Source organism: Lepidochelys kempii, chromosome 7 (genome assembly GCF_965140265.1).
Source record: "Lepidochelys kempii isolate rLepKem1 chromosome 7, rLepKem1.hap2, whole genome shotgun sequence".
Classification (NCBI taxonomy): Eukaryota; Metazoa; Chordata; order Testudines; family Cheloniidae; genus Lepidochelys; species Lepidochelys kempii.
In genome coordinates, this window is record NC_133262.1 from 7988172 (window position 1) to 8276529 (window position 288358).

Genomic DNA, 288358 nt, shown 5'->3' on the forward strand with positions numbered 1-288358 from the left:
AGGATACAAGAGAGAGCCCATTTAGAAACTGGTTCATTACAAGAGCATTGAGGTGAAGAGGCAGCAAGCTCCAGTGGACAGGCCGCTGGACTGAGACTCAGGAGATGTGAGTTGTATTCCCAGCTCTGCCACTGACTTGCTGGACAACCTTGAGCAAGTTACTTCACCTCTCGGCACCTATTTCCCCACCTGTTACTGTCTGTCATGCCTATTTAGATTGAACATTCCTTTGGGGCAAGGACTGCCTCTTGCCTGTGTCTAGCAAAATGAGGCCCTGGTTTCAACTGTGGCAGTGAACACGGATGGGAAGTTAGGCAGTACAGAAAGTACTCCGGGGGGTGAAGCCTGCAGAACAGGATCAGATCAGTGGATTGGAGTGGGAGGATGGGTTGCAAGTGTGTAGAGGATTTACAAGCTAGGAGGTGAATTCACCTAAACTGTAAGGTCTCTAGGGCATATCATGTCTTCCGTGTTACTTGTCTGTAACCTAGTACAATGGGGCCCTGATCCTCCAGGGGTGGGGGTTCCTAGGTGTTATTGTAATATAAACAATAATAGCCCATTTTGTAACGGATCCAGAAATGATCAAGAGCTGAGGCAAGGGGGCGGTTTTCTTCCCGTTTCTGGGAAATTCCTGTAGTAGCTTAAAAAAATCAATAGGGGATGGATTTTTTTTTTTAAACTGAAGAGGAGATCCGGGAAAACCCCAGAAGAACTTACTGGTATTCCCCGTGCCCAAATACCCCAGGCACACAGACCTGCTATCCCATCCACAAACACCCCAGACGGCATGCCAGTACACAACTGTTGCTCAACCCCTGTAACCTCACTCCTGGCTATACTTTTGTTGAGGTCTTAAACTCCTGTGAACTACTGTGAAACTGGCCATGCCCTCCTCAGGAGGGCGATAGCATACCGAGGAAGTTAAATGAGCTCCCTTTGGCTCACCTAAGACCGCTGAGCCAGAGCAGCGTGATGTTTAACTGTTTATTCTAGTTTACCTGTAATAATCTAATAAATAGCAAAGTAGAATGAAACCAGAGTGAAGAACTCTAAAGGGAGTTATTACAGGAGAGATTTAGCAGAGCTGAGGTAATATTAAAGTGATGTGTTTTTAAAGTTTTTCAATTAGTTTATAATCACTGGCATCCGGCCAGTTTTGAGAGGCAATGACTTATCATGCAGGGATAGAAGAAAGTGTCAGCTACCACAACTGAAGATCGTGCCCCTCGGGTGAGCAGAAGAAGCTGAAACCCAGGGGTGATCCTGGAGTGGTGCAGGACTCTGACTAACAGCTCAATCCAGGTCTGAATTCTAACACAGTGAGCTGATGTCAGTCTGGATTTATTACTGGCCAGGAACAGATGGAGGCTGGAATTTAGCAGAAGGGTTCTAACCAATAGAGAGGAGTGAGTCTCGCTACGGGAGCAGTGGGGGCAAACAATCTACCTAGTCTGAAGATGGAGCTTGATATGTTTATAAAGGAAATCATGCAACGAGGTGTCTGTGATATCAGAGCACTGGACTGGACGACCCAAGAAGTCCCTTCCAGTACTATGTTCCTATCACTGGTGCAGATGAGAATGAGCAAGTTTGTCACATAAAATATAGTTTATTAATACTTAGCACTATTATATACAGACCTAAACACACACACTTGTGACAGAGAATGTAAGAACGGCCAGACTGGGTCAGACCAAAGGTCCATCTAGCCCGGTATCCTGTCTTCCGACTGTGCCCTGTGGCCAATGGCACTGCATAATAGAAATGCAACTACTTCATGTAGCTAATACATTTAGTTCTCCTGGGAAAAGTAGGGTTTCTTTGTGGGCATTTTTTGCCTGTCAGATTTATTTTATATTTTTCAGGGAAAACAACAGAGTTCCCTGGGAATTGAGAGATTTGCGGGAGAGGACAGAAAATTTCAACAAAAATATTTCTGGTGAAATTTTAATAAGAACATTTGGATTTTTCATCAAAAATAAGAAAACTTTTAGGGTTGCAATGGTTCAAAGTTTTTCTGCAGTTCCAAAAGCAAAAAGTTGAAAATATTTGGCTAAATGAAAGCACAGGGAGCCTGCTGATTTAAGGGGGTGAAAGCCCCTCTGCCTGTTCTGAGGAGGGGGAGGAAACGCTCCTTGTCCCCTGTGTGGGAGGAACCGGCCCTTACTCATTGATGGCTGTGTTGTACATCTCCATGGAAATACCCACAGGAGGGGCAGTGTGGAAGTGGAGGTCAGGCAGGGAACTGATGTTCCTCTCATGGGGACTTCACCAAATATTCCCTGTAAACAGGGAGGGGGCTGTAGAGGCAGCATGGGGCCTGCTTTGCTCTGCAGCTCCTGGGAGTCTGTGAGGAAGGGACCTTCCTCCTTCACCCCTCCCAAGCCTGTTGATAGTCAGCCCTTCCACATTGCTCCTCTGGCACCCCTCTAACAGCATGGCTCCCCTCTAGCACCCCACACCTTTGCACACCTCCTGCTCTAGGGGGGATGCAGCAGAGACCCAATTAACGACCCCTCGAAGCAGCCTGAATTTATGCACTGGCAACTGCTTAGATGGCTGCGGACTACGGATTTAGGGCATGATCAGTGCAGACAGCTGCCTCACCCTTCCATACCTTCAAACCCCTTTGGAGGAGGAGCTTCCTCAGACAACTTGCGTGTGAAGTAGATGTCATTACAGGCCAGGTAGCACACTCCTATCTCTACACAAAAGTCACAGAGACAGTCAGTGTATGGAAACGCAGTCAGGTAGGGAAGGTCCATCTGATGCAGGTCCCTTTCCCTGCCTGAAGTGGAGACGGTTACCAAGCTTCAAATGAATCTTTTCTCCTTGTGTCTAAGCGTTTTCCTGTGTTTGACAAGCAGCGCACCACTAGAAAACCCGGGTGTACGACTAATGGTTTGAAATCCGAAAATTGGGCCTTACAAGGCTGAACAAAGCCATTGAAAAGTTTCAGGACTGAGCAACAGTGCATCTATTTTCCTGATGAAAGGAACCTGCCATCAAACCTACTACAGCCGGGCTAGAAAAAAGTTTTAAATAAATGCGATTGGCACAAATTTTGCACCTCAGCATGCACACACATGTACTTATTTCCTCGGGGTGACAGGCAAATCCTGCTACTTTACTTACGAAAGGGCTTCAGGAAGCAGGGGAAAAATTGTTGGTGCAATCCGTTCCCTTTTAAATTAAACATATTCAGGTTGATAGAGACTCCTTGTTCTTCACCTGGCCTGTTCCGCAGCACAATAGCCATGTTCTTTGTGTTAAAATAAATCTTGTGTTTGCATACTCTGACTTTCATTTCCTGACAGCTGGACATCCATTCTCTGGGAACTAAATGAAAAGCTGCTTTTCTCAAGCATAAAGTCTCTCTAGCTACCAAGAACCCCTCCAGCCATAGAACCAATATTTTGGCATAGATAATGACCGGCCCCCACACAGCTGAAGACTACTTCACCACATTCCCAGTAAATTGCTCCTGCCCCCATTCCCAGCACGAGTGGAGTGGGGAGAGCAGGGTCTGTGTTCCTGGTGCTTCTCAAAGCCCTGTGACTGAGGGAGGGGAGAAAGAGTTTGGGCGTGTCTACATGGAGCTGCAGCAATGGGGGCGGGTGACATGATCCTCACATGGGTTACCTGGAGTTGTCTGCAGACCTGGTGTAAGAACTGAGATTCAAATTCCTTCCCCGGGTCACCACAGATGAAGCTTGGTGGGCTAAACTGCAACATGGCATGATTCACCAATGCTGCCTTGACTGTCCCAGTCCTTTTATCCTTCAGTGGCTGCACCACCATTGACTTTGAGAGGGTGTCAGACGCTATCAGCTAATACCGATTTCCAGCTGGTGTTTCTGGTAATGGGCCTTTCAAGTCAATCTGTATGAACTCCCAGGACTTACTATGTTGGGGCATTTCCCCTAAAGGAAATTTGTCTCTTCTTGCTGGTGCTTTCCTGTCTCGACAGATAAAAAGTATTCAGTCCTTAACATGCGTGGCCATGTCTAACCAAAAAAATCTGCTGAATATGCCGATCAGTGTCTTTTCAGACCCAGGTGGCCTGCACTTCGTTATCATGAAGGCCTCCAGTACTGTTCCCTGTAAGACAATCCTGTTATCTTCATACACCAGCAAATTGGTAGCAAGTTCAATGGATAATCGTTCCTGAACTGCATTGAACCTACCCAGTCTGGGTCTCCTTCAGTAGATCTATCGGCAAACCAAAGGTAACTCAGGGTCCTTTCACTGTTTTCGCCAGATGTCATCACAAGACGAGTCTGAGTCTGTTCTCACTGCCCTCACCTCAATTTGTTCAAATGTAAATTGGACAGTGATCTTTGAAGCATTACAAGTTATTAGGAATAGATGGAATGGACCCAAGAATTTAAACTTCACAGCTGATGATCTCTGCTCCTTGAGAGGCTTTGAGATGCCAGCTACACTAGACACTGTCCCCAAGATCTGATTTTTCATTAGCTGCACTTCCTGGTCAGTCACATTAATTGCTCTTACCCAGAACTCCCAGTTTGGTCCTGCTCAAAACAGAGTTCCGCTAAACAGCAATCCCAACTGGATATTCATAGCTTCAAACTCTCCTACAGGTTCACTGCCGCAGTCCTTTACCCACAGGGGTGTTATTGCATAATGTCCTAGCTTCACCATAACTTTATTCTGAGCTATTCATCTCTGTCACTCTGTAGGCATGGCCAAGGCACGTCTAAAGTTGCCTGCCACGGTCCACACTTCCTCCTACCTACATCCAGAATGGATAGCTGAGTATTATCTAGGAACAAATTTGTTTTACTGTCCCTCCCACGAGTTCTTGTGATGCCCTCAATGGAATCCATTCCCAATACAACAGCCCTAGAAATATCTGTCACCGCAACAAAGTTCGTAGCACCCAGCTGTTCCTTTTTCTTTAGAAGAACTTTAAAGAGATCTTGTCAAACCCTAATACAATGTCAGTGTGCAAGGATTTTCATCCTTTTATTCTTGTTCTAATAGGGTCCTGTCCTAGAACCTTTGACAACATATCAAAATGTCACCTGAACTTACGTTCTGAAGCAAGTTATTACAATGATGTTTGACACCATGTGTGCCTTTGGCTGGTGTTTTCCAGATGGCCTGTGCTTTGCAATCTGCCTTCCAGTACTTGTCGGGATTCTTATGAAGTAAAATAACTGCTGTGTCACTAATGTCATGCATGGGTTCTGCCTTAAACACTAGGCTTCTACACCCACTCCAATTTGGTCCGGTGAAAGTTTGACCACTCAGTACCCCCGTGGATGTTTTGTGCAGAAGACTGACAAAGCACCGTGACTCAGAATGGTGCAGCTAGAAGCTCACCCTTGTGCGCATACTGAAGTCAGTTGCTGAGTTTCTGCTGAATAGCAAACATCAATGGTCACCTTCTCCATACGTCTCCACAGGCAGCTCAGTGCCCTGCAGGACTGAGGCCATGCATCCAAAAGGGGGTAGGGGGTGAGGAATATAAAGACAAATTACAAGTAAGGGCTTTGGTTCCAATTCCTGGCACCAGCGGTTTTGGCACGTTTATTCCGTGCAAAGAACGTCAACCAAGGACATCGAACAACTAAAGAGTGAAAAGTACTTTTTGAACCCAGCACATGTTCTAATTATTGGAGTGAAAAAATGCTGCTGAATTTGGCATTTCTAACCTTCAAATTCCACCACACACAGTGTTGTCAAACGACGGCACCTCTGAAGTGCAAGCATTCTCCAAAGTTTATACAGTTTCTGCATATCGTCTCCAAAATAAAAATAAGGTTTTTGTAAGGGTGCAGTGCACTGCCCCATTCTGTATGTGGATATTGGGTATGATGCTTGGACAGGACTGGAAACACCTTATCATAAATGGAGGCATACAGCTTAAAACAAACCAACCAACATGCTTAAAAGCCTAAGATCACACAAGAATTGCCCATATGGAATTAAATCCACATCAACTTCACTTCACAGGTCCATAAAAAGGTACAGAATGGAAGAGCAGACAAGTCAGCAGGCAAACAAATCAGTCTTCTTACTCTAAAAAGAATAAGCAAAGTCATTAATTGGGTTGACTTTTGCATTTATTTGGCTAAATATTGGGTGCACGTGAAAACATTTGAAAAAATTTCATACAAATGTGCCAAATACTATTATTCTTTATGAATTTAGAACCAAAAAAGGTAAGTTATTGTGTGCATCTTTCACTCATTTTTATAGACACATTCCAGTGACTGTTGCAAATTACTGGATCAAAGTAGAGAAGATGCTTATGGTAAGGAAAGAAGAGACTTCTGTGACCAATATAAAAAGATTGTTTTAAATTTCAAGTACTATTTTCCCCACTAAATGCAAGAAACTGAAATTCACTGTTTAAGGCATGAGAAATACAGGATCAAGATTTTATCTGGTTGAGGTAAATAGGAGTTTTGTCACTGACTTTAGTAAGGCCATAAAGAACAGGGAGGAGCATTTATTCACATTCTGGGAAAGTAGGCAGCTCCATGGACATTAAGATGAATTTTAAAATGAAAAACTGGATCCATTTACAATCATATTTACCACTGGAAGTTGAGTCAGCTATTCTAAATTACTTCCCTCAAAAACCTAAACTCCTTTTCATGGGTTGCTAAATTTAATTACCAGTTCTGTATATTTTAAAAAATTTAGTAGAAAGTTTAAACACAAACTCCTAGGGAAATCAGCACTGCTTCAAACAATGCTGGTAGCAAAAAACATTTAATTCCAACTACCACAAAACTTTCAAAAGCACTAATTATTTAATATTTAAAAAGGCTACAAGTAATATGAAAATTTGGATTAATTAGCACAGGTCCAAACTAATACCCACTTCTCTCAGATCTATATGTAGATTAACCTGAGTGTGTGTGTATGCTGGATACCATAAGAAAGCTAAAAAGAAAAGGAGGACTTGTGGCACTTTAGAGACTAACACATTTATTAGAGCATAAGCTTTCGTGAACTACAGTTACAGCATCCGATGAAGTGAGCTGTAGCTCACGAAAGCTTATGCTCTAATAAATTTGTTAGTCTCTAAGGTGCTACAAGTCCTCCTTTTCTTTTTATGGATACAGACTAACACGGCTGCTATTCTGAAACCTGTCATAAGAAAGCTAGATAGTGTATGGGACCTTAACAAGGAAATATTTACTTTACCACTTTACTGACTGACAAAAAAATGTTTTTATTTTCCTGTACTTAAAATATGTCATACTGAGATGTTTACGATAAGGGTTTCTTTCTTTTTCTTAAAAGTAGCCCACCGTATAATCATTTACCAGACCCTCATTAAATTGATCAAATACTTATTATCTTTAATTGAATTAGTAATTTTCTTATATGGACAGTAACTCACACTAGTATGTTTATCACTATTCTAATGAGGATATACTTTTTCCCTTGGGCAACAGGGTGAAGGAAGAGGAATTAGGTAATTGAAGAATCTGGCTATACTGTATATCTACATAGATTAATCTAAATCAATCATTTTGAATATAAATGTTGTCATGGAAATGTCAACAAAAATATAAATGACAAAGTATTTTTTCCCAAATAAAGCAGAGTGTTGATTAGAGTGGAGCAAATAATTCACAATGAATAATTTATTAGACAAATTTTACCTTTTCCCCCATTTACAAATTGTTCAGAAACAGATCATGACATTATCTCATTGGTACATTACTCAAAATTATTCACAAATTTCAGCAAACAGTTTGTGGTCTGCAATGTGTACTTCATTGATTAGTTACTCAAGCCACTTGGTAGTGTCTTCTGTTCCCTGATTGAATGATTTGTGTAAATAATCAACAGCTTGAATTATTATAACAGTACAAATGACTCCATAGGATTTTTAGTCGATATAATCACATCTTCTTGTCAACTTGTTTGAAATGGGCCACCTTGTTTAAATTGGCCTCATTTGCATTACAAAAGTGATTTCCACCCCTTCTTATCAACTGTTGAGAATAGCCCACTTCCACCTTAATTGAATTGGCTCATCAGCACTGACCCCCCCACTTGGTAAGGCAACTCCCACCTTTTCATGTGCTGTGTATTTATACCTGCCTACTGTATTTTCCACTCCATGCATCTAATGAAGTGGGTTTTAGCCCATAAAAGCTTATGCCCAAATAAATTTGATAGTCTCTAAGGTGCCCTAAGGACTCCTCGTTGTTCTTGTCTGAAGTATTTGCGTTACTAACGCTTGAGCATTCAAACGTTTGTGAAAAGTGAACAAGAAAAGTTTTATTCACAGCCAATCAAAATTCTTTTTTGGAAATAAAGTGACTATTTTGAGAATTTTTTTCTTATTACTCACATAGTGTGGCTATTGATTCGTACGTTATGCTGAATATTCAGAATTGTAATAACTACTATTACTTAAAGAGTTTATTTTGAAAAGTTGGCAGCCATTAGATTCACTGCATACATACACCCATAGATACCGTATGGCACGGACACATTTGGAAGGACGGTACTCAATTTCACCTCCAATGGCTACTAAATCAACTGAATCACATGTCATCTGTTTACTGGTACAGTAGAAGAATGGACGGTCCTTTCACTACTACAAATAACGGTATTCAATTTTTCTTCCTATTGTGAGGTACACTTTTTGTATCTGAATACAAAGAAATCATTTTCAGGCATGGAGTCTGATACAAGCACAAATTATCTAAGGAAGAAAACTAACCTATTTATTGAAAGCAGATTTTTTTTTGTTATTGTAAAAATTCATAAAAATACATCAATCGATGATTAGGCTTTACTTTTGCCTGCCGACTCTTTAGGACATTAAAAATGAACTCAAATGTTTTTCCAAAAAAATGTGGAAACAGTATTTGTTGGATTAGGGAAGAACCCCGTCGACAGGAGTCAGTAAGTTACTAACTATACCTTATTCACAAATCCATCAACTACATTATTTTGGAAAAAAACACACGCAAAAAAAACCCCAGGAACTTTGTGGAATTAAATGTTAATTAACGTATTTCTCAATCCAGAAATTTGCAGATTGAGGATTCACTAATTTTCGTACCATCTGGGTTTGTCAGATGGATAAATTAAGCAATACTGATGACTGCTTTAAGGAACCCTAATAATTCTCCCTACAACAAGAATGTGATTGTCACTTCTGTGAATCACAGACCCTCTACAGGCAAATATCTTCAAGGAGTCATTTGTTTTCCACACTAGCCACTGCTTTCTTTGCTGCATCCTCAAGGTCCCTTGCAGAGGTAATTGGTAATCCACTTTCATTCAGAATGCGACGTGCCTCATGAACATTCGTTCCTAGAAAGGAAATTGAAAAGGTTAACTAATGAATACATGTTGCAAATGCTTTCTATTAACCCTTCATCAACCTGGTTTAAAGCATTAAACCTGATTTAATTTTGCTTTAAAGAGAGAGGAGTCACGTAGGGGTTTGAGCCCAGGAACTCCTAAAATCTAATTCCAACTCTGACAGTACCTACTTCTGTGGCCTCAGATAAGCTGCTCTCTGATAATAGTACTTACCTATATCACAGGAGTGTTATGAGGACTCAGGGGCCAATCCAATGTCCACTGAAGTCAATGAAAAGACTCCCATGGATAATGGACCATGCTCCATTCCATTAACGTTTGTAAAACACTTTGAAGATTAAAAGCACTGGACACAAGTTAGGGGTATTATTATTACAAAAGAAAACCCACCACAGTTATTAATGATAACTCTAAAATCCACCTGTGATGGCCTCAAAGGAGTAAAATTATTATTTTTATTTTTAAGAAGCTTGAGGTTTCTGCGCAATCCTGAGAATTTGACTGTTTGGGAGTAGCTGATGCAGGTAGCCAAGGTATAGTCTGACCCTCTGACCATAAAGTACTTCTGCACCTCTGCTTAAAGTCCAGAAGGACTGGAGATGGAAGAGCATTCAACTGTAAATTATTCAGAGAATGAGCATGACATTATCCTTTGTTCCCTGAAAGATATCAAATACTATAATATCATTTGTAAGACTGTACAGCTATTGAGCCTATGTGCTCTGTAGACAAATACTTCAAATACACTCAACAGAGCACTCTCATAGTCATGAAAAAAGGCTATAAATTGAGAGAGACATTTCGGGGAAATGCGTGTTTCACACTGTCAGACTCATATAAAAGGCAAATGCAGAGTTAAATGAGAACAGATTAATGAAAAGAGATGACTGATTGTCACTGAAGCTCTTCGTTTATTAATACTGCACAGGGACAGGTCCTTGAAATGTTCTGGCACAGTGATCACATATATTTAGTGTTTCCCCAGAAGTCTCTTACCTGGTTTGATGCAATACATTTGGCACCTCCTGGAAACACCAAACTGAAAATGATGGGCAGTTTTTACTTGCATTTCATGATGGGTGAGACAAAGGATTTAGAAAATTACTGGCAGACTTTCTCTCTCTTAACCCTTTCTGAGGATTTACTAAGCACATACTGAACATATAAAACTTCCAAAAGGAGGCGGACATGACACTTAAAAGGTAGGCTGCTAGGTATCTGAGACCCCAATATGGAGGATTGTTAAGAACTAGGCAAACTGTTCACAACCATCAGTGTGTTCAGTAATGTTAAGTTTATTCTCCTGTTCATTCATTGACTGCAAACAGGCTCTACTTTTTACTAAGATGTTCTCTGTATGTAAAACAACACTGGGTCAAAACAGTGCATTATAGAAACATGTGAAAGAACCTGGAATTTACTGAAAATGATATTCATATTCAAAATCACGATCTGACTGTGAAATCACTTTGCCCAGTATGTTAAAAGTGTGCCAGACATAATGGGACAAATTCGTCCCTGATTTCAGGCATCATAGATGCTCAGATATGACAGAAATGGGAGCGATATAGTTCCCTAGACATCTAGATGAAATAGACCCTGCAACTCATCAAAATATGAGCCTATCACTAGATTTCCTGAGTTCTTGATGTCCTCTGTTGTTGCTATGCGTTTCAAAGTCTATGCCTTCACCCTCAAAATCCCCATGCTTCACAATGCCTCATGGCCACACATCCACTAGACCATAATATGGAGTGTTCATGCTCCTCTGGGAACTGAGGAGCTCTCTCTTAAAACATTCCTAACCCTTTAGTTGTTGGGGAACACTTGTCAAATAGTCATGTGAACTAAGGTTGCTAAGCACCGAGGTAAGAGAACCGTGTTAATTTTGCCAGATATAAAGTCCTAATGTAATCATTTCACTGAACTGTGCTTAGGAGTGACAATATTGATTTTAACCTTAAAGAGTCAATATTTTCACAGCTCCAACAGCCAGTAAAATCTCTCACTCTGAACTGTAGAAATGTTTCACTATTCCCCATAATTTATGCCAGACTTAAATTTATACATTCTACAACCCTGTTTGGTTAAATCAACAATCATTTTCTATTTGGAGTCCAAAAGAAATCCAGGGACACAACTGCATAGAACACTGATGTGCTGGGCTTATTTCTTTAGCATCACTGAGATGACATGTTGCCAAAATGGTGCACGTCCACAGAAGCATGGTTATACCAACTTCATTGTATGGCAATGAAATGTGGGCACTGGGAAGTGGTGGACTGACATTTTTGATTCTCTTAGTCTTTGTCAGCTGCAGTAGCAGGACAAGATCAGAAACAGGAGTATTCGTAGCCGAACCCCGCAACTGCCTCCATCAGCACTGGTTCAATTTCAGTGCCTTTGGTATGGTCCTGTTGTTAGAGTGGAAGACCAACAAATTATGAAACATGTTTACCAAGGAATGCTGCTACACATCTGGCAATCATGTGGGCACCAAAAGCTTCGGTGGTGAGATAAGATCACCACTGATAGACATAGACTGAACATCCAGCCAAATGGTCTTAAGGACCTAGCTAGAGATCAGTCTGGGTGGCACTCAGTCTGCAAACACCATTATCATCAAGGCAAATCCCAAAAGATGCATACTCAAGTCCAAGATAGTAAGAACTAAGAGGTAGAGAACATCTGGTGTGAAGTCCTCCTCATCAATTTAGACCATGTCCACTAGGTAGAAGCCAGAGCAGCATAAAGGGGCTCAAGAAGTCCCAGATCCAGCTGAGGCAAGATTCCCCTGGCATTGTGCCTGAGGAAGTCAGCCATAAGGTTGCCTGCAAAGTACCCCCCGGCAATCCTTGGTGTAGGGTGATGCATGGGCGGCAGGACACTTTGGGGCAGGGCTGCACCAGGTTCTAGAGTGGAGATTTTGGGCTTTGTTGCAGCCCATAAGTTGGTGCAGACAGCCTAATGTAGTTCCCAGGCCAGTCTAATTTACACTGGAAGCCTCTCCAGCCCCCAGAGCAGCCCAAGATTGGGAAGATGCAAAATTAACTTAAAGCCACTGTAACCCCTGAGGGTTCTATGCTGAGAATGAAATCCCATGTATGTGTGTCATGCATTTCTGTTATCTAAACATTAATGGGATAGTATTGCTGGTGGAAGCCACGGTCTTTATGTAATACAGATGGACTGCCTCTCTTTTCAAGTGAAGAAGATAGTCTCAAGGTAGGGGATGTATCAGAAAGTGGTGTGGCACCTGATCTCCACCAACTTGGTGTTTTTAAATAAAGCTTTTTTAAAAAAATGTAAGTTAAGTTTTCTACAGTGTGGACAGATGCGTAGATAGACCAATGTTTTATATATCAGAGGGGTAGCTGTGTTAGTCTGGATCTGTAAAAGCAGCAAAGAGTCCTGTGGCACCTTATAGACTAACAGACGTATTGGAGCAGAAGCTTTCGTGGGTGAATACCCACTTCATCAGTTGCATGCAGTGGAAGTTTCCAGAGGCAGGTATAAATATGCAAGCAAGAATCAGGCTCGGGATAACGAGGTTAGTTCGATCAGGGAGGATGAGGCCCTCTTCCAGTAGTTGAGGTGTGAACACCAAGGGAGGAGAAACTGCTTTTGTAGCTGGCGAGCCATTCATAGTCTTTGTTTAATCCTGAGCTGATGGTGTAAAATTTACAAATGAACTGAAGCTCAGCAGTTTCTCTTTGAAGTCTGGTCCTGAAGTTTTTTTGCTGCAGGATGGCTACCTTTAAATCTGCTATTGTGCGTCCAGGGAGATTGAAGTGTTCTCCTACAGGTCTTTGTATATTGCCATTCCTAATATCTGATTTGTGTCCATTTATCCTTTTACGTAGGGACTGTCTGGTTTGGCTGATGTACATAGCAGAGGGGCATTGCTGGCACATGATGGCATATACTACATTGGTGGACGTAAAGGTGAATGTACCAGTGATGGTGTGGCTGATCTGGTTAGGTCCTGTGATGGTGTCGCTGGTGTAGATATGTGCGCAGAGTTGGCATCGAGGTTTGTTGCATGGATTGGTTCCTGAGTTAGAGTTACTATGGTGCGGTGTGTAGTTGCTGGTGAGAATATGCTTCAGGTTGGCGGGTTGTCTGGGGGTGAGGACTGGCCTGCCTCCCAAGGCCTGTGAAAGTGAGGGATTGTTGTCCAGGATGGGTTGTAGATCACTGATGATGCGTTGGAGAGGTTTTAGCTGAGGACTGTATGTGATGGCCAGTGGAGTTCTGTTGGTTTCTTTCTTGGGCTTGTCTTCCAGCAGGAGGCTTCTGGGTACACGTCTGGCTCTGTTGATCTGTTTCCTTATTTCCTTATGTGGGTATTGTAGTTTTGAGAATGCTTGGTGAAGATCTTGTAGGTGTTGGTCTCTGTCTGAGGGGTTGGAGCAAATGCGATTGTACCTCAGTGCTTGGCTGTAGACAATGCATTGTGTGGTGTGTCCAGGATGGAAGCTGGAGGCATGAAGGTAGGCATAGTGGTCAGTGGGTTTTTGGTATAGGGTGGTGTTAACGTGACAGTCACTTATTTGCACCGTGGTGTCTAGGAAGTGGACCTCCCATGTGGATTGGTCCAGGCTGAGGTTGATGGTGGGGTGGAAGCTGTTGAAATCATGGTGGAATTCTTCCAGGGTTTCCTTCCCATGGGTTGAGATGGGTCCACTCCATTATGTTAGTGACCTAACTGCACTGACCCTACAAACCTAACTCCCTTTTTTTAAGACACCCTCGCCCCTGCTCTTTTGATCCTGCTCTTTTTTGCTTATTTAATAGACAATTCTTAAGAGTACAGCACAAAGGCAATCCTACAAAAGGCAAGCCCAATTCCCCTTTGCCGCTAGAGTGTAATTAATGTCATCTCAATATTTAACAATCGATGCTGCTTCAGCCCTTTAATCAATGCTAATCCTAAATTTTAAAGACTCTTGCACACCACTAGTGATTATGTCAGGACATTGCTGTAGAACACAAAGATAAACTATAACAAGTTTGCGTCAGGAAAGAGGTAATTTCTCAAGAAACATGCTGATTTTTTTATTTCCGAATTAAATTACCCTGACACAATTTTGATTGCACTAACTTTGTAGGATTTCAAGTCCTTTTTCTGATCATCTTTTTCCTTTCCTGATTTCATTCTTTTTAATCCCAGCTCCCCATCCTTTTTCATGAACAGAGTCATACTAATGAAGGTGAATGGTGAAGGTTTCTGACTCTTCCAAAACCAGAAGAGCCGTTGTTCAGATTCCGCCCTGGCTGTAACCTCTTCATTTAGGAAAACAGCAGTGAAGAAAAATTTGGACTTTCCGGACCCTTTCCTTCAACAAAGCTAAGTGACAACTCTGAAAACCGATGCACTAAGCAACATACAAGGATCCCTCGTCAGGTGTTTTGGCTGCATAGGTGGAATTCACACTAGGGACTGCATCAGAAATTGTCAGCGTAAGGACCTGAACTGATCCTCTTTAAGAGTAGATTCTATAACTCTCCCTCCCCCTCATCAAATTCCTCCTTCATTTGCCTTGTCAAAATGTTTAATTACTTCATAATTCCTGGACCTACAAAATGACTTGTAATTATATGTGTAGTTATACTTTAATTACATCCTTAATTATTAATCATGCAGTAAACATGCTCAGTAGCATGCAACTTTCTCTTCGGGGTGCTCATGATTTTAAAGTGTGATTTTGCTTAAAAGAAACATGGAGAGGTTTTTTTTTTTTTAATAATTATACAATATTTTGAGATAGATAACAGCTCTATTCTGCCACAAACAAGAGCCTGTTTCTGCAGTGGGCTCAAGTCAAGGTTCCCACTCCCTCAATTGATAGAAGCCAAAGACATCTCTACAGCAGCAGGTCTGCTTACTTTTGTGATCGAAGAGGCAGATGGCTAAAGGAGGAATAACTAACTGTCTGCTACTGTCCTAGCAGCACTGGGAGAAGAGGTCATGCTTTCTATCCCCATGCACTGCACGGACAGTCGCAGCTTGTCTACAAAGGTCAATGACAAACTAAGCAGCATCTGAAATCTATGACAGAAGGGAGCCCTGCCTGCTCTGTAATGTTTAGAAAAATCCTGTAGAAGTTCATAGAAGATTATAACCTTGATATAGTTTTTTTCCCCCCAACCATCCTGTAATATTTAAGGCAGAAATACATATCCACATGCAGAAGAACTCTTTAGGGTGGTTTTAAAAAGCCTACAGAAAAGGTATCCTTCTCTATAAAAATTCTTTAGGTTGTTAGAATAACTCTTATGGAATCCCATTTAATTTCTACAGAACCCCGCAGGATTAATCTGGCGCACAGATACAACAGTGATAACCAAATATAACTAAGATTAGACAGATGGATTGATTGATAGGCTTCTATAGGACTTTTCCATAAAAGGAGGAGGACGGGAGGCGAGATAGAGCAAGAGACATTTTGCTGGCTATTTTCCTACAAAGCAAAAAATTATGCTATTTGTAGTATCCAAGTATTTAAAACTAACATTTTCTCTTCATGAAGTTGCTGAGGTCAATCTACCAACAGGTCAGAATGGGAGCAGTACATTAGATGTATGCTGCCTCACGTTGATTGCTCTAGACTGTACTTGACTAATATATTAACAAAATCAATACAAGACACAAACTAAAAAAAAGGTTTTAGGCAAAAGAATGGAGATAGGAAATTGGAAAAGTGAACCAATCTGTCTCACAATCAAAAGAGTGTGATTTTGGTACCTATGAAATACAAAACAGCCTTCTAAGCAGGACATACAAATAAAGATACCTTCAACAAGTAATCTGTAAATGACTGATATTTTCTGCTTCTGGAAATTCAGTTTGCTTTTGTTATGTACGTAGTGATAGACATTTTAGGAAGATGGATAAAAGAGAGAAACTTGAATGATGTCTCTAAAACAGTCTGAAAGCACGGAAATGGATCTAAAAACTAAATAATCTGAAAGCATTAGAAACAGGCTTAAAAACTAAAGTAAAATGCCCTATATGGCAGTGGAAATTAAAGCAAAAAAAAAAAATCCCCACGAAACTAGTCTAACATTAACCTCCTGCCACTGGATGGTGTCAGAGAACTGTAAACAGAATTCCATACATAGGCTATCAAGATAATCTCCCCTTCACTTATGCTATAATCAGCTGTGTAGCAGTGAAAATGCACAATATTACAGGCTGCTTTCAACCTGACTCCTATTATAAGAATGCCATTGTACACGGGGAAAGCGAACCTCTCTTTTATTTTCTCTCTCTCAAGTTAATATCAATGTCACTCTATGGATTAGCCTGCAACGTGTATTTTTACCAGCACATCTTTGCACTCCACTTTATTTCAAATACACACTTTTGAATCATAGACCCAGAAGCATTATAGTGTTTGCTGTGTCATGTCTCAAATTCACATTTCTGTTGTCTTGAAGTACTTGTTACCACTAACCCAGAAATTTATTAAACACATTTATTTTAAGTATGCTACCTTAAAAACCTACTTATAATTACTCTATTAGACATGTTTTATTGCTACAGTTTTAACAATATACAAAATCAGTTTATATTGTTACAAATGTATCTCTCGGTATGTCTACACTGCGATAAGAAAACCTGCGGCACCGACTCTGAGCCCAGGTCAGCTGATTTGGGTTTGTGCGGCTCGGGCTGACATCCAGGCTCTGGGACTCTCCTCCTTCCTTGGTCCCAGAGCCTGGGCTCCACATCGAGCCTGAACCTCCACACTGCAATTTGATTAGCCCATCAGCCTGAGCCTGCGATAGCTGACCCCAAACAGCTGCAACTTGCTGCAGGTCTTTTACTGCAGTGCAAATGTATCCTCTAGAAACTATCGATACTCGGGAACATTAAAAGTTTGAATGAAAAAAAAATCAATGTTTTTATAGCGCTCGCGAATGTGGTGTTTGGCCATACACATGAACTAGAAACAGAATGCGCTGCCATTTTGAAAATTGAGGTTCAGGAATGGGTTCAAGATTTTTGCAGTAACATCCAGCCCTTACCAGAAAATAGGGGAGAAAGTGTGTACATCTGGGAGTGTGCAGGAAAGTGAGAAAAATAAAGAAATAACTTTCAAAACTGAGTACAGCCTTCCTAGCGGACATTTTGTTAGGGCATCATGGTGAGATATTTCATCACTCACATTTTGGTTAGTAAGGCTTCATCAGTGATACCACATTGTGACCAGGTGTCATTGCATAGCAATGTTTCAACCTCATGACACTATGTAGTGGTATACATCAAGGGCATTTCATCTCCATTAGTATACACACAGTTTCGAGTTAGAAATGTACAACCTTGAGAGTCTGGAAGAGTCAAGTGTTTGGAGTGGAATATAGAGCCTTTCACTTAGTCACCAGTGAGTTTTGGGATTAAATGGAAAGTTATTGTCAACTGAAGACTGTTTGGTGGTTTATGAATTTTGTAGCCTTTGGCAACATAATCAAGAAGAGATTATCTTCCATGACTTTACTGCAGAAATCCTTTAAAACTTTCTATTCTGATATTCCTTTCTCCATTTTCTACTCTATATTTTCACCATAGCATTTTTCACGTTGAATTTTCAAACTCAGGATGTCAGAGTGGGGTTAACATTAGGTAAAAAAATATTTCTTCATACTTTCAAACGTGTGTACATAATACCGTATGTTCTCGTCTCCTGTTAATCACAATAATTTGGGCGCTCAGGTTTTTGGTAGATTTACATATGAGAACAGCATTTGTGCTCACAAACTGGACAACAAATAGCATTCAAATATGCAAATTGGGCAGATACATAACTGCTCTACTCGTGCGTGAAAACAGTTTCCATGTGCAACTCTGAAATTCTGAGCATGCAAAATTTTAGGTCTGCAAACGCATACCCAAAAACTTGGATGGGCAATTTTGGAAATGGAAATTTAGAAGCCAGTTTTGAAAACGTGGTCCTGTCTGCCTTCTAGCATGGACCATACACAATAACAGAGTCCACTCCCATTTGTTCCTGTCCTTATTATGGACACATTTGAAAGAAGTTCACTTTTTGGAGGGAAGAGAGAGAATGTCACAGATTCTCAACCAAAAAGCAGGAGAATATTTCATTTTATTGTGACAAAGTTAATCTCTTTATTCTTCCCTACCCTCAGTTTTTATTTTATTTTTGACCACAACAATGAGCTGCATTTTGGCTTTAGCCCAACACTGCTGGTTAGTCTATGTAGAAATCAGTTCAAACAGAATGTTATATTAAAAGAGGAGAAAAAAAATCCTGTAAAACGGCTGCACGTACCCAGTAGAAACAATGTCTCTTATGTCTATAAAAGTTAAAACCCAGAATGTGTGGTTTTTCCAGTCACCCATGAGCCTTTTAAACAAAAATAATCCTGCGTCTCAGCTGGTGAGTTCTTTTCTGATAAGGCAAGTAAATACATGTAATTATAAAGTTACCATTTTCAAAGAGAAGAGTAATCCTTTCTTTATCCACTGGTAAAACAGCTTGTAGTTATTATACAGCTGAGAACAAAGATTTGTCCACAAAATCCTGCTAAATCAAGACAGATTTGACTGATTAAAACTTTACTCATCAAGACATTTGTAATACATTGCATGTGGGCAAAGAGTCTTTAAAGTGCAGGGCACAAATCGGTTAGATTTATGGGAGTACTCATGAACCTTCTGCTGGGAAAACGTATAAAATGGAAATACAAAAATGTGTGTTGGTCTCTCTTTCATCCAATGAAATGTAAAATAGTATCAGTTTTGTTTTAAAATGTTTTGGGGAGCCCCTATGGCTTTCGCTGTATTGATTATTAATTCAGAATAATTTTATCTTCATACAAAGTGATGGGGGTTCAAAGAAGAGCAACATAGATGATTACGGGGTTGGAGGGATTGACTTTTGGAAGACAGATGAAAAGAACTGCTTAGGAATAGGTTGGCTGAATGACTAAGGAGGCAAGGGAAGGGGCAGTCACATGAGAAGGGCCTATAAGTAAAATACCTGAAGGGAGTAAACACCACAGAAGTCCTTGCTTAGGGGAATACAGGAGGTAAAACTACGACTAATAAGATGAATTAAAAGCAACATTAGGGCTAACAGCCATAGCTACGGTATTATGGTGGGACAGTCTCCAAAGGGAACAGAGGTAGCTCCATCTCCCAAGACATTTAAACCAGCCTGGATAATCCCAGGAACCAATACTGCATGGGAAGGGAATGATGGATTAACTGATTTTTTCCATCTCTAACCCCATGAAGATCCAGTATTGATCCCACAGACTAAGCAGCACACACAACTCTTCTGAGATAAAGGTCCTAGACGCAATGGGGCCAATTTGGGCCCCTGGACTGGCTGTCATAAACCACGTTCAGGTGGTAGTATAGAGGACATACAGGAGCCTCAAGGGGTTTTGGCAAGAAATCTGTCAGTGCAGGAGCAGTGTCGGGTCAATCAAGGCAGCCCTGCTTGCAAGCCCCTGCGTAATCATGAGTTACAGCATTCAGTGCTAGGGAGATTCTGGGCTGCCGGGCAGGCCATAGGCAGCTGCAGGTTAGAGCAGTACCTAGGGTTGCTCTAACACACACCATGGATTGCTTTAGTTTTTGCAGTGTTCCAGAACCTGGGGAGGGCAAAGGTAATGAAAATAACATGGCACAAGGTCCAGACATACAGGATCACAGACTGCAAATTACAAGTAGACGAAAACATCAAGAATTCCCATGTGATGCATTAGACAGGCAGTAGTTTAAGATGGGCCATAAACATTGCAGCCTAGTTTTCCCTGTGTCCCCTAGATGGTTTAAAAGAAAATGGTAATAACCAGCCTACAACTACAACTGTGAATTACCTTCTTCCAAACATGATAGCTTTTCAATTCCTAAATCAGTTCACTAACAGCTATTAAATCAAGAAAACTACGGCTGCTCTTAGCAAAAAACTAAAACAAACAACAAAAGTTGCATGAAAAATAATCAAATGTTGAGGCTTTACATACAAAATTAATTCCTATCTCTTAGTTACCTCCTTTGCTCTCTGAGTCACCTACATTAAATTACTCTGTTAGTTGCCTTTCTTTAGAACGAGGGAGCGTTTCATCATCCAATGAAATCCCTGGCAACCTATTTCTATGCTTCAATTCAGAGGTGTTTAAGGTTCTCCCTATTTGGCAGAGTATTGGGCCTCCACTGATGGTCATGTTGCTTAATGCACTACTGGAAGGTGCTCAGATATTGCGGGGATGACTGTGGTACAAGAAAGTATACAGAACAGAAGGAGTGCATGCTACAAACTTTGGCATCCCCTGATGTCATGGGGAAATGACCTATGCACAACAGAATGACACTGAGGGATGTGAAAACTTAGCTTCTTTGCCAAGGTGAAGAGAAGAAGTTTTTCAGATATGGAGTTTCACAGGGCCAACCTGCCACTTCAAGAGCCATGCCCCCAAGGCTCTGCATGTAACACTCACATTTTGGATAGCAACCGCCTACCCCTTTAATAGGAAACATGGTGCATCCTGCCAGTGACCTGCCACACTCTTATTTGGTACAAGAGAAAAACAATGAGCCTGGTTGGTTAAAATGTATTGTCTGGCTCTTGATGTATACGCAAGGACACAATTGCTTCCCCACCCGCACTGAGCCTGAAAAGCCAGAGGGGTTCTAAAAAGCCTGGAATCCTTCACTGCAAAGACACCGATGGACAGCACAAGCCGCTCTGCAGTTCTAAGGCAGGGGCAGTTCCTGCTACAGGTGGTTGAAATATTTTCAAAATTTTGATAGAATTTCAAATTTTGGGGGAAAACATTTGAAAGAAAAAATATAATATTCCCCTCCCCCCTCTTTTAAATTTCATTTCATTTATTTATTTATATACACGTTCTATTTCCTGCTATTCTGCAAGGAGTAACGCCAACGGGTCAGAGCTCAAGTGTATTCATCAGCCACGCTCCATTTTCTACCCTGGATTGCTCTAAGCCCTGGGCTGCCTACTGTAAATATAGGGAAAAGTACCTGAGATACAATACTATAGGTAAACCTGTGCAAGTGCTGACTTTTACATGGTGACCCCTATTAATCACCCCCCCTCCAGGCACCGTCCAGAGGAAAAAGAGATGGGCCTTACATCAAACCCGCAAGGCCAAAGACTCAGACTCTGACAAATCAATTCCAGAACCAAGAGTTCTTCCCTGAGAACATTCTGCCACCAGGCCATCAAACCTGGGCAGTCGGCAAAAACACACCCCAGTAGATTCCACCCCCCACAGTGGCGAACAGGGAGAGAGGTGGCCTCACAATCTGTATGAGGCATTAAAACAGAAAAAAACAAAACAAAAAAAACTCAACGCAACGAATAGAATAAAACCAGGCTTCATTGCAAAAGTCCTTAATGGTTAACATAATGCTGTAAAGAAGTGTGTTTGTAGCACAGTTAAATGATTGGGTATGACTATGTCCTTGTAACTCTATAAGGTTGTGTAGGGAGCCAGGGTGGCTTCCCGCCGAACCAGAGGGTAAAGAGCCACCCTCTCAGCCAGACCAAACTTCCTTTTCCACCCCTCCCCTTCGGGGGGTTGGAGTAAGTATACAGGGTGGGGCCCTTGGCCCAGTCAGGGCAGCACCAGGGAGGGAGACAGACCCAGGCTGCTGGCTGTTCCCCCCAGACCTTCGGGTAGCAGAATCCCGACAACGCCACTGACCCTTGCCAGTACTCCCCCCCGGCCTGAGGGGCGCGCTACAGACCCTTGCCGGCACCTCTCCCTCCGCTAATTCCCTAGAGACAGAAAGGTGTGACCAAGGCCTGCCAGTGAGACAGTAGCTCCCCACTGCCCCCCAGCGGCTTGGGGGACCAACTGAAACCTGTCACAGTTTGGTATACAATATGAATCAGTTTGCACACGAAATTTGCGAATGACCAAGATCATGAATATTCTGTCAGACAAACTATTCACATTCTTTGATCTATCAGAGAGACACCTATGCAGAGAAAACCGTAGTAGGACACTCAAAGGTGTAATCTTGCCTTTCATGTTTTTATGTTAAGCTAAACTAATGTACTTGCTGACAAAATAACCTACTATAGCATGAATATTGATTTTACTGAGGAAAATGCCTTTAAAAACACCTGTTATGAAGTCTTTCCGAATGCGCTTATCAGAAACAAATGATTTTGAATATAAGAATGTTGATGTCAGGGACCTCGGGTTTTGAACCTTGGTCCGCAGGGCTCTTCGGAGCTACTAACTTCTAGCCTGCCACCTAGTGACCTGCTAACTGTTGTCAGAATAGGAGCCGAACTCTGACAGAGGACCCCAGTCCTGGAATCCAATAGGCAGAATGTTAGTCATCCTAATTAGTTCAAAGCTTCTACATAAACCAGCACAGAAACAGGTAATTGTCCATTCAGCTGGGTTCTGCCTGCTTTGGACTGCTTCCTACTTCTACTGCTGACCTCCTGGTACCCTGACCCTGCCTGACTCCAGACACCAGACCTCAGTTTGCCCTCTGGCCTGACTCCTGATTCCTGCTCCAACCACTAGGTCGGACTGCCCACGTCCTGATCATGACCGTTATGCTGGTTTCAACAGATTGCAGGAAACCAAAACACTTTTCTTCTTATTGTCACAAAAACCCAATCTTCCTTCCTCAATTCTTTCAGGAGACTTTTCAGAAACTGATGGAAGGAGTTGTGGGACTCTTTTTTTTAAGATAGCAAAATAACAAAAATATATTAAAACGAGCAACCGCCGAGCCACCAGACTTTTTAAAGCTTCACTGACTTTAAGGCCAGAAGGGACCATTATGATCATCTAGTCTGAGCTCCTGCACAACACAGGCAACAGAACCCACATCAAGTTTGTAATTTCTGGATGAGCGAGGGAAGAGATTGAGAACTCAAAAGTTAAGAAGCTTGTCTGGAATTTATTCAAGCTGCCATCCCCAAAGCTGCTGTGTTTTTAAAAACTGAGCTGGAGATCTGGGAAAGAACAGGTCATCCAAGTAGAATAATATTGTATCTCTTTTATATTGTTCTTCATTTTATTCTTGCTTATGGCATTATAATTGGTCTGTGTCCGGATACATGTGTATACTATAACTGTGCTCAGTAAAAATTATTTGGAAAGGGAAAACAAACCCATCCAGCAAATATGCCCTTCCATGAAAACATTTTCTGTTTCGTCTGGAAATACAATGAGTAAAGTTTTTCTCATTGTATTTCAGCCCTTCCATTTGCATCTGGGGCCAGGAACTATAGAAATATGTGGGAAGAGTTCATTTATTGTATTTTAGATTTATACAGAAGACCATAAAACCTCTAGTTAGGGCTGTAGGTACTTTTCCAGATATTAAAAGTACAATCAGACTAACAGACGAAAATAAACAAAACCAGGAAGGGGAAAAAGGCAACACTTTAATGACAGATCCCCATCCCAGTACCTGGGAACAGAGATGAACTTTGCCATGTTTTCTGAAGATCAATGGATTTGGGTGATTTTGGACTGACTGCATGAATGAATCCCAAAGTTCAGGGCTCCTCCAAGAGAATTACCTGCCAGAAACTCACTCTCTTCTAAACCAAGGGGGTTCTAGCTTGCGTGCCTCTCCTTTAGTGAAGAGGCAAATGCTGCCATCTTTTTTCAGGGAAAGCTCCTACTCAAGTTTTGCCTGAGTAAGGACTGAATAAAGACTGGAGGGTATGACCCTAAGTCTGGTTTCAGGTAGTTACACAGGCAAAGAGTTGGGTCAATTCTTATTGCATCTGAACTAGTTTGTGCATCCTTTACACGAGCCTGGAGAACAGAATAAGCTGAAGTGGAACACGGTGTAATTGAGAGCAGCTGAGAGCCGACTTTAGCCCCAAACCTTTATCACTCACCTTCAAGTCTGACAACCAGAGGCACCTTCAGTTCAAGTTCTCGACAGGCTTTGGTAATGCCATTTGCGATAATGGCACAGTTCACAATACCACCAAAAATGTTGACCAGTATTGCTTCAACCTAAAAAGAAAAAAAAAAAAGGGAAAATGATACGGTCACCGTTTTAGGCATTACTTTCTAAACAGGGGTATAAAGCACAGCCCAGGGGACATTCTCCCCTTTTACACACATGCCAACTACTACTGAAATCAGTAAATGGCACCCTGTGTAACTCATGAGGAGAACTTGCTGCTGGGTCAAAAAAAGCGTGTACTGTCTATAACGAGCTGATTGGTGGTCTCGGCTTAAATTGTCATGGGTAGGCATTCACATTGCAAAAACCGTTAGTTTGGAGACTGGACTACTGGAGGTGGGCACTGGAAAAAGTTTAGGCTTAGCGGCCAGACAGTGTTCTTATCTTTGCCTAGGCTGTAACCTTTATTATGCACAGACGGATTCAGTTTCTAACGCAGTCCAATTAATTCCTGGAATAAGTGGGCACAGTTATACAGGTTTGTGGCCCAACAGCCCAAATGGGAGAAATCCATTCCCATAGTGGTACATGCAAGTGATGCAATAGACCTTGTGCCGGCCCTCTGCACAAGGGGTGAATTTCATGCCTCTGCAGGGAGCAGTGAGATGGTGCCAATAGAAGACCATTTTAAGTATTTATTTTAAACCTAAAATAAGTAAAAAATAAAAAGTAAATGAAAGTTTTAAGCTTGACTTGTAAACAAACCAAAGATAAATATCCTCTGTGCGTTAGATATTGTGCAGACAGTTCAGAAACATCAGAATGGGATATATTTTTAAGAGAACGCATTATCTTTCCTGCATACCATAAAAAGCAAAAGGCTACTAATATACTGTGTGTGTGAGAGAGAGAGAGAGAGAGAGAGAGAGAGGCAGAGAGAGAGAGGCAGAGAGAGAGTGCATGTTTGTATGTGTGTGAAAAAACGATGGCAATTCTTATATTCTGTAGCAGGCACTTCTAATTTTCTTAGTAATGAAATTTAGCATGTGGATACTTACTGAAAAGTTTGCATGTATTCGATATTAAAAGTAGCACAGATAAAAAGGTAATATATGCATCTTGACTTGATAAATAGGAGTAAGAAAACCCTTTATAATTAACAAGGCGACATAGGTAATAAAGAGAATTCATTACAACAGATTAATTGATGACACCTCCAGAAAATGGCTATTCATCAACTTAGAGGAATTGAAATTCCTGCACCCAATTGTCAATTAAATTATCCTACATTACATGCAAGACATTTGTGGATGCTCTTCGTTCCCCCTTTTATAATCATGCCATTCAAAGACAGCAAGAAACAAAAGGTGCAATGTGTATTTTAAAACTTAACACAGTAACGTGCCCTGGGAAAAATATCTTTAAAATAAGACCCATCTAACTTGATGTTTACAATGAATATATTAATGAAACAAGATCATCGTTCCATGTGGCATAATTCTGTAAAACATTTGACTATCTTAGTAAGGTACCAAAAATAATACTTATCTATTTGATCATTAAGTAGGGGTGCCCTTCCAGCCAATGCACTGCAATTTGTATCTGTCCCAACAGGCCACCCAGAGAAGATTTTCTCCCCTTCCAAGTGTAGCTGGCATACATGGTTCATTTGAGTCCTGATCTTGTGCAGGTGGTAGCGGTGGGATGAAGAGGGGGTAAACAGCAAGGTGGTTCCAGAGCTGCAGTCTTGCATCCAGTGCTAACATTTCACCAAGGACTGGAAGGGGCAAGAAAAAGCCATGGTCCAGTTCCCTTTAATCTAGCTACTGCAGGTAACAGCCTTCCTCATGGCTCTAGCCATCCCAACACAAGCCCATCAGGGACCCTAGCTACATATTTGGGTTACTAGCCCTTCCTGAATTCTGTGCCACCATGTCTACACTGCTATGCTAGCTAGATTAAAGCTAGCATAGGTAGGCCTATCCATGCTACAATCACACCTTAATTTGCTGCATAGATGTATCCCAAATGAACATTTTGCCCAGCTCGACACAGTCAAGTTTATGCTGTCACCAAATAAATTTCCTGCAGTCATGCACGTTCATGTTTCTGAGCAACTGGGTTTAAGATGTCATTGCAGGCAAAACATTATAATTAGCTCCTGTGATTGCAATCTCATATACCGAGACTGAAGGCTTGCCACTGTTAGCATTATTTCTATCCTTGAGACATCCGTTTAAAAAACAAAACAACAACAATTAACACTTCCCTTACTACCAGGAATTGTTTCATTAGTATCCTTTGGTGGATCTCAGATTGCAAAAACATTGGTTATTACAAGCACATGCAGTATTCATAGTATACAAAGGAACTCTAATCTAAGCAGAATTTTAATATAATTAAGAAGGCAATGGTACCATCTCATTAATGTTTCTCATCACTTCTCCTGTTCTCATCTCCAAGTGTTTCTTCATGCAGCCCTGTATGTCTGGAACAGTCTCCATCTGTCCATGCACTAAGTATCCCCTGTCTCTCTTCTCAGATTTCGTATTAAAAGCTACTTCTTTCACCTAGCCTTCCATTATTGATCTACTAGGATACTATCGGGCCCTACTTCTTTCCTCATCCTCTCAGTGTTTGCACGTCTAGAGTCATGCAGTTTAGATTTGCTAGCTCCTCTGGGTAGCATCCTGGCTCATCTATGTGTTTTCTAAAGTACTCTGCACATTAATAATGTCTAAACTCCAATATCTGAATTTCTTCTGGAGAAGCGTTGTGATAATTGGGCTGACAAATTTATCCTAACCGTGAGCTCAATTATAAAAAGTATATGAAAGTTCGTAAGAGGTTACAATAATCTATAACAACAAAAATTAAGTAGGTCAAGTGACTTTCAAAAACGAATGTTATAAACAGATGCAAGAGAACCAGACAGAGAGATTAAATAAGTCAAAACAACCAAAGGCCATACCAGTATGATTCAAGGACTGAGTCAAAATCGTGCTTGGTAAAAAACAGGAGATGTGGAACCGGAAATAAATGAATCAGAATTGATGTGTCAGATATTAGGCCTGACAAAATTAAGAGAGGATGGGCTATTCCACCCATCATTCCCTTTCTGGGTGCTTAAAACAAAGAGACTTTGGGGGGAGAAAGGACAGAAGAACAGACGGAGGCTACTGGAGTGAGCTTCACCATCATGGCTGCCATTCCCACTGTTTCCTGGGACTCTTAACTTTCATCATCCTGATCCTAAGAGATGTCCTGACCTAGTCAGGCCAGAGAGAGGATCCAATGACATTGCGATCCTTCCCAGCTACAGGTGAATCCCAACCACCACCTGAGAAGAAACAGGATTGGACTTTAACAGCAGCAGCAGCTCCAGTGAATCTCAACTAATTTCTTCTCTTTTACCCAAAAGGACAGTTATAACTATCTTTGATATCATCTAAGTGACTGGCAAATAAGGGTTTTTTTCCGTCTAAAACTTCACAGCTAAAGGGAAAGGGAACAAGGGATGTTGTTAAAATGAAAGCCTTACTTAATACTTTACATTTCAAATGCTTTAACAGAATCCTTCATTTCTGTATCTTTAATAAAAGGTTAAAGATGATTCTTATGGTGTTTCTGCACCATGGTACTAAGCAGGCTTAGATCTCTTTATACACCTTGTTTAACACTCTTTAATGTTGGACAGTGACTAGGTCACGTGAACACCTTTGACCCATGTATTCCATCTAAATTAATAAAACAGAAGTTAGGTACCATAATTCAATATACAAGACAACAGCTGCTACACTTAAGTACTGTACCTACACTAGCAATAACTAGCTATGTATGTAGTGTTATGTATGGTACTTCATCATCTGCAGTATACAAGATGACATAAGGAAAGGAATAATCTCCTCATTACACCAATATATACTCCTAATTCACTTCAAATCACTTTTCTCTTCTCCACATGGTTCAGATATGTGTGTCAATATTTTTATTTAATGACATCTTTCAATTTGCTAAATGCATGCATTTTTCATGCACATAGTCTTGTTTTCATTTCATTTCATTTCATTTCATCAGGAAGGAAGGGAGCTGATTGATTCCTCGCCCTCCCCCTTCATTGACTTAAAACCCTAGCCTGGGCCATGTGGAGCCTCTTTCTGACCATTCCAGCAGCCCCATCCTCCTCACCCAATACTGGTAATCTCAGAGCTGCGTTCTGCGGATGCTCCAGGTCTGACCAATCACCTGTTTTGGGAGCAGGAATTTTTTCTTCCCATAGGGACCAAATTGGCAGAGGCCCAGGAGTTTTTTTTGCCTTCCTCACTCATGCTGGAGGCACAGTTAAGTTACATAAGAATAGGATTTAATCATTAGTGATCGTATTTCGTAAGGGTTTTAGTTTGTTGCAATTCGCGGCCAGTTTCCAATGTTGTTAAAAGGATAAAACGAACAGTCCCCAGAAGTAAAAGACCTGGAATTTTACTGATTGGGCTTTGTGCTTATGGGATAGGGGAAGACTTCATGGGCTCAGGTTCTCCCTTTTAGCACCGTCTATCCCCCTCGCTGCACGGTGGTGGTAGAACTCAGAAAAGTGAGCTGAGTCCTGGGGGTAGGCTGAGGAGGGTCTACCCTGAGTTATGGGTTATATGGTAGAAGCCCTGCACTGGAACCTCTTAAAATGCATGATAGGGTGGGTAGCCCTCTTCCCGTATGTTAAGTTTAATAAAGTTGAGGCCGGCTGCTGAAAATCCATCCCTATGTTTGTCTTCATTTGCTGTCACGTCTACTTCAAAGTTTCTTACCATTAAAATATACTGTAATTTTGTACTACAACAGTGGTGCATACAAGAGACACTTCTCTGTCTTTTCTAAAATATGTTCCTAATTTGGGGACGTTGTACCAGGCATGTGATAAATCAACTTAAGCAAGTGTGTTGACATTACTAAAGATAAGGAAGAGGATTTTATGCCCAATACATATATTTTAATTTCTAATGCAGAATTTCTCATTTAAGTATCTGCTTTTCAGTTTTCAAGTTGAATTCTAATCAGTTCTCCTAATCCATTGGCAGCTAAAGGAGAAAAAAAATGTTGAAGGAAATTAGATGCAGCTTGGATAATTGATGTTTGTATGCCTGGCTTTAATAAAAATACTCTGTTAAATCAGAGATGAGTCTAAAAAGATTCAATCAATAAGACACTGAATCAGGTGGAGAATTCAATCTTGGGTTTTATTGTAATCTTATAAATAAACCACAGATCAGTTGAAATGGTGCAGAAGATTCACTTATAAACTCTGCTGAAATTTGGGAACATTGTTGCTTCCCTACCCTGAGTAGATCTTGCAGTTCTAAATAACGGTCTTCTGAAGTAACTGTAACAGCATTCAGATGCTGTGCTAGGATGAAAAGATTTTTAGTATTTTATGTGCACGGAGAAAACCTGTAAGTGTGCAGATTGCGCAGTGGGGATTAAGAACCCACCCACTGAACACTGGGATAAATATATATTAACATAAACAGCATCTGATGCACCTGGAACATAAATGCACATTTAGAGTAGTGTACTCTGCCTGCATACAAGAAAGATCACCTTGAACAACATATTAATAATTAACATTTCTATCCAACTTCATGTCCTATAAGACAAGTCTATATTTCAGTAACCTTTAGTAGGGTAATCTAGATATAGGCATCTCCACAGGGCAAGTGTTTCCTTTTACACAGACAAGGTGGGTGAGGTAATATCTTTTATTGGATCAACTTTTGCTGCTGAAAAAGACAAGCTTTTAAGCTACACAGAGCACTTCTTCAGACACACACACACAGTAGACTTGAAATCTCCATTGAGGCGAGCTACAACCAGTTTTGTAGCCTTCCAGTGAAGAAAAAACAATGGGCAGTAACGTGAAGGCATCGTTACAGCTAGATACTCAATATACATCTCATCAACTCCAAGTTTCAGAGTTAGTGGTGGAAACTGAACCGTGTTAACGTGAGAGCTGTTCGTGCTAGAGGACAGTATTGAGCCTTTTGTAAATGTCAAAATACCATTAATATGCAAAAATGAAATATCCATCAGTATTGTGTGTACATACATATACCACAAAAATATGCATATACATATTTCTGTCTGTCTCTCTCTATAAAATTACATACATATAATTATGCACACATTCTGCATTGCCGTATCATTTTAAATAATGAAGCTGTGAACTACAGTTAATTACTTTTTGTTTATCCTGTCATCACGATACCAAACAAACCCTTCAAAAATGTTAAAAGTTTAAAACTTCAAAAAAAAATTAAATGCAGTTCTACAATTTTTAACACAGTAATTGTGCTAATGGATTACTCTTAAAGCTGTATAGCTCCTTGACAAAATCCAGTCAGTTATTATGTTGCAGGCAAGTAAGAACATTCACAGTATGGCATGTGGACAGCTTTGGTCTACTGGTACTTTAAGTTCAGTTTGTACAGTTATATAATATGTAACTGCCTATTATGGAACTTCCTATATATTTCTTGGTCTCTAAAATGTTCTGAAGTCTTAAAAAACATATTACAACATTCAGTTATCGTACATTTAAGAATTAATATGAGGGGGCATCAATGAAGCATTCCCCTAACCCCAAAAATCCATTTATAAATCTATAAACAGGACGTCTAGCTGTCTGCAGCTGCAGAGTTCCAGTCTGCCAAGTATCCTCTGAATTCTACAGTGCCAACATGAATATTGTATTTGATGGAAAAACAGGAGAGAGCACTTGTTTTTGGTGAAAAACTAGATATTTGCATGTTTCTATTTTTCTTTCTTTCCCCCCCTCCCATTTTACTGTAGAACAACTAGAGCAGACTTAGAACAATGATGCATGTTAGCACTCCACAGCAATGACATCTATTTAGTATCGAGTATCTCTGATAGCTTGAAAAAAATAAATTAAAATAAAATAAAATAAAAATTAATACTTTAATTATAATGAATCTAATCATTGTAAGTGGAAAAATAATTTTAAGAATATCTTCATATACACACAATGATCATGGATAGAAGACACTGAAGGGGAAGGCCAAACAACTTGGTATCTGGACCGGATAGGTGCAGACCTCAGAGAGACCAATTTTCATGACAGCTGATCCCGAATAGGGAAGTGACATGAAATCAGAAGACCATATCTATCTATCTAGACAAGTAATTCAAGATGAAAATGACTGCAATACTCAGGTTCCCAAAATCAAAACTGCTGCTAATGTTCTCTTTGTGAGATACTTCTACCAAAGACAAATTAATGTTATCTAATCTTGTGACAGTAGGAAAAACTAATCTTCTGGATTAGTTGTCCATCTACTACCAATGTAAGATCTCTGTCACTCTCTCTCTTCCACACACTCTCACCCTCCCTCTATACCATAAACAATATTCTAAAATTACTGATATTGCTGTCTGACCTTGCGGTAATCAGTTGCTCTGAAGCTTGATCCATTTATTTTAGCTGAAACAAGCTGCTCAGCAAATGTCAGTAAAACCGTATCTGCAGTGAATTAAAAGCTACATTGACAAAGAACTTCCTTATAGCTTGCTGTGATTGAAATCTGACAAAACCTCTTTATACCTCCAGGCACCTAAACATATTGATTGACCTCTCCTCTTCAAATATAAATAAGCTCTATTTAACCCCTTCACCAGCTAATGACATATCTAAAGACTATGAAGCAGGTAATTTTTCATACGTTTTGTCTTCTTTTTTGTGGGTGATTGTGGCAAAACAGTGGGAATATGAAGTCTAAGGTGCCATCTAATGTCTGAAATATTTTCCATATATTTGAATGCTATACAGTGAGTTTGCGTGATAGCTGGAATGTGTTTTCAGGCTAACGGGGCACTATATCACAGTTGATAGGTCTAAGTATGTAACAAGTTTGACAACAACCCGTTGTTAAAGGTCCTAGCTTCAGGTCTGTGGATATATAATTTTATATAACTGATCCATTCAGGTATCAGAAACAGATGAACAAGAAGGGCAGGTGAGCAGCATACTGGTAGATACTGCTTTTCAAAGAGCGCCCCCTGCTTTTCTACCTTCAAGGCAATGAGTCAACTAAGGGAAAATGACTGAAACCAGAAACCTTCAAAAACGGGGAAGCTGTCAAAGTGAGGTTGTAAACGAGTATGCCATGGGAAGACACTGAGGTCCCAGCAGTAATGGTTTGTAAGAGCAGACTGAGGCTATGGCTACGCTGCAGAATTTACAGTGGGGCAGCGGGACCAATGCAACTGCTAGTGCAGACCCTCTACGCTGATGGGAGAGCGCTCTCCCATCGATTTAATGGCCCCAGCCCCTGCGAGTGGCGGTACCTATGCCCGTGGGAGAAGCTCTCCTGCCAATATAGCGCCGTCCACACCAGCACTTAGGCCAGTGTAACTTATAGCGCTCAGGGGGGTGGCTTTTTCGCTCATGGTGTCGACAGCATCCTAACTTATACAGACGTAAGCTGGAGGTAAGGTAGCCTCAGTAAAACTCTTTGGGATAGACCCACAAAGGGATTTAGGCACCTAACTGCTACACAAAACCCATGCTCAGCTCCAAGCTGACTTGCAGGTACCCGAATTCCCATGATGCCTGAGTTTCTGCCAGTAATCCTACACATAGCTGCCTCAGACCTGATGACCAGCACCTAAGTCCCAGCGAGATCCTCAAATTAGATGTTCCTCTGCCTATCTTGCCTGTAGGGCCCGATCCATTAAGCATTAAGCCGAACAGATCGAGCACCGCATGAAATGCTGGAGGAGGAGGAGATGATGGTGGTGCTCTTATAGCCTGTAGCCCAGTGGTTACAGCACTCACACAGGTTGTGGGAGACCTAGGTTCAAATTCCCACTCTGCCTGCTGTGGAGCAGGGAGTTTTGAACCAAGGGCTCCCACCTCTCCAGAGAGCTCCCTGGTGAAACTGTTCCACTTTTAAAAAATAATTAGGTAGTCATGGGAGCAAGGACTTGAACTTGGCCCACATCCAAGGTGAGTGACCTAACTCCTGGGCTAACGGATCACTCCCACTCTCTCTCTCTCTCTGGCCCAAGAAAGGACTTAGGCACCTAACTCCAGGAGTGGGTTCACGGCTGTGAATCCTGAGCAGAAATAGGTGCCTAAGTCCCACTGCTCTCCTCAGCATTTCCTATTGGCTGGCTTAGGCACCTCCCCGCTTAGCTTGCTGCCTTTTGTGGCTCCCTCTCTTAGGTGCCTGACTCTCCCTATACATTGTTCAGAGAGCTTTGATGCCGAACTTGGGGCTGTGGATTCCATTAGGCAGCAGTGCGCCTATTCATTAGGCGATGCAATGCTGAACCTAAATCCCCTTTGTGAATCTAGCCTCCGGAGGATGGATACAGGGGACAATCTTACAATCTCTGTGCTCATTTTTGTCAGCTCCAGTCTGATGTCAGAGATGGACACTTTTCCAAAGAGCAGAATACTCCATGTGTTTAGGGTTGTAGCTCCAGCAGCCATCCTCCAAAACAAACAGGCACTTCTATAACGTGAGGGCCTCCAAGAGCTTCACAAACCCTAATGAATCAAGCCCTACAGCTCTCTTATCAGGTAAATGTGCGTTGCATTGAGTGGCCCAAAGTGACATAGGAAGCCTGTGGCAGAGCCAGGATCAGAACCTAGATCTCCCATCTCTCAGTTTTAACTTTCTGCTTTGCATGCGTACGTCTACATTGCAATAAACAACTAGAGGCACCGAGTCTCAGAGCCTGGCCAGCTGACTTCGGCTGCCTGGCTATAAAACAGCAGTGTACATTCTCGGACTGGACCACGGAGGGTCTCAGAGCCCAGGCTCCAGCCTGAGCTTCTGCACTGCAATGTTGTAGCCCTGCAGCCCAATTTCCACAAGCCCGAGTTGGCTGACCACAGGTCTTTTCCTGAGGTGTAGGCATACCCCATATGTCTGACATGCCTGGGCATGACGATTACAATACTCAATGTGGGTGCCATTAGTCATACCATCTGAAATGTGGATCAGGAATGGATTCCCTGCATACATTACCTGCTGCAGTAGACCACCCACATAAACCTGGCTGCATGTGATTTTACATACTTTTAGCAAAGGAAGAGATCCAAAAGCAAACTCCAAGGATGTCATCTGGATTTGTAACACTCTCTGAAGAATTCTGAATCCATAAACCAAAGAATGGATGACACTCATCCATGTACTTTTCTTTTTTTAATCTGACAGACACAGTACGGATAATCTTCATTGAATATATAATCCAAGAAAATATAAAGCTATGCTCAGGAGACCTGTTCTACGCTGGGCAGCCAAAATGAAGAGACAAGTAAAATGGAGACACATTGTTCCCAGGAGCAGAGCAGATATAGAAGTCTCAGCCAGGTCCAGACCCACATTTCTGCCAAAATACAAAGAGCACTGTATCCTAGAATCATAGAAATATGGGGCTGGAAGGGACCTTGAGAGATCAAGTCCAGCCCCCTGCACTGAGGCAGGACCAGGTAAACCTAGACCAGCCCTGACAAGGGATTGTCCAACCTGTTCTTAAAAACCTCCAATGATGGGGATTCCACAGCCTCCCTTGGAACCCTTTTCCAGAGTTTACCTACCCTTAGAATTAGAAAGTTTTTCCTCACATCTACCCTAAATATCCCTTGCTGCAGATTAAGCTGGTTATCATTTAAAGGTTGTGCTGCCCTCGGAGAGTGCACAAAAGTTATTCCATATTTTAATGTTATCTGCTCTTTTCTTTTTATTAAAAAGCAAACAAGAAAAAACATGCACCCATGGGACAAAACTGAGCTCCATGGGACATAAACGTTCAGTGCCACACATTGGCCTTTAATTTTGTCTCTCCAAAACTTGGCACCCACAACACTCAGTTTTGGGTATGCAAATTACACTTCTAATTAGGCTGGAAGATGTATCACTCATGATTTGCTTATTTGTCTGATTTATATGTAACAGTGTTATTTGTATATATCAATCTGTCCTTCTGAGGGTGCAGACTCTTTGGGCCTGATTTCAGAGGCCTTATGCACCCGCAACTTGCACTGAAAGTGTAGGTGCTCAGCACTTCTGAAAATCAGGTATTTGGCCTTACAAATTTAGAATCCACTTTTAAAAAATACTTTTCTGAGTATGAACTCAGTTGTATTGCACTTTTGCCATAGTGTTCGGGGGATAGTGGGAGACTGGCAAAGCATTGAGAGAACTGCTATAATTTAGAGAAAAATGACCTAAATTAAAATGGTAGTGGTCAGTTCTGTGCTGGGATTTGACAAGTCTTTTTTAGTTTTTGGGGAACACATTTAACTTTGCTGAAGTTAGTATTACTTGGCATTACTACAGCATGTTAATGTATGTACAGTGCTTTTGGCAGGTAGGGAATGAATCCTCACACCTGTCTGAGGGAGGTAAGTATCATTAATCTGCAGCCAGGGAAACTCAGGCAAGGCAGAGAGGTGAAATGATTTTCCATGTCCATACAAGAAGTTGGTGGTTGAGCTTGGATTATAACTCAGGTGTTCCTGTCTCCCAACACCAATCTCACTCCTTTACAACACATTGCCTTTTAGTGGTAAATTAACCTCCCCTCATCCTGGAGGTTTTCAAATTGGTTTCATCTGAATGTTTATATTTTCTGGCATGAATACAGTGATCATGAAAAGCAGAGACTGATGCAATGACTGATGCAATGACTGAAGTATAATGGCTCTCCAATGCAGTCCACCACGCCAATATATTCCTTACTATTAAGCCATCGTTTTTGATCAGACTGGGCTGTACCGTTTTGCCAATGTGTGTGAACACCACATCTATGATGGATTACATTGAAAATCACCACATACACTATACTTGTTTTCTAATCAATTTTGAATGCCGCTTTCTAATGGTGAAAGTTTAGTGAATGAACTCGTTCTAGACTTCTCGGATGGATTTGATGTAGTTATTAAAAACTATACATGGATCTCAAAATGATTGAAAAAATAATGCAAAAACCCCCAAGCAAGACTATTCTCACCCTTAACACTTTCGTTATGTCTCACTTTTCTTACTGCAGCACCTGGACTGCAAAGGAGAGCTGGTCCCATTGCGCTAGACGCTGCACTACATGCAGCAAAGGAAAAGTCTCTGCACCAAAGAGCTTACAAACTAAACAGACAAGACATTCTAGGAGCAGGGAACCATCCACACTATTTGGGCAGGGAACTGAGGCACAGAAAGATCAAGAGACTTGCCATAAGCCACACAGGGGTCTGTAGCAAAGCTGGAACTGAATCTAAATCTCCTGATTCCCAGTCCAAATGCCTCAGCCCACAAGACTCTTGCAAATATCTTTTTAACAGAAATTCAATTCTATAACATCCTTTTCTACTGCTTAAGAACCACGACATATGGCTCAAGAGCCACATCAATCCTATGTGAATAGAGAAGTAAATGGAACCTTTGCACAAAAAATCAATGGGCGTGCATGGCTCTCAATGTTTTCCTATGGATCAGCATATGATATATTTCGTTATAACATATACTGGCACAGACTTACACATACATTATTTGCATTACAAAATATATGCAAAACAAGGGAAAGGAACACACAGGCCAACATTTTACTAAGTTAAAAACTTAAAAAACCAAACAAGATGCAACTTTATATATTCTGTTTTATCCAGGGAAAAAGTATTTTAAATACTCTTATTTTCAAAACTAAAAATGGATTCTAAAACTAATCTACAAACTAAACTATGGATTCTGGATGCACCCCTACTAAAAAGCATTTTTATTTTTTAGCACTCTGAAAAGGTCAGAATTTTGAGGGTTAAAATAACTTCAATGGAAAGAAATTTGAACAGATTCTGATAGCACTAAAATTAAGTTTGAAATATACTTTTAATGGTGTTTAGCATTAAATTCAAAAATACTCAATTGCCACATAAATTATATAGAATTACAAAAATACAGGCTGGACATTATACTGAACTCAGAGTTGCAGTGTGATTACACACTGACTTATTCATGAGATTAGTCCAGAAGAGAGATAAGCACTATTGCTAGCTACAATACTCAAATGATGTAATAAAAGGTTGAAATCATATAGGCATATCTTTGCTCAATATGCATCTGTTCCCACTGATAGTTGGGATATGAACATTTATGAATGCCTTGAAAATGCTATTTTAACTGCAGGTTAAATGCAACCTGCCTTATTCAATGTTGAAATCTTACTCAGATCCACTAACTTTTCCTATTAGAGCCCATCTAACAGTCCATTTACAAAGATTCAGCATATGTATCACATTGGTGTGAAAGATTTAGACAAACATAAACATGAAATCAATTGCTCAACACATCCACTAGAGGACAGTGCAATTCAATATGGAAAAGTGGAAAATATGGAAAATATCCCCTTGGAGAGAAGACCTGGGTTATTTCTTCTACTTACAGCCAAGCCATCTAATTTTACTTTATAAAAATGGTGTAGAATTTTATTTTGCTTCTTTGGGAAGGAACTTCCAAAGCCTGAAAGTCACAAATTTAAAGAGGGCAAGTTATCTAAAAAGGAAAACAGGAAAGCTTGTGGCTGTGTGAAGAAATATGAATATAATGACATTTTTAATGTTTTTTACCACTGTAAAATGGGTCTAGATTTTAAATTAGTCCAAAAAAAAGCATAATTGTTACCTCATCAGGAGAAAAACTCTGGTGGAAACACAGGAAAGAATTCAGATTCCCCAGCCAGGTGTTGACTGGCTGATGGGGAGAGGCAGGAAAATAGATTTTCTTAACTGCTGGGACTGGAAGCATGGCCACCATTCCCACTAAGTCAGGAGACAAATCAACCACAGCTGCAAAACTATTTAGGCTGTCAATGGCTGTTATGCTTGTGCTGTGTGCACTTTTGGAGATATATGGCGCTAAGAACCGTCACAAAGCTCAAACCATCACTCCTTTCCGCTCCAAGTGCAGGGTGCATTTATTTGACCTTGCCTTCTCTAAGATAAAACATAGCAAGAGGTGTGCGTGTGCATGCAGTGTGTATGATTCTCCATCTGGGGAGAGAAAGCACAACATGGGACAGACGTTAGGCATGCGGTTTAATGTATTGCTGGAAGGTGCTCAGATACTGTGGTGAAGAGCACAGTACCAAAACCTGTATAGAATAGAAAATAAATTGTGAATGGATGTGGATTATAATATCTGGACTGCAGATTAGCAGTCCATATTAGTAATTAGCATATTAGTTCAGGGGTCCTGCTGGCTAAGGAGAAGACTGAAAACCTTTCACCTGATATAACTAATTTGGCACTCTGTTGGATACTTTGTTCTGGTTAATTCACCTCACTAGAAAGAAAGGTTTCAAGATTCCAACCGCCATGTGTCTGCAAAGTTATTCTGCAAATCCAATGAGTCATTTGAATTTCATGCGCTGAGCCAGTGCTCCAGGCCCTCCTCTCCATACCTGCCGCAAACTCAGATCCAGAATGCTCCACCATTTGATTTGGCTGTCAAGAGAAATAAAAGTTATTTGCTGGACTGGGAAAGACTGCCGAAAGAATTCAATGATGTGTTCCTTCTGTCTCTCTGAAGGGATTACTGTTGTGGACCTAGAAATCCTTTGACAGGAGTGAGAGAAAAGTTCAGATCCAAGGTGTTCTGTAGCAGGCTGGGATGTGCTCAGCATGGGGACCAGGCCTAGCTCCCAAGGGGACTTGTTTGTGACATTTTTCTTCCTGGAATTCTCCCTTATTCCCTTTTGGTCACAATATGGGAAGAGATTCAAGAATTAACTGGCTCAGTTCCCTAGCTCAATGGAACCCGGAATGCTGGACTGTGTGTCCCAGGCCCCATACTTGATAAGAGACTTCTGCTCAAGTGACCGTGGTCTGTGCTTGTGGAGCAGAAAGAAATGAGTTGTATCCCCACCGTCACTATGAAATTCCAAATGGACACGGTGGGCAGCAAAGAGAAAACTGTGAACTTCCAGGCTGTCATGGCTGGTACGATATCTATTTTTAGCTCGGCACTCCTTGCAATGACAATACTCCGAATGCTTTGTTTTGTTTACAGGATGACACACTGAGTCCTAGCACAAGGAAGCAGTTGGGATCTAACAATGATGTCACTGTTTTCATGTACCCTTTGTACCTGATGACAATTATATTAATAGAAAGCTAACTATTCCCCTAGTGTGACCTTGTCAAGGTTCCTTTCCCACTCTGAACTCTAGGGTACAGATGTGGGGACTTGCATGAAAGACCCCCGAGCTTATTCTTACCAGCTTAGGTTAAAAACTTCCCCAAGGTACAAACTTTGCATCGTTCTTGAACCCTATGCTGCCACCACCAAGTGTGTTAAACAAAGAACAGGGAAAGAGCCCACTTGGAGACATCTTCCCCCAAAATATACCCCCCAAGCTCTACACCCCCTTTCCTGGGGAAGGCTTGATAATAATCCTCACCAATTGGTGAAGGTGAACATAGACCCAAATCCTTGGATTTTAAGAACAATGAAAAAATCAATCAGATTAATAAAAGAAGAATTTTAATTAAAGAAAAGGTAAAAGAATCACCTCTGTAAAATCACGATGGTAACTACTTCACAGGGTAATCAGATTCAAAACGTAGAGAATCCCTCTAGGCGAAACCTTAAGTTACAAAAAGACTCAAAAACAGGAATATACATTCCATCCAGAACAGCTTATTTTACAAGCCATTAAAGAAAACCTAACGCATTTTCTAGCTAGATTACTTACTAACTTTACAGAAGTTGGAGAACTTGCATCCTGATCTGTTCCCGGCAAACGCATCACACAGACAGACAAACCCTTTGTTCCCCCCCACTCCAGATTTGAAAGAATCTTGTCCCCTCATTGGCCATTTTGGGTCAGGTGCCAGCAGGGTTACCTTAGCTTCTTAACCCTTTACAGGTGAAAGGATTTTGCCTCTGGCCAGGAGGGCTTTCATAGCACTGTATACAGAAAGGTGGTTACCCTTCCCTTTGTATTTTTGACAGACCCCTTACTTACACAACAGATTAGAATGCAGTATGGGAGAAAAAAAATAAAGAGACTTTTAGATAATTTTTTGAAAAAGTATCAGATATGGGATATTGCTTCATTAATATTTTCAGCTGAGGGCATTACACTAGTATTTCACCGTCTGACTGCACATTTAGAATCAACATGTGGCAAGAGACGTTTTCGGGTCAGAAATGGCCTCTCCAACATAACTAGAAGAAATTAAATATTATTTAATCTCATTTGTTCCATTCATACCATTTATCAAGTCCATATTATTTTGGTAGCAAAGCACCAAGTGTACTAATTAATCTGGAAATCAAGTTCTACAAAGATGGTGAAAAAATGAGAACAAAATTGCCCACCTATCTAAAGAGCAAAAACAGTCAACATAGTAGTTAGGACCTAACGTGGCCTAATCTTGCACAAACTTAATACTGGACACAGTCCCAGTGATATAGGTGGAACTATTCATAGCAATAGGACGTTCTCAGAGTAGTAAACACCTGGAGGATCGTTCAGTACTTAGGGAACATTTGGGGGTCGTGATGGATAATCAGCGGAACATGAGCTCCCACTGCAACACTATGGCCAACAGGGCAAGTACAATCCTGGGGTGCATAAACAGGGGAGTCCTGAGTAGCAGTAGAGAGGTTAGATTACCTCTGTATTTGGCACTGGTATGACTGCTGCTGAATATTGTGTCCAGATCTGGTGCCCACAATTCAAGAAAGATGCTGATAAATTGGAGAGGGTTAAAAGAAGAGTCACAAGAATGATTAATGGATCAGAAAACATGCCTTTTATAGTAATAGACTAAAGGAGAAAGTTAAGGGGTGATTTGATTCCAGTCTATAAATACCTACATGGGGAACAAAGATTGAATAATGATTTCTTCAATCTTGCAGAGAAAGGTATAAAGACAATCTAATGGCTGGAAGTTGAAGATACACAAATTCAAACTGGAAATAAGGTGTAAATTTGTAATAGTGAGAGTAAATAACTGTTGGAACAACTTACGAAGAGTCATGGTGACCATTTTTTAATAAAGATTGGATGATCTAAAACATCTGCTCTAGGAATTCTACTGGGGAGGTTCTGTGGCCTGTGTGTTATGCAGGAGGTCAGCTTAAGTCAGGGGTGGGCAAACTACGGCCCGTGGGCCGGATCCGCCGGATCTGTCCCGCGAGCCATTTTAAGCCGGCCCCAAGCCGTGCCAAGCGGCTCGGCCCCACTCCGGCTGGGGCGCTGGGTCGGAGGCCGCACCAAATGGCTTGGCCCCACTCCGGCCGGGGTGCTGGGTTGGGCCTGCACAACATAGCTCGGTCCTGCTCCGGGAGGCGTTGCGTCAGGGGCCACGCCCCTGAGTCTCTCCCCATGCCCCAACCCCGATCCCCCTCCCACCTCCAAACCCCTGAGTCTCAGCCCAGAGCACCCTCCTACATCCCAAACTCCTCATCCCCAGCCCCACTCCAGAGCCCACACCCTGTCCCACACCCCAACCCCAATTTTGTGAGCATTCGTGGCAAAGGAGATTTGCCTGTCAGTGATGTAGACAGGTTCTCTGAAACATCTGGGACTGGCCACTGTCAGAGATTTAACTAGTTAGATACAGGTCTAGTCTGACAATTTCCATATTCTTTAGACAGTTGACCATCTGGATATCATGTAATTGTATCCCCAAAATTGCAAGTGTAAAATTAGAAGTCTTTTTTGCATGTCTGGCCCGAAAACATTTTTTTTTACTTTAAAATGCAAATTAGGATGCAAAACACCTCCCTCACAAACTCCCACCTATGACCCTTGAAAAATATTTGCCTTCTGGCTTTTATCAGGACTTCCTCAGGCCATGATTTCATCTTTTCTCTGCACCAGTTGGGCTAGACACTTGCTTTATTTTCATTAAAGCTGAAAGTCTCACATAATCACAGGATTCCAGGACCTGGGGCAGTTAACAGTGACGCCAAATATTCTGAGACTTGTGATGAAATGTATGGACATCTACTTTCTACCGTTATCTGCTGGACTCCACATTTTCCTTTCGGTAAAGGATTGGCCCAAGCACCATGTTTTAAAAATTGATGTCAAGGGAATAATTATTGAATCTAACCCACAGCCCAAATGATTTTCATTCCATAACTTTTCCCTAGAGAAAAGTACAGTGTATTTACCTACAATATCAAAATACTATATTTTGCTCTCGTCCACAAAAAATCAGATAAGGAGCAGTTATTTATCAGATACAGAGACTCGGGAGAGCTTAATACTTTGTCACCTGAGACATATGTTTGACATGTATTCCCCATGCAGAGGGGAATGCAGTATCACAGAAACTCATATCTAGGTCAGACTATTGTTTTGATAGATGGAAACTCCTGAAAAAGAATTCTAAACTGGAGGAACTTTAATTAAAGCATAAAATGTATTGTCAAGGATACTGAATGATATATGCTTTGTCTAACATATAAAACCTGCAAATAATTAAAAAATGTTCTTTTACAATAACACTAGTAATGAAAAACCCAAATTATTGTGCATATGAGGTTTTGAATTATTACTACGTCAACATCAGCAAATCAAAATGCATGACCATCAACTCTTAACTATAAAATTTATACAAGACTGCATAAAAATGGAGAGTGGTAATGTTTGAGTCATGTGTCCTTGTTATCAATTACAATGATAATATTGTGAAAGCATTACAATCTTTTCAATTTAAGCACACTGTTTAATCAGGGCGCAGTGTCTGTCTAGTGATTGTAACCAGACACTTGGAACTAAAGCCCTTACTTCTTTAATGTGAAGAATTCCTTTCTATTCCACCAAAAGGAATTGGACTTCATCAGATAAATGCAGCTGTGACTCAAGCCAGATTTGTCACTATGATTCTTGGCAGAGAGAGTAGGTGGAGCTTTTGCACTGCCCTTCCAATGCACCAACGCCGTGGGAGGTATAGGCAGACAAGGGATGTCCCACTCAGAGCTGGGGGAGACAAAGGCAGATTATATTGGCTGAGCCACAATCTCCTTCCAGGTCTGCTCCAGGGGCGGCATGCTGTTCAGGGCTGGAATCAAAGCCACAATTCAGTCCTTAACAGGACTTTTGTCCTGACTTTCCTCTGTTGGGACCCCCAGCCTCCCTTGCTATGTATATTAAAACCATGCACTGGGAGCAGAGTTTCTGGAAGATGAATGATCATTTTTATCTTCTGTGAGGTTATATAAAAGTAATTTGAAGGGTTTTTTTTAAATGGAATAACTGACAGTTTAAAAATTAATGATCAGTAAATTACGTTTTCACACAGCTAGAGTGCAATGTTAAGGATCACATTATTGGATGACTGGATGGCTCACAGGCCTGACATTGTTTCTAGAGCTTTTTGGATTTTGTTAATCATCACAACATGCAGTCTGGGATTAAAAAAAACCAAACCCCACTCAGAAAATATACTGGGCCAGATCCCCAGCCGGTGTATATCAGAGCTATGACAGTTTACTCCAGCTGAGAATCTGGCCACCATCTTTACTTTAGGTACCCTTTATCATGTGCTTCATTTGACCTCAAAATTTCTGCATTTCAGTTTCTGGGAAAGACTCATTCTCCTTGCAAAGAAACAAACACACAATACGATTTATCAGCAGCCTCCCCCTAGCTTAAAGCAACGTACAATAAACAAGAGGGGAGTGTCCAACCCACAGCCCTGAAATGATCTGAACAGCAAATCTGAACTGTGAAAGAAGTCACAGTGCTACATGAAGAAACAGATGGAGTGAGCATAAAACAATCACAGAAAAGCCAGCGTGAAGGAACAGTAATCAAGGTTGAGATGTTCAAGGCAGACTAGGGGATTCAGACACGTTAAAATTAAAGAAGATGCATCTAAGATGCATCTACATCTACACTAGTGGTTCTCAAGCTATTTATCACTGTGGGCCACATACGCAGCTCTCTATGTTATGTGTGTTGCAGGCACACAATATATATACTAACTGTATGGCCCTGAGGATGTCACATGGGCCACAGCTGGGTGCTGACCGGGCCACAAGCCTATGCTGGCAAAACTTATGTCACTCAGGGGTGTGAATATTCCACCCCATGAGCAACATAAATTTCACTGACAAACGCTCATGTGCATAGTGCTATGTCGGCTTCTCCCACTAACACAGCTTCTGCCGCTCATGGATGTGGGTTTTTTATGCCGACAGGAGAGCTCTCTCCCGCCGGCATAAAGCGTCTTCACTGCCCGTGCTGTAGCAGCACAGCTGTATCGTTACAGCTGCACGTATAGACGTAGCCTAAATCACGGGCTGCTTTGTGAATCTCAACCCAGATCTCTGTGTAATAGAGCATCGGATAAGGGTCTCTCTCTTAACCCCAGGTGACCAATACTACCCTCGCTGACAAGGGAACTGGGTTACAAAATGATTTGCAGTGAGGCCAACAGAAATGTAACCTGCAGATCCTCTGTCTCAAGGAGATCTGTATTAATCAACAACGATTTAGGGCTTGGCCCTGCCCTCTGATAGGCTGCAAAGTACTGTTTACAAGCATCTGCTTGGAAACCATTTAAAAATTGGACTAATAAGCATAGCTTGGTAATGGTGAAAATTATTAGTCGCACGGATTAGCTTTGAGGAGTATGGCTGAGATTTCAAAGCCACCTATGGGATTTAGAGGTACATTACTTTTAATGGAAATTGGGCATCCAAATCTCTTGTGGCTTTGAAAATCCCAGTTAAAGTACTCAGGATAGGGCTCAAACTACTACATTGCACACACTATTGCTTGAAACTAAATATGACCAATCTTCTGTATCAAGTGGGGAGAAATGAATAAGGAGTACTAGTCAATATTCCATTACAAAACTGACTACCAACTGTCGCCAAAAGCCATAATTTCCTACGGTGTTTTTAAAATGACATATCACTTCTACATTAAGATTTTCTGCAACGATCATTGCAATATACAAAATTGGTGATTTAAGAATAGAAACACAAGATTACAGTAATTTCTTGTTTCGGGACTCTTAAGAGAAAACTGATTAGGAAATAACATTCTGTAAAAAGAAAACATCTTATTAAATTAATTCCTAAACACATCTGTGAAGCAAATCCAACATAAGCTTGATCTACATTAATAATGAAAATCTTTATCAATTCTCAACCTCTGAGTAAATCAGACCCAAGCAAAATCAGATGAATGGTTTTACCCTGTAAAAGTGCAAAAGCAAAATGTGAAGTTTACTATCTTCTTGGGGCCACTTTTAATTTTTCACAGCTGGAAGAGATCAGAAGAGTGTACTCAAATTTCCCAGCTTTTGGGGATTTTTCACAATGTTACCACAATGCTCTGTTCTCACATACAAGTTACTATTTGTATTGTGTTAGTGGAGAAAGGAACCAAACAGGGTCTGGGCATTGTTACTATAGGGTCAGTACAGCTACATAAGAAATCAGGGTCCCTAAAACCAAAGCTTACAATATAAACAGATAAGGAACATTCAGGGAGTGGGGAGATGAATATGATCTAACACAGTTTTATATTTGCACAGTAAACATCTTATATACTTTAATTTTTTTTTAAAATCAGCTATACCCAACTGAACAGATCCTGGGGAGGGATTTAAAGAGAGATCACTACAAATCATTTCAGAGAGGTTGTTTCATACATAGGAGGTAGTGTGTAACAACACTGTTTGTTAACAAAAAAAGAGTGCGTGCAGTATAACAGGATTTACTTAAACCATCAGCTGAGAATCACAACTGTTCATTTAAAACTAATATATTACTCTTTAAAGGCCACAAACCAAATGCACAATAAAGGAACTGAAAATGAGCTCAATATAAGCACAGCACAAACCTCACTGGTGGCACAGAGAACTGCTGTTCACCTTCTCTTAGCCAGCATTCGATGGAGTTTATTCCAGCTATAAACTTCCATTTTATTTTAGTTGCCATTTTAGTGCTAAATTTGGTCTGCTTGGGAAAACTAGTGTATATACTTACCATAAAAACATGGTAATGTGTGCCTGTATTCTTCTCAGTAATGGCCTTGTAAACTACTAGCTAGAAATAGATTATTCATGCTAAAGGATAATGGAGGTGTGCCCAAAGAACCCAGTGCAATGCCTACTGCAACTGATAAATAGACATCAGTGGGTGTTGGACTTGGGCAATGGTGAGCCATTGCTGATTGATGGGATATACAAGGAAAAATGCGCAAACCAAGCCTTTATACCAACGGCTACATCAACAAAGGGGACTTAGGCTCAGCATTGCAATACCTAAATTTATGCTCTACTGCCCAGTGGGATTCTCAGCCGCGAGTTAGGTGCCTAGGCTCCATACATAATGCATGGGGAGAGACAGGGGCCTAAAAAAGGGATTCACAGAAGCCAGCAAACTAAGCTGCTTAAACTAGCAAGTAGGAAATGCAGAGATGGGCGGGCCCTAAACCCCAGCCCTCAAAAGGGCATTCGGTGCCTCCCTCCAGCTGGGATTCACAAGCATGAACCCTCTCCAGGAGTTGGTAACTCCTTTCTTGCAAAAAATGAAGGTGGTGGCGACCTTCTGGCCAATGGCCCAGTGGTTAGAGCACTCACCCAGGATATGGGAGACCCAAGTTCAAATCTACACCCTTCCCATTCTAGAGCAAGGACTTGAACCCAGGTGTTCCACATCCCAGGTAAGCGCCTTAAACCCTCGGATGAATCTCTTCCAGTGTCTCCTATTGAAGTTGTTCCACTTTATATAAAATACTTTACTATTCATAGAGCCAGAGGGAGACAGAACGACCAGAACAGTCTATTGCACTCACTTCTGGGCTCAGTTTCCAGACCCCGCACTAATTAATATTTAAGTATTTCATACAAAGTGAAACAGCTTCAACAGGAGAGTGAGAGAGCCCCACTCCAGAATACCCCATAGCTCAGTGGTTAGGGCACTCACCGACAAGACAGGAGATCTCAGTCCCTGCTCTGAATCAGAGTAAGGATTTGAGGCAGTGCCTCCCACATCCTGTGTAAGTGCTCTAACTGCTGCATATTAGGGTGTCAGGGCAGAGCCACCTCATCATCGTCAGCTGCATTCTGTGCGGTGCCCAATCTGGAAGACATGTTCTTAGATGGCCTCTGTCAATACTTACAGGGGAACTCCTAGCTTGTTAATCTGCCTTGGCTTAGGTACTAAGCAGCCTGGTAGCATCAGGAGGTAGGCAGCCATGTGCAGGTGCACAGGCAGAATTTAAGTGCTACGGGGCTTTAGGAGCCTACAGGGTTAGGTGGTAACTATGCAGGTATTCTCAGGACCTAAATTTTGCATTTGGGCATCTAAAGTGGCAATTAGGTGCCTAAATCCTTTTGTTGCTCTAGCCTCAAGTTCCTGCCCAGAAAGGCGCTGGGGAGAAAATGTCTGACCCACAGTTCCTTGGGGGTCTTCAATGAATAGGACCCTACACCACATTTTGGCCCTTTGAGAGCACACACCAAACTACTCATTTATTTTGGACATTATCAATGAGTCCCTTGAAATATAGATACAGATGACCTTTGTCAAATCAATCAAATTTAAATCTTGATGTTGGCAAAAGCAGTTGAGTGGTCTTGAAAAGTAGTAAAAAAGAACAGCACCAGACTACCCTGCAGCATTATAAATAGCTCTTAGCTTGGTGACATCTAAAAGCGCTTACAAAGAGCAGAGCAAAGGCTTTTGGTTTGCTTCAGACTAATTAAAATGTTTAAAAAGCATTTAATTACAGTATGCCAAACAATACAAATATAAAGATCTTTCCTACAGAGACTGTGTGATGAATTGAATTTATTTTTTTTAATCAAACCCTTGGCAAGCAGTGTGGATTTCTTGTTTGTAAACAACTATACTAATGCTAAACATATTTATTCATGGCTTGACAAGAAATTTTGCTATGTAATTAATCATTTCCCTATCTAATTTAGACAAAATAAAAAACAAAAACAGAACTTGTACCCCTCTCCCATTATGAAATAGTCAGCTATACCCAAATGAATAATTATCTGAATTATCAACTATCGACACATGTGCAGCTCTTTTCAGTCCAAACAATGCCAGACCCTTGATGCATGTTGGTAATCTCATACACATTCACTTACTCTTTGTTTTAACTAAGAAAATCTCCTTATATATTAAATATGCTCACAATCATGAACTATTAAAACTATTATTTCAAGTTATCTATTTATTGCAGGCTTCCCTATTTATATTCATTGCTAAGATGCCAACTCTGAATTAATTGGAAAGTGTCTGCTTGAGTGGGGGGAAAATGTTAAAGGCCATGGGTTAAGATTAATTCTTTGAAAATAAGGTAACACTTTAAAGCTCTGGAAAGTCGTCACTGGAGTTGGCTCCTAAAACGGTGCCTTGCTTTGAAAACTAAAAGAACTGAGTTAATATAAAAATTTTCATTAGTACATATTTAGTTTTACAAGTCTAAATAGTTTGAAATTGTAAGAGTGGTTTGATTTTTATATACAAACATTTGTAGACCTCAAAGGTTGTGCAATATTACCTTTCACGCTGTAACTTTCTTCCTGGTTCTCAAAGGAGTCAACATGAAAACCACAGCAAACTAACATGTTTATGTAAAAAAGATCAAACTCCTTGTGAAAAATGTAATATCAATCAAAAGAAAAGGAAATTTAAACTCCTGCTTGAATGTCTTTTTGCATATAAAGACAGCGTACCTGTATTATTTTGGGGAAGTTCTGTGGCCTGTTATACAGGAGGTCAGACTGGATGAACACAATGGTCCCTTCTGGCCTTGGAATCTATGAATATGTTTTTGAACTTAAACGGAGAAAAATACAACTACATTTACAAAGTTATTGTACACAGAAAGAATAATCTTATCTGTAAAAAGGTGCAGGCACATTGCACAAGTGACGACTTTGCCAGACAAGATCTTCTGCCTCAAAAAAATTAAAATAACGAGACAAAAGCCCTTACTTCATGCCAGAGGCCTAGCACAGAATAGCATGATTATACCACTTCTTTCTGAACACTCCTTTTGATACGGGTTGAGTCTGGAGTTAACAAAACAACATATTCCATGGGGAAACTGTGCGAGGTCTGTCCAGCTTAAAAGGCAAACGCTGTTTAAATTTCAATATTACAAATAAACTACAGAAAATATATTTTTGGCAGAGTGATGGGGGACAAAAGGGTAGGAACAATTTAATTTTAGAATTCTCTTACATTCCGTGAAGTAGAAAGAATAATTCTAGAGTAACAGCAGCTGATAATACGTTTATTGTGGAAGCCTTACATTGTCATTTGTCTTCAGTGTCTGCTGCTGACAGATAGACTCATTTATAATCCTTTGCCAGCCTAAAACTGGCAAACTCTTTTGAATTAGTCCCCAAACTTGAGCTGACGAATTCAATTCTTTCCACAAATGACTGGGCAGTGTCTCAAAACTTTGCTTAGAGAAAGTAAAAAGTCCTATATCTTGGCTAACAGAGGGTTTCTATGGGCTTTTCCCCAGTGTTCGTTGGAATATTGATTCTTTTGAGTTTTAAGGAAAATCTGGACGCACAGTAAACAAACAAACAAAAAAATACAATCACATTTATTTTTCTAAAAATTCCAAAACCCAGATCTTAGCACTCCTTTCCACCCCCTCAAACTTCAGGGAAGTTAAGATCCTGGTCCAAACTACATGACACTGCATCTCTAACTCCATAGGGAATTTTTAACAAGCAGACTCCAAGAAATTGCCATTGTCTATTCCATTACTTGCTACAGAAAGAAGGCTTGGAGTAGACAAGACTTGAACACACAGTGAATTAATCAGACTTTGTTCACATTCATGATTATTTTCCTCCTCTCAAAGGTTCTCAGGCTCCCATTGTTCCCACCCAGAGAATGCAGTCCCATGGAAACCCTTTACCGAAAGGCTCTCAATGTATTTTACCTGCACATGCAACAAAAGTTATGTTCAAATATTCTATTCAGGTAGCTATGATAAGAGGTGTAGCAGGTTAGTACATTACTCCTTTGCTTTGGGACTTTTTTTTTTAAGGTTCTGTGAAATTAGTTTGATGGTCTATCAAATCCCCCCGCATCCAGGACCAAATATCTCTCACAGTGTGGAATGACTGTCAATCTGAACACCTGAAAGAACACTACTGCAATCAGAAGGGTGATGCAAAGCAGGATTGAAGAGCACTGGAAAATGTGTGTGATGGGCCCTAGCAATTAGAAAATTACTTTCATAAATACCCAAATGCTTCAGAGTCATATCTGCCACCATTTATTGATTTTTCCAATATCCAGATGCAAAAAACAAAACAATGTTCAATACACCAAGGGGCTTTTACCACTCAGAACTGAGGAAATAAATACATGAATGTCAACAAATCTTGCAAAAAGAAAAGGAGTACTTGTGGCACCTCAGAGACTAACAAATTTATTTGAGCATAAGCTTTCGTGAGCTACAGCATCCGACGAAGTGAAAGCTTATGCTCATATAAATTTGTTAGTCTCTAAGGTGCCACAAGTACTCCTTTTCTTTTTTTTTTGCGAATACAGACTAACACGACTGCTACTCTGAAACAAATCTTGGTTGCAAAGAAAATTTAAGCAATAGATGTACACATTTAGAAATGAGGAAAGATTAAAAGAATTGGGTATGTTTAATACAGTAGATTCCGCTTATAGCGCCCCTCGCCTGCCAGCAAATACCTGTTACTATCAGCAGTTGCAAATAAGTGGGAGGCCTGCAGCCCCTTCTGCCCCTGCTTTGCTGGGAGGCAGCCTCAGAAGAAAGTGGTGGGATGGGCAGAGCACCGGGCACAGGCAAATTTGTGGAGCTGCAGCCAGGGAAGGCACGTCCCAGTGCTTGCTTCCCTGGCTGCAGCCTTGCAAATTGCCTTGGGGGGGGACGGGGAGGGAAGAAAGACACGTTCTTCCAAAAAATGTTAATAAGCAGCATGCTGTTGCCAGTATCCAAATTCCAGTAACAATCAAGTCAGTGGGATGGGATTGGTTTCTTGTCAAAATGTTAACCAGAAGTTGTTAACACCCAGTTTTCTATTAGCAGAATCTACTGTATTGAGAAAAGGAGACTGAGGGGGGACCGGATAACAGTCTTCAAATCGGTTAAGGGCTGGTATAAAGAGGATGGTGATCAATTGTTCTCCATGTCCATGGTAGGTAGGCCATGTAGTAATGGGCTTAATCTAAAGCCCGGGAGATTTAGGTTAGACATTAGAAAAAGAACTTCCTAATTATAAGGATTAGTGAGCACTGGAATAGGCTTCCAAGGAAGGCTGTGGAATTCCTGTCATTGGAGTTTTTAAAAACAAACAGGTTAGACAAACACCTGTCAGGATGGGTTAGGTTTACTAGGTCCTGTCTCAACATGGCAGGGCTAGGTGACCTCTAAAGGTCATTTCCAGCCCTACACTTTAATGATTCTGTGAGTAAATGATTTGGAAAGGGGAGGGAATAGTGAGAGAGCAGAAAATCAAGACCGGAGAAGACTGTGAGGAGCTTCAGAGAGAGATTTAAACAACTAGGCAAATGAGCAAGATGGCAAAAAAAATGAAGCTCAAATCAATAAATGCAAAGTAATGTACCCTGAATGGAAAAAATTAAAAGTACTCCTAACACCTTACAAGTTAACTGTATCAACCCAAGTAAGGGGCCACGGCATCACTGCAAACAGCTCAGTGAAGACCTCTGCTCAATGGCTACTAGATGCTACGATAATACGAGTAACAACAATGTACAACAGTGCTCAAAAAGCCAACAAGACTTTAGGATACTTAGAGAAAGCTATGGAGAATAAAATGGAAAATATTGTAAAGCCATTTATATAAATCAATAGTGTGGCCTCACATGGCATACTGTGCACCGTTCTGGTTACCCCAACTTAAAAAGGATATGGCAATATTTGAAGGGGGTCACAGAATGATTAAGAGCCTGAAAGAGCTCCCACATGAAGAGAGACTGAAAAGATTGGGATTCTTTACCTTGCAAAGGAGATGAGTAAAAGGGGACATGATAAAAATATATCAAATGAATAGTCTAGAGAAGGTAGATGCAGAGGTTTTTTTCCTCCCTGTCTCATAAAACAAGAACATGTAGCCATTCAATTAAATTACAAGTGACAAATTCAAAACTCAAATGGAAATATATGTAATTAGACTGTGGAACTCACTGTCACAGGAAGTTATCGCCAAGAACTGCACAAGATTCAAAAAGTGCGTTGTGTGAAAAAATACTTTGTTTGTTTTAAACCTGCTGCCTACTAATTTCATATGGTGGCCACTAATTCTTCTGTTATGAGAAGGAGTAAATAACACTTCCATATTTACTTTCTCCACACCAGTCATGATTTTATAGACCTCTATCATATCCCTCCTTATCATCTCTTTTCCAAGCTGAAAAGTCCCAGTCTTATTAATTTCTCCTCATATAGAAGCTGTTCCATACCCCTAATAATTTTTGTTGCCCTTTTCTGAACCTTTTCCAAGTCCAATATATATTTTTTGAGATGGGGCGACCATATCTGCCTGTAGTATTTAAGATGTGGGTTTACCATGGATTTATATAGAGGCAATATGATTTTTTCTGTCTTCTTACCTATCCCTTTCTTAATGATTCCCAATATTCTGTTAATTTTTTTGATTGCCGCTGCACACGTAGTGGATGTTTTCAAAGAACTAGCCACAATGACTCCAAGATCTTTCTTGAGTGGTAACAGCTAATTTAGACCCCATCATATTATATGTATTGTTGGGATTATATTTTCCAATGTGCATTGATCAATATTGAATTGATCCAGTATGTCAATTCTGTGATCCTATAACTGTACATTTATTTCCCCCTATTTGGATGTAGTCACTAAAAGGGTAGTACTTGTCCATGTCTAAATAATACTGACAAAAACCACCATTCATGCAAAGTCCAAATAATCAAAGTCTGGATAACAAAGGGGCAATCCTAATGCATGTGCACACTCAAACTACTGAAGAACCATACAATTTTATATACTCTAAAGGAGAAGAGATTAAGAGACACTGAACTACTGCTATTCCATGAATGAAAGCAGAAAACTTGGGCTTCTTCGCAGGATAATCAACACAGATACATTTATACTCTTATCAAGTTAGCACACGTTACAGTATCTAAAACATTTATTTGCTCACATACACAGAATGTTCATTTCCAGTTACCTTCATCAAAAGTACCAAATATATGTAAACCTAATTAACTTTAAATGCTGTAACTCCATGAAAGCGAATTATTCTCTCGTTGCCCTGATGATTTACAATGCATTTAACCATGTCAAGTGCATGAATAATTGACGCGTTGAATGAAAAGTTAATTAAAATAATACAAGAAAACAAATATCAAACGTTAAGATATGCCAACTGCTAAGCAGTTGTTTTGTCTGTTATTCCATACCTGCCTACTACAGGATTTCTTACACTTTCCTCTGAACTAACTGGTAATGGCCACTGTTGGACACATACCCATAGATGGGTTCAATGTAGCATTTCCTATGTTCCTACATTATGGCATACACATAGGATAAAATTAAAGGAGAGGCTACTATAACTATAGTAAATACATTATATTAATGTTTTGCAAATGTGGTTTATCAGCAATTTTCTTTTTAACTAGTTCTCGGGTCAGCCTTCCAAAGTAGGTGGTGTATCTGTTCTGTTTACAGTGTCCAGCACAAATGGGTCCTGCTAAATAACTAGGTAATACTAGGTGCTACAATAATACAAATACATTATTATATTTGTTGTTGTCGTCACCAAAGGGTCTGAGTTCCTAGTCAGAACAGAGATGTCTCAAAAAATGTTCTCAGCTTTAGTGCTTATTACACAATTTTTTTCTTGCTTTCATTTTCTGACTTTCTCCCTCTTTGGAACTCAAGTTCACATGAAATTTCCCTTCCTGCAAAATAACTGTGTCCTAGTTAATCATCACTATATTCTGTCTACAATCTTACATCCTTGGTTTTGATTAATCAGGACATCAGCAAATTCAGCATCACTGATTTCCTCTTATAGTTGCAGCTGTGATGACGGCTTCTAGAAATATTGAATCGGGAAGAAAATGTTGAAATAATGCTACACTTTGAGAAATGTCTCTCCTTTCCCTTCAACTTACATCTCATGCACAGGTAATAAAGCTATTTTTGAAGTCATTACCACCTCTCAGGTTCTGAAGTTAAAGAAATGACAAGTTTTAAAAAGTGTCTGCGAGAGTCCTGTCTATCCAGGTTCTTGCACTGTGCCCATCGCTGTAGTGTTGAAAATCTTAAGCAAAATCATAGCAGAAAATGAATTCCACAAACCCTTCTAGCGGAGATAGCCATGAATGTTCCCAATTAACAATGGTAAAAGTGAAGGAAGTGTTTAGGTTTCTCCAAACATTTTCAGCTGAAATAAAGAGCCTATCTTCAACTCTAACTGCGACAGCATAGTTAAGAACACAGCCATGTTCCAACAACATCTTTTCATTGTAGTGTGGGCAGACCAGACTGTGCTAAAACGGTTAAGGAATAGTGTGACAACTTAGGTCATGGCATGCGTTAATGAACACAGTTCTATAACCATGATGTCCCATCCATGCTTCAAACAAAAATAGCTTTTAGAACATGAAAGCCCTTAACCAAGCCAGACATTTGGGAGTTGGCAGTTAGGCTCTTACGGCAGACAGGCCCACAGAGAAACTGAATGACATTTTTACTGATTTTTGGACAGCCCTTTCAGTTTTCCAGTTAATAAAAGCATCAACTAGTAGTTGCCTTTAGTGCAATAAGATACTAAAATAGTGACTTGTTCCTCATTAATTTTTCATTTCCACAAGCGGAAATCTTCTCTGTGACCATGCAGTGCCAATACAGACACATTTCAGCAGCGTTCAACACTGGACACATACATATTCCTCAGTTTTCAATTTCGCTGCGTAGCTTCCTATGCAACTTGGACACATCAGCCACAGCACCAGACAGCTTTTCACCAGAAACTTGTAACTTGACATATACCTTTGCTTGCCTTAGGCTTAAATTGATTAATTCATCTTTCACTTGTGATAAAGTCTTTTAAATGCTTCAGTAAGAAGAGACAGCCTTCATGAACTGGACCAGAAAAAGGAAGATATCTGGATTCTTTTTACACTTAAAATGAAAGAATATGGTAGCATCCAGAGTCATGCAATCAGAAGTCATCTATGACTTAAATTTGGCTATGTTTTTGTGTGCACAAGTTCAGTTTCTCCTCTATTCTTTTCAATGTTCAATTTGGAGACGACACTAATACTACAATGCAATGTTTTAGTCCTTTTACCTCTCCACATTTGTCATCTACTTGTGAATAGAGCAATGATGAGAGGAATGCTGGGTTTAGTTCTGGAGTTCTCACTTTACAAAGGATATGCATATTGGAGATGGTTCAGAAAAAAGCCTCAAGAATTATTCGAGGTGTACAAAACACACTTTACAGTGAGAGACATAAAGAACTCTACTAATTATTGATGAGAAGGTTAAGAGGCAACTTCTGCCTACAAAGGGAGAAGATATTTGGTTCTTTTGGGCATTAACAGAATACAAGGAGAGGAAGTAGAAGCCAGAAAAATTAGAATTGTATATAAGGTGCAAACTTTAAGAGTGAGAAATTAAAAACTCTGGAACAGCTTATAAAGGGATGCGATAGATTCCCCATCAAGTGAAGTCTTTAATCAAAGATGAATGCTGTTCTAAAAGATATGTTCTAGTTGAATGAAAAGGCGTGAGGCTCAATGCAGGAATTACTGAGTGATGTGTTATTCAGGTCAGGCTAGATGATTATAATGGTCCCTTCTGACCTCACAACCTATGAATCTATGTCCCAAGATGCAAACAGATTGGTTTTTCTTCTGCCATTTCTATACATCTTAGAAACACCATACAACAAAATTATATGTACAGTTTTGCTTGGTTTGCTACAGTTTAACTTGGATACAGAACTAGATCCTCAGCAGATGTAAATCAAAGCAACTCCACTGATTTCTCAATGGAGAATTAACACCAATTACACCAAGTTACACCAGCAGAGGGGCTAACCCATAGCTTTGTCTATGGTAGTGCTCATGTTCAAGTGCCCTTTCTCTTTCTTTATGCAATATAAAAAACTTTGCCCCGATTCAGTTTATGCTGTACGTAGACAAAGAGGGTTTATTCAGAAACATGTGAGCAGTCAAAGTTGATGTGGATTCTTTGAGAACAGGTATAGTAAACTGGAGCTTTCACTAAACTGGATACACATTCCAGAGTACTAGATGCCAAAATACAGACAATTAGGAAAGTTACTGTAATACCAATGACGACGGTGCATCGAGAAGGAAACTAAAAAGGCTATGGTAATTTCAAGGTCCATTAGACGCACAGTGGGTGGGGAGGAAATGAAATAGAAAAGGACAAAATCAGTAGGGAAAGAAATTTTAATTTCAAGCTTCTAAGCAGGTATTATGAATAATGCAAAGAAAAAAAAAGAATCCCCCAAATATTTATGCTTTTAACATCTGGAAATTAGAAACATAATCGTTAAAGGGACACTACTATCGGCATGCAATCCCACAAAATACTGATAAGGACAACTTAAAGCTCATGTCCCAGCGACAATCTCTTCATTCATGCCCTGGCCACTGTGCCTGCTACTTCCCCTTCACATGTGAAAGGCTCAAGGTGGAAGCTTATTGGCTGCATTGTACCCCATCTGCATCTTAGGCTGAGGAGGGGAGAGAAGTAACCCTACAAGACAATGTCGTTCACCAACTTCCTTTCTTAGGACCTGATCCAATGCCCAGCAAAATCCACAGTCTCCTAGTGATTTCAATGGGTGTTGGACAAAGAGGAAGACAAAGATCTTGCTCAGTTCAATGACAGGGACCTGGGCAGAGCAGTCACCCTCTTGATCTTTCTTCTGCCGCACATCATGCAGGTATATCAGTACAGGGTGTCAACAACACCATTCAAAATTTCTTCCCCCTCTTCCCTTATTAGGATCCTCCCAGTGACTGATGATGCAAGTTTTAAGATTTACAAATTCATAACATAATTTCATTTCCTATGACTGAAATAGCTACACAGCAACATCCTATTCAACACTAACACACTCTTGGGGAAAGAGATGCCCATTAGCTTAGACGCATAGAATCATAGAATATCAGGGTTGGAAGGGACATCAGGAGGTCATTTAGTCCAACCCCCTGCTCAGAGCAGGACCAATCCCAAACTAAATCATCCCAGCCAGGGCTTTGTCAAGCCTGACCTTAAAAACTTCTAAGGAAGGAGATTCCACCACCTCCCTCGGTAACGCATTCCAGTGTTTCACCACCCCCTAGTGAAAAAGTTTTTCCTAATATCCAACCTAAACCTCCCCCACTGCAACTTGAGACCATTACTCCTCGTTCTGTCATCTGCTACCACTGAGAACAGTCTAGATCCATCCTCTTTGGAACCCCCTTTCAGGTAGTTGAAAACAGCTTCTCTCACAGCAGTGCTCAAGTGCATTGTCATCATGGTAGGACAGGAGGCGAGGGTGAGAAACTGTCAAGTTCAGAAGCTAAACTGACTACACACACAATGCTATTCAAAAGAATAAAGTAGACAATCTGAGATGAGGGGAAAGTACTGTATTCGTCTACAATCTGCTTCATTTAGTGACCCTAGGTGTTATTTATAACAAAGGTAGGTAAAATAATTCAGATAAGAATGGGATTTTTTGGTTATCATCCCTTTATTATGCGCAAAGAGGCATGAAGATGTGAAATGCTCTGTGTTACTGTACAAATGGTGTGTAAAAGCAGCACTTTCTGGAAGTGAAGAGAAACATGTTTCTAATTACCATTGTGCATCTACTGTTCCAGCTGATATTATTCTATGCTTCTTTCAAGTAAAGAACAGGAACTGAAAGTAAATTGCAGCAGCACTGGTCTGATTTTCACTATTATTTCAGAGAAAATGAGCAAAAATCAACCCTTTGAAGCTTTTCACTGTTCAAGATACGTTCAGCAATCTAGAAACTTGGTGTTCCGAGAGATGCATCCCCCCCATCCATGCAGCTCAGAAGAGTTGTAGAAATACTGTAGCTCGCAGGGTGGACATTTCAAGACAGTGATGTGCATTCAAAAGATATGACCTTGGACATATGTAAACAGGGGAAGCAGCAAGAACAAACATTTACAACACTCCTAAATATAGAATTAGAGTTGAGAATGGATAAAGGACATTAGATATTAGCCAGATCCTACTATGTCTAAATGACAAAACATTCATGCAATGTTCTGGTGCTATGTTACTCTGCCTGTTCTCAGCTATAAGCGCAATCATTAATGCACCAAAGTTTCACTTTTTAACAATTATGTCCCTGATGTTAATGGCCTTTATATCTTAAATTGGTTAATAAAAATCAGGTATAGGGTAGATGTAGCCTGAGAAAGGACTGGCAAAATGTGGTGACTAATTTGAAGGCATTAACTCTTTAGGCTCATGTAGTGAATATACAACCTGCATAACATGGACATCACAAAGGTATCACCTCAAAGCCCCTTGCTAAATCATCTCCCAAAATGCCCCCCTCCAATATTTATCTTGTAACAGAAATAATGAGCTCAGCACAAGGCACTCCCTAGAGATTAATGATCAGTTGAGGTTAATGGCCCTCAGCTATGCCTCGGGCCATCAACTCCTCCCAGCCAGTCATCAATCCCCAAGAAATGTCTTATGCTTCAATTCTTAGTGCTTAAGCATCAAGCTTGTAAATTTTCCGAGCACTGTAACTCAAAAAGTAACATTTTTTCCCCCTTCATATACCAGTATTTCGCTAGAGCAGATGGGTCAGATAAAATGAAAGTGACTTTCTTTTATAGGGACCCTCTACAGCTTTACAAAACAGAGTTGTATTTATTTATGCTTATTCGTTCAGGAAGCTTATAAATAAAACCTCTTTCCCTTTCAATTCTGTAAATTTCCCATCTGACAAAACAATGACCCAAAACTCCCCTCAAAAAGAAAATTTATCAAGCCTGTCAATAGAGAGAAGTGCAAAGTGTACCCTCTGGGAAACATGTTTATTAGTTACTTTGTGATGCAGAACAATCAGAGGGAGCACTAGAGCACAAAACCGTTTCCTACAGGTGCAACAGAAGAAAAAAAATGGAATTTAAAAATTGAGTAAGAGTGACACACCGCAGCCAGGTGCAGTGTGATGTGATGGCTGTGACACAGGACGGAGACTCTGGAGAGCTGAGAGCTGTTATAATCCTGGCTCCACCACTGACCTGCCATCTAACTTTGGGCAAGTCACCTCCTGGCCCTATGCTTTTCTTTCCCCTCCTACTCTTGGTCTGTCCTGTCTATTGTGACTGTGAGCTTCTTAGGGAAGGGACTGTCTCTCAGCTACATGTTGGCACAGCACCTCGCACAGTGAGATCCTGGTTTCGGCTGGCATTTGTAGGTGTTACTGGAATACAAGCAACAATTATGGACCTGCCATGGTAGACCACTGCACCTGTCCGGAGCCCCAGCAAATCAGTGGGGCGCCTACCTGGGTGTAGGGGTCCATATGCATTGACCCAGCCCCAAACTTTTCAGCTATCATTGCCCAATTCAGCTGGCCATAACCTTTTATTTATTTTAACAGCTACTTATACTACTACTTCATTTTTCTGAAACCAAACTTGTACAGCATGTAAAAATTACTTTTTCCCCCGCCCCCTCTCAATTCCTTTTATTAGTATTTAGGAGAGTCACGATATGTGAGAAAGCTTGCTTTGTCACCTCAGACACAGTCCAATGAAAGAAATTTTTTTTTCTTTATTCATGTTGTTACGTGGTCAATCAATTTTAATCTATTCTAATATATTCACTCAGAAGGTCAATTATCCAAATGCGTCTAATTCAGGCTGCACCTGATCTTGGCAGCCAACGAACCATTAAAAGGGCATCTGTTCTTTATTTTATATATTTATTTTTGCAATGGTTATCAAATTTCACATTCTTTCCTTTTTATACTATTCAGACTAACAAGACCTGCTTTACAAAGCACATTCGGGGGGGGGGGGGGGAGGGAAGAGAAAATCTATTCTCTGAAGTCCAAAAGCAAAGAAAATTCTCTGTGGGGTTCACAGAGTCCATGAATATGACAAACAAAGCAGAGTTTACTTATTTCACAACCATTTACTTTGAGGAAAATACCACAACAGATTCTGGAAAATGTTGACATTACATTTAGCAAAAGATCATACAAAATATCAGACTATTATCATATGCATTTATATTGGCACTCAACTAGCATTAGCTGTGAAGAAAACAGGGCTACCTGTCAGACAACAATAGGCACAAATTGGCAAGCTATTAGAATGCCAACTGGATGCGTTCAATTAGAAAATTTATTACAGCATCAAAATGGCTTGCTTTCAAGATAAGGCACAAATGGTGTGTGTGTTGACTGCGGAGAAAAAAAACAATACCGAAAATTAACGAGCATACAAAATAATTTCTCTTACTTTCTGTTATAAAGGTTGCAAATAGAGTGATTAAAAACTATAAAATACTTCCTGAGAGAAAAGTCAATATTCAGAAAGAGGTAAAGAGAAGCACTGTAGTCCAGTGCTTATAGCGCAAAACTAGGATATAGGTGTTTTGTACTTGCCTGACTAGCTGTGTGACTTAGACAAAACCCTTAGGCCTGCAATCTCAAACTTTGTCGCTGATTTTGGGTGCACTTGACCTGAGTCTGATTTTCTCAAGTATCGAGCAGCTGCAGATCCCACTGATTTCAATTAAAATTGTGGGTGCTCCACATATGGGAGAAAAAGAGAAAAAACAAACCTAAAGCGTGTCCCAGTTTGGGCACCAAAAGCAGTGGTTACCTTTGAAATCTGGGCTTTAACCCCTCTCTGACTCCATCTGTATGTTGGGGTAATACCTGCCTACCTCACAGGGATGTTGTCTGCTGGAGACACACTCAGGCACCTCAATACAAGGCTGGAGTGTTTACTCGAGAGTCCCTCTTCACCAGCCCTGCCCGATGTACCATGGAGTGCACTCCACTAGAGGCTCTTGAGTCGCTGCTGTGCCACCGTCTCCCTTAATCTGTTCTCTCAGATCCTTCCTTCCTCATAATTGTGTAGCACAGTGGAGTCCAAAGAAGTCAGCAGCATTGGGCGTACAATGTTGGGCATGGGCTTTTTGAGCCAGTTTTTTAGATAATTAAGATATTCATATTCAGACTAAATATAATGCGATAAATGCCCCCAGTGAATGAAGGAACTCATTGCTTCTAGACCCCCTACTTATTTGGAGAACTCTTCTTTGAAGTACTGTCACTTATTGCAACCCTTCAAGCCCCCTGTTCTCATCCTTCACTCTTGCATCCTCCCCTCCACCGCAAAATATATACCCGACATAGCGTATGGTTTATGGTATAATAGGTTGGGACTAGGTCTCCTGCATTGTCACATTTACCTCCTCGTTTCTTCTGCTACTTAAAGTTTTATTTAAAAAATTAGTCACCATAATAATTTATTAGGCCATAAAAGTTGTCTGTTTTTTGCCACTTCAATGTTTAATCCTAGTATACTCAGTTTTGCCTGGCAAAACAGTTTTGCTCCCTCCCTGATATTCACACCCATCAAATATTTGAAGATGCTGATCATATCTCTCCTCCCACTTAGATCAAGTTTTTAATTATTTCAGTCTTTCCTCATAAGTCAGTCACCTCCCAACATCAATTATTTTTGCTGCTCTTCTCCACACTCATTCAATTTATAGAGACATAGAAGTTTTATGGATGGCGTGAACCAGCCAGCTATGCCTCTGGCCCAGATGATTGAATCCTAAGTGGAAATGATTTTAAAAGAAAGGAAAAATAAAGCTTTCCCAATCCACATGTTTACAGACAACTACCAAAGTTCACCATGGCCTTCAAAAATGTTTAAAACAGAAAAAAACCTGAATATTTTTACTATACCTTCGGGTCAGAAAGTTCTGACAGCGCTTGAGAATCTCTGGACTAGAGAATAGCCGCAATATATTTGTGGGGGGGGGGGGAGGAGGGATGTGTGTAATTGCACTTGTTATGCTAAAACTGTTTATGGAATGTATGGAAAATTGGGTGTGTGTGTGTGTGTGTGTGTGTGTGTGAGTGAGAGAGAGAGAGAGAGAGAGAGACCGAGAAAAAAAATGAAGAATATAAACTAACATGGGATGGCATGGGATCCTATGCTGAGAATTTAGAGTGACAGCATCTCTCATGGGTACCAGAAATAGGTATGAATTATGCAGGTTCCCCAAACCAGTGACAATAATAATGATAGGATCCCACAACAGGAAATATATTATTTTATGTCATTTATTTTGTTTAGCATTTTTGTTGCTGTTCTTTTTGCCGCCTTCAGATTTTCCCCCTGTTGAAGGAAACTGGTTTCTACGGAAACAATGTTGCCATTGATATGACATCCACATGCTCACTATAAAGTCAGTTTACCGAGTGTTTCAAAATATATATGACAGTTTAAGAAAGCTGAGAATTCTGCAAGGGTTATGACGACTGCTACAGCCCCAGCCACGTCTTCTCTAGTGGACAGCCACCAGTCTGCTATACCGGATCCAAACCTTTCAAGCTTCCAGATGGCACAGAGCCCAGAAACTGCCTCTAAGTCTGGCCTCCCAGGCACACTCCCAGGGTAGACTCCCATTGGCACCTCTCCTTGGGATGAGAGATACCACAGTCCAACTGTCCTCAGCCCTGAGACCAGTTGCTGAATCTCCCAAGCCTCCCTACTAGCTTATGCATGCTCCCTCAAGACCCACCGCTGTGGGCACTCTGGGTTACAGTTTAACTCTAACCTGACAAGTTTCAGAGTGGTAGCTGTGTTAGTCTGTACCAGCAAAAACGACGAGGAGTCCTTGTGGCACCTTCAAGACTGAGAAATTTATTTGGGCATAGGCTTTCGTGAGCTAAAACCCACTTCATCAGATGCATGGAGTGGAGCATACAGTAGGGAGGTATAAATACACAGAATAAATACACAGCTGATACTCACACCTTTTTGTCAACTGTTTGAAATTGGCTACCTTATTTATGTTGGCCTCATTAGCACTACAAAAGTGATTTCCACCCCTTCTTGTCAACTGTTGAGAAAAGCCCACTTCCACCTTAATTGAACTGGCTCATTAGCACTGACCCCCCACTTGGTAAGGCAACTCCCATCTTTTCATATGCTGTGTATTTATACCTCCCTACTGTAGGTTCCACTCCATGCATCTGATAAAGTGGGTTTTAGCCCAAGAAACCTTATGCCCAAATAAATTTCTTAGTCTCTAAGGTGCCACAAGGACTGCTTGTTGTTTTTTCTAACCTGACAGTTAAAACAAGGAAACCTGGCTTTGCAAAGTAACTTCTTAAACACACAAACTCTACTCATAGATGGCACAAGAGAGAGACAGATCTTGGCAAAAAAACAAACTCGGGCACATAATCTCCCTTAGTCCAGACTCTCACTCTGTTGAGAGTCTCTGGTCCATCCTGCCTCCACTTTTTGCTGAGTCATCTGGCTCTGGGGATAAAAGAGCTCCCCTTACTTAGGGAATATACCACTTTTAAAAGCAGTCTGACAGCTTTTGCTGTCCTGCTGGGATTTTCCAGGCTTCAACCTCATAGGAGATTCCTGGCACAGAATTGTTAACAGTCAATGGCTGTATCTGTAACAACCCCATTGTTCTAGCAGGACAAAGCTACCCAGTGTTGATGGCTCCTCCATGGCCCTATTTCAGTAGCTCAGACATGGCTTGTTTTCTGCTACAAAATGGAAATTCTAATCCACAGGAAATGTTACAATCATAAATGCTATTCAGAAAACCAAGAAAAAGTCATAAGCTTATATAGAGATATTCCCCAAACTATCACAATGACAGTGTGTGGTGTGTGGTTTAAAATATATATTACATACACATGGCTAACAGCTTGATTTCTGGGATGTGTGAAAAGAATACCAAGCACTGAATGCTGATTATATATTTTAAATTGAGGACACATTTCTTTACCGACAAGGTTGTAAAAACCATTTTTGTTCACTTTGCATTGAAAAGAACTATGTGATCTTGTGTAGTAATGGCCTTATCTGATCTTATTGAGACCAGTGCAAATCATGAGTAACTGCAGTAATGTCAGTCGAGTGTCACTAGTATACAATGGATTTCAGTGACAGGAGAATCTGGCCCTAACTGTGTGTGTGCTGAAACAAATCTCTTTTCTTCCTATTGCAGTTTTGAAATTTCATAGCTAGTTCTCATAAAAGAAAAACTTCAGAATTATTGTCAATTCCAGCCACAGAATAATCATATTCGTAGTGCTCAAAATAAAAGGCACTTTTCCCTGCTGACTGGCAGTTCCACTGCGAGTAAATCTCATCAGCTCCAAAAGAAGAGTGGAATTGGGCCCAATTCACCATTGCATGGACATATGAACAACACTTACTCATTCAGCTAGTTCCTCTGACATCCAGGAAAATAGTTGCATGAGTCAGGACCATAGGATTGGGCCCAGGATTTACAGACACTAAGGAAATGACAATCAGTTATTGAGCATGCAGGTCAAAAGCCAGAGAAACTGTTTCTGTAACACTGTGAATCACTTGGATTAGCCCCAAATCAATCTTTTGTCTTTGTCACATACTATATTAGAAAATTCCTGAGCAGAACTGGCAAATATTAACTCAAAAAGTCTCAAATCAATGGTAAAGTAGGTGGTAAGTTGCAGCAGAATAAAAGCACTATGAAACAGCAGGATTGGGGGAAGAGAAAAAGTAATTTGGGTCAGCTTTGTGACGGAGTGGGATATTTCTGTGTCAAATTGTGAATGCTATCTTGTACTACAAGTTAACTAATAGCACAGTAACTGAACAAGCCTGTCCTGAATTCTGAACAGCTGCCCTACCCAGGAAAGGTGCTTGACACTTCATTGAAGGACTATAACTGAAAAACTACCAACCCTGTAATATGGGACCATTGACTTTGGTTCTCTCTCAACTACTGACTCATCCCAATGGAACATAAGAACGGCCATACTGGGTCAGACCAATGGTCCGTCCAGCCCAGTATCTTGTCTTCCGACAGTGGCTAATGACAGGTGCTTCAGAGGGAACGAACAGAAGAGGTAATCATCAAATGATCCATCCCCTGTCACCCATTTCCAGCTTCTGGCAAATAGAGGCTTGGGACACCATCCCTGCCCATCCTGGCTAATAGCCACTGATGCACCTATTCTCCATGAATTTATCTAGTTCTTTTTTGAACCCCGTTATAATCTTGGCCTTCACAGCATCATCTGAAAAAGAGTTCCACAGACAGACTGTGTGTTGTGTGAAGAAATACATTTTTGTTTGTTTTAAACCTGCTGCCTATTAATTTCATTGGGTGACCTCTAGTTCTTGTGCTATGTGAAGGAATAACAACACTTCCTTATTTTCCTTCTCCACACCAGTCATGATTTTATAGACCTCTATCATATCTCCCCTGAGACGTCTCTTTTCCAAGCTGAAAAGTCCCAATCTTATTAATCTCTCCTCATACAGAAGCTGTTCCATACCCCTAATCATTTTTGTTGCCTTTTTATGTACCTTTTCCAATTCCAATATATCTTTTTTGAGAGGGGCGACCAGACCAGTATTCAAGATGTGGGCATAATATGGATTTAGATAGAGGAAATATGATATTTTCTGTCTTATTATTTATCCCTTTCCTAATGATTCCCAACATTCTGTTGGCTTTTTTGACTGCCACTGCATATTGAGTGGATGTTTTCAGAGAACTATCCATAATAACTCTATATTCTTTCCTGAGTAGTAACAGCTAATTTAGACCCCATCATTTTATATGCATAGTTGGAATGAATTATGGTTTTCCAATGTTCATTACTTTGCATTTATCAACGTGGAATTTCATGTCATGTTGTTGCCCAGTCACCCAGTTTTATGAGATCCTTTTGCGACTCTTTGCAGTCTGCTTTGGACGTAACTATCTTGAATAGTTTTGTATCATTTGAAAATTTTGCCACCTCACTGTTTACCCCCTTTTACAGATCATTTATAAATATGTTGAATAGGACTGGGCTCAGTACAGGCCCCTGGGGGACACCACTATTTACCTCTCTCCATTCTGAAAACTGACCATTTATCCCTACCCTTTGCTGTCTATCTTTTAACCAGTTACTGATCCATGAGAGGACCTTCCCTCTTACTCCATGACAGCTTACTTTGCTTTAGAGCCTTTGGTGAGGGACCTTGTCAAAGGCTTTCTGAAAGTCTAAATACCCTATATCCACTGGATCACACCTGTCCACATGCTTGTTGACCCCTCTCCAAGAATTGTAGTAGATTGGTCAAGCATGATTTCCTTTTAAAAAATCATGTTGACTCTTCCCCAAACAAATTATGTTCATTTCTGTGTCTGACCATTCTGTTCTTTACTATAGTTTCAACCACTTTGCCTGGTACTGAAGTTAGGTTTACCAGCCTATAATTGTGGGATTGCCTCTGGAGCCTTTTTTAAAAATTGGAGTCACATTAGCTATCCTCCAATCATATGGTACAGAAGCTGATTTAAATGACACGCTACATACCGGTTAATAGTTCTGCAATTTCACATTTGAGTTCCTTCAGAACTCTTGGGTGAATACCATCTGGTCCTGGTGATTTATTACTGTTTAATTTATCAGTTTGTTCCAAAACCTTCTCTAATCACACCTCAGTCTGGGACAGTTCCTCAGATTTGTCACCTAAAAAGACTGACTCTGGTTAGGGAATCTCCACCATATCCTCAGCCGTGAAGACTGATGCAAAGAATTCATTTAGTTTCTCCACAATGGCCTTATCGTCCTTGTGTGCTCCTTTAGAATCTCAATCATCCAGTGGCTCAGTTGGTTGTTTAGCAGGCTTCCTGCTTCCGATGTACTTAAAATTATTTTTGCTGTTACTTTTTGAGTCTTTGGCTAGCTGTTCTTTAAATTCTTTTTTGGAGTTCTTAATGATATTTTTACACTTTACTTGCTAATGTTTATGCTCTTTTCATATCATTCAAATCCTCAATAGGATTTGATTTTCACTATTTTCAAGGATGCCTTTTTGCTTCTCACTGTTTCTTTTACTTTGTTGTTTAGCCATGGTGCCACTTCTTTGTCTTCTTACTATGTTTTTTAATTTGGGATAGACATTTAAATTGAGCCTCTATTATGGTGACTTTAAAAATTTCCATGCAGCTTGCAGGGATATCATTTTTGGCACTGTACCTTTCAATTTCTGGTTAACTAACTACTTCATTTTTGTGTAGTTCCCCTTTCTGAAATTAAATCCTACCATGGTGGGCTTCTTTGGTGTCTCTCCCCCCCCACAAACTTACAGGGATGTTAAATTTTATTATGTTATGGTCACTATTATCAAGTGGTTCAGCTATATTCACCTCTTGGACCAGTTCCTGTGCTCTACTTAGAACTAATCAAGAACTGCCTCTCCTCTTGTGGGTTCCAGGACTAGCTGCTCCAAGAAGCAGTCATTTAAGGTGTCAAAAAACTTTATTTCTGCATCCTGTCCTGAGGTGACATGTACCTAGTCAATATGGGGATAGTTGAAATCTCCCATTATTATTGATTTATTTTATTTTTATAGCCCGTCTAATCTCTCTGAGCATTTCACAGTCACTATCACCATCCTGGTCAGGTGGTCGGTAATATATCCATACTGCTATATTCTTATTATTCAAGAATGGAATTACTATCCATAGAGATTCTATGGTACAGATTGGTTCATATATATATATATATATATTTTACTTCATTTGACTCTATGCTTTCTTTCACATATAGTGCCACTCTCCCTTCAGTACGACTTATTTTGTCCTTCCGATATATTTTGTATCCTGGTATTATTGTGTCCCACTGATTATCCTCATTCCACCAAGTTTCAGTGATGCCTATTATATCAATATCCTCATTTAATGTTTAAAAGGCACTCAAGTTCACCCATCTTAGAATTTAGATTTCTACCATTTGTATATAAGCACTTAAAATTGTCATTTTTTAGCTGTCTGCCATTATGTGATGTAATTGAATGGATCCCTTGCTATATGCCCCATCAGGTTCGGCATATTCTCCCTCTCATGTCCAGCCAGCACAGGGGTGGCTGGCAGATGGGGAATCCCTTCAGACACACAGAGGAGGCAGACTTATACTCCAGAGAGTCCAAGGGCTGCAACTACACCCAACAGTTGGTGCCCTCCCAAAAATTTTTGCAACCATGGAGCATCTGGCCACAGTCTCAACCTTTGCTCTTTGTAACTGGATATTGAGAGGCTAAACTGTTTGTAAAAGTGCTTTGGCATGTATCCAGGCCTGGGGTCATGACAGCTAAATGCTCTGAGATGAGGACCACAGTCAACAACTCTGCTTCTCAGACACAAGAGAACTTTCTACCCTAAGGGTAAAGCTCATCTGTGCAGGAGACAGAACTTCCTTGAGGTTGGGCTCAAAAATTCTAATGACCATCCCCAAACTCACCATTCTCCCTCTCCAAGCCCAAGGTACCCTTCCTCAACCTGCCTTTTCTAACCAATGCAGAACAGCACATACGTTGCAAAAATAAACTCCACTAGAACACAACATTATGCCACACACACAATTCACCCTCTGGGGAGAGGATGAAAAGATGAACGACATGTGACAGATATTAGTCAAGTCACTAAATTTACTATGGAAGGACTCTCAAATACTGCAGTGCTCGGGGTGGTAAAAGAACCTATGCAGAATACAAGTTAAAAGCATTATTATAACTTTAAATGTTTTCACCTCAACAACAGCAACTACAACCCAACCCCTCAAAAACCTCTACTTCATGTAAAACATGAATGCCTCAATGAACTACTACGTTAAAACCAACAGCATAGGGCTAAAGAGCTCTTGAGTACATGGGCAAGATCAAAGCAGGTAGGTTCAATAAACTGTAGTAATTGTTTAGAGGGTTGAGGAGCATCACTTCCACAGCATTTCTGAAGTAATTTTCTCTAGTGACATGCTATGTTTTGTCTTACTGAACATTTAACCTCTAGATTTGGACAGCACACATTTGGCATAGGCACATTTCTTTAGGGAACACTAGAGCGGTTACTTCAAGTGACAGTTTTCTAATTATTCTGTCAAGCATCAATCTGTGAAGTTCCAAGTTCCTCAGAGCCCTTACTGACAGGGCAATCAGTGCTTTACTTAAAGCCTACGTATCAGCTTCTCCAAACAGCTCTGACCTGCCAAATGCTAACAAAAGCCGTTTTAAAAAGGAATGCAAAAATCTGACTATCACCACCACTCCCCAGTTTGTGCCTATGCGGTACCAAAAATGTACATGTGCTCACCAAAAATTGCAGTTTCACCTCCAGTGCATATAGTGAAATTGGGAACAAAAAACACAGCATATGCTGCTTTCCCAGACTCCAACAGTTCATGCCAGGGGTTTTCTTTGCAGCAACTGCAGCTGTGAAAAATCAGCATCAGAAGCACCAGAGGAAATGGAGATGTGGAATTATTTTTACAAATCAGTTTCCAGAGCATTCCAATTAGCTTGTATTTTTCTCTTTTAGGACAAGTTTCTTCGTACTACTTTGGGCCTGATTCTGCCCCCTTATCTGTGATGAAGATTACCCAAACCAAACAACAGTCCCACTGAAATCAATGGGAGTAAGAATTTGTGGAGGAAGGTATTACTCAATAAGAGAAAGAGCAGAGAAATCAAGTACTTCTTGTGACTAAAGTTTAGGGGATAATGGATACTATTTATCTGGTCCTGATGCTCTTACTAAAGATAAGAAATGTAAAAGAACAAATGCATAAGTAGGTTCTATGCTCTTTATCAAATTCACTATTAAACCCAAAACTGAATCTGAGTTAGACCACTATGTCCGAGAGTCTCAGGATACAGCTAGCATTGGACTGAGTTTGGAGTATAGGCAGTCATTTTCCACTCTGTAATTCCACAGATGAGTTCCTCAATCACTGGAGTAGCTAATATTGATTATTCTTGGTGATCATACAGGTGACTCTCTTCAGCATTAGCTCAGAATTTCACAGTCCCCAGGGAACTATCCCACATAGTAACTAGCTCAAAACATCTAGCTGGTCACACACAATCTTCTCCAGTGGCTGAATCTGGAGGATAGGAGTGGTCATGACTAACCATGGTGTCCTACATCTCCCTTGGGCACTATGTTTATGCGTGTGTTCAGAGTTTTTATATTTCTAGTTTTTCTAAAGGAATTTTATAAATATACAGTTCAGATTACTCTTCCAATGAAGGCTCATCTTTCAAATGCTGAAGCCCCAACTCAATGAGAAATTGAAACAATATAGATTTCTATGGTGTCGAAACTTGAGACCTACTCAAAGTCTTTCCTCCCCCGACCACCTTAAATCTATAGCTAAGATGCAAAATAATGTAGGTTTGGCGAACAGCCACTCGTCATCAACAGTACGGTACTGGAAAACAGGTGGATCAAAATTGAGAAATGTGTGGTTAATGAAGAAATGAAATGCCAGCAAGTCTGCAGTAGAAGGCACAACGTGTGTTATTGTTAATGACAAGGAGCCGCACAAGATATTCCCAATAGAATCAATCCTTAATTCTATTTTACTGGAAAAAAGTATATTATATAATTTAATTGGTATCAGGATCTTGGATCTAGCTGTGAATCAAAACTTTGAGTAAATAGATTGCCTGTGATTTATGAAGTGGAGAAGGGGAAACCGCAGAATCCAAAGACATACACCTTCAATGAATCCACATTATTTTGCAGTTGTCATTAGGCATGTCTACATCCTGGGTGCTACATAAGTCATCACTACGGTGACAGGGTTAGTGTTGCATTATGGGCAAGATTCAGATATCCTTACTCACCCTCAGTAGTGTATTATTTTGCCAGTGGGCTCATTGACTTCAGGGGGACTACTCAGGGAGGAAGGTGCCATGCAATGTAAGGGAGAGCAGATTCAGGCCCCACATGCATAGGTCCTGCTTGCTCACATATATCACTTGATGGCATGGAGCTTACAAATTTGACCAACAACAACTGATACAACAAGTGCATCAAGAAGGGTCTGTGACAGAGGGCCAAAAATAGTAACAATCAATGGAGGAAAACTTGTCCTGCTGGCTGGCTGAACAGCTGCTAACAACATGATGTTCTGTGATGCTAAGTAGAAAACAAGGCTGCCCTTCTCATATTAGCAAAACTAGAGTAACACCGATATTTAATCATCATCATCATCGGAGATTGGTTTACTCTGCTGCTACATATTGCAGGCTTGATTTTGGTTGAAATTGTTTTCATTTTATCTCTTTAGTTCAATTACTTCTGTAATTTGCAAGACAAAGTAAAAACAAAAAATGTATTTGCGTTTCTCTTCTAAGTACAACCCCTTCCTTCCAACAACAACTGTACAGGGTCCCGTGAAAGTTTTGATTAAAGGCAAATCCTTCACAATTCAGAGAGCACATACTCAATCAGTGGTCGAAAAGGAAAACCTCCAGGGAGGGCAGGAACTAAATAATTCTGATAAGGTTTCTGTGACTTTCCAGCAAACAGTAATTTGCTCTATTATATTTCTTCAATGAAAAGTCATGCATTGTAGTCCCAAACCTTTAAATCAAATGATTTGCTGGACATTAGGCATTCAAGTCCTATCACCTATTATACAATATTGACTCTGCACATTCATTCATTTCCCCCCAATAATTGATTTCTTTTTTTTTTTTTTGAAAGGCTAGCCAGTTACACACTTAATAGTATTCTAGAAGGGTTACAATCAGGATTTAGTTAAATAAAAGTAAACTCTGCAAAAAAAATTTGAGCTTTACTTAACTGTGAAAAAATACATTCATCTGTCTATGACATCCTTTTACTTTTTTTGTGTCATGATTAATCCAAAATCTACCACCAGTGGGAGCCATTGATATTTTACTTTAAGGCTTCTGCTTTAATAAGGTTGAGTTTACCTTGTCAACAAGAACAAAGCTTTGTACAGTGGAGTTGCATCTTACGCGGGGGTTAGGTTCTAAAGTCAGTGCATAAGGCGAAAATCGCGTATAGTCAAAATTACCCTTGAAAAACCTTCAATCAAGTTGCAGTGGGGGAGGTTTAGATTGGATATTAGGAAAAACTTTTTCACTAAGAGGGTGGTGAAACACTGGAATGCGTTACCTAGGGAGGTGGTAGAATCTCCTTCCTTAGAGGTTTTTAAGGTCAGGCTTGACAAAGCCCTGGCTGGGATGATTTAACTGGGAATTGGTCCTGCTTTGAGCAGGGGGTTGGACTAGATGACCTTCTGGGGTCCCTTCCAACCCTGATATTCTATGATTCTATGAATTGCCCATAAAGTACAGTATTCTGTACATGGTTTTGTGTATACAACCCTGTACAGTACTATTTGTAAATGTATAATGTATACGGTAATGTACAGTATATCATAAAGAGTACATATGCAAAATATAATTTTATAGTACTGTATTTTTAATTACAGGGGGTCATCAGGGCTTGATGTCGATCCAGCAGACGAAGGTGACAGAGAGCTTGGGTGATGGAGAGCGAGTCATAGACGAAGTGGTTGGCTCTGGTTCAGCTCAAGAAGTTGATTGTGTAGGCTCATCTGCTGCTGGTTGTTTTTCCTTGAAAAACATGGTGATCAGCAACTGTTGCTGTTGTCTCTTGAGTTGCTCAAACATTTCTTGATACAGTCTCAAATTGTCCGTAATACTATGTGTGATTTTGAGGCTTCGTTCCATAGAGGGATCGTATTCAGAAATTAAATCATTCAGGTGTTTCGCTTCTTGGAACACTTCAGCAAATTTATGAAGATTCCAACTTGCTGGCTCTTCCTGTTTGTCGTCATCATCTTTGTCTTCTGTAGACGATTTTATCAATTCCTCTAACTCTTCGTTAGCCAATGATTCTCTATGGCTCTCAATTAATTCAATTTCTTCCTCAAGGAGGTCGATGAAACCATCACCACCCACTTGCCTGGCCACCTGAACAATGCGTTTCACTTCTTTGTCAATGGTCGGAAACCCCTTAAAATCATTCACACATTCTTTCCATAGGTTTTGCCAACATGCATTGGCTGTTTCAGGCTTGACCGCATCCATTGCCTGTTTAATATAAATGAGGCAATCGGCAATGTTGAAGGACTTCCAACACTCCATCACATTAACATTGGGATCAGCATCCATAGCGCTATGTATCCGTGAGAAAGTAAGCCTCGTGTACGTGGCCTTGAAACAGTGAATCATGCCTTAGTCGAGAGGTTGGAGGTATTGCGGGGGAGAAAGACGACTTCAACATCGCTATGCGCAAACCGGAGTGCCTCAGGGTGGCCAGGAGCATTGTCTACGATCAGCAACACTTTAAAGTCAAGTCCTTTCTCTTCGAGGTACTGCTTGACCTCCGGAATGAAACCCTTGTGGAACCACTGCAGAAATAATGCTGCCGTCACCCAAGCCTTTTTATCTGATGGACACAACACAGGCAGGAGATTTTTGTTTTTGCCTTTTAGGGCACGGGGATTTGCAGCCCTGCAGAGCAAGCCCAGCTTTATTAAATGTCCAGCCACATGGCCACAAAACACAGTCACACGGTCTTTAGCTGCTTTGAAGCCAGGGGCTTGTCTTTCTGATTTCGAAATGTAAGTGCAGTTGGGCATTTTTTTTCCAGAAGAGCCCAGTCTCGTCAGCATTAAAAACTTGTTCCAGAAGATAGCCCTTTTCTTCTATGATTTTCTTTAATTGTTCAGGGTAGGCTTTTGCTGCCTCTTCATTGGCAGATGCAGCTTCACCAGTAGTCTGCATATTTTTGAGGATAAAGCGGTTCCTAAAACTGTTAAGCCAACCTTGGCTGGCTTTGAATTCCTTCTCATCAGAAGGCTGTCCCTCTTTGGCGGGAGATTTGAACAGCGCATAGAGGCTAAGAGCCTTTTCTCGCAACGTGTTGTCATCAATAGGCACACGTTAACGGTTCATGTCTTCCTGCCATAAGTTTAATGCCTTTTCAGTCTTCACTGAAGTCTTATCACGCACCTGGCTCATCACCTTAGCAGTTATTGGAGCACTTGATGCCACGGCTTGACGAATTTCTCTCTCTCGAATCTTGATGGCACGGATGCTAGATTCGTTGCGGCCATATTTACGTGCCACGTTGGAGACTGACATACTGTCTCCCAATAAGTCCAACACAGCCAGTTTTGTCTCCAGCGTTAGAACAGATCGCTGTTTCTTCGGCTGAGCACCAGATGAAGAAGTTGGCTTGTGTTTAGGGGCCATGTTGTACAAAAAATACGTATCTTTAAACACTAGAATCACACTCAGTGCGGCAAGATGCTCACACTTTGAGAGGCATTTGGGAACTGAGACCAACTGAGGGAACAGCAGATTCACGTCTCCCATCTCACGTTCACTCCACGGCATACGCTCATTGAGTGGAATGGTGGGCGGAATCGCCCGCACTATTTACAGGTATCTTGTTATTTTTCCTTTTTTTTGCCGAGCACATATAGTTGAATTCACATAAGTTACATGCGCGTATGATGTGACTCACCTGTACTAACTCTCATGATTAATATTCTCAGTTGGAGTTCATTTGTGAATACAACTCTGGCATGTGTTTGTAAGCCAAATTAAAGATCACCCCCCCACCCCACCCCTTTAAAGTTGCCTTTTGGTCAACTGAATATTGGTATCATCCAGTAAATCCACAACTCCATGCAATCAGAAAAGTGATTCTGCATTTCTGATGACCGGATTGCTGAGACACCTATGTTCTAGGCAGTAAGCCTCTCTTCATATGTATAAACGTTGGTCTGCCATGACAATTGGGATTGGTTGCTCCACTATTACTGACAGTTCCTGGAGTTAGTCAGTCTACAGTCAGCAACAGAATGTTCTTTCCCCCCAGAAGCCTTTCAGAGCTTAAATTTGGCAAACTTTGGTGCACACTGTACAGCAATTGTGTTTGCTTAGATTTTCATTAAACAATTAGCGCCTGGTTTTCGAAATAGGGTTCACACAATTGCATGCCCAAAAAGGGGCATGAAAATGCACACCTCATTTCCACATGTAATTATCACAACTACACATACGTATTCAGGTAGCCGTACATGCAAATAGTCAGTTATGTTCAATTGAAGCTAACTTCACATGCCAATTTCGAAAAAGAGGTTCTTAATCTTTCTTTTCTTTTGGGGGGTGATTTAAAAAGTTTATAATAAGTGATGTCTTCATGACAGTTGGGGCAGCAATGGCTTGAGACTACGTATGGTGGCTCTAAGCACTTTTTGTGTATTCATTGTAAAGTGCTTAGCTTCAGTTGTGGTAGAAGTTATATCTTAAATTTTTTAAAGGTTCAAAATTATATCGTAATTCCAAATAAAGTTTAAAAGCGCAATTTAAAATTAACCTCGGCTACCAGATAATATTTATCTTTGTCTCCCTCACAACTATACACAAACATTCCAAGCCTTCTTTGAAACATTAGCCATCTTTGAACTATTTACATATATTTCATCTGCATTCAAATAAATGAAAAATATGAAGCTATTCTTTATATTATTATTTATACATTATTTATATTCTTATATAGCTAAGCTTTCTTCCCCAAAAATCTTTTCAAATATAAATGTATTACAATTGTAAATACACTAGACATACCATCTAAACATGCGAGTTTAATATCTTATTTTCACTGCAACATTAATACTATGAGAAAAATGAAAAAAAGTATATTTCATCACTCATTAGAAATACAACATGCTGGAATGTAAATAGTACAGAACCTGTCCTACTCTACAGAAGCAAATGTATATTACAGCAAGTATTGCAGTTAAGGTTGAGAAGGCCTTTATTTTATTTTTTTTGCTCACTTAATCTAATTTCAGTTTTCATTACTTTTCAACAAAACAAAAATAACTGTTCCAATAACATTTTTGGATCTTGTTGCAACATTTCAGCGAAATCCATTCACTCATACATTCTCTACCATTCGCTACTCTCTCCGTATGTGTACCCACTATATACATGAGTGTGTGTATATACAGATATTTGCATGCACGCGCACACACACACACTTTCTTTTAATAGGGTGGGATTTTCAAAAGCACTCGTGTTGGGCCGATTGAAAAATTTTCCATCAAAACTTTTCAACAAAATGAATTTTTTTCCTCCACAAAATAGGTCTTCTTTCCAGAGAAAATTTTGACTTTTTGTTGAAAAAATAAAAAAACCCTAAAAGTTTTGGGTTTTTGGATGAGAAAGTTTTTCTACAAAAATTCCCCTACAGCCCGCACTACACTCTGTTTCATATAAAATTTCGACCATCTTTAGTGGGAGCAGAGTTAGGCGAATGCTGAGTGATTTTGAAAATTTTAATTTTTATACTTAGGTCGAACTTTAGCTTTTTAGTAAGTAAGGATTTTAACCATCATTTAAGTGATGTCAATGAAGGGATACCAGTTATATATTATTTATATTTTGCTCTGCTTTGGGGCACCAACTGTGGATCAGGGTGTCATTGTGCTGTACACACAGACATAGTAAAAAAGACAGTCTCTGTCCTCCAGGAGTTCATAATTTACATTATTCATAGATTATAAAGCTAAAAAGAATCATCGTGATCAGCTAGTCCGATCTGCTTTAATACAGGCCATAGGACTTCCCTGAATTAATTCCTATTTGAACTAGAGCATATCTTCAAGAAAAACATTCACATGTGATTAAAAAATGTCCAGTGATGGTGAATCCACCACCACCCTTGGTAAATTGTACCAGTAGCTAATTCACTTTAAAAAACTGCACCTTATTTCCAGTATGAATTTGTGTAGTTTAACACCAGATCCTGCTCTCTTTGAAGCCAGTGGGAGTTATTGGAAACAGAATCGGTCATTTATTCTCTACCAATAAATTGCTACATATTTGAGCAAACACAAAAGAAGGGTATTGGATTGAATATCAGCTTTTTGTCACTAAATCTCTTAAAAGTGCATCAATTCATGTTGACATAAAGGCTCTCATCATATATTTCCGTGTGCTGGATTTCTTGATCAAATTTCAAGTTTATTACAATATCATCATTTGAGAAACACTATTACTTCTTCATTTATCAAATAAAGGTATTAAATCACTTTTTCCTTCTAACATGTTTGAAAATGCCCATGCAGCAAATGAAGGTTGTATTTTGTAACAAGGAAGGACAGTGTACTAAATCATAGCAAAATGTTCACTCTCAAAAAGCAAGAGGGGAAAAATCATTAAAAAAAAGAAATTTAACGTACTGGGAGCAACAACAGAAAATAAACCTCTTGTGGAAACACATAGTTGCTAGTAATTTACCTGCCACACAAATGAGTGAGACAAACTACTGTAGATCAATGAATGATAAAATGCTATCCAGAATGCTAAGGGTTAAGATTTTGGATGGATTTGTTTTTGTATTTTTTTTCTAACCTCCAAGAACAAGAACAAGAAACCCAAAATGTTTGCTAAAAAGCTATTCTATCAGAATTCTAGCTGAGAAAAAGAGATGTGCTCAGAATGCTAACACATGATTAATGAAGAAACCCATAGATCAACTGAATGAAAAATAATTAACTCTGATACATGCCAGTTGTCCCACGGGAATGCTAACTGATATGCATGGGCACAGTTTTCCACTTACAGAAGACACCTCCAGTTGTGGAGAAAGACAATTCCCCATTGCTGGTGCCGGGAATGCAGAGAAATGCCTATCGTATCTGAAAAAGAAGCTTCAATTGTGAGAAAGATGCCACTCAGAGTAAAAAAATATGATCTAATTTGCTGAATTTACAAGTTCCTAAAAAAAAGAAAAAAGATTTCCCCACTTTCTTTCTGAAACGAGGTAAACCTGAATCTGCCATGGAAACTCTAGAGAGTGAAGGAAAGCACATTGAAGTGAGAGAGGAGACAGGCATAGACTCTCAGATGTGAAGAGTAGAAGAAAAAAAACAAAATAAAGATATTCTCTTCTTTCAAAGAGATTAACCACATCCCTGAAGATGACTCAAGACTTTAATTCAGCTCCATGTAATAAAGATAATACATGCAGGAGACTCTTGTAGAAAGATCAAATGAATGAGAAGCATAAACTGCACATGATAACAACTGTAAACAAATAACCTGTTCTTATTCTGGGATCTTTACAGTGGCTCTTATTAAAATGTGAGTAAGATATCTACAAATCTGTATACATTCAAATAATAATAATATAATATAATATATTTTGCATTGATACCAGCCTTTTGATTGACATAGCTATTTTTAACAAACTTGCCTATTACTTCCTCATGCTGTTTGTTGCTGTTAAAAGTTCCAGTGTTTCGTGCTCCCATCCCCCAAAGCTGTGAACCACCACCACACTGAACTATACGCTGTATAAGATGATGTGGCAACAGAATAGGGAGAACCTAAACCAAGAATTCTCAAATTCCCATGGCATACGACTCAACCAGTCCCAATAAAATGGAGTACAACGTCTCTGTCCCTGATATCCTAAACAGAACCAGTTACCTACAGGTAACAAAGACAGTGTGTATCCTGCAGGGAGGAATCCTCCATTGGCAAGGAAATGGACTGGGTATTTTAATAGGTCTTTTACTTCATTAATGCCAACAATTCCAAGAGTTGCTTATTTGTAAGACTTTCTTAAATAGTTATTTGTAATAACTTTTCCATAATAGCTGTCAAAATCAGTTATGAAGAACTTATTTAAAAACTGCTTTTTTAAAACAAAACATGCATTTGTCTTGAAGATTTCAGAGTAGCAGCCGTGTTAGTCTGTATTCGCAAAAAGAAAAGGCGTACTCGTGGCACCTTAGAGACTAACCAATTTATTTGAGCATAAGCTCATGAAAGCTTACACTCAAATAAATTGGTTAGTCTCTAAGGTGCCACAAGTACTCCTTTTCTTTTTGTCTTGAAGAGAAACACTTGTCACAAGATGATCATTTTACCAAACATTAGGATCAGTCCTGTAAACCTAACTCACATGGATAGGCCTTACTCTTAAGCAATCTTTGCGGGATTGGGCCCTTAATTCTTTGGTCTATGAAAAATGATCAAATAAATTATTTTGAAAGAGTAAAAATATTAGCTATTTGAATATGACCAACATAGATAGATAGTAGATGACTAGATAGTAGATGACAAGATCCATGGTTATTGCTCAACCCTTTATGCTGTGTGTATACATTATTGAGATAGTGTCTAACATGACAAAAAACAAACAGCTGATTTCTACACTGATGCCACAAGAAGAGCATTGTGTTACCGAGACCGAATGAGAAAATAACTATTTGACATACACAGTTCCTCATCTAGGTTTATCTCAGTGACAGACAGATGGAAGTGAGGTGGTCAGAACTCCTCATTTTGATGGAAAGAATACAATCACTTTTTCTGACGACCTTAACAAGCCAAATGTTTAAAATTAATGGCTATTAAGATGCACTTTTCTCTACAGACTACCTTTACTAACCAGGTAAAGTAAGAGTTCTAATTATGTTTTATTTCCTACCAATATGACCTTTTAATTTGATTAGAGTTTCATTCCTCCTCTACATGTGGAAGATGGATTATCTATAATAAGATTCATAATCAATTATTCATCCCACTGGAATGAATTACCAATTTAACTAAGGTACCCAAAAATCTCTTAACTTCTTATATTTATTCACTGTGAAGTGAGACAAATACACCTTTAAAATCTACGCAGTTTCTAAAGTATAATAAAGTAAAGAGTCAAATACTTCTGTGATTTATTAGCTCATTATGTTATATCCTTTAACTAAGCACTGAGGACGTACATACGTATATATATACATTGGTTCTGCTACCAGGTGTTCAGCAAATAAAGACTCCATTGTTAGCAAATGTTTGACGAGATTGGCCTTAACTTCAATTATTTAAACAAGAAAAATCTCAATACCTAAAACCCAGCAGTCATGTTAGTCCTATGTCCCCATCAAAGGCATGAATAAAAGACGAAGACCCCAATGGGCGCCTAATGAGATATGGCTTGAGATCAACGTCCCCAACCAGCCCTGGCCTCAGACAAAGAATTGGGCAGGATCATGTGGTGCTTCTAATCTGTATTTGATATATAATGCACTTGCAATATCCATTTATTTGTTGAATCCTGCTGCCACTCACTCTTGACCCTGTATTCACGCATGAAGCAAGAACTGGCCATCCTTTGACACGTTACCAAAAGAACTCCTGAGAAGCTGCAACAGCTACCCAAATTCTGCCCGCAGCTTGAACAATGCAACCCCAACTGAACACCTATTCTAATACACACAGAGCGTGTCTACGTGAACATTTAGTTCGCGGCAAGCTGAGGTTTCAATCCATTATGAACTAGCCTGCCACAGACAAACTCTCCACATGGACCTTGCTGATTCGTTAATGCACTGTGATCTAGTCCTGGACATTGTGGGGATTCACTCAGGTGGAAATGATCTTGGCCCTTTTCTGGTGTACTCCTCAAATGATGTATGAGAGTATATTTGGACCAACTAGGAGATTTGCGCCCAGGAGCTGTGATTGTCTTCTCTGATTTGACTGACAATTGGCACGATTGCTACAGCAACAATATGAAAGCTATTAATAAGTCTTGGAAAAACATTAATTAGGAAATTGGAGCGTTCGTGGCTGACTAGAAAATGTGTATTGTATGGCACAGAAACATGGACACTTCACTATTTCTCGGGGATCGGGTATATCGATCAGACATGGGTCAGAGGATCTTTCTCTCAAACATAGAACTGTCAGTATGTTGGGACAGAAACCCTCTCTGTAATTTCTCTCACTGGCCCTGCCACAAGCTCCACCCTCCAACCGTTCTGAAATGCAGTCAGGAACAGCATTCCACTAAGTGAGCTGTAGCTCACGAAAGCTCATGCTCAAATAAATTGGTTAGTCTCTAAGGTGCCACAAGTACTCCTTTTCTTTTCACTATAACACAGTTGTCCTTCATTCTGGGAACCACATGTGAATCAGGTTAGAGGAGAGGGCAAAAGTAACAATAGAAACTTTTGCATACCAGGGAGTGAGGACTTCAGAGAGATGGTGGGAGAGGGGGCTTGGTACAACAGCAAGGAGGGGGCCAGGCTGGGGGAGGGAGCACAGTGAATGGATCAGTGGCATGGCTGGGGAGAAGTATTGAAGCATGCTGGTGGGGCCTTGCTGATGTGTGTGTGAGTGGATTGCAGGCACTGGCTGGCCGGGTAGGGATGCAAATTGCAGGACATGATGCATACAACTGCCTAAATGAAGACTAATTCCTACCAACAACATATCCTAGTTTTTTGAACCAGAAGAGAAATTCAACGGCAAAAAAACCTACATTAACGCAGAGCTAAGGTTGCTTGGTGGTACATCATCCCCTTGCAGGATGCTGAGTTAAGCAAAACTCAAATGTCTGAAAGCCAGGAAATGCACATGTAAGGTTGCCCATGCAAACTTAACTTTCAGCTCTTTCAGCAATGCCCCAAATATGCCCCGTTAACACACATATCATTACTCTGCCAACCCCACAGTTGCTGAAATGTATAAGCTCTTCACCTCCTTTTACAACCCATTCACTCTAATGCACAAAATTCCAGATTCTAGCAACACTAGTAAAGGAAAAATGCTTGTCGGTCAATGCCACCTTCCCTCTACTCTCTTCGAGCTATGCCACTTACTCACACTGGCCTTTGGCACTATATGATTCAGGAGGTTCCAGATCCTGGCATATGCTCACACACTTAGCCAACTCCCCAGAAAGAATACCGCAGTGACCAGTTTAAGAACCATTTCAGAACCTTTACAAACTCCCTTAAACTTAGTCATAGGATACCAGGTCAACCTACACTTCTGCCTAACCATCATTAAAGCATGAGTATCCTCGCATATTCCACCTCACTGCTGACAATATCCTTTGTAATAAAAGCCCTAGCCCTGCTACCTACATAAACTACACTGTTCTCCATAAAGAAAAGGAGGACTTGTGGCACCTTAGAGACTAACCAATTTATCTGAGCATGAGCTTTCCTGAGCTACAGCTCACTTCATCGGATGCTGTAGCTCAGGAAAGCTTATGCTCAAATAAATTGGTTAGTCTCTAAGGTGCCACAAGTACTCCTTTTCTTTTTCCGAATACAGACTAACACGGCTGTTACTCTGAAAACTATTCTCCATAGAAATACTGCACCCTGAAGGCACCCATACACCTATTCCCTCTTCTCATTCACACAGAAGGGTGGGAAACATTGATTTTCTCGTATCACAGGGCTTGTATGCACTAGCGTTTACTTCAGTATACCTTCAGTCACTCAGGGGTGTGGAAAAGCCACATCCGAGTGCCATAAATTACGTAAACCTAAGCGCCGGTGTGAACAGCATTATGCTGGCAGAAGAAGCTCTCCCACCAACACAGTTACTGCCACTTAGGCAGGTGGAGTAATTATGCTGATGGGAGAGCTCTCCCTTGTAACAGAGTGTCTGTACTAGACGCACTACATTGGCAGAGCTATGCCAGCATAGACTAGCCCACAATCACAGCTCTGTCACACGCCTCAGAATAATCTGCAGACCTCAAACAAGCACAGCTAACTGCTGCATCCACCCTTCAGGACAGCTACACCTGACACTGATCACGTTCACTTTCCCTGAGTGCATGTGGAGGATAAATGCTTCGACTGCTCTCACATCCCAGCCCACTACTGACAATACCTGTTGCAATAGAACACCTGTGGGCCCGCTAATGCTAACATACACACTTCTGCACTGCAATGCTGTATGCTAGATCCTGAAGGTACCCATGCAGCTCTTCCCTTTGCTCACACACCTCGGAGGGTGAAAAACATTGCTCTCTTTTCTATTGTAATAACAGCTCTGTCATACACACACAGGTGATCCATGCATATCCTCATATCAGAGACACACCCGTCTTTACCAAGCAGACCCAACTGCCGCCTCCACCATTCAGTGTAGGCACACCTAACACAGGGACTGCACCTGGCGCGTATGCAAATAATTCCCATTGGCCGTGCTGGCCCCAGGGGAAGAGAGGGAAGGTGGTATGGGCAGCTATTATTGTCTTTTGTCCTTTAATCATGTTAGATGGAACCCAGTGTATGACAAAGAATGGGATATAAAAGGAGAAGAGCTTGTACATTCCGGCAACTGTAGATATGGCACACTGAAGGTACATGTGAATGGGGCATATCGGGGCATTGCTGAAAGAGGGCACGGGCGACATTAACTGTGCATTTCCTGGTTTTCAGACGTCTGAGTTCTGCTCAACTCAATGTTTTGCAAGGGGCCAACATATCACCAAGCAACCTTAATTCTGCATTAATGTAGATTTTTTTTGCCATTTAATATATAATTATTTGGATTACCTAATACCCTTTTTAAAAATGCAGTTATTTTGATTATAAATGTATTGATTCAATACAATTATCTTTGTAAATCGTGAGATTGCAAATTTCCACAAATGCTGGCAATATGCCAGCAATCTCTTAAAGAAAAATCCTTTTTGCAATGAAATTTTGTTTTTCTAGCACTTCACATACATTAAGTAGTGTGAAAGATGACTAGTTGTTTCAGAATAATGCCTGCATGAGCGCAAAGATGTATGTTTTAAAAAAAAATCTCTGATCAAGTTTTATTAGTTTGTATTGCAAACATGTTCTCACAGATACAGTACTGATGAAAATTATGGGTACTGTCTCAAGTTAATGCACATTAAGGCACCTGGACATCTTCACCCTTGCAGAGCCCCATTGTGTTCAATTAAAGATCAGGTATTTGCATAAATCTGATGCAGAAAATATGACCTGCACTATTCAACTTTCTCCCAATCTTACAAGGGGCCTCTATGATCTAATGTGTCCTTTTCATCTCTAACTACTATGACCCCATGATAGAAATCCGACGCTATCAAAAGCCTGAAGAGAGAAAGCATTACTGATCATACAAAATCTGAAGTAGTGTTAAGCAATTTGACTCTCCCCCAAATATTCTATTGTTGCCCCAAACAAAACTGTTTAAATTTGGTTGCTTCATCGTAGACAACAATCATAGCCCTGTCTTAAACAGAAATATTTTAACATTATGGGGTCGTACATTCATCGGAGGGGGCGTGGTCTAAGGGTCTGAAGAGTCATGAGACCTGGATTCTATCCTCAGCTCAGCCACTTACCCTTGACCTTGGGCAAGCTGTTTTCATCACTCTGTTTCCCATCCCACCCTCTGTCTGTGTTGTCTATTTTGACAGTAATCTCTTCAGGGGAGGGATGGTCTCTCCCTAGGTGTCTGCACAGTGTTTAGCAGAATAGGTCCCTGAGTTCAACTGGGGCCTCAGGCACTACTGTAAGAGAAAAATAATAATAGTAGATTGACATAATTAGATCTAGTTGCTGAAGCATAGGATATTTACATACTTTACTAGCTTGAAACTGCCTGACTTTGATGTCAGAAACACAATCAGGGCACCTCTCAATTTTGTATTGCTATTTATTTATTTATCTATCTATCATTTGGCTCATACAAAAGCAATGCTAAGTGTACAGTTCCTGTTAGGTTGTGGCTTTGCAAAAAGAAAGGAAGCCATATGGAGAGAAGTCACTTCTATAGCACTTTACATCTTTCATGTACTGCATAAACCTTTAATTAATGCCCAGCTTCCCCATGAGGTAGATGAGTATTATAACTCACCTTTTACAGATTGGGGGTGGGGGAGGGAACAGACACAGTTAAGCCCTAAACTTTCAAAAGAGTCCACTAATTCCTAGTGGCTCAATTTTTGGACACCCAGCTGGCATTACCAACCCTTAGGCACTTAGGCATCTTAAACTGGTCTCCCAAAAACCGAGATGCCCAACATTAAGGGACATTTTTAAAAATTCAAGCCTAAGTATTTGCCCCAGGACAAAGTCAGAGTCAGAGTCCACATCAGAATGCCTTGGCTCCCGGTCGAGTTCAGAGACTAGGCATTGCTTCCTCTCAAAGACATCTACCATTTTTAGCATACAACCAGTACACCATGGACATTTTTCACTAGAAGAGTTCTCCAACAATAGCTTTTCAAGGACTTAAAAATTCGTCCCTTGCTTCACTCACTTGCGGGAAAACATGCAAGGCATAAAGAAAACACTTTGCCTGCTGGGCAAAGAAGAGCGGGGTAATGAGGTGTGTAAAGGATGTATGATATTTGAATGAGAAAGCAAAAGAGTTTCTAATGACTACATAAGAATATGGTTCTCTCTACATTATCTGAAATGACATGCAATCTGACAATTCAAACAAATCCGATGCTAGAATGCTATAATACATCTATACCTGAGTGCTATTTACCTTTCATTTCAACTTCACTGTATACACATTGCACTGGTAGCTGAGGAAGCCGGGAAGGTCATTTGATCCTAATGCTCAAAGGTCTGACATCCTTACAACTTTGGAAAACTCAATTACCAGTAATCAGTCCGTTACTTAAAGACAGAAATTGACCAATAGGCTAGTCTTCTACCACCCTATTCAGTTCCTATGATGGGCCCCTGGTTTATGTAGCCTTCTTTGCTTTAAACTTTACATACCACCTTCCATCTGAAGATTTTAAAGATTATTTAATCCAAAGAGATGCTGCTGAAGAGCAAAGAGGAAGCTGTTCTAAAGCTCCAGACCCCAACAGTTTGCTGATTCCCATTTACTCCTATAGCCACTGCAGAACGGTGGGAGAAATGGCAGCTTGGCCTTGACTCTCCTGTTCTCGGCAAGGGGGAAGAACAGTGGAAGCAATATAAATAGCCATGTTTCAGAGCTTCAGCGGGTGTCATGAGATGAGCCAATGTACATTGTTCCCTCTTGGATCCATGATACAACACACTGATCCAGCCCTGGGCATTCACTGAACTGCACTTCTTACTCACTGTCCAGCTGGGTTCCTTCCTCCGCACACATCACTACCAGGATTAAAATGTCCTGCAGGTCAAATTCAACTTTTAGTGACACTTGTGCAAACCCACTGCCCTTCGATAATGTTACTGTATTACTGTAGCGCCTAGGAGCCCAGTCAGACTAGGACCGCATTGTGCTAGGTGCTGTACAAAAACAGAACAAAAAGACTGTCTCTGCCCATCAAAGAACTTTTTTTCAGAGTAGCAGCCGTGTTAGTCTGTATTCACAAAAAGAAAAGGAGTACTTGTGGCACCTAAGAGACTTACAAATTTATTTGAGCATAAGCTTTCGTGAGCTACAGCTCACTTCATCAGATGCATTCAGTGGAAAATACAGCGGGGAGATTTATATACATAGAGAACATGAAACAATGGGTGTTACTATATATACTGTAATGCGAGTGATCACTTAAGGTGAGCTATTACCAGCAGGAGAGCAGGGAAAAAAAAACCTTTTGTAGTGATAATCAAGGTGGGCCATTTCCATCAGTTGACAAGAATGTCTGAGGAACAGTGAGGGGTTTGGGGGGGGTGGAATAAACACAGGAAATAGTTTCACTTTGTGTAATGACCCATCCACTCCTAGTCTTTATTCAAGCCTAAGTTAATTGTATCCAGTTTGCAAATTAATTCCAATTCAGCAGTCTCTCATTGGAGTCTGTTTTTGAAGTTTTTTTGTTGAAGGATTGCCACTTTTAGGTCTGTAATCGAGTGACCAAAGAGATTGAAGTGTTCTCCGACTGGTTTTTGAACGTTATAATTCTTGACGTCTGATTTGTGTCCATTTATTCTTTTACGCAGAGACTGTCCAGTTTGACCAATGTGCATCGAAGAGGGGCACTGCTGGCACATGATGGCATATATCACATTGGTAGATGTGCAGGTGAACTAGCCTCTGATAGTGTGGCTGATGTGATTAGGCCCTATGATGGTATCCCCTGAATAGATATGTGGACACAGTTGGCAATGGGCTTAGTTGCAAGGATAGGTTCCTGGGTCAGTGGTTTTGTTGTGTGGTGTGTAGTTGCTGGCGAGAATTTGCTTCAGGTTGGGGGGCTGTCTTTAAGCAAGGACTGGCCCACCTCCCAAGATCTGTGAGAGTGATGGGTCATCCTTCAGGATAGGTTGTAGATCCTTGATGATGCGTTGGAGAAGTTTTAGTTGGGGGCTGAAGGTGACGCTAGTGGCGTTCTGTTATTTTATTTGTTGGGCCTATCCTGTAGTAGGTGACTTCTGGGTACTCTTCTGTCTCTGTCAATCTGTTTCTTCACTTCAGCAGGTGGGTATTGTATTTGTAAGAATGCTTGATAGAGATCTTGTAGGTGTTTGTCTCTGTCTGAGGGGTTGGAGCAAATGCGGTTGTATCATAGAGCTTGGATGTAGACAATGGATCTTGTGGTGTGGTCTGGATGAAAGCTGGAGGCATGTAGGTAGGAATAGCAGTCAGTGTTTCCGGTATAGGGTGGTGTTTATGTGACCATCACTTATTAGCACCGTAGTGTCCAGGAAGTGGATCTCTTGTGTGGACTGGTCCAGGCTGAGGTTGATGGTGGGATGGAAATTGTTGAAATCATGGTGGAATTCCTCAGGGGCTTCTTTTTCATGGGTCCAGATGATGAAGATGTCATCAATAGAGCGCAAGTAGAGTAGGGGCATTAGGGGACGAGAGCTGAGGAAGCGTTGTTCTAAGTCAGCCATAAAAATGTTGGCATACTGTGGGGCCATGCGGGTACCCATAGCAGTGCCGCTGATTTGAAGGTATACATTGTCCCCAAATGTGAAATAGTTATGGGTGAAGACAAAGTCACAAAGTTCAGCCACCAGGTTAGCCGTGACATTATCGGGGATAGTGTTCTTGACGGCTTGTAGTCCATCTTTGTGTGGAATGTTAGTGTAGACGGCTTCTACATCCATAGTGGCCAGGATGGTGTTTTCAGGAAGATCACCGATGGATTGTAGTTTCCTCAGGAAGTCAGTGGTGTCTCGAAGATAGCTGGGAGTGCTGGTAGCGTAGGGCCTGAGGAGGGAGTTTACATAGCCAGAACTTGTGTTATCCCCGGGCCTTCAGTGTACTGAGTCAACTTAGTAGAAAGATCTTTTGAAGAGGCATAGGGCAGAAAACAATCCAACTCACTCTCCCAAAACTCTTTGGGCTCTGAAGAAGTGAAAGACAACATAACCGTAAAAACCTTATGTTTATCATTAATCTAGAATTTTGAATACACGCAAGACACGAAACTGCTGAGTACGAAAGCGACATTTTCACATCGTCAGTCATATAGTAAAGCGACACCTTTGTGGTAAAATATAGTTAGCATTTGGGCTGATGGGAGGAACTATGACTTCAGAAACAACACCCTGAGCAAGTGTCTGTATGTGTTTGATTGACCAGGCTGCTATACTCTCACATACTAGACCAGGAAACAACTGTGCCCCTCCTTACTTGCTGCAGTTACTCAGCATGGGAACTCTGAGTTTTATGAACTGAACTAATATACTCCCACAAGATAAAGATCAAGTAAATTAAACAATTTCCTGGTTGAAGTGTGAAGTTTCACTTTACTTTCTCTCCCCCTGCGCCCGAAATCTCTTAAAACGCTCAAACCTCTGCTATGGTAGTACAAAACAACAACTCCCTTCTGCTACTACATAATGGGCCACAACTTTAAGAAAACTAATATTCAGAATCCCTCAAGCCCAAATGATAAACTGATGGCGAATATGTCTTCTATAATAAGCAAGGATAAACTGTATTATTTGAACACAAAGCACAGCTGGAAAATAAGTGAATTGCAAAATATGTAATGATACTCTACTTCTGAATTCTGTTCAGTGCCTCAGATGTTGAGAAAATGAAAAACCACAAGACCTCTGCTTCACACACAAGTGAATGTCAAGGCACATTAATGCCATTATTTTCCTTCACTGAGGTGGACAAAGAGATGCATCTGATATAAGCAAACAGCAGTGATAGGAATAAGAATGCTTATTCCGTATGCATAAAACAATAATCTGTTTGGACTAAGGAATGGCTGAAGGAAAAACAAATTAAGCTTCTCTTGGGTTTGAAAGTGATTATTCCCTTTATATGAGTTAACAGATGTCAATATATAATATTTTGCTTGAAAAATATTTGTTAGTCAATATAATTTTTTGCAAGTAAACATTTGTTAACATCAGTTGATTTGATTAAATTTTTCCATTGTTAATGACACCATTTAAAACAATAGGGGCTTCAGTTGTTGAAAGAGATAAATTTTAGTCTCTCTTTTCAGTGAAGTTACTACTTTTCAATAAATCATTGCATTTAGGTTCCACTGTTCAGGACAGTGCTGGAGGTCCGTCGATGGTAAAACAGAACTGCTTATAATTTCTTTAAGGTGACTTTGTATCTGTCAACTTATACAAGCTTCATCACTGAATATCTGATTGTATTTTATCCTTCCTGTGAGAGAGAGGAATATCTCCATTTTACAGCTGGAAACTGAGGCACAAGGTAGATTAAAGTGACTTTCCCAAGGTCCCACATTAAATCTGTGTCTGGTCTGGGAACTGAACCCAGCTCTTCTGAGTTCCAGTCCAGTGCCCTATCCAGTAGACCATTGGTTCCTACCCTGTCAATAGCTTTTAGACTTTCAAGTACACTGGGGTCCTGGTCCATAACCCAGGGCTCCTAGGAAGAACAGTAATACAAATAATCAATAATAACAGGTCAGTGTTTTTCAACCCTGGTGAGGACACAAGTAACTGTTGGAGAGAACAAGTAACTTGTCACTGATCAGCACTCTACCAGGGGTTTGCTGATCAGCACTCCACTCCCCTCATCAAACAAGCTCCTCAGCATTGCTGTGGCACTGAAGACTGCAACTTCTTTCCCGCCTTATTGTGTGAGAAAGAAGAGCAATGAAATCCCACTGATGCCTCCCCACAGCTTGGAAAACGAGGACAGAGACCGGAACTTTCCCTTCTTCATGCAGGTAGCCACAGGAAAGGGAAGAGAGCTCAACTTCTGCCAAGGCAGATGCACCACAGGAATTTGTGCAAAGGAGACAGGCAAGTGGGGTCACAGGAAGAAAAACGTGGCCAGATTTTGGGCTGCTAGGGGGAAAAAAGTTCAGCACCACTTCCTACAACCAATCTGATGTGTGCAGCACTGAATAGCTGGAAGGAAGCATACAAGGCCAGAATAGGATGAAAAGCTCAAATAAGACTCAAATTTTAAAGGGGGTATTTCCATTTTAAAGACCATGGTTGATGTTTTCCAAGAAACATAACTAATTTCTTTTCTTAAATGCTCCAATTAACAGTCAGACTTAGGAAAAATGCTAAACTACAAGATCATGACATTCTGTTTGAGGAGAAGTTCCTCAGCTTTGCTCAACCCACTTCCTTCCCCCCAATTTTTCCCCCTATACCAAATATACACTTTAAAGACAGAGTCCTATTTTAAAGCATATTTGATCATTTTCTGGAAGATTTAATCTCTTTTAGAGTCCCCAGCTAAAAGTTCAGAACTATATATTGTAGTCAGCTGCCCTGAGGGCATCTGGTGGTTAATATAATTCTCAGAGGCTCTCTATCTGTTTTGGAGATGTTTGCCGTCTTTAATAGGCCTGGAAACTCCCAAGAGCAAATTTTTCCTTTCTTGGATAAGGTAGGAAACAGGTTAAAGGTTGTAGGGTAATTAATAACTGACTACAGACTCCAAGTACTACACTAAACATAATAACCCATGAGGATCAAAGCTCAATATTAGTTAAGAAATGGTAAAGGCTCATTAGATCATCTTTTCCATCTCCCCGTCAATGCAGAAAATAGTGTTCAGATTGAGGAAGGACCCGATATTCAACTGCCATTTGTTTACTGAAGAGAAAAAATATAAAATGTTTACTTTAAAATTGGCAATAAGCTTCTCTGTGACCTTAAGATGCACAGCAGTAAGGATGGTCACACGTACACCATGAGTTTAGCCTCTAGTTTGTCCAAACCTGGTACAGTTGATTTGTTCCTGGGGATACGTCTACACAGCAACCAGGCACCTGCATCTGGCCTGTGCCAGCTGACTTGCGCTCGGGGCTCTTTCATTGCTGTGTAGGCTTCAGCGATGGAGCCCGGGCTCTAGGATTATGCGAGGAAGTCTAACCAGCAATGAAACAGCCCGACAGCCCAAGTCCTGCGAACCTGATTCAGCTGGCACGGGCCAGCCACGTGTTTTCCTTTGCTGTGTACCGGGTGTTTAATAGGAGACTGATACACCGCTATGTGTCCTCAGAAATCCTAATTGAATCCCACACATATTCTTCATATATTACTGCTGAAAATGAAAGCTGAATTTCAGCTGATATCATGCTGACTTGAAACAGTGTCACTGATGGGCATAGAGCCAAAAGGACAAAAGCTAAATCAGTGAAATCACAGGGCTGATGAGAGGTAGTTCAGAAGTGCCTCACTGAAACCAGACAAAGCCCCTCTGGGTGACTACAACATAAAAGCTAGGGAACGTTGACTGGTGTGCAGGGACAGAGTCAAAGGAACTGAGGTTAATACCTTAAAACTGGATGATGAGCAATAATTTCTGTAGGATTCAAAATCTAAACTGGACAAAGCCAAAACCACCCTTTGTACTTACGCGTTCGAGCGTCTGACATTCCTAGGAGTTAAATGCCCTAGGGCCGATAAGTGTCCTGCTGAAAACTATTTTAGAAAAAGTACTTGCCCACTGGGATACTAAGCAGTCATACACGAAAAGAGTGGAAAGCAAGGGAAATAGTCAGAAAGCAAATGAGAGAACAAAGGGGGAGAGAAATAAAAGAAAACAGGAAAAGGCCTACAAAGTAAGAAAATTCTTTCAGTGAAAAAAGAGAGGCAGAGAGACAATACACAAAGGATAATGTAAAAATATAAAAAAGAAAGAAAGGGACAAAGAGGAGAAGGCTAAGCAAATGAAATGAAGACAGGAAAAAATGAAATAAAAATTAGAGACATGAGTTATGGAGCATTCAGGCTGGTGACTTGCACATCTTGGGCTAGACACTCATGTGGTAAAATGGCAGAGATCCACTGAGTCATGCCAGTTATCCCCACTGAAATCAGAGTGACGATCTGGAGTAGGATGGGGATAGATAGTCAGATATTAACAAGAGGTAAAGAAATGCCTATGAATTATATTAATTAATTAAACTGGATACATGTCTCATCAAAATCAGCACATGCAGAGCACCTAGGAAATGTGCAGTCACAATCATAGTGTGAGAACACATCCTACTTTATTCCATAATCATCACTGTGGTACATTGTCGAGATAAGATCACACCACACTTATCTGTGAGTCACTGTGTCGCAATGCAATTTAGTCCCCAAATCTCTACCTCTGTTCAGCCGTTGATTACCATATTAAACACCCATCTCTGAATAATACAGACCCTTCCCCCCCGCTCCCCCCCCTTTTTTTTTTTTTTTAAATCTGTGACTCTAGTACTCATAAAAGTGAGGGAGGATTTAACAGTGCTGACCAGTGTCAGGCATAGTGCAGGTAACTATTCAAATCTCCCCCCAGATAATTCTGCCAGAGCCTGCTCCCCTCCTCTCCCCACCCTGACTTGCAGCACCCTTGCTTTTCTACCTCTCTGTTCTTTCAAGCACAGATCTATCAACCAATCTGATGTGTGTCATGGATTGCAAAAACCCCAGCCTGGATTAGGTCAAAAGGGACAATCCACTTCCTTCATTTGTAACCTTGAGCATAACCTGAACCTACGCCTCTGGAGGTGAAACGTCGGTGCCCATCTAGCCCTGCCATGAGAATATAAACAATTTCTTTATCCTTCTAATTATTACTACTACTACTAAGGGGGAGGGTCATATGCTCCGTAGCTTACATAGGCCTAACTTTTTGCACACACCAGGGGTTCCTTACATCCATCCATTCCCTTGCCCCACAAGCTCCCTATGGGTCACGCTCCCATCCTCCTCTTTTTCAGGGACTCCCCACAACTTCTCCCAATCTCCCCTCTGCCATGGGTTCTATGTAACCCACTATCTCCTTTCTCTCCTACGAGGACTTCCACCAGCCTACTTTCTCCTTGCAGGGTGGCCCCCACAGCCACTCCAGTCCCAAGCACAGCTCTATGCACACACCAATACATAAACTCATCATGACAACCAAGTGCAGAACGTTACAAGCTTTCATAAAAGACCTCACTTAACATAGTTTATACACAATACGACTGTAAACAACCAGTTGATTCAATTGCTCATTCTTTGGGGTTCAGACCCCCGTTCTCCCCATGGGGTCTCTGGACCCTGTCACAGTAACACCACAAGTTGTCTGTGCCTTCTCTCTGTGCGCTCTTCACTCATTCCAGGGTCCTCCATTCTCCCAGAATCCCCCCCATTCCACTCATAGGAGGGTGCCCCATTCTCCCATGGCAGTGGCTGTCTGCCCCCCACATTCCCACCACGCTAGGGCTTCTGTACGCCTCATTCCAACACTTCCCCCACAGTAGGGTCCTACAATCTGGGCCCCCCCATGGTAAGGACCGTGTGCATGCTTCCATGAACCCCCCTCCCTCCCTTTCTGCCCTGCCCCAACTATTCTTCTTCTTTATTTCTGGGAGATAAGTCCTTCAGGGCGCCAACATGTTAAATTCCACTGGAAGGATGAGCAGGGATGAGACGGGGAATTGTTTTGCTAGAAGGCACTAATAAGTGCCATTGACCAGTTGTTTGATCTACAGGCAACTGCAGAGACTCTAGAGGCTATGGTGGTGCTAGTATGATAGCAGGGGCTTTGTGGATTCCCCATTATGCCCCTTCTGGTCTTCAGATCCCCCCATCCAAAGAATAAGGTTCTAGCTACTGATGCCTAGAACATTCCCTGAACTTTGGAATTGATCAGACATGACATCTGAAAGCAATCATTTTATATAGAGAGAAACCAACAGAGAAATGCCCTTGAGGTGAGTGTACGGCTTTCACAAGCTCGGCCAATTGTTTGTATTACAGCAGTACCCAGAGATCCCTAACCGTGCTAGGCGTTGTACAAACACATGATAATGGAGCTCCTTCCCTTAGATAAGTCAGACAAGTGGAATTTTATTCCTCCCATTTTATAGATGGGGACCTGAGGTACAGAGAGATTAAACAACTTGTCCAGGGTCACACAGGAGGTCTATGACTGAGCTAGGAATTGAACCCACGTCTTACGAGTCCCAGTGCAGTGCCTTAACTATATGACCATCCCTTCACATAGACCAGTGGTTTCCCACCTTTTTTCATTTGCAGACCCCTCAAAAATTTCACATGGAGGTGCAAACCGCTTTGGAAAGCTTAGACAGTCTGCGGACCACAGATTGCAAACCACCGTTTTAGACCATCCTTCTAGTAAGTTATCCTCAAGTGTCACAAGATCATCATTTATATTTATTCAGCATATTACTGATAGACAAATGTCCTTCTACTAGTGCATTAGGAAACATCCTGTACAAAGACAGTTTTTACCTTAGGATCAGCAGTGAGCAATTTGAATGCCTGATAGACTTGTGCTTCCTTCACACCTCCACCAAGATCCAGGAAGTTGGCTGGCTTTCCACCATTAAGGGAAATGATATCACAGGTTGCCATAGCAAGACCAGCTCCATTCACTGTAATTGTAAGAGTCAGGTGGTGATATTTTACAAAAGGGAATTCAGACTTGTGAAATGTGATACGGCACATCAGCTCAAGGCAAGGACTAGTCCTAAAACTTCACTTATTTCCGGCTCCATTTGATTTGTTTCAAATTAGGCCAACACCTGAATTTTTCAGGAGTGACTTAGTAGACATAAATGAACAAAATCATATGAAGGTTTCAGAGTAGCAGCCGTGTTAGTCTGTATTCACAAAAAGAAAAGGAGTACTTGTGGCACCTTAGAGACTAACCAATTTATTTGAGCATAAGCTTTCGTGAGCTACAGCTCACTTCATCGGATGCATACTGTGGAAAGTGTAGAAGATCTTTTTATACACACAAAGCATGAAAAAATACCTCCCCCCACCCCACTCTCCTGCTGGTAATAGCTTATCTAAAGTGATCACTCTACTTACAATGTGTATGATAATCAAGTTAGTGGTTCTCTTGTGTGGTATGTGATTGCTGGTGAGTATTTGCTTCAGGTTGGGGGGCTGTCTGTAGGCAAGGACTGGCCTGTCTCCCAAGATTTGTGAGTGTGTTGGGTCATGCTTCAGGATAGGTTGTAGATCCTTAATAATGCATTGGAGGGGTTTTAGTTGGGGGCTGAAGGTGACAGCTAGTGGCGTTCTGTTATTTTCTTTGTTAGGCCTGTCCTGTAGTAGGTGACTTCTGGGAACTCTTCTGGCTCTATCAATCTGTTTCTTCACTTCCGCAGGTGGGTATTGTAGTTGTAAGAATGCTTGATAGAGATCTTGTAGGTGTTTGTCTCTATCTGAGGGGTTGGAGCAAATGCGGTTGTATCGCAGAGCTTGGCTGTAGACAATGGAATGTGTGGTGTGGTCAGGGTGAAAGCTGGAGGCATGTAGGTAGGAATAGCGGTCAGTAGGTTTCCGGTATAGGGTGGTATTTATGTGACCATCGTTTATAAGCACTGTAGTGTCCAGGAATCCAGTGGATCTCTTGTGTGGACTGGACCAGGCTGAGGTTGATGGTGGGATGGAAATTGTTGAAATCATGGTGGAATTCCTCAAGGGCTTCTTTTTCATGGGTCCAGATGATGAAGATGTCATCAATAGAGCGCAAGTAGAGTAGGGGCATTAGGGGACGAGAGCTGAGGAAGCGTTGTTCTAAGTCAGCCATAAAAATGTTGGCATACTGTGGGGCCATGCGGGTACCCATAGCAGTGCCGCTGATTTGAAGGTATACATTGTCCCCCAATGTAAAATAGTTATGGGTAAGGACAAAGTCACAAAGTTCAGCCACCAGGTTAGCCGTGACATTATTGGGGATAGTGTTCTTGACGGCTTGTAGTCCATCTTTGTGTGGAATGTTGGTGTAGAGGGCTTCTACATCCATAGTGGCCAGGATGGTGTTATCAGGAAGATCACCGATGGATTGTAGTTTCCTCAGGAAGTCAGTGGTGTCTCGAAGATAGCTGGGAGTGCTGATAGCGTAGGGCCTGAGGAGGGAGTCTACATAGCCAGACAATCCTGCTGCCAGGGTGCCAATACCTGAGATGATAGGGCACCCAGGATTTCCAGGTTTATGGATCTTGGGTAGTAGATAGAATATCCCAGGTCGGGGTTCCAGGGGTGTGTCTGTGCGGATTTGATCTTGTGCTTTTTCAGGGAGTTTCTTGAGCAAATGCTGTAGTTTCTTTTGGTAACTCTCAATGGGATCAGAGGGTAATGGCTTGTAGAAAGTGGTGTTGGAGAGCTGCCGAGCAGCCTCTTGTTCATATTCTGACCTATTCATGATGACAACAGCACCTCCTTTGTCAGCCTTTTTGATTATGATGTCAGAGTTGTTTCTGAGGCTGTGGATGGCATTGTGTTCCGCACGGCTGAGGTTATGGGGCAAGTGATGCTGTTTTTCCACAATTTCAGCCCGTGCACGTCGGCGGAAGCACTCTATGTAGAAGTCCAGTCTGCTGTCTCGACCTTCAGGAGGAGTCCACCTAGAATCCTTCTTTTTGTACTGTTGGCAGGGAGGTCTCTGTGGATTAGTATGTTGTTCAGAGGTATGTTGGAAATATTCCTTGAGTCACTTTAGATAAGTGGTCACTTTAGATAAGCTATTACCAACAGGAGAGTGGTTTTTTGGGGGGGGGGGAAGGGGAGAGAGAAAACCTGGATTTGTGCTGGAAATGGCCCAACTTGATTATCATACACATTGTAAGTAGAGTGATCACTTTAGATAAGCTATTACCAGCAGGAGAGTGGGATGGGGGGAGGTATTTTTTCATGCTTTGTGTGTATAAAAAGATCTTCTACACTCTCCACAGTATGCATCCGATGAAGTGAGCTGTAGCTCACGAAAGCTTATGCTCAAATAAATTGGTTAGTCTCTAAGGTGCCACAAGTACTCCTTTTCTTTTTGCATCATATGAAGGGTGTCCTGTACAAAAAAAAAAACTTCTAAGAAAAGGGATTTCATAATAATTAAAGGTTTCAGAGTAGCAGCCATGTTAGTCTGTATTCGCAAAAAGAAAAGGAGTACTTGTGGCACCTTAGAGACTAACCAATTTATTTGAGCATAAGCTTTCGTGAGCTACAGCTAACTTCATCGGATGCACTCAGTGGAAAATACAGTCAAATAAACTGGTTAGTCTCTAAGGTGCCACAAGTACTCCTTTTCTTTTTGATAATAATTAAAGAGGATTACGCACCACACATGTAACTGCACATAAATATCCCCCTCAGAGTAAAGAACAAAAATTATTCTTAACCCAGCAGAAACACAAAGTAAAGTATCCTTCACTTATTACTGATCCCATAATTCCCCTGCCACACTTACAAACCATGTCTAATTTCATTAACCTTGGTAAGACTAACACTGCATTACAAAATATTTTAAAACTGAATATTCATTTTAACAAATTTGTTCAAATCATGAAATTTTCACATGATGTTCAAAAGGGGGAATGCTTTCTTCTATTAAAATGTATTTTGACACACTGGCATCCCATATCCTTTGCTACTTTAAATGCTGCTAGTGTTGCAAGGACATTAGCTCATCCGGGTGAGATGAATCAGAATGGTTTGGTACATTAAAGTTATTGCTTCTGTACAAAGTAAGTCTTTTTATATCACATGTAATTTTATGCAGGTTTCTACTGTACAGAACAGAACCATAAGGATCAGGGCTCGGGCACTGAATACGATGTTACTGATGGTTTAATGAGCTACACATTTTTTTAATGTTAGTTCCTTTAAAAGATGGACACGGCATTGGTCTTAATGCAATGAATTGGTTCTACTGCAACCTGAGCATCTTTCAAATAACTGGGTAGAGCATAAATCTAAGCACTATAAACTGTGGGCAGTAACAAAAGTTACCGTACCTCCATATTCCACTCCTCCTCCTCTAGAGGATAAACCATTTTAGCTAATTCGGATCAAAACGATGAAGTCAATTCTTTTCAGAATAAAATGTTCTGGCTTAAACAATTTACATGCAACTGAAAATGTTTTGCATAATGATTTAAATATTTCATCTATTTTACTTCTATGAAAAAAGGAATTTCAGCTAAAACAAAGGTTTCAGCATAATGCAAAATGTATTAATTACTATTTGACAAGAGAAATATTGAGATGTCAAGGGAACCAAATTTACATGGTGAGAAACCAAAGTTTAAATCCAGTTTGATTTTGTTTTTTAAAGTATTTTCAGATTTTTTAAAATATATATATATTTTTTCTGAACCCATTGTTGATACTTAGAAGGGCCATCCGGGCTAACCTGAGAATAGCAGCACTAACCATGCACAGGCTTACGTCTCAACCTCACCCCTCTTTTTAACCTATGTGCGCACTCCTGCCTGCTGCTCCTTCAATTTCAGCTTCCCGTTCGCTGTTGCTCATACTGGTATTCCCTATCACTACTATTACCTGCTTACAGAATTTGGGGAAGTGCAGGCGACATCAGCAAAACAATAAAGAGGACTAGTCACTCAAAGTGCTGTCAAAAAATACAATGAAAATCAAAATACACAAATTAAGCAAATTTTACAAACTGAGAAAGTATATATTTGTCTTTAATCTCTTTCTGTCAGAGTAATGTTGACAGAACGGGTGGGAGGGATAGCTCAGTGGTTTGAGCATTGGCCTGCTAAACCCAGGGTTGTGAGTTCAATCCTTGAGGGGGCCATTTTGGATCTGGGGCAAAAATTGGGGATTGGTCCTGCTTTGAGCAGGGGGTTGGACTAGATCACCTCCTGAGGTCCCTTCCAACCCTGATATTCTATGATTCTATGAATGCTCACTATATGACTAAAAATCAACCAGTTAGCTAACAATCTTAGGGTTCACTTGTAACAGTAGATATAGTGTCATCAGATGGAAATGTGATTTTTGAATTGTGGTGTCACTTTAAAGAGTTCGCTGGTAATAAAATAGGACCGGATCCTGAAAACACTTAAGCACGTGAATAATTTTATGTATTTAGATTATTATTCTATTGTAAATATTTCTGATAATACTCTCTGTAACTGACTGTAAACAGAAATAGGTTAGTCAATTGATATTGAAAACTCTGAATTATTAATTGGTTATACCAAGATATTGACGAAGACAGATTGCTTTTCTTACCAAAGCAAGCAATGTTCCCATCCAGTCCAATGTACTTTAAGTCATATTTGGCAGCTTCATTTTCTATAGGCTCATTCTCAGACTTGTCTTCCATGGCAAATATCTCTTTTTGCCTAAACTCGGCATTGTCGTCAAAGTTTATCTTGGCATCAAAGCAAACAACTAAATGAAGGGGGGGAAAAACATCAAATTACAGATACTGTATGGTATACTGAATGGTCATTTTGAATTCAGAAATTAACTTCCGCATGTGTAATGTCACACAAAAGTGCAATATTCTTTCATAATTATGTACGAAGGCCCTGATTCTGTTTCCATAGTAATCAATAGCAGTTTTGGAAAGCAGGACTAGGGCCCTAAAACACTTTTTCCAAAGTCCAGGCATGGGTGATGGCACTGCAAGCTTCCCCACACAATAATGTCATGGTGTCCTAAGTTATGGGTTGTGGAAACCACTTCTAGAGGTAGGAGAACAGTTTGTGTTCCATGCTCATTTTAACTGCCCCATCCATAAAGATGTCAGTTATGAGGGTGGTTTTCATGATCTGGAGGATGGCGTGGATTGCACCCTCAGCAAGTTTGCAGGTGACACTAAATTGGGAGGAGAGGTAGATATGCTGGAGGGTAGGGATAGCATATAGAGGGACCTAGACAAATTAGAGGATTGGGCCAAAAGAAATCTAATGAGGTTCAACAAGGACAAGAATAGAGTCCTGCACTTAGGACGGAAGAACCCCATGCACCGCTACAGACTAGGGACCGAATGGCTAGGCAGCAGTTCTGCAGAAAAGGACCTAGGGGTTACAGTGGACGAGAAGCTGGATTTGAGTCATCAGTGTGAACTTGTTGCCAAGAAGGCCAATGACATTTTGGGATGTATACGTAGGGGCACTGCCAGTAGATCAAAGGACATGATCGTTTCCCTCTATTCAACATTGGTGAGGCCTCATCTGGAGTATTGTGTCCAGTTTTTGGCTCCACACTAGAAGAAGGATGTGGAAAAATTGGAAAACGTCCAGTGGAGGGCAACAAAAATGATTAGGGGACTGGAACACATGACTTATGAGGAGAGGCTGAGGGAACTGGGATTGTTTAGTCTGCGGAAGAGAATGGGGAGGGGGGGGGAAGGATTTGATAGCTGCTTTCAACTACCTGAAAGGAGGTTCCAAAGAGGATGGATCTATACTGTTCTCAGTGGTAGCAGACGACAGAACGAGGAGTAATGGTCTCACGTTGCAGTACGGGAGGTTTAGGTTGGATATTGGGAAAAGCTTTTTCACTAGGAGCATGGTGAAGCACTGGAATGTGTTACCTAGGGAGGTGGTGGAATCTTCTTCCTTAAAAGTTTTTAAGGTCAGGCTTGACAAACTTGATTTAGTTGGGGATTGGTCCTGCTTTGAGCAGCGGGTTCGACTAGATGACCTCCTGAGGTCCCTTCCAACCCTGATATTCTATGATCTGTACAGTTGTAGTGACCCCAACAAATCATTTCATCTCTGGGCTACTTCCCCATGGCCTCCTCCCAACACCTTCTTTATCCTCACCATAGGACCTTCCTCCTGGTGTCTGACAATGCTTGTACTCCTAGGTCCTCCAACAGTACGCATTCTCTCTCAGCTCCTAGTGCCTCTTGCTCCCAGCTCCTCACACGCACACCACAAACTGAAGTGAGCTCCTTTTTAAACCCAGGTGCCCTGATTAGCCTGCCTTAATTGATTCTAGCAGCTTCTTGATTGGCTGCAGGTGTTCTAATCAGCCTGTCTGTCTTAATTGTTTCCAGAAGGTTCCTGATTGTTCTGGAACCTTACCTGTTACCTTACCCAGGGAAAAGGGACCTACTTGACCTGGGGCTAATATGTCTGCCTTCTATTACTCTTCTGTAGCCATCTGGCCCGACCCTGTCACAACACACATATATACACACGCACTACACATTAAATAGCTCCATAGTAGATAAAGAATATAACTGGAGAAAAAGTTTATTTTACAGTCTATTTGGTTCCTTGCAAACTCTTCCTTTAAAGAAATTAACAACAGCTTTAAGTATACATTAAGCATGATCAACACATAACTTTTTATAAATAAAGAAAATGGGAAAGTACATACAGGACTTTTCTTCAACTTGAACATCTGTTGTGGTTGTAAGAAAGCAGTAAACTGCAACTAAATAGGATTATATTTAATAACAGTTATGGACTATTTTAATTCTAAGGGTTAAAAAGGAGTTTACTATGAACGGCTATGATGAATACTGACTGACTACTTTTATGGATTTTACAAAGAGAAACATCTTAATAGATTAAAAAATGTGATAGTAGAAATAAGAATATATACAAATTACTTTATTATTAAAGCACTAATGACCTGTGGTTTGGACATTTACTAAAAATTAATCACTGGCTAAAGCAATTGATGTTTTGCAGCAAGCCAGCCAGACTAACTGCCTGGAAACCACTGATGCTATTACTATAATATAAAATTGATAGCAATGTTTGTCTGTATCTATTGTGTCTTCAGCTGTGTCTTGCCACTGTTGTGTGCGCACATGCACATACACATACACACAGAGCAAACGAAAGAGAATACCATATAGAAAAGTATTAGTCTTACTTCCTGATGGAAAAGTTTTGTTTTAATTCTTTTAAATACAAGAATTTGCTGCCCTTGACTCACAATCAATACTGGAATAAATTACAATAGATCAAGACCAGTCTCAGGTACTTCAGTTTTGGAGAACTACTTACAAGTGTACATGTGTGATAAATACCCCATAGAAGATTCTAGATCTTACCCTATAATAAATACAAATTATGCAAGTATGTCATGTGGGAATCTGCTAGAATAAGAAATATGTGAAGTCAATAATATGCTTTCCAATGTACTAGTAATGCATTAATTTTTGTTAACAATGAATTAAGGCCTATACCAGCATCAGAACCATACAACCAATTTCCCATTTCAAATGTTACCTTGATTATTTAATAAAAAGACCCAGAGGTAGAATAAAATGCAGTTTTCAGAGGCCCTTGGTTTTCCATTCTAAGTTTACCTTAGACATAAACATTTTCAGTGTCACATTAATGGAATCTTATTTCTCTGGAACATTCATCTTTAACAACTGGCCACACTACATATAAAGTAGCAAGAAAAAACACCTATTAATATTTATCAAACAATTTTCACCATCAAAAGCACATTGTTACACGCATGATAGATTATACAAATGAATTTTCCTTCTGAACAAATATCAAAGAAAGCTTCAATACTTATATTCATGGAGAGTTTTTGTTGTGTTTCCTAGTGGTAAAAGATTTGGGGAGTTGCTAATTCAACAGCTTACACTGAGAACAAAAAATGAATTAATAAATATTGACAGTTATAGGCCTTTGACTCCAGAGTGTTAACAAAGGAATGTGTTACAATAGGAGACAAAAGGAAACACACACAGGGCAACGCATTTCATAACGGAAATGCAGACATAAGTGAAAAATAACAGCAGCAAAAAATAAGCCCATTTGAATTGTTATTTTGACAAGAACAAACACTCTTCATGTGCTGTGCTGTATTTTATCAGGATGAATAATTGCAATAAGCTATTCAAATGTGCCTAGACACACAGAGGGGTGTGGTGTGGGGTTTTTTGTTTGTTTTTTGTTAAGTTTTTAAAGGATGAAACGCTGCGGGCATCCTCTGCTGTGCACAAAGCAGAAAATGGGCAGAGGGAGAATTCCATGCATCTTTGCCACTCTGGCAGTTTCTGCAGGCACTCTGCTCCTGCTCCCCTGCTATACTTACCGGGTATGGAGGAATGGAAAAAGTGGTGCGGCAACTGTGACAATCCTTCCGAGGATGCCCTGCTTGGCAGCCTTCTGTACCCTCAGCCATTCCTGAAAAGCTCAGCTGATTCCCCAGCTACATCAACTCACCTCTCCCCCACTGCCCTGAACCTCATCAGTGAAAGGTACTGACCTGGCTCCCCGCATCAACCTCCCAGCTACAGAGCATGATCTGTTCAAGAGTACCAACACCTGCACTTACTAATTACTTAGCTTCCCGATGCTCCTTCTACCCCATCGTAGAACCTACGTGCTACCCTCACTCTTTGCCCCAGCTCCAAGTCAGATGTGTCCCTACAAGTATCAGACACTGGCCTCTCTGCTCCCACATGCCCATCAGATTTGGGCACAGCCTTAGCCTTTTATGAGTTCTCCATCTCTGTTCTCGACTCTAGCAGCAGAAAGTTCATACAGCGAAAGTCGAAACATGCAGCAAACTCTCCCTGTGCAGCCATCCACAGCTTTGGGCCTGTTTCACATGCAGACCCTGAACCAGAGAATTTGGCCCTTAACGTCCTCTAATTTAAGTGAAAAGTTTCTAATATATTAAAAAAAAATCTTTAGTATGCAAACGGCATATTATTCGATAATTGAGTCCAGCCTGTTACCAGTCCAGGATTATTCCCCAGTATTTATTTCCTTGTTTGAAGATACCGTGCCTCTTTAAAGGTCTGATATGATTAGGGTGACCAGATGTCCAGATTTTATAGGGACAGTCCCGATAGTTGGGAATTTTTCTTATATAGGCACCTATTACCCTCCTCCCCCGTCCCGATTTTTCACACTTTCTATCTGTTCACCCTAGATATGATAAGCCCTGTTCATCACAATCCTATTGTAACAAAGCTGCCACTTCCTGAGCAGTCTCTTGTGGCCGGAGTTCCCTTTGCAGCAGCCTCCCTCTGTTCTCCATCTTCAGGGCCCCCTATAGCCTCTCTCATAAGTCTTACCGCCCTCCGCTTGGGGCAGGTTTAATGCCCATAGACCATTCCAAACAGTCCATCACTGCCATCCAAAGATTCCTACTTTTCCTACTGGCTCTTCTGCCATTCACATGGAGCTCTTCACAGGGTCACTTCTCATAGCTCTCTCCTCCCTGGAGGTTGGCCTTTTGGCTCTGGCTTCGGCTTCCTTCTCTTGCCAGTGTCTCCCCATTCTGAGAGAGAAACACTCCCTCATCCAGAGAGCTCCTCCGAATAACAGGAAGAGAGGGGAACCCTGCCCCACACTACACTACAAGGCTCCTAATCCGGGGCCTTAAAAGAACAGTGTTCTGGGGTTTTCCCCCCATCCAACCCAAAATTCCCTGGAACTGCAGCCTCTCTTCTGTTACCAGGCCATTTTCCTGGGCCATTCAACTCCCTGGAATGGCATCTTCTTGCCTCCCTCTACTCTTAAAGAGCCAGTATACCCCATTATACCTATCAAGAGAATTTGGACCCCACCTTTTGAAGTGATCCAAACAAGATAAGCATTATCAGTGTACATTCCAATACCTTATTTTTACTCAAATTATTTGACTATGCATCCCCACTTTAGTGAATGGAAAAAACAAAAAGTCAATGATTTTTAAGGCCAGAAGGAATCACTATATCATCTAGGCTGACCTTCTTGTATATCACAGGACACCAGCACCAATCAGCACCCACACACTAAACAAAAATCCTGCTCACCTTACTCCAATTTGTTCCAGTGAAGTCAATAGGATTATTCACATAAATGAGGCAAGCAAGATTTGGTCTACTGGGGTTCCTGAGGACAGAATTCCCCTTTATGTTTAAAACTTGGCTTCTGGCAGAAATACATTGGACAACAGTCCTGGTTTTATACCACGGAAAAAAAGTTTCACAAACTGGGTGAAAACGTAATAAAGCTATGATTGATTGATAGGAATTTTACTTAAATTTATTAAACTGAGTAAGATTTATAAAATAAAGGTCATTAATCCATTTCTATGTCATTAATGCATCTTAGATGAACTAGAAACCAAGCATCCAATACTGCACTAAAATTCTCAAATCTTATTTTCCACTCTGAAATACTGTTGTTCGTTTTCCAAATGCAAAATCTATACAAAATACTTTAGGGTTTTTGAAAACAACAGAAAATAAAAAACAAAACAACCCCACCAACCACCAGCAAAAACATGCTGTTGTATCAAGGCAGCATTTATAAATTTTGGTAATTAATCATTTTTTTTCTAATTCAGTTTTATTTGACAACTGCTCATTATACTCAAAACACACATACACTTGATCGTGATTATAATGCAATCTCTGAATTACTGTCAGATGGAACTGTAAGCAAATTATTTCTACTGATGTTTGTTTTAAAAATGTCACTTTATGATACTGCATGTTAATGTCCAAAAACCTGTACAAAAAACAAAACAACACATATCAAGTGGGGTTTTTGTTTAAGTTTCTAGTAGTCACTAATACCAACAGAATTTCAATTAAAGCACAGGAAAAGTCTATTTATTGTCTACTACTCTGCCAATTCTACTGTGTTTGATTTCATGCATGAAAGATTGTTGGCCAGTTGGATGAAAGATTGCTACAGTCTCTGCTCAGAACCCAGTTCTTGAATTTCTGAGCAAAGGGAGCCTAACTATATTAAACTATCTTATTTGGTTTTTAATGAAAAGAAGTTTATGTACAAAGTAACTGTGGACAATTAAAAAGCTTGTACAGTAACTCCTCACTTAACGCTGTAGTTATGTTCCTGAAAAATGCGACTTTAAGCAAAACAATGTTAAGTGAATCCAATTTCCCCATAAGAATTAATGTAAATGGGGGGGTTAGGTTCCAGGGAAATTTTTTCACCAGACAGAAGACTGTATTTGATACACACACACACACACACACACGCGCGCAAAGTATAAGTTTTAAATAAACAATTTAATACTGGTACACAGCGATGATGTTTGTGAAGCTTGGTTGAGGTGGTGAAGTCAGAGGGTGGGATATTTCCCAGGGGATGCCTTACTGCTAAATGATGAACTAGCAATTGGCTGAGTCCTCAAGGGTTAAGTCATTGTTAATGTAGCCTCACACTCTACAAGGCAGCACGAATGGAGGGAGGGGAGACAGCATGGCAGACAGAGAGAGAGACACACCCTGTGCATGTGAGAGAGATACACATTGCTCCTTTAAGTACGCTGACCCCACTCTAAGTACACTGCCTTTTAAAGTTAATCAGCAAGCTGAGAGGGCAGCTGCTGCCAGGAAACTCCCTCCATCCTGAGCCCTGCTGTGTGTCCCCCCTGCTATACGGAAGATGGGGTAAGTGGGGTGCAGGAGCAGGGGGGAGGGGGACAACCTGACATTAGGCCCCCTCTTCCCCCCTCCCCCGCATAGCAAGCAGGAGGCTCCCCGGAGTAGCTCCAAGGCAGAGGGCAGGAGCAGCACATGGCAGTGAGGTGAGGGACAGCTGAACTGTCAGCAATTGGTAACCTGCTGGGCGGCTGTCACACAGTGAACTTAGGGGAGCGGAGAGCTGATGGGGGGCTGCCAGTCCACCCTGGTTCCAAGCCCCCACCAGCTAGCTGCAACGAGCTTCTCTTCCTGCAAGCAGTGGACAAAGCAGGTGGCTGCCAAACGACGTTATAAGGGAGCATTGCACAACTTTAAAAGAGCATGTTCCCTAATTGATCAGCAACTTGACAACGAAACAACGTTAACCGGGACGACTTTAAGAGAGGAGTTACGGTATTTAGCACCACTCCTCCCGAAGGCGCTGATGGAGATGCTGTCTGACAAGGTGACTATCTTCTCCTATTGGAATGGACGATTTCAACAGCCATCATGACAATTCCTGCTGCTGTAATAACCCAAAACCTACCCTCCACATTTTCTACCTTCAGTTTCTAATCTCTGGACCTACATGGACAATCAGTCATACCCTGGATGTGATTTTAAGGCTCTACATAGACAAAAGGAACACGAGAAACACCCCTGAATTGACCACTACTTCCTCAAGGCACAAATCAAATCCCTCCCAGTTGCTAGACAAGTAAACACAACTAGAACGGTCTACCCACGAAGCTTAAATTCCAAAATATCCTTAAAGGTAAATCTACCTCATTACCAAGTCACTATGACTCTCGTTAACCACATCCACTGACACAGGGTCACTCAAGTATTCACTCCCTTCCTATCAAATACAGAATTCCACATCATTCTCCAATAAACGGCAGCAGAGGAAGTGGGAGGGAAGAAAACATGAGCATGACTATTCTCTCACGATGGTTGCAGGACCCAACCTTTCAGATTGCCAGGGCCTGTCAAAGAAGCTAACAGACTTGCAAGAGCTGGTAGGTCATATAACAGGCTCTTTAAAAACAGCTATCCTGTTGGAAGGAGTGAGTGAATTAATGGAGTGGAGGACCATAGAAAGTAGCAAAGTGAGTATTGGTTACTTACAGGAGGGGGCACATCAGGTTTAAAACAAACATAAGGAAGTACTTCTTCACACAATGCACGGTCAACCTTTGGAACTCATTGCCAGGAGGTGATGTAAAGGCCAAAAGTAGAACGGGGTTCAAAAAATAATTAGATAGGTTCATGGAGGATAGGTCCATCAGTGGCTATTAGCCAAGATGGTCACAGATGCAACCTCACATTTTAGGTGTCCCTTAATTTCTGATTGCCAGAAGCTGGGACTGGACGATAGAGGTTGGATCACTTGATAAACTGCCCAGTTCTGCAAAAAGAAAAGGAGCACTTGTGGCACCTTAGAGACTAATCAATTTATTTGAGCATGAGCTTTCGTGAGCTACAGCTCACTTCATCTGATGCAAGTACTCCTTTTCTTTTTGCGAATACAGACTAACACGGCTGTTACTCTGAAACCTGCCCAGTTCTGTTAATTCCCTCTGAAACATCTGGCACTGGCCGCTGTCAGAGGCAGGATACTGGGCTAGATGGACCAGTGGTCTGACCCACCACGACCATTCTTATGTTCATGTGTAGATGATAAACCCAAAAGTGATCTGGGGCTGATAATGGGAATGTGTACTAAGCACCTGTGTGCACATGCATTAAGCATTCATTATTTTAACAGTAGCTTTTAAATTAAACCTACAATTTTATATTATATCTAAATGTAAGTATGTGTGTGAATAATTTTCCACCAACTAGTTGCTACAATACTATCACAAAGAGCAGCATGGATGTCATATTCTACTTTGACAATACATTTTATTTATTTTAATACTTAGCGTTAGCCAGCCCAACAATCCCCACTCCCTTGTCTTTGAAAAATTCCATCACGGTTGTATAACACAATGGCTGATTGAGTCTTTCCAAATGTGGTTGCTGCCCATTGAAATGAATGAGAAATCTGCTGCTCTTACATGCCGCTGAAACACAGATTCAGCTTTGAGTTATGCCATCCTTTGCACTTCATACCAACTCCTTGCATCAGCACTCTACTTGACCACACCCTTTTCCCTGACATACCCTCCTGAGCCGTTATGCCACTCCTGAAATAAATCCTCTTCTCACTGCTCTTCCATGGAACACATCTCCCAAGAATTAATGCCATTCTTTACAGCTCTTCCTGCCAGGTTAGATGCTGTTGCTCCATTCAATTCTGTCCTGAAGGTTTACCTGAATATCTAAGACTTTTGCAGTTTGTCCCATTATTAATGACTTGATGAAAAGGATTAGTGTGATATTTTTGTCCTCCACCGCTTCTCTTAAATTCAAACTAATCCTTCTACTGCACCAAATGTAACTTACTATTATTTTTTCAAGTCTATAATCTTTCAATGCATTTACAACATTGTAAAGAGACAGGGGCAAACCCAGAAGAAACATAAATGGTGTACTGTACATGTCAGTAAATTGCTAAGACGACGACAAGCTAGTGTCATTAATATACCAAGAGTGCAGAAAGGTAGGGTTATATCAGAAAAAGCAACCAACAGAATCATAGAATCATAGAATATCAGGGTTGGAAGGGACCTCAGGAGGTCATCTAGTCCAACTCCCTGCTCAAAAGCAGGACCAATCCCCAATTAAATCATCCCAGCCAGGGCTTTGTCAAGCCTGACCTTAAAAACTTCTAAGAAAGGAGATTCCACCACCTCCCTAGGCAACGCATTCCAGTGTTTCACCACCCTCCTAGTGAAAACGTTTTTCCCAATATCCAACCTAAACCTCCCTCACTGCAACTTGAGACCATTACTCCTTGTCCTGTCCTCTTCTACCACTGAGAATAGTCTAGAACCATCCTCTCTGGAACCACCTCTCAGGTAGTTGAAAGCAGCTATCAAATCCCCCCTCATTCTTCTCTTCTGCAGACTAAACAATCCCAGTTCCCTCAGCCTCTCCTCATAAGTCATATGTTCCAGACCCCTAATCATTTTTGTTGCCCTTCGCTGGACTCTTTCCAATTTATCCACATCCTTCTTGTAGTGTGGGGCCCAAAACTGGACACAATACTCCAGATGAGGCCTCACCAATGTCGAATAGAGGGGGACGATCACGTCCCTCGATCTGCTCGCTATGCCCCTACTTATATATCCCAAAGTGCCATTGGCCTTCTTGGCAACAAGTGCACACTGCTGACTCATATCCAGCTTCTCATCCTCTGTCACCCCTAGGTTCTTTTCTGCAGAACTGCTGCCTAGCCATTCGGTCCCTAGTCTGTAGCTGTGCATTGGGTTCCTCCGTCCTAAGCGCAGGACCCGCACTTATCATAGAATCATAGAATATCAGGGTTGGAAGGGACCCCAGAAGGTCATCTAGTCCAACCCCCTGCTTGAAGCAGGACCAATTCCCAGTTAAATCATCCCAGCCAGGGCTTTGTCAAGCCTGACCTTAAAAACCTCTAAGGAAGGAGATTCTACCACCTCCCTAGGTAACGCATTCCAGTGTTTCACCACCCTCTTAGTGAAAAAGTTTTTCCTAATATCCAATCTAAACCTCCCCCACTGCAACTTGAGACCATTACTCCTCGTTCTGTCATCTGCTACCATTGAGAACAGTCTAGAGCCATCCTCTTTGGAACCCCCTTTCAGGTAGTTGAAAGCAGCTATCAAATCCCCCCTCATTCTTCTCTTCTGCAGGCTAAACAATCCCAGCTCCCACAGCCTCTCCTCATAACTCATGTGTTCCAGTCCCCTAATCATTTTTGTTGCCCTTCGCTGGACTCTCTCCGATTTATCCACATCCTTCTTGAAGTGTGGGGCCCAAAACTGGACACAGTACTCCAGATGAGGCCTCACCAATGTCGAATATCCTTATTGAACTTATCCTTATTGAACCTCATCAGATTTCATTTGGCCCAATCCTCCAATTTGTCTAGGTCCCTCTGTATCCTATCCCTCCCCTCCAGCGTATCTACCACTCCTCCCAGTTTAGTATCATCCGCAAATTTGCTGAAAGTGCAATCCACACCATCCTCCAGATCATTTATGTAGATACTGAACAAAACCGGCCCCAGGACCGACCCCTGGGGCACTCCACTTGACACTGGCTGCCAACTAGACATGGAGCCATTGATCACTACCCGTTGAGCCCGACAATCTAGCCAACTTTCTACCCACCTTATAGTGCATTCATCCAGCCCATACTTCCTTAACTTGCTGACAAGAATACTGTGGGAGACCATGTCAAAAGCTTTGCTAAAGTCAAGAAACAATACATCCACTGCTTTCCCTTCATCCACAGAACCAGTAATCTCATCATAGAAGGCGATTAGATTAGTCAGGCATGACCTTCCCTTGGTGAATCCATGCTGACTGTTCCTGATCACTTTCCTCTCATGGAAGTGCTTCAGGATTGATTCTTTGAGGACCTGCTCCATGATTTTTCCGGGGACTGAAGTGAGGCTGACTGGTCTGTAGTTCCCAGGATCCTTCCTTCTTCCCTTAGGCACTACATTAGCCTTTTTCCAGTCATCCGGGACTTCCCCCGTTCGCCACGAGTTTTCAAAGATAATGGCCAATAGCTCTGCAATCACAGCCGCCAGTTCCTTTAGCACACTCGGATGCAACTCGTCCGGCCCCATGGACTTGTGCACGTCCAGCTTTTCTGAATAGTCCCTAACCACCTCTTTCTCCACAGAGGGCTGGCCATCTATTTCCCATGTTGTGATGCCCAGCGCAGCAGTCTGGGAGCTGACCTTGTTCGTGAAGACAGAGGCAAAAAAAGCATTGAGTACATTAGCTTTTTCCACATCCTCTGTCACTAGGTTGCCTCCCTCATTCATTAAGGGGCCCACACTTTCCTTGGCTTTCTTCTTGTTGCCAACATACCTGAAGAAACCCTTCTTGTTACTCTTAACATCTCTCACTAGCTGCAGCTCCAGGTGCGATTTGGCCCTCATGATTTCATTCCTACATGCCCAAGCAATATTTTTATACTCTTCCCTGGTCATATGTCCAACCTTCCACTTCTTGTAAGCTTCTTTTTTATGTTTAAGATCCGTTAGGATTTCACCGTTAAGCCAAGCTGGTCGCCTGCCATATTTACTATTCTTTCGACACATCAGGATGGTTTGTCCCTGTAACCTCAACAGGGATTCCTTGAAATACAGCCAGCTATCCTGGACTTCTTTCCCCTTCATGTTCGCCCCCCACGGGATCCTACGCATCTGTTCCCTGAGGGAGTCAAAGTCTGCTTTCCTGAACTCCAGGGTCCATATCCTGCTGCTTACCTTTCTTCCCTGTGTCAGGATCCTGAACTCAACCAACTCATGGTCACTGCCTCCCAGATTCCCATCCACTTTTGCTTCCCCTACTATTTCTTCCCGGTTTGTGAGCAGCAGGTCAAGAAAAGCTCCCCCCCCCCAGTTGGCTCCTCTAGCACTTGCACCAGGAAATTGTCCCCTACGCTTTCCAAAAACTTCCTGGATTGTCTATGCACCGCTGTATTGCTCTCCCAGCAGGTATCAGGAAAATTAAAGTCACCCATGAGAACCAGGGCGTGCGATCTAGTAGCTTCCGCGAGCTGCCGGAAGAAAGCCTCATCCACCACATCCCCCTGGTCTGTTGGTCTATAGCAGACTCCCACCACTACATCACTCTTGTTTCTCACATTTCTAAACTTAATCCAGAGACACTCAGGTTTTTCTGCAGTTTCGTACCGGAGCTCTGAGCAGTCATACTGCTCCCTTACATACAGTGCTACTCCCCCACCTTTTCTGCCCTGCCTGTCCTTCCAGAACAGTTTATAACCATCCATGACAGTACTCCGTCATGTGAGTTATCCCACCAAGTCTCTGTTATTCCAATCATGTCATAATTCCTTGACATCACCAGGACCTCCAGCTCTCCCTGCTTGTTTCCAAGGCTTTGTGCATTCGTATATAAGCACTTGAGATAACCTGCTGATCGCCCCTCATTCTCAGTATGAGGCAGGAGCCCTCCCCTCACAGACATTCCTGCCTGTGCTTCCTCCCGGTATCCCGCTTTCCCACTTACCTCAGGGCTTTGGTCTCCTTCCCCCGGTGAACCTAGTTTAAAGCCCTCCTCACTAGGTTAGCCAGCCTGCTCGCAAAGATGCTCTTCCCTCTCTTCGTAAGGTGGAGCCCGTCTCTGCCTAGCACTCCTCCTTCATGGAACGCTATCCCATGGTCAAAGAATCCAAAGCCTTCTCTCCGACACCACCTGTATAGCCATTCGTTGACTTCCACGATTCAACGGTCCCTACCCAGGCCTTTTCCTTCCATGGGGAGGATGGACGAGAACACCACTTGCACCTCAAACTCCTTTATCCTTCTTCCCAGAGCCACGTAGTCCGCAGTGATCCGCTCAAGGTCATTCTTGGCAGTATCATTGGTGCCCAGTGCCCACGTGGAGAAGCAGGAAGGGGTAGCGATCCAAGGGCTTGATGAGTCTCAGCAGTCTCTCCGTCACATCGCAAAGTGCAAGATAAAGCGGCTTCCCATCTTTATTTTGCACAGTCTTATACCTACTTCCACAGGTGAGGCAAATCCACCACCCTTTACCTTCCCAAAGGATACAGTCAGGTGTGAACTCCATTAGCCCAACAGGTCTTCCTCTCTCCTATGCTCTGATATCTTTCATAGTCATGCACCTATAACTGCAACTTACCTGTACATTCAAGATGAAATCCTAAAATAATGAGTGTTTTCCTCTCTAGCCCACTAATTACAATAGCATGAGCAAAAATACTTTGTATAAAAAGTAAGAAAAAGTTGATGTTTGTCACCAAGCAATATGCAGATGCTGATACTTTCCGTATTTAGATGACATAAGAGGTATTGATTGCCATGTTAAAATCTATCATGGGAACATTTATGAATATTGCTTAAATTAAATTACACAGTGAAATTAATGCAAAGCTGCTGCTATCACCTTCCATGAAATTTAATGAATAGTTTGCATAAAGAAAGAGTTATAATATATTAATTTGTTTTCTTTTATTTCTTACCTTGTCCTTCTGGGGTTTCACCAAATGGATTCACTTCAACCTGAGTAGCATCAATTTTCAGGAAAAGATTGTACAGCTTCTTAATTTGATCTGCTGCCTAAATTTGATCAAGTGATTTGTAAGTAGCATGCACAAAAAGGAACAGTAAACCTTTACATCTACTTTTAGTATCTAAATTACATAATATCTCAAGTCCGGTAGACGATTACAGCAGCTCTTGATTAAGAGAATTACAGTAGTATTTACTCCAAATGGAGTTTTACCATACCAAAAATATTAAGAATAAAGCCTAAAAGTTTTGATAAACATTTTGTAAATGCTATCTTCATAGTATACAAACTGAGGAATTTCAGTAAAATGAACAGCATCGTTAATATAAACAAGCTTAATTTAAGCAAAATCAAATAAGTTTCTGAGTTCATAATGAATATATTTTCTCTGGTATGCTGATATTCAAGTTAAGTAGTTATGTTAATGAGTCTAAATTCAGAAACTGAGAAGTAATGTGGATTTGATGAGTGCAGATTAATTGCTGAATCTGTTTAGAAAAAATATAAATCTCCCTCCTACATCAAAATGCAACTTTTCCCTGTAGAAACAACAATTGAAAGATTGGGTTTGTTTATTTAAAAGTCGGTCTCTCCTGCTCCCCACTGCTGTTCTTTGCCCCCTCCTCTCTCTCTCTCTGGCTGTGTGTGGGGGTGGGCAGGGCTAACCGTGACATAATATTAAGTCCTCAACCACTGTTTACCTCTGCTGTTCCCCCATTAACAGGTCAGCTATGTTTTAAGCATTGGAAATGTGACATCTCAAGTAAACCAACCTTTCCATCTGCAATTAATTGGTATATTGTAACCCTATTGGTTGCAATGAGGTAGCGGAAAGATTGGGACCCCAAAAACCACACATTCCAAAGCTTTTTCCCTTGGTCAGTGGTTCAGTTAACCAAAAACTCAAACCAAAACATTTGGGATCTTTCGGAAAGTAAGGAAGGGAACCAAATTGAAAACCAAACTTGCTTTTATGTTGCTTCTACCTTTATGAAAAACCCCACTACTACTGTTGGACAGTTATACCCAAATTCTACAGTCCTGTAACATTGAGGGAATGGTTGTGCTTTACATCTATATTGTACCAGTACCAACTTCCAAGTTTCAAAACTTATTTGTTATTAAATATGTGCCAAATAATCTCAAAGTAATTCTTGTTCTATGGGCCGTTGCCAAGCAGTTTGTTACTTGTATTTAATATTTGAGCTATTATCGGTCTCAGTTGTAATTGGACACAGAAATATGTAACCTGTTTCCTAACTGGATGATGGCATAATTATTAGAATGAAATTTCTGGGGTGAATACTCCTCTTTGAATTAAGCATTCACTTCTCACAAATATGTGCATACAATTCAGTTTCTACAAACATTTCTGCCAATAAACTTGCTCAGTCGAAAATCTGCAGAAAATGAATTTAAAAGGTTCATGAACAGCCAATGCAAATTCCATTCTGAGATATTTGCCAAGCTCTAATTGTGCGTGTTCTGTATGCACATATATTTGCACTTTCTTTGGGACTACACCAAATGGGCCAAATCCTGCTCTCAGTTCTATGGGTGACTCTCCCATGGAATTGCGCCCCTGTAACCGAGACATTAATAGTAGTGTATTAAAGCAACATAAATAAAAAAAAATACAATTTGCGAGCAAACTAATATATTATTAAAATAGGAGCTCATGTAACATTAACTACTAGAAATTCATTATTGCATCAGAATTTAGCCATGCTCTTATTTTTAAGGCACCAGTGAGCAGGTCTATAAATTGGGATGACAGTCTCACGCCCACTTCGAGCCCTTCATAACAAGGAAAAAGGGCAGGAACGGTATAAGGGGGCTCTAAAAGCCCAGTATCAGGGCAGGAGTCCCAAGCAGAGGCACTGAGTGTAGACAACAACCCTATGGCTTTCCTGCAAGCTTTAGTGTAGGGGGCCTGCCAGGGCAGGCAGAGCATCCAGGGATGAGGCCACTACCTGCAGCGTTAAGGAGAGTCCAGACAGCATAAGGCAGCTGTAACTTATAGAGCAGCCCAGAATCAAGAGGACACAAAGGTGCTTAAAGCCACCATAGCTCCCTGCCCCCTAGGCTGCAAGTTCTGTGCTGAGACCCTAAGGGCATGATCTACACGGAAATTAAACCCGTGCAGCTGGCCTGGGTCAGCAAGCGGACTGTAAACTTGCAGGGTAGATGTTCAGGCTGGGGCAGGAGTTTGGGCTCCGAAACCCACCCCCATCGCTGGGTTTCACAGTCCGGGCTCCAGCCCAAACCCCAAACATCTACATTGCTATTTTTAGCCCCGCAGCGCGATTCCGAGTCAGTTTTAGCCCCAGGCTCTGAGATTGGCTGCAGTCGGTCTTTCTGAGGTGTAGACGTACCTTTAGAGGAGCAGCACAGAATTCACACCCCAGAAGTAGTTGCTATTCAAATGGACCTTTTTATTTATTGACCTATCCATTACTTTTCCATACTTCAGTAAATTCCATTCAAGAGGTTATGGCACATGGAAAGAAACGTATAAAATAGTTCAGTTTAACAGCCCAAGTATTGTTGTCAATAATTAAGTACCAGAACTTTACAAGGGTTGAAAGGTTTGATATAATCATTCGCTCTCATTGAAGATACTGCTAAATCTTCAAATATGCGTTAATCAACTTAATGATTATGCATTTGTTAATTGCACAGTTGGGATGGAAAATAATTAGAAATGCTGTATTAAAAATGCAAAGATTCTACAGAAAAGGGATTCTACAGGAAAGGCATTTTGATATTATGGGGAAAAGTATGAAGAAAGAGCATATGATAGCTGTCTTTTACACCTATTAACATTAACTGAAATACAGCTGTTTCCTGTCTACAAAGTGATTCACTCCAGCACTGTATCTTGTGATATTATGTACCATATAGAATTCCTAGCATAAAACAGAGATAAGCGCTGATGCACTGAAAATTCTACTCTCAGAATCCTGTCAGCAAACTGGCAGCCTTTGTTTGATGTCTCTCAGACTTCAAAAAAGTCAACCATTCTTCAGCTATACAAAACACCTATTTGTTGATACCTGTCATATTGCATTTGAGATATTAAGGACCTGATCCAGCAAAGGGATCCATGTGGGCAGTCTGTTCCACCCACTGAAATCAACGGAACTCACAAGATCAAGGACTGAATCTATTTCATTTCAGGAACAATAAATTTTCTGTTAGCACCGCACACCTGCACCTAAATAGGCAACACCTGTTATGAGACAGGTTGAATTTATTAAGATACAAACTTTTTAAGCATGACCCTAAAAGGCATAAAGCCTCTCAGAACCATTCAGGAGGTATTTATTACTTAGCAGAACTGGCATCCTCCACCCTCTTTGTCTGAAGACAATTGAACCCTTCCCTGTCAAGTTACCTGCTGTTGCAAAGGTCCTTTGAATCCTAAATTTCCTGCCATCTGCAATGCTTGGTTGTCCTTTACACCTTCAAAAATATCTATTTCCTCCTGTTACAATAAAGTACATAAAGAGAATTAAGATATTCAATCTGAGTAGAGATTTATAACTTGAAAAGAAAAATGCTTAGTATATATTTGCAAATTAGTAATTAAAGTATGGCAGTTTGCCAAAGTTCTTGGAGATTCAGGCTATAGCAGCTGCCTATAGGGTATGTTATAATTATCACACCATCTATGAAACAGTCCTTCCAAAAAACTATATAATTCTTCAGGGTGGCATGCTGACAAGACAATCTGACACCAGTTTTCATTTTTAATTACTGTACAGATGGCGTTGATGAATATTTAGGTTGTTAATTTTTATGACATCTTCTGGAAAGTCTCCAAGACAGTGGTATTGCTGCCCAGTAATATTACTAAGTTTATATAATTTCACAATGTGCATTAAATATTTTTGCCCCCCCCCATAATTATACATGTCTGTATCAATTATTTGCCCAAATGAATAGCTTATCTACTCATTACCAAGACACAGAAACATCATAAATACTTGAATGCATTACTCATCATTCAGCAGTGAGTACATGTCAACAGTGACAACACAGTGGTATCTGAGGTGCAAGACTTAAACCTATACTAAGAGGAGGAAATAATTGACAACGTCCGTCTTTGAAATCAAGTGTGTTTTTTTTAATTGGCAGTCATGGTATTGACCCTAAGCCGGCCTGCAAAAGAATTAGCCTAACCACCCTTTCCAATTAGTTAAAGTGAAACATGAAAGATACTAAGAAACATTTAAGAAAATGCTTCATATACAGGCAACCTTTAACGTGTGAAATTTAGAGCATTGCCTCACTAAGACTTTGACTAGATTAGGAAAAGAGGTCTAGGGTTAACAAAATGAGATGCTGAACCTTCCTCATCTCCCAGGATCAGGTTTCTATTTCGTTATATGAAATTGTTATTTATTTATTTACTGTAATGTCTTTCCACAGAGGACATTTTTTTCATTTGGAAATCTGATTACAGTTTGAGTCTGAAATATCATTTTGATACCTTAAAGATAAGTTCCGGGCTAGTAGCCGCCACTTCTTCTATGTCAACACCCCCCTGTGGGCTGCCAACCATAACAGGTCCATTGCAAGCTCTGTCCATCAAAATTGCAAAGTAGGTTTCCCTCGAAATATTCAGTGCTTCTGCAACCATCACCTAAAAATTAACATGGGTGAAAAAAACCAAACAATCTTTTTAACTGGTATATCTTGGCTGGTGAGATTTAACCATAATATTTTTTTAATTTGTTGTGGTATCCGGGAGTACTAAATGTCATAAAATCCAAAGAGCAATTATGAATCAGAAGAGAAAGATAAAATTTTACACCACTGTGAACTGCTAGCAGAGAGTATAGTGGCTCATATTTCAACACAGTCTTAAAGCAGCTACAGTTTTACGTTACAGGCACGAGACACTACATTAGCCTTTTTCTTCTTGAATCTCTCAATTCCTATATCAGCGGCTTCCATGACATAGCCATTTACATTAAAATATATCATAATAATTGTAAACGAGGGATCCAATCATCCCTTCTAAACAAGAACCCCAAAGCAGAGGATGACAACTGGGAAAATCTCAGCATCTCCTTTCCATTCTTTCATGAACATGTAGGATTCTAGCACTTAAGCAGGGAATGGGGGAGTACATATAGCTTGCTAACCCTGTGGGGCTTAGGGATCCGGAGAGAAAAGACAGCAGCCCTGCAGATTTCAGAGCAGCAGAACAAGCCTTAGCCGCTCCGAGCTGCCCATTGGAAGTATGCTTCCTAAGAAGATGGTCTGCCATTGATGGCCCAGGTGACATATCTCCAAGGAGGATAGAAGGTCCAAGAGGAGGAGTTAAGGTTGTTTTCTATGGCATTAATTCCAGCACAGATTTACCACTAGGAACCCACCATGTCCCAAGGAGATGATTGCATGTAGAGCCACTGCTCTAAAGCTCTCTCCTCTTCTACTATAAAGGCTCCCAAACGCACATGGAATGAAACTGCCTCCATATCATGAAGCTGCAACTCCTCCCCTTCTACACCCCTCCCAACAGATCCACTTACTTTCACTCCCCTCCACCAGCATAAATGGGGGAACACACTCATGCCTATCTATGATCTATAGTTTAGCTTCCAAGGAAATACGGACTTTACATTACACCTGTGTGTTTGGAATCAGTGTGCCCATTTTGTTACAGCACAGTAATAACTATGCTCACTTTTCCATCTGGATTGTTGGTCATCATACCTATTACCTAATAGCAATGACCGATGTAAGGCAACACTAATAAAAAGAAAGTTGCTAAGGATGGACTTCCTGTTAGCTATTTAAGAGACTAAGCACACTTTTATACTTGCCTCATTACTCACCAAAATAACTCTTTTTGACATAAGAGTATCAAATTACTTTAAATGTTCATTTTAAATAACTTCACTGTATTACTATTAGTAGGTGCTGTTAGTTATCTTGATAGGTGCCAGACGGACAAGCCCAGGACTGGAGCTCTCTCTGTAAAAGTGGACTAAGCACACCTGGCATGGTAGCAATGTCGGCTTCCCTACCTCAATCCTGAAGTCCAGGAAACATCCCTGGGGCAGAGTGATTCACTCTCCAGTTCCATTCACTCTCTGGATTCTCTACTGAGAACATCACCAAGGGTGTCAATGAGCCATATCAGATTGGTGGTGACAACTCTAACATGGACACCCTTTCAATGGAAACTATAGAGATCAGCAACTCAGTTCACTCAGTGGGCTAAGAAACAAGTATCAAATGAGAATGACTTACTGATCTGGGCTGCTTATAAATCAATGGCTTTAAACAGTCATCTTAGATTAACGCTTTGTGTATACCATTATTCATGAAGTATCCATTATTTAACGAATGAAATACATAGGGTCAGATTTACTGCTGGTGTAACTTTGTTAAAATCAAATCACGGCCCACATTTGTTTTAAACGTAAGGCTCCTGTACACTCCTGGTGTCTAACTGTAAGGTGTATTCCATTGAATAATGCCTCCTTGGATTTCAAGGTTTCACAACTAAAAATGAGAAACTTTTACCAATTTATTTAGTATTCTACTAAATAAGTATATGAGGAAGAATGCACTTACCTAATGCCAGTCCGTACTTAACAGAATAGGAAAAAATAAGAAACAAGAAATTAAATAAAGTTCCTCTCTATCAGCTGGGCAGAAGGGAGGGAAGATGCTATTTGTTTATGGACCTTTGAATGGGAAGAAATTTTGACCCTTAAAATAATTTTGCTTCCTTTTCCCTCTCCCTTGCTTTCTTTACAGAACATCTGGAAAGCTAAAGGAATAGTTCAAAAAAGCAACTATTCAAAAGCAGAAGAAAACTAGAGTTAAAGGAACCCAATAACAAATAATACAGAAAACTACTTTATTTTGTAAAGGTTTCTAGTCAAGGCTGCTCTAAAGGGAAATGAAAAGCCAGTATCCCAAGTATAGGTCATCTACCTGTCACTACTGTTAATGTAACAAGCATGGATATGGAAAATGGGCTTGGTTTGTTGCAGTTAGAACTTTTACCTGCACCAGTATATCTGAAATGGTTGAGTCAGTTGCTCTGTTTAGAGGTCAAGCAAAACCACCCGTCAAAAGGCACCTGAAATTTTGGCACCAGAAACTCTTATCTGTGTTCTTCAGACAAAGTTCCCATAGCTCAAAGGGAAAGGGAGAAATGTTAATGGAAGTGTCACTAAAATACTGCTAAGTGATATGTTTAAGCGCTAAGGGTGGGATTTTCAAAGGGCACTTAGGGAGTTAGGAGTCCAGCTCCCATTGAATTTAAATTAGAGTTCAGTGTCCAATTCCCTTTGGCTCCCAGCCTAAATCAATGGTGATGAAACGACAATACAAACAACATAGATTCTTTTAAACCAAACCAATCAAAAACCCTAACCTAAATATGTTAACCTCCATAACTTCAGAAATAAAAAATGGTTACCTACCTTACTTAACTGTTGTTCTTCGAGATGTGTTGCTCATGTCTATTCCATTGTAGGTGTGTGCATGCCCACGTGCACAGTTGTTGCAGATTTTTGCCTTAGAGGTGTCTGTACAGTCAGCTGTGGTGCCCTCTGGAGTGCTGCACTCATGAGTCGTTATATTAGGCACTGCTGGCCCTATACCCTCTGAGTTCCTTCTTGCTGGCAACTCCGACAGAGGAGAAGGAGTGCAGGTAATGGATGGACATGAGCAACACATCTCGAAGAACAACAGTTATGAAAGGTAGGTAACTGTTTCTTCTTTGAGTGCTTGCTCATGCCGATTCCATTCTAGGTGACTCACAAGCAGTGTTCCTGGAGGCGGGCTGGGAGTTCATCGTTCTGCGGCTTGCAACATTGCTCTACCAAAGCCAGCATCGTCTTGGACTTGCTGGGTAACTGAGTAGTGAGACGTGAACGTGTGAACAGACGACCAAGTAGCAACCCTACAGAACTGCACCTCAAGATCACCGGTGAAGTGACCACCCTGGCAGCCAAATCAGCTGCATCCCAAGACCATTTAGAGGGAGCACCATGCCACTGTAGTACCTGCCTCAACAAGGGCCCTAAATTCTTGGGCCGAGTCCTGGGTCAGGGAGTCCTTGAACTTATGGAGGGAGTCCCATAGGTTAAAGTTGTATCTCCCCAAAAAAGTCTGGTAGTTTGCGACCTAGAATTGCAGGCTGGCCGTGGAATAAAATTTCCTTCCCAAAAGGTCCAGCCTCTTGGCCTCCATTTTTGGGGATAGAACTGGATTGCCCGTCTGCCTCTCTCACTGGCCACAGAAATGACCAACAACCCCAGGGGAGGGTGAATGTGCAAGTACTTGAACCCCTTGGCTAGGGTGAAATACTTCTTTTCAGTCCTCCTGGAGGTGGGCAGGATTGAGGATGGGGTTTCCAAAGAGCTTTGGCAATCTTTAGGACCCCATCGTGCACCAGAAGTGAGACACGTGCGAGGGTTGATGCAGAGAGCACATTAAACAAGATGACTGATAGCACTGCCATCTCCTCCACCTCTAGGCCTAAGTTTGTGGCCACCCTTTGGAGCAGGACTTGGTGCTCCTTAAAATTGTCTGGTGGGCTAGCGTGAGAGGGCCCCGCAACAGCCTCATCTGGAGAGGATGAGGACAACTGGACTACCAGGGGAGGGCCCAGGGCTTCATCCCCCATGGGGGAAGGAGGTTTTGGGGGGTGGGCACTCATTCCTCCACCCTGGTGTCCGATTGCACTTCGTACACCGATCCTGGTGCCACCCATGCTGTCCGTTGCTTTTCTGAAGTTGCTACCGATGATTGGTGCGAAGGAGGCATCAGCATAACCGGCTTGCCCCAGCACTCCAGTAAGGCCACTGGCCCTGCTGCCAGGGTGGAATCGTGGAGGCGGATGCAGCCCCAGGTGGCCAGTCACGCCAGTACTGCCTCAGTGAGAGGCTGAACTCCCTTTCTGAGCTGGAGGAATCCCCTTCTGGTGACCACAGTGCGGCCATCGACCCCTGAGTCTAGTGACTAACTGTCACCATGGGTGAACAGTGCCTTGAATAAGCGGATTGGAGCCGGAAGCGGGGGGGGGAGGGGGGAATCAGTACTGCTTTGGGGAATGTTCCCACAGTCTTGGTGTCGGCAACCTACGTCACGGAGACGGTTGGCGAGAGGATGACTGGTGCCAGCCATATGGTGACCGGTGTCTCTCTCTGGGTGAACCTTCTTGAGAGGGCCAACACCGGAAGCACAGTGCCAGCGATCTGAAGTGGTGAACCAGCAACCTGGGTGGACATGGAGATCTATGGCATGGCAATGGAGAGCGCTGCCTCGGCTCCGGGGACCAGCAGCATTCGCTTGCATTCTAGGAGGATACTACAACTGGCTTGCCCTCGTAGGGAATTTTTGCTGGGGCCACTGCAACTTGCGGTGCTGACTGCACTAGAGAGTCCTTTGCTCTCTGGGCGCTGGAAGAGCCTGGGAAGATGGCGGCTCTGCCAATAGCCTGGAACCCCTACTGCTGCCTGGAGTCCGTGGCGGATCCCTCAGGGGGGTAGAAGCCCCCATGGGAGGGCACCTCATGTGGTTCCAGGGTGGGCGGGTGGTCTGAACAGGGTCCTTTACCCGATGCTCCTTGGTCTTTCTTGCTCGGTGCCAGGTCATGCTTCTTAGATTTCTCCTTGGGCATCAGTGAAGGGGAGCAATGCCAGGTAGAATCTGGTGTCGGGGTGAACTACACTCTGAGGCCGAAGTACTGGGAGTTGAGTCTGTCCAGGATGGCCCCAAGGCCAGGCGGAGAGCAGCCTCCATGAGGAGAACGCTCAAACGGATGTTGCGCTCCTTCTGTGTTCTGGAACGAAAGCTCCTACTGATGTGACACTTTTCTTTGACATATGATTCCCCTAAGCCCTTCAGGCAGCTGCTATGGGGGTCACTAACATGCATACGCCTGTTACAGCAAGCACAGGGCTTAAAACCCGGAGAGTGAGGCATGCCCCGCCTGGGGCAAAGTCCCCGCCAGGACCCTAACCTACAGTGCTTAACAACTACTTCGCTAACTAACTACTGCCAACAAAACTATTTACAAAGCACTAAATCACAAAGCAAAGAAGAACCTGCTAACCACTTGCTAGGAAGGGACAGACACACTCTGATAAACCGCCAGGGGCGGTAAGAAGGAACTGAGAGGTCACAGGGCCGGCAGTGCCTAATATACCGATGCAGGACCTCGGCACTCCAGAGGGTGCCACAGCCGACCCTACGGATACTACTAAGGTAAAAATCTCCAACAACTGTGCACGTAGGCACGCGCACGCCTAGACTGGAATCGACATGAGCAAGCACTCGAAGAAGAGCCTTGAGTTGTTCAAGATGATAACTGACAGGCATCCATGGTACAGAATTATTGATTTTTTTCAGGTAAAAATTCTAATTTCCTCCACAGATCGGTGTAGAATGCCTAGCAATTTCTTGCAAGTAGAATAGGGTTAGCGCAAAGGGAAGAAGTACGTAGGCAGATAAAAGGTATCTTATCTTTAAAAGCCCCATCTTAGTTAGAGAAAAGTGTCAGTCATATAACGTCTGGCATAAGAATGCAAACAGAAGCCTGCAGTGTTAGAGACTGCCCATTTGCTATTAATGAGGGGCATATGCCAACAGTTAATCGGGAATCCCCTCATTAGGCCTTCCTTCCTTCCTTGACAATAAAAAGACGGAAGGAGTGAGGTAATGGACGAAGGGAGATGGAGGAGAAGGAAGAAAGGAAGAATAGAGAAAGTAAATAAGGAAGTGTTATTTACTCCTCACTACACAAGAACTAGGGGTCAACAAATGAAATTAATAAGCAGCAGGTTTAAAAGGAAGTATTTCTTCACACAACACACAGTCAACCTGTGGAACTCTCTGCCAGAGGATGTTGTGAAGGCCAAGACTATAACAGGGTTCAAAAAAGAACTAGATAAGTTCATAGAGGATAGGTCCATCAATGGCTATTAGTCACAATGGGCAGGGATGGTGTCTCTAACCTCTGTTTGCCAGAAGCTGGGAATAGGCAACAGGGGATGGATCACTTGATGATTACCTGTTCTGTTCATTCCCTATGGGGCACCTGGCATTGGCTACTGCCGGAAGACAGGATACTAGGCTAGATGGCTGCTCTTATGTTACGAAATGCCTAACTCTGAATACCTTAGTGATATTCCTGAATTGATGAGGAAGCTCCCCCCAGCAAAATCACTGATAAATCAGGTTCCTCATCCAGTGCCACCTAAGGCTTGGAAGACTGTCAGCACTTATTGACCAGCCACATCACAGAGGAGTTTGACACATCAGTGGATGAGAGAAAAGGGTGGACTAGTGGCTCTCTAACGACCAGCAACTCTTTCAGTCTTCCCTCAGGAAATCATCTCATCAGAGTCTACCTGCTTTGAAGTGGGTGACTTGGCCTTCTTGGTAGAGTTTACTGCTACATTTAGACTTCCACTAAATTTCCCACCCACCTCCAGTGAGAAAGGTGCAGTAGTTTGTATCTGCAGTGCCATGTAAGTGAGGTGGGGCAAGAGACAGAGAATTTGGAAGAGAAGATGGGACAAGAAGTGCCAGTCCTTCACATGTAGTTCATCTTTGGCTTTTACCTGGTGTTCACATGACGTAAGCAACTGACTCCGTCGGTCCAGGCCAGTGTATAAGAAACCATAGAATTTTGGGTTTTTTTTCTTGTATTGTTCTGCTTTGCTTATGATGAAAAGTGTGACAATTCATTATCCTATTTTCCACAGCATAAGAATAAAAAAAAATGTCTTGGGAAAGCTGTTATTTTAAAGCCACCCTAATTACTTTATATTTTCTTGCTTTAACATTTACCCTTCTAACACTCTGCCTGTAAGTTAAATGTCTAATTTCATATGGAAATCTAAAATGGCCCTTTGATACTGAATCATATATTAGAAATGTTAATTCTCTTATTGCTTGGAGAAAAGTCACAGATATCAGGTTCTCTAAGTTGTCATGATAAGCAGAAGACTGCCTGCTCAGATAACCAGACTCTCCAAATTCCAGGGTGCCATACGAGGATTTTATGTAAACCTCACAAAATAGCTGCCAAGTTCTAAAGGAGCCAAGGGGACTTCTATTTATTTGAGAAATATCCATTTTAAGAAGCACAGCCACGTTTAAATACTTCTGTAGGCACATATGCAGAAAAAGACAGTTCTACATTTGAGAATTCAAGTTTGGATAACAAAATTCATTTTCTACATGACTATTCTAACTGTAGAAAGATTTTGAGCTTTAACATTTATCCTTAAAAATGAAGTACAATATTGCTATCTCCTAGAACTCAACACCTGCTCATGGCCTTTCATCACTAACACCTGCTGATGCTGACGATAAAAATTACACCCATTGTCCAGATGCGTTGTGCAACTAAGTTCCATCACCTGTGTGCAGGTGTTCGAAATCACCACCTGAGAAGCACGGTCATGGGTATCTGTGTTGCAGATTTGCAAGATTTATCCAAATCCACTTTACAACAACTAACTATTTTTATTTTGTTGCCGGGACCCAAGCAATTTATCCCATCAGCGTGAACGGTGATGCTGGTTTATTCAAAGACTTTTCCACCAGCATTAAGAAACAAATCCTCACCATTGTGACTTAATCAAAAATGAGAATATAAGGTTCTGTTTACAAGGCAAAGTTTTACCAGTTATATTGAAATAACTAAACCAATATAATTATTTCAATATAACTCCCTGTGTGGACACTTACTCAGGAACAAGAGTGGGTTTTTTAGGTTAGCTCAAATGCCTTTCAGTGAGACAAACTAAACTGAAAAAAGCCACTCTTGTTCCAAAATAAGACTGTCCACACACCAAGTAATACTGGTATAAGTATACTAGTTAAATTCACTCCTTAGCTTGCATAACTTTCCTGTGTGGACAAACCCTAAGAAAAGGAGCATGGGGAAATGGTTTGAGCAGGGGACTGGGAGGCAGGAAATCACGACTTCTAATCCCAAACCTACAACCAACTTGTTATGTGGTCTTGGACAAGTAATTTAATGTATGTATCTCTTCATCTGTAAAATAATTATGAAATACCTATTTGAAAAAAAATATGATTATTTAATTTTCTAAAGTGCTAAATAATTTACTCAAACTTTCTAAAAGAACAGAAAAGTGAAAAAAAGAAAGAATATCTTTCCGTACTGACTTGTAATTTACTTTAACCAAGTTATAGGACAAGACATATTCCTATTGCAATAGAACAAAAATGCCTACTATCTCCTGAATCTCCATTGCCATAATTAAATGCAGAGGTTACTGAAGGCACTCTCCTCTGCTCAAACTGCTACCTTTTATTTTTGTCTCTTCAAGATTTACGAGACATTTTCTGTGCACAAAAATTTCTATATGTTAAATGTTATCCTGGAGATACAAAATCCATTTAGCTATCACATACAATGATGAAATTCTATCCTACAACTAAGATTGTGGAACCTGATACTGCAGTGTGACACTAATACTCTGAATGACTTGTAATTTCTGTAAATTACAGCCAGTTCCAAGATGCTAACAAGAGCGGAGTCTGCCTAGAAAGTAAAGTCCCCCCCGCCCATATATCTTTTAAGAGGAGTCAATAGCTTTTCACAAAAACACTTCTGTTGAATTAGAGAGATATGCATCATTATAAAGGTCTATGTTTTCTCCAAAATCTATTGAGTAATGAGGGCATAGCAGTCTAGTTATCATTATTTACTTTTGATAGATGTACCCACTTAATATAAAGTAGGGCTAGTGTGTTTGCTTGGCAATCTGATAAAGCCTAGATAAATCATTACGATCACAAAATGCTTTTACAAAATGTACAGTAAACTGGTTATTGCAGTACAATTCAAGAAAACTTGTGCATGTGATAAAGATGGAGAATATGCCAATTTGCTGAAATGCACCAAAACTCTGCAATGGTAAAGATTTTACATTTAGAACAAAAGGGCTAGCTACCACGAGAAACACAAAACACATGGGCTAGCAATCCCTTACTACTGATTGCAGACAACTAAATGCACATGCATATTGAAGAGAAATCATAGATCCACATTAAAATGCTTTTATGTGTACTGTAATATGTTTCCACATATCCTTGCTGGACAGCAAAAATACATACATTCTAGTCTATATACATTGTCAAGGTTCCTCCCCCACTCTGAACTCTAGGGTACAGATGTGGGGACCTGCATGAAAAACCTCCTAAGCTTATCTTTACCAGCTTAGGTCAAAACTTCCCCAAGGTACAAAATATTCCACCCGTTGTCCTTGGACTGGCCGCTACCACCACCAAACTAATACTGGTTACTGGGGAAGAGCTGTTTGGACGCGTCCTTCCCCCCAAAATACTTCCCAAAACCTTGCACCCCACTTCCTGGACAAGGTTTGGTAAAAAGCCTCACCAATTTGCCTAGGTGACTACAGACCCAGACCCTTGGATTTTAAGAACAATGAACAATCCTCCCAACACTTGCACCCCCCATTTCCTGGGAAATGTTGGATAAAAAGCCTCACCAATTTGCATAGGTGACCACAGACCCAAACCCTTGGATCTGAGAACAATGAAAAAGCATTCAGTTTTTTACAAGAAGACTTTTAATAAAAAATAGAAGTAAATAGAAATAAAGAAATCCCCCCTGTAAAATCAGGATGGTAGATATCTTACAGGGTAATTAGATTCAAAAACATAGAGAACCCCTCTAGGCAAAACCTTAAGTTACAAAAAAGATACACAGACAGAAATAGTTATTCTATTCAGCACAATTCTTTTCTCAGCCATTTAAAGAAATCATAATCTAACACATACCTAGCTAGATTACTTACTAAAAGTTCTAAGACTCCATTCCTGGTCTATCCCCGGCAAAGACCCAGCATACAGACAGACACAAAGACCCTTTGTTTCTCTCCCTCCTCCCAGCTTTTGAAAGTATCTTGTCTCCTCATTGGTCATTTTGGTCAGGTGCCAGCGAGGTTACCTTTAGCTTCTTAACCCTTTACAGGTGAGAGGAGCTTTCCCCTGGCCAGGAGGGATTTCAAAGGGGTTTACCCTTCCCTTTATATTTATGACATACATACTTACACTGTGCTAATCATTGTCGTATCTGAGCACCTGATATTCTTCCACACAGAGACTTTAGGGTCAGAAGAGACCATGATCATTTAGTCTGAATACCTAAAAAAAGACTCACCCACCCGTTCCTGTAATATTCCTCTAACCTCTGGTTGAGTTACTGAAGTTCTCGAATCACGATTTAAAGACTTCAAGTTTTGCAGAGTATCCACCATTTACACTAGTTTAAACCTGCAAGTGACCCACGCCCCATGCTGCAGACAAAGGCGAAAAAACCCATATCTCATATGGATACGCTCTCCAGTTAACAACAATAATTTGTAATAATCATTACACTGAATTTAGCTTTTTCTCTCTTCACAGAACAATTGAACAGACTGATTTTCTCTGATTTATTCTTTGCTGGATTTTTTTTCTTTATTAAAATCCCTCTGGCTTGATATCTGAACAACATTGTTTAGGTGAGGTTGGTTATATAAGCTACATGGTATTCTCTGTCTTCCCTGGTTGGATGAGAATACCTTATGATTATTTTATCTGGTATGAATGTTCATGGAAAACAAAACACAAAAGGGACACTATTTAAAGAAATGACAATTTTCTTTAAAAACAAACAAACAAACAAACAAACAAACAAACAAACATTGATGGGAATTTTTTTCACTATTCACACAAATCTAGTCACTATGTTTCCAGGATATACTCTGTGCTCTTGCTCCTGACACTATATATATTTACAGAAGCAATGTGCTGAAGGGGAGAAAAAGAAGCTACAAATAATACGTTTTATCTTTACAATACATAATGTATGGAGCTTTCTGGATATCCACTATGTAAGAACACATTCGTACTCTCTCTACTAAATTAAGTTAGTGTGCTTTCATTTAAATAATCCATTCTGAAAATACAGACTTTTCATTTCTATTGATTTTCAATGGAAATTAGAAGTCCGCTTTGTAGATTTGACCATTTAAACGAATGCACAATCTTCCAATCAGATGCGGAGTGAGGGGGGAAACAAATGTTCCTCTGCTGGAGTATTTCGAACAGTTCAGCTAACACAAAAAGGCATAAGACTCAGGCATTTACAGAGGAAGAGAGCTGTCACCACACAATATTCTGAGAACAGCTGTAAACTGAGAAATGTCTCTCTTGTATTTATTATCAGAGTTTCTGAGAGGTAGCAGTAATTTTTGTTTCTTCTTTTTTACTATTTCAAATTAAACTTCTACCAGGAACTATACTAGTCAGCTTTTCTTCTTCCCACAGAGATACTGCTAAAGACACAGCAGAACGTTCCTCAACCACACAACAAAAAGCATCTCTTCAGCTACATGTCCTCTTTCTCCACCAACGCCAAGACACTGGCAGTACATTAGCAGCTACCTATTTTTTCTTCAACTCACGCCAAAGAAGTTTGCATAGCTGTCTCCTGGCATCAAGTAGGCAGCATAGCTCTTCATTATATTCCCTCTCTCAACAAAGCAAAGTTAGAGAAAAAAAAATCAGAAAATTTCCAGCAGCAGCCTTACTTACTAGATTTAATTCCTTAAAGGATTCAATCGAAGCGTGAAAGTCTAAGAAAGCCTGGCCTGAAGGGCTACCTATGTTTCTCTTACTTAGGCCAATAATTAAGCACATGACCACCCCACAAAAAAGGCACTTTTGGCATCCTAGAAAAAGCAATTCCCCAAAATGAGAGAATGTAATATTTCTCCTTTTGAAGTCACCTACCAAAAGGCATACTTCTGCTACAGAGATCAGGTTAGAATTTGCTAGGCATTCGCTTCATCATACACAGCAAAATGGAGTGTATGTCGTGGCCAATTTCAGAATATTTAGTGGTGAACAAACATTTAAAAGCAGACAAAGATAACACATTTTCCTTTGTCATATTAATAGGATGCAGTCAATCAGGGATTTAAATAAAAAAGGAGTGAAAAACACGATGGCATACACTACAGCACGTTTGTTCAGTTGCAACTGTAAACTATCTTCAATTTTTAAGGAAGAGAAAAGAATCTTACTTTCTTAACTTTAACGCCATCCTTTGGAGTTTGCTTTGTTGCGAGATTGTACCCAATCATCTGTTCAGCAAGCTGCCCAACAACCTTAGGGCTACAAAAGAAGGGAAAAAGTCAATTTACTAACATGTATTAAAGATATTTTGATTAGTTAAAACAGCCGTTGCAAAAGCCTCAATACTATCAGTAGCATATTACTCATGTCTTTTGAATTTTAGAGACTTACTCTTTAGTTAGATGGACCCCTCCTTTCAATCCACTATTAAAAACACCTTTTCCTCTCCCTCCAGCTAGGATTTGAGCCTTTAGAACAATTTCTGTTGCCTCTGTAAGAGAAAAGAAATACACTGTTTTGCTATTAAATGTCATTTATTGAGCCATAGCAACTATTAACCTATTTCAAAAAGCAAGTAGTACAGTACCACTAGAACATATTTAAAAATAAACTAACTAAAATTCAAAACAGCTAGACAGTCTTACAGAGAAGTCAGTTTTGTTCATAACACAACACACCAACAAGTGTTAAAGAACATCGACGAGTTACCCATTAGCTGGCTAAAATATGTTGGTACTTAGACAAACAGTCATTAATAATGTATAACTTGAATAATAATCATGTAACTTGCATAATTTGGTTGCCTAGTTTTTAGAATTGTTTTCAATACATGGACCAGAGCATATGTCCTTTGAGTGGTCACATGTGCACATGGTAGCAGGCAAATGTTTATGGAGAGAGAGTAAATTTCAGTCCCTGATTGAAGCCCAAACAACAAGGGTGTGGATATGGGGATGCAAGGAAGAATCCAATCTCCAAGTGCTGGCTGGGTAGGGGAGCAGCTGGACATCAATCCCTAGGCTAAAGCAGCAGCTGCTAATCCTACATGGGGGTTTTGGTCCACTTGATCCAGTGTCTAAGCCAATGCCTTTTTCCCTGGTTTCAAGCTCCCCACTTTACAGTGGAGTAGGGAAATTCCAGCTTTGCTGTGCACAAGGGATACAGAATGCCCTAGGTATTCATTTGTATGCATTTCCCTGACCCCTGTGAAACAACAACACCCCAGTTCTGGGGCCTTGCACACCTTCTTCAGCCCTGGGTGACGTTCTCCTGCAATAAAATACTAGGGCAGAGGTAAATGGCTACTCCAGCCTCACTCTGCCCCTCTACTCTCTATGTGGCCTTGTACAGAGAAGCAGCTGCTCTCATCTCACTCTGCCTCCTTCCCCTATAAAGCCTGCGCACAGGGAAACAGTCCGGCCACCATCCTGCCCATGCAGCATCCTGCCCAGAGTGTAACGGCTGCTCCCCTAGGTGGTGCTATGTGCACAGAGATTAACCACCATTCTTGTCTTATTTTCCAGTTCGTTCTCCTCGCCTTGCGGCGACTGGCCAGGGAGCTCAGAGGGTTGCTGCCTGATGGGTAGAGTTGTGAGGTAGGGGCTGGGCTGGGCTGGGCTGCTTAGCAGGCAGGGAAGGTGTGGCTCTCTCCTCCCGCAAGCCAGGCTGAACTCCAGGTGGGCGGGGGGAGGGGGCGGAAGAAGGGCAATAAGACATCTAAACTGATTGAACCGCATGGGGGGAAGGTGCAAAACCCCTTGGGAAGGAGGCCTGAGACCGCCAAACTGGGAGCATGTTTGTCTCATCCACTTGTTACGTCTTCTCTTTTAGGCTGTAAATTCTGAGGCAGGGACACTTGTTTACTGGGTTTGCACAGTGCATATTAAAATCGGGTCCAGCATGGTTGAATCTTTAGTCACAAATGCAAAGTAAATGTTAAATAATAACAACTATGGGGGAGGAATTTACTCAATGGACCCAGGAGGACTTTGCACTGCACCCCCACTGAAACCTCATACACCCATGCTCCTAAACTACTCCCTTCTCATCAGCATGGGAAAGCAGAAAGCTCACAAGATTAACTACGTCACACCAAAGAAGGAAGCAAGTTTCAGATTTGAGATACCTCACAACATCCCTGATCCCACTCAAAGAATGTCCTGCTCCTACCACCCTCCTTTTTCAATCAAAGTACTGTTAGCTCAAACATTTCAGCTGATCTCAACTACCCTGTGAGCACATAAGGAAAAAGGTGAATTCACTTGTAGCCAGCATCCATACCATTTACAGCTTTGGAAGTCAAAACCAATATCTAATGTGGAACTCACATGAACCCAAAGATACCGGGTTCTGCACTAGCTAAAGTTTCCAAATGGTCTTGGTACAGCCAATTTAAAGGCAAGAGTAATCTGATCTGGCAGTGACAAGCACATGGAAACTGCAGTGAGGTCAGAACAACAACAACATAAGAACGGCCATGCTGGGTCAGACCAAAGGTCCATCTAGCCCAGTATCCTGTCTTCCGACAGTGACCAGTGCCAGAAACTAGGGATACCATCCCTGCCCATCCTGGCTAATAGCTATTAAGGTCTATATCCAAAAGAAAAAAGGCACTATCTAACCTTCTAGCTAAGCACAGATGGAAAAGAAAAAGAGAGCACTCTTAACAGTGCTGCTACCTGGACTTCCAGAAGCATAAGAAATGTGTGTTAATCTATGAAGAAACAGAGTGTCCAAAAAATGTTTTATTAATGATTACTAGCCTCAGTTTTTCACAGCTATCAGGATGCCCCCACACGTGTTATGAAGAGATGAGGTCTAGATATTAATGCACTATAAAGCACTGTCCGGAAAATGCTCATGTTTCAAATTGTTCCATGTTTTGTTCTTATGTGATCTGATGCAATTCCTGCTGAAGTTTATGGAAGGGTTTGACTTCAGTGGGAGTTGGATGAAGTCATTAATTAATGCACTTATTTTGTGTGTGCGTGTGCATGCAAGAAACTGTGGTATTTGCTCAATATAATATATCAAGACAATATAACTATTTACCTGAATATTTAACCACATTTTAGTATTAAGACTAAAACACAAGTTTTTCACACAGCTGGTAAAAGTAGCACTCCAAAGTACATCTGATTTTCAGGCTTCTCAAGACAAACCCCCCATGCTTATCCATCCACTAACATTTGGCATATATCATTCTGACCCTTAAGAACATTCTCCTTGAAAATACTTCATGCATTTCAACATATTCATGTTCCCAGCTCTCCTATTATTCATGCCACTGCAAGGCAGATAACAAGGAAATTTAAATGCAACAAAGTTTTATATCAGTGTTTTCTAAGCATACAAATTATTAAGATGAATTAAACTATAAATCACTTTCCAACCCACAGTAGCAAAACCTAAAATCACATGGCTGCTATGACAAAACATCTAAGTTGGCACTGTTAATGGACACTACAAGCATTTAATTAGATTCGTTTTAGTCACTAACCATCCTGACAATGAAAGCTTTGTATTTCCAACGACAAGTGCTGTCAATTATGCATGTAATCATTACCCTTGTACCACAGGTCTTAAGGCCACCAAGTCAATTTCACTCATAGCTTGCATGCTATACAATGAACTAATTATATTAATTTGGCTATAACAAAGTAAGAGAGCTGAATTAAATGCATATATTATTATAGTCTGCCAAAAAGAATATCTAGGCAATAAAATAACTGCACAAAGACAACGATCAAAGACATAAATAAGTGCACTAAAGTAAGAATAACCATGTAAAGGTTAGACCTGAAGTACTAATCAATACACCAGCTCAGCAGAACACAGTAGAGCAGGTTCTTCTTGCCCTAGGGGAAACCAACATGAAGTAATGTAATTCAATAGTTATTTGCCCAAGCTCTGGAAAATGAAGTAAACCAGCCAAATCTTATTTTACAGTAACTAGGCTTGATCATTCAGTATTTATCGAGTTGATTCACTACTTATTGCCACCATTTCTATTTTATTTAAAGATCTGATTTCTAGAAAAGCTCTCACAAATTTCTATTTGTTTTTATGTTACGTCCTGCCTGATTTCCCAGATTACATTAGGAAAGACTATCCCATACAAGAAATGTAATTTTAGTCAGAATATATCAAGTGATTTAACTGTACTCACAGTATAACTTGTAAAAGAAGCATAGATTCTAATAGATTTTCTACGGAAATACATTACACATATATTCAGACAATGTTATAATGGATCTATTCAGTTATCATCTATTCAAACTGTTTTATCAAAGCTACGAGCAACTGTAACTGCACAAATTTGTGCAGTTACAAACATTTAAGACTTTAAAAGGGCCTAGCACAATTAATAAAGTAACATGTCAATAGTTAAAAGCATGTTCTATGCCACAGCATAATGCAGCAATTTCAACAGCACTTTGCTTTGCAACTAAGGTCTCTCAGTCGATTTCTATTTCTGTCTATTGGCTGATAAGTCTTTGTGTGAAATTAATTTAAGTGTTTTCTTTATAGTTACAAAAAAAAAAAAAGGTCAGACTGCTCATTAAAAGTGCATAGGTTTTGTCAGTAATTCAGCAGTAATATCCCCCAACTGTTCCATGCAGAATAAAGAAATGCTTCTGATGATAGCCTGTGTTCTTAACTAATTATAATCTGAATATATTTAGTATCAAAGACTTGAAAATGTTTTCACTAGATTTTACTTATATTTTGTTTCTTAGTTAACACTAATGGAAAATGTTATTTCTGGTCATTTTCATGTTAATTTGCCTTTCTTGGTTTTGGAGAGAGGTTCATTCAAAATATTCACATACATTTGTTTCAACAAAATCCACCTGGTTTCTAGTGAATCTGTCAGAGCTGAAGATCAAAGTCTCCAGTCGTTACTTAGGCTGTGTCTACATTACGCAGACTATACTGGCATAGCTATGCTGGCAGAACCCTGTGTCAGATGCAGCATACACCAATGGAAGAGGTTGTTCCATTGTCATAGCAACACCACCTCTCTGAATGTTGATAGAACTTTTTTCCATTAACATTGCTGCATCTACACTGGGGATTAGGGTGGCATAGCGATATAGGTCAAGGGTGGTTGGGTTTTTGTTTTTGTTTTTTTCCCACGCTGTAGTTTTATTGAGCTAATTTTTAAGTACAGAGAAAACCTTAGGCAAAATTTCCACCGACTTTAAGGACCTACAATTATAGCAAAGACCTAAGTACATTCCTAGCAAATTAATATTATATCCAGATATAGACATAGATAAAACCTATCTATTTTTTCAAAGACAAAATTTAACATGTTAGCATTTCAAAATGGAACATAATTCTCAAAGGGACAAAAATCCTGTATATTGCATTCTATAATACATCTCCCTCTTTTCTATTAGTATTGTGAATACAAATTGCAGTGCTGCACCTTGAAATTGAAATAGGCTCAGTGCTATAATGAAAGCCTATTTTGAATTAATAAAATTGGACCTGCCTTTTGGGAACTATGATTATTCCAGTCCCTTGGAACTGCCTGCAGCAAAAATGAACCACTTGTTTTCAGCCCACTGCTGTGTATATTTAACTACTGGATTCTTGATCACAAAACAATGCATTGAGGACGGTGGTTTCACCTGTTACAGAACTTGATAACTTTTCACTACTGTTGATAGGAATATGTGACATTAAATTAAGAATGTTAACCAATACATTAAAATTTGCTGTAGCTTATCAAAAAATAAACCACTGTGCAGAAACAACATATGGCAGGATGTGCGGTTGTTCTCACATAACAATAGGAATCATGTGCCTGGTCAGAAAGAACACCAAAGAACTTCAAGGCTATGTTAATAAGGAATCATACGACATGTGGTTAGAGCATGGGACTGGGAGCCAGGACCTCCTGATATCAAATCCTGATTGTACCTCTGACTCATTATATGACTTTCAGCAAATCTCATAATCGGTCTCTCACTTTCTCTATCTGTAAATCGGGGATAACACTACTTACTTATCTCACAGGGGTTCTGCAAAAAATTAATTAAAGTTTGCACCTGTTTTAAAAACACAGGGATTATTCACTACTGCCTTATTCTATTTTTACCCCCATGTAAGGCACCTGATTACACTGTGGAAAGTAGAAGAAGGTGGTGAATCAAAATCCATGCAGTGCTGTGTAAAGTTCAAAGGAGGATGAAATTTTGCTGTAAAATTTGCTGCAGTAATATCTATTGTTATGAGTTCAGTGTACATAGCAAAATAGATGCAAGTAACCCAATGGCATGGGAACAGAACATTACAGTGTAATGAAGGAAAATCAAGGGCAGGACAATTGAGCCGCTGACAGAGTAGTGTCTCCAATCACACTATGGACCTATTGACCCTGGTGAGCACTACATAAACTTCATATAAAAGAGGTCTGGATGGAAATGAATGTAATCAGCATGGCCATAAAAATCTATGGGCTACAGTGTGGCTGGCTTCACATAGGTGACAGAGGAGATAAGCAGCTTTCCTCTCTTAGATCCATGAGAAGAGGGTAGTCAAAATGTGGTTGGGAAGCACGGATGCTACACAGGCCTACTGCTGCCACCTCCCAAAAGCCAGCGTGTAATGTGGGCTCCTGCAGCACGCTCCCCTTTGCATGCCCCTCAGCATTGGCTGTGGCAGTTGCATCTGAGACCAAACTCTCAACCTTGAAAGAGTAAACGTTCAAATTTGGGACTTTCTACCTAGCTATTTTCAAGATAGAGCTATTATGTTTCCCAAGAGGCTAATATGGCAAGAGCCTTCTCTCTTACCCTTCTTCTTCTAAGCTTTAAGAAGGATGCAGTGGTTTCGACAGCACACCCACCGATTGCCAGCTAAACAAAGTGAGATGTGAAATAGTAGCTGCCCATATTAGGACATATCTTTCCCTCCTCCTCCTCTTTCCCCTCCCCCCACTCCAAAAAAACCACAGCGAAGCGTTCAGGTATGTTAAAGGTCTACAGAGAATGTTAAACACGTTTTGATTTGCTGTAAACTTAAGCTCTCTTCTCTGTCCTCACCCCTACCCTCGCACAACTGTCTTTCTACATGAGTGTTTTCCACTACCTTTGATTTTCAGACTAGCTTCTGAAATAAGTCAGATAAATCATCCTTTTTATAACTCCTTATTTTTGAATATATTGTATATTTATTACTAAATTATAAGCTTCATTAAAACCTATAAAGATAAATTAGCCAATCCCTTGATCCTGTCACTGATGTTATTAATTGCTTTCATAACCCTTACTACACACTTCATCAGTGATAAAAATTTTAAAGCTAGATAAAATCAACTAAGCTAAGGCTCACTCTTAATACCGGACTCTTAAATCTTCTCAAAATAAGTAATCAAGTATCCAGCTTTTCTGCATTTTAAGATAATCCTAATAAATCCTAATTTATTTCTATAACAAATGGGTCTTCATTTAATCTAGGAGCACCAATTTCATATATTTACACACCTAGAGGCATGGGTTCTGAGGAAAAAAATTACATGTAATTAATGACCATCACAATGTATATACACACACAAGGGTGCAGAATTAAGGTTCGCTCTTAGGGGAATTCTGCGTCACTGCGTGCACACAGAATTCATGTCCCCTGCAGACTTCTTTGTTTCCCCATAGAGAATGATGGAGAAGCAAAGGGAAGCTGCAGGAGTGGTCACATGCACCTCCCCAGAAGTGAGTGCACATGGTTTCAGGCACCCGGAGCAGTCACTGGAGATTTAAATCACTACGGGTGGGGGGAGACTAGTCTGGGGATGCCTCAGCTAGTGTTTCCTACCCTGCACTGGGCTCAGCTGCTAGTCCCTCCTCTCCTCCACACATCCCCCGCCAGGCCCCTGCCACCCGCAGGGACGCAGCAGCTTCGCGGGAAAGGGATGGAGGAGAGGAGGGACGGGCGAGCAGTGGGTGCCTCGGAGAAGGGGAAGAGCAGGGATGGGAAAGGGCAGACCTTAGGCAGGGCCACCATGGCACAGGCGTCTGGTGGCAGAGCAGCAGCGGTTGCACCAGGAGAGGCTTAGCCTCCCCTGGCCTATTATACCCACCGCCTATGCTGCCTGCATAGCTCCTCAGCCACAGGTGTGAGGGGGTCTCTCTATGGGAAGCTGCTCCCCTGTCTGCCCAAACCCCATGCATCCAGCTCCCAACACCCAGAAAACCCTCACCAAGCCACCCATACCTAAACTCCAACCCTGCCGAGCCTCACCCCCTGCATCTAGAGCCCCTTGGCACCCAGTCCCCCTTTGCACCCAGACGCCCGCACCAAACCGCATCCCTTCTACATCCAGAACCCCACCAAGCCACTCCCCCCTGCATCGAGCCCCACCCCGCACCTAGATCGCTCCCCGAGCCCCCCACACCCAAACCTCCATGCTGCACCTGCCCTCCCTGCCCCCCAAATCCCACCCCTCCTGCATCCAGATCCCTGCTGAGCAACTCCCCCTGCATCTGGAACCCCACCCCTGCACTCAGACTACCCCCCCTATTGAGCCCCCCCACACTCAGACCCCCACCACAACAAGCCCCACCCCCCTGCACCTGGACCATCCCACCAAGCCCCCCACACCAAGCCCGCCTTCCCCACCCCACTGATCCCCAATAACCTTCACCTGGACTCCCCTGTAGAGTTCCATTCCCCCTGGTGCCAGAACCCCTCAACAAGCTGCTGTGCATCCAGACCCCGCACTGAGCCACCCGCACCCAGACTGCCCCTCACAGAACCCTCTCACCCCACACCTGGATCCTGGCACACTAAGCCCCTCCACACTTGGATTCTGCCATGCTTAGCCTGCTTGCCCCAAACCTGGAATGGGGGCCAGGTTTGGTTGTGCGCATGAGACTCTGTCGCTCTCACTTTCTTATCTTGGGGCAGAGGAGCAGGGCCCTGGGGTGTTTCTGGGGCAGGTCCAGCCCTTGCACTGTGTCAGGGTGAGATGCAGCCTCACTGCTGAGTCCATGGTCTTGGGGAATGGGGGGTGGAGAGGGTGCTGCAGGGTGATCTCCCACTTCTCTGCAGCCAGTGGCCTATGCTTCCCACTGCCATGCTGGAGAGTCTACATTTATTTATTGACAAATAAAATATGCAGAACTTTAAAATATTGTGTGCAGAATTTGTATTTATTTATTTGTGGGTGCAGAATTCCCCCTGGGGTAAAGGTTGCATGGGCTGTATTAATTCGGGCATTCTCTAACTTCTGAGTGCTTGACTTTGCAACACCAACTTGTTTTAATGTACCTTTTGGTAGTAATATACTTGGATTAAACAAAGTGATTAATTGTCACCCTTGTTGACAAACTCAATCGAGGTGACATGGATTAAAAGGGCACGAAAAAGGAAATCTCCTTTTATGTGTAAATGAAGTCTCTGACAAACAGGGCTGAAGTACGTTGATGATGCAGTGCAGGAAAGCTTGCTCTGCCAGCTCTCAAGCCGCATCTGCTCTGTAATAAATAAAGTTCAGTGTCTAGTGTTGTCAACCTGGCACCTTGCAGGACCAAGCATCTAAATCTAAATCTAAATTTAATTGAATTTAATCTAAATTTGTTTGAAAAGTTATGCAAACTCTGATTATACTGGCCACTTCCCACTGTATCCTGTTAGGGCTCATCTTAACACAAACTACCCACGGTTACCTTTTAAAACATTCCCTTTGTTCTGTGTTAAACTATAATAACCACATTTGTGACTATACTACATACTAGCCAAAATACAACAAGACATACAATACAATACAGAAATAAAACCCCTCTGTCCACACCCCCCCCAAGATGTCACCTGTCACCCCGCACTGCAACCCACATGGGGTCTAAACAAACAATTACAACCCATACTCAATAGGGACCATGTCCTGAAAGAAATCTTTCCTGAACTCCCTCTTCTGGCCTTCAAACAACCCCCCCAACCTCTCCAAGCTCATCATCAGAAGCAAGCTCCCCACAGGCCAGGACACACCAACTCAAAGTACCTTCAGACCCTTCCAGACCAAGATATGCAAAACCTGTAGACATATCTCCACTGCTACAATGATCAACATCCCCCATAACACACATTTCAAGATCCATGGGTCCTACACATGCCTATCACAATATTTAGTGTACCTTATCCAGTGCACTAAATGCCACAACTATGTGAGTAAAACCAGACAATCACTACATTCTTGAATGAACACACACAGGAAAATGACAAAAAGACAAAAATACCACATCACCTGTGGGATGTACATTTTTCACAAAGTCCTCACCCTCAAAGGAAACCTGCACAAACACCTTCTGAAGATGAGCCTGGGAGCTTAAATTCATAACTTTGCTAGACATTAGAAGTCACGGACTGAATAAAAACACTGGATTTATGGCTTATTAAAATATTTTTATATATATTATATATATATATAAAAACCCACTAACCATCCCCCTCCATTTCTCTCCCCACTATGATTGGAGAGATGTTAACAGGCCATTTCACCTGGAATGGTCCCTTGAAATGTGCTATGTATGCTAAACAATCTGCTCCACCTTGTATTTAGTTATCGCACTCCGAGTACCTTTCCCAGATCTGAAGCAGAGCTCTGTGTAAGTCTCAAATGCTTTGTCTCTCTCACCAGCAGGAATTGGTCCAATAAAAGATATTACATCACCTACCTTGTCTAGCCAAAATTTCCTCATTTTGTGGTTTTGTATATGCAACTGGATAAATTAAAATCAGTTTGTTTAACCAAATACACTGATAAATTAAGTGATACACTATGAGAATGAAGAGATACGTAAATTCCCCCACTAATTTAATTTCTACTGTTCAGTTGACTCATGCACTGTGATTTTCTTACTTTATTATATCTTTTATTTTCAGCCATGAGAGCACCTTTAAGATTGAGAACTCTGATAACATATACAGAACTAATGTTGAAATTTTTCCCTTTCGTGATCTCATTGATGAGTAAAAGAAAGCCACCCTCATACCTATTTTTGGGGCGCAATCCCAGGACACGTTTCAGCATCTCCATCACAAACTGACACCCTGACCCATCTCAGACTTAATTTGTGCCTATGCACAGCGAACCATTGTGATTTAGGACATATCCTTCTAAACTGCAGGTGTTTTAAAACTGACATCTCCGCTGTTATAAAACTTTTCCTGCATCTCCTGACCTTCTAGTCTTCAAATGTACATTTGGAACTTGTCTATTTCCCATGTGAATATAAAATATAGAGGCACATTAGCTGAATATTCCAAAAGGGAAATATAACTTTTTGAAGCCTGATGTGATTTAAGAAACCTGAAGGTTTGATGGGGTGTTGATTTGGGGGTGAGGGGAGGTTAGTAGATTTTCAGCAGGTATTTGTGCTGAGCATGACTTTCTATTTTTGAGGAAGAAAGGGGAATATGGGGGATATATTAGGATGTGTGAATTGCCAGTTTTCTCTTTGTAGCGGTGTCTTTTAAAGTTTTCAAAACTTATAAGACTGCCATTACCCAAATATCCGAGAACTTTTTTTTTTTTGTTAAACATCATTTTGTTTTAATGCAAAAGTGGTTAGTGGAGTCAGGCAGCTCAACTGTGTCCTAAAATCCTGACTGAATACCATAGCAGCCCTCATTATAATGCAGCTGAGAGAACAGATTTTATGCAATCTGTAGTGCTGAAGTCAAGCAGTCATTAAGAACAAATACCACTCTTGCCCCTAGCTGCAATATGTACACTTGTTTTCTTGGAATGTTTTCAAAATTTCATTCTTTGTGATTATGCGCAGAGCTCTGGAGCTAGAAAAATCTCTCTTTTTGGACTTTTGATTCTGACTCCTTTATGCATTACTGAACTGCAGAATTGATATTGGGGAACTTGTGCCTAGTGAAGCAAATACAAAAACCAGGGAATTAACATTGCTTTGTGCATACTTCACTAAAAAACAGGGAATTAACATTGCTTTGTGCATACTTCACTTTTAGGCGTAAACATTCTTTTAAAAAATAGCAAGAAATCCTTACGTGCAGAATACAGAAAGAGTAAAAAAAATCTGTGCAGCTACTCAAAGAAGTCACATGCCAAAGAGAGACAACAAGGTTACTGCCAAATCAAGACGTTTTAACAAATTGATACCATAATACATATAGCATGACAGCGAAATACAAAACAGAGATTCCTAATTTAGCCCTGCCACATCACTTTCATAGAACATCTGGCTTGTTCCGCCTTGCATGGTGTTTAGTAGCCTCAATTCCACCATCTTCAGAGGGGGCTCAGTATGTCACAGGATGGAGATCTTTATTCACCATTTCTTCTGAGTGTCTCTGGTTCAGTATTGTGTACTATTGAGCTGGGTCATTTTCCTGGGAACATGTGAGTGCTAAAATGATCTCTATGTTGAACTATGCTGGCTCAACAGACCCAAGGGCAGAAATCAAGTAAGAAAGTGTGGAGATGGCAATGGATTTGCATTACAGCTGGTACTCATCTCCACATACAGCACTTGTGGTCCTTGCTTCTTGGCCCTGGTCCTAACATAACAGAATAAATGTCCCTTACAAATCAAACACCACAGAGCTAATACAAACTTTGCGTTTTAGATCTTTCTAAACTTGGGTGCTGCATGCTAGCAAAACTTGCCAACCTGTGACAGTACGGAGACAGCAAAAGCAGCCACAATATGGAAAGTGCTAGGAAGTCTCAAGCAGGAAGAAATAAAAAAAAGAAATATACTACAGAAAATACAATGGGTGTTAAGACCTGGACATTTACCACTTGCAACAGTGAAATTTACTGCTGTATTGCCCATTTGGAGAGCTGCAAATACCACAGATACCATAATGAAAATAAATACTACATTGTAATAAACTTACAGTTTTTTAGTAGGGCCTATTGTAACATCTGAGGCTGGGCATAAATCCTGAGTGGAAAAGTAGAAGCAAAGAATGAAATTCATTCCTATGAGGAGGGCTAGCAAAAGACCTTAACAGCACTTAAATCCTATTTTGAGGATACAAGTGATGCATGGACATTATACTGGCCCGCTGCTCAGTGGGTGAATTTCACCCAAAGAGAGTGAAAATAAAAAGAGGAATAAAAGAGAAAAAACATCTGATGTGAATTGGTTATGATGTTTCTTTCTTGTCTAGTGAAGGCTGAGTAACTGGAGATTTCTGGCGAACAGCTCATATTCATGTCTAATGCCACCAAAAATCTAGATAGCAAGGTGCACCCACATTTGAAGTGGGCAGAAAAAACCCATTGCACAAAGGCAGTTTTCTAGATTTAAATGAGAGACAGTCTATGTGAAACAGAGAATTAAATGTAGACTATTTAATTAAAGGCAGAAATACTGAAGCCAGAATTGAAGGTATATTTATTTTGGAATATATCGTATTGCATGTTTTTCTGGGGAAAAAATCCTTATAAAGGATTACTGATAGTTTTCGTGGCACCTAGCTTTTCACTTAACACACAATTACTGCGTTAAGCAGTTCAAAAAGAAATGTTTTGCCCCTCAAGCAAATAGTATATATTAACTACTGTAAGGAGATGAAGTTTCATCTGCAGTATGCATCACTGTTTTAGATGCTTTATCATCTTTTCAACTGCACATCTACCAATGTGATATATGCCATCATGTGCCAGCAACGCCCCTCTGCCATGTACATTGGCCAAACTGGACAGTCTCTATGTAAAAAAATAAATGGACACAAATCAGACGTCAAGAATTATAACTTTCAAAAACCAGTCGGAGAACACTTCAATCTCTTTGGTCACTCGATTACAGACCTAAAAGTGGCAATTCTTCAACAAAAAAACTTCAAAAACAGACTCCAACGAGAGACTGCTGAATTGGAATTAATTTGCAAACTGGATGCAATTAACTTAGGCTTGAATAAAGACTGGGAGTGGATGTGTCATTACACAAGGTAAAACTATTTCCCCATGTTTATTTCTCCCCCACACACACTGTTCCTCACATGTTCTTGTCAACTGCTGGAAATGGCCCACCTTGATCATCACTACAAAAGGTTTTTTCCCCTTCACTCTCCTGCTGGTAATAGCTCACCTTACCTGATCACTCTTGTTACAGAGTGTATGGTAACACCCATTGTTTCATGTTCTCTGTGTATATAAATCTCCCCACTGTATTTTCCACTCCATGCATCCGATGAAGTGAGCCATAGCTCACGAAAGCTTATGCTCAAATAAATTGGTTAGTCTCTAAGGTGCCACAAGTCCTCCTTTTCTTTTTGCAGATACAGACTAACACGGCTGCTACTCTGAAACCTGTATTTTATAAGTAACAGCACTCATACCGTTGACAGGTGTGACTGACATTCTTCTCTGCTTCTCCCAGTTCTGTCTGCACAGTATAGAGTATTATTCATATTTCTTTACATCCAGTCCTGCAATGCTCCCTGAACTAGGTTTCTCCTTCCTGGTCTACCAGAGGTACAGCAGAGCTTGACATGACAACATGCAGAAACACAAACATCACTTCCAACACTGCAGTCCGTACTGGGAAACAATAGTGGGAGCTCAATATTAGATACAAGGCAAACTTCAGTATTTTCCTTTGCACTTTAACAAAGGTTCAGGTACAGAGGTGTGAGAGTATGGATTAGTTTGTGCCATTGCTGTACCTGTTCTCTGAATAAGCACAGGACTTCACTCTCCAGGGGATTAAGTCTGACCCTTCTCACAAGCACTAACATTCAGACTGAGAATTTTTAAATTGTTTTTAAAAAGTTACAGAAGGGATTAAAGATATGCAGTTATCCAAAGTAGGCTATAATTTTACAGGGCAACCTCCCTTTCTGCAACCATACCATGTGCTGGCAGTTTTTGCATCACAGGCACACTTAGTAGTACTAGTTCATCGTAATTACACGCCGGCAGGTACAAATCACTTTATTTATCATGTGACTATTAATATTTGCACTCACATTAAACTAAAGGTGCAAAAAAATGCAGGTGCAATAGCTGCATGCAAAAAATGGCAGGCTGGGAGAGGTTCAGATGAAAAAAATCAGTTCCCATTGCTGTTTTAAGGGATAATAATTTTCGAGTCTTTCATCTTTGAAAAATCACACTTGCAGCTGACTTGATTTTACAAAACAGATGTCATTTAATATCTTCAATTTATTTTAAGGGAAGACTTGCAAAATAATGAATAAAAATACCCAACACCTTATGGACTTGGTTGCAAAGATTTTTCAAATATTTGGAGACGTTTAGGATAAAACAATGAGAGGTTTAAATTCTGTTACCGTACATCACATAGAAACATAGGCCCCGATATAAGCCCCATGCTATAATCCTTAAAACATTCTGGAATGTTGAACAAGGAGGTTTCAGGTGGTTTAGAATGGCAAGAATAAATAAAGCATTTTATTTGTGAAATCTCACAGGAAATATTCAATTAATTTAAATGTACAGAAGACATTTTCAGAACATGTCCTGTGTGTTTAATTTCAAACAGTGGCTTGATTAAAACTGTACCAACTTTTACTCTGTTCCCTGTCCTTTCCTGACATTTCTTTACCCCTTTAAGTTTTCTTTATGGATTTATAAATCGTTGCTTATTATACACAATTACACCATGCTGTGTATGAGGACACCCCACAAGCTGTTAGCTTGATTAACTTAATAATAGATTTCAGGGTGTGATTTCCAATTAATTTAATTTTCCATATGCATATGAAGATCCATGGGAAGCCAAAATTACAGAGTAGCCTTATGGGGCCAAATAAGGAACAATTAAAAGTAATTTTATAATTTCTGTGCACTAAAAATAATAATAATAATAATAATAATAAAATACATATGGTTAATGCCATGGAGGAAATAAAAAACTTCAGCAGTATCTGTTGATATCTAGTAATACAGTCACTTCCTCTCCATGTTAGCCTAAGGGTCAAATGGTCAACCGTAGTGCTGGCCAAAATCTAGAATCACAACTATCAAACAGCATGTCTATATGATGAGTCAGTGCACAGCAAATTTGGGCACAAATCTACAGTGCATCCAACATGCCACACGTTAACTCTCTGTGTGGACCCTGCTGCTGTGCACTAAGACCTCCAGCTGTTACGCAAAACACCCCGCGGAGCTTTTAGTGAAGAACGCAGGGTCCACACAGACAGTGTGCTGCATGCTAGAGCAGTGTAGATTTGAACCCCAGCTTGCCCGCACACAAACTGGTCATCCAGGCCTGCACATGAGACTCCACAATGGTGTAGGGGTCCACCTATGCTAAACAACTTGAAGGTCAGTCAATACTGCAACCCTCTTGGGCTCAATACTGTTCTGGATTTGGTAACATCCCTGTCTTGACCCCGTAACATGTATGCATAGAGCATATGTTGTCGAAAAAGAAAGGATGGTCCAGAGGTTCAGATGCCAGGCTGGGACTTGGGAAACCTGGGTTTAGTGCTTTGCTCTACCACAGAATTCCTGGGTGACCTTAGGGATTCTCTCTGTGCCCTACATCCCATCTGTAAAGTGGGGGAAATAGTATTTCCCTGCCTCACAGGAATGTTGGGAAGATAACAAAATACATCAAAGATTATTAGGTGCTCCACCATCGTCAGGGGGCCACATAAAAGGGTCTTAGAAAGATATTTTCTTCCATTAGAAATGAAGCTGAGGTGCAGAGTGGTTTTAATTCTTTTCTTTGGGAGAGAGGAACCAGACAAACAGAACACACACTAGTCCTGGTAACTTATAAGGTGGTATCACCAGCAACTTAAAAGTCAAAAGTAAATGGACAGACTTATTTATAAAAATAAATATGGCCCTTATCACCATACCATGTCATGGGGACAATAGAGACATGAGATGTTCTAAACAAAAAGACATAAAAAAAAAATCAACCCGCAAACAAAAGCTTATTTTTAAGGTATAAGGAACTGTGCTCCTTTCCAAAGCAGGCCTATTTGTAAATTTGTCACATAGAATTTCTTGCATTCAAAAATATTGTAAACTATAATTCTGTCAATTCTCAAAGGTGCAATTTTGTCAAATTTATCTTTCATGAGAAGACATTTAAAGGCAAATATCCAAGGTAAGCCAAAGAGAAAAAAAATCTCTAACACCCTTTCAAAATTCATACTCAGGTGGCTCCATTTTTTCCCCCTTATCCACCAGCCACTTTTCCTACTCCCCATCGCCCCCCCAAATTAAACTCTCAACTTAAAAATATCAGTGCAAGGAATTCACTAATCTATAAAACATGTGGAATCAATTCAAAATTTCAAGAATAGTTTTTCACTGTGTATAAAAAGTGCAGTGAACAATTTTATTTTCTTCGTATTGTCTGTTTTATTTTATTACAAGCTTCTTCATCAACTCAGTCTTTTGTTCGTTTTTGCTGTTGTTTGTTTAAAAATAGAGGAATAGTCAATTAATTCCACCTTTTGATTCCGGTTAATACTAATGCGATCTAAATATACAGCAAGAGGAGAACATGCACAGAACTCTATGGGTTCAAATGTGAATATACATGTTACAAATAATATTATTGTACATGCTCTTATTCATATCAATAGAGACATTAAAAGACAGAAGGAAAAGTTCCAATGTGGTCCAAACACCAAGAACAGTTCTTCGAGAATACTTTGTAAATTCTAATATTTGGAGCAGGTTGGAGAGAACATGCCGCAGTCAGCCAGATAGGTTTAAAAGAGAGCTCTGAAAGAAGACACACACTAGAAATGATGTAGTGTAAACAATTTCTGTTGAGGCTCGATTTTAACCCTCTTGTGTATTTTTCACACACAGCGAAGGGGTGTAATGGCTCTATTGGGACAAAAAGGGACAGCCTACATGAAGAGATATACAACAGACAACATTTGTTGAAGAAGGCAGCTCCTATAGAACAAAATAAAGCCCAACAGTGGGGAAATATTGACATAGTTGTACACTTCTGTCAATCCTGAGCACTCTCTTTTCCAGCGCAACAGATGTTGAAAATAATTATGTTTTGGAGGCAAACAGAAAAGTTCTTCCAAAACACACACTCTCTGTAAAGCAGATATGAAACAGCCATTTAGTATTTATAAAAAGAAAAGGAGTATTTGTGACACCTTAGAGACTAACCAATTTATTTGAGCATAAGCTTTCGTGAGCTACAGCTCACTTCATCGGATGCATACTATGGAAAGTACAGAAGATCTTTTTATACACACAAACCATGAAAAAATGGGTGTTTACCACTACAAAAGGTTTTCTCTCCCCTCACCCCACTCTCCTGCTGGTAATAGCTTATCTAAAGTGATCACTCTGCTTACAATGTGTATAATAATCAAGGTGGACCATTTCCAGCACAAATCCAGGTTTTCTCCCCCCCTTCCCCACAAACCCACTCTCCTGTTGGTAATAGCTTATCTAAAGTGATTTTCTTTGTTAGGCCTGTCTTGTAGTAGGTGACTTCTGACAACTGACCGCTATTCCTACCTACATGCCTCCAGCTTTCACACGATCCATTGTCTACAGCCAAGCTCTGCGATACAACCGCATTTGCTCCAACCCCTCAGACAGAGACAAACACCTACAAGATCTCTATCAAGCATTCTTACAACTACAGTACCCACCTGCGGAAGTGAAGAAACAGATTGATAGAGCCAGAAGAGTTCCCAGAAGTCACCTACTACAGGACAGGCCTAACAAAGAAAATAACAGAACGCCACTAGCCGTCACCTTCAGCCCCCAACTAAAACCCCTCCAACGCATTATTAAGGATCTACAACCTATCCTGAAGCATGACCCAACACTCTCACAAATCTTGGGAGACAGGCCAGTCCTTGCCTACAGACAGCCCCCCAACCTGAAGCAAATACTCACCAGCAATCACATACCACACAAGAGGTAACCACTAACCCAGGAACCTATCCTTGCAACAAAGCCCGTTGCCAACTGTGCCCACATATCTATTCAGGGGACACCATCACAGGGCCTAATCACATCAGCCACACTATCAGAGGCTCGTTCACCTGCACATCCACCAATGTGATATATGCCATCATGTGCCAGCAATGCCCCTCTGCCATGTACATTGGTCAAACTGGACAGTCTCTACGTAAAAGAATAAATGGACACAAATCAGATGTCAAGAATTATAACATTCATAAACCAGTCGGAGAACACTTCAATCTCTCTGGTCACGCGATTACAGACATGAAAGTTGCGATATTAGAACAGAATAACTTCAAAACCAGACTCCAGTGAGAGACTGTTGAATTGGAATTCATTTGCCAATTGGATACTATTAACTTAGGCTTGAATAGAGACTGGGAGTGGCTAAGTCATTATGCAAGGTAACCTATTTCCCCTTGTTTTTTCCTACCCCCCCAACCCCCCAGACTTTCTTGTTAAACCCTGGATTTGTGCTGGAAATGGCCCACCTTGATTTTCATACACATTGTAAGGAGAGTGATCACTTTAGACAAGCTATTACCAACAGGAGAGTGGGTTTGTGTGTGGGGGGGGGAAGGGCGGGGCAAGGGAGAAAACCTGGATTTGTGCTGGAAATGGCCCACCTTGATTATCATACACATTGTAAGGAGAGTGATCACTTTACACAAGCTATTACCAGCAGGAGAGTGGGGTGCGGGGAGAGAAAACCTTTTGTAGTGGTAAACCCCCATTTTTTCATGGTTTGTGTGTATAAAAAGATCTTCTGTACTTTCTACAGTATGCATCCAATGAAGTGAGCTGTAGCTCACGAAAACTTATGCTCAAATAAACTGGTTAGTCTCTAAGGTGCCACAAGTACTCCTTTTCTTTTTGCGAATACAGACTAACACGGCTGCTACTCTGAAACCTGTCTTAGTATTTATAGAGTCTGTATGCCATAAGCATGTCTCCTGAGTGTAAGTGAGGGCAGCTGTGTTTTTGTGCAAACCATGGATATTAACAAAGGACTGCAAATACCATACCATTCTGGTATCATGAGGCTTTTTCTATGATGCCTCAGGTATGTACAAGCATGGCACTGATTAGGCACAGGTAAATACTTAAGTACCACCAAAATTTACTCATTTCCTGACTTTGGCTCTAGAAACAAACCAAACTCAGGGTTCAGGTTTCCTCCTAGACTAGTGGGAAGGGGAAGACAGAGAGAGAGAGAGAGACTGACTCAGTTTTAAAGGGTCCACACAGTCATGTGGCTAGGGACAAATCTCTTTCTGAGTTGCTAGAACAGCTGACACACACTCATATGTTCTGACCCTGCTTCTCAAACTCGGCACTCAGCAGAGACAGAGATGGAGGGAAGATAAGGAATCTGTTGGCTCTGCAGCTTTGGGAGAGAAGCAGGAGGCACCTTGAAATGTCACCCACAGGAATTTAAGAGAATATGGAATCTGTATTTGAATGTAAATTTATTCTATTCTCACTTGTATAATCTCATTTGACTCAGATATAATAGGTCTGCAGGCTGTGCCCTCTGGGCAGGCGAATGCCACTACAGCCACCAGCCTTACCAGAGATTTACTCTCTGTAAATCTCTCTTCCCCGCTCAAACATCTACAGGTCAGGTACAATCTGCCAGTGTATTATTTCTTTACGAAAATCTAAACAAATATTTCCTTAGACGTCTACTTTAAGTAGAAATTATAATTATTTGTATTACTGTAGTGTCCAGGAGCTCTATTCATGGACCTCCCTGTGTTGGACAAAGAACAGTCAGAGACTATTTTATAAATCTCACACAATAGGGGAGATGAACCTAGAACTCTTGTCAATCAGTTCCCAACTAAAAGTCTTTGACTCCTGGGCTAAAGGAGGATTCTAGCAGCTACTGCTCCTGGTAGGTCCTTTATTCCCCCTTTGGTTCAGTTCTAGAGCACAACAATCATATCCATACACACAAGAGAGCCAATAAATTACAATATCAGAGATGGAGTGTTCCTTCTGTGAAAAATTACCTTATTATACTGATGTGTGTTTCTTTTCCACTGTTACTATGAACCCCTGAAGAGTCATCCTGCATTTTTGTGGCAGTTCAGTTGAATCATTCTAACATAAGTCAACACATTTCTGACACCGGATCTTGCAGACAACATTGCTGGAGACGTACGAAAGTAAATCCTGTATCTGGATTTTTCTTTTCCCTTGGAAGGTTATACAGTATTTGACGTGCTCAGTGCAGGAGCACATATTTGGCAGAGTCAATTTATATGGTTCACTGCCTGCCTTTTCTCTCTCTCTCCTTTTCTGTTGAATGTTTATTTCATACCAGCATTTGTTTTACATTTTCAACAACTTGCAATGTGGACTACATGATTGAGTGTAAGGAAAGTGCTGACATGACATGTTACGTTGCTGAAATATGACAAGAACCAAAATTCAGAATGACATTACATAGAATCATCATCATCAGAAGAAGAAGAGGCCAAAAGCATCACCAGCACCTTGTTGTAGAACATGATTTCACAGACACACACCCCAGCACTTCAAGTTTGCCCATTTTGCTTTTAAAAGCAAATCTGAAAAATCAAACAGGAATGACAGATGCTTAATCATCATCCAATCTCTACTAAAAACTGAGGGCTCAGCAAAGACAATTTTCTAAATAGTCACACACAGAAGGTCTTGTTTTCCGTAATTAAAAGGAGAGATCTTGAAATCTTTCCATGATGCCTATAACTAATTACATGATTAATTAAGGCTATACAGAGAGGCAGGTGGTGTTGATCCACATATGTTTTAAAAATGTATATAAAAATTTCCACATATTTTCACAGTATTCCCCTCCCCTCCTCTGCTTATGGTGTCATTCAAGGTCCCGTGGCAAACTTGGATATCAAACTTGGATGAGTCACACTGAAGTACAACTGAGAGGTCTGCTCACAGAGGTCAGATTGCAGGACTGGTTCCTTAGATTATAAACTCAAAATAGAAACCCCCTCTTCCTAAGAGCTTGTACAGCTCAGGGCAAAAAAAGGGTCCTGATCCTGATTGAGACCTTTTGGCAACATCGTAATAGAAATAAAAAGTATTCGGTTTTTAAAAAGTCAAATATTTACCAACAGGAACCACCAGGTCAATACAATTATTTCTTTGTGTAAATACTGTATAATGGAAACTGTGGTATCTCAACTACCATTTGTGCAGTAAAATTACATACATTTCTCAACTACACTCCGATTATTTTGTGACACAATTCATATTTCCCCCCAAACTGGCATTTTTAAAACAAATTTCCCTTCCACTTGAATGCTAGCTATATTAAATAAAAGCTCTACGGAACTACTGAACATGCTCATCAGGTATTTTTCAAATATAAGTGTCATTTTAAAACATTTTCAAAAGTATCAGAAGAGTCTATTCCCTATTAAGGACTAACTCACGAACATAGTGTTTTTAGAGCTAAACTGCTTCACCTCATTTTTATAAAACTGAAATTGCTAGGGTTATACAAATATAATGAAAGTCTATTCCATAGATTGTGACAACATTAAGAGTCTTGGTTAGGTATTGACAGATTTTTCTTCAAAGCAAGCTCTAGGACTTCACTTTTAAAGCCAATTGTATTGGATAAATAAAAAATGAAATCAGGTAATGGGCACAATAATTTTCTTCTACTTCATTACCACTCATCTGAAACTGAACTTCTACAATCAAGTCATTTTCTTGAGCCGATTATTTTAACGCTAACCTCTTTTTCTAATATTAGCTCAGCTGACGCTTGCAAAGCCCAGTTTGCATCTGCCTATGGAACTTCTAAGCAGCACGAATTAAACTGAGGTTAGCTTCTTAGCTGCAGCCTGAAGCAAAGTTGAAGTAACAACAGATTTCTGGTTTTGAACATAGGGAGTTGTAGTCAAAGAAAATGGATTACTACTCCGTTAAAAACAAAACCATTGGGTGTCAAGGATTGATGGCCTGTGTAAAGTAAAAAGCTCCACCCTCCAGAGAAGGCCATTTGGAATCCTAAAAAGGTCAAAGCAGGGCAAGAACACATCGAATAATAAGCTCCATTGTCCAGAGAGAGAGAGAGAATGAACATTTTCTATGTATTTGTAACCTGGAAAACAGGGAGGAGAAGCAAGAGAGAGGTGGTGGGAAAGAGAAGAAAGTCAGAGGGGTGATGATCCTGAACCACCTTGTGAAGTAAAGTAGTTTCCATCCAGAGTGAGAGAGGTTTCCTAGCCCTGGATAGTGGAGCTCTAGAGAAAAACTTTAGCCACCTATACAGAAAAGATGTTGGAGAGAAAATGACATGTGAGGCTCTGACCTTGGCCATCCAAACTAGTGAAGTATGCTCAATTCAGTAAGCATTTCACAAAGCCTTCCACTGCCCTGAGATAATGAACGAAGAGACAAGGGAACAAATAAAAAGGAAAATGAAGAGTGGATTACTTTCAAAAAGAGCTGTACCACACATTGTCATCCTGCCCAAAAGACAAAGTGATGAAGCTTTGCAAGCAATGTTCCCTCAAATTTTTTACATCCATGTGCAGAATGAATTTTGTTATGTGCACCAATACGGAGGTGATATGTGGCGGGGCTGGGGCTGAGGAGTTCGGAGTGTGGGAGGGGGCTCAGGGCTGAGACAGAGGATTCGGGTGCGAGGGGATGAAGGCTCTGGCTGGGGCTGCGGGCTCTGGGATGGGGCTAGGGATGAGGGGTTTTGGGTGCAGGGGAGGGCTAGAGCAGAGGGTTAGGGTGGTGGGGGGTGGTGCAGGCTCTAGGGTGGGGCCAGGCAAAATGTGCCTCTCCCCACCTGCATAGCCCTTGATAGCCTGTTGTGCAGCCGTGCAGCTTAGAGGGAATTTAGTTTGCAAGGTCATTTCCTTGACATCATAAGCCAAGAAGGCAAAGTTGGCAATTTTCTGCTGACATCTCCAAGAATCTATCCCGTTATGCTATAAATTAATTGAATGGATAGAGAAACAAAAGTTTTGAATCCTGATCCTGAATGGGATTATTCACAAATGAGGTGCTACAGGATTGGACTCTTATCATAGAAATGTAGGCCTGGAAGGGACCTTGACAGATCATCTAGTCCAGTCCCCTGCACTAAAGCAGGACTTAGTATTAGACAATTCCTGACAGATGTTTTGTCCAACCTGTTTTTAAAAATTGCCAATGATAGATTCCACAACCTCCCTACCTAATTTGTTCCAGTGCTTAACTGCCCTTACACATAGGAAATTTTTTCCTAAACTAAATCACCCTTGCTGCAATTTAAGCCTATTTCTTCTTGTGCTGTCCTTAGCGATTGATCTATAATTTTCTGGGTTGCCCATTACCAATGCTATCATTTTTCTAAGCAATTTGATCACTTGCATACATTAAAATATTGTTTGGTGTCAGGAATTCAGATTTATCAAGTGTAGCAAAGCAGTGTAATTTCCATTGGCAGAAACAAAACCTTGTTACTAAGAATTAAAGATTAAAAGTCAATGAGAATATTCTAGAACAAAAATGGTAGTTTGATGACAGTGGCTTAAATTGCATGCATATCACAAGACACAAAACCAAATTCATATTATGTAGTATGGACCTTGATCAGCAAAGCACTTAAGCATGTACTTGGCTCTTAAGCATGGAGTAGCATCCTTAACTTCAAAAATTCTGTTTAGATACTTTTGACTCAATCAAGTATGATATAAAAAGCATTTCTACAATATTTGTGAAAATGTTCACATACCTTTTGCACTCTTATAATTAGTTTTGTTTTTTATTTTTATATTTTCAATACCACATTAGCCCTCAACGATGACAAACTTCTTCAGCCATGAAAAGCTTGTTTAAAAATCACAGTGGTAAAACCTAATTTTTCATAACTGATAACTTATATGGGTGTCTATCTTGAAACATCTTTTAGACACCTAATTTTCAAAAGGGACTACTAGCACCAACCCTTTGAAAAAAAATAGATCCTTTTAAAGGGTCTCAAAGCTTGACACCTTAAAATTATCAATTACTTTTGAAAATTTAGGCTGTCTCTATTTGAAAATAGCATTCTGTACATACATGTGATTTTTCCTTTTTCTTTCTCCCCACTTCCTCAAGACATACCAAAGTATTGACCTCCAGATATATGCACGCAACATATGATATTTACAGCTTCAAACAAATATACAGAAATTAACATTCCCGTAATGCAGAAACTGGCCTGTTTATTTCAAATGTATGGTCCTATAGAATACTGCACATGCAAGGACACACAGATTAGTTATTGGCAAAAAGAAAAGGAGGACTTGTGGCACCTTAGAGACTAACCAATTTATTAGAGCATAAGCTTTCGTGAGCTACAGCTCACTTCTTCAGATGCATATCGTGGAAACTGCAGCAGGCTTTATATATACACAGAGAATATGAAACAATACCTATTCCCACCCCACTGTCCTGCTGGTAATAGCTTATCTAAAGTGATTTCCAGCACAAATCCAGGTTTTCTCACCCTCCACCCCCCCACACAAATTCACTCTCCTGCTGGTGATAGCCCATCCAAAGTGATAACTCTTTACACAATGTGCATGACAATTAAGCTGGGCTATTTCCTGCATAAATCCAGGTTCTCACATCCCCCCCACCCCCATACACACACAAACTCACTCTCCTGCTGGTAATAGCTCATCCAAACTGACCACTCTTCAAGTTAAAGTTATTGGTATATTTGAGTCTCCCATTTAAACTTCAAATTAACATACTGTACTTTTATGAATCTTATTTAAATTATAGCTTTTTTAAACCACGGCAATTTAATGGTAAAACAAAGTTAAAGAAAGTTTATTCAGTCGTAAATTTAAATTTGTGCTTTTTACATGTAAATTCTCAATCATAACGTTGTAATACAGGCCCTGAATCAACAAAGCAATGAAGTTATGATTCAAACCCCACTGAAATGAAAGGGAATCCTTTCACTGACTTCACTAGGCTTTGGATCCCCCCTTAAGCACGTGTTTAAGGCCATCGCTGTTCAACAGAGTACTTATACAATTAAAGTTCAAGATGCTTAGGAGGTTTGCCATATCGGGGCAACAGAGCCCAATTCTGCTCTCAGGCACTCTTGTGTCCCATACCTATCTGAGAGATTCATAGATTCCAAGGCCAGAAGGGCCTCTTGCATAACAGGCCACAGAACTCCTCCAATATAATTCCTTTTCAACTAGGGCATTTAAAAAAAAATCCAACCTTGATTTAAATTTAATAGGATAAATTGTGTCCATAGTATGGATGATATATGAGTTCTGAAGGAAGATTTTATACGTTAAGCAAGATCAACTCTCCAAGGTTAATATTTTAAAAATGTTTAAATAATGAATAAAAAATGAATAAGATAACGAACACAAAATTTGTTGCTCTTCAGAAAGTTTGCACAGTCCCTTTCCTTCCTCATTTTTTCTGCTGACACTTTAATCTCTTCTTATAAATATGCTCCCATAAAAACAAATCACATTTTATTTATTAAAGGAAAAAATATGATTCACTAAAAAGCAGAAAACCCAATCTCCATAAGGTTTTCCTCAACAGTGACTTAAATTAGTTTTTAGATGAAGATTCAAAATGTGTATCTTGCAATGCATTTGAGAAAGAATAATAGTCTGTTAACTGTACACGCTACAGAATATTTTCCCCTTGTATCACATAAGGTGCTTAAAAGCTAATAACTTAGACCAGTCCTACACAGGTAAAATCAGTGACAATTCTTTGAAACATAAGTACACTGCAATAAGGAGCCGGACATATCTGAATAATGTTTGCTTATACCTATGCAGCTAAGAAATGCGTAACATTCATCTAAAGCACTATTTTACAGTTTTTACATTCAAGTCACTTACTCCCAACAGTTGATTGAGAGGGAAAAAAACTTTACTCTTCTGTAAATGTATTCTACTTGGAAAAGTGCCTCTATAAAGCACACCAGGGAATAGGGGTGCAAGCAGAGCATCACACCTTGCCCTTTGTTTAGATTGTCAGTTTTCCCTTTTGATCTTCCTTTGCACTTGAAGAACCAAAAATTGATTTTCCCAGTTGAGCTAAAGTAGAAAAGGAACAATGTTTTATTAAAGATTCTTCGTTTCCCCGCATATGACTATTTATTTATTTATATACAAAGAAATTCTGTCTTTTTGTTCATGTGAAAAAATGTTTTCAAGAAAGTAGTGCTCTGACACATTAATTCAATATACTGTGTGTAATTTAAAAACAGGAAAGGAGAAAAGATGATCATTGCAAATATTGTAGACTTCATAAAAAGACTTTGAGGGGCTTCTCTTATCCTTAGGATATAATGGTAGCACTGGTTCCTTTAGAGATGAAAACATGAATGAAATCCTGGTTCTGTTGCAGTCAATGGCAAAACTCCCTTTGATTTCAGTGGGGTCAGCATTTCACCCCATGATTTTAAAATCACATTCTAAAGATAATATGGGTTTACATTACTAGTGAAAAGGATTAACCAACTAACTAGTTCTGCAACTAGTTGTTGATGTAACAATTTGTAGGGCTCACAAAACCTCAAATGCCACAAACTTTCCCCATGCCTAATTTACAATAATATAAAGATATTCAGTGACAGAACATTTGCATTAAAATAGCTTTTCAGAGACCTAAGAAGAAGCAAGCAAGGTCTTGGGAGCCACTACTTCCATCATAGACTCCATTCAATCCTTTCCAAATAACTAAGTACCAAAGGAGGAGGCTTTGATCCTAAACAAATGTTATTAACTCCTTCCATTGACATCAGTGGGCTCTTAGATATCTTCCAGTGTTCCATAAAACAAGCCATCTACCACCATGTATGAAAGTAATGCTTATTCGTAAGGCAAGAAACATTGTATAAATTATAGGCTAATTACATCATTAAATAGATTAAATACTAGACAAGCATTAGCACCATGCCAGAACACAATTACTCTAGAGCATATCTACACAGAGTTAGGGCATGTCTACACTTACCTCCGGAGCGATCAATGCAGCGGGGGTCGATTTATCGTGTCTAGTGAAGACATGATAAAATCGACCGCTGAGCCCTCTCCCGTCGACTCCAGTACTCCACTGGCGCAAAAAGCATAGACGAGTCGACGGGGGAGCGGCAGCAGTTGACCTACCATAGTGAAGACACCGCGGTAAGTATCTCTAAGTACGTCAACTTCAGCTACGCTATTTTAGACCGACTTAGCTCACTCCCCCCACATACCCCCAGTGTAGACCCAGGCCTCAGTGAGCTCCAAGCTGGGGTGTAAGTTTACAGAGCACCACACTAACTGGATATGTGGAAGCTGTTACTACCATGCCTCAGAAGTTCCATAGTGGACTTTGATCTACTACAGCGTGAAACTTTAGAACTTTTAGTGCGTTGTAGGATACATATGGTGATTTAGTGCACAGCATGCTAGTGAACTGCAGACTCTTCCAGGAGTCTCTTCTATCATGTTCTTTTAGCTCCCTGAAGATATTTTAGTGTCTAACCTTCTGAGTTGTTGTATTAATTGGGCCTACAAATTTATCCTAATTGTGAGCTCAACTGTACAAAGTAAGTGTAAGTTCATAGGATGTCATAATAACCTGTAACAAATGTAGATGGGAAAAGGTGCTAAAAGAAGATCAAGATTGAATTAGTCCAAGCTAAAAGACTGACTGATACAATTAAAGGACCATATTAAGATTATGATTGGTAAACAAGAGGAGTACAGCACTGGAAATCAATGAACCAAAACAGGTGAGCTGGAAATTACGTCTATTGGTAGACAAAATGGTGAGGGAACCGGCTATTCCACCATCATTCCCTTTTGGAGTCCTCAAAGAAAGAGAATATGGGAGGAAAAATTGGCTACTAGATTGAGTTTCACCATCAGGGCTACCACCCCCAATATCTACTGGGACACAGGACCGATGTCATCTTGAGAAATGTCCTGGCCAGACTGGACCAGAAAAAGGGACCCAGATGAGAGAGGGACTCCACCGGCTCAATCCCTGCCACCTAGGATGTGAGAATGTTAGCACTCCCCTCACCCCACCCCACCCCCATGTGTCCTTTTCCTATCCTATCGCTCTTATTTTGCCTTCTATTTAGTAAGAGTCTGGGTCAGCCAGCCAGCACTGTATATTTTGCAACACTGCTGTAAGCCTGTGAACCGAGAGAGGAACCTAAAAGCAATGCCCTAAACAGCCCAATGTCGGTACAAGTTTGCAAGTCCCAGAGTGGCTGAAGACTGTGTCTTTTTTTTTTTCTAGTAGTGAGAGAGAAGTTGCAGTTTCTATGTTTGCTGTTCTTCTCTTTCCCCTTTGTGTGTGTTTGTCTTGTTTTGTCTTCTATGAAATGGGATTGACTTTAACAGCAAGAACAAGTTCAGCCCATCTCAGCTCACTTCTCTTCTCCCCCCCCCCCCAAAAGAACACTTATTAGCATCTGTAACACCATCTAAGAGACGGTCATACAAGGGTTTTTTCTCCCTTCAGAAAGGGAACGTAAATGGGGAATGTTGTTAAAATTAAAGCCTTACTTAATATTTCAAAAGCTTTTTTCCATATCTTTAACAACAGGTTAAAAGCATTTGTTTAAAAGCACCATGCTCTGCTTTTAACCCTGAGCCTTGTTTAAAATTGTTTAATGTTGGAAAGTGACTGAGCTGTGTTAACATCTTTAACTCTTTGGGCACATTTATTCCATCTAAGTTAATACAACAGAGCTACTCTTGGCATCACAGTGACAGCAGCTGACCTTTCAACACTGAGTCAAGAAGGAGATGCTGGGACCATTCATCCTGGTATTAGAGAAGGAAGACTTGTGCTTTCATCACTGCTGAAGTGGTTCCTTTAATACTGCGGGCAATGCTCTGGTGAATCTTAGGCAGCAATCAAAACTCAAACAGCTCCTTTGCTGTTGGTGGCAGAAGCTGTAGACGCTGTTTTGCGACTGGAAGGAGGGTAGAAGGTCCGACAGTTTCTAAACAACAGTGATGGTGAAAGTCAAAGAAATGAAAAGCCTGCATTAAATATCTGCCCCACTACCCTTCAGCTTGGCAGCTGAGGTAGCATGAGCAGCTATGATGGCTGGAAATAAGGTGAAGATCAGCAAAGGCCAGTTTTATTCAGGTCTAGCTCAGGAAATAGAGCTCTGTTTTTGCTTCTCTTTGCAGTACTAGCCACTACACTGGGAATCAATATCCCTGAGGATTTTTAAAATACCCACTCCAAAATGCAGAGATAGAGAGTTGTTTACTGACCATCCATCCACAATGTAAGCACAGAACTTCCAGCTTTCTGCAAGGGACGATATGTGAAGGAAATTTCACTTCCTTGCTCAAGAGGAATTTGAAAACAGGGAATAAGCAACAGTTGCATGGATACTGAAAGAGCACAGAGTCAATTCAGATGTTTTTGGATCAGTAAAGTGGCAGGGTGCTTGGGCACATTACAGGTCTTGCATTCGCCCATCTGTTATGTCCCAAATGTCCATTTTTATTATGCGTAGAGTGGTTAGAATACCAATCAGCTGAAAGAAAGCAAGACTCAATCAAATGGATGTTACGCTTGTCAGCAGCAGAGAGCTATACACCAGTTTTATGACTGTGGTCCAGTAACAAATTTCTAGGTTCAGATATGCTGCTGCTTAAGCGACATGTGAACTGAATGTAACCCTAAAGTCAGCCGTTATTAATTCTCAAAAACTTATGTCCTCCCTGACACTCCAACAAATATTACAAAAGTACTGTAGTTAATACTTTATTAGCTATAGGTCAGCAAGTTGCTTTAGCACACTGGGGAAAAAACTCACTTTTCAAGTCTTGTGCTGAGTCATTTAACTGTGTCTGCCTGGGGTTTATAAATTGGAAGAAGTAACTGCTGAAACGAATGCGACAGTTTATTACTACTTTTCTCTTGAGCGAGAAACAGAGTTTCAGATTTTGTTGAAGTGTCAGGTATAGCATAGGCCCATTTTTCTCTCACAGGCAACATTTTTGCAGGATGTTTTGTTCATTCCTTCTCTTCTACTCTAACTTTCCCATTTTTGAGGTCAAGTGAAATACATTACTTCTTGGGAAATGGCTGCAAGTGACCGTAAAGGAATTAAAGGTGGTACAATCTACCTGATGCGATGCCCCAAGAGACGACAAATGTAAAAGAGCTCACTAGGATGATCTGAGGAATAGAAAACCTGTCTTATGAAAGGAGACTCAAGGAGCTTGGCTTGTTTAGCTTAACTAAAAGAAGGTTGAGGGGAGATATGATTGCTCTCTATAAATATATAAATACCAGAGAGGGAGAGGAATTATTTAAGCTCAGTACCAATGTGGACACAAGAACAAATGGATATAAACTGGCCATCGGGAAGTTTAGACTTGAAATTAGACAAAGGTTTCTAACCATCAGAGGAGTGAAGTTCTGGAATAGCCTTCCAAGGGAAGCACTGGGGGCAAAAGATCTATCTGGCTTCAAGGTTAAACTCGATAAGTTTATGGAGGAGATGGTATAATGGGATAGCATGATTTTGGCAATTAATTGATCTTTAAGTATTCATGGTAAATAAGCCCAATGGCCTGTGATGGGATGTTAGATGTGGTGGGATTTGAGTTACTACAGAGAATTCTTTCCTGGGTTTCTGGCTGGTGAATCTTGCCCACATGCTCAGGGTTCAGCTGATCGCCAGATTTGGGGTCGGGAAGGAATTTTCCTTCAGGGCAGATTGGAAGAGGTCCTGGGGGGTTTTCGCCTTCCTCTGTAGCATGGGGCATGGGTCACTTGCTGGAGGATTCTCTGAACCTTGAAGTCTTTAAACCATGATTTGAGGACTTCAATAGCTCAGACACAGGTGAGAGGTTTATTGCAGGAGTGGGTGGGTGAGATTCTGTGGCCTGCATTGTGCAGGAGGTCAGACTAGATGATCATAATGGTCCCTTCTGACCTTAATATCTATGAGTCTATGAAGACAAATTGTGTAAATTAACACTGCACCATATGTTCTATAGCCTACATCTGATTACACTCATTTTCTGGACCATCAACTTGTGTATCACAGCAACTTACACTGATACATAACATACTGCACCTTATTCACAGTACTCAAATCCTGCCAGAACTTTTTGGCGGGAGCCAGAATGGCATCTTACAGTACTTCTAAAGTGCAGCACTCACTCCCTGCTTACACATTACCTTAGAACTTAGTCCCTAAAGTTTCTATCTTTGTATTCAAAGTTGCTGATTTTAGCTTTTCTTTTTTCATGCGGCTATGGTATTTTAAAGGAATATTTAAAGTTCTGTATGATGCTGTGTACTTAATATTATATGCTGGATAGTAAATTGCAAGAACATAGACTGAAGAGAGATAGGCTAGTGATAAATCTTTATTCATACCTTTCTGGAAGTGTCTAAAACTTGCAACCAGACGAAAAATCTGCACAAAACCCAAACTGGAAGGAAACAGGTGTCTCTCACTTGAGAGACACAGTAAGTGTAAGTTAAACTTTATTTTCCTCTCTAAGATGTTCAAAAAATTGACATTCCAGAGACAGACACAAGGAACCAAACTGAAAAGTACTATGGTATATATGGAGTTAGACTACAACACAGCCAGTTAATTTAGCATATCTAAGTACATGACTAGTCCCTTTGCCAGCAATGGGACTACTTATATGCTTCAAGTTAGATACATACCTAACTACCAGAACTTGGGCCTCAAGTGGGAAAAGTCATTAAAAAAATGATAAATCAGAAATTTTTTTTACACATTTATAAATATTGAAACCATGTGATACTTTGAATGAAGGACAAATGAAACTGGAAGCAGGGCTGAACCTGACAGCATAGAAGAAAAAACAAACAGAATTTGACAAGGAGAAATAACATTTTCTATGACAGTTAAATTTGTACTAGTCAATCTCATATTCCTCCGGCTATTTTAGTCCAACAAATACTAAACAAATGCAACAATGTACTAGAGACAAACAGTGAAAATGCAACCAATCAGAAGAAAACTGACTGTATTTCATCTTAAAGTGACACAAAATAAAAGCCTTTGGAAAACTTTTATCTATGGTAACAAGATGTTGGATATTGGACAGAAAAGCAGAAATCTCTTCTAAATGCTACATTAATCTCTAGTATAGCATATCACACAAGCCTAACAGACACTAGATTTAGAAAACCAATTACTAGGAAAATAAAGTGGATAAAGAGGGTCAGAGGGGAAAATGATCACTATGGGTCTGACCCAAAGCCCATTAAAGTTAATGGGAATCTTTCCAGTGACTTCAATGGATTAGAGTTAAGCTCTCTAACTCAGTGTTTCTCATGCCACCACCGGAGGCTTTTCTTGTGGCCACAGCCTCCTGGGCAGTGATTGGAGGAGGGAGGGCAAAGCAGTGGCCTCAAGCCCCAGGGCTACAAGCAGGGGTTGGGCCCTGCCCGCGTCTGGAGAGACAAATACTGGAGGAGCAGGCAACCAGAGTTCCTGGAGACGGGGGGGTCAAACTTCAGACCTGGGATGGCGGGCAGCAGGCTCAGGCCACGGGGTTTTGGGCTCCAGCTGAGTGGTGGCAGGCTCCCACCCCGAAGCATGGGGTTTCGGGCTCCAGCCCCTGGGCTCACCCTCTCCATCGCCCCTGGCCCCTGCTGCTTTCCTACCCACCTCCCCATTCAGGGCTTAATTTGTCCCTGGTCTTCCCGGGGCTGAGTAAATCTGCTGTGAAAAGTGATATTTGTATGTTTGTTAATATCACTTTTCACAGCAGACTTAGTAGCTAGCTGGAAGGCTATGAAAAGTGATATTAGCATACAAGTATCATGTTTCACAGCAGCAGACTTACCAGCTAGCAAGTCTTTTAAAAAAAATAAAAAAATAAAAAAGCAACCAAAAGAAGCAAAACAAACAACAACAAAAAATACAAGCATGGGCAAAGCACCTTATTTGTGTTTCTATTCTGTTTAGGTCCAGTAGAGAATAGAGACAATTCTACATTACTTTTATTATTGAGGCTGCAAAAAAACCAAATAAAAATAAATGACAATGACTTGAACAGGTGTATGTCCATATTTAATTGTTTTTCCTAAAGTTAATTAAGTATTTTAGGGAAAATTGTCAGAGCGGCCACTAGCAAGAGGTAGTCGGCTGCACGTTGAGGCCACCAAAACATTTGTTGTGAGAATCTCTGCTTTAAATGGATCAAAGTACTCACTCTTCCCCTCATTTTATAAATCCATATGGCAAAAACTTTAAAGGTCCCACCATGAAGTGCACATGCCTATTATGAGTAACCATTAAGGGTTATCAAAAAATTTCTGTCAGGGTTTTCAATTTAATGAAGTTTTGCTTAAAATGTGTTCACTTTCCACAGAAAGCCTGAATTTTTAATTGCAAATCCAAACCTCCAAAAACCAAAATATTTTTATTTGACTTATGATACAATGCTTCAGGGAATCACTAGTTCAGTCTTCTCATGTCCCCATTCCTCTTTATGGGTCAGGCTCCCTGACCATACTACATCCTCCATGATGCACCACACCCACAATCTCCCATGGTGCACTGCCTCCCTTCTCCATGAGGGGAGACCATGGTGGGAGATGTAATCCAACCAGGGAGGCTTACCTATAGAGGAGAATAGGGCACGAGGGACCCAAAGTACAACTACCATGAAGCACAAGCAGCATTTCCCCATTCCCTTTTTTGTGATTTTCAATTTCTGGCAAAAAAAAAAAATCAAAATTTTCCACAAGGAAAAAAAATTCTGACTATGTCCAGAAATTATGAAAAAGTTTTCATCCCTTAACAATGACACCAGAAACAATGGTTGACCTAAGCTGTAGCAAAATGTACAGGATACAGAACACGCCTATGTAACATTTTCACCACCATATTTGTTGTAACAATACAAAATCTATTTACATTTATTTTTTAAAAAAATCAAATTTTGTAAACTATCCTGGATGTATTTTTCACTAAATATTTTGCTGGACATTGCATGAAAATATTCTTGAGGGGTACAGTCTCATTTAAAAAACATTGTAATGCAGACAGTTAGATAATACCTCTCAATTGAATCCACCAGGGTTATGAAGAGACATTTTAAATTCAAAGTGTTGAAATATTTTACTTTTTTTCAATTGCAAATATTTGAAGTAATATAGGTAAACATTTTAAATTCATGCCTTCTCAAATATGAAGCAGCAGATTAATGAAATGTCAGAACATCCTTAACTTTAAAAACTGCTTTACCATTTTAGGTAGAGTTTAGCTAAAAAAAATAAAAAAATAAAATCACAGCTTCTTATAGCTGATCACATTTCTCAACTGCTGATGTTTTCAGAATATCAACTCAAATTGCTCCTATCTTTAGAGCTAAAGCAGCCTTTGTAAGTCATACCAACCTTTGTAAAATACCAGTTAAGATTACTTTACAGTGTAGGTGACAAGGAGGTAGTGATCCCACACAAAGCATGGGAAGTTTTCTCAGCTGCGTAAGATTCAGAAGGTCAGCTCTCAGAGAGGCACATCTTGCCTGGTTCAAAACCATTGTTTTTTTCAGCAGGTAAATGACAATCCCAAACAGAATAGCCAAGAGTCTTCCATGTCAATCATGCTCCTTCTTGATCTCCTCCTGTCTGATGAATAATTAACCTAATTTTCCTAACCTACCCACAGAGCTAAAATACTTTCGTTCCAGCTGACCCATCCTGTACTGTTTCCAACAGTTACATAGCATCCAGGATTGCAGATAACATTCTGGGCATGAGCTCACCAACCTTCAGGACAGCCCTAGCATTTGTTCTTACTTACATTTTATTCTTCCACTGATAGTGCCCAAGTTTCATAAAATGGACACAAGAAAGGTAAAAAAAAAAAGTAACAATATTCTTTCTGCATGCGCTGTCACAGAGAATAGCAAAAATACTAGCAAGTTACAGTATCTAGTGCAATGCTTAGGCGGCTGTTCAAGGCCCCAACCATACAATCAGAACCGGGTGGGTAGACCCTTGTATACATGCAAAGCCCCACTGAAGTCAATGGGGGTCCATGGCATGGATCTGACTGCAAGATCAGGGACAGAGTCTGTTCTACACTTGGTTGTGGGGGAAGAAAGAGACTGACTGAAGTTTTTCTGTAAAATACTGATCTCACCATTAGCTTACTAATCAAATGCAAAGATGAAGTGAGCTGTAGCTCACGAAAGCTTATGCTCAGATAAATTTGTTAGTCTATAAGGTGCCACAAGTACTCCTTTTCTTTATACTATAAGAAGTGTTTTTCAAGTGCCCCAAATCACTCTCAAATTCCAAACCCTTAGAACAAAAGGTGGTTGAGTATTCTCCAGAGAGGTGCTAAGCACCACGTTCCCCCAACCTTCTAGCACTTCTTTCTTATTGTCTGAACTGGGTTTCTGCTGACTTGCTCTCAATGCAGGCACTGGGAATGCAGACAAAACACACATCTGTGTTCAATTAAAAAAATAGATCTGCATACCCTTTGCATACTGATGGTGTCATGACTCAAAACCTTTCTCGGTATCTTCTATAGAAGATTCATCCACGTGTTGAGCGAGGAGGGCAACAGAACCGAATTCTGCAGGATCTCCACCCACCTAATGGCAAAGCAGATGAAAAAATAGCCAACGCTACTCTCTTAAACGTCTTAGAGAACAACAAATAGAACCACCCAACATCATCTATCCCAGATGGAGTCTGCAGGCCAGATCAACCCTACCAAAAGCTGCTGACAAATCTGAACAACTCAGCTTAGACAGTTGAACTTTATCTACTCCTAAGAGGTGGTCATCAACCAATGACACCAAGTGCTATCTTTCCGACACAACCAGGCCAAATGCCAGACAGATCAAGACCAAGGAAACCAGAGAACTCCAGATAACACTAAAGTTGTCACCATTAATACTCACCAAAAGAAAAGGAAGACTACAGAAAGGGTGATAATAGACTGAAATTGCCAAAAATCAAGTAATAGAGTCACAGTCACAAAGTCTAAGGTTAGAAGAGACCACCAGGTCCATCTAGTCTGACACCGCCCAGCACCCACACACTAAATCCAACAACCAAAATTAGACCAAAATATTACAGCCCAGAGGAGACTAGATATGTACCACATGCACAGAAGAGGCAGGACCAAGGTGCACCAGTTACTCAAAGGGGGAATTCTGCACCAGTGCACACATGCAGAATTCATTTCCTCGGCAGATTTCCACCCTCCTCTCCCCCCACAGAAAATACATTCCGATGTGAATTACACCTTTCACTCACCAGGGACTGCTGTGGCACCAGAAGACAGGACAGCCAGCCAAGGAGAGGGAGGAGAAGAGGCTCTCTTCCTCACAGCACCTTGCTCACAGGGCCAGGTAAGGAGGCACTGTATAGGGGGGAGACGGACAGAGCTGGGCACAAAGGGCTGCTGAGGGGGGGGGTGTCACAGACTGGGGTTCAGAAAGGCCAGTGCAGGGGACAGACTGGGGTGGAGGGACAGGAGCTAGTGGGGTGATAGCATTGAGCCTGGGCTGAATGGGAATGGGGGTGCAGGGCTACATGGAAAGGGGGAGACAGCTGAGCAGGGATGCAGAGACACATGAGAACAGGGGCAGATGTACCTGACTGAATGGGAGAGGCTAGGATCCCCAACTTCTTAACAATCCCTCCCCCCTCAAAAGAACCTCTCTTCCATACTTCTCCCGCCCACACCCAACAACCCTCCAAATTCACACCCAGACTCCTTCTCAGTAATTACTTCCCTCTCCCTCAGCTCCTCTGTTTCCCTGACTCCCCCAAGCCCTTGCACTGTTTCTGAGTGGCAAAGGAAATACGTTTATGTATTGTAATTTAAATGAATTATTACTCAAAGTTCTGTATTAATTTGCCTACTAAGGAATCTACTCATCAAAAACATTTCCTGAATTTTTTGTTGTTGTCTGTATTGTTACAGACAAACTTGCTGACAGGTATTTTGAAATACCAAAATAATTGAAACTGGCATGATTATAATTGTGTTATATTGACAAATATAACATGCAGAATTTTAAAATATTGTGCACAGAATTTTTAATTTTTTGGCACAGAGTTCCCCCAGGGTAACCAGTGCTGAGGCCCCCACTATGGAAGGGAAATTATTCAGTGAGATATACCCAGATAATCCAGGGAAGTGTCCTGCACCCAGACACTGCAGAAGAAGATGAAATACATTTGCAATCTGACCTGGGGAAAAATTCTTTCCTGACCCTCACATATGGCAATCAGTTAAACCCTGAGCATGTGAGCAAGAACCACCCAGCCAAGCACCTGACAGAAAGAATGCTCGGTGCCAACTCAGAGCCCTCCCCGCAGTGTCCAATTACCGTCTGTGACCAAGCTTTACGCTTCAGGGGGAGAAGACAGACAGAATACACATTAGTGGGGGAGGGGAGGGAATCCCTTCCCCACTCCTGCAGGTGGCTGAAATCCTGATGCATGAGCTTTTAGGAACATAAGACAAACCAGATGTAAGCCCCAGGACTGCTGAGTCCCACCCCCTGCCATCACAAGCAATCCCATCATAAATCACACAAATTTCTTCAGCTCTCTCTCAAAACTAATTAAGTTGTTTGCCCCCACAAGTTCTATTGGTAAGCTGTTCCAGAACCTCATTTCTCTAATGGTTAAAAACCTTCATCTAATTTCCAGCCTGAATTTGTTCCTGGCCAGTATATATCCATTTGTTCTTGTGCCAACATTATCCATTAGCTTAAATAGCTCATCAGCCTCCCTGGTATTTACCCCCATAATGTATTTATAGAGAGCAATCATATCCCCTCACAGCCTTCTTTATGCTAAGCTAAATAAGCCAAGCTCTTCCAGTCTCCTTTGATAAATAGGCCCTCCTGTCCTCTGATCATCCTAGTTGCACTTCTCTGAACCTATTCCAGTTTAAATTCATTTTTCTTGAACGGGGTGACCAGAATTATACACAGTATTCCAAATGAGAGGCCTTGTACAATGTCATTAATACTTCTCTCTCTCTCTCTGGAAATACCCTTGCTTGAAACAGCCTGGCCCTAGGATCACATTTGCGTTTTTCAGAGCATCACCACATTAGTGGCTTATAGTCATTCTGTGATTGGTCCAGATACTTAGATCTCTCCCCCACTCTGTCGCTTTCAACTGATGAGACCCCACGTAGTAGCAGAAATGATTATTAGACCTGAAGTACATGACCTTGACCTTAGTACTACTGAATTTCATCGTATTTCTATCACTGCCATCTTCAAGGCCATCCAGATCTTCCTGTATAATATTACGATCCTTCTCTGTATTGACAATGCCTCCAAACTTTGTATCATCAGCTAATTTCATTAGCACACTCCTACTTTTTATGCCAAGGTCATGAATAAAAATATTGACTAAGAGTGGTCCCAAAACTGACCCTTGAGGAACTCCACTAGTAACCTCTCTGCAGTCCTAAAATTTACCTTTCAGCCCAACCAGTCACCTTCTCGCCTTTAGCCAGTTCCTTAATCACCTTACAATTCTTATACTGATCCCCCCTCCTCCCTACTTTAACTAATAACTTCCCATGTTAAATGCTTTACTGAAGTTTAAGTGTACAAATCTACTTCACTTCTTTTTTAGATAAGGGATCCATTATTTTCTCAGTGAAGGAAATCAGATTAGTCTGGCATGATCTACCTTTGGTAAACCCAAGTTGCATTACATCCTCTTTATCATTTACTTTCATGAATTGAATTATTCTTTCCTTCACAATTTGTTCTAAAATCTTGCATGCTACAGAGGTCAGACTAACAGGTCTATAATTGCCCAAATCACTTTCTTGCGTTTCTTAAATATAGGTCCAATGATAGCTAGCCTCCAGTCATATGGTGGTTTCTGCAGCATGCGTTTTAACTATTTGATGAAGGAATGTAGTAGTCATACCATGCTATTCGTAGGCATTCAAGCTCTCCCCATCTCTTGCTAGCCATAGGAGGCTCCAACTTAAAGCTCCCCTAAAGCCCCAGTGAGAAAGACGGCATCAAAATCAGAGGGGATGTGGATGTTGCATTTGTCTTCTCCACAGATGAACCTACTACTGCATTGGTCACCATTCTGGCCAACATGCTGGGGATTGAATAGGAGACTTCCAGAGCTAAAGGCATGAGCTGCTACAGCTTGAGCTAAAGAGACAAAGCTCTGCATCTGGAAGCTAAAGCAACTCATACAGTAAGTAGATCAGCACAAAGAGGACCTGTAATACAACACCAGTAGGTTATATTACTATGAAGACAGGCAGTCTTACCCACAAAAATAGAAAATTTCACAAGAAGAAGAAGAAAAAAAACCCACATTTCTAAGAGAGGCAGCCTGGATTCATCAAGCTGTTAACCATCTGGAAGAGTTCTCCTGGAAGGGACTTCATAGACACTACTGCAGTACAAAACAAGAAACTTTTCTCACTTCCACCGACCCACACTTGAAAAATCAATTTGTGCTTCTATGGATCCAACTCAATGTTATTCTTACCACAGGCATTCTCAAATAAAGCATCTTTTACAGGCCATCTGAATACAAGGTCAAATGTGCAGATGACATATAGAGAAAGAATAACTGGGAGATGCCATATTCAATTATCATTGTGGACCCAGCTACCAGAATAACTTGGTTTATTCAGCTTATTGCAAGTTTTACTTATGTTATTCAGAAATCTGCTCGATAAAGTGTATTCTAAGTTCAATATCAGATACATACCTTCTATTGAGGGACTATATTATGGCACTTGTAAGCAGATAGATTTTCTGATTACTGAGATGCCAAGTGAGCTCAGCAACTGCATCATAGAATCATAGAATATCAGGGTTGGAAGGGACCTCAGGAGGTCATCTAGTCCAACCCCCTGCTCAAAGCAGGACCAATCCCCAACTAAATCATTCCAGCCAGGGCTTTGTCAAGCCTGATCTTAAAAACCTCAAAGGAAGGAGATTCCACCACCTCCCTAGGTAACCCGTTCCAGTGCTTCACCACCCTCCTAGTGAAAAAGTTTTTCCTAATATCCAACCAAAAACTCCCCCACTGCAACTTGAGACCATTACTCCTCGTTCTGTCATCTGCTACCATTGAGAACAGTCTAGATCCATCCTTTTTGGAAGCCCCTTTCAGGTAGTTGAAAGCAGCTATCAAATCCCCCCTCATTCTTCTCTTCCACAGACTAAACAATCCCAGTTGCCTCAGCTTCTCCTTGTAAGTCATGTGTTCCAATCCCCTAATCATTTTTGTTGCCCTCCGCTGGATGTTTTCCAATTTTTCCACATCCTTCCTGTGGTGTGGGGCCCAAAACTGGATACAGTACTCCAGATGAGGCCTCACCAATGTCGAATAGAGGGGAACGATCACATCCCTCTATCTGCTGGCAATGCCCCTATTTATACATCCCAAAATGCCATTGGCCTTCTTGGCAACAAGGGCACACTGTTGACTCACATCCAGCTTCTCGTCCACTGTTACCCCTAGATCCTGTTCTGCAGAACTGCTGCCTAGCCATTCGGTCCCTAGTCTGTAGTGGTGCATGGGATTCTTCCTTCCTAAGTGCAAGACTCTGTACTTGTCCTTGTTGAACCTCAACAGATTTCTTTTTGTCCAATCCTCTAATTTGTCTAGGGCCCTCTGTATCCTATCCCTACCCTCCAATGTATCTACCTCTTCTCCCAGTTTAGTGTCATCTGCAAACTTGTTGAGGGTGCAATCCAGATCATTCTCCAGATCATTAATGAAGATATTGAACAAAACCGTCCCGAGGACCGACCCTTGGGGCACTCCACTTGACACCGGCTGCCAACTAGACATGGAGCCATTGATCACTACCCGTTGAGCCTGAGAACTACAAAGAGAATTCTGCTTCCTGGGGTGTCAGGCCTTCCCACCACATGTTTAAGGGCTGCTAACTAAAAAGCAGTAATGCCAGTGTTTGTTCTACAATTATATAAAATGTTTAGTTGTGCATTACATTTTTATTCCACAGTGTGCTTTGCACAAGCAATGGAAAATTTAAATATACATAAGGATAGATTGAACTGCAGGCACAAACCTCATTCATTGCACCTCTAACTACATGAATACAGATGAAAATCAGGTACTTACAGGCTCTTAGATTTGTACCTGAAATTCTTTACCGGTACCAGAACACAACTGCAACCTATCCAGGACCAATTTACCCTCAGAAACAGAATCACAGGCTCCTCTCGACTGGATATTTACTTCATAATGTAGTAAATATGTGGAAGTAATAAACACTTTTCTTCCCTAAACAGAAATTCTAAGACATAGAATCTGAATACAAGCAGTCATGACAGCAGGACTGAATCCATTAGGGGTCTGTTCCGAAGTCCACTGAAGTCAATGGAAAGCCTCCAACTGATTTCAATGGGTGCTGAAACAGAACCTTAAGCTGGGAGAACTTTCCCTACATATTAACTGCAAAAGTTTGCTATTTTCCATGGTATTCCCCCCCCTCCCCCCCCCAGAACACCAAAAGAAGCCAAATTAAGACAAGTCATGAGAGTAAAAGGGCACAAAATACAGCTTCAAGGGCAGCAAAGACAGATTCTGTCTGCCTCATGACGAACAAACAACAACCGCCAGATGCAGCTCACCCTGACCTATATTCAGTATTGAGTAGAGTCTTCTGCAACACTTGCTTGTTAAAAAGAATAGGGTATCTGTCACTGATAAATTACTTTCTCCCAAGTCTTAGCCATCCAAAATTGTTTAAAAGAGAGCTGCAGTTTTATTTTTTAAGAAAGGTGTGACAATTGAGAAGTCGTGCATCTTGGCAGAATACTTTCCTACATCTTTAATTAAATATAAGTACAATTTTCAAAACTGCTTAAGTCCAATTAATTTTCAGTGAGCCTTGGGCTCCTAAATTATTTGGATGCTTTTGAAAAGAATACCCTGTATCTGTTTACACAATTAACCATTATATCTTCCTCAAAAAAATTGACACATTTGCTGCAAATGGGAAAAAAAAATGTAGAAGTCAATTTTTGCATGCACTGTACACACTTCATCATTCAGAGTCAATACTAAGTACATTTCCTTTGTGCCAAATTTTCTGAATGCATCCCCTAGATGTACAGAGAAGGGACACTTTGGCATGAGAATCTCTCCATGTCACAGCAGGAGAATCAGCTGTCTCTATAGCAGCATTCCCACAGACAGCACTCTGTGCATCCCAGATGAGTATGGCAGAGAGGGTTTGTGCCAAGAACGGCCAAGGATAAGGGGATGCACCTCATTTTACACTGGTCTTGATGCGCACAGGGCAGGAAGATAATTCAGTCTCAGCAGGTACTGTATTTCCTATTTAGCTCTCCAACTGGGATCTACTACTTTAGGCCCCAACTCAGGAAAACATCCCTATTCAGGACAGCACTTAAGCATGGACTTTATCTAAAGAACATGCTTAAGTCCAATTTTAATGAAAGTTAAGCATGTGCTTAAATGCCGTCCTGAATAGGGATAGACTTAAGTATGTGCTTAAGTTCTTTTCTGAATCAGGGCTTTAAAACGGGGGCCTCAGCTCAGCTTTTGGCCTTAGGAGCCCTGCAATGGATATTTTCGCCGGGAGGGAGAAATTAGGTCCAGAGTTTGCTGGGGTTTTTCAAAGTTCAAGGATATGGCATTCCAGAGCCTACATGGTATATAAATCAAGACCACAGGAAACCACTAAAATGCAGTACATTTGTGACTAGATACTGCACAACAGAGTACATCCATCCTCACCATAAGATGGTTCTTGGTAACAAAGCACTAAATGTTAAAGTTTTGTTCAGATGGGGTTTAAACACATTTTGAGGATGAAGAAACTAAAGCACAAAGAGACCAAATTTTCAGAAGTGTCCACTAATTTTAGACACTCAGTTGTAGTCACTGGGAGCTCTGGGTGCTTAGTAACCACTGAAAAATCAGGTCTTACATGTTTCAAGTTGGGGACCCAAACACTGAGGTACTCAAAGTTACCTGACGCTTCCAATAATCTGGTCTTTGGCCTCTTTGTGCTGAAATTCCATTATCTGTAAAATAAGGCTGTGTTAAACCCCATGAGATCAAAAGTTTTGGCCTAAGTGATTTGCTCAAGGTCACAAAGTGAGCAAGTGGCAGAGCTGGAAAAACTTCAAGTAGCAAGGATTCCAATCTCTTCATTCCTAGTCCAGTGCTCAAGATAATACTCTAACATCAACCCCTCCAAAGCAACCAGTCTACTGTACCTGTGCTAGAAACAACAAAAGTAGGACAAGTGGTATCAAACTAGCAAAGTTACTCACTGTTTCTCTCTCTCTCACACATACACACACACACAAAATACTTGGTGGCAGGAAGTTGTCACTGGAGGACCCTTCCCTCTGGAATTAACCCCACTGGTTTTACAGCCCTTGAGGGCTAAGCCCTGGTCTACAGTAGGACTTTAGGTCGAATTTAGCAGCGTTAAATCGATTTAAACCTGCACCCGTCCACACAATGAAGCCCTTTCTTTCGACTTAAAGGGCTCTTAAAATCGATTTCCTTACTCCACCCCTGACAAGTGGATTAGCGCTTAAATCGACGTTGCCGGCTCGAATTTGGGGTACTGTGGACACAATTCGATGGTATTGGCCTCCGGGAGCTATCCCAGAGTGCTCCATTCTGACCGCTCTGGACAGCACTCTCAACTCAGATGCACTGGCCAGGTAGACAGGAAAAGAACCGCGAACTTTTGAATCTCATTTCCTGTTTGGCCAGCGTGGAAAGCTGCAGGTGACCATGCAGAGCTCATCAGCACAGGTGACCATGATGGAGTCCCAGAATCGCAAAAGAGCTCCAGCATGGACCGAACGGGAGGTACGGGATCTGATCGCTGTATGGGGAGAGGAATCCGTGCTATCAGAACTCCGTTCCAGTTTTTGAAATGCCAAAACCTTTGTCAAAATCTCCCAGGGCATGAAGGACAGAGGCCATAACAGGGACCCGAAGCAGTGCCGCGTGAAACTGAAGGAGCTGAGGCAAGCCTACCAGAAAACCAGAGAGGCGAACGGCCGCTCTGGGTCAGAGCCCCAAACATGCCGCTTCTATGATGAGCTGCATGCCATTTTAGGGGGTTCAGCCACCACTACCCCAGCCGTGTTGTTTGACTCCTTCAATGGAGATGGAGGCAATACGGAAGTAGGTTTTGGGGACGAAGAAGATGATGAGGAGGAGGAGGTTGTAGATAGCTCACAGCAAACAAGCGGAGAAACCGGTTTTCCCGACAGCCAGGAACTGTTTCTCACCCTAGACCTGGAGCCAGTACCCCCCGAACCCACCCAAGGCTGCCTCCTGGACCCAGCAGGCGGAGAAGGGACCTCTGGTGAGTGTACCTTTTAAAATGCTATACATAGTTTAAAAGCAAGCATGTGAAAGGATTACTTTGCCCTGGCATTTGCGGTTCTCCTAGATGTAGTCCTAAAGCCTTTGCAAAAGGTTTCTGGGGAGGGCAGCCTTATTTCGTCCTTCATGGTAGGACACTTTACCACTCCAGGCCAGTAACACGTACTTGGGAATCACTGTAGAACAAAGCATTGCAGTGTATGTTTGCTGGCATTCAACCAAAATCCGTTCTTTATCTCTCTGTGTTATCCTCAGGAGAGTGAGATCTAATTCATGGTCACCTGGTTGAAATAGAGTGCTTTTCTTCAGGGGACACTCAGAGGAGCCCATTCCTGCTGGGCTGTTTGCCTGTGGCTAAACAGAAATGTTCCCCGCTGTTAGCCACAGGGAGGGGGGAAGGTTGAGGGGGTAGTCACGCGGTGGGAGGAGGCAAAATGCGACCTTGTAACGAAAGCACATGTGCTATGTATGTAATGTTAACAGCAAGGTTTACCCTGAAAGAGTGTAGCGACTGTTTTATAAAATGTGTCTTTTTAAATACCGCTGTCCCTTTTTTTTTCTCCACCAGCTGCATGTGTTTCAATGATCACAGGATCTTCTCCTTCCCTGAGGCTAGTGAAGCTTAGAAAGAAAAAAAAACGCACTCGCGATGAAATGTTCTCCGAGCTCATGCTGTCCTCCCACACTGACAGAGCACAGACGAATGCGTGGAGGCAAATAATGTCAGAGTGCAGGAAAGCACAAAATGACCGGGAGGAGAGGTGGCGGGCTGAAGAGAGTAAGTGGCGGGCTGAAGACAGGGCTGAAGCTCAAATGTGGCGGCAGCGTGATGAGAGGAGGCAGGATTCAATGCTGAGGCTGCTGCAGGACCAAACCAGTATGCTCCAGTGTATGGTTGAGCTGCAGCAAAGGCAGCTGGAGCACAGACTGCCACTGCTGCCCCTCTGTAACCAACCGCCCTCCTCCCCAAGTTCCATAGCCTCCACACCCAGACGCCCAAGAACGCGGTGGGGGAGCATCCGGCCAACCAGCCACTCCACCACAGAGGATTGCCCAAAAAAAAGAAGGCTGTCATTCAATAAATTTTAAAGTTGTAAACTTTTAAAGTGCTGTGCTTAAAGTGCTGTGTGGCATTTTCCTTCCCTCCTCCACCACCCCTCCTGGGCTACCTTGGTAGTCATCTCCCTATTTGTGTGACGAATGAATAACGAATGCATGACTGTGAAGCAGCAATGACTTTATTGCCTCTGCAAGCGGTGATTAAAGGGAGGAGGGGAGGGTGGTTAGCTTACAGGGAAGTAGAGTGAACCAAGGGGCGGGGGGTTTCATCAAGGAAAAACAAACAGAACTTTCACACTGTAGCCTGGCCAGTCATTAAACTCGTTTTCAAAGCTTCTCTGATGCGTACCGCGCCCTCCTGTGCTCTTCTAACTGCCCTGGTGTCTGGCTGCGCGTAACCAGCATCTAGGCGATTTGCCTCAACCTCCCACCCCGCCATAAACGTCTCCCCCTTACTCTCACAGATATTGTGGAGCACACAGCAAGCAGTAATAACAGTGGGAATATTGGTTTCGCTGAGGTCTAAGCGAGTCAGTAAACTGCGCCAGCGCGCCTTTAAACGTCCAAATGCACATTCGACCACCATTCTGCACTTGCTCAGCCTGTAGTTGAACAGCTCCTGACTACTGTCCAGGCTGCCTGTGTACGGCTTCATGAGCCATGGCATTAAGGGGTAGGCTGGGTCCCCAAGGATACATATAGGCATTTCAACATCCCCAACAGTTATTTTCTGGTCTGGGAAGAAAGTCCCTTCCTGCAGCTTTTGAAACAGACCAGAGTTCCTGAAGATGCGAGCATCATGCACCTTTCCCGGCCATCCCACTTTGATGTTGGTGAAACGTCCCTTGTGATCCACCAGAGCTTGCAGCACTATCGAAAAGTACCCCTTGCGGTTTATGTACTCGGCGGCTTGGTGCTCCGGTGCCAAGATAGGGATATGGGTTCCGTCTATAGCCCCACCACAGTTAGGGAATCCCATTGCAGCAAAGCCATCCACTATGACCTGCACATTTCCCAGGGTCACTACCCTTGATATCAGCAGATCTTTGATTGCGTGGGCTACTTGCATCACAGCAGCCCCCACAGTAGATTTGCCCACTCCAAATTGATTCCCAACTGACCGGTAGCTGTCTGGCGTTGCAAGCTTCCACAGGGCTATCGCCACTCGCTTCTCAACTGTGAGGGCTGCTCTCATCCTGGTATTCATGCGCTTCAGGGCAGGGGAAAGCAAGTCACAAAGTTCCATGAAAGTGCCCCTACGCATGCGAAAGTTTCGCAGCCACTGGGAATCGTCCCAGACCTGCAACACTATGTGGTCCCACCAGTCTGTGCTTGTTTCCCGAGCCCAGAATCGGCGTTCCACAGCATGAACCTGCCCCATTAGCACCATGATGCATGCATTGTCAGGGCCCATGCTTTCAGAGAAATCTGTGTCCATGTCCTGATCACTCACGGGACCGCGCTGACGTCGCCTCCTCGCCCGGTATCGCGTTGCCATGTTCTGCTGCTGCATATACTGCTGGATAATGCGTGTGGTGGTTAATGTGCTCCTAATTGCCAAAGTGAGCTGAGCAGGCTCCATGCTTGCCTTGGTATGGCGTCCGCACAGAAAAAAGGGGCGGAACGATTGTCTGCCATTGCTCTGACGGAGGGAGGGGCGACTGACGACACGGCTTACAGGGTTGGCTTCAGGGAGCTAAAATCAACAAAGGGTGGGCCTGTACATCAAGGAGTATTTCAGGCAGGACTGCACGGAGGGTTCCAATAAGAAATGGTGCACCTAAGTTATCATTGTTATTGGAACAAGGAGGTTAGCCTGGCCTCTGATTGATACATGGCTAGATTTACCTCGCTGCATCTTCTCTGTGAGTGACTGCAGTGTGATCTAGACAGGGGAGGAGGCAAATGAGTACAAAACAAATCTGGTCTATTTCTTGTTCTGACCCACTCCATCTATCTTTTACATCTTTGGCTGGCAGCAGACGGTGCAGAAGGACTGCATGCCATCCACATCTCATGGCTGCTCAGCAGAAGATGGTACAGTACGACTGCTAGCCATCTTCATCTCTTGCCTGCCTGGCATAAGATGGTACAATACAACTGCTAACAATCCTCATCTCTTGCCTGCCTGGCAGAAGATGGTACAGTACGACTGCTAGCAGTCCGTATCGCCTGCCCGCTCACCATAAGACGGTTCAATAGGACTGACTGCAGGACTAAAGAGAATGACCTGGTCAAGTCACTCCAAATTTAGTCCCTGCGCCCATGTCTGCCCAGGCGCTCCCAGCCCACGTGGCCAGGAGCACCTCGGACACGACGAGGACGACTACCAGTCGTATTGCACCGTCTGCTGCCAGAAGGCAATGGGTTGCTGCTACTGTGCAGCAAAGCCGTACCGCGTCTGCCAGCACCCAGGAGACATAGGGTGACGGTTACCTGTGCGGGCTCCATGCTTGCCATGGTATGGCGTCTGCACAGGTAACTCAGGAAAAAAGGCGCGAAATGATTGTCTGCCCTTGGTTTCACGGGGGGAGGGAGGGAACGGGGGCCTGACGATATGTACCCAGAACCACCCGCAACAATGTTTTAGCCCCATCAGGCATTGGGATCTCAACCCAGAATTCCAATGGGCAGCGGAGACTGCGGGAACTGTGGGATAGCTACCCAGAGTGCAACACTCCGGAAGTCGACTCTAGCCTCGGTACTGTGGAAGCGCTCCGCCGAGTTAATGCACTTAATGCACTTAGAGCATTTTCTGTGGGGACACACACACTCGAATATATAAAACCGATTTCTAAAAAACCGACTTCTATAAATTCGACCTAATTTCGTAGTGTAGACATAGCCTAAGAGTGAAATTCTTGCCCCAACGAAGTCACTGAGATATCAGTCACTGACTTCTATCAATCAAAATTTTCACTCCAGATTCTCATTTCAGTTAATCCATTTTTACAGCACAGTACCTGAGTTCGAAAGAACTCTGATGACTTTCATGGGGTGGTGTAAGACTCATCCATCCTAAAGGCCAATCTTCTACAAGCAGTCCCAATAAATTCAATGCAACTATTCTCTGATTTTACAGCAGTGCAACTCCCTTGTTATCATAGGAGTTACAGTGGCACAGAATCAGGCCCATGAATAAGGTCTTGACGGATCTAACTTTTACCATTTGACTGAGGTGACTGGGGGATGGAGATGCATTTTTCTGATACTGTTCAGGAGGTGAATTGCTTTAAAAAAAAACTGAGGCATGCTGCCAAACATATTTCTATTTGGGAAAAAAGGTACAAATGCAAAGATCAGGCTCAACATGAAATAAATAGAGCTATCTTAAAGGAGAGAGAGCACTCAAAAGTTAAAGGCTGGCTTCTGGACAATAACCATTACTTCTTGTCCATATAATTCCGTAAAATAAAAGTGACAATGAAATGAATGTCAAAACAATCTGACATCTCTTTCAGTACTATTGTAGTTCATGCCATTAGGAAACTTCTTATTCACATACACCTGGGAATATACAGTCAGCTAGGAGACAAAGAACATTGAGTTTTAAAAAACAGACCAAGACTCATTTATGTCACAACTCTAAGGAACCACACAGCTTGAGAGAGAGAGCACTCTGCCATATTGCTAAAATGTGGTCACTATGAGTCCGGGTGGGTGGGAGGGAAGCTGGGGAATGGTTCAGAAATTTCCCCAATATCACAAATGGGTACTACAATAAGGCTTTACAAATTAAAAAGAAAACAAAACTATTTTCTATACATTTTCCAAATTAAGCCAGAATATAACCCCTCCCTCCCGCAATCGGCATTTTCTTACTTTGATAATACTCAGCCCCCAAATCAATTTAAAACAAATGGCTACTGAGAAATGTAGAAGGTGCAATTTTTCTCTCCTAAACAGCTGCTAAGAGTGCACAAAAAACAATGCTGTTTAGTTTTCCATATTATACATAAAGCTTGTCTAACACTTCCAATTTTATGCATTAAAAAAAATGAAAATCTCATGCAGCTGCTGCTTAATTATGCATCTGGTTATTGTTGCAGCTGCAGGATTATCTTAAACAGTAAAATATGGTGGGACAAGTTAGGAATAAAGTCATTTTGTACCTGACTTTTTTTAGTAACGTGTTGCATTTCTTACATGCCTTTTTAAACTTTGATGTTGAGAACTATGCTTTCCGTAACTTTGTTTTTTTAAGAAACACAACTCCTTTAGATATATTTAACAGCTAAGAATCCTTTCTATGACATATAAAATATGAAATTCAGTACCCCATTTCTAATGCATTTTTTTTCTTTGTGTTGTTACAGTACTTCCAAGCAGCTATTTGGTAATTTGATCAGAAATCCAACACAGAAAACAATAAGTCAGCACAACATTAGTGTCAAACATCTGAAATGAGATTTTGATTTGTTAGCCCCCTACCTATTGCTCATATTACTATAAATCTATTGAATATGAAGACATTTGATGACTACAAATAGTTATAAAACACCAAACACCAAAAGCATACTTGAACTTAGCTTACTGTTGCCTTGCACGTCATTTTCTAACAAAAAGTACAAATGGTTGTTCTGTTTTGTGTTTAACCAAGCATTTATAAGTAACTCCATTTCTATCAGCCTTTGAGGAATCTTACGTTTAAAATATTAAATGTAAAAATATTTAACTTTAAAGTTGAAAGAAAGACTGATTTAAAGCCTGGAAGCAAAATTTAGACTGAATCCTTCGTAACACTATTTTAAAGGGAGTTAAAAAAACCAACAACATTGCAATTAAGTAACAAACGTTCAGGGGCTGATTTTCAGAATTTATCTGTGCAAATGCATCCACTTTTGTGCTCAGAAGTGGCCATTTCAACTTTCAATTGGTCATTTCCACATGCAGTTAGAGCAACTGCCTGAGCCTACAGGAATTTTGCACACAAATACGTACAAGCATTTTTCCATGCTCAGATTTCTGAAGATCTAGCCACCTCAGGAGATGAGCCACTGCATAAGGAAAAGTAAGGGGAGGCTCTGTGCAGCATGCGCCAAGGACACCACGCTGCCTTAATTCGCTCGTGACCAATGTCCCGTATTGCCCAGCTCTCTCTGCCTCTGTAAAACAATGCTCAATAACATTAAATGGTCAGCTGAAGGAGGCAAAAGGAGGACATGGAGAATCATAGAATCATAGAATATCAGGGTTGGAAGGGACCCCAGAAGGTCATCTAGTCCAACCCCCTGCTCGAAGCAGGACCAATTGCCAGTTAAATCATCCCAGCCAGGGCTTTGTCAAGCCTGATCTTAAAAACCTCAAAGGAAGGAGATTCTACCACCTCCCTAGGTAACACATTCCAGTGTTTCACCACCCTCATAGTGAAAAAGTTTTTCCTAATATCCAATCTAAACCTCCCCCACTGCAACTTGAGATCATTACTCCTCGTTCTGTCATCTGCTACCATTGAGAACAGTCTAGAGCCATCCTCTTTGGAACCCCCTTTCATGTAGTTGAAAGCAGCTATCAAATCCCCCCTCATTCTTCTCTTCTGCAGACTAAACAATCCCAGCTCCCTCAGCCTCTCCTCATAAGTCATGTGTTCTAGACCCCTAATCATTTTTGTTGCCCTTCGCTGGACTCTCTCCAATTTATCCACATCCTTCTTGTAGTGTGGGGCCCAAAACTGGACACAGTACTCCAGATGAGGCCTCACCAATGTCGAATAGAGGGGAACGATCACGTCCCTCGATCTGCTCGCTATGCCCCTACTTATACATCCCAAAATGCCATTGGCCTTCTTGGCAACAAGGGCACACTGCTGACTCATATCCAGCTTCCCATCCACTGTCACCCCTAGGTCCTTTTCCGCAGAACTGCTGCCTAGCCATTCGGCCCCTAGTCTGTAGCGGTGCATTGGATTCTTCCGTCCTAAGTGCAGGACCCTGCACTTATCCTTATTGAACCTCATCAGATTTCTTTTGGCCCAATCCTCCAATTTGTCTAGGTCCTTCTGTATCCTATCCCTCCCCTCCAGCGTATCTACCACTCCTCCCAGTTTAGTATCATCCGCAAATTTGCTGAGAGTGCAATCTACACCATCCTCCAGATCATTTATGAAGATATTGAACAAAACCGGCCCCAGGACCGACCCCTAGGGCACTCCACTTGACACCGGCTGCCAACTAGACATGGAGCCATTGATCACTACCCGTTGAGCCCGACAATCTAGCCAGCTTTCTACCCACCTTATAGTGCATTCATCTAGCCCATACTTCCTTAACTTGCTGACAAGAATACTGTGGGAGACCGTGTCAAAAGCTTTGCTAAAGTCAAGAAACAATACATCCACTGCTTTCCCTTCATCCACAGAACCAGTAATCTCATCATAAAAGGCGATTAGATTAGTCAGGCATGACCTTCCCTTGGTGAATCCATGCTGGCTGTTCCTGATCACTTTCCTCTCATGGAAGTGCTTCAGGATTGATTCTTTGAGGACCTGCTCCATGATTTTTCCAGGGACTGAGGTGAGGCTGACTGGCCTGTAGTTCCCAGGATCCTCCTTCTTCCCTTTTTTAAAGATTGGCACTACATTAGCCTTTTTCCAGTCATCCGGGACTTCCCCCGTTCGCCACGAGTTTTCAAAGATAATGGCCAATGGCTCTGCAATCACAGCCGCCAATTCCTTCAGCACTCTCGGATGCAACTCGTCCGGCCCCATGGACTTGTGCAGCTTTTCTAAATAGTCCCTAACCACCTCTATCTCCACAGAGGGCTGGCCATCTATTCCCCATTTTGTGATGCCCAGCGCAGCAGTCTGGGAGCTGACCTTGTTAGTGAAGACAGAGGCAAAAAAAGCATTGAGTACATTAGCTTTTTCCACATCCTCTGTCACTAGGTTGACTCCCTCATTCAGTAAGGGGCCCACACTTTCCTTGGCTTTCTTCTTGTTGCCAACATACCTGAAGAAACCCTTCTTGTTACTCTTGACATCTCTTGCTAGCTGCAGCTCCAGGTGCGATTTGGCCCTCCTGATATCATTCCTACATGCCCAAGCAATATTTTTATACTCTTCCCTGCTCATATGTCCAACCTTCTACTTCTTGTGAGCTTCTTTTTTATGTTTAAGATCCGCTAGGATTTCACCATTAAGCCAAGCTGGTCGCCTGCCATATTTACTATTCTTTCGACTCATCGAGATGGTTTGTCCCTGTAACCTCAACAGGGATTCCTTGAAATACAGAAAAAGAGGGGGAAAATAGAGGCAGCAGAAACACAACATTCCAGAAAAGCTGACAGAAGTGACACCAACACAAAAACCCCATCACACCCTGGAAAAGGGAAGGGGGCAGTGGCAACATTTCAGTAAAGCAGACTTCAGTAAAAACAACCTTTAAACACCTTTCTTAACTCCTTTCAATCTCCATGATTGAGGTTTTCCCAGTAGATGGGGTAAATAAATTGGATCACAGACATATTGATTACTCAGCTGCCCTTGAAAAATTACATTAGAGTAAATAACAGTACTGTGCAGGCTGTTACTTTCATTACTCTTATTCCCATTTACTACTTTCATCATTTAGTGCCACTTTTAGAGAGACAGGGAGATGTTAATCCTTTTTCTGCTCCATGTATCACGGGTAGCAAAACACTTTCTTATTCTGGGAAAGCTGCCCAACAGCAAGCTATTGTAAGGAGAACATGTAAAGAGAAGACTATTCGCATTAGTAACAACTACTATTGGTTATCAAGTGTCAGCAGCAGGCATGAAACTTGACATCTCTGCCTCGAGCAGCATGTAATATAGCTCAAACGTGGAGGAAGCAGCTCAGTCAGACAGACAGACTGTTTGGTGGCAGCATGATCTGGAGATGGTGTTGAACTATTGCAGGATCAGTAGGAAGAAGGATCAAGGAAGGATCAGAAGGGGAAGTGGTAAGTTGTTTAGCACTAAAAAGAGACTTTCCCAAGTATAGGGTGACGAGGAAAACAATAAAGACCAGAGGAGAGAATACTACAAGTGTTGGGGACACTGGGGCATGGCCACTAGGTAACTCGAGGGGATGGAAGACCACGAGTGTTGAGGAAGCCCCCTCGCACGAGGCCCAAGTGTCCTTGGCCCCCCGCTTGCCTGGAGGCACTCGCAGCAGTTATGTGTACAAGGCCCAAGTGTCCTTGGCCCCCACACCCGGAGGCACTCGCAGCAGTTATGCTGAGGATCTGCAACAATATGTTGCAGAGTCAGACTGCCTGAAACTAAGCAAGGCCAAACAGGGCAGATATGGAAGAAAAATGCTGAATAAAGCAGTTTTATGTATAGTTTAATAAATGATACAAAAAACAAGGGAACTAGCTGGTAACTGGAATGGCTGGCTATATGGATACCTACGGCAGCTTGCTATTAGATAAGTATGCTGGGAAAAAAAGGATGTATAAAAGCCTGTGTAACTTCCTGCTCTGTGTGCAGGATTCAAGATCTTATTCTCCCTGTACCTTTTTGCAGCTGCAAATAAACTTTTCTGCTTCTCCACCCCGTTGTGATTACTGGGTGTAGCACACCGGGTAGCGAACCAACCCCAGCTGTTGTTTAGCCTCTCGGCACTGGGTGCCGGCAACAAAAGGAGTGCAATGGAGAGGGCTTGGACCAAGCAAAGGGAACGAGGAAGGGAGAACAGAGACATAGGAAGGGGGAAACTGTGGGACCCAGAAATGGAGGATGAATCACCTGAACGGGCTGCAAAGAGAGCTAGTATTCAAAGAAAGTAGAGGTCACAGAGTGACCGCAAAGGAAGAGGATTAGATTACTGAGGAGGGGCGGGAGAATTGTAGAACCACTTGAGATGCTCCCTGGTTTCACCACCCACAGAATATGAAATCCAGAGTTGTGGGGAAAACAAATACTTGGTTTTAAAACCAAAATTATGGAATGAAATTATAGCTGGGAAAAATAACTAATTTTTCCAGTTCAGTGGCAGTTCTGGAGGGCATGGGGGAAGAATTGGCAAAAAACTGGTTCAGATCAAACCAAATCTAAACATTTTTGGAATTCTTCATGAACTGCAAAGTCCATTTTGGGTTTGTTCCAGAGCAAGGATTTGAATCTGGGTGTCTCAGATCCCAGACAAATGGCTAAAGGTTATAACGGGGCAGGAACAGCACCACCATCCCCTCCTGGGCATCTGGCTGTTTTGTGAATGGCTGAAATTACTCAGATCAAATCTGGGAAGAGTTTTAGGTTGGCCACAGAAATGTTTTAGGTTATGACATAGAAATACCCCAAATACCTGCTAAATGTGTGGTGGTGAATATTTTAAACTGGAAAACCAGACGCTCCAGCAGTACCCTCAATATTATCAAAACTGATCACATTTCACAGGAAGAACAGCCCTAGGTTATTTCACGCCGAACTGTTTCGCATCAAACTGCAAGAATTTGAACATTAAACCAAACAAGAATTGTCCAACCTTATGTGAGTTGTATGCAGTTTGTTACACGGGTTAACAAGCAACAGAGGAGCAATCGTTCTATATAATTCGTTACAGGTAGATGTTCTCAGCCATGTGGAAAATTCTAGCTATCCAGATTCTTTGGGCACTTCACAGTATTTTGAGTTTAAAAGGGATCTTATATTAAAGACTGTACTTAAGAAGCACTGAATCATAACAGCAATGTTCTGGGTTGAGAAGTAGGGCCAGTGTTTGTGGAAACGCTTCTCTTCTTGTAAGAAGTGTAGCTATTGAATATTATCAATATAGTTCATGAAAAGGTTAATGAGAATTCAAAGCATTAGGAATATCTACACACATGCCAGTGTCTTTTCCAAACAAAACTAACTCAACAATATTCAAGATTGGTCAGAATAGCGTATTCTATTAGGGATAAGATGACTGACTGCGCAGACATGCTTTGACTTACCTGCTTTGAACTCTTCAGCTACCTACTTTCTTTTAATTAAATCACTCAATCATTCAACGAAGCCCCTGGAAGCTGCTTTCATCCATGTTTAAATTAAATGGCAAAGCAGCACGGTAATGGAAGGATTAGATACACGTCTCAAAAAGGACCAGACCATACAAGGCCAATGACCCAGCACTTTTTTCCAGGGTCCCATCTTTTTCTGCAGAAACTCAGCTTTCATTTAAAGAAAAGGGTCATACCTATAGATACTACAGCAGCATAGCTACGGCACTGTAGCTACACACTTATGACCCCATTATGCGTAGACACAGACTACAATGACAGAAAGGGTTGCTGATACTCCACTTCCCCAAGTGACGGTAACTAGGTCGATGATGGAAGCATTCTTCCGTCGACCTAGCTGTGTCTACCCCAGGAGATAGGTCAACATAGCTATGGCACTCAGGTGTGTGGATTTTTCACACCCCTGAGCATACTAGTTATGTCAATCTAAGTTTTTAGTGTAGCCCACGCCTCATACGCAAGTTCGGAAGAAAACCGTGCAACTATGAAACAAAATCAATGTAGTAACTTCTGTTTCAGTATGCAGTGAGCCTGAAACCGATCTGAGAGGTTAAAAATGACCCACTCATATCAATGTCTGATGGTAGGCAACTCAGATGTCCAATGGCAATAATTGTCAACATTTAACTATTCCACAAATATCAAAACATGTATTAAAAAGAGAGGAGGATCGCAGATCTGCACAGTCAACTACCAGAAGCATCTCATTTTGATACAATTAGTAGATTATGTTTGAAAGAGTACAACTCCTCCCCCTCCCCTTCCAATTTGGCTCATGGAAGTAGAAGGCCAGAATGGAAGACTTGTGTACATTAAAATGTACTGCAATGGGTTTTTTTCTATATAATTTGATTCTTTTGTATTTGAAGCTGAAGAGTGTATTGCTTTTCAGTATCCGCTGGAAATTCGGGGGGGGAGGGGGGGACGACACTTCAGGGTGATCTCCCACCTCAATACAGCCAGTGGTCTGTGCTCCCCACTGCCATACTGGAGCAACATTTGACAAAATCTGCAGAATTTTAAAATATTCTATGCATAATTTTAATTTTTTGGTGCAGAATTCCCTCAGGAGTAATTTGTGTCAAACTCTGTTTGGGTGGAAATTTGAATTCAATTAAAAATGCACAGACATAGCTTTTTAATTTTTTAATAAATAAAACTATCTTAATGTGCTTGATACATTTATAAAAAGTTTATCTAAACATGTTTTGCATTTAAAACTGATTTATTAAACAAAGGAAGTATTCTCCGTTAGTAAATGGAACTGATTGCTTCTGGTTATACCATGACCTTCAAGATGTTAGAATTAGTAGATCTCATCCTCTCATGATCTAGTTTTTATTCATAGATTGCAAAAGCAAAATACGTTTCCCTACATTTTCAGCTTCCAACTGGTTTCTTAACTTTGAATGAACTGGTCATTAAACTGAATTACTTGAATAAACTGAAATGAGGAAAATATTCTCTCTGCACCTGCAGAAGAGGCTGCCGTTTGGTCATGTGTCATCTTGGGTAGTTTCTGAAGAAATATTGTAAATGTATGGTCTGCATTTACGCTAAATTTTTCTTCTAATCTATTAGTGCAAAGGAAACAGATACTGCAATTTGAAATTTCTGAGGCAATCAAGAGCGTTGTTTCTATTCAGCTGTCTGAAAGAATGTGATCATTTGGTTTCAGATTAATTTCAGGTGAAAGCTGTGTTATATTATGAAGAGTTCCTTTGTGAGTATCCTACAATAGAGACTATCCAAATGTCATTAAAGGTCCCTTTAAAAAGCTTGTTCTCTTTCACTGTTCTGTCATCTACTCAGCTGGCTGTACAGCTTGATCTGTTTTACATGTTGTAGTCTGCCTTCCTTGTACAACTTCATTCCTTTTTCTTTTTAACCTGAACTACTATGTCAGGTCTGCCAATATCACGCTAAAGAAGTAAAGGAAGTGTCGGAGAGGAATTAAAATATGGCAGGAGACTGTGTTTCCCCTTCCCCCCCCCCCCCCCCCCCGCTCCTTGACAGAAATTACCTTCCACTTCCTTCATGATTCAATAGACTTTAGACACACACTAAACAGAACTTTCTTCTTTCCTTGTATAGTGAGCAGTCCCCAAAGAAAAGTAAGTTATGTACTCTACAGTAAAAATCACTATTATTTATATATAGTAAAAGTCGCTGGGGTTCCATGGTTGTGTTGCTCTGAAGGTGTCAGGAAATACCGATAATAAATACTTAAAATAATTTTCTATGGCCCTACCAGAAAAGGACCAGTCCCAGTTGAGGGAAAAACAATCTTTCATACAGTTCCTCTCAATATTTGATCTAAAATATGGATTTCTGAAACACTCCTTGAAGAGAGAAATTTTGTTTAAGATATTGGCTAGTGGTTCCTCTGTCTCCAAGAGGATAAATTTTCAGGCACAGGGACTGTCAGAGCCTGTCATATAGCAGAGAGGGAAGGGGGCGGGCAGGAGGGGCACGCAACGCAAAGCCTCTGCCATGGTGCAGAAGGAGGGATGAGGGAAAGGGGAGAATGAAGAGCACACAGAACTCCTGGAGGAGGTGGTCATGGAGATGAAAATGGGGGATCCTAGTATGCAGAGGGAATAGGATATTCAGGTCACACAGAATCCCTGGCATATATTGGAGGTGTGAATAAGAGGGCACAAAGAGATCCAGACATGGGGGAAAAGGAAGAAATGGGGGTGCAGGACATAACCCCAGTATGAGGAAGGATGTGGAGGATTGTAGGCACCCCTGAAATAAAAGGGGATGGGATGGTAGTATATTACTAGGAGGTAGGGGGAAATGCCGCAATGGAGGAATGTAAGGAGTCCCTGGTTTTGTTATCTTGAATCATAAATACATGGAAGAACATGTATAATGAAATGGAGATAAAGAATATCTTCTCTTAGTATAGAAGCACCAGAAGTATTGTTATACTAAAGTGAGATCCAGACAAAAAGACTTGTGTGAGAATGTAGGAATAGCTCACTATGGGCAAAATTCACCCTTCTGAAATGTTAAATCAGCTTCTGACAGCAGTAGTTTCTACTGCGGATAGAGAGAAAATATTTTCTTAATTTCAGTTTCCCCAACTAGGTCTGTTCAATAGCTAAGGCAATGACTGGGAGTTGAAAAAGCAGGAAAACTTGTTTCTATCTCCCAATATATAAACAAAAATTAGATGTGAAAGGATGTGATCTACTAGTTCTAAAATCCTGAAGGATGTGACAACCAGAAGCAATCAGTTCAATTCACTAACTACAGGTACTTCCTTTATTTAATACATCAGACAGGTTTAAATGCAGAATACATTTTGCAAAACACATTTAAACTTACTCCCCCCTCACCCCTTATGTATCCACCAACTTGAGGGTATTATTTAACTAATAAAATATTTTAAAATGCTGTTTGTGCATTTTAATAGAAGTTGAATCTCCATCCAAATGCTGCTTGACACAAATCATAAGTAAAGAAGAAATGCCTTTTTCACCATTTTCTAACATCAAAAAATATAAAAATTAAGAATCTGAATAAATGTATAGTAATTTATGTAACTTAAAATAATACATACAAATAGTGTAGCCTTCTGATTAGCAAAAAAGAAATCCCAAATTTAGTGTAGTATAAAGACCGCATTTAGCTGCAAATCAATCTTTTTAATGTTAACCAACTAAGGAGAATCAACCTTTCTACAGGAAAATAGCTAAAAAATACAAATGCAAAACAAGATTAAAATCAATTATTTTAAATCAAGGTTTCCAGCTTGCACATTTAAACCATGATTAAAATCAGTGATTATTTAAATCAAATCCACGCTGGCCTATACACCACCTACAGCCCACTTGAGCCTCATTTGAAGGATTTAAGTGGTGTCCTTTGCACAAAGGTGAATTTTACGCTGTAGGACAAGTTAATATTGTCAACATCGTCAGAGGAAAGTCTATGGTCCAGCACAGAATGGAATCCAGTTTCCAAGCTTCACAGTCTTGTGCCTTACAACAACTCCATCCTTTTAATAATAAGAACGTGACACCTTCAGGTCAGCCAGTTACCAGGTGGTATTCAGAATCATTTCAGCACAGCATTTTCTCTGATAAGCATTACCTATGTTTTTCACTCTATATGCACTACAAATACTATGTAGCACAACTCCTGTGAAATCTCCTCCTGTACCCTACAACATATCTTCTGCACAGACATCTCAGACATACACCCTAACACCTGGCACAAAAGCAATAGATTTTGTGAGGTTTAAAATGCTTTCATATGTTAAAATTTGAGATTGTCTGAGTATTACTGGATTAGGCTGACTCACAAGCCGCAAGTGGCTCTTTTAATGTGTCTCCTGCAGCTCTTTGCAGACATGATATTAAAATACTGTGATTTAATTATTACCCAATCAGGATGCTTTTACCATGTTATTAACCAACTGTAGTTGAGAAATAATACTTGGTTATTTTGCTGTGAGAATAAAATATAATAGAGTGTCTGTCTGTGTGTGTGTGTATATATATATATATATATATATATATAAAGGGAGAGAGAGAGAGAGAGAGAGAATATGAAACAATGAATTCACAATATTATGGCTCTTTAGGGTAATGTTGATCGCTAATTTGGCTCCTGAACCACTGAGGTCTGAGTATCACTGCTCTAATCCATACATAGCATAGATGGCACACAATTCTGAATTTGCAGGATTGAATACTATTGATCATCAAGCATTACATTACATCAATATGTTCCTATCGCTCAAAGGAATAATAAAGACAGTCCACTCCTGTGACACTTAGATTGAGCATGCTGAACCAGTATAGAGGACTTATCTTATTCTGCAAGTGGCAAGCTGGTGGTCAGGTAGCAATGACATCTTACACCCAGTAAAATTAAATGCACAATCTACCATTAAGTAAAGTTTCTTACAATGGATCTTATTATGACTGCAGCATCTAATTCCTAAAGATCCTTGGAAACTGTTCGATTTTTACATATCAAATATTTTTAATACTGCTATTTTTAGCTTATCATCCACAGCTCATCCACCTCCTCTTCCTCCTTTTCAGAAGCAGAGACTTGTCCCCAATATACACAAAAGCATGAAAACACACAGTCTGTAATTTAATACTTGGATCATATATAATATTTCAGACAAACAACAGGCTCTCAAATCCCTCAGCTTGTTCTGTGTTGAAGAGAGGTCCTTAATTGAGGTAGTTTATCCACCGAGTTTCTTTACAAGGCAGACCAAGCAAGACTGTAATATTTTCACATATATCACAATCTATTTCTTTTGGAAACTTAGAAATCTTGACTTGAAACATAAAATCACATAATGCTAAACTTTCTGACATTCTGCAAATAGTGCCTCTTCTACAACACTTACACCTGAGACTTGTTTAGTATGAAAAAGCAACAAAATCTTTTGAGCCCAGTTCTGTGTTCCTTACCGTGCAAAACTCGCTTGCAAGTCAATATGAATTATGTCACTTAAATTTTCTTGACATCTGCCATGCTTATCTTGCTGGAAAAAACTACTGATCTTTTAATTTATTTCAAAATCTCTTCTAGATTGTAATAATACAGAAGGCAAACGGTTCTCCGAGTGAAAGAATACATATTGGCAAAATGACTTTTCTTTGCCAGTATAATTATTTGTCAGTAGATCTTTCACCACTACAGAAATGTTGGCCCCCCCAAAATAAAAAAAAGTCACACCCCTAACCGACACTGCAATACAAGCAAAATCTTTAAGTGTAGACTAGGACTTGGAGTGAACTAAATTTTAAGTTACTTCACCTATCTTCTCGTATTTCATAAGCTGTATCACTAAAAAAGAAAACGTCACATTACCTTGTTAGTTTTTCTTATTAAACTAAAGCAGTTTCTAGGTTAAATGAAAAGGAGATGCAACATGTCAGCAATAACAGACATCTACAAACAAACCTAAGGGTCCTCATGGCCAGTAAAGGAGGAAAACAGCAGCTCCGGTAATTACTATAGTCCTTACATTCACTAAGTACTAACGTAGATATTCAATTTAAATAACTGTCTTTACTGTCCAGTTCAAAACATATGGAAAAAAAATATGACATAGGATTTAGAGAGGTTACCTGACAAAGGTATTTCTTATGCCATTCTTTTATGGGACTTGTAAGACAATGGTGTAATATTACATGATTTCACTTTTTCATTTATTTCCTGCAATTTTGTAATACATAAATCAGTGGCCCATTGCTACATTGACTTTTTTTTTTTAAAACAGCGTGACAAAAATAAAGCTATATGAAAACCCCCATCTAGTCTCCATCTTCCTTAATCACCACCCTCATCAGTTGCTCAAGAGAAAAGGGGAGCATGGCCACAATCTCTGAAGCTCAACAGTCCCTGACTATTTTTGAAAGAAGGGTGAAAACCTGTTACACAACTGAGGTCCTGTCCCAAATAAACAGAGGAATCCAGCTGGAGCTTGCTTGTTGGCTGTAGCTGCAGCAGTATGGCATAAGGGAATTGCAGTCTTTCCAGCACACAGTATTTGGTCAAGTCATGTAATTTGTTATGAATAAAGTGCAATAGTCTCATACTTATTGTTAATACAGGATCAGATTAGAACCCTTCCTTACTCAGATACTTTTAATCCTGTCAGAGCATCTAAGAGAACATGCTTCTCCTGTGTTCATGCTATTGTCTGTCATCAGATCTTTCATTTCAACAGAGGTTAAAGAGTCTGTGAATGGATATTTCGTGCTATGATAACTAGCTTTTATTTTTAACCTGCAAATGCACGGGTAAGTGTTTGATGTGTATTTTGTTTGAAAAACTAAATATAATCAAATTTTTAATAAAAGACCCAGCACGTTAAGTTGAGGGCAGTTACCATAGGTCACTTTAGAATATAATACTTATCATTACTCTTCAGATACTTGTGTAGTAATCATAAAAAGTTGCTTATCAGAATACAATGCCTTTGTTCTCTAGGCAGAAGCCTGAACAAGGACCAGGCTTGGGGCTAGGAGCTACTCAATTCAGAAATTCTGTCTATGGAATACCTCCCTGTCTAATCAGGTCACTTCATTTTTGAACTTTTTGGTGTCTCCTGTAGGTTCCTCCTTTTTGATTTGCAGCTTGTTTTTCGGTGGGCCATTTGGTCCATTCTTATTCCATTATGTAAATCTTTTTTATTGTGTCCTTTGTGGGATGACCCCAAGTGATAGGGATGCTAGTGAAGTGACTGAACATAAAACAAATAAACGTGACACTGATCTGCAACTGTAATGTAATGATCAATATACCGTCATCAGAACTTATGTTCTTGCTGCTGGATTTTCAAACCACACCTTATGACAAAATGACAGCACAACATGCAGAATGATGAGTAGGATATTATTAATTACTTAATGGATCAACGAGTATGTCAATCATTTCAACATGCAACCGTTCTTCATATTGTAAAGCACAATTCCTTTATTGCACAGTAACTCTCTATTCTTCTGATGCAACTATATAAAATGACAAAAGAGTAAATTATCACTGACTGATGGAAACATTTATGTAGCTGAAAGTGTTGATAAACTAGCCAAGTTCAGTAAGAGCACTGCATACAGTTCACATTCTGCAGATGGTTTAGCAGAGAATTAGTTTCTGCTTTTATATTTTATTTTTCTTACCATGCTAAAAAATATTTTCAATACAGTTTTCTCCCTAGATCAACATTCCTGTGGTTTACATGCCACAGTCAATGACATCATTAATATACTGTGGATATGCCAAACAATAAGACTGCTATTCAAATGAACTCCCATCTATTTTTATAAGCAAGTAATCACAGACTAGCTTTTATTTTTGTCTCTATTATAAATCCTTTTCTTTTCCCCCATTTCCTGATTTTCACCCACATAGCACCACTTCTCAAGGTAAAAGCAGGAAGGTGGCTATATTTCAATAGCTCCACTGAACCAATACTATAGAAAGAGAATTGGCGAGGGAGAGAGAGTTTAAGAAATGGCAGACAGAGTGTCTCAGGGATGCTGAATTTGTGTTTTATCTGATAAACTGGCATACGTTACTACCACAGCACAGATTTTTGCCTGTGTTACCTGGGGAACCTATCACTATCGTTACTGTTAGTTGAGGAGGGGTAAAAAGGATGGATGGATTTGGGATTACAAAACAATATCCTACATTTTCATTTAGAACAAATATCCCTAGAAGGCCAGAGCAAAAAAATGTCATATTTCCTTTGGGGGTTAAATATCTCTACCCAGCTGCCTAGAACAAGAAGGGCAGACACAGGATGGAATAGCTTGTTTGTATGCATTTGCACTGCTACCTTATTAAAAGAGTATGGGTAATCTCTATGAAAATTATTGTGATCAGGATACCAAACAACTTACTGGCCTTGACTATCCATTTATAAAGTTTCAGTCATGTTCCTCAAAATAAGCATGAAATATAAAACAGCCTTCAGAAGGATTAATTGGGGAAAGGAGACAATGATCTGAGAAAGTGTCCAAAAAGGAACACTTCTCACTCAACTGCTGTCAGTCTAATTCTGACTCAGAAGAGTCAATAGTCAATTGCAAGAGGCCCCAGAGAAGAATCTAAGATCAGAATTCCAGAGAATCAGGGAAGATAAACTTCACATTTACTGACATTGACTTGCATTACAAACTTGAGACCAAATTCCAATGTACCTAGTGAAGTGGTATACAAATACTCAATGCAGAATCTGGCCTCACAATATTTTAAGCTTTTCTTTTAATATACAAAGTTATTTTTACTATCCAAAGGTCCATTCAAACTAACAGGATGCATGGTCATTTCAATGAACAAATCTTGAAAAAAGTTATTTCAATTATTCCAGTATTTCATTGGGCAGATTAATATTTTAGATACTTCTACACCAACTTTCCACACAAAGATGGACTACAAGCTGTCAGGAACAGTATCCCCGACAATGTCACGGTCATACCCTTTAGCTCCTGGAGATCAGTTCAGATCTCTGATATAACCATGTTAATTTACTTTGTTGTGTGCAAGATTTGAGAATATTTAACTAAGCAGTACATTTAAATGGCTTATGCATATATGAAACATGAGACAAAAAACAGCTTTTTATTGCTAACCAGACAATTGCTGGAAGATTGGCACAGGAGCCATCATATTACTCGTGGATAGTTTATCTGTTCTGATTCAGAATTGTGTGAGTGGAAAACAAAGGGCAAGCTGCTATCAAATAGAAATATCTAGTAATCAGGTTTTTAAAAAATGCTTAAAAGCGGGGTCATTTACCAGATCACATTCTCTTTGAATAGCACAGCTACTCTGTCATGTTTGAGCTGAAGACCCTGTGACACAGGAACATTGTGTACTTCAATACTCTGTGCTAAATTCTTCCTACAAATACACCACAATGTTGATAGGGAACATCAACAAAGCATAGAATTTGAATTTAGCACATCTGGGTTCCTTTCCTGGCTTTTGTCACACACCTTTTGTCACTCATAGATACTAAGGTCAGAAGGGACCATTATGATCATCTAGTCTGACCTCCTGCACAACGCAGGCCACAGAATCTCACCCACCCACTCCTGCAATAAACCTCTCACCTATCTCTGAACTATTGAAGTCCTCAAATCATGGTTTAAAGACTTTAAGGAGCAGAGAATCCTCCAGCAAGTGACCCGTGCCCCATGCTACAGAGGAAGGCGAAAAACCCTCAGGGCCTCTTCCAATCTGCCCTGGAGGAAAATTCTTTCCCGACCCCAAATATGGCAATCAGCTAAACCCTGAGCATGTGGGCAAGATTCACCAGCCAGATACTACAGAGAATTCTTTCCTGGGTACCTCAGATCCCACCCTATCTAACATCCCATCACAGGCCATTGGGCCTATATACCATGAATATTTAAAGATCAATTAATTGACAAAATCATGTTATCCCATCATACCATCTCCTCCATAAACTTATCGAGTTTAACCTTGAAGCCAGATAGGTCTTTTACTCCCACTGCTTCCCTTGGAAGGCTATTCCAAAACTTCACTCCTCTGATGGTTAGAAACCTTCGTCTAATTTCAAGTCTAAACTTCCCAATGACCAGTTTATATCCATTTGTTTCATAGATACTAAGGTCAGAAGGGACCATTATGATCATCTAGTCTGACCTCCTACACTATGGTGCTAATAAGCGACGGTCACATAACCACCACCCTACACCGGAAACCTACTGACTGCTAAACTTACCTACATGCCTCCAGCTTTCATCCAGACCACACACCACATGATCCATTGTCTACAGCCAAGTTCTACGATACAACCGCATTTGCTCCAACCCCTCAGACAGAGACAAACACCTACAAGATCTCTAGCAAGCGTTCTTACAACTACAATACCCACCTGCGGAAGTGAAGAAACAGATTGATAGAGCCAGAAGAGTACCCAGAAGTTACCTACTAAAGGGCAGGCCCAATAAAGAAAACAACAGAACGCCACTAGCCATCACCTTCAGCCCCCAAGTAAAACCTCTCCAACGCATCATCAAGGATCTACAATCTATCCTGAAGGATGACCCATCACTCTCACAGATCTTTGGAGACAGTCCAGTCCTTGTTTACAGACAGCCCCCCAACCTGAAGCAAATCCTCACCAGCAACCACACACCACACAACAAAAACACTAACCCAGGAACCCATCCTTGCAACAAAGCCCGTTGCCAACTGTGTCCACATATCTATTCAGGGGACACCATCATAGGGCCTATTCACATCAGCCACACTATCAGAGGCTCGTTCACCTGCACATCTACCAATGTGATATGTACCAGCAATGCCCCTCTGCCATGTACATTGGCTAAACTGGACAGTCTCTACGTAAAAGAATAAATGGACACAAATCGGACGTCAAGAAGTATAACATTCAAAAACCAGTCGGAGAACACTTCAATCTCTTTGGTCACTCAATTACAGACCTAAAAGTGGCAATTCTTCAACAAAAAAACTTCAAAAACAGACTCCAACGAGAGACTACTGAATTGGAATTAATTTGCAAACTAGACACAATTAATTTAGGCTTGAATAAAGACTGGGAGTGGATGTGTCATTACACAAAGTAAAACTATTTCCCCTTGTTTATTTCCCCTCCTATTGATCTTGTAAAGGTACTGGAAATGGCCCACCTTGAACATCATTACAAAAGGTCTCCCCTCTCCCCCCCTCCTGCTGGAAATAGCTCACCTTTCCTGATCACTCTCATTACAGTGTGTATGGTAACACCCATTGTTTCATGTTCTCTGTGTATAAAATCTCCCCACTATATTTTCCACTGTATGCATCCGATGAAGTGAGCTGTAGCTCACAAAAGCTTATGCTCTAATAAATTTGTTAGTCTCTAAGGTGCCACAAGTACTCCTTTTCTTTTTACGGATACAGACTAACATGGCTGTTACTCTGAAACCTGAACCAAGATTGTCCCCTACAACCATTTCTTCTTTGAGGTCCTCACTACTCACCAAAACCAAATCTAAAACAGCATCCCCCCTAGTCAGTTCAGCAACTACTTGATGAAGGAATCCATGAGCTATCGCGTCTAGGAAAATCTGAGCCCTATTATTATTACTAGCACTCGTCCTCCAGTCTGTATCTGGGAAGTTAAAGTCTCCCATGATCACGCAGTTTCCATTAAAAACATTAAAGAGGGCTCTATCCATATCCAAATTAGATCCCGGCGGTCTATAGCACACCCCAAGCACTATCCCAGGGGAGGCTCTAGTAGTTTTCTTCCCCAATGTAATTTTTGTCCAGACGGACTCTGTCTGATCCATTCCATCACTTCTTATTTCTTTACATTCTACCTCATCATTGATATACAGTGCTACTCCACCACCTTTACCTTTATTTCTGTCTTTCCGAAACAGCACAGACCCTTCAATTCCCGTAGTCCAGTCGTGACGACTATTCCACCATGTTTCCGTTCTCCCTATATCATCTGGTTTTACTTCCTGCACCAGTAGCTCTAGTTCCTCCATTTTGTTACCTGGGCTCCTCGCACTGCTGTACAAACATCTTAATTTTTGCTGTTTGGCCTCGCTCACATTCTGTACCCAATGAGGCACGGTCATTCTACAGCCAGCATAACCTATTAGACTGGTATTCACACTGCCCTTCCTCCTTATATCCATTCTCCTACCCACGGCTGTATCCTTTCTTACTTTGTTTTCTTCACTCTCAATGCATGGATCAAAATCCGGCATGGAGATTACCTGGACATCTCCCAACCATCTCCCCCAAATTCCTAGTTTAACGCTCTCTTAGTCAGTTGTGCCAGCCTCCATCCTAGAAGTCTATTTCCTTCCCTACTCAGATGAAGTCCATCCTAAGAGAACTGTCCTCTGTCCATGAATGTCTCCCAGTAGCCATACATCCCAAAGCCCTCCTTATAGCACCACTGTCTAAGCCATCTATTGATAGTCATAATCTTGTCACACCTTTGTTGCCCTTCTCTAGGAACAGGCAGAATCCCACTAAAGATCACCTGAGCCTCAATTTCCTTAAGCGTCTTCCCCAACCTAGCATAGTCTCCCTTAATACTTTCCAGCGAGAATCTAGCCGTATCATTTGTTCCCACATGAAGGATAATTAGGAGATTCTTTCCCGCTCCCTTTAGGATCCTTTTCAACCTCAGGTCTACATCCCATATCTTAGCACCGGGAAGACAGCACACCCTTCTATTCTCTGGATCAGCTCTGGTTACAGGCCTGTCTATTCTTCTCAGTAAAGAGTCCCCGATCACAGAGACCTATCTTTTCCTGGTGACGGTACTATTCTCCAGTCTATCCCCTGTTCCCTGTGGCTGCAAGTTCTTTCCATTCCTATTCTCCCTTGCAATCCTCTTCAACCCATCCTGTATCCTCCTGGGGCTCATATTTGGTGTAGTCTCCATTGACTCTTCCCCTTTTCCTACAGGACTAGCCGCTCTTCTCGTCTTCCTTGCCCTTCCACCTTCAGTGACTACCTGCTGAGCCCCTTCTTCATTTTCCAACTCTACAGACCTATTCTTGAGCTCTATTTCTCCTTCACTAGCCCGTCTTTTCCTTTGCCTGGTTCTTTTAGTCACATGCTTCCACTGACCACTTTCCTCACCCAGCAGTCTCCCCTCAGAATTCCTCAGTCCTACTTCCATCTGCAAGTCTGAGCTTTCCGCTTCAGACACCTCATGTCTTCACTCCATAATCTGCTCAAACCCCTTCTAAACTCAACCAGACTTTCCACCTGCATCTCCAAACCTTGGATCTTTTCCTCCATCAGCTCTATCAGACGGCATTTCATGCATACAAAACTCTTACCAGGTACCCCCCTCCAAGATCACGTACATACCGCAGCTTCCACATCCAGTCATCTTCATTGTCTCTTCCACTATATGGGTCACTCCCACTGCTGCCTCTGTATCAGTTATAGCCTTCCCACCTAAATCCTGTTAATCTGGGAAACACAAACCACACCACCACCCACAGCAAAAACAAACCCCAAACAAGCACCACAAGACAAAAACTCCCCTTTCAAACTCCCACTGAAACTCCCCTGTTTACAGCTCTGTTTGCTGCTCCTGTGCCGCTACACCTTTATGTGACCCCAGATTCCGCATATGAACAAAACCCACTATACACAAATACAAGTCTGTTTAAAAGCAATTTGATTTACACTTATTTTCTTCCTTTGTTAGAACAGAGTTTTGTTTGAAAACACGGTGGTTGTTTTTTAAAAAGACATTCATCTGTTTCTGTCTCTTGCTCCCGAAGTCATGACCCTGCTCAAGATTGTGAGTTCAATCCTTGAGGGGGCCATTTAGGGATCTGGGGCAAAAACTGGGGATTGGTCCTGCTTTGAGCAGGGGGTTGGACTAGATGACCTCCTGAGGTCCCTTCCAACCCTGATATTCTATGATTCTATGACATGACAATGATTTCTATAGCAGCCACTCATAATGTTACAATCTTGATTCTGAATGTATTAAAACTGACACAAGCAATGTTAAAGGCTCCATGTTATATGCAGTTTACAAAATAAAATTATGATGGAAATAAAACCACGCTCTGAAAAATATTGCTGTTATAAAGCTCGCTTCACATGTGCAATGAAACAAGCACTTATCGACTGGATGATATTTCAAACCTCTACAATAAACATTAAATTTAAGATTGTGTACAACTAATATAACTTATTACAAGGCAATTTATTTTCTAGGCTGGTATCTAGCAAAGCAGATAGTCACTGTTACTAGTCAACTTACTTAGCCTCTTAGCAGCCTCCAGGGCATCATTTGCAGAGTCAGCCACGAAGAATCTCTGAACTGTAACCCCATGGTCTGCCATCAGTTTTTTACTCTGGTATTCCTGCAGGTTCAGCCATCGTCTCGGGGTTAATTGAACAGCCTCCAGAAATAAGGAGAAACAACAAAATGCTCATTATGAACCGTTCATGCAACGGTCAACTGAACTATTAAGCCTCAAACTAACAACAAACAAAATTATTTAGGAGAAAAGGAAGAATGTGCATCATTTTAGGAAAATGCCATCTCAACATGTGTGGCAAACACATTCTGACACCTATCAAAGATACTAAAAGGCTGCACAAGGCTCACAGGGTGATCTTGGTTTGATGTGTGTGTCTCATTTAAAATCAACACAGGTTTGCAAATTTCCTTGGTTTGATTTCTACAGTATATTTATGGTTTTATGCATTTCTGTGCTACCTAAAAAGATAATAAAATTGTTACATTAATAAAAATATTCTTTGCTTTAGTTTAAAGTCCATAAGATACAAACAATAAGTTTCTCAGACACTATATACACACTTTTCAGAGGGGTAGCCATGTTAGTCTCTATCAGCAAAAACAACGAGGAGTCCTTGTGGTACCTTAGAGACTAACAAATTTATTTGGGCAAAAGCTTTCGTGGGCTAGAACCCACTTCATCAGATGCATGGAGTGGAAAATACAGTAGCAGGTATATATACTCACACACAGAGTACATGAAAAGATGGGAGTTGCCTTACCAAGTAGGGGGTCAGTCTAATGAGACAATTCAATTACAGTAGAATACGAAGGGTGGAAAAATCACTTTTGTAGTGGTAATGAGGGTGGCCCATTTCAAACAGTTGACAAGAAGGTGTCAGTAACAGTAGGGGGAAATTAGTACGGTAACATCAGTTTTTCTAATGACCCATCCACGCCTAGTTTTTATTCAGGCCTAATTTGATGGTGCCCATTTTGCAAATTAATTCCACTACTGCAGTTTCACGTTGGAGTCTGTGTTTGAAGTTTTTTTGTTGAAGAATTGCCACTTTTAAGTTTGTTATTGAGTGACCAGGGAGGTTGAAGTGTTCTCCGACTGGTTTTTGAATGTTATCATTCCTGATGTCAGATTTGTGTCCATTTATTCTTTTGAGTAGAGACTGCCCGGTTTGGCCAACGTACATGGCAGAGGGGCATTGCTGGCACATGACGGCATATATCACATTTGGTAGATGTGCAGGTGAACGAGCCCACTGATGGCGTGGCTGATGTGGTTAGGTCCCATGATGGTGTCCCCTGAATAGATATGTGGACAGAGTTGGCACCGGGGTTTGTTGCAGGGTTTGGATACTGGGTTCGTGTTTTAGTTGTGTGTTGTGTAGTTGCTGGTGAATATTTGCTTCAGGTTGGGGGGCTGTCTGTCTGTCCATCCTTGCTTACAGAGCAACCAGCAACTACACACCACAAAAACAGACTCCAACATGAAACTGCAGAAGTAGAATTAATTTGCAAACTGGACACCACCAAATTAGGCCTGAATAAAGACTAGGTGTGGATGGGTCATTAGAAAAACTGATTCTACCGTACTAATTTCCCCCTACTGTTACTCACATCTTCTTGTCAACTGTTTGAAATGGGCCACCCTCATTACCACTACAAAAGTGATTTTTCCACCCTTCGTATTCTACTGTAATTGAATTGTCTCATTAGACTGACCCCCTACTTGGTAAGGCAACTCCCATCTTTTCATGTACTCTGTGTGTGAGTATATATACCTGCTACTGTATTTTCCACTCCATGCATCTGATGAAGTGGGTTCTAGCCCACAAAAGCTTATGCCCAAATAAATTTGTTAGTCTCTAAGGTGCCACAATGACTTCTCATTGTTTTTATATACACACTGTACATCTGAGTAGGAAATTTTTTAAATTTCAATTAAGGGTTAAATTTTCAAAGTAATAATAAATCCCAACACATTTTAAAAGGTTTGGCATCTATTCCTGATTGGCTCTGTTTTAGTGACCTTTTGTTAAAGGAACTAGCAAATGACCAGTGTGGCCATATGAGTCCAGGAGTAGCAGCAGAAAGAACAACTTCCCAACCTCACCATACAAGGTATACAAATTATTCATACTTATACATGTGTATAATTATGTATGTGTGTGTTATATATACCATGGGTGGGAGGGAGGGCTGGGAGAGAGATAGAGACTTATGCACACAAACCAAAGGCCAAGAAAACAAAAGATCACAAGCAAATGTTGAGTCTTGCCTCCATGGGAGCCACAGGTGCACCACTGAAAAGTGCAGACAGGGGCATTTCAGAGTTGTGAGTTCAAAGGAGTGGGCCTGATGTCTACTCCTTTCTATACGGTACTGCTACATGACCAGCTGATCCAACTTCACCCTTTTTAGCTGAGATGCCTCAGCTCTTTCTTTAAAGCTTCAAATACTAATATTAAAGACCTTTCCTGGCTACTGATGAACATTGTGAACAATCCTCTCTAGCTTCCTCATCTAACATGAGCAGCTTTGATGAACAAAGTTAGAAACGTGGTGCAGTATTTTTTTATGTCAGTCACATCAGGTGGCTGCTTGCCTGGCTCTACTTTACACTCTCCAAATATAATTGGATTGTGTTTTTAGACTAAACGAATTTAGTGATGGTGATGAAAGGTGCCAGAGTGACAGCCCTGGAGACTGAAGTCCCATTTATCCATATAACGGATACTGTACAGAAAAGAATGAAAGCATGCACCGCCCCCTTCCCCCCACCTCTTCCCCCCTAAGGAGTCTCAACACTGACTTAGAGGCACCACTACCAGGAGAGAATAAAGTCTCCATGTCCACTGTTAACAATACCAGCCATTTAGTGTCTGAAAGCACCTAGCACACACTGGGTTCTAGAAGAAACACATAATTACAACAATTTAGTAGTAAAACCTACTTCAGGGAAACCACATAACAGATAGCTTTGCCATCAAATCTGTGCGTCCCTCTGGACATCTTCCCTCTATCCCATAAGCCAGCGTTTCCCAAACTCGGGACACCAATTGTTCAGGGAAAGTCCCTGGCGGGCTCGGCGGGTTTGTTTACTGGCCACATCCACGAGTTCGGCCGATTGCAGCTCCCACTGGCCGCGGTTCGCTGTGCCCGGACAATGGGAACTGCTGGAAGTGGCGCAGGCTGAGGGACGTACTGGCCGCCACTTCCCACAGCCCCCATTGGCCGGGCACAGCGAACCACAGCCAGTGGGAGCCAGGATCGGCAGAACCTGCGGACGCAGCAGGTAAACAAACTGGCCGGGCCCGCCAGGGGCTTTCCCTGAACAAGCGGTGTCCCAAGTTTGGGAAACACTGCCATAAGCCATACCACTTATCTGGCTAAGTTATTGTAGATCCAAATTTCCTTGCTTTTGTACATGTTACACTTCCATTACTACTATATTTTTTTAAAATATATATTCCATGATCTAAAGTCAAAAATAAATTTAACGTATGTCATTTAGGCCCTGATCCCGCAAAACATTTGTACATGTTTAACTACAAGCATGTCAGTAATCCCACTGATATTAAACACATTGGTAAATCATTACAGAATTGAGGTTTTATATGTTTCCAGATCAGAGTGTTACAACTTACAGTAAATATGGAACAACCCTCATTGTCAACACAATTTCTTGAAAAAATTAACTTTAGTTAAAATTTACAAGGGGAAAGTGTGGGGGGAACATCTGAAAGTTCTACTATAACCTGAATCTGAAATGTTCCATGACAAACCAACTCATGCTCCCCTCTCACACACTTAACCAAGCATGACCATACTTTTAGAAATATCTGCAGGCTGGCTAACATTTCTTCTTGGGATCCACATTAAAATGGTTAAATAGAAAAGGGAAGAGTTAACTGAAAAGGGACATCAGCCTGAATGACAGCAGTGCTACCTGGCTGTGGTTTAATTACAATCCGTGTCATGCAGAAGACACTCTTCTCCTTATGGAGAGATGAACTGCTGCCCCTGTGGCAGATAACCCACCATAATTTCTCAGCTGCTCATAAAATAAAAAGCACTGAAGGCATGCTGGCATCTCTCAGTTGGACATAACAGAAAGGATTATTTATGATATTAATACTTTGATCTCTAAAAGCAGGACATAAAACAATGATTATCCTTATATAGTTTTATACTAAAAACAAAAAAATGGTAATATATCCACCTTTCAACAATATATGGCTTTTATGCAATACTGGAGTTTTAGATATTACATTATATCAAAAACGAACATCCATCTGTTGCCACTTCCTTTGAAACAGAGGACACAAAAGACTGATATTAAAGACACGTAAAAGCCATGTACTTTTATACAGGAAATGTGAGGTTTTGTATATTACAAAGTGATTCCTGCAGAATTGAAACAATTACAAATGGCTCAGAACTCACATTTTAAATAATGGTTGAAGTATTTTAGAAGAATAAAATGCTTATAGTGAATACCTATAATAACCTGCCTCTAAATTTTAGGTAATAATTCCACCATGCAAGTGTCTCAACTTGTTTTTTATTTCTCTATGATCTTCAGAGTCAATACATTTACTTTTCGATTTATACACCACATCCAAATTTAAAGCCACTAACTAGTCACTCTTGTAATTCCTGAATGAGAATATTTTCCTTCTCATGTTTTCTTCACAACCACACCCTCAAAGGGGTGAACTCTCACACATAACCAAAGCTTATTTTAAGGCTAGAAGGGACTATTATGATTGTCTAGTTTGACCTGCTGCAACACATGCTATGGCATCCTACCCAATAATTCCTGCATCAAGCCCATCATTTCTATTTGAATTATACCATCTCTTTTAGAAAGAGTGGAGAAGGTTTCTTAGATATATCCAGCACATTAAAAAGCCCCCCCCCCCGCCTCTTTTCCTCTGTGTGTGTGTTCAAGCACAGTTATAACATTAAAATCCTGGGGGCTTAATTTTACACTCTTCATTTGGATTCTTTTGTCTTCAAAATATTCCTATGCTGCATTCATTCAACAAAATGTTAATGCACTCTGCTACAAATTAATTGCCACCGATATACAGTTCAATTCTTTATTCTGTGTAAATATACATATCAGATACATACACACATGCAGATTGGAGTGAAGGATTACAGAGTCAAATGTATTTCCCCAGGAATTTAGAAGTGATAAAACAGGGGTATACAATACTATATATCACACATTGAGGGAACTACTGTCCACTAGATGTCAGTTTTCTAATTTAAGGAGAAACAGCTACTTATAAGATTAAAAGAGGTTGGCTGATCTAAAGGCTGGCAAATACAGACACAAAAGTATGGTAGCTCAGTATTGTAAGGGCCAATCATTATCAGATGAGTGCTCAGGAAAGGTTGGTGCTTTACTGCATGTTTACACTGAGGACCAAACATGAATTGTGTAATTTCTTCCCTTTGTTTTCACTCCTGATCGCCCCTTTCCCCAACACCAGTGTAAACCTTCCCAAGCATTACTTGATTTCTCCTTCCAAGTAAGGTACTTATCTCATGAGCTCTCATTTGCGCTATCAGCTGCCAGGCATCCCCTCACATACCCTACTAGAGCAGCAGCCAAAACAACTGCAGTGAAATGGAGTCTCAGATGATTAGACCCAATAGAGGTGACCTTGCAGCACGTAGCTACTGATCCTCTGCCTTGCCATATGCAGTTTGAGATAGCTTTTGGGGGGAGAGGGGAGTGGGGGAGAGTGCGAGAAGAGCCTTTGCAACCAGGATGCAGCATCAGCCAGGACCTCCAAGAGCAAGTGACTGAGTCCTACTGTGTGTGAGGCAAAGGAGAATCCAAATGCACTACATAGGCCCTCATCCAACAGAAGAGCAATCCCAGTTCACTGTGGAACTAAGTATTGGGGAAGTTAATAACTAGTTTAAAAAAATCCCTTGTTGGTCAAGGGATCGGGAGCTCATACCCATAACTCCGGTGAATCCAGTAGGTTTTCTATGCTTTTAAGCCACTCTTCTTAAAATTCCTCATGTGCCTGATTAAGCTCCTGCCTGCCTGTTCAGGTGCCTCTCATGCATTGAAAATTCTGGCCATTATGTTATCTGATGAGTCCCAAAAGAATAAGATTTTTTTTACAAGTCTTCAATGGGCATAACATTATATAAATGATAAAAATTATTTCAGCTGTAAGAGAAGGTAGAAAAATAAGAACACTTTTAAACTGTTCAGGTCAGAAGACAACTATCTTGGAAGAAAAAGCTTGATCAGACCAGCTGGCTTTGAGACATTCTGCTGTGGTTACTAGTTGTATTTGAGAAGTACACCTCTTTGTCAAGGCCTGGAGCTCAGCACATCATCTGTGAAGGCATTCCTCATGCTCTCGCTCTGTCTCTCTTGCTCAATAGGGAATTTACAAGTCTGACTTTCAGGGTACAGAAAAATAAGCTTTTAGTTAATTCATTTATCGTGCCTTGAAAATATGCACGCAAAAAGAACAAAATTTTTACTTTTACCTTCTTGAAAGGGTTTCAAGATATTATTTGGAGGTTAAAAACAGATTATTCAAGGAAAAATTCTATTCTCATTCAAACTATGCTTTAAAAAGTTCTCTCCTAAAATATGCTACAATTACTAATGAACAGAACAAGTTACAGTTTTCATATTTCAACAGTGCTTTATCACTGTTTTTTTCAAACAAAAATGTTTCCAAGAAAGAGTTGTTGCAGTTTCATATGTCTATTTAAAAAAAAACAAAACAAAACAGATAAGTTAGCATCCTCACTTTGACAAACCATTTTAAAATTTCAGACTCGTGCACAGATAATTGTTATTCGCAAAACTATCTCAAAGAAATTCTTTGTTCTCTATGGTATACTCCTTAATATCCACTGCTATAACAGAAGAGTATTTCTGAATTTACTCTCATCCCTAAAATGATAGCTTTTTATGTCACTGAGAAAGGGAATTTTCTAAGCAAACCAAAAGAAAATATTTATACTCAACAAGTTTTTCAGAATTTGATTGCAATTACAATCTCCTCAGAAAAAAGAAAATCCTTACATTTATTACAATTAGTAAATTAAATTTATTAATCTCTATGACTATTCAATTAGCTCTCTCTGGTTGGATGCAGCAAGCATTTTCTTTCATAACAGGTGTCATCGGGAAGGCTTTAAATTCCTCAAGTACGAAGCAGCAGTAGGTATGAAAAATCATCTTCCTGAAAAATCCCATTTTCACAAACAAAAAGCAAAATGAGGTTAGTAGTTAAAGCAAGAGGCTGGGAGTCAATTCTATTCTCAAATGCACTACTAGAGTGTTGAACAACCTGGGCAAGATCCACACCCCTTTGAACCTCCACCTCCAGAGTTTTCCAGTTGCAAAATGGGTATTAAAAACATCTTACTACCTCACGCGAGTGTTGTGAAGTGTAATTAATGTTTGAGAAGCCCTGTGGAGAGCATCAGATTAAAAAAAGGTGTTGCACAGAGAGATTTGTTCTTGTACCACCAGCGGAAAATAACATGAAAAAAAGAGAAGAATGATCCATGCCAATATTACGAACAAGTCAGAGCTGAGGTATAGAGAAGGAGACAGCAAGAAGAGCGTAGTTCAGAATCGGAAGAACTGGCAAAATGGATAACACAGAACCAGAACAAACCCATGGAGAAATAATGAAAGACTATGCTTCTATAGAAGACAGACACAAGATGTTTTTAATCACACCTTCACTTGCAAACCATAAAGTACTGCGCAACCATCTTACTTTAACCCTGAATTTCAACTAAGATGGGCTTTCAATCAGGATTTTTTTTTTTTTACAACAGACCAACTCCATGTGATGAACTAGTGAAGATGATGAATGAAAACAGCCTACTATTATATACATTTGTTGCTTATCTATACACTTCAGAAATCAGTGGAAATTGACTCTATATTAAAAGTTCTGCAGAGCACAGGGACATGAAAAAGTTACATTAAACCTCTTGAGAAACACAGACCTTCTGCCTTGATAAGGACAGGCAAAAGACAGTAATTACAAGAGAGACTGAGTGAAGGGAAAAGACATGCCCCTCTCTAAAAGATCTTTTCTCTTTCAAGAGCATCTTAAAAGTGAAAACTTGGAATCATTTGTGATGGATTATAGGCTAAAGCAAAAAACACTGTGATGACCAACTGCAGAAAAGACACTAATCGCAGAATTAACACCTGGCTCTAAGAAGTTCTGTTATACTAAAAACATGTTTGAAGATAAAACAGAAAAATTCATCCTAATCAGAATGGAAACACAGACCTTTGGATAGGTGGGACTACGGTGAATAGAACGAATGAAAGCCTCCAAATCTTTACTACTCACTTTTACCCAGGGCTCAGAGGACACTATGATACAAGTCCCCTCAAATGCACTTTTCCCAAGTATTATCAAAACCTCATCAACATACTGTAGACAGGAAAAACATCCCAGGGATCACACACTCCATACCATAATGCATCTTATAGGTAAAAATAAGATATAGCACTGACTGACGTTACCAGTGCTATTGCACAACTGTACAGCCTTAATACAAACACCACAAAGGACTTTATGGTAACAAGATTTTAAAAGAAACCTTATATTTTCCAGGCCAATTCTTCCCCTTCAGACTTCTTAGCAGGACGCTTTAATTTGGCATGGAATGCGACTAACATCTCCTACCTGCCAGTTCTATTATTTATTCTCCCGCTCCCCTTTATGCCACAGCTCTACTGCTGTGGACAATCTAGTTGCCCTCAGCAGTATTAAATTGCACCCAGAGGCACCAATGCACACTTGTCCATCCATAAAAAATAAACCATAGGGGAACCAGGCTGTGAGCAAGGATCAGTGGAAGTCATCTGAAAGTCTCTTTAAAGAAAATCTAAAAGCCTGAAAAGGGCAAGAGTGAAACAAGGAAAAGCACAGACTTTTTATTTCTGTTCTCCCTCTTCCTCCACCCCCCGTTCTACTCATAGCCCTTCCTCTCTTTCCAACTCCTCCTCCCACATTTCTGTCAGAAAAATCAAAGGAAAATCCCGGGGAGTATGCCATATATCTTTCACACTCTTTCACACAGGGCTGCATTTGGGTGGAATGCAACACGTTTTAATAGCTGAAGATACATTTGGGTTTTATGCCATTTACTTCTTAGCAATCTATTTCTTCACTGCAGGGTTGTATCGCAACATAAGAAGTGTAATCCGTTTCATAGGTATTTCTGTCACTCCAACCTATCAAGGAAGCATTGGAAAAAGTCAATAAATGGACCTTGCTATAAACCCCCCTGAAATTGTGTGACACATCTTGAATTTTGCATTTGTAGTCTGACAGTCAAGAACTGGGAGAACTTGAGCCTCAGTATTTCTGTTGGTGTGAAGCATTTTCTGCTGCCTGATATTGCTTCAGAAGATTGCCATTTTTCAAAAGAAAACAATTTCTTAAAGCACACTTTTTTTAAAACCCTCAAATTCAAAATACTCATCACTGTAAAAGTATATTAATCTTAAATCTTAACTTTTACTGTTGTGTTCCCAACAGTCCAAAGAAGGCTTCGTGGTTAAAGAAAAAAAATGTTTCTAATTTTCTTTCCTTTTTCTGCACCCAATCCCGTTTTTGTACATTTAAATTCAAGTTCATTTATCCAAGGGAAAAAAGCACAAGTCTCCCTTTACAGAATCACAGAAGTGTAGGACTGGAAAGGACCTCAGCAGGTCATCTAGCACAGAACCCTGCACTCAAGGCAGGACTATGCAATAACTAGACCATTCCTGACAGGTGTTTGTCTAATCTGTTCTTAAAAATCTCCAATGACGGAGATTCTACAACCTCCCTAGGTAATTTGTTCCAGTGCTTATCTTGTGTTTCTAACCCACAGAAACTAAAAACCATGCAATAATTTTCAGATAGTTGGATAAAGTGAAACTCAAGCTACAAGAATTAATCCCAGAAAAGGAAATTTTTATCAGCATGTAAGGTAAGTGCCATTCACATCTTTACTGCAGGCTTCTAGTGGAATCAGTGTTACTACTAACAAAGTTATACAATAGCCATTATTTAGAACTCAGATACATCAGGTTTGTTAAAAGTAGAGCAGTGCTTTTTTAAAAAAGGGATTGGTCAAAGTGTCATAAGTAACCACTCCGAGCATTAGTTTGTGACACTCAGTTTGTGACACATTTGAAAGTTGGGGTTGAAAACACTGTAAAAAGTGTTTCAGGGTAATTTGCTTCCTTTCTTTTCTTTCCCTTGTCTTAGAAGCTAATATAAAAAGAGAAAAATTAAACAAATAGAATCTAAGATTCAGACTGATATACACCAGCAAAAGCAAGGAAAATATATGAGAGATAAAGAGGCATTCTAAAGGCGCTTTAAACTCACGATTCTCACTCTTGGGTTCATATTCCTTAGTGTTAATCCATAGGTACTCAAAGAGTTCTGAGATTTTTTTAACGTATGGGTCCAAGCCAGGCTTTCACAGAAACACTATTAGAGGTAACTGAATTTCCCCTTCTTAACAAACCTGCTGTGAGTTATACCTGTACATATATAAGTTCTGTATATTTTGCTTTGGGCATGTACACTGTACAAAAACTACCATTCAGATGAAATATCTTCCATTGTTGTTTGCAGGTGCTAACAGCTGTGTTGGTCCCAAGATATTAAAAATACAAGGCAGGTGAGGTAATGTCTTTTATTGAACCAACTTCTGTTAGTGAAAGAGACAAGCTTTCGATCTACACGAAGCTCTTCTTCTGAAAGCTTGTCTTTCTCACCAACAGAAGTTGGTCCAATAAAAGATATTACTACCTCACCCTCTTTTGTCATTCAGATGAGTTGCATAGGCACATTAAAAGGAAAAGTCAGGTATCTTTTCCTGACCCCCCCAGCAAAACCTAAATATACCAGGAATTTATTGGCTATTTCTAGAGAGCAAAATTGACTGTTTACACTCCCACAATCATCTCTATTTCCTGCTGTTTTGTTTGTAGAAAATGGTCAGGGCGAAAGGTTGTCTCCCTCATCTCTCTGTAATAGTAGCACGTTATCTCAGGGATGTCAAATTAAGTTCCTTCCCTACCCAGTTTCCTGTTGCTTGAGATGTCACAAGGCAACAGAAATTAAAAGACAATTAGAATATGAATAAGAACAACACTATAATTAAACAGGAGTGGAACAAGCAGCATATTTTACAGAAGGAAACAGTTTTCATATATAAAAAGACATTTGGAAATAACAGTTAACTAAGGTATTTTAGTCCTTATCTATATGCTTCATTAATTACCATCAATCTCTTTCAGATGACCCACCAAGGTTTCTTCCAAGTGTCTGCTTAAAAAAGCAAACCAAAAAATAAAACCCCCTATTTTTGTGCATTTGAACAGGAAAAAGGCCTTCATATAGTCAAAACAAAAACAAAAAGTTTTCAAATTGAAGGGTAATTGACTGCTTGGGAAAAGATACTACCTTAGTTCTCCAGAGAATGAAATCTTCCATTTAGCCACAAAATGGATACAGCGCTGGTAGTGCAAGCTTCACCACACTTCCTCACCACTATCCCTGAGAAGCTAGTTCATTTTCATTCCATCCTTGGCCTCTCTGCTGAAACTACTAGCAAAGACTCCAAGTATACTGGCACAAGATGCTAACTCACCTTGAAACAGACTAAAGCGTACCCCAATTCATCTCACATACTGTAGAGAGACAGCTATTAGATATCCAGCTATCAGAAACCTGGATAGCATTTGAATTTATGACTCAGAAAAGAGGGTATATAATTCATTATCTAATCCAATGTGCCAGTCACTTTGTATTAGTTTTCACTTAATTACAGACGATTAATTTCTACGTGGCCTTATCTTACCCCAAAGAATGTGTTTGTGCAAAACTAAAAGCAGACTTCATAGAACCTATTCAATGTGCTTTGATGTTCAGAAATAGCAGCTTTCGGCCCACAAACGTTGAACAAGTTTTGGATTGGTAAAGCAATTGATTGTCCTGGACTGATAAACCAGTTTCCAGATCCCTGCCTGCCCACGACAGATAAAACTCAGCCAAATACATAACTGTATAGCCTTTACCTCAATCAGCTGGTTGCTGCTGGCAGGCGACATCTTGCTGAAAAGTGTCATCATTTGTGAAAATCGTAGCAAGAACTAGAGGGGATCTCGTAAGACTTTCAGCCAGTTCCCATCCTGCTTTAAAAGTCATAGATCTTTAAACACCACATATTCTCTCTAAATATTAATGTGCTGGTGTGTTTTTTCTTGGACAAATATTAAAGCATTGTGATGGGGAAATCTTAACAGGATGGATTCAGATAAATACTCAAAGATTCAGATCTTTAACTCTACTCTAGAATTTTGTTTAAGAATAAGAATTTCAAAAATTCTTATGTAATATCCTGCCTAACTTCACATACAATTACATCAACTGAGCATACACGCTGGATATTGGTAGATATAAATGGCAAGTTATATATCCCAATATCCCTTTGCACGCATAAATTGCCAGTTTGCATATGCACTTCTTGAAATCAGGCACTTTTTTGGCTAATCTATTAAAAAGGACACTGCTTCTGGACTTCAACCTGCAATTTCCTAGTGTTCAGTTTTAAAAAATGTGCACTTACCAAAATATAAACGGTTAATCTATGTGTACAAGGTTACTATAACATAATTTTATAAAATAATCAGACAAACTCTTTAAGGCAGGGACTGTCTCTTACTACGTACTTCCTACAGCATAGAGCCGAATGGGGCTGAAATAATTGTATCATCTGTGTAACAATAAATAAAAATAATAATGTGAAATTTGAAAACAAAGAAATTAAGGAAGATATATCAAGTACTATGGCATCCATAAATGTTCAAATCTTACAAAGGCATGTAACCAGATTAACTTTTGAACACTTAACTATGCAACCTGGACCATTTTTGTTTGGAGTAATGCATACACAGACAGACAAAAGGAATCTATCAATAAAACTGCACTCGCCAAGAGGTGATGCAGAAGTAATTAAAGACATTCATCCTTTAATATTACTAATTTCAAATGATGACTGCTTACAACATGAAAATCTTAATGAAAAGAGATTTATTTTAAGCTCTTTCACAGCATGCATTTTCTAACTTTCAGAGTATTTTACTGACAATCAACAGGCATTTCACAATAAAGATCCAACAAAAGACTGCCAAACCTGTCTATTCTGGTTTTTTATGCTTCTACATAGCTAGGGCCCTACCAAATTAACAGTCCATTTTGGTCAATTTCACAGTCATAGGATTTTTAAAAACCATGAATTTCACGATTTCAGATATTTAAATCTGAAATTTCATGGTGGTGTAACTGTAGGGGTCCTGACCCAACTCTGAAGGCAGCAGCACAGAAGTAAGGGTGGCATGGTATGGTGTTGCCACTCTTACTTCTGCGATGCTGCTGGTGGGGCACTGCCTTCAGAGCCGGGCGCCTGGCCCACAGCCATAGCTCTCCTGCCTTCAGAGCTGGGTGGCCGAAGTAAGGGTGGCAATACTGCAACCCCCCTACAGTAACCTTGCAACTTCCCCCACAATCCTCTTTAGGGTTGGGATCCCCAGTTTGAGAAACGCTGGTCCCCCCTGTGAAATCTGGTCTTTTGTGTATTTTTACCCTATACTATACAGATTTCACAGGGGAGACCAGATTTCACGGTCCATGACTCGTTTTTCATGGCCATGAATTTGGTAGGGCCCCACACATAGCTAACACTGGGAAGACAGGAAGGGAAAATAAAATGTCAATTCTCCAAAATCCCGAACTGTCTGTTTTAAAGCTTTTGCTCATTTAAAAATTCTCTTACTGCAGTAGCTTTCTCTGTCATTAGCCTGCCAGTTTCAGAAGTCGGAAGAGTGTCCAATTCAGCTTTACACTACAAAGTGGTTTAAAAGTGACTGGAGGACCACAATCTGCTAATGAAAAGGCAGCTTTGAGGGGAAGGAACAATTTAAAATAGTCATCTTTAGCAATTCACACTCACCTTCTCCCATTCCAGGTGCCTGTTCAACCTATTTACTCTCCACAAGCAAACTCTCCCCCCAGCCCCTATTTAACTTAGCAGATGCACAAGATAAAAAAAAAAAATTGAGTATTTCAGATATGAGATCTCAACCATACTTTGATGGGAGTCTGAAGTCATCAGAAAGGTCAATCAGAACGTTGGACAGCCAGTGTCCCCAACCTGAGTCTAAGTAGCAATGAACAATGAAGAAATACTCTTCCATGATGCTTTTCAACTATATACAATACCCAAACAGAATTCACACTCACAAACAAAGTAAGACAAAAGCAGTATTTGTCCCAGTTAAGAATTACATTAGGCAAGTTTAACTGATTAATCAATTAATGGTTGTACAGTTCTTTGAAGACAATGATATTTAAATATAATTATGATGCAGGATTTTGCCTTGCCTGGGTTAATGATGAGATTTTTGACAGCTCCACCAGAAAAGCAAGGTAACTTAAAGGACTTATTTTCCCCTAGCAAGAGTTTTCAAGGCAAAGCCATAGTCTGTACTTTCACAATCAGTAAAAGAAGAAAATGCATTTGTGGGGATTATTTTAGGAGTTATAGTAAACAAATCTTGTTGGAGCCCCTTTATTTGGACAAATGTAAAAGGAAAAACAACACTCAATTTCATGACTTGCAGGATCCCTTCTTTATTCAAGACAGAATCCCAGTATTAATATCATGAAGTGAAGATGGCTATTCTAGAAATATTTGATTTTAAGGCTGGCCAAATGAAATACAAACCCAATTCTGCTTCACTGAACCAAATATAGCTATAACCTGTGCTCACAGATTCTCTGTGAAGCAGCTCTACCAATGCAAATTATCAGCCATATATTTATAGTGTCAAGGTTTATAAATATGGAACATCTTATAATGGGTTATATTGGAAACAAGTCATCTGGGGAGAAAAATATGAGGGAAAAAATCTTTAGGAAGTGTCTCTTAATAGACAATGGCAACTACCTTTAGCATATGTTATCTAAAGCAAAAGTACCTAACCAAAAACGTATGTGCATATCCATCAGATTCTCTGCTGTTTCACAACTTATTTCATTAGTTCAGGGGTGGCCAACCTGGGGCTCCGGAGCCACATGCAGCTCTTCAGAAGGTAATATGCGGCTCCTTGTCTAGGCACCGACTCCAGGGCTGGAGCTACAGACACCAACTTTCCAATGTGCCATGGGATGCTCACTGCTCAACCCCTGGCTCTGCCCCCGGCCCTGCCCCCACTCTACCCTTTCCCGCCCCCTCCCGAACTGCTGTGCCCTCACTCCTTCCCTCCCCCACAGAGCCTCCTGCACACCACGAAACAGCTGATCGGGAGGTGCGGGGAGGAAGGGGGAGGCAGTGATTGGCAGGGCTGCCGGTGGGTGGGAGGCGCTGGGAGCAGGGGTGGCGGGGAAGCTGATGAGGGGCTGCTGACATATTACCATGGCTCTTTGGCAACATACACTGGTAAATTCTGGCTCCTTCTCAGGCTCAAGCTGGCCTTCCCTGCATTAGCTTATGTGCTATGATGGGTAATACAAAGAAATCTTTACAGTTCCAAGTGTATGTGGAAGGAAACAAATATACAAAGAGGATAATGAAAAAAGTGTACAAGTCATCAATATAAGAAGAAAAGATTTCTATTACACTGTGAGCTGTTCAATAAATGTAATTACAATATTGTAGTAGAACTTCATATGAAAAGGAACAGCAGGAAAGATAACTAACTGAGGAAGCTTCCAAATGAACCAATGTTAAAATATGTAGGCTTTATTTTGTATACTTATACAAATGTGTGGCCAAAGAATCCACTTCAAAAACAATCTCTGGGGTTGTTGTTTTTTTTGGCACTTATGCTCTGCTGTCAGAAAACTAACAAGAGCTGCAATGATACTGAATGAAAACTTTGAAAATAAAAGACGTTTTTGTTCAACAGTGTTCATTTAAGAAAAAAGTTTATCTACAGTAGCTAAGCTATCATTCATTTAATTAAATAAATATGTATTTATATATACATATATGTTTTTATTTAAATGTACCTTCATGTTTACTTCCTGGTATGGTAGTAACCAACATATGAACATTTCAAACTAGAAATAAGTTGCAAATTTTTAACAGTAAGAGTAACTAGCCAATGGAACCAAGGAATGTGGCAGGGCACCACTCATTTGAAATCTTTAAATCAACCTATTTCAGAGTGATAGCTGTGTTAGTCTGTATCAGCAAAAACAACAAGGAATCTTTGTGGCACCTTAGAGACGAACAAATTTATTTGGTCATAAGCTTTTGTGGGCTAGAACACACTTCATCAGATGTATGGAGTGGAAAATACAGGAGCAAGCATAAATAGCAATGCCCCTCTGCCATGTACATTGGCCAAACTGGACAGTCGCTACGCAAAAAAATAAATGGACACAAATCTGACATCAGGAATTATAACATTCAAAAACTGGTAGGAGAACACTTCTATCTCCTTGGTCACTCAATCACAGTCCTTAAAGTGGCAATTCTTCAACAAAAAACTTCAAACACAGACTCCAACCTGAAACTGTAGAACTGGGATTAATTTGCAAACTGGACACCATCACATTAGGCCTGAATAAAGACAGGGAGTGGCTGGGTCATTACAAAATGTAAAACTAATTTCCCCCATACTAATTTCCCCCTACTGTTACTCAACTTCTTGTCAATTGTTTGAAATGGGCCATTCTCATTACGACTACAAAAGTTATTTTTCCTCCCTTGGTATTCTACTGTTTATTGAATTGTCTCATTAGACCGAGCTCACACTTGGTAAGGCAACTCCCATCTTTTCATGTATGATGTGTGTATGTGTATATACATATATACATTTCCACATATACACACCTGCTCCTGTATTTTCCACTCCATACATCTAATGAAATGGGTTCTAGCCCACAAAAGCTTATGCCCAAATAAATTTGTTAGTCTCTAAGGTGCCACAAGGACTCCTCTTTTTTTTTTTTTTAAATCAATGGGATGTCTTTCTGAAAGATATCCTGTAGTTCAGCCACAAATTATTTGGCTTGATGCAGAAATCACTGGATGAAATTCTGGCCTGCATTGTCTTTCTTTCCTAGGAAAACTAACTAGGATGATTCTGCACAAATCTTATAGATCTCTGTATTTCAAAAAGTAACATGTGCACCATATTGATGAGACTTCTTACCCCTCCCAAAGATAGTCCAAATACAGTTGTTTAACATTGTTTTAAGTACCTGTAACTTGAATGTTTACCAGTTTAAACCACATTGCCTTCATCAGTATGGCCTTGACTGGGACACAGCCCTGTACTACTGCACAGAGGAGAAAGAGGTCACAGTCTTTGCCTGTAAGAACCACACCTAAATCTCCTCCTGGTGGAAAAGGAGGTTGCCCTCCTCTGATCTAAAATAGTATGAAAATATGACCAGAGTAATGGATTTTTTTAAGTTGATATTGAAAACATAATTTTGTGAACAATCCTATTTTACATTAGGTCTTCTTTTCATTCAGAGTCTCATATAGGTTCAGCAGGGGAAACTTTTCATATTAAAGTCCCGATGTTATATAACATTTTTTAAAAGGACTTTTAAATAGGACTTATTTTGAAATGAACTGAAGATGACAGATAGATACAGCAGACTCCAATTAATAATTATAAGCCTTTTGGTTCCACTTTCCCTTTTAAAGTACACTATGAACATTGTTGCACAGTAAATATAGTCTGCCTCATAAAAGGAAAAAAATAGAAAAAGTCACACTTGCAAGTTCTTCAAGGGCTAGAACATTTTGATCAATAAACTGCAAGGACAATTTACTGTTTTATACTGCTGAACCATATACTCACTCTTTGGAATGATTGAGACCTGTCACTACAACTGTTAAGGTTTATGTAACCATCTCAACTTCAAATTACACAAGTAATAAGATTGTGAAATATGTCCCCTAAACAGACTGTTTTCTGAAAGCTAGACAGCCTATTCATTTGGATAATTATTAGCATTCCTAATAGATATGCACTTTCTAGAAACAAAATGTTAAAGTCAAATAACTAAATTAATCACATCACACAGAAAAAGCAGAAAAACTGAGGGTTCGGTTTATAGCTACGTTTTAATGAATGTTTCCAGTTTTAAATAGCTAAAAACTGATTTTAAAAAATTGTACTCAACCAAACATTTGAGAGCAGTGCCAAGATTTTCAGAGCTAGAAGCCAAGACTTAAGTAACCTGAACAAGTGGCTGGATTTTCAGAAATACTGAGTGCTCGCAAATGCCCTCCAACCTCAGCGGGAACTACTGTGTAATCAGGGCTGCTGAAAATCTCAATTTGCATGTCTAAATGTGGCTTTAGCCCAGATTTATATCAAGTACACACTGGAAATAGTCAAAGCTGACCATTTTCTGCAGTCTTGAAACTTTCTTGTGAAGAACTGGCAGACCTTAATGATCTATGTATCCTAGGTAGTTATATGGCCCCCATTACTTCAGTGTGTGAGCTCTTCACATTCATTAATAAATTTACCTTCATAACACTTCTATTACATATGGGGAACTAAGGCACAGAGAGGCTAAGGGACATGCCTCTAGACACAATGAAGTATGTAGTGGAGAAGAGACTTGAACCCAAGTCTGTCAAGTGTCCTAACTACAGGACAACAGTCCTGTCTCTCTGGAACAATCACCCAAACTCACTGGGGAGTTCATCCCTTGGAATAACAAGACTTCAGAAGGTCTACATTTAATATGATTCAAGGAGATTTTCACATAAGCCATCTGATGTATGTCACTAATTTAGTATTATCTCATGCACTCAAACTAGAGCTTTGTCTTCTGTCGGACTTTACAGATCTTGCCCTAAAGTCTTTCACAGACTTTGAGACTCAATGGAAAGCCAATTTCCTCTTGTCATTACAAAGCAGGCTGTTTTGAAGTAGTTTAACAGAAGCCGCAGCAGACTACAGATAGAAAGTCAAGAAACACAGCACATTCCAGCAAGAAACATCAAGAAAATGACAATCTAACAGAAATCAAGGGAAGTGCTTACCTGAAATAGTGACATTTCAGTTCCACAAAGCGAAATTATTTTAGCTGAAAAGAGTGAGAAAAGGACAGCCATTTTGTACTCTTAACCATTTTCCCCATTAGTTAAAAGAAGCCGCTCTTTTTCCCAGTTTGCTTTAAAAAAGGACAATGGGAGAAATGATCATTTCAGCACAAACTAAGAAAGCAAAGACTGAAAACCCCAAATCATCATTAAATTTAAAAAGTTTATATAACTAATTTGTTGCATTGACTTTAGCTGCCTTGTGAGAAGTAGGCAGCCACACTATCAAGAGAACCATATTTTTAAAAAGGATTATTATAGCAAGGTTCCTGCATCACTAATTCATCACCTCCTACATATGAACAAAGGAAAGGCAGCTGTGTTGATCATAAAGGTTATAAAATATTATTATACTGGTTTTAAACAGTTCAATTACACAAATAAAGTTAAAATATGACCAGTTGGTTTTTTTTAAATGATATTAAAGGATATCCAGTGGAACCTCAACCCAGTCTCCAATTGGGCATGCACGGTTTTGCACATGCATACCTCAGCATGAAAACCTGCACATGAAGCAGAAAGAGACTAACACCTGTGCACGCGCGCACACACACACACAGGATGGTGTGTGAGTGTGAACATTCTATCACCTGTGAACACAGATGTTCGAATGCATCACTTTGGCATGCAAATCTTAGTGCCCATAAGTATTTATAGCCAGAGCTGGAGGCTAGATTCTGAAAATCAAGACCTGCAGACCTGACCTGCACCACTGAAGGCAACAGAAACAGGTCCTAAAAAGAGTTGCATTCACACCCTAAAGAATATGACCAACTTGTTTCCCACTCAACCATCTATTGTATCTGAATATTTTCAGTTTTGGAGCATGCTACTATTAAATTCTAACCTCCCTAGAGGAATGTTAATTAAAAAATAAAAAGTGTAACTAACAGGCTATCTATAAATGTACTGCAGTGTTACATGGCCCTAAAAACACAAGTAGGTATTAAACTTTCAACTCACAATTCCTCTTGGATTGTGAGCGAGGTTTCTCTGTTTTAATCTGTTCAGAATCTGACTGACTTAAATAGCTCCTAGGGTCAGAAGGAGAAGGTAATTGGTTTTTCATATATGGGGGAAAATGACTCGAAGCAATATCTGTATTATTCTCTCAATTAAATTTTTATCATGTATTCACAGGCACTTTAAGTGGGAAATAACATTATTCCTTCCTTCTAATTTCAGCATAATATAAAAGCAAATACTGGTTTTGACTTCTGTAATATTATAAAAACCAACAAGCATTTAAACGAATACTCAATAAATATCTATATTAATACCTGTGGGCAAAAATATGGCCAGATTAGCCATGCGGACTACTTCTCTTTGAAAAGACAAAAAACTAGCATCCCACAAACAGCAACAAGGCTACATTTGCATTCACAGTATCAAACCTGAACATTTTCACAAGGCTAGTAACAAGAAAAGAAGGGGCAAAGAGCTAAAATTCAGCAGAGAGGAAATAAAATGGTGCACAAGGACAGCAACAATAAGCAACAGCAGTTACAGCTAGTCTGAAGGGACAGAATGAAGCTGGAAAAGTGACACAACTAAATAAATAGTAGGTGTCGGATCAGGGTGGATTTGATTTAAAATCACTAGTCAGGAAAACTCGATTTAATCATGGATTTCTACATAAAAGGGAATTCTTCTTGGTTGTTATAACCTTAATACATATTCTTCACAACTCAGCGATAGATGTAGGTTTCATTTTTAGAAGGTACACACTATACATTTTTAAGTGATTTATTTTGAAAACTTTTCAGATTCGTTTTACAGCTATATTAGAAAATGAATTTCTGTTTGGTTATTTCATTTACCTTTGGTAAATGAAGCAGATATTTATGAAGTCATTGGGAGGTGAACTATCTGCAAACCAGCAGGTTATTCATTAGTATTTGGAGGATTTTCTTGCCATGCTGTATTAGGAGAATATCACCTGACAAACATTTAAATTGTTTTATTCAACTAAAACAACAACGTTATGTGTTCTGGATTTTTTCTTCAACACATAATATTTTAACAAAACAAGCAAATGACTTTTTCAATTTAGTTAAACATTCAAGTTTTTTAAAATCAGGTTTGTTTTTGTTAAAAATTTTTTTTAACTAAAATAGTTAAATGAAATATTTAAAAAAAAATTAAATCAACTATGTCAGCCAGGTCAACATGAGAAACTTAAAATATTGTCTTCTGCAGCTAACTCAGTTGTCTTCACCTTCATTTTCCTGTTTGTTCATAATCTGGAAAAGAAAAACAAGCTTTCCTGCTTTTTCAGGTCCCAAACGATTTCTCAATTTTGAATGAATTAGTCCAAAGGAAGAAAATAGTTTTTCTACTCCGGCAGAAGAAGCTACTGCTGTTAAAAAGTGAAATTACCACTTCAACCATCTCTGAATCCAAGTGCTTAAGTGACTTTCACCAGTTCACTGGTGAGACTTTCTTTAAAGCATCATCAGCAAACATATATTTCTTGAATGGTTCGCCCTTAGCTCTGAAGTTTATTATAGTTGGCATTATGGAGGGATGATCGCTAGATGTCCATGTCATAGCCAACTCCTCTTCTTCAACAGTTAAGGGTTCACCCTGGTACTGAGTATTGAGAATATTTGCAAGAAAATGAGCTGGAGATAGTGCTTGTCCCATTCATTTTTTAATGCTTGTAATTTAACTTTGTCATTGCATATTTCTCTTTTTAAGATCTCACTCAGTTCCTTCCAAATTTCAATAGCGTCAGCAATAAAATAGCTATTTTCCTGAATTTTATTCAAGGCTACAGAAATAGGCTTCAGGATACTCAGCATGTGTTCAACATTTCTGTTAAGCCCAATGTTGAGAACTTTGGCTGTGACAGTGCCATCTATTTATTCACGATTTTGTTCACAAACTATCATCAGATTAGGCTAGTTCTTTATATAGCTCTCAAAACAGTCCACTACTGAGTTCCATCGCACGTTTTGTGGGAGAGTTAGCTTGGTTCCTCCCACTTTTTTCCGAGCAGCTGCTGCAAAGTGGTTGTTCAGAAGTACTTTGCAATTTCAACATTAGCCTTTATTTCTGGAACACTGAAGTCTTTGGCGAGGAGGTGCATCAAATGACCATTGCAACTGTAAGTAATTAGCTTGGGACTCTCTTCTAAATTTCTTCTCATCTTGGATACATTTGCAACATTGTCTGTGACCCAAGCTGTGTACTAGACACTTGAATTTTTTTTCCCCACAGTTTGTTATAGCTTTTACTGCTACTTCTCGTAAGTATTCTGCTGTGTGCGCATTTCCTGATGTATCAATTGTTTCTGTAAGGAAGACATTCCCTTCTTCTGTTGTTACACAAGCACATACAAACAGGATCATTGTGGACATTGCTCCACCCATCAAGACTCAGGTTAACAATTTTACCCTCTAGATCTTTTGCACACTGCTCAATTTCTCTTTTATACACTTTATCCAGCAATTTGCCTGTGACATCTGCTCTGTTGGGTGGACCGTATCCTGGTTTTAATGACTGATCCATGTTAATGAAGTGTGGGTTTTCAATCATACGGAAAGGAAAGTTTGTTGCATAAACAAATCGGGCAATTTTTTCCATCAATTACCTCTTTTTGTAATCTGGTGGTTCTTATCACAAACTTATCTATGGTTGTTTCTGGATGATGAAGATATTTTTTTTTCCTTTTTGCTACAGGTGATATACTGTGGCTATGTGACATATATAATGTGACTGAAACACTATCATTGGAAGAAAACTCAAACTATAGAAAATGATGGTGATCTTGAAGGTGGATAGTCTTCAGAATCCTGTATGTTGAGGATGGATTCTCCTAAACAAAATAAGTCAATGCAGTTATTTAATTATTAATTACCATACTGCTCATCATTTAGTATTACTCATTGCATTCACTGACACCCAATACTACTTTAAAGGTGAAATTGTAAAAGAAAGATCTCCCTATTTCAGCTATTTATTTTTTATCACAACTACATCTAAAATGATAGTACCATAGAGTAACAACTATATTTTTTTGCTCAAACACGAGAATTCAAGAATTGTCTAGAAGGAAGACTGAAGACTAGAAGGCAGTCCTTAAGAAAAGCATGAAATAAAAAAAGTTTACCAACCTGAAGATCCTGCATGTTCAGACATGTTCCTTTCATCATCTTGAGCGGAGCTTCCTCCTGAGAAGGAACACTTCTCATGACATTGTCTCATGACATTGTTTCATTCAGGCACCCAGACATTGCATTTCTTTGTTGCGCTGTTTGCATTTTGCACGCATCCCTGTCTTACCCACAGGTAGAGAAGTACTTCACTAAAATATTCCCAAACTGGGTCTCTTTTACAGCCTGCTGCCATTATAGGTTTTCCCTTCTAGTGAGAGAACGGTATCGTAGATCTCAAATCAATGAAGGCTACACTCAGAAAGACCTCAAGACTTCGGGAATATGCTTCACTTTTGTTTCTACTGCCTGTCCCTCCCTTATCACATTTATCTCCAGACTTCTTCTCCTTGTCCAGATCTATTCCGCCCCCACAATCTTCTATTCACTGAACTTTTTGAAACATTGCACTTTGAGAAAGAGGTAACTGATTGACTCAGTATACACAAATTTGCAGAGGACAACAGGGTTGAGGTCTGTTATTTCTCACTTCTCTATATTTATTTATTTTAAAACATTTTTGCTGTTAACAAGCATGTTATCTCTGGAGACAGAAAACCACAGTTTGAGAACTGCAAAACTAAGCATCTCTGATGGTACCTTCTAGACTGAGCACTGAGTCCCATTGGGTAGATAGAAAGATTAACCTAAATAATCTATACAGAAGCCCCTGGAACCCCATAAAATTGGGTCCCTAATCCATGAACTATTGGAACTCATTTACAAAACTTTTCTTAAACATTACATGAATGTATTGTCTCATACTATAGAATTAGAATGTATTCCATGATGAGATATCTTTGAGCTAAAATGTATCTTAATTAAAATGATCTTTAGATAGTGGAAGCAAGAGTTATGCAGGAGAACATCCAGTATGGCAAGTTCATGTGACATATGACCTTCACAAAGCCCATGGCTGACAGTTTAAAATAATAATTATAATAATAAAGGCACCAAAAAAACAGAAGAGACTCTAAAAGATAAAGCTGAATACACTGTGTAGAGTAAAAGAATACTGTACATCTTCATGAACCAGAAGTTCAAGTAAAGAGAAATAAAGAACCAGCAACAACACTTGAAGTCTTTGCTGTTCACTGACAAGTGATTAGGAAAAAAAAATCCAGCATGGTAGAAGGCAAACAATGAATCACTTAAGCAAAGTCCAACATAATTAAGAGTACCAACGGTAAAGAGTAGGGTGCAGGGGGAAAAAGACAAACAGCAACAGGAACAGAGTAATTGGACATGGTGACTTTTACTGTAGGTTTCTCCCTCAAAGATGGCCAGTGTCCAAAGTAGCCAAAAATACAGCAGTTTATATATCTACTAGCTGTTTTATGGATCATCAAAAATGAGTCACCTATTCCAGTTCTTACTGGACAAGTTTTCCTTTCACAAACTGCTCCACCACAACTGACATGGGGGGGTCAGAATCTAAAAGACAGAAGAACTGAATGAATATGGAGACTCATCTACACTCTCAGTCCTATAGGTGGTCCCTGCAAGGAAGAATGAGGAACGAGTGAGAAGCAATATGAAGTAGCTATCCCCCGTGCAACTGGCCACAGGGTGTTTTAGGAAGGGGTTTGCAATGCCTCACAGGGGCAGATACAACGTCTCACGACGCAGGTTTCTCAATCCCATCATTCTATGGGCACCCTGCTAGGTTTCCAGATGCTTTTCACCTGCCCTGGTAACCTACCATCTCTGTCAGAAAGCATGAATCCTGCACTGCTCTTCAGTACTGTGCTGTACGTTATGAACACAAGACTGGAAGAGGAGCTCAACGGGAGGGGGCACTGTTCAGCTGAGGGAGGCCTTGAAGGAGCATTTTAACCCTGAGCCACAATAATGTGTGTTGCTGTAGCGCAGGGGTCCCCAATGCAGTGCCCGCGGGTGCAATGGTGCCCGCTGGGGCAGTTGTGTGCACCCGCAGGACACCGTGCCGCCGAAAAGCCGCCGCCGAGCGCGGCCACAGAAGAACCGCCCGCCGAAATGCCGCCGAGAAGCGTTGCCATTTCTCAGCGGCATTTCGGCAGCGATGCTTCTTGCCGCTGGTCAGTAGCATTTCGGCAGCGGGGTGTCTGGCGCCCGCCACAGTCTTCTGGGAATAGGAATATGCCATTCCCACAGAAAGGTTGGGGACTACTGCTGTAGTGTGCTGAGCCTGGCATTGTTTGCAGTGTATTACTAACCTTGTAATGATTGCTGGGCGGGCCCAACTATCACAATGCATATGCACCTACTGCTAACGTCTTGAATGTTAGCAGCAGCCACCAGGGGATGGAGAATAATAAAGATAAATTCACTTTCCATAAGTAGATTTTTATTCCACGCCCATGCAAACATACCTATGTCATGCTGAGAAACTTCATACGTGCAGGGGAAAGTATCTTTAAAGTGGATGGAACAGGGAATTCACAGCGTTCACTCTTTTCCCTCGCCCTACCCCAGAGCCTCTTGCTTCCTAGGGGAAGGGAGATGCTGGGGACTAGTGGAGACTTCTGTGGGTTTTTCTCTCTTGTTCCCTCAAGCCCACCTTTTAACATTTCTCAAAGCTTTCCCAAGCAGCAGCAGAGTAAAACTGGATTTGAAATAGCAGCATCATATGCTCAGGGTTTAGCTGATGGCCATATTTGGGGTCGGGAAGGAACTTTCCTCCAGGGCAGATTGGCAGAGGCCCTGGAGATTTTTCACCTTCCTCTGTAGCATGGGGCACGGGTCACTTGCTGGAGGATTCTCTGCTCCTTGAAGTCTTTAAATCACGATTTAAGGACTTCAATAGCTCATACATAGGTGAGGTTTTTCGCAGGAGTGGGTGGGTGAGATTCTGTGGCCTGCGTTGTGCAGAAGGTCAGACTAGATGATCATAATGGTCCCTTCTGACATTAGTATCTATGAATCTGTGAATAAGTAGAGGCAACTAGAGCAGCAGAGGAGGGTCTGGAAGACAGCACTGAATTGGTTTACATTCGGTTCACACTCTGAAAATTTTAAAAAAATCCTGTATGGTTGCGAAGATAAATGAAACTTAGGATTTTCAGAAGGGGCCAGTTCTTGCACAGGAAAACTTCCTATTAGCCACTGGAGAGAGCATTTCTCAAATCCTGAGCCATAGCATCACACACAGTGCAACTCCCCAGTTTTCCAAAATGTTTCAGAAACATTGATACGCTTTATAACTTGAATATTCCAACCTGCTGCCATTAGAAATGCAGGAAAATCTGCAAATATCTAAAGGAAATGAAGCTTGTGGCAGCAAGGGGAGCATTGACAATCCTTATTTATACAAAAACAAACACACCACACTTACCACTTTTAACTGATCTTTGCCAGTTACCTACTAAAACAGTAAAAAGAAAAGGAGTACTTGTGGCACCTTAGAGACTAACCAATTTATTTGAGCATGAGCTTTCGTGAGCTACAGCTCACTTCATCGGATGCATACTGTGGAAACTGCAGAAGACATTATATACACAGAGACCATGAAACAATACCTCCTCCCACCACTCTCCTGCTGGTAATAGCTTATCTAAAGTGATCACTCTCCTTACAATGTGTATGATAATCAAGCTGGGCCATTTCCAGCACAAATCCAGGTTTTCTCACCCCCCCACCCCCATACACACACAAACTCACTCTCCTGCTGGTAACAGCCCATCCAAAGCGACCACTCTCCCCACAATGTGCACAATAATCAAGGTGGGCCATTTCCAGCATAAATCCAAGTTTAACCAGAACGTCTGGGGGGGTTAGGAAAAAAAAGGGGAAATAGGCTACCTTGCATAATGACTTAGCCACTCCCAGTCTCTATTTAAGCCTAAATTAATAGTATCCAATTTGCAAATGAATTCCAATTCAGCAGTTTCTCGCTGGAGTCTGGATTTGAAGTTTTTTTGTTGTAAGATAGCGACCTTCATGTCTGTGATTGCGTGACCAGAGAGATTGAAGTGTTCTCTGACTGGTTTATGAATGTTATAATGCTTGACATCTGATTTGTGTCCATTTATTCTTTTACGTATTCTTTTACCAGCCGGAGAACACTTCAGTCTCTCTGGTCACGCAATTACAGACATGAAGGTCGCTATCTTACAACAAAAAAACTTCAAATCCAGACTCCAGCGAGAAACTGCTGAATTGGAATTCATTTGCAAATTGGATACTATTAATTTAGGCTTAAATAGAGACTGGGAGTGGCTAAGTCATTATGCAAGGTAGCCTATTTCCCCTTTTTTTTCCTAACCCCCCCAGACGTTCTGGTTAAACTTGGATTTATGCTGGAAATGGCCCACCTTGATTAGGAGAGTGGTCAGTTTGGATGAGCTATTACCAGCAGAAGAGTGAGTTTGTGTGGGGGGGGGGGGGGGGGTTTGAGAAGACCTGGATTTGTGCTGGAAATGGCCCACCTTGATTATCATGCACATTGTGGGGAGAGTGGTCGCTTTGGATGGGCTGTTACCAGCAGAAGAGTGAGTTTGTGTGTGTATGGGGGTGGGAGGGTGAGAAAACCTGGATTTGTGCTGGAAATGGCCCACCTTGATTATCATGCACATTGCAGGGAGAGTGGTCACTTTGGATAAGCTATTACTAGCAGGAGAGTGAGCTTCTGTGTGTGTGGTTTTTGGAAAAAAGGGGGGGGGGTGAGAAAACCTGGATTTGTGCTGGAAATGGCCTGACTTGATTATCATACACATTGTAAGGAGAATGATCACTTTAGATAAGCTATTACCAGCAGGAGAGCAGGGTGGGAGGAGGTATTGTTTCATGGTCTCTGTGTATATAATGTCTTCTGCAGTTTCCACAGTATGCATCCGATGAAGTGAGCTGTAGCTCACGAAAGCTTATGCTCAAATAAATTGGTTAGTCTCTAAGGTGCCACAAGTCCTCCTTTTCTTTTTGCGAATACAGACTAACACGGCTGTTACTCTGAAACCTACTAAAACAGCGGGGGTGGAGGCTGACAGTTTGTGACCCCCCCCCCCACGTAAGAACCTCATGAACCCCTGAGGGGTCCCGACCCCCAGTTTGAGAACCACTATACTACAACAAACATTTTAACTTCAAGGTTTCAGGACCATTTTTTCGTCCCTCTCTGTCCTGCTATATGCCCTAGAACTGATTTTGCCAAGTGCTCCTTCTTGGTCTTTTATAATCAGTCTGATTGCAAACTGATTGTTCCCTAGTCTGACCCTTTCACACTTAGCAATAATGTAGTTTGGTGTATGTTCAGCAGGGAGGGTCCCCTTTTTTTTCCCCCTCCACCAGCTGCACGCGTTTCAAGGATCACAAGATCTTTTCCTTCCCAGAGGCTAGTGAAGATTAGAAGGCGAAAAAACAGCACTCACGATGAAACGTTCTCTGAGATCATGCTGTCCTCCCACACTGACAGAGCACAGACGAATGCGTGGAGGCAGACAATGTCAGAGTGCAGGAAAGCACAAAATGACCGGGAGGAGAGGTGGCGGGCTGAAGAGAGTAAGTGGCGGTCTGAAGAGAGGGCTGAAGCTGAAAGGTGGTGGCAGCATGATGAGAGGAGGCAGGACTCAATGCTGAGGCTGCTGGAGGATCAAACTAATATGCTCCAGCATATGGTTGAGCTGCAGGAAAGGCAGCTGGAGCACAGACTGCCGCTACAGCCCCTGTGTAACCAACCGCCCTCCTCCACCAAGTTCCATAGCCTCCTCACCCAGACGCCCAAGAACACAGTGCGGGGGCCTCTGGCCACCCAGCCACTCCACCCCCGAGGATTGCCCAAGCAACAGAAGGCTGGCATTCAATAAGTTTTAAAGTTTTAAACTTTTAAAGAGCTGTGTGGCCTTGTCCTTCCCTCCTCCACCACCCCTCCCGGTGCTTCTCTCCCCCACCACCCCTCCCAGGCTACCTTGGCAGTTATCCCCCTATTTGTGTGATGAATTAATAAAGAATGCATGAATGTGAAGCAACAATGACTTTATTGTCTCTGCAAGCGGTGATCGAAGTGAGGAGGGGAGGGTGGTTAGCTTACAGGGAAGTAGAGTGAACCAAGGGGCGGGGGGTTTCATCAAGGAGAAACAAACAGAACTTTCACACCATAGCCTGGCGCCCTCCTGTGCTCTTCCAACTGCCCTGGGAACAGGTGGTAGCTTTATCGACGAGAGAAACCCTCCCATCAACATAGCTCCATCTACACCAGGGGTTAGGTCAAAATACCTGCGTCACTTAAGGTTGTTGATTTTTCACACCCCCTGAGCAATGTAGTTATAACGACGTAATTTTGTATGATCAGTTGGCAAGAGCAAAACGGGACAAATGGCCAGTTTGGATAAAAAAGTGGGGTGCAAAGGAACATTCGGAAGGGGAAGCCAGCAGCAACGGCGGCCTTGGACAGGAGGGTGGGGTGCACCTTAGGCCAGCAACAACACCAAGTGGTTTGGGCCAGCCTCGCACGGTGTCCCGTTTTCACTTTGAGAAATATGGTCACCCTTCCTCTGAGTGCTCATTCGCCAAGGAAACCGACACAAACACTTTCAAAAGAGGCGTCTGGGAGCTTAAATGCATAACTTTACTAGCCACTAAAAACCATAGACTGAACAGAGACACTGGAATTATGGCTTATTGCAACAATCTAACTCCTCCCCCTCAGCCAGCTGCTTCCCCCACCCCTTCCTTTCCTCCCTGTGACTGGAGGGGTGTTAACAGGCCACTTCACCTTGAATGGTCCCTTAAAAGGCGTTAACTACTTTTGTTAAATAATCTGTTTATTTAGCTTGTATTTAGCTCTGAGGGCTTGTCTACACTTATAGTGGTGCAGTTGTCCTACTACAGAGCTTAATGAAGATGCTACCCAACAGGAAATGTCTCTCATACTCCACCTCCCCGAGAGATGGTAGCTATGTCAAGCCCTCCCTTCAACATAGTGCTGTCTACACCAGGGGTTAGGTCGGCATAACTATATTGCTCAGGGGGATGGATTTTCCACACCCCTGAGCGACATAGTTATACCAACATAAGCTCCTAGACCAAGCCTGGAGTAAGTTTTCTGGACCTGAAGAAGAGCTCTGTGTAAGCTTGAAAGCTTGTCTCTTTCTCCAACAGAAGTTAGCCCAGTAAAAGATATTACCTCACCCACCTTGTCTTGCTTAGTGTCACACACCAGATTAAATCAGAAAACATTTGCGAAATAAACCTTTATGACAGTTTTTAAACAAACTTCAGGATTTACAAAACTTCATCATAATAAATCAGTACTCAGAATGTTTATTGAGCATCCACATGCTTACAACTCAAAGGCGCTCAGAGCACCTTCACATTTCTGGACCCAATTTTCATTGCTTTTAAATAAGCCTATTTTTTGGATAAAATGTATGCATAATAAAAATTTGGATTCAATTCTATTTTGTCAATGGACTAGCTATCAATAGCACTGTTTTCCATTAGTAATTAATTTTAGCCAAATTATGGCCATTTTGCTTATTTAAACTTCAAAGCTTTAGGAAAGGTAGCTTTCCTGGACCTAAAAATAAGGGCTTTGAAGTATCTATTGAAAATAGACTGCAATATACAACTGTGTAATCAGTTGCAGAAAATACTCTAATATGTTCCCTGCCTTTGCAAAGAAACGATTGTTGGTGATATGCATTACTAACTGAAAGAGTGAAATGAAATATCTTCTCCACATAAATTAGAAATGTTCCTTTTATTTTAAATATCTTAAGGGGAAATTTAATATTTTTGCTCTCATCTTATAAAATGTTTAACTTCATAATTTTTCTACAATGTAAAAATTACATTTTTATGCAAAATATAACATCGAAAAAATGCTTTGCATATTTAATACAGCCAGCAGAAAAAGAAAATCTAAGGCTGTTTTACAACCTACAAAAAGATAAAATATTTATGATGTTCAGACTATGCTTTCCTATGAATTTTCAGTATACTTACTTCATCCTAATTTAAACTTTCTGAATTCTTAAGAAACCCAAGTCATGACCAATGAGCTGGTCAGAAGTGCTTCTGAATTTCTAACTCAAGTAATCATTTTATCAACGAAGCTTTTCAATACTGCTGTACATTAGAGAATATATTTCTTAAAAGTCTGTTAAGGATTTGTGACATTATCTGATTAAAATATGAGATTATATAATTGGAACAAATCTTGTACAAAGGTTGTCAAGTAAGGTGTCTATGGAAAGGTTATGATTTGATGAATAAGATTATGATATTTGTATACATGTATCATTTTTGTATTTGAAGTTATGAGCATTGGCTCTATACCTGTATTTCAAATACATTTTCTCCGGGGGTAACACCCATAAAATATTTAGCCTGCGTATCTTAAAGGGACCATTCAAATTAAGTGGCTCATCAAATTAAGCGGCTTAACTCACAATGGACCATGGAAGACACCCATCGACGCCTGATAGACTTTCATGTGAACAACATAGAATAGGTAATGCCCTCTGCTGTGACTAAGTGAAATCATGCATGAACATGTGCCTTGACCATGTGACAACACCCACCATCTTGCTACCTGTCATTTTCCACTAGCTGTCCTGAGGGCTTTGTTTGAAACAATGGATTTCCCTCCATATGGCAGAAGCTATAAAAGGCCCTGGAAACATCTCCATTTTGCCTCTTTCCTGCTCAAGCCTCTGGACTATGAACTTATACTACTGGGAGCATTCTAACCAAGGGACTGAGGATCTTCCAATGATCTGGAAGCAAACAGAGACTTGACTTACGCCAGTAGTTTATCCCAACGCTGCTACAAGCCTGAACCAAGAACTTTTCATTTATTGTATGTATTTGATTCCTTTAACCAATTTTAACTCTCACCTTTCTTTCTTTTTATAAATAAACCTTTAAATTTTAGATTCTAAAGGATTCGCAACAGCGTGATTATTGGATCAGATCTGAATTGTATATTGACCTGGGTGGTCCTTTGGGAGCAGAAGAACCTTTTGGTTTGACAACAGTGGTTTTAATAACCACCCATCTTTAAGTCTAGTGCCTGGGTATTGAATCTAGGACTGGAATGTCTAAGGAGACTGCTTTTCTGACTTCTTGTTAACCAGTGTGGTGAAACAGAAGTTTACTTTTGTTGCTGGTCTGGTATATCTTATAGGGAAAATAACCACCAGTTTTGGGGTTTGTCCACCCTTACTCTCAACAATTTGTCCTGAAATTGGTATTCTCAGTTGTGACCCACAAAGGCATAGTGACAGGAGTCATTGACACTTTATGGAAAACTTAGATAAACATTCAATTTAGAAACAGTCTGGCCAATATTTGCCTGTATTCTCTTGTGTTTACTAGGGAATCAAGCATAAAATGGAATCACTGTTTAAAGAAATTTTCTGCTCCTATTCTGTATTACTTGAAGTCACATACTAATAATCTTTATGGTATCCAATCACATCATCACAGTGGATTATGATTTTGAGCAGCCAGCAGCACATTTTTAAACAATAAAGATGCAAATATCCATAGTAATAGAAAGAGAGATGAAAATTAGAGGAAAACATAAGATATAAACAGAATTGTCAAGGTACACATTGGACATGAAAGACAGTTTACTTTACTAATCCCAGGTGGGTTTACATAGCTCCCTTTTGTGAAGTATCAGAGTAGATAGTTTCCACAGACTAGAGTGAAATGAGCTCAAGTCACCATGGTACACCCATGAAGGAGTACAACCTTCTGATTTCCTGGGTCAGGCAGTTGGAGAGAAACTGAAAAGTCAAATAATATTCCATTGAAGCAAGCCCTTAAATAAGTGCCAAACAGATACTGGTGTGGCTGGAATAGGGGACCAAATGTTACAAGTATCTTTTTCCACCTATCGCAGGTCACTTTTTACCAGTATTTCTCAATTAGTCATGTTGGGTACTGGAAAACCACATGATGGAAATTTACACTGCTGCCATCATCAAATCCCAAAGCAAGGGTCTGGGACACTATAAGCAGTGTTAAGAACATAAGAACGGCCATACCGAGTCAAACCAAAGGTCCATCTAGCCCAATAGTATCCTGTCTTCTGACAGTGGCCAATGCCGCATGCTTCAGAGGGAATGAACAGAACAGTTAATCATCAATGATCCATCCCCTGTCACTCATTCCCAGCTTCTGACAAAGAGTGTTATCTCTTCATCATCAGAGACTTTGACCTTAAAGTGAATTTCTACATTTCCAGCATCACTGATCAAACACCCAGAAAAATAAATTTATTTTTAAGTCATCTTTAAGACAAAGCAATCTTGCTTCCTGGAAATGCAGGCACATTCACTGCATATGCTTAGCCATTTGAAATGATTGAGACATTTAGACCTAGGGAAGTTCATTCAATAAAAGCTAATCAGTGAGCTAAGGGATTAAGGGAAAGCAATCCTTCATCAGAAGTATGCTCTTCCAATAGCTAAACACACTACTTACCTGACAGCTGACAACATTAATGAGGCACTAAGTGACAGGTCACTTGCAAAGCCAATGCCAACCCACACCAACTTCACGTAAGAGACAGTACAGAATGAATAGAGGAGTGAGAACATTGGCTCATCTACCAATAGCTGAATCAGTAACCGGCCAATAGTCTTCAAACCAGTTTCATATTGGACATTTGAAAAACGGGAGTGAGGTGGAGCCGCTCACGTTCTGTATTTGAGGAATGGAGTGGGAGTCAGGAACTCCTGAATGCTCAACCCAGCTCTGGCCCCAACTACATCTGTGGCGCCAAGCAAGTCACTTAACCTCTGTCTCAGTTTGCTCATTATTATAGGAATGGTCTATAAAAAGAGACGTCTACATATATATATATAAATAAATGATTAAACTTAGATGGCACTCAAGAATATGAATCACCATTCCTGGGTTTTGTGAGACCAATACAATTTCTTGTTGTGCACTGCAAATGGCTTTTCCTGCATAGCTTTGGTTACAGCTATAACATATATCTAAAAATTACAGCAAGTGATATGTTAGTGTGAATTGAATATTTTGTTCATAATTCCAAAGTCACTCTCATGGTACTTTCACCTCTGCCTTGCACTTGTATATTTTTCCTTTACCAGACTCTTTCATGCCAATACTGTGTATCAGGAGCTGTTTTATTTTTTTGTTAAGTAGTAACTGCCTTCCTGGCAGCTATTTAACTATACTTTAGTCTTTGGACCCCTTAGAGGAAGACCTAAAAGAGTAATGAAATGTTCCATTGGTAAAAAAATTTTCAGCAACACAAATTGAGATTTTCTTTTCTTTTTTTTTTTTTTTTTAAGAGTTTTTTTAGAGGTGTGGGGTTTTTTTGAAAAAAAAAAAAGTTCTTTAGCGTTTACCTCATTTTTCCCCCCCCGAGTTTACCTGTTCTTGTAATACCTTCCCATTTTTCATCTTGGCCAGTTTTTATTCCCAAGAGCTTCCTTATTGTTTCCTAAAGTATTCTGAATACATAACATATAAATGGGTTTCAGAGTAGCAGCCGTGTTAGTCTGTATTCGCAGAAAGAAAAGGAGTACTTGTGGCACCTTAGAGACTAACATGCTCAAATAAATTTGTTAGTCTCTAAGGTACCACAAGTCCTCCTTTTCTTTTTATATAAATCGGTATTTTTTAAAATTGCTGTTACTGATATTCTCAATTTATTCATTCATTTTCAGACAAATGAAACTCTTCCACGTACAGTTTAATCATAAAAACCTAATTCAGTTTGGGACAAGGACCTAATTTAAGGTCCACTGAATCCTGCAGGTCAGCATTCCATCTACTACACCACCTTTAAGATGAATCTCAGCTTTATTAACTTAAATTGCATGGGCACTATATAAAAAGTCACATTCATTTTGCAGAGCAACAAAGCACACAGGAAAATTGCAACATTTACAATGCAGCTTGTACAACCTCATTTAGCTGATAAGAACTTGTATATAACCTTTGGTCCTTCACTGGTAGACAGCAAGAATCCATACCTTTATATTATGAAAAGAAAAAAAACTAAACCTGAACTATTAATTATGCAGGATACAGAGGGTAGAAGCGAATGTTTAAATTACTGTGTTTTCCAATGCCAATCAGTAATCAGTACTACTCAAATTAAGTAAAACCTAAAGAGTGTGTTTCATTCAATATACACAAATGAATATATGACTTTCAGAGCAACAATTTTAACACTTCACATTCACAGAACAGTCATAATTTTGAATGCTGACTTACTATCAAGGGCTTTATATTTCTATAAGAATTTGTCACAGAACCATTAAATACACCATATTATCTATGGACCCCAAGATATTAAAAAGGGAACTTTACATAAATTAAAAGAGTTACTTTAAGACAAAGTCCACTATGCATCCACCCAACACTGAGGACATGTGTAACCACAATATTATGATTTCTCCAGACAGTGACTTATAAGTTGTCAGGTCACCAGACAGACAGACAAAAAGAAACAAAACCTAATTCAATATGTTGAAGATGGAGAACTGTTGCTGTTTGAGAAGTCTATGGGCAAGCAGAGAGAGAGAGAAAATCAACCAAATAGAAAGCTGATAATTCCTCTGTGGATAAAGGTGATATTCACAAGCCTATATTTACTGAACATATTTTGTTCTCTGAATCAGCATATAATGGGATTAACAATGTAAAATAAATCTGTCCTTACAAATAAATGTTTGTGTGTATAAAGATGTTATTGTTACCATCTGTAACTTTTCTGAATTCTCCCTTTACACAATCAACAATATTTGGCTGCTATGTGAGACTATGTCAGCAGCAGCAGGATAAATCAGAAAATAGATAAGAGAAGGCTTCAGGTCATCATGTACATCGTCAGGCCAAGGAAGGATTTCTGCCTACGGTATGTGTTCAGTGCTTTGTCCAATCTCTTTTTTTAAATGGCACAAGCCATTAGAGTACCAACATTTCCTGTGCAACAGTCTAGTAAACTCCACTGTTAGAAAATACTTCAATATTCAATCTAAAGTTTTCCTCTACTTAATTGCATCCCATAACTCCAAGCCTCTAAACTATTGATCTGATTTTTAATTGAATCAATATTAACTATGGATCAGTGCATAATTACCAGTTTCTAAGTTACTGTCATGACCAGTCACACTTATATCACGAAGCCCCACATTTTATTAAAGAACTTAGTGTAAAAAAGATGACAGTACAGATAAACGGGTTCAGCAGATGGCTAGAAGCTTGCTTCTTCAACAGAGCATATTAAAGAAGTGGATTTGCTGGAGTAGTTCCTTAGGGTATATGCTCAAAGCTGCGATGTATATGCTTGAAGCTACAAAAAAGAGATTGGGATGCCTGAGGGAACAATGCACTCAGAGAGTCAACTGAAGGCGTGGTCAGACACTCAGCAGGAGTTTGGTTAAGTAACCACAAAACTGTACTAAACAATGAGCTGGATTTAACAAAATGGCATCCCTAAAAGGCAAAGGAATCAACAATTCACTATGACAGTCAACCCTCTAAAAAAAGGAAAGGAGAAGGGTATAAAGAGAAATGAGTATATAAGGAGACTGTGGTTATTAAGGACCCAGGCTCAAACTCCTAAGCATTCTTCATGACATCTGTTCTGCAGGTCATTTGGTAGACAACAGAATTAAATGAGGTTAAACAAAATTTTCTGCTGACCCACCGTTTTGCAAGGATATGGCAGAATATTACCAAATATGTTACTATATAACATATACCGTAAAAACAAGGTGATAGGAGGAAAGTGACTTTGATACCTACACAATACAAGAACTCTTTCCAAGAGCACCAAGTTGTTCTTACAAATGAATACTAATTCTCCAGAGACTGTGTCTACCCACAGCTATAAACAGTACATTAGAAGTAGATTGGTACCAATAGTTATTCTTATACTAGGCTTTACAAACTGCTAATTAATTCAAACTATACCGATGTGAGGTGACATTTGTTTAGGTGAACTGGTTGGAAATTAAGGTAGGGAGGATGTGTCCCCTTATCCTCAGAGTGGCACAGTCAGAATGAGTACCCAGAAGTCCCTCTCAGCTCCCACTGCAGTGGTCTATCCACCTGGCTTTGTCTCTCACTCACACACGCTCTACTAGATACCTAAAAGACAGTCTGAAAAGTGCTCAATAGAAGCAGAATAGAAAGTAAATGAATGGCAAAGTTTTTTTGCCTTTAAATAAAGCTGTGGTCACCAGCACAGAGTCCCACTGTCTTAAAGGCACAAGGGTCCATCTGCATGGAATTACTTGCAAGATCAGGGCCTACCTAAGGTTAGATTTCCCAACGGACATTATCTGACTCGGGAAAAAACATTATTTTTGCAGTAATGACCACTGCTTCCCCATATCATAACAGATTTATCATAATGTCCAATGGAACTGTCATGTATCTGTAAATTAGCACAGGAGGAATGGGCCAAAGGTTTGCTCCACATTTTGTTTTTTTACAAGGAAATCCATGAAAATCTGCAAGCTTTTCATGCACTACATGCCTGCAGGGTTCAAGGCCCTCTGGACATAATACAACTAGAGCTCAAGGGCAAATCTGTCATCTACAAAGAGTCAAACTGAAGTACAGTCTGATTCTCCAAGAAAGGTTTAAATAATTTACATGAAGCTAAAGACCCGTGAGGAAAAGTGTGAGAATTCTGGTTTTGGACTATAATTTATTTTTATTATATCCATTTGTGGTATGGCAGAACATGAATTTTATTTGGATCAATATCACCCTCAGATACTACTATGCTGGTTGGAAAGTTTTCTCCATTTGCAGAAATGATGGAAGATTTTATATGGATTTTCAGTGGCTACCCTTAAAAACTTGCTAATTTTGCTAAGGCAAGTTTTTACAGGTGATTCCTGTCACTAAATCATGATTTGACATTTTCAATGAGACATGAAAGAGGGAGTCCTTCCTGGAGACGTGACAAGATTATACCATGGAAGGGGATTCTCCACGTTCACTGAGCCTGAGAATAAGGATTCATAATGCTCTTCTAGACACATATGCCACATAGTATATACTTTGCACTAGAAGGCTGAAGAATTGCCTTGAGCACTTTGTAATAATCCAGTCTCAATTATTCGTTGTTTATATTCATTGCTGAAATTTAGTTTACTGTTTCTGAGACTATTTTGAAAACACCCTATACTCCCAGAGGACCCAACTCCCCTTCAAGAAAAGAGGAGACTTCAATCTTGCAGGCCCATTGAATTCTGTCACAGAATGGTCTCTAGCATGTTTTTCAGAGCTTTATAAATATTGCTCCAAGAAGAGTGGGCATGCATTCTCTTGTACAGGGACACTGTGGACAACTGAAATCCATGTCTTATTTTTCCTGAAGGACTTGATAAGATATAATCTCTGTAAGCAGGAACCATTGCATAATTTATTAAAAATATAAGAGAAAAGAAGTTAGGAATCAGGCTACGAAATTTACTCTAACACCCGTAAAAATGTAACAACCAACAAAAAGTTAAAGTGTAAGAAATGTTTTGTAGTTTCCTTTTATTGGGAAAACTATGCAATACCATTTCTGAAACCTGGAACTATGACAAAAGACCAGACTAAGTACTATATACTGCTCCTTTAAAATTAAGTTTTATAGAGAAATGTGTTTGTTCTTGAAGATTTCAAAGTCAGTACCACCCACATTCATTCAAATGACTTCTCTGTTTCAATACAATAATGACCAGTGCAGTCAGTTTTGGCAACAGGAAAAAATCCATCATTTTTGTATAGCACGCAACACTCATTCGAGACAAAAAGCATTTCTGCAAATAAATCACCAAGATTACAGGGGAGTGAGCTAAATTCCAGTACAAATATACTCACAAAAGGATACTATGACAACAGAGAGCTCTATCTCAGACAGCAAGAGGGGCCTACACAGTCCTTGCTTCTATACACAAAGTGTACAAATTAAGGCCCCAGTCCAGCAAACACTTTAGCAAACACTTAACTTTACTACCTGCGTAGTGTCATCAAAATCAGTGAAACTATTCACAGTAGTTAAAGGTTACACACAAGTGGTTGAAGGACTGGGGCCTATAAACATGTTTTAATGAATTAGAAGCTAAATGTGGGGAATCATGGAAGAAATGGACTAAAAACCTTTTTAATCACTGTTCTTTATTTCTATTACAATAATATGCAGAGGCCCTGATCAATATTGAAGCCACATTGCGCAAGACACTGAACATACACATCAGATACCCGGATGGCTTCAGAGCTAACCGTGTTAGTCTGTATCCAGAAAAATAACGTGGAGTCCAGTGGCACCTTAAAGACTAACAGATTTATTTGGGCTTGAGCTTTCATGGGTAAAAAAGAAGATGCAGCTGAAGAAGTGGATTTTTTACCCATGAAAGCTTATGCCCAAATAAATCTGTTAATCTTTAAGGTGCCACCAAACTCCACATTGTTTTTTATCTGAAGGCACTGTATCCCATTTTGGCCCCATTCTTGCAAACGCTATTCGACCTAGTGCTTACTACTGTGAATAATTCTATTAATTTCTGTGGGACCACTCATAGAACTGAGCCCTAACACCTGCGGTGTTTACAAGGTTGGGCATAAAGACCTACATCCTCAAAAGGTATTTAAGCTTCCAACCTCCCTTGAAATTAATGGAAGTTAAGAGTTCAAATACATTTATGGATCTGGGTCTTACTGTTCAAACCGATACACATGAACAGATCTCTGCACCCACCACTAAGCCCTACTGAAGTCTATACAGCTTCAGACAGGTGCAGGCATCTGCCGGTGCAATTTGTATGGATTATACATTGTATTTCTTTTCCATTAAGTGATGTCAGGATCAACAACGTACTTTATCTGAAATAAAACTCACATAATACTGTACTACCAGGAATGACACCTGCAGAGCACAGCAGAGCAGAACAGGACTGGAAACATGCTTTGTTAGCTCTAGAGGGCATTGCTACTGGGAAAATACTTATACTCTGAAGCATGGACCAAAGCAAATATCTGTGCAGCTGCTGACCTGATAAAAAGGAAAAATAAAGCAGTTGGCTGCCAATGATACTGTAAGTGTCTACAATGTGTGTCTAATTTTATCCCCATGACTATTACTATACACCCTGAGCCTGAGCCTGATCCTGCAGTCCCGGTGAACACCAAACTCCCATTAATTTACAGGGAAGTTTTGCCTAATTTAAAGGCTATATGAAAAAGTTCATTAATTGTTTCATAACGCCACTAAGACTCACAAAGTTATGGCATGCAGGTCAATTACTGACCTTCTCAGGTAAACTAGCGTGCCCTGGACATCACAGACCCAGCAGTTCCCTTAGTTATACAAGAGCAACTCCCACAGAAGCCTACAGGATTTGTACTCCTAGAACAAAGAGCACCAAGGGCAAATCTGGTGGTCTTCCATTTCATTTTTATTCCACCATCCCAGGCATGATAACATTACTAAAAATACGTTTCAGAGTAGCTGTGCTCACTGGAGGTACCTGGTTTTTGTATATTTTTGACAAATCCGGCACATCCCTCATTTGCTGTAAGGGCATAACCCCAAACATCCGATAACCTCAGTGCCATCATTAGGTTACTAGCATGTCTGCGCGCCCCTCATCTGAGGCGACTGTCCTTGACTTCAGGACTAGGGCTGCCTCTGACAGCACAGCAGGGGAGACCAGGAAAAGCAGGAGCGCTGCCCGAAATCGGAGGGTTGCGAACTTTGCAGATTTCGGCGGGGTAGCCACGTTAGTCTGTATCAGTAAAAACAACGAGGCGTCCTTGTGGCACCTTCCAGACTAACCCATTTATTTGGGCTTAAGCTTTCGTGGGCTAAAACCCACTTCGTCAGGTGCACGAAGTGGAAAAGGCAGTCGGCAGGCACGAACAGACGGCGCTCCGCAGAGTTGCCCCGGCAGGGTGGTCTGATGGGCACGCATTAAGCACCCACCGTGGCAAGGGGCCAGGTGGGGGCGGGGGGGCCCCCACTGACTGACCCCCCCCTCCCCCGGAGAGAGGGAGACAGTGCGGAGGGGGGGGGGGCTTCGTTGATCAGCCCCCCCCCAAGGAGAGGGACGGGGGGGGGGTCCCTCATTGAGCTGCCCCCCGTCCCTGAGCAGCCCGGGGCGGGCGGAGGGAGCCGGGCGCACTCACCGGGAAACTGCCCCTCAGCAGGGCGGAGCGGCGGGCCAGCCCCCGCAGCGCGGCCCGGGCCTGAGCTGCCGCGGGAGACGCCATCTTCGCCGGGCCACGTGAGCTGCCCCGAGCCGGGGGAGGAGCCGCCGCCCTGCCCGGCTGGCGGTGATGTGGGGGGAAGTCGGCGTGTCCGGGGGCGGGAGGGGTTGTGTGGAGGGAAGTCGGGGGGGTCACTGTGTGGGGGAGGGGTTGTGTGGAGGGAAGTCGGGGGGGTCACTGTGTGGGGGAGGGGTTGTGTGGAGGGAAGTCGGGGGGGTCACTGTGTGGGGGAGGGGTTGTGTGGAGGGAAGTCGGGGGGTCACTGTGTGGGGGAGGGGTTGTGTGGAGGGAAGTCGGGGGGTCACTGTGTGGGGGAGGGGTTGTGTGGAGGGAAGTCGGGGGGTCACTGTGTGGGGGAGGGGTTGTGTGGAGGGAAGTCGGGGGGGTCACTGTGTGGGGGAGGGGTTGTGTGGAGGGAAGTCGGGGGGTCACTGTGTGGGGGAGGGGTTGTGTGGAGGGAAGTCGGGGGGTCACTGTGTGGGGGAGGGGTTGTGTGGAGGGAAGTCGGGGGGTCACTGTGTCGGGGAGGGGTTGTGTGGAGGGAAGTCGGGGGGTCACTGTGTGGGGGAGGGGTTGTGTGGAGGGAAGTCGGGGGGTCACTGTGTGGGGGAGGGGTTGTGTAGTGGGAGGGGGCTATGGGGTGTCTGCGTGGGGGGAGGGGTTGTGTAGAGGGAGGGGGCTTTGGGGTGTCTGTGTGGGGGAGGGGTTGTGTGGAGGGAAGTCGGGGGGGTCACTGTGTGGGGGAGGGGTTGTGTGGAGGGGAGTCGGGGGGTCACTGTGTGGGGGAGGGGTTGTGGGGAGGGAGGGGGCTTTGGGGTGTCTGTGTGGGGGAGGGGTTACGTGGAGGGAAGTCGGGGGTCACTGTGTGGGGGAGGGGTTGTGTAGAGGGAGGGGGCTTTGGGGTGTCTGTGTGGGGGAGGGGTTGTGTGGAGGGAAGTCGGGGGGGTCACTGTGTGGGGGAGGGGTTGTGTGGAGGGAAGTCGGGGGGTCACTGTGTGGGGGAGGGGTTGTGTAGTGGGAGGGGGCTATGGGGTGTCTGTGTGGGGGAGGGGTTGTGTAGAGGGAGGGGGCTTTGGGGTGTCTGTGTGGGGGAGGGGTTGTGTGGAGGGAAGTCGGGGGGGTCACTGTGTGGGGGAGGGGTTGTGTAGAGGGAGGGGGCTTTGGGGTGTCTGTGTGGGGGAGGGGTTGTGTGGAGGGAAGTTGGGGGGTCACTGTGTGGGGGAGGGGTTGTGTAGAGGAATGGGGTTTGGGGGTGTCTGTGTGGGGGAGGGGTTGTGGAGGGAAGTCGGGGGTCACTGTGTGGGGGAGGGGTTGTGTAGAGGGAGGGGGCTTTGCGGTGTCTGTGGGCGAGAGGGGTTGGGCAGAGGGAGGGAGCTTTGGGAGTGTTTATGTGGGGGAGGGGTTGTGTAGAGGAGGAGGCTTTGGGGGTGTCTATGGGGGAGGGGTTGTGTAGAGGGAGGGGGTTTTGGGGTGTCTGTGGGGGGAGGGGTTGGGCTGAGTTAGAGGCTTTGGGGCATCTGTGTGGGGGAGGGGCTTTAGGGTGTCACTGTGGGAGGGGTTGTGGGGTATTGGGGTGTCATGGGAGGGGTGTATTGGGGTGTCACTGTGAGGGGAGGGGTATTGAGGTGTCACTACAGGATAGTGTCTGTGGGAGAGGGTTGTTTTGTGGGTGTCAGTGTATGTGAGCAAGGGGAGAGTGTTTGGGGTGAGTATAGGTGGGAGGTTGGAGGTGTCACTCTGGGTGGGGAAGGGGATGTTTGGGGGTATCGTGCAAGGAAGGGGCATGTGTTTTGGGGTGTGGTGTGTTTTGGGGTATCACTGGGTGGAGCAGAGGACGATGTGTTTGGGGGGTCCCAATAGGAATCCACTCTTCTCACCCTAACCCTGCACTCTCTGGCTTTACAGAAAGAATTCATGATGTGCTCTGCTGCTTCTGTCACTGCTGCTGCATGAGAGATCATCCATTCAGGACAAAGTGCAGCCTAGCCCCTGCCTCATACTTGCTACAAAGTAAAAACTGGGGGCTAAAATTTCAAAAGTGACTTCTGATTTGGGGTACCTCCATTGTTGAGACCCAAACTTGATTGTCTACAAGTCCTGAGCACCTGTGCTCTGAAAATCAGGCCCCTTTATAGTGTCTCAGATGGGCACCTACAAATTAATATACTTGGAATCACTAGTCACTTCTGAAAATCTCGGCTTCTAGACTTTAGGGAGAGGCAGACTGTCAGAGCTAAGAGTCAGATCCACCATCTCTATCTGAGAATAATTTTCCCCAGTTGAGGAACCAGCTGAATGTTGCAAATCTTTCCACTGTACATGTGACAGGAATGCACTGTATACAGAAATGTGTTGGGCCTAGAGCCCTTACTGCGTACAGCAAAAAAACACATTTGTGATCTCAGTAGCTCCTCTCATAACAATTTAATATTTTATGATGCATGTCACTTAAACTGATTCTTTCCCTCGTATAGATCAAAATGATATATAAACATTAGTTACCCTGAGAGGTAGGTAAGTAAATATTATTATCCCCATTTTATGGTACAATCTCTGTAAATTGTGGGATGAAGAAAGGATTTCAAATCCCTTTTTCTCAAGACTAGGATGTGATGAGAGCCAAAGGAGAACCCTGCTGTGAATGCCTAAGGCTTATTGACAAAAAAGGCATATTCTTCAACAAAAAACTTTAAGAAACAGTTAGGGTTGAAAGTGTGTATCAGTGGATTCTTATTAACACCAACAACATTGCACTTCCTTTACAAAAATTCTACAATTGCAGAATAACCCAGCTGCTGGCAAGGCTGGAATTCAACAGCTATTACCCATATTTAAGTGAAATACTGTAATATACTTAAATAAAGCTTCTGAAGATGCTGCTTTTGACTGTATTATAATGTGCAGTCCTCAGAATTAACATAGAAACTAGCATGTGCCTGTTCTTGCAGAGTATTGTGTACAGTATTCAGTACTATGACAAAAAATATAATTTATTTTTGTTTCTTGAGTATGAATCTGTAAACACACCATTATCCAGCTGCCCAAATTATTATGGCTCTCTGCATTATATGTATATATAGCAGATAAATAAACTCTCAGACAATATGTGTGGGTTGCATATACCAATAACATTTGATGGTCTGAAGAACACTTTCACACAGAAATATAAATAGTTAAGAAGTGTCTACACTGCACTTTTTAAATTGCTTAGATTTACCAAACAGAAAAAGGGAATGCAAAAATCCAGTCTCGTTCAAAGGGCTGACTTCTAGATGCCCCTGTGCAGGATATAAGGAAGGTGGAGAAGAGGTAGAGATCTTCATTTTTCACACCTAACCCCCATGCACCTACACAGGAGCCAGGGAAGATTAGGCCTAACTCTCTCTAAAGCAGTAGGCTTTACCTCCATGTAATGCACCCAGAAGTCCTGCTTGGTGCCAACAGAGCATAGTCACTGGTGGACCATGTCTGGACTCCTACACTCCCGGTTGCCTCATATTTGCTCTGGGGAGCACATGCTGAAGCTTTCAAACAGTGAGATCCTGTAGTCTTTACTTGGGTGAATAGTCAGTGGAATTACTCATGTGAGTAAGAGTTGTAGGTTTGAGTTCAAACGTATCTGCATCTGTCTTGTGTAGTTTGCAGTGTTGTTGTAGTCATGTTGGTCCCACGATATTAGACAAGGTGGGTGAGATAATTGTGATGGGGTACCTGGAGTGCAGCCTGGACTGAGGTACTGCTGAGCCCTCCCAAACTTACCAGCCTGGGTTGCCTCTCACTGTGATGCTGATGTCAAGCTCCAAGCCTCTGACAGGCACTGCACTTGCATAGCCATCCACAGGCACAGGCAGGGGCGCACTCAACTGAGTTACATGAATGCTCTCCTAGCCATTCATGAACCTTCAGTAAAGAGACTCCAGCCAATTCCCCCCAGCTCCTCAGCCTTGCACCCCAGAACTGTACTGTCTTGCTCTGGTCAGAAGCCTGGCCAGTGTAAGTTCATTATCCAGTTTGTCACTTCCTCAATGTGGAGTGGACACACACTAGCCTTGTAAACTTAGCTGAGATCCCCAAGCACTTCAACCAAAACACACTTTTAGGTAAAATATAAAACAGATTTATTAACTACATAAAGATAGATTTTAGGCGATTATAGGGAGCAAGTGTAGAGATCAAAGTTGGTTACTTAAGAAAAAAAATAAATTTGCAGTCTAAGTTCTACAAACTAAACAGGATTTGAATCAAGCAGTGTCTCACCCTGGCAGATGGTACAAACAGGTTACAGATCCTCAATAGACAGGGTGGGACTGTTTTCCATCCTGGGACCACCCTCCCCCCATTGAAAGTCTTTGTCCTCCAGATATTCCTCCAGGTGTTGAGTGGAGGGGAGGGAGAGAGGCCAAGTGATGATGTCACTTCCTGTCTTTTATAGTTTCTTCAAGCTGGCTGGAAATATCTATGCTGTGACATGGGAGTCAGTCTCCATTGCATATGTGCTCTCTCTGAGAAGTCCCCATTGCATAGAGTCTCTGGGATTGTGAATTCTTTCTTTGGTGGGTATTGATGAGCCATTAACCACTGTCTGGCTACTCCATCGTTGTACCTGAAAGGCTGGTTGTGGGTGTTCTCGCAACACATTTCAGTAACATATACAGCAGTACATCCTAACCTCACATATAATGACAGCACATACAATCCAACAGAATATTAATGTTCAAAAGATCAAGTGATACCTTGTAAAGGGATACCTCACAAGGCATACTCTGTACAAAACATATAATTATATGATAGCGTTGAATATGGGGGTTCCAGGATACTACTCTGAGGTACAGAGTGTCACAATAATATTTTTTATTGAACTAACTTCTGTAGGGGAAAGAGACAAGTTTTTGAGCGTACACAGACACCTGAAGATCAGTTCTGTGTAAGCTCAAAAGCTTGCCTCTTTCACCTACCTTGCGTCACAGTCCAATGTTCACAGTATTTAGGGAAACTCTTCTTGGCTTCTTGTATCTCTGCCAGACAAAACAAAACAACAAAAAACAGACTTTGGTCCAAAGCTTTTGCTTTTGTGCTTGGATTTTCTTTAGTGTGAAGCAATCGATAAATGTTTTTGCGATTAAACAAGGTCTAAAGAAACATGTTGCAAGGCATCACTGCACAAATCATTATTCAGACCAAATGATTGATAGTTTTAATGTTAAAACATTTTTTTTAAAGTTTCCTTGTATCATAACTAGTAAGGAAAAACACAATCTTAGGTGTTCTCACATTTCCTCTTCTTCAACTTGGCAGTACTTGTTAATAGTGAAATAATGTGCTCATTTTCATATCCACATAGATTACCTCCCAAACTATTTGCTAAAGATGAATGTCATGCCAGCCCGTGGATGGTGTATCCTGCAGTTCAGAAAGGTTGTTTATCATGAACTTTTCATTTAAACATAAAACCATTTGACAAATATAAACTCATTATAGCCAGGAGAGCTGAATGGCAGTTTGTTAAAAAAATTATTTTTCTAAATAACATATCTGAGCTCATGCTGATACATATCAGGAATAAAATCAGTATTACCGCAATGAAGCACAAAGCATTTATATTTTTATGGATAACAGTTCTCTATTCTGTAATGAAGCATATTTAAGTCAAATCCTGCTTTCCTTGTTCACATTATTAGTCCCATAGGTTTCAGTGGGACTACTGTTGTGAGTAAAGTGAGCAGGATATGACTGTCATGCTTTCATTTTGATCGCTGATAATATGATGGCTGTCACCTATGACTAATTTTAACCCCTTCTTCAAGGTATTTTAGATAATAGCATGCAAAAAGATTTCTGTGTACCCGTTACCTTATGATTGTATCTGTGTCCACAGCAAAATGTTGAAAGCAATTTATTTCTACAATATTTCCTGCATAGTCATTGTAAGTATATATTAAAAGGAGATAACACTAAGACATGTTCTGGTAGGACTTTATAGTAAGTCCTGTCAAACTACTCACTGTATCAATGTGAAAGGGGAGGCAAGAACAGAGAGCTAATGGCACAAAGAGTAGGGAACATCGTTAACATAAGAAGCAGCTGGTAAATAAGGGCAGTTACAGAGGATGAAGGTAGAAAACAGTTTTTATCAGAAGCTCAAGATATGAGTTGTGGCTGGTTCCTGCACTCTCTCTCTCACCCCTCTTTCCCTAGCATCCCTGCATGAGTCTAAGCACAAACTGGCCCTAAATAAGACAGGGTATGGTATATGGTCAGGCGGTGACTGAGTGGATGAAGGGATATATTAACTTAAACAGTACTAAAGTAAGGGCATAAAATTTTGGACAGAAAAAGGAGCATGAAAACAGAAGGTGAAGGAAGAAGGAAGGACCTGGATGAAATAGAGTAGTACTTGGAAGGAAATGTTCTTTTAATGCAGGATGCTTTGGGTAGGTAGGAGTCTTGCCTGCACTGTCTTGAGTCAATCACAGTATAATTTATACTTCCTGCTGTAGATAGATCACCAGCATGCATTTAGATACCTTTTTGCTTTCCGTCTTTCAGATTTCACTAACCTCCCCCGCATTTGTTGAAAGAGCTGTATGAAATGGAGCAATTCAACAAAGGAATAGTGCAACAATCTTTGTTCCTCTTGCCATCATCATCCAGTTTGCCACATTGGGGCTACAGGTACTACAGAGAAGTTTACATTGTTAGGCTGCATAAAAGCTTTGATTTTGGTAATTATGAACAGAGATGCAATGAGGTGTTTAACAACATGAGAAGTCTTTTAAAGTAAGAAAATACTTGGCTAAGAAGGAGAAAAAGGATTGAAAGGAACCAATCTTTTTTTAGATTTACAGCAAAAGTGGATATACCAGATGGAGTAGTAATAGTTCCTCAGCCTTTTGGTGTCAGACTATATACATTTATATAAAAAGGAAATGTGCAGTAATTATGAAAGAAATTAATTGGCTGAAAAGAGTGGAAGCGGATCTTCCTGATAACACCATCCTGGCCACTATGGATATAGAAGCCCTCTACACCAACATTCCACACAAAGATGGACTACAAGCCGTCAGGAACACTATCCCCGATAATGTCACGGCTAACCTGGTGGCTGAACTTTGTGACTTTGTCCTTACCCATAACTATTTCACATTTGGGGACAATGTATACCTTCAGATCAGCAGCACTGCTATGGGTACCCGCATGGCCCCACAGTATGCCAACATTTTTATGGCTGATTTAGAACAACGCTTCCTCAGCTCTCGTCCCCTAAAGCCCCTGCTCTACTTGCGCTATATTGATGACATCTTCATCATCTGGACCCATGGAAAAGAAGCCCTTGAGGAATTCCACCATGATTTCAACAATTTCCATCCCACCACCAACCTCAGCCTGGTCCAGTCCACACAAGAGATCCACTTCCTGGACACTACAGTGCTAATAAACAATGGCCACATAAACACCACCCTATACCGGAAACCTACTGACCGCTATTCCTACCTGCATGCCTCCAGCTTTCACCCTGACCACACCACACGTTCCATCGTCTACAGCCAAGCTCTGCGATACAACCGCATTTGCTCCAACCCCTCAGACAGAGACAAACACCTACAAGATCTCTGTCAAGCTTTCTTACAACTACAATACCCACCTGCAGAAGTAAAGAAACAGATTGATAGAGTCAGAAGAGTTCCCAGAAGTTACCTACTACAGGACAGGCCTAACAAAGAAAATAACAGAACGCCACTTGCCGTCACCTTCAGCCCCCAACTAAAACCCCTCCAACGCATTATTAAGGATCTACAACCTATCCTAAAGGATGACCCAACACTCTCACAAATCTTGGGAGACAGGCCAGTCCTTGCCTACAGACAGCCCCGCAACCTGAAGCAAATACTCACCAACAACCACATACCACACAACAGAACCACTAACCCAGGAACTTATCCTTGCAACAAAGCCCGTTGCCAATTGTGCCCACATATCTATTCAGGGGACACCATCACAGGGCCTAATAACATCAGCCACACTATCAGAGGCTCGTTCACCTGCACATCCACCAATGTGATATATGCCATCATGTGCCAGCAATGCCCCTCTGCCATGTACATTGGTCAAACTGGACAGTCTCTACGTAAAAGAATAAATGGACACAAATCAGATGTCAAGAATTATAACATTCATAAACCAGTCGGAGAACACTTCAATCTCTCTGGTCACGCAATCACAGACATGAAGGTCGCTATCTTAAAACAAAAAAACTTCAAATCCAGACTCCAGCGAGAAACTGCTGAATTGGAATTCATTTGCAAATTGGATACTATTAATTTAGGCTTAAATAGAGACTGGATTTGTGCTGGAAATGGCCCACCTTAATTATCATGCACATTGTAGGGAGAATGGTCACTTTGGATGAGCTATTACCAGCAGGATAGTGAGTTTGTGTGTGTGGTTTTTGGGAGGGGGGTGAGGGGGTGAGAGAACCTGGATTTGTGTAGGAAATGGCCCAACTTGATTATCATGCACATTGTGTAAAGAGTTGTCACTTTGGATGGGCTATCACCAGCAGGAGAGTGAATTTGTGTGGGGTGGGTGGAGGGTGAGAAAACCTGGATTTGTGCTGGAAATGGCCCAACCTGATGATCACTTTAGATAAGCTATTACCAGCAGGACAGTGGGGTGGGAGGAGGTATTGTTTCATATTCTCCGTGTATATATAAAGTCTGCTGCAGTTTCCACGGTATGCATCCGATGAAGTGAGCTGTAGCTCACGAAACCTCATGCTCAAATAAATTGGTTAGTCTTTAAGGTGCAACAAGTACTCCTTTTCTTTTTGCGAATACAGACTAACACGGCTGTTACTCTGAAAAAAATGTACTATTATCTTTTGCAAAGGGCCTAGCATATAATAAGGCAGGAAGGAGAGTTCAGGATTTTCAGTAGAGATAAGCTATAGGTATAAAGAAAAGGAGTACTTGTGGCACCTTAGAGACTAACCAATTTATTTGAGCATGAGCTTTCATGCTCAAATAAATTGGTTAGTCTCTAAGGTGTCACAAGTACTCCTTTTCTTTTTGCGAATACAGACTAACATGGCTGTTACTCTGAAACCTGTCGCTATAGGTATAAAACACTCTGCTCCAACAATGTTGAACACTCTCAATATTGTGGGTAGAGAGACAATTTTATTGAACTTCTGTCAGAGACAACAGAGGACTCTGACTACAGAAAGGTGTTAAGATCTGAGTTGTGGGATCTAGTGAAGGAAAATGACTTCTCAGATGCTGGACTCTTTGATAAGTTGTGACTACCTTCCCCTCAAAGACTTGTAAGAAGCTGTCATAAATATAAAGGGAAGGGTAAACCCCTTTGAAATCCCTCCTGGCCAGGGGAAAGCTCCTCTCACCTGTAAAGGGTTAAGAAGCTAAAGGTAACCTCGCTGGCACCTGACCAAAATGACCAATGAGGAGACAAGATACTTTCAAAAGCTGGGAGGAGGGAGAGGAACAAAGGGTCTGTCTGTAGTCGTCTTGGCCGGGGACAGAACAGGAATGGAGTCTTAGAACCCTTAGTAAGTAATCTAGCTAGGTATGTGTTAGATTATGATTTCTTTAAATGGCTGAGAAAAGAATTGTGCTGAATAGAATAACTATTTCTGTCTGTGTATCTTTTTTGTAACTTAAGGTTTTGCCTAGAGGGGTTCTCTATGTTTTTGAATCTAATTACCCTGTAAGATATCTACCATCCTGATTTTACAGGGGGGATTTCTTTATTTCTATTTACTTCTATTTTTTATTAAAAGTCTTCTTGTAAAACACTGAATGCTTTTTCATTGTTCTCAGATCCAAGGGTCTGGGTCTGTAGTCACCTAGGCAAATTGGTGAGGCTTTTTACCAAACCTTGTCCAGGAAGTGGGGTGCAAGGTTTTGGGAAGTATTTTGGGGGGAAGGACGCGTCCAAACAGCTCTTCCCCAGTAACCAGTATTAGTTTGGTGGTGGTAGCGGACATTCCAAGGATAACGGGGGTAATATTTTGTACCTTGGGGAAGTTTTGACCTAAGCTGGTAAAGATAAGCTTAGGAGGTTTTTCATGCAGGTCCCCACATCTGTACCCTAGAGTTCAGAGTGGGGGAGGAACCTTGACATGGTGGCACAGTGGTGGGATTAACCTGAAATCATTTTGAGATCCAGTTGAGATTTTTTGAACTAGAAATACAGATTTTAAAAAGGAATTTTTAGGAAGTCCAGAAGGCAGCTTTGAAACTGAAAGCAGCTTGGTTTCTCTCTGCTTTGTGGCCAAGCAGAGACAAAAGGGGATTATCTTGTGAATTGCAGGTTTTCTTGCCTGGAGGCAGGGTACTTAACTCCTGCAGGGAAATTCACAGTCTTCCAACCCAGAGGTTTTTTTTTTTTTTTCTTTTCTTCCTAAAAGTAAATAGGGGGTGTGTGCTCTACCCATTTGCCTGGAGACAAAAGTGGCAGGGTTTTTTTAGGATTTTGATTTTTTTGTTTGTTTTACAAGGAGCACAGGTTTGAAAAGAAATTTTTTTCTTCTTTGGGCTGGGTAAGCAGGTTTCCAAGTAGTTGGAGGGTTTTTGCTTTAATTTGGGCCCAGAGCAGAGACAAGGGAATTGTCTTTTTCTGTAGGCTGACAATCACTATCAGAGAATAGGTATTCTATTCCAGCACAGCAAAATTTTACAGCCAAGTTTTGTTTGTTTATTTCTAAACCTCGGGTGTAAAGTTAGTTAAAAACAGAGAGGTTAGAATGGCCAAATCCTCAGCTCGACTACAGCTGGAATTAGCCAAATTTCAGGCTGAGGAAAAACAAAGGGAACATGAAAGACAGATAGAACTCATGCAGCTGAAGAAGGAACAAGAAAGGGAGGCAGAACAACACCAAGAGGCTGCCCACAAGAGGGAAATGGAGGCAAGGAAGCATGTGGAGGAGGAGAAGGAAAAAGAGAGGAAGCATGTGGAGGAGGTGGAGAGGATAAAGGCCCAGCAGAATATACCAACAAACCCTAGCAATCCTTCTCCAGGTACCACTTCCCATCCCAGAAAGTTCCCCACCTACAAGGCAGGTGATGATACTGAGGCCTTCTTAGAAAACTTCGAAAGGGCCTGCCTTGGGTACAACATCTCTACTGACCAATACATGGTAGAGCTGAGGCCGCAGCTCAGTGGACCCTTAGCTGAGGTGGCAGCTGAAATGCCTAAAGAACACATGAACAAGTATGAACTGTTTAAATCCAAGGCGAGAGTCAGAATGGGGATAACACCCGAGCAGTCTCGTCGGAGGTTCAGAGCCCTAAGGTGGAAACCAGACATGTCATTTACCCGACATGCCTACCACATTGTAAAACATTGGGATGCCTGGATATCAGGAGCAAGTGTTGAATCTCCAGTAAATTTGCCCTTCCTAATGCAAATGGAACAATTCTTAGAGGGTGTTCCTGAGGAAATAGAAAGATACATCCTAGATGGGAAACCCAAAACTGTAATTGAGGCAGGAGAGATTGGAGCCAGATGGGTGGAGGTGGCAGAGAAGAAGAAAACTGGTCGCAGTTGGAGCGGAGACCAGAAGGGACCACCCCAGACCACACCCTATTACCGGGGGCCGCCCAAAGCCCCACCTACCTCCCAAAGAACCCTCCAGACCCCTTATCGTCCCACCACCCCGTTCTCCAGCAACCCTCCTCGCCCCAGTGACCCGTCAGCTGGACGATGTTTTAAGTGTAACGAGCTGTGGCATGTAAAGGCCAACTGCCCCAAGAACCCCAACAGATTACAGTTCATTGCACCGGAATCACACCAGAGGTCCACAGGCCCAGATACCTCCCAGATACCCTTGGAGCGGAGGGAAACTGTGAGTGTGGGTGGGAAGAAGGTCACCGCGTGGAGGGACACCGGAGCACAAGTGTCAGCTATCCATGCTTCCTTAGTGGACCCCAATTTAATCAACCCAGAGATCCAAGTGACGATTCAACCCTTCAAGTCCAACTCTTTCAATTTGCCTACAGCCAAGTTGCCTGTCCAGTACAAGGGCTGGTCAGGAATGTGGACTTTTGCAGTCTATGATGATTATCCCATCCCCATGCTGTTGGGGGAAGACTTGGCCAATCATGTGAAGCAGGCCAAGAGGGTGGGAATGGTCACCCGCAGCCAGGCTAAACAAGCCGTGAGGCCTAGCTCTGTTCCGGAAACTTCTATCAGGACCCAGTCAGAGGTGATGGACCTGGACCCCAGGGCAATGTCTGCAACAGCAGTAGTGGATCCAGTCCCAGAGACCCAGACGGAACCAGTCCCAGAACCGGAACCAGCCGAACAACCAACACCAGACCCCGTGTCAGCACTGAATCCAGTACTTGCAACCTCAACACCAGAGGGCCCCACCGAACCTGAACTGGCAGCAGCCGATAACCCTACACAAGAGGCTCAGCCGGAGCCTGAATCCCAACATAGTACACCAGCGGAGAGCGGTTCACAGTCAACAGAAACAGCTCCATCCCCTATATCGCTTCCAGAGGGACCAAGCCTAGGTCCACAATCCCATGAGGAACTGATGTCTCCAGCATCAAGGGAACAGTTCCAGACCGAACAGGAAGCAGATGAAAGCCTCCAGAGAGCTTGGACGGCGGCACGGAGCAACCCACCGCCTCTCAGCTCTTCTAATCGATCCAGGTTTGTTGTAGAAAGAGGACTTTTATACAAGGAAACTCTTTCTGGGGGACACCAGGAAGACTGGCATCCTCAGAGACAGTTGGTAGTTCCAACTAAATACCGGGCCAAGCTCTTGAGCTTAGCCCATGATCACCCTAGTGGCCATGCTGGGGTGAACAGGACCAAAGACCGTTTGGGGGGGTCATTCCACTGGGAGGGAATGGGCAAGGATGTTTCTACCTATGTCCAGTCTTGTGATGTGTGCCAAAGAGTGGGAAAACCCCAAGACCAGGTCAAAGCTCCTCTCCAGCCACTCCCCATCATTGAAGTTCCATTTCAGCGAGTAGCTGTGGATATTCTGGGTCCTTTTCCGAAAAAGACACCCAGAGGAAAGCAGTACATACTGACTTTCATGGATTTTGCCACCCGATGGCCGGAAGCAGTAGCTCTAAGCAACACCAGGGCTAAAAGTGTGTGCCAGGCACTAGCAGACATTTTTGCCAGGGTAGGTTGGCCCTCCGACATCCTCACAGATGCAGGGACTAATTTCCTGGCAGGAACTATGAAAAACCTTTGGGAAGCTCATGGGGTAAATCACTTGGTTGCCACTCCTTACCATCATCAAACAAATGGCATGGTGGAGAAGTTTAATGGAACTTTGGGGGCCATGATATGTAAATTCGTAAATGAGCACTCCAATGATTGGGACCTAGTATTGCAGCAGTTGCTCTTTGCCTACAGAGCTGTACCACATCCCAGTTTAGGGTTTTCCCCATTTGAACTTGTATATGGCCGTGAGGTTAAGGGGCCATTGCAGTTGGTGAAGCAGCAATGGGAGGGATTTACACCTTCTCCAGGAACTAACATTCTGGACTTTGTAACCAACCTACAAAACACCCTCCGAACCTCTTTAGCCCTTGCTAGAGAAAACTTACAGGATGCTCAAAAAGAGCAAAAAGCCTGGTATGATAAACATGCCAGAGAGCGTTCCTTCAAAGTAGGAGACCAGGTCATGGTCTTAAAGGCGCTCCAGGCCCATAAAATGGAAGCATCGTGGGAAGGGCCATTCGTGGTCCAGGAGCGCCTGGGAGCTGTTAATTATCTCATAGCATTCCCCACCTCCAACCGAAAGCCTAAGGTGTATCATATTAATTCTCTAAAGCCCTTTTATTCCAGAGAATTAAAGGTTTGTCAGTTTACAGCCCAGGGAGGAGACGACGCTGAGTGGCCTGAAGGTGTCTACTACGAAGGGAAATGTGCTGGTGGTGTGGAAGAGGTGAACCTCTCCATGACCCTTGGGCATATGCAGCGACAGCAGATCCAGGAGCTGTGCACTAGCTACGCGCCAACGTTCTCAGCCACCCCAGGACTGACTGAACGGGCATACCACTCCATTGACACAGGTAATGCTCACCCAATTAGGGTCCAACCTTACCGGGTGTCTCCTCAAGCTAAAACTGCTATAGAACGGGAGATCCAGGATATGTTACAGATGGGTGTAATCCGCCCCTCTGAAAGTGCATGGGCATCTCCAGTGGTTCTAGTTCCCAAACCAGATGGGGAAATACGTTTTTGCGTGGACTACCGTAAGCTAAATGCTGTAACTCGCCCAGACAACTATCCCATGCCACGCACAGATGAACTATTAGAGAAACTGGGAAGGGCCCAGTTCATCTCTACCTTGGACTTAACCAAGGGGTACTGGCAGGTACCGCTAGATGAATCTGCCAAGGAAAGGTCAGCCTTCATCACACATCTCGGGCTGTATGAATTTAATGTACTCCCTTTCGGGCTGCGAAATGCACCCGCCACTTTCCAAAGACTTGTAGATGGTCTCCTAGCGGGATTAGGAGAATATGCAGTCGCCTACCTTGACGATGTGGCCATATTTTCGGATTCCTGGGGAGACCACCGGGAACATCTACAAAAAGTCCTTGAGCGCATAAGGGAGGCAGGACTAACTGTTAAGGCTAAGAAGTGTCAAATAGGCCTAAACAGAGTGACTTACCTTGGACACCAGGTGGGTCAAGGAACTATCAGCCCCCTACAGGCCAAAGTGGATGCTATCCAAAAGTGGCCTGTCCCAAAGTCAAAGAAACAAGTTCAATCCTTCTTAGGCTTGGCCGGTTATTACAGACGATTTGTACCGCACTACAGCCAAATCGCTGCCCCACTGACAGACCTAACCAAAAAGAAACAGCCAAATGCTGTTCAGTGGACCGGAAAGTGTCAGAAGGCCTTTAACAAGCTTAAAGCGACACTCATGTCTGACCCTGTACTAAGGGCCCCAGACTTTGACAAACCGTTCCTAGTAACCACAGATGCATCCGAGCGTGGTGTGGGAGCAGTTTTAATGCAGAAAGGACCTGATCAAGAATTCCACCCTGTAGTGTTTCTCAGCAAAAAACTGTCTGAGAGGGAAAGCAACTGGTCAGTCACTGAAAAAGAATGTTATGCCATTGTCTACGCTCTGGAAAAGCTACGCCCATATGTTTGGGGACGGCGTTTCCACCTGCAAACCGACCATGCTGCACTAAAGTGGCTTCACACCGTCAAAGAAACTAACAAAAAACTTCTTCGGTGGAGTTTAGCTCTCCAAGATTTTGATTTCGACATCCAACACATCTCAGGAGCTTCTAACAAAGTGGCTGATGCACTCTCCCGTGAAAGTTTCCCAGAATCAACTGGTTAAAATCGTCCTTGAGATGTGGAAAATATTGTTAGTCTTTATGTACTTGGTAGTATATTTAGAGATGCATGTGTCTTATTAACTCTGTTTTTCCTAGAGCTCCAGGAAGAAATCCCAGCCAGTGTTTCACCCTAGCTGAGATTTGGGGGGCGTGTCATAAATATAAAGGGAAGGGTAAACCCCTTTGAAATCCCTCCTGGCCAGGGGAAAGCTCCTCTCACCTGTAAAGGGTTAAGAAGCTAAAGGTAACCTCGCTGGCACCTGACCAAAATGACCAATGAGGAGACAAGATACTTTCAAAAGCTGGGAGGAGGGAGAGGAACAAAGGGTCTGTCTGTAGTCGTCTTGGCCGGGGACAGAACAGGAATGGAGTCTTAGAACCCTTAGTAAGTAATCTAGCTAGGTATGTGTTAGATTATGATTTCTTTAAATGGCTGAGAAAAGAATTGTGCTGAATAGAATAACTATTTCTGTCTGTGTATCTTTTTTGTAACTTAAGGTTTTGCCTAGAGGGGTTCTCTATGTTTTTGAATCTAATTACCCTGTAAGATATATACCATCCTGATTTTACAGGGGGGATTTCTTTATTTCTATTTACTTCTATTTTTTATTAAAAGTCTTCTTGTAAAACACTGAATGCTTTTTCATTGTTCTCAGATCCAAGGGTCTGGGTCTGTAGTCACCTAGGCAAATTGGTGAGGCTTTTTACCAAACCTTGTCCAGGAAGTGGGGTGCAAGGTTTTGGGAAGTATTTTGGGGGGAAGGACGCGTCCAAACAGCTCTTCCCCAGTAACCAGTATTAGTTTGGTGGTGGTAGCGGACATTCCAAGGATAACGGGGGTAATATTTTGTACCTTGGGGAAGTTTTGACCTAAGCTGGTAAAGATAAGCTTAGGAGGTTTTTCATGCAGGTCCCCACATCTGTACCCTAGAGTTCAGAGTGGGGGAGGAACCTTGACAGAAGCCATTACAAAAGTATAGACAATCTAAATTCAGGAAAGAAAAATGTATCAGAATAAAGAAAAACTAAGGTAAAAAGTTACTTGGGGAAAGCACACAGAGATTAGAAGAGCAAGAAATAGTACTACATGAAGAGGCAGTTTCTATAGTATATCTACTGAGTCTCAGTTTAGTATTTGGCCAAACATTGTATAAAGGGACATGATAATTTGTCAGATATGCTGAGTGATGGATAGGACAATACATGATATGGTCATATATGTTGTATTTTAATATCTAACAATCTAAATTGAAATAACAATTTTGGAGGAGGAGAGGTCGGGGATGCTGGGCCCAGAGCACGTGTGTCCGAGTTAAGAGGCAGCAGCTGGGCAAAGCCCAATGACCATCTCAGAACCTTTTATGAATAGTGGTTCATGCAGAGGTACACACAATGGATCTGCCCCAAGGGCTTGTCCACAGTAGGGGTTTGCAAAAAACCATTTTTTATTATCGGCTCTGATTCCCCAATGGTAGCAATGTTGGGAGAGCTAGTGTCATCAAGGCTTCTGCAGCTACCAGGATATTCATTGCCACATCATTTCAATATGCTTTAAGCGGAGTAAGACAGTATGAGGTTAAAAATGCGAGCACCTGAGGGAACCACTATGGGAGCTGCACCAATATTAGCAAAAGTGGGAAACTCTTGCAAAAAAGCTAGCGTACACACAGCCAAAGTGTAAATATCATAAAGAGTTGTTCCCCGCTGCCCTTGGTCTGAGTTCCCTGGACTTGGATTTCTGCTCACAGGTTTTACATGTTCTGTGTAACTCCATTAGCTTCAGTGGAGCTCATTTGTTCTGGTGTCAGAGAGAGGATTATCAGTTCGGCTTCCTCTACAGTGCTTTTTATTCTTGCCAGTCAAGGAGTGAGGGATTGAGTTTAATTCTGAACGTCATTCCCCTAAGCAGTAGCATTTAAAGCCACTAATAAACCATCAGCCTGGCCCTGAGCAAGCACTAATCTCCTATAAAGGTTTCAGAGTAGCAGCCATGTGAGTCTGTATTTGCAAAAAGAAAAGGAGTACTTGTGGCACCTTAGAAACTAACAAATTTATTTGAGCATAAGCTTTCGTGAGCTACAGCTCACTTCATTGGATGCATTCAGTGGAAAATATGGTGGGGAGATTTATATACATAGAGAACATGAAACAATGGGTGTTACCATACACGCTGTAATGAGAGTGATCACTTAAGGTGAGCTATTACCAGCAGGAGAGCGGGGGGGCGGGTGGGGGAGGAGAAACCTTTTGTAGTGATAATCAAGGTGGACTATTTCCAGCAGTTGACAAGAACGTCTGAGGAAGTGAGTGGTGGGGGGCGGAATAAATGAGGGGAAATAGTTTTACTTTGTGTAATGACCCATCCACTCCCAGTCTCTCTATTCAAGCCTAAGTTAATTGTATCCAATTTGCAAATTAATTCCAATTCAGCAGTCTCTTGTTGGAATCTGTTTTTGAAGTTTTTTTTGGTTGAAGAATTGCCGCTTTTAGGTATGTAATCGAGTCACCAAAGAGATTGAAGTGTTCTCCGACTGGTTTTTGAATGTTATAATTCTTGACGTCTGATTTGTGTACATTTATTCTTTTACGTAGAGACTGTCCAGTTTGACCAATGTACATCGCAGAGGGACATTGCTGGCACATGATGGCATATATCACATTGGTAGATGTGCAGGTGAACGAGCCTCTGATAGTGTGGCTGATGTGATTAGGCCCTATGATGGTGTCCCCTGAATAGATATGTGGACACAGTTGGCAATGGGTTTTGTTGCAAAGATAGGTTACGGGATTAGTGGTTCTGTTGTGTGGTGTATGGTTGCTGGTGAGTATTTGCTTCAAGTTGGGAGGCTGTCTGTAAGCAAGGACTGGCCTGTCTCCCAATATCTGTGAGAGTGATGGGTTGTAGATCCTTGATGATGCGTTGGAGAGGCTTTAGGTGGGGGCTGAAAGTGATGGCTAGTGGCGTTCTGTTATTTTCTTTGTTGGGCCTGTCCTGTAGTAGGTGACTTCTGGGTAGTCTTCTGGCTCTGTCAATCTGTTTCTTCACTTCAGCAGGTGGGTATTGTAGTTGTAAGAATGCTTGATAGAGATTTTGTAGGTGTTTGTCTCTGTCTGAGGGGTTGGAGCAAATGCAGTTGTATCGTAGAGCTTGGCTGTAGACAATGGATCGTGTGGTGTGGTCTGGAGACTGCTGAATTGGAATTATTTTGCAAACTGGATACAATTAATTTAGGCTTGAATAGAGACTGGGAGTGGATGGGTCATTACACAAAGTAAAACTATTTCCCCTCGTTTATTCCGCCCCCCACCACTCACTGTTCCTCAGACGTTCTTGTCAACTGCTGGAAACAGCCCACCTTGATTATCACTACAAAAGGTTTCTCCTCCCAACCACCCCCCACACACACTCTCCTGCTGGTAATAGCTCACCTTAAGTGATCACTCTCGTTACAGTGTGCATGGTAACACCCATTGTTTCATGTTTTCTATGTATATAAATCTCCCCACTGTATTTTCCACTGAATGCATCCGATGAAGTGAGCTGTAGCTCACGAAAGCTTATGCTCAAATAAATTTGTTAGTCTCTAAGGTGCCACAAGTACTCCTTTTCTTTCTCCTATAAAGGAAATTTCCTTGGGAGGAAATGTAACCTTCTCATAATTCAACATGCTGTGAGCTGCATGTGGCCAACAATCCTTGCACATTGTAGGCCGAGTTTCACAATCCTTACTTAAGTAAAATTCTTACTGACATTAGTGAGAGATATGCCTGAGTAAAGCCTGCAGGATCACACCCTTAGAGGGTTTCAAAACATTGGAGATAACTAGATGCTGACTGTGTGGGGAGAAATTAATCATTTCAGTAGTACAATTATTAGAGTACAAGACAGGCCCACTACTGATAATCTAGTTATACTTCCCTCTCCCGAGTCCAATGCATTCACATACATCTACATACACACACCATTCATACTGACAGAACAAGGAGTAATGGTCTCAAGTTGCAGTGTGGGAGGTTTAAGTTGGATAGTAGGAAAAACTTTTTCACTGGGAAGGTGGTGAAGCACTGGAATGTGTTACCTAGGGACGTGGTTGAATCTCCTTCCTTTGAGGTTTTTAAGGTCAGGCTTGACAAAGCCCTGGCTGGGATAATTTAGTTGGGGATTGGTCCTGCTTTGAGCAGGGGGTTGGACTAGATGATCTCCTGAGGTCCCTTCCAACCCTGATATTCTATAATTCTATGCACACAGTGTACACACGTACATATACAGATACTTAGTAATGCATATGCGCATACACACAGTTATACATTTCTGCCAAGAAATAGCAATGGAAGGGTTATTTCCTACTTTTAAAACTTAGAGCTAGGAAGGAACAGTAATAACTTTCATAAGGCCTACATTTTTAATGTGTTAAATATATGAAATCAAGTAGGAAGTAACAAGTTTTAAGTCACTGTGCAGTTATTAAACAAATTAAAATGGGACTGCTCATGCCATTAGTCCGACTGTAGCAAAACTCTGAAAATTCCATTCTAGCATTCCGCATGAAATAGCAAATTTGAGTTAAAATTTTTCCAAGCATTTAATGGTTCTGCTAGCTGTCTGATTTAGTAAAGGTTCAGACCTTCTGAGAGTTTAACTTGTTAAAAAGTCATCTTCATTCTATCCACTGTAGTCTGTGCCAGACCGATTGTTTTTCCTTTATAAAGCGAGTTTTTATGTATTTGTTCTGTTTCTCTAGGAAAGTCTGTAATTTTTTAATGCATGTCTAAGTCTACGCTCAGAATCCTCCCCAATGTATTTTTATATTATCAGTCTGTGCTTGAGGAAAGGCTGATTTTCTTTTTCTGCAGTGGGAAACCAGTGAAGTCCAATTCATTAAAAGCAACTAGCTGCCATGGGAGGTATGTGATTTGTTTTGCGAATTGTTTGTGCGTGACTCAAAATGCATATTGTACTAAAAATTCAGGGAGAACAATAGTCATTTAAGAGGCTGTGATGATTGTATATATAAATTAAGATAAAGTGCGTCTAAAGTACAGAATGTCAAGGAAATTATCCACTCTTTTATTTCCTTATTTTAAATGTTCTTTCTTGTAGACTTTCTATTTATTTTTATTGAGCTTTGAGCTACAGTCTAAAATGAATCAATTTATTACTCATGTGGTTTCTATGATGGAATTCAGAGTAGGTTTCCCAACAAATGGCAAAGTTTGAAGGGATGAATGCTGAAGAAAACTTACTTTTCACTATTACTGTACTTAACTTGAATGACTTTGCTAGGATAACTGTTGTCTATGGTGGTGATTACAAACAAAACATAAAACTTACTAGTGTAGTGCCTTATAGAGATGAATGTGGAGTACTCAGATGTGATAGGTATTATGGCAGTAGGTTATAAGAAAAATAGTGTCTTAAGAGTCACTCCAATTTTTAAGTGAATTTGCTTTGGAATTTACTTCTGTGTAGTTGACTTTTACTAACACAAACGTTCATAAAAAGTTAATTTCAAAATCACACACATGCTTATCCATCGGGGAACAACAACAATACCATATGATTATTTGACCAATAACAACTATCACATTTCAAATAGCAAATAGAGAACCATTCATAATCACCCTATAGTTAAAAATGTGTACTATTAGTCTAATACAATAACGTAAAGTATTTGCAATCTATGCATAGACATTCTGCAAGCAAAGAAAAGATGCTAACTTTGTTGAATATATTATTCATTGTGTATTATTCACTCAGCTCTAGTGCTGAGTATCATCTAAAAATACAGCAGATACATAGGAGTTACAGTTGGTAAACCTAGTCACTGAGCAGCAGGAACAGGCATCAGGGTGACTTGAGCCCTGGTGTGGAGGACCTTGAGACTAGCAATGAGTTCTTCCTTTAACATCCCTCTCTGGATTTAGGAAGTGTATAGGTGCAAGCTGCCTTACATCAGAAACAGAGAACTATGCAGCTGGACTAGCTCCTTATAACCATTCCTTTCAGCAGGATAATCCTACAAAAGTCTTTCATTCTTTTTTAGGCCAATGAAAGTGACATGTCAAGGAACTTTTTGACACTGTGTGTGTGTACACTATATATATATATACATACACACACACACACACATATATTTATTGACAGAAGAAGGAGGCCTTAGGTTTATATCAAAATTTATATTAAATATGGGATAAGGAAGATCTTTGTTATACTGGCTTCTGTGACATTAGGATATCTGTAATAGTTTACTTCTTCAGGTCTCCCATTTCTTCCTCTTATTCCTCCAAGATTGTGAATAAATTTTAGTTCACATAATATGGTTTAGAATAGCAGCACACGTCGAGATTACTTGCAGATAATACTGTTTAGATTGAACAGATTCACCAGTGCACCCCATTCCTGACCTGTAATGTCAATGTCAATGTGACCGATTGAATAAATAAAGTAATATTTAATAACCAACAGAGATGAGGGGGTGAGAGTCAGCTTTAGAAAACTCTACCCAGCCGGACAAAAAATGACCTTCCTCAATGAACATTTGAGTATGGCCCATCAGAAACCACTTTACTCAATAGACACTGAATATAGACACTTTACTTTATAGACACTGAATATAGATACTTTACTCAATAGACACTTATATACAGTTTATAAGATGAGTTGTTAATATTTGAAAGGCAGCTATCAAAGGTCATTGTATCCTCAACTGACCACCTCTTAGACCTAGTCTACACTTTAAAGTTTGATGGCATAGCTGTCCAGGTTAGGAATGTGAAAAAAATCACGCCCCCCTCCAACCAACATAACTATTCTTGTAAAAACTCCAGTATAGACAGTTATATCTGCTAAAAAGTCCTTTTGCTGTTGTAGCTTATTTCATTCAGGCATCTGGTATAAACTGTAGAAGTAAAAGCACTCTCTTGATACTGTAAGCTGTGTCTCCACTAGGAGGGTTTGCTCGTATATCTACACATGCAAACCCTTACTAATGTGGACAGGGCATTAGGCTTTAGCTAAATGAACACATCCTGTGGATGCTCTCATTCAGAAATAAAATGGCCTTATTTCACTATAACCTAGTAATCCTTAAATTATAGTGAACTAAGGCCACTTTACTCCTGAGGTCATGAGGTCCTGAGGTCATGTCGATACTACAGTATCCATGGCAACACAGCTGCTGTAGCATCATAGCAAAGGGGCCCATTTCCCATGAGCTGTGCTGCAAAGGCTGTGGTACCAACAGGACCAAGGAAGAGATAATAGCTGGCAGTGAGGTCAGGTAACAACCTATTTTAGCTGGTTCTTCCTGTTATATGCTAAACTATACAATGGTTGCATAATATGGATAAAACCTTGTCTAGTAAGGTTGCCATCCTATCTTAATCTAATTGCTGTCTCAGGTCTCTCAAAATGAAAGACTAATCTATGAAACTGCTGAATCACAAAGTCTCCTAACTCATGTACTCAGATATCAGAGTGATATCGAGATAAGAAGGACCTGTCTTGAGGAGATTTCACTCATTTGTTAAAATAAAATGAAATTTCGCCCAGGAGCAATCTCTTCCCTTTATAAAGCAAAAAATCAGCCACTAAAATAATAACATATAAAGTCTCATTAATAACAACACACAATAAAAAATAAAGTGAGTGTAAGCAAGCCAACCAGATGGTGCAGTATAAACAGACAGACGTTTTAACTGTAACCTTCATGGCAGCAAATGCTATAGTTAAGAATGCAATTTAACTTTCATTAGAACATTTTTATTTCCATGTTTAAGATGAAAGTTTCCAAGCATGTAAATTACTATTAAAGGTAAATTATTCTGGAAAGTTTGAGAAAAAAATAATTCAGTTCTTTTGTAGGTATAGTTACTATTTTCTAATCCTACCTTCTACTTCATATTTCACACATATTGTAAACAAAAATTCACCATCTTTTCTCTGGGAAGAAGATTTTTGCTGACTTGTAGGGAAGGGAAATAATCGCATGTATGTTACCTTTCTGCCAAGTGTCAGTATCAGCAGCGAGGTCTAAATTCAAAAAGTTTAGCGAACCCTTTCTAAAATAAACAACACATACATCTCAAACCCCCACCTAGATCCTCACTCCCACCTCTGACTCTGGGAAATTAAAATTTAACCTCCCTGGTCACCTTTCCTGGTGCTTTTTCCCCCACTCCCCAGAACACCAGAGTCATTTTAAAATGAAATGATAAAATAGGTTATTTGGGAAAACAGTACTTCCATATATGAATAAAAAATAAAATTGGCAAAACCAAAATAGTTTACATGGGGTATGGCCACCCCCACAGTCTTAGTTAATTTCCCCACTGGTTAAGGGTCGGCCTCCACTCACCTAAACATCATTCAGGAACCCAATTGGATGCAGTGGTGGCCAAGCAGTTGCTAGGAGGAGGCTCTCCCTTCCCTCTGCTTATTTCTGCTTCACAACTCTGGTCCCATTGTTGAGTCCCCTTTACTAATAGGGGTCTGTCCTGTCGAGTCAAGTGTGCTCCACTGCTGCTAGTCTGGTGCCACAGAGTCAAGTTCACCTTACTGATGATTAAATCTGGGCTACTGCTACAGAATCTGTTCTACTACTGCTGGTCAAGTGCTACAGCCTACCTTGAACAGGGACTAAAACCCTAGATAGGCTCTAGGAAAACCAAGAGCACTGCAAGACACCTGAACAGAATCCCTAGTCTTTCACCAGGTCCTTCAGCTCTGCTTCCCACCTTAAATTTTGAGCTCTGTACCAAAAGTCCATTACCTTTAGCTCAGGGTGATCCACTTTACCTAAAATATTACCTCATAATTTCTTTCCCCCCTTACATGACACACTTACATGCATCATTTAATATAATTTCCAAATGCAGAACATAACCAAATTCCAAACAATACAACATAAAACGCTGGGAAGAAATGCACTGGAGTGAAATTATCATATATAAATTAAGCCTTCCAGAGCTAGCTTTCTCCTGTGGGGGAAACAGAAAATTCTATCCCTCTAAGCCTCTGGCTCTGGAGTTTACATATAAATAGCACTTGTCATTCGTAGAGTTCAAAATACTTTACGAAGGTGGGTACTGTAGCACCATCATCATTTCCATGTTGTAGCTAGGAAAACTGTAATACAGAGCATTTAAGTGTGTTTCCCAAGATCACGTAGCTTATTCTTGAACCTAAATCGTAAAGTAAACCTAATCCCGATCCAGTTCTGAATGCTGACTCTTCAGCCCATGTCTATTTGTGAACAGTTTGTGCAATCCTTGAAGGGGCCATTTAGGAATCTGGGGCAAAAATTGGGGATTGGTCCTGCTTTGAACAGGGGGTTGGACTAGATGATCTCCTGAGGTCCCTTCCAACCCTGATATTCTATGATTCTATTCCTTGAGACTAAACATGCTCATAGGCTTTATTGGATTGCTTTTGAGGTAATGTGTATGATTACAGCTATTACTACATCTTAGCTACACCCAGTACACACTCCAGCTTGAACTCCTCCAAACGTTAACTTTCCACACCAGTGGTCAGGAGCACATTGCAATTTAACTTGATGGTTAATGAAAAGCTAAGATTAATGGTAATATGCTTTCATCAAGATACTGTATTCCTTTCATGGGCTACTTGGAAATGGTGTCTAGTTTATTTTTAGTCTGGGTATTTCATTGCAGGAAAAACAACCTATTGAAGACATTCTTGGTGAAAAGAAAACCATATAAAGAAATACATGTTTTACAGAACAGACAACTATTGTTCAAATCCTGAATTATACAAAATTGGAAATAGATTCTAATCTCAATTACACCATAAAATGGTATAACTGAGATCAGAATTGAGTCCTCTTTGGAAATAGAGAGACCAATCGGTAGCCATTATGCAGACAAATTTCCTATTTCAAACATTTAATTCTCCCATGTATAACCATTTAAAGATAGAGGTCAATGAAAGATTTGCTGAATAATATCTGTGGCCACTGGGCCTGATTCTGATCTTGTTTACACCACTTTTACTCCTGTGTTATTTCACTGACTTCAGTGGAGTTACTCCTGATTTACATCACTGTGGGATCACAGTCAGGCTCATGGTATTTAACAGTATTTAAAATGAAGCAACAGGATGTTTGAAAAGCACATTATTCAGAAAAGAGACTAGGTGGGTGAGGTATATATCTTTTATTGCACTAACTTCAGTTGGAGAAAGAGACAAGCTTTCAAGCTACACAGAGCTCTTAGAATGGGAACTGAGAAAGGTCTTCTTAGAACAGCTCTGTGTAGCTCAAAAGCATGTCTCTTTTTCCAACTGAAGTTGGTCCAATAAAAGATATTACCTCACCCACCTTGTCTCTCTCATATCCTGGGGCCAACACAACTATAACAACACCGCAAACATTATTCATAAAAGGCGGTTATGAGAAAATGTAGGCACGTGAAGCTTCTTTCTCCTTCATTTTCAGTATTCATAGCCTATTTTCAGAACCTTACTCTCAAATTGGGTTCCCAAATCCTAGTCCAAACCTAATCTAGATTCAGAGCCAAACAACATCTCTTCAACCTATCTATAATTGAAATCTACCCTCGTCTCACTGGTGAATATTCTGCTCTTAATTCACTGTCGGTAAACTTAATTTTAGACTTTATTTGCAGAGATTTAGATGAAATTGGGAAAAATGGAAATAGGCTAGACTTAAATAGGGCTGGCTGTGTATGTTGAAGGTGGGTGGCAGAAATTGAGAGAGATACCTGGGGAGGTAAATCAGAGACCTGGACAGACACTTTGATGAAATATCTGGAGTTACAATGGGAAAGGAGCAAGGTCTTTATGATCTGACAGATACCTTTGCAAGGGCCAGGGGAGAACAGAAAAAGGCTGGGAGAGAATGTATGGGAAACAGAAACAATTAAACCTAAGTAGTGCAGGCCATTTGAAGCAAACTAACATCAGTGACTTAGCACAATAAAACCCATGTGCGTTGAGGATTATGAAGTCATCAGAGCCTCAGAGCCACAACTTGTAAATGATATTTTTGCACATTTTTTAATTAGGGAACATTGCAGTTTCATTGCTCTTAATAGAATTTCCTCAGTTGTGAAGATGAAGGGTTTTGGAGCTATATCACTACAAACACATTGAATAGGGCCAACAAAAGGGCCATAATGTTGCACACTAACATTACAGAACAGGAAATCAGCTCAACTATCAATTGAAAATGTGCACAGAAGAAATGCTGCATTCATTGACTAGCCACTGAAATTTTATACTCTTTTTAACAATTGGTCTAGTGTTAGTGAAAGTGTCCAGCTAGTCACTAAAAAAACATGTTCATCCTGTCTCCTTAAATTTTACTACAACCTCTAAAAACGGAAGTATCCTGTAATGTTTACCCTATCTCCTGGCTCAAACTTTTTGTTGTTGTTAAAATTTTTATTGCTATATTTCAATGTTTCCTTCCTTATTACTCTGATGATCCATGACAACTAGAATGGCATTGAAGCTGAGATTTAATGGATAACATATAAACCACTGATGAGACCACACAATTAAGACTTGGTCATTAATGTTGCTCTCTGGTGAAATTATTTTATTGAGAGCTGTCATAAATATAAAGGGAAGGGTAACCACCTTTCTGTATACAGTGCTATAAAATCCCTCCTGGCCAGAGACAACATCCTATTACCTGTGAAGGGTTAAGAAGCTCAGCTAACCTGGCTGGCACCTGACCCAAAGGACCAATAAGGGGACAAGATACTTTTAAATCTTGGGGGGTGGGGCGAAGGCTTTTGTTTTTGGTCTTTGTTTACGTGTCGTTCTCTCTTGGGACTGAGAGAGGCCAGACAGAAATCCATCTTCTCCAACCCATCCTAATCCAAGTCTCCAATATTGCAACCAGTAGAGGTAAGCCAGGCAAGGCGGATTAGTTTATCTTTTGTTTTATGTGAATTTTCCCTGTGTTAAGAGGAAGGTTTATTCCTGTTTTCTGTAACTTTAAGGTCTTGCCCAGAGGGGGATCCTCTTTGTTTTGAATCTGAATACCCTGTCAAGTATTTTCTATCCTGATTTTACAAAAATGGGTTTTACCTTTCATTTTTTTAAATAAAATCCTTCTTTTAAGAACCTGTCTGATTTTTCCTTTGTTCCAAGATCCAGGGGCTTGGGTCTTTGATGATTTTGTAACAAATTGGTTAGGATATTATTCTCAATCCTCCCCAGGAAAGGGGGTGTGTAGGGCTTGGGGGGATATTTTGGGGGAAGACGTCTCCAAGTGGTCTCTTTCTCTGTCCTTTGTCCCTCCAAAACGCTTGGTGGTGACAGCATGCTGTTCAAGGACAAGGCAAAGTTTGTACCTTGGGGAAGTTTTTAACCTAAGCTGGTAAGAATAAGCTTAGGGGGTCTTTCATGCGGGTCCCCACATCTGTACCCTAGAGTTCAGAGTGGGGAAGGAGCCCTGACAGGAGCTTTGGATGAACAGCAAGTTTGGATCCATAACAAGTGAGAGTCCTTATATATATGAGTTATGCATACCAGGGCAATATCCTACCCGCCACCCTCTGCCCGCCCGCCCACCTGCCCCTGAAGTCAATAGGAGTTTTACCATTGATTTCTCTGGGATGGGACTTCAGCCCATTAGTGCATAGGTGCAAATGTATTATACATAGGATATATACAAAACTTTAACAAAGGTTTAATATGATCACTCCTTTGAGCCCAACTCTTGAGGACAATAGGCCAGCTCTCAACTATCCAAATAATGGAAAGAATATTCAATTAATATGCAAGTAGGAACTGTAATACATTTAAAATCACAACTTTTAGCTTCCAGGATAAAAGTAGTATAGAAAGCCCCCCGTAACTTTACACACGAGTCACCCTTTAAAAAATCAATGAAACTATTCATGAGCATAAAGTTAAGCATGTGATTTTTGCTCAGTAAGTTAAACACATGCAAAGTTTTGACCCTAAAAGGGAGAAGTGTCAGAGTCTCCATGAAGTGTACTAGGGACTTTGCTATTGATTACATGGAAGCCACTCAAATACTACGGTAATGGATGGCAGTGTAAAACCCTAAGATAGATCGTTTATGTTACTCACTAGTTAGTGCCTTTTGATATTCCCTCTGTACCTGATCCACAGATGATATTGTTATTGGCTGGGTTAAACCTAATTGAAACTGGTGTCTGTAACAGTTACCCTTCATTACTGAGAAATGTAAAAAACAATTAAGCTCCTTTATGGAACCAGACAACTGAAATAATAATAGCCTGCACCGAAAACCCAGGCATGTGTCCCCACCCTAAATCAAGGCACATGTGGGTGAAGGGATTTCACTGGGTATTGTTTGATGGAGATGTGTGTGTCTGTCAGTGAGAGAAGCAAAAGAGACAACAGCGAACCTGAGAGAAGCGGCAGAAATCCAAGGATACCGCCAGAACAAGTGCCAGGAACGTGGCCCTAAAACAAGCTAGAGAGAGCACTTTTTGGGCTAAGTGTTGGCTGAAAGAGGCTTGGAACAGTGAGCAAATAACCCATCTCCTGTTGTTTGATTCCTGCTGTATTCAGGGAAACAGAACTTTGTACATTTTTTGAAAATAAACAGGATTGCATCAAAGAAATACCTGACTCCTACCTCTTAGTCATACTCCTAGATGGTAAATTTTGTCTAACTGCTCAAGTCAAAAAGGGAACAATATCCTGTTACAGTTTTTAGCTCCAGGGCTGGTGCTTCAGCTCAAGCTAAAGAAGCTAATGCTTTTTTGGGTCTGGAGTATCCAAAACATCTCCAGGATTGGGGCCTAAATAAATAAATCCCAGTATTGAGTAAATATTGGATAAGTAAATAAGTGAAAAGGATTAGTTGCAAATATTTTATAGGCTAATATATGTTGAGTAACTTGTTTTCAATCAATATATTTCAACAAACTCATTTAAATCTAAAGTTTCCAGCTTTGTTGTTGTTGTTTCTTTGAGAGTTGACAATTGCCCTTTGAAAATATCTGTTGTCATGTTTTCCAAACAAAGCATAGAACTCACATTTTATCCTCAAAGGATTTTATTCTACCTTTGTTTTCTATTTAATTTTTTTTTCAGCTGAATAGTATGAATTTTTTTAGATACATCTTCAGGATTTATGTGTTAATATTAGGTACCAGATGGAGAGGCTCTTTATCAGGTAAGCAATCCTAGGAGAAAGGCCTGAATGTTAACTCTGTGAGTGAGGATTGGAGCTATATTTTTTCTTTGACTAAATCTGATTCCATTTGGGTGACATGTAGGAGAGAATTCTTTTATTTTATTCACTGGTTATATTACTCCTTCAATAAACGACATAAATGCAGTTAAAAAAATGCCTATGTTGTGGGGAAAATTCAATAGCAATGTACAGTAGGAACCAAGGAACATATATTGCAGTTTACTTTCTGTTTGGTGTTCAGGTGGCTTACTGTCTTAAGAGTGTTTTCTAAAGCTTGAGATCAATATACTGCAAGATCCTGTTTTTAGCATAGTTGATATTATTTCCATCATGCATATTGCTGAACAGAAATGACTAATTCTGGGCCCACATGTGCAGTTCTTACTCTGTACTCCCACTGACTTTCCAGCTGTTGATGTTGACTTCAGCATTAGCAATACCTTATGGGCTAAAGTCCCACGGGGATTGGAGTCATGACCTGGGGTCATAGAATGGAATCATGATCCCACAGAGACTTTTCTCTGTTTTGGAAGGAAGGATGGGGAGTTGAATTTCCTGTTAAAAGCAATGGGTCAGATCCACCGCTGTGGTAAATCAGCACAGCACCATTGAGGTCTGTAGAGTTACCCCAGCGGAGTCCATGGCTCACTGTTTTTCAAAACAGTTCATGCTTCCGGGCCTCCCCGCAACCCCATTCTTGGTCTAACTTATAAATATGTCACACAGTGTTGCTTTCAGCATCCTATAGAATATATATATTTTTAAAGCACTCTCAAAAGCTGTCTGAGAGAGCTGCTGAGACAGTTATCTACTTTCAGGCTATTTGTAGCCAAGCTGAACTAGACAGGGCTGGATTAAGACATAGGCACTATAGGCCTGTACCTACAATCTAATTTCCTGGAGTCATGTGACTTCATCAGAATCTCAAATTCTGTAGTCCTTGTGCTTCTAAAGAAAAGCTTGGAGACATGAGCTCAGTGACAGACCCCTCTCTCATCCCTGTATGCTGGAGGGAATTCCCCTGGAACGGGAACCAAGGAAGACTGCTGCAGGCTCTCATCTGAAGACCCCTTTGCAAGACCTGGCTTATTGGTTGGGGCAGGATGGGGCTAGGGGCAGGAGGGCTGTGTTGGGGATGGATCTGCTGCAAGGAGCACTGCAGAAATTCTGGGTGGCATTGTGGCCCAAAGGCAGCAGGGGACAGATTGCCATAGCATAGGCAGCCCTCTAATTAAGTTATGCTCGGGGTTGTCATGGGCTGTGATGCACCCCAGAATAGGAAGGGCACAAAGGTCTCCCCCTCCCCCAAGGCTGCAAATTCTGTGAAACTCTGGTTCAATAGAGGACCTCACCCAATAGCTGTAAGAGTTGTACCCATACTTCCCAAAGGGTTTTTAACACCAAGACCCACTATTCTGGTGGTTCTGCCACCCTCCCTGACACAGATGTGCACCAGCTGTTCAGGTAAGTACTGGCAGCACCTCCTGCTGCCACTCTGGGATACACCCCTGCTCCTCCCAAGGAGACTCTGCTCCTAGGGCTGGTAAGACCCTCTCCAGGAGGCCAAGGGAGCCCCCCTTGCCACCACCACATCATGGGAGAAGCAGAGTTACTGGGGGCGGGGGGCACATCACAGTATGCCCGAGGCTACACACTGTGCTGACCTCACAAAACAGCAACTATTCTCCATGAATGTTTGCCTCTTTTCCCCTGTTAGTTTCCAGTCTATGGAAACCATCTTGAGGCTATCTTGGTCCGTCTCATCCACTTCTGTGGCGGTTCTCCTACCCCTTTGCTAGGATTTCTTTAGTTTGTCATATCAAAAAAGCCCTGGCAACTCTTTGCACACAAGTCCTCTGCTAGAGAAAGCACATGCCTACCCAATTTCCAATTGAATAACCAAACTGCAAGCAGACCGATAGACCCAGAAGTCTCCCAGCTCCATTCAGAATGTTGTATTCAAAAGCACTCCAACATTTCACTACACTAGAATCAATCTGAATCCTTACATTTATTCAAATTTATTTGTGTTTTAAATGTAGAGAGAAACTGCGAAGAATGTATATGCTTCAACAAGAATTGAACAAATAATTTGCATCGAACAATATATTTGATGAATGAAAGGTTTTATTTTTCTGCACACGGAATATCTGTAAGCAGAGATGATTTCCTTCAACATATTTGTTATTCAAAGAATCACTTTTCAACTTTTTTTTTTAATTCTATGAATTTATCAGGAATATTCTGCATTTGAGAAATTAGCCCAGTTGTCACTGGTCAGATAGGTCCTATGGCATTGTTTCCAGTCCCAGATTTACAGTACTTTTGGCACTAATACTGATATTCTCTGTAAAATCTGCTTACTATGAATTTGTGCCAGAAACCTGTATTTCCCAAATCCTAGTGGAAATTGAGAACGGGGCAAACTTGTCAGAAACAGTGTATTTAAAATGTGAATGAATATTCATGATAACATCTGTTCACATTATTTATAGTTTTTAGAATGTAAGCTCTTCGAGGCAGGGACTGTACCTTCTGTGTTATTACTGTACTTAGTGTATTGTGGGTGATTCTGGAAGAAAGTAATAAATAATGATAACATTTATTCCCCCACCTTTAAGCTCAGAAATACAAGGTCTTTGCCTAGACAGGCTGTTTTGCTGCCCATTGTCACCTGCGTCTATTTATCTAACAAATATTGTCTGTTACTTTAGTCTGTCACAGCCCATGGTTCCATTTCCTGTCTACTTACGATGTGACTTACAGCACCATCACAGGACTGTTTAATAGATAGCTCAACATCATTTCTCCCTCCCTGTTTTACGCAGTGTGTGGGAGACATTTTTGATCCATTGTCTTTGTGAGGGACTGACCACGTATTGGAATCATATCTCATTGTCATAAAGATGCACTGGTTGTAAACCTTCTGTTCTGACTGAGTAGGGTGATTGCTCTTCCCAGATGTGCGCCAGCCTATTCTACTTCATTTCTTGATTTATTTTCATCTGGTTTCCATCTGACCTGAGCACATCTACTCTGTCACTTGTGCAATAATGGTCCCATCTGTACAGATATGCTTGTGTTTTGCTGTTGAGCTTGATCTTGATTTTACTCACTTCATCTTCACTCCCACATTTGGGATTTCATGGTTGATCGCCTTGGGGATTCAATTTTCTTGAGCCTTGTTTGAAATTTCATTGGGGATATTTCATTCTGCATGTAATTGCACATTCTGTCACAAGATCTCTCAATTTAAACCCTGTTTGAATATGCTTCTATGGGAAATCATGACAGTATGATCAACTCAATTATACCATGACTTACAGAAGAATTTGCTATCATAAGATAGCTTTCTAGAGCATTACAAAAGCAGAGCTGGAAACCTTGTAGAAATCAAAATAATATTCCACCAATGATAGCATCAAGCATAATATAATCTAGATAGTGCTCATCAAGAATGCTACGTGATTAGTAAGTCTTCTACTCCTGTAATTGGAGAAATAGCAAAAATATATTTCTGTTCCAGGAGTAGGACTATTCTAATGTTTCAGCCATTCAACCTTATTTTAAATAACATACAAAATAGGCATATTTTGTGGTGCAAACAATCTAGTGAGTTAAAAACATATTGTTTTATAGTTCTACTTTAAACACTTCAGGCTTTTTTATTGAAACCACTAAATTTTGTTTGGTTCACCTAAAATAATTCTTAAGCATTCAAATACTGGTGAAAATAAATTATTTGAGGTGAAAGTGGCACTAAAACAAAGCATCCAGGGAAAGAATTGTCTCTTCATGCTTTTGTCCAGCACCCAGCACACTGGGGCCTCAATCCTGACTGGTGCCTCTGGTTGATATAATATAATATAAATCACAAATACTAACTTTTTAGATGTATTTGCTATGTGCAGACTGTTTTGGTGGACTTTACCAAGAAAGGGGTATACACATACTTTAGCAATCCGTGTAAACAGATACCATTTATTTTGTACCGCAACTCTATTTCATGCCCAAAATGAAGATGAGACAACACAGGAAGGGACAGAAGAAAACGAGTTGTTTTAAAGAGACAGTGATTGTGTCAAGTGATGAAGATGTGGATTGCATACATAGACACAGGAATGGGATGCAGGCTGTTTGTTGTGCCTTCCCATCTTGCCATCCAAACACAACAGCTTTAGTTCTGAGTAGTTTATGTGGGACAGGCTACATTTAATAATAATGAAACAAATTGAAAAAAATCCTTCATAGTTTCCTCAGTTAATTCATGCTGTAGGATGGGGGGTAGGACTGTCGGATTGCCAGGACCCTGCTCTGGGTCTGACAGGTATATGCATTTGACAAAAAAAACAACCCACCTTGCAAAGTTTATTTTTAAAAGTGAATATTAAAAAGAAGCAGACTTGTGGCAATAAAGGCTGAAGAAAGTTTAGTTTGTTTGTGGAGAGAGTTATACAAATCATACTATTTTTCCCAGTGTTATTCGTGCTGCAGGTGCCTGGGAGAAAGCTTGTTGATGTCCCTGCAATGGCTCTGAACTTACGTGTGGCACTGTTGTCTAGTGGTCAGAGCAGAGGGCTGGGAGCCAAGTCTGACTCACTGAGAGATCAGTAGGTCTATTCCACTCACAAATACCTGTCAGAGAATTTTCTTAGGGTACCACCACATAACTTAACACTGGAACTTAGAAACACTCAGCCAGATCCTACAGTGTCTGTCCCTTTAAAACACGCTGGGCTGCTGGTAGACTGGAGCATTCTAAAATTAAAGGGACAGGAGCAATAGCTGCAGTGAGATCATGCAAAACATTTCTGGGGCCCAGTGCTGAAGACCAGGGAGATTCATTTGGTCTCCTGCCCCCAGGAGATGCTTCAGTGCAGTTTGGTAGGACCAGGTCTACTGGGTTGCCTCTTAAAGCCATGAGAGGCCAAACTAGATATTTCTGAAGATCCAGGAGGAGAAAGCAAGTCTGCTGTCCATCCTCAAGAGACTGGGAGAGTATGGCACACTAAGTTTCAAGAGGCTTATGAATGCACAGAGATACATTTACAGAACATAGTTCTGCCATAGGCACAACGAAAATAAAACTACTAAGTACAGTAAAGCATGGGCATGCTTTGTATCCATCTCCATGAAAGGACTGTTGCAAATAATACACTGCACCACGCCACAGAGAGCAGTGATGAGAAACTGATACCAGAATATGGCCTTCCAGCTGAGGTCTATGTGAATTCTGACTCCCCCTATCTTCACTGAGAGAGAAGGGTGGATGAAAAGGCATAATTCCTGCAGGGAAAAGCCACAACACTGTGGCCTCCTTGTTGCTGCCTTTGCTATAGCTGTAGGTGTTGCGGCTGTGTCGCAATTTCCATTTCATTAATGATACATTGCCACTGTTGGTAATAACTCATGTAATCTTTGTGGATAGTGTCTTCATTCTCAAGGCAAACACATGCCATATATCTAAGTGAAGTGTAGAAGCCAGTATACAGCATTCCTCTGCTTGTGTGTGGTAGAGACTGAGGACCCCACCTCCTCTCTGCTTCTGTAGCCAAAAGGGAGCGAAAACATATGGATCGGGCAGTCAGTGATGGGTGCTGAAGGACAGATAGAAAGGAATCCGAGGCCAGATGTGCTGATTTAGTCAGTTTTACGACCTCTAGCCTTCAGAGCATAATACAGAATAGTTTATAATGAGCCTGCACAGAATCCTTTACATTAGATTCCAGCAGTGGTACAAGTTCTTTTATCTGAGCGGAAGCTCGCTGAGCCTGTAGGTTGAAACACATGGAACAGCTCAGGAACTAAATAAACAGAATCAGCCCTCCATTCGCACAAAAACCAATCAACAACTCCGTGTAAAAGACACAAACTACATAAGAGAATCGCTTAACTATATTCCATTAAAAATAACTCGATGGGAAGGAAACATTAGGGTTTCCCACTGAGTTTCAGTGGGACTTGGACTCCTTTAGGTGCTTTTGAAAAATGTTACCACCAGGCTGTAAACAGTGATAACCACAAACTGTTCATCACATAATACAGTATACTGTAGTATCATGCAATTTGCATTCCATCACTTTAGATGCCCCTGTGTAACAACATCTGTGACCGTGTACTAATTTGTGTATGCCAGCAGTGTCCATGTTAGTCATTTATATACAAGAAGTATGTGAGCCAAGGTCTCCTAGAGACTTGTATTTCTGTTCTGCCCCTTCGCACTCCCTCTAAAATGTTTCACAATCCCTCAGGCAGTCTACTTTAAGAGTGTTGTATAGCACCCATTGTTTTAGTAGCTAAGCACTTCCAAGTCAATTAGATCTGCCTACTGAGGACTCCAGTAGATGTCATGGAGTTTTCTGCTCTTCTCCTTTCTGTGCTAATAGGAAGCTCTGCCAAGTACAGTTTTATTCCCTTCCCTTTGTCATTCCTGTTATTATGAGGAAGCTTTATCTAAGTGGACAGTCTCAAAGGGAACCAGACCCTAGATTAGTCTAATTTCATCTGGAAGCTTCTACAGCTGAATTCCCTCCACCAAGAATGCTTTACCTCTGTCCCTCACGCCATCCTGGTCTTGGAAAGCTGCAGGTCAAAGATGAATATGTGGTTGTGTCCTGACTTGCTGATGGCTTCAGCGATCAGCCCAAGGCCTTGATCTGGCAGCAGAAGCAGAACAAGGGGCAGAGTGATCATATCATGCAACTGGGGTCAACACATTGCTTCCATCTTCAGCCCCAGATGCAATGAACCAGTGTGGAAGCAGTGATCTGAACCCATGGATCACCAAAGGTAGACACTTCACCCAGCACAAGAAGAAAGGGGCAAAGCTTAAATCATTTATCTATATTCCATTAAATATTAGCTAACGTTTCCTTGCATTAGGGTTAACACTCAAAAGAGAAGAAATGCCCAAGTTAAGGTTGCATGTGCAGCATCCGACCCTTAGGCTAAACATTTCAAAAGTACCTAGGTGATTTAGGAGCCTAAGTCCCACCTACTTTCAGTGCGACCATGCAGAAGGTGAAAGAAGGCAATTTTATTTTGTCCACAGAGAAGCACCGTCCTTTCATCTAGGGAGCTTGCAGGGTGAAGCTGATGTAGAAACATGCTGGAATAATCAGTGTGTCAGGGGCAGAGGCTGCTTGAGCGAGTGTGGCTTGTGCATGTATTGATTGTGTGGATGTGCCAGGGGGAAGAAGGACTGGGTGCTTTGAGTTCCTTTTAGGTGAGGCCGGGGCTATCAGAGGGTGGTAACCTTGGTGAGAGGCATTTTCTCAGTTCTAGGCATGTAGGTGCTGACCTCACAGCCACTTGCTGGAATGGCTGGCAGGGAGTGTGGAAGCAGAGTTTGGAGGTCACAGCCAGGCATGGCCAGCAGGAGCATGCAGCAGGCATGGAACTTCAAGGGGAAAGGATCGGAATGTCTCTGGGCCTCACTGCCCTGCTGTGCTAGGGGTGCAGAGGAGGTGGGTGTCTCCTCACTAAGATAGAGTTTACAAAAATGGCATATGCCAAGGTGTACCATGACATACAGGGAGTGGCACATACAATGAGCTCCAAATCTGACAAAACAGCAGCGTTTCCAGTGATGCGATGCTAAAGCTCTGTTAAAGGCAACCGCTCCTACCCCACACACCTTGTGGTAGCAAAGAGAATTATTTCTCTTTGTAGTTGACTCTTAAACAGATTTTCTGTGAAGCTAAGGAGACTCTCAGTAAATACAGTCAGGGAAACTGAAAAGCTGGCTAAATTCAAATGAGATTAACAGTGAAGACGGTTGTTTCACTTTCCCTGCATATTTTTTCATGCTCATCTGAGATTTTTATTTGAAAATTAAAATAGTCACCTCCCCCCACTCAAATGGCCACAGGTTTTTTTTTTTTTATCCCTTTCAATCTATTTTTCAGAAACCTTCTTCATACTATGATCTCGCTAACAACTGCAGCCAACTGTTTTTCCAGCAATGAAGAAGTGAGATAGCTATTTGTCTCTTCTGTACATGATGTGATGCTGTTTCATGTGGAATTTCAAGCTTAATAACAAACTTCTCTGATAATAAGGCCATCCCAAGAGTACTTGATGCAGCATTCTGGACTCCTGGTGTTTTGATCAGGAGCTCAAGTGAGGGCTTTCCCTTCACCTACAAGGGTGCCATGGAAAAAAAATCTTAGATACCCTGAGCAGCCAGCTGCTTGCCAATTTTCAAAAAGTATGTGTAGATCATTCCGTTAAAGTCAGGGGAAATATAGGGTTTGATAACAGGCCAGGGTCTGAGTCATAAGAACGTAAGAGCGGCCATACTGGGTCAGACCAATGGTCCATCCTGTTGTCCGACAGTGACCAATTCCGGGTGCTTCAGAGGGAATAAACAGAACAGGCAATCATCGAGTGATCCACATACATCTCACGCACACACTATCACTATGCATTATTTCTAAGAATTTTGTTTCGGAGAATGTTTTTATCCTTACACTTGGTGCCAAGCCCTTTTGGAGTTGAGCCCCTTTTGGAAAACTGGCTCCAGTTGTGGTTGCTGAACACAATCAAAGCTGACCTATATGTATGTTTCATCTGGTATTTGCTAGTTAGTCACATGGCAATTTAGTATTTCGGGGTTCACACATGATGTTTCAGAGGAGAAGGTGAGATGGAGAGTGCTCACTGGCTTGGTGTTAGTAATTACTTTTATTAGTAACGATAATCCTTCCTTCTAATGCCAATGCCTTCTGAGCCACTACTCACCTGACTTCTGCCTCTTTGGGCTCCCCGAGACCATGCTAACCGTGCAGCGTGACCAGCTAAGCTGTGTCAGTCCTAGCCAACCCTTTGGGACCCCTTGCTCTTCTACATAGGAATGTTTCCTCGGGGGGTGGGCTGTGTCCCCCTGATGAGAGATTGGATGAGTCCTACTACAAAATTATGGATTTCAAGGGAGGCCTCTGCACTGTTGCCTACCCTTTGCTCCCTGGGTCTGAGTCTCAAATAGGGATTCCTTGGCCACCAGCTTCCCTTAAATCTCTCTTATGCTGCAGTGTAAGCTCCAAGTCTGCCACTCTTATTTTGAGTAGCACCTTATTCCATGAGTCTATCCCATTAAAACCGATGGGACTGAGGATGGAGTAAGGCATTGCTCAATGTAAAAGCAGTAGGATCAGGAACAATATTCCAGAGCTTGGCCTTCCCTACCCTACCTCTTCCCACTCCACGGAGTGAAACCCAAAGGGGCCCCCATGGAAGAACTACCACTGAGTCTGCAAAGGATTGGGATGGTTGCTGCATGGTGTCACAGCCTCACCAGCTGCGATCTGATGGAACAGGCTCCCTCCAGCTTCAGAAATGGGGGGGAACCATTTTAAAGAACAATGAATTTCTGCAGAAAGCAGCTGGAGATCCAGCAAATGGCCCCTTCCCTACTGAGTTACTGCTGAAACAATGCCTCAGCATGGTGGTAGATGGTACCCCTCATGGTGGTAGAGGGTGCTGCCCTTCGGATGGGATGTAAAACTGAGACCCTGAGTATCTGTGCTCAATAGGTATCCTGAGACACGTCTCGTAAGAATAAGGGGGTAAACCTGACATGCTGGTCATGTTCTCGCTCAGGCAATGAAGTGCAGCTTCCCTCTCTCTGCATTTTCTAGTGGATACGTTTTCTTCTCCACTTTCTTTCCTATGCAGATATGTAACATTGCTGTGCTCCGGTAAACTGAGGTTACTGCTGTTGAAAGACACGCAAAGAAGTCCCATATTCTTTACCTGCTTCATGTAGGTGCTGTGAGGCTTGATTATTTATGCTACTAGACCACTTTGAGATCCTTGAAAGACAGGTGCCAGAGCATTATTAATCCCCACAGTATTCCATTATCGGGCAGCAGGTTGCCTGGAGCTGCCATTAGATATGCACAGGTGGCACTGCTCACTGCAAGTTCTTTATTTCTGGTTGGCTCTCAGCAGCTTTTGACCTTGTGCTTATCTTAATCTCCAGTTAGCAGAGGAAGAGCAAAGAGAAGATGGGCCAGAGAGATGTTCTGTAAAAAGAGTTTTGCTATTGCTGGATGTCGTAAAAGCAGGTTCCACTGCATTGCCCCGTGTGCTGATCCATCGCCCATCTTTTTTCTTGGACACTATCTCAGTGACATTTGATAGTTTAGTGCTAATCAGAGTACACTGGAACCTGTTAATGGGGAGCTTAGACACAGAGAAACTCTCAACATAGGATGCGACCTTGCCAACTTTAAACATATAGTATCCCATTGAACTCATTGGATCTGATTCTCATTTACTCTAAGGCCCCTTTATATTAGAGCTGATTTAAAGTTTCTTATCAAAACGGCCTTTCAATGGAAAAATGGTCTTTCAACTAAACTAAGTTTATCACAGGCAGCTGCTTCCCATGGAAAATTTCAAGTTTTGTCAAAAATGAAAAATTGAAAACCCAAAACTTCATTGCCAAGAGTCTTGCCAGTGAAGCCATGCCCCTTTACACCAATAGGGGGTATTGTTCCTTTTCTACACTAAAATTTGTCTCCACTTGATGTTGTTCTTAAATGACCTCAACATGATGGTTATACAATATATCTTTCTCACTCACTTCTGAATAATAAACTAGAAGACCCTGGAGAACTTCCAAGCATGATTATTAAGATTCTTCCCCTCTCATTTTCATTATATGGTATATTATTGAGCTTGTTGTTCCTGGCTATGAGCTGATGCTAATGGGCCACGGTGATGAGACTGTGCTGGCAAAAATGTGAGAAAAATTGAACTGGCAAGGTTGTACTGGTAGCGCGGTTGTTAAGTTGTATGTTGTGCTACATTAGTTCAGATGCGTTTTTGTGATGTGGTGAAACAAAATCAGTGCCCAGACACTCTCTGCAGAACTTTCAGACAACAGCAAAAGGTTTTCCATTTCTTTGTATCAAGGATATACATTAACTTTGCTGAATGAATGACTGTAACATTGTAAATGTTACATGAGATCAAAACCCCATGTCTGCAGTATGCACAAGGAAGAATCTGCAATATTTGCCATCACTGTTGTGCTGTTACTTCCTTGATATTAAAGGGCTACATTATTTAAGACCTAGCCTTGTGTTGGGGGGCATTATGATGGTCCGGGCGAGCTCAGAAAGGGATTGTGCCTAAGGGACTAATGCAGCCGATACATGCCCAATATCTGAAGGCAGCAGAATGTGGCCCCATCGTCATATTAATTAAAGAGTAGTGTATACATCAACTTACACTGTTAAAAATATCCACATGAAAAATGAATTTGTTCAAACGTCTGTCACCTGCCCAGCTTCTCTCCCTTTGAAATAGAGATTTTTGCCTTTGGTTCCAGTGGAAGCAGGATTCCCCCCCCCCCCATCACTAACCATGGTATAACATTACTTATAATACTTTACTGGACTAAAGCAGAGGAATTTCAGGCAAAAGAGGTCATTAATCACTCCTTCCTAAATGTCTGTCTTCTGAGCATCCCGGAGTTTGAATAGCCCGTATTCTGAAGGAAAAGACAACTCACTTTTAGCAGGACTGAAATGATGCTGCTTAATAACTTTTTTTTTTGAGGGTGCTGCCCCAAAAGCAACAGACCTCCTCGTGTTTCAGAAAATAGGACAAGATCCTCTGCTGGTATAAATTGGCAGAGCTCCACTGAAATCAAAATTGCTGCTCTGAGTTATACCAGTGGAGGATCTGGCCCATAATTTCTAAATCTATTTTGACAATGTAATTCACATCTACATATGCATTCAAGTAAATGTTTGCAATGTATTGTTCTCAACGGTGTCTTTGCAAGCATCATGTTCACAGCTGTACCCTTGTCCACTGGTACAAATTTTCTTGCACCATAATGCTCACTAAAACGTTTCAAGTACCCAGCAAACTTACACGTTCATAAATTCAGTTAAACATCAGGTTTGCAGCATTTATCACCATTAGAAGAGAAATAGGGCATGTAAGGATGGCTTCCTTACATATTATTAATATTTCCTCCATCATTACCAATGAGTGCTGAAGTTTGCTGGTTTGGCACAAGGAAGCAAATGATACACAGAGCTACTGTTGAACGACGATGAATGTTCTGCAGTAATCTAGTGAGCAAGAAGATCGCCTGCAGTAAATCAGGCTATTTTACTTTAAATAAAAATTGTTACTAAAATCAGTGTTAATGATCAATGTAGTTAATGTTCTTGTTGGTGAGGGGAACATTAATTCTGCATAGATAAATGGCAAAGCACACCATGGGTTTAATTAAAGAGAACAGAGATAAGTGCTGCACTGTATTCTGAAGTAATGTGTACTGTACAAGTTGATTACTCTAAAGACAGCTTGATATTTTCTATTCCATTTAAAATGAAGTTAAGGAATACACAGGATGATACGTATTCAGTCTGAACAGATTCTACTTTTTTAAGGAGGTGAATGGAAGATACTGAGAATGCTTATAACAGAAATAAGGATACATTGCACCAGATCCTCAGCTGGTATAAACTGGCATAGCTCCATGACTTAATTGGAGGTACACTGATTTACAGCACCTGAGAATCTGACCAATAGCACTTATAAAGAACTTGATATTTTCAAACGTACAGTTGACTGATAAATCTTTAGTCAGTTTCTTTGAGGAACTGATTGGAAAGTTCATTGACAGCTTTGTCCTCTGGAAGAAAGCCTTAGGGCATAGAGGGAGGACAGGGCCATAATACTGTATTGCTCTTTCCATTGGTCAGCACCCATCTTTGCCATTGCTGAAGTGAGTGTACAATATTCCCTCCTCCGTTTGGTCTAGTGCATTTACAGTACAATTAGGGAAGGATGGTTGTGTTTAAGGTCCTGGACTCAGCTCTGGGTTTAATTGGGCAAGTCACTGCAGCTCTCTGTGCCTACATCATCCATTTGTAAGTCCTACTAACCCTTCCTTTCATCCACCCTTGTATCTGTAACTTATTAAAGGCAGGAGTGTTGTGAGAAAAAGGGTAGTTCAACTCCGGTGATCTGGGTCATAGTCCTGTTTCTGCCTCAGACATCCTTGTGTCACTGAACGACTTGCTCCGTTTATCCATGCCTCAGTTTGCTATCTGAACTGGAGCGGGTAAAGCGCGTACCAAGTCTTGCGAGGTTTAATTAAGTAATGTTCATAAATGAGTGCTTTGAGATCTTTAGATAGAATGAATACTGCAAACCTGTGCTATTTTTTTCTTGTGGGCTAGGTTGTGACTAGCTCTGATGCTGCTACCCCAAGGAGTAAGATGTCCTTATATCCAGATCTTAGCTCTGGATGCCAGTGGGAGTAGAGGGGTTGCACATTAGTGGGTGGAGAATGGGCAGAGCCATGGCTGCACTCAGTGCACTGGACAACAGTTCTGGATGGTTGTGTGGGAGAGTGGGGAGTGGGACACTGCACCTTAAAACTGGCAATAGCAAATTATCCCCAACTTTAGTGCAACCAAATGCCCCAGGAGACATTGTGTCATCTCAAGCGGTGCCACTCCATACTGCTTACTTGTGGCCGTGCATGAAATGTCCAGTCTAGCCCTACCTGCTGAGTTAGTGCATGGCAAGCCAGGGTGTGATTCTTCAGCACACTAGCCTGCTGAGTGCTAACTGGCCAGGTGGGCCCTGCTACAGCGCATGAAAAGTTGCATAGTGTGTGTTGAGGTACGTCAAAGTGCACAATGGGACTTTGTGTGCTGTAGTAGGGACTGCGTGGCCAGTTAGTGCACAGCAAGCTAGTATGCTGTCAATTCATACCCTGGCTAGCCACACACTAACTTCCCATGTAGACAAACCCCGAGGCTGGGCAGACGATAGGGGTGCAAATTGGAGAGGACGCTGCAGTGAGGCAGTTTAACTGCCGCATGTGGACACCATTGGCACAAATTGAAAGGTACCTAGTTCGTGTTAGAAAGAGGATGCAGTGTAGGCAACTCCTAAGTGTTCAAAGAATTCAGCTTACATTTAGGGTGACCGGATGTCCCGATTTTATAGGGACAGTCCCAATTTTTGGGTCTTTTTCTTATATAGGCTCCTATTATCTCCCACCCTCTGTCCTGATTTTTGACATTTGCTGTCTGGTCACCCTACTCACATTTAAAATGTATGTAACATGGAGCTGGTGTCTATACGCAGCACGCTTATGTCAAAAGAGGAGCATGACCTGTGAGCCTTACAATTATCAGCCACATGTGCTGCATGTGACTGTGGCATACAGGGTGTTTTCATAGTCAGGGCCACATTAATTAATTCCAGCAACCCTTTCAGCCAGAAAGTTTGTATTGTCAACCTTCACTGTCTAGGTTCTGCCTTCCCTAGTTGTCTCCATATAAAACAATTTTATTTTCAAGTGTACATCACCCAAGTCAAAAAGACATAACATTCCTAACTGTATAAAACAGCCTGTGGCAACTGGGTTAGAACTGTCAGCTTTACACATGGGGTGCCTGACAAACATATTATACCTACAATTCAAGGCTGACCTTATACTGCACTTGAATTCAAATCTGTGTACAGTATGGTGCTTTATATCCTAAGTAGGCTGTTAACACAGCCCTTTTCCTTTAGTGACATACTATAACTGCCAACTCTAAATTCTCGTAAACAGCAGCCAGAAAGTAGCATCATAAACTTAGTTCATTTTACAATAAAGATCCCAAATAATTGCTGTGCACACTCAAAAATATATTTTCCTTTTAAATAGTTTAATGCTCAAAGATAACAAGATTATTCCATAAAAAGTTACTACATTCCCCATATTTTAAAATCTATGGGGTGTCACAGAAACACATGGAATTGTAAACAGTTAGCCTACAGGGCTGCAAACTTTATTGAGATACAAACTTTACTGAGCTATTGAAAGAAGCACTGACAGTGAACAATACAGTCAGAAGGATCTAAAGGCAAGAGACTGCCTTCCTCTACAGCATGGGGTGTGAATCACCTCCTCGGATCAGCTGGGCGTCTCTCATTCAATTTCCTGCCATTGCAGAGGCTTCAGGTGTTCGTGGCACCTCAGTCCCTCCTATTCTTTCCCAGTGGCTTACAAGTTTAGTCTCCTGGGGACTTTAGTCCAGCTAAAGTCATTGGGTTTAATTTAGGGGGAGGTCTCTGGGTGAAATCTGATGACATATAGTATGAATACGACCCCTGGTGGAAGTAGGGTATGTAATGCAAGTCAGGCAGGCTGGTGATGCAAAAACTGCCTGTCTTGAATCCATTGGTGCACAAGAGTGCAACTGGTATCCCTCTGAGCCAGTGGGAGTGAATCTGGAACACAGTTTGTAAATCATATAGAGATGGAAAGTACTCCAGGTGCTGAGTTTCACTATATATGGTTATTAGTACAGCTGTGTTACAACAGCCCCAAATGTAGACAAGTTATGGCCCCTGCCTTACAAGAGCATGCCTTTTACCTTACACATGCTTTCTGCTGCAGAGCTGTGCATTCTGTGTCTCATATTGTGACCCTAAGCACCCCTGTAGTCACATGCCACTGTTGTAATAATCTTTGTACACAATATGCCTTGAGTGGTATCATTTGAACAATAATATCTTGCTGGCCAAGAACTTCATGATAAAATGCGTGTAGCATCATTATATGTAAAGTTATGAATTCCCCTTGTAGGATGTCACTAGCATATGTTCAAGACCAGACTCCCTTGAATGTAGTTTCCCCACCTGGGAGTTACTTCCAAAGTACTTTGAAAGACAATGAAAGTGTATTTGCATATCACATGAAGAGACCCATCCAGCTAACAAGGGGTGGAGGCAAAGCTCACACTATTGTGGCAGGGGAGGAGATTGACAATCACATGTTCATTCCATTGCACTGGAGGGAACAGAAATTAAATAATT

General features: G+C 41.1%; 2 protein-coding genes across 3 annotated transcripts; one reads left to right on the forward strand and one right to left on the reverse strand.

The window, feature by feature from the left end:
* Positions 1-7607: 7607 nt before the first annotated feature.
* Positions 7608-243025, reverse strand: SUCLG2 (succinate-CoA ligase GDP-forming subunit beta). Its single transcript, XM_073351050.1, has 11 exons — positions 242893-243025; positions 201467-201608; positions 131223-131322; positions 131000-131090; positions 118381-118533; positions 117283-117372; positions 113836-113932; positions 99594-99755; positions 94833-94975; positions 24222-24342; positions 7608-9324 (listed from the first exon to the last, which is right to left on the reverse strand). The coding sequence occupies exons 1-11, from the start codon at positions 242974-242976 to the stop codon at positions 9209-9211; spliced, it is 1299 nt and encodes a 432-aa protein (XP_073207151.1). The 5' UTR covers positions 242977-243025; the 3' UTR covers positions 7608-9208.
* Positions 243026-248154: 5129 nt separating this feature from the next.
* LOC140915229 (uncharacterized) lies at positions 248155-251410 on the forward strand. 2 transcript variants are annotated; one of them, XM_073354805.1, is made up of 3 exons: positions 248867-249404; positions 249520-249645; positions 249811-251410. In XM_073354805.1, the coding sequence occupies exon 3, from the start codon at positions 249913-249915 to the stop codon at positions 251338-251340; it is 1428 nt and encodes a 475-aa protein (XP_073210906.1). In that variant the 5' UTR covers positions 248867-249404; positions 249520-249645; positions 249811-249912; the 3' UTR covers positions 251341-251410. The 2 variants fall into 2 exon arrangements, with proteins under 2 accessions (XP_073210905.1, XP_073210906.1); XM_073354804.1 differs by lacking the exon at positions 248867-249404 and adding an exon at positions 248155-248388 and having other exon boundaries at positions 249520-251410.
* Positions 251411-288358: the final 36948 nt, after the last annotated feature.

What these genes read in the sequence shown, in the direction of transcription:
- SUCLG2 (XM_073351050.1), bottom strand. Translation starts at nt 242,976, where the DNA reads ATGGCGTCTCCCGCGGCAGCTCAGGCCCGGGCCGCGCTGCGGGGGCTG. An exon ending in GCCCGGAACTTATCTTTAAG is followed by an intron (nt 117,373 to 118,380) that starts GTATCAAAATGA and finishes TTATTGTAACAG; the next exon opens with GAGGAAATAGATATTTTTGA. An exon ending in TCTGGTTGTCAGACTTGAAG is followed by an intron (nt 9,325 to 24,221) that starts GTGAGTGATAAA and finishes TTTCCTTTCTAG; the next exon opens with GAACGAATGTTCATGAGGCA.
- LOC140915229 (XM_073354804.1), top strand. Translation starts at nt 249,913, where the DNA reads ATGAAAGAAATTAATTGGCTGAAAAGAGTGGAAGCGGATCTTCCTGAT.